The sequence below is a fragment of the Macaca fascicularis genome, chromosome 5 (genome assembly GCF_037993035.2).
Source record: "Macaca fascicularis isolate 582-1 chromosome 5, T2T-MFA8v1.1".
Lineage (NCBI taxonomy): Eukaryota > Metazoa > Chordata > Mammalia > Primates > Cercopithecidae > Macaca > Macaca fascicularis.
The window spans coordinates 143,132,277-143,420,634 of record NC_088379.1 but is presented as its reverse complement, the minus strand read 5'-3'; the positions used below and the strand labels follow the sequence as shown (position 1 = coordinate 143,420,634).

The following is a 288,358-nucleotide window of genomic DNA, read 5'->3' as shown; positions in this document are numbered from 1 at the left end:
ATCACCAGCCAGGATGCAATGTAATCTGTGCCAAATTAGCGTTATGATCAAAATGCTCAGGGAACGCAGAGGCAGCAACATTTAAGCCTAACCTCGATTTTCACTGCATACAAAACAGAAAACATTTTAACTAGAATGACCAGGACAGACTTGTGGTGTAAGACTACAAGGCTTAAGTGAGAAAGAGTAAGTCCTGGATGACTGGACTACTTGAATAATCAGGCAACTTGAGAAAAGTTACAGGAGATGAAGATGAAAAGGAAGGGGGCAAATCTGGTGACCAGGCTAAGGAGCCTAGACTGTGAGACAAAGGGAGATAGCTATTCATGAATACGGCTATTCATTCATGCCTTCCTTCAAATTTTCATTCATTCATTCATTCATTCATTCATTCATTCATTCATTCATTCAAAGTTATATTATCAGGCACCCTGATGCTTTGTAGCAGAGACACAGATGTTAAAGGCATCTCTAAGTACACACTTAGAGAGAACTCTCAATGTGGGTGACAGAATGCTTTGAAAGATAGACAAGTAAACAGGCAATTACCGAGGTAGTGAGTACCATGATGGATGCACAGGGCACAGAGGCAGAGAGACAGAAGAGCAAGACTAGCCTGGGAGGTCAGCAAAGACTTTCTGCTAAAGAAGGTGTCTCAGGGAAGTCTTAACAGAGAAACAGGAGGAAGCAAAGGAGCAAGAAGGGACATGATTGGGGGCACAGAAAACAACACGCATAGAATCAAGAGACACGGATGTGATACTCCCCCTTTTGATTATTCATAAAGCTTTGTGGAAATGTCATTGACTTTTGCAACTTAATTTACTGTTGTGGAAAACATAATGCATCACAGGCCTAGGAGGCACTGGAAGGGGTGCCAGTACAGAACAGATTCAACTAGAGCAACAAGAAGCAGTGATGACTGTGAGTCACAGAGAGACACCATCAGAATTCACACAGCATGTTATTATGCCCAGGACTCTTCGCTGCTTAGGGTCAACACAGTTGAACACTAATTTGTTAAATTAAGCTCTAATGATGTTTGCCTCATTCAGTTGCTTTACTGGTCAGGAAATAATTTATTATTCTCATCAAATTAATTGTAAATTGAGAAACTAAGAGATAAAGAGTTGAAGGAGGCCGTAAGAGAGCTGATGCTGAAGGGTAGAGGAGACTCTTACAAAGGAAAGGGGATTGGGCTGGCAACCGAAGAGCATGCCTGTTATAACACAGTTTCTCTCTCTCTCTCCCTCTCTCTCTCTCTCTCTCTCTCTCTCCCACACCCCTTCTCCAAGTCACTGAGTCCCAGCCTCTCAGGAGGCTGAAGTGAGAAGATCACTTGAGCCCAAGAGGTCAAGCCTGCAGTGACATATGATCTTGATACTGTACTCCAGCCTGGGTGACAGAGTGAGACCTTGTCTCTAAGAAAAAGAAAATAAATAAATAAATAAATAAACAAACCCAAAGAAGCCTTCAAGTCATATTTTGTACAGTTAATTATGAAATATATATTTGTTTTCAACATTTATTCTTTTTAATATTATCTTCTTCAAAATTCTCTGTTTCTTCTCCAAGTTTTTAAAGGTAATTTTACAATCTCTTCTTTTAGAGTTACAATGGCTTTGAGGAAAGCATATATTATTTACAAAGCAAGTACCTTACAATGGAGAGAAGTTCATAAATCTACAAATCACTGATACGGATAGTAAGAGAACTCATTTTTAAAACCAATAAAGCAATTGAAAGAACTGTTTGTTTATAATCAGATCTTAATTTAACAAATTAAAAGTTCAGTAGTCTCCATTAAGCACCTGATAATTACATATACACCCCCACACATACATCATCCAAAATTTCTTATTGAAAATCCTAAACTATCAAATAGTGATATTTCTATGCCAGATGGTGGTAAAAGTGTAAAATACATCCCAATAAAATTCATATCCACTAACATTTATAAACACTCTATTTTTTCTTCCTTTGCTTTAAAAATGAATATTACATATTTTTGACTATTGTACTTTTTAGAGACCTCTTTAAGATAAGACAAACATAACAAAACATTTAGTTATCTCAATTTTAATAATTTTAAGTGGTTTAAAATGGTTTATGCTTTTCTCCATATGCACACACTTAATTCAACCATAAAAACACATTTTCTGTAATAATATATGTCTTGGAGATATATTATATTGGAGAAATAAAATGTGTGATAGGTGATTCACGCCTGTAATCCCAGTACTTTGGGAAGCTGAGGCAGGCAAATCACATGAGGTCAGGAGTTCAAGACCAGCTTTGACGACATGGTGATACCCTGTCTCTAATAAAAATACAAAAATTAGCCCGGTGTGGTGGCAAGTGCCTGCAATCCAGGCTACTCTGGAGGCTGAGGTAGGAGAATCGCTTGAACCTGGGGGGCAGATGTTGCAGTGAGCCAGGATTGCGCCACTGCACTCCAACCTGGACAACAGAGCGAGACTCTTCTCAAAAAAAAAAGAAAATTGTGGTAGAAAACACTGAAGAATAGTGTGAGGCAATGATGTTTAAGAACATGCTAGCATCATTGAAATAATGACTGTGGGAAGGGAAAGCACTACACACAGGTGTATCACAGAGCCTTCCTGGAAGAAGCTGGATTTAAGGATGGATTTTAATGAAATGTTGCTTTTGGATTGATCAAGAAGAAAGGAAAGAGCATTTGCATATGAGGTTCAGAAATATAAATCAGAACATAAAGTAAAAGGAAATAAAACACTCTAAGAGAATAACAAATAATGAAACATGCTCCAAGTGGAACACACAATGACATCAGATGATTATTTAATATTCACCCAGTAGTTAATTGATGGGCATTTATTGAGTATAATACATGTGCCTAGCTCATTGCTAGTTGCAGTAAGGAAATATAGGAAGGAGACATTTCTGCATTCAAAAGGCTCAGCTTCTTGGGCAAGAGATGAGAATGACACATGAAATTATCTGCCTTACAATGTAAAATAAGTTTGTGTTACATGTTTATTTCTGTGGTACAATCCTATATATAAAATAGCTCAAAATGGAGAAAGGAACAGAGTAAGAACAAATGGCTTCAGGAGGAAAATGCAATGATACAAGCTTTGAAAGACGACTAGAATTCAGATAAGTACCAAAGAGCAGGGAGGCCATTTCCTGAAATTAGCTGACTGTGATATTTTGCAGCTGTTATTATGAGAGACTACATATATGGGGGATCCTAATTTAATTCTGTTTGGATAGATGAATTCTTTTTGACAAGTTTATACCAAGTTCATATTTCCCATGGCAATTTTGTTTCTCTTTCATTTTCCTTTAGGTCATAGTGGATGAGGCTACCTGCCTGTCTGACCTTTGAGGAAGGGGAATTTCTGAAACCTTAAGGCTTCTTTGTATTGTTCAATTCAGTGAGAAAGAAATCACTAATGATAGTAAGCATTCTGTCATTTTTCTAACACTTATTAATTGTTAAAACTTGTTAAGTAAGAAACTATTTTATGACAGCAGTTGCTCTATTTTTATCATAATTATTATCATCATTAACTTAAAGGTGTGTTTTTTAGTCAGATTTGGTTGTAAAATTTAAAGAATGTCAATAGAATTGAGGAGTATTTTGAACAGAATCTGAAATACAAACATAAACTCAGGCATTCAATTTTAAAAGTGGAACAACTAACTGTTCACAGCATGCTGGAAAACACTTGGTAGAGAAAGTAAGATTGGGGTCACTGGGAGCATAGATGGTTAAAGTGTGGCTTCATCATGACTAAACAAACATTCCATTCCTAAGAAAATCTCGTATCCTTATAAGCAGTTGGTCTTCTAGTAGAAGAGAATTGAAAAACAAAAAACAAAAACCAAAACAACCCCGTGCAGTTGGGAACTCTAAAACATACCGAGTTACCTCTCTGGTTTTGTTTAGCCTAAAGTGAACATATTTCATGATGAAGGCTAGAATTGCTCATGCTAGGCTGAAAGTGATAGAAAGAAATTAGAACTCTCTCTTTCAGCCTCTCAGGAGAGCTGAGTGGTTAGTGCAGTGGGGAAGGCTGGTGATGTGGCCAAGTTTATGAACTGATGATGGTGAAAGCCTGATTCTTTCCTTTCATCACAGATTTGACTGGCCACTAATGCAGGGCAATGACTGGATTTTCTTTCAAATCAGTGACTTGGGAAATGCTATTATCCCTTGGTTTCCCGCCTGTTGACAAACTGCTAAATAATATAGGTGATTGATTGAAGTGTTATATAAACAAACACATCATTGCTTTGATATGATCATTTGCAAAGCAACAAGAAGACTTTCATATCTTATTTAAAGATATATTTAGGAACAGAATTGAAAAACTATAAGCTTAACGATCAGAAAGGTCAGTAATGAAATTGTCAATCTACTACTTGTAATCTTGGGGAAAGTGATTTTGCCTCTCTTAGCCTCAAATTTCTGGTCTAAAATTGAGGTTAATAAGCTTAATTACATGGGCTTGTTTAGATAATTACATGAGATAACCAATGCAAAATTAATCTATTTTGGTGAATACTCAATAAATATTAGTTATCTTCCCTTACTCACAAACTATAGGTTATCAAAAATTGGGATAGTGAGTAGAAACTGAAGTTACTGCCAGCAAATTCCATTCTGAGACTCCCATGTCATAAAAATGAGAGATGAAAGAGGCTGTGTTTCAGCTACATTTGCCACTTGTTTTTATTAATTACACACATACACCCAAACATTTTTATATTTAATTGAAAGACGAAAAGTTGTAATTATGTGGGAGGAGTTGTACTTTTAGAATCAAGTATGGGTAAAGTTTGTAAGAGCGCAGAAAGATGAGTGTTAAGAATCCTATTTACTAAGTGGCTTCACTTCTTGAGCTTTGGGGAAATGGCTCTTTCATAATTTTAACAGTTTGTGAATTCTCCTTCAAGTCAGGATTGTCAAGGGGAACTGAATATAACCTCTGTCTAATTTCACTCGGTATTTCATTTCTTTTTTTGTTTGCAAGGTATTAATTATTAAATGTGCTTCGTATTGATAATTATACTGCATCTTATTTATTAATGACTCACTATTAAGCTTAAACTTAATATCTCCAGAGGTTCTCAGGTCTCTACCTTTGCAGGTTATTGCTCTTTTTCTCTTTGCCGGACTGAGAGCTGAGAGGGTTTCAAGCTTTGGGGTTTAAGGTAGATAGGTCTTAATGGTGTGATTACCCATGACACAGTTCATTACCACTAATGGAGTTACTCATGCAACCAAAGGGAGAAAAGTGATCCTGCACAATAGTGAACTAATAGGCAATAAATTATTACACCTGAGAAAAGCAATCATATGTAAGAGCAGTAAATGGCCAGTGCCCAAAAGAAAGGTACATATTTTTATTTTGCCTGAAGTGTGTGTCTCTTTGTCTCTTTTTCAGAAGGACAAATTTCATTTTGGAAGCAAAAAGAAAAAAAAAATTCCACTTCTTTTGATCAGTGTAGACATGACAAGAGACACAAAATAATCATGGCAAAAATTGAATTTACTCTTTATAATACTGCTTTGTATAACCCATTTCTATGTTTGGGCTTCTCTCAAATTGAGAATTATATCTGAATCTTTACATTCAAGTTTTCAGGAACGTAGACTGCAAATTTATATTATGAGGTGATAAAAGTTCACTGGTTTGTTCCATAAAGGGAAAAACATAATCTAACTAGCAAACATTCTTCATACGTTTTTTGATGTTTAATTACAACAGCAAAATCCCTTAAACCTGAGGCCTACAATGTTCCTATGGCACTTTGGAGACCAGAGCCTTTGGTGCCTTGGTCTCCACAGTCAGGAATCAGTCCCTGAGATGACTCAATCACATTCCACTGAGCAGATAAGCTTTTCTGCCCCTGCACCCTAAAGGCATCTCTGGCAATTGTTTTCCTGTGGTTTACTGCTCCCATAGCTGGCCTATTTTGTAGACTACTCCCAATATCTCCAAAGTAACCCCTTCTGATTTTCACCTCCAGTAACAGAGATTCTTAATGAGCCTTTTCTCATGCACAAGAAAGCTTCCCTGACGTTCTAATGTTAAGCTGAGATTTTGAAGCTCCCATCCATCCTGACATTAGAAAAACCAAAATCTTTCATCCAGGTAATTATACTCTACAGTCTCTCTCTTATGCTTAGCCAGTAAAGCCATCCTCACTCATCCAAGGTGAAACACTGTCCTCCATGGTGGTTCCAGTTTGAATATCTTGGGGTCCATTTTGACTCATTTTTTTGTTAGGAGAGTAGTAGTAAATGTGCTTGGTCAGAAATGGGAGCATGTTTGTTTAAGAGGCTGAACGTGTGTGTGTGTGTGTGTGTGTGTGTGTGTGAAGTATATATTTTTAAAAAGAATTTATTTTTAAATAGTTTTAGAATCGCAGAGAAGTTGCTAGATAGTACAGAGAGTTCCTGTCCACTCCTTTCCCAGTTTCTCCTAGTGTTAATATTTCATATTACTATGGTACATTTTTATAACTAAACATACATTATTATTAACTCAACTTTATACTTTATTTAGACTTTCCTAATTATTCCCCAATGCCATTTTTTCTGTTTAAGGATCCGATCCAGCATTCCACAGGACATTTAGCTGTCAAATCTCCTTTGTTTCCTGTGTGACAGTTTCTCTGGCTTTCCTTGTTTTTGGTGACCTTGACAGTGTTGAGTACCGGACAGGTATTTTGTACACTATCCTTCGATTTGGACTTACCTGAAGCTTTTCTCATAATTAGACCAGGGTTATGTATTTTGAGGAGGAAGATCACAAAGGTGAGATGCCATTCTCATCTCACCATGTCAAGCACACTTGTTATTGGCATGACATCACTAATAATGTTGACCTTGATCACCTAGCTGAGTTAGTGTTGCCAGGTTTCTCCACTGTAAAGTTACTCTTTCTCCTCTCTTCACTTTCCACACTCTAGTCCTTAGAAGCAAATCAATAAGCCAATACACTTAGTCTACAATCAATAAATAAGAGTTAAGATTCAAATCCTTAGAGGGAATATTTACATAGATAATTCAGAATTTTTCTGTAAAGGATATTTGGCACTTCTCCACCCATTTGTTTATTTATTCAATCACTTATTTGTATCAGGATCATTATCTGTTTTATTCATTGCTAAGTCCCTAAGCAATGTCTGCATGTAATGGTCTCTCAATTAATAAACCTTAAATGAATTAATGTAACCACAAGGTCAGAAGGAACCCAAATGCCCTCTGATAACATCAATATTAATTCAGCACAAAAATTCTAGTAGCTCTCTTTTTTTTAATCTATAAAAATGGGAAAGTAATACCTACTTTGTAGAATTGTTTTGGGACAGTAGCCAGTGCAAGCACAGCTCCTGGAACATACAGAGTGTTCTGGTAATCGTGATTATTCTTATCTCATAGTAATGTTTATTATCCAATTCAGAAGTTCAAGTCTGTGAGAAGCAAAAATTCTCAATGATTACTGTGGGCTACATATATAATATAGGTGATCTGCCTTTAAATTATGGAGTCTCAAACTATAAATTGGTGCATAATTTTCACTTGTAAAATAATTTCTTCGCTAATATAAAAATAAATTTAATATTTATAGCGTTCTATTGATTTACCTATTTACTTTCTCCACCTTGGTAAAATTTTGGTCATAGAGTTTTTTGTTCTCTTATAGTTTGCATTCTTTGGGGAATAAAATTGTTAATGGCTTTCCTTTAGTACTATAACAACCCTTTTTTCTTTATATAGAATGATACAGTTATATAGATTCCATAACAGGATTGTGAAGAAATCATGTTTACTGTATTTAAACACAAGAATTTTTTGGTACTAATTCTGGTTATGGTTGTGATTTTGCCATTAAGTAATGCTGAAGCTATCAGAGAACATTCGAGTTCCTTCTGACCCTATTAAGATTCATTAACTGAGCTATCACTACATGTGGGCATCACTTTAGTTGCTTAAGATTTAGTGGCGAATAAAACAGCTAATAATCCTGCATTTATGACAATGGAATTTTAAAAAGCATATATATATATATATAATTTTATATATATATAAAATTTAAAAAAGCATATATATATGTCTGTATGTATAAAATACTAAAAGTATATATGTGTGTGTGAGTGTGTGTATGTTGGTAGTAAGTGCTGTGGAGAAATGATAAGAGAGATATGAAATGTGGATGGAGGAAGCAAGCGTCATTTGCTTTTTCACATTGGAAGGACCTACTAACAGTGTGATACTTAAGAAAAGGCATAGGGGAAGTGAGGGAAGAAACCATCCTGATGTCTGAGAGAACATTCCAGACAGAGAAAATCGTAGATGCAAGCGCCCTGAGATGGGAGAATAATCCAAGTATTTAAGGAACAGCAAAGAAATGAATATATATTAGAGCAGACTTTCAGATATGCATATTTACTATTCATGACCAAACTAAAATTGAGTTAAATATATTCATCGTTTAAAAGTAATTCATAGTTAAAAGGAAAACTGAAATAGAAATATATTATCCACAGTTACTTTTACCTTCAGTGCCGTCATTTATTTCTATAAATAAATAACAAAATAAGTGTATTGAAATATATTTGAGTTCCTGGGGGGCAAGCATTCTCATTGCTTATGCTTTAGCAAAACAATTTTGCTTAAAGGTGCTACTAATATTTGATTCAAGAGTCTTAAACTTGGCTGGGCACGGTGGCTCACGCCTGTAATCCCAGCACTTTGGGAGGCTAAGTCGGGCGACTCACGAGGTCAGGAGTTTGAGATCAGCCTGGCCAACATAGTGAAATCCCGTTTCTACTAAAAATACAAAAAAAAAAAAAATAGCTGAGTATGGTGGCGGTCACTGGTTATCCCAGCTACAGGAGGCTGAGGCAGGAGAATCGTTTGAACCCAGGAGGCGGAGGTCGCAGTGAGCCGAGAGCACACCACTGCACTCCAACCCAGGTGACAGTACAAGACTCCGTCTCAAAAAAAGAGTGTTAAGCTTTAAAAAGGCTTTTCCCCCCTATAGAACATACACTAAGTGTATATTCCATTTATCTTGTATTGTTGGCTATAGTCTTCTTCTCCTGATACAGTGCATAGATTGACTTGCCATACCAGATTAACTGAGATCAAGTTAATTATTAATATGAGAAATGATTGCATGAAGATCATTATGTTCCCAAGATATGTATTCTTTAATATTTATAAAAATTATAAAAGTAAACTGTGATATTCATGACCTATTTATTTCTATATTTGGACTCAAGTCAATGCTTTAAAATATTTTTGTTTTAAAAAATCTTTGTAATTTTGTCTCAAGACATCTACATATAAAAAGTATAATAAACTTAAACATTTTGTCCTTTATCCTCAATTCAGTGTTCACAGAGGCCTGTGTTTTCACTGCAGCAGGCAGTCAGATTTCAACAGTGAGGCAATATTGTTTTGTACCTGTGGTATTTGTAGGAAGACATCTTCAGATGGGTTATGCCTGCTGGGAGCTCAGCTGTCTTCCCTGTAAATTTCAGACACCCCAAGGGGTGTCTTCTTTGTGGATAATAATCACTGTATTTGGATTGGAACAATGTGGCCTTCTTCAGTGTCTTCATGCACACCTGTGTGTGTGTGGGGTGTGTGTGTGTGTGTGTGTGTGTAATTTAATTTTAAATTTAGGTCAGTAGTTTGGTTTAGGGAAAGAACACCCTATGTGTCCCTAGAAATACTGAAAAGCAAATATTTTCAAATGACATTGGGTGGATTGGGCTAGGTTAAAATTAGGTCAATTTATTTTTTAATCCAAAATGTTACTTTAAAGATAATTAATACTTTCTCATTAATAAAGTTGCTTGTGTTTTCTAGATCATTTCTAAAAATGAAGACACAGGTTTATGAATTTTGAAAAAGAGAAACAGTTGCCTAAAAGTAAACGTTTTTCAATAGAATAGTTATTTATACATCTTTTTAAAATGTAAACATTCTACTATAATATATTTTTGCATGTGCTGGGTAAATAAATAGGCCCTCAGGGGGGAACAAAAGGCCCTGATTTGTAGCATTCCCTGCTTTCTGTTGTGTGCATACTCCCACTATGGCCAATTACAAATGACCGACAATGTAATGCCTGGCTCACAAAATTCCTGAACATTTATTAATCAGCTCTAGTGAGTCCACAAGAGCAGGCTCTAGCACCCTTAGAAAGTACTTATCCTCTTTCTCTGGGAAAATGGGAATACAGGGCCTATTTTGGTAACTTTTAGAACTGTCTGAATTATCTTCTTTCAACTTAATACTTTTCTGATCTTAGTGGTTTTCATTATCTAGCAAGGACAGGGCAGTATTCTTTTGACTGTGTGGGAACTGAAAGAAGTAATGGAAGAGCTGTGACCTTCGGATTGTCTAATAACTTGCTAAATTAATGGCACCTGGTGTAAGTGCACAGCAGACATAATCTCGATCTCGCTCTTTCCCCTAGTTCTTTTCTTGACTTCCACAGAACTTCCTTTCTCTCTAGAGCTAGGCTTACAGCATAAACTAAAACTCGGGGGCATAAATGCAATATGTTCTCAAGTTTGATATGCCACCAGTTGCAAAATATACCTTTGATTTTATAGTAGTTTTCATGGAAAGCAAACTACAGTTATGAAAAACGTTCTTTTTCCAGAACCAGAAGTGTGTGTGTGTGTGTGTGTGTGTGTGTATGAAAACTAAGAGTGTACAACTTATAAGGAAACAAGATGATGATATATGAATAATTTTGAAAGCTTTGGGGTAGTGTCAGCACAGCTATCCTAGGATTGTGCTCTTTCAATGGGAGAAGGGGGAGGGATGGATTTTTTCTCCCCCTTGATAGTTTCAAATCATTGGCACCCTTACGTCACAACATTTGTAGGTAGCGAGTGGACTCCAAACTTCTGTGCTACGTCCTATAAGAAAAGGAGCTTTGCAATAATTTTTATGTCTTCTTTACTGTCTTTGGAAGTGTACTGTTACCAATCAACAAGACGAAAACAGATAACTCTGTTAAAAAGTGGGCAAAGGACATGAACAAACACTTCTCAAAAGAAGGCATACAGGTTGCCAACAAAATGGAAAACAGCTCAGCATCACTAATCATCAGGGAAATGCAAGTTAAAACCACAGTGAAATACCATTTCACACCAGTCAGAATGGCTATTATTAAAAAGTCAAAAAAATAACAGACGTTGGCAACAATGACTAGAAAAGGGAACGCTTATATACTGTTGGTGGGAATGCAAAATGGTTCAACTCTTTTGGAAAACAGTATGGTGATTTCTCAAAGAACTAAAAACAGAACTACCATTTGACCCAGCAATCTGACTACTAGACATCCACCTAAAAGAAAATATTTTTTTGTTATCTAGAAGACTCTTAAACTCATATGTTTATCACAGCACTATTCACAATAGCAAAGTTATGGAGTCAACCTATGCACCCATCAATGGTGGATTGGATAAAGAAAATGTGGTACATACACACCATGGAGTACTTAAAAAAGAATGAAATCATGTCCTTTGCAATAACATGAGTGGACTGGAGACCATTATCCTAAGTGAAATAACTCAGAAAATCAAATACCACATGTTCTCACTTGTAAGTGGCTGCTAAATAATGGGTACACATGATCATAAAGATGGAAATAATAGTCAATGGGAACTCCAAAAGGGGGAATGAATTGAAGGAGGGGGATGATAGTTGAAAAACTACCTATTGTGTACTAGGCTCATTATTTGAGTGACGGGCTCACTAGAAGCCCAAACTCTACCCATGTAACAAATCTGCACATGTACCCCCTGAATCTATAATACGGTTTTAAAAAGGTACTGTTACACTCTCAGTTTGAACTGCTTAATACATCTGATACCTGAAATTAGAACAGATGAATGACAATACTGAAACCAACTTCATTGTATAATCACATGACAGTGTGACAGAAATTGACATTATTATTTTTAAGGTAAAACAGCAAATAAAAACTTTACATTGAAAGAAATCTTTATTTCCCTTTCTCTTTTGTACTTTTGTGTGGCATTTCTTAAATTCCAAGATTTCTTACTTTTAAAAAAATCTCCAACTTTATCTCTAGCCATCTCTCTATGTTTATATATCTATCTATTATCAAACTATTGTCTATCTCTTCTCATCTATGAATCCGTGTGTCTGTCTATCTATCTATCTATCTATCTATCTATCTATCTATCTATCTATCTATCTATCTGTCTATCCATCCATCCATCTATCATACTATTCAAAGTAAGTGCAAGAACATGACTGTAGATTGGAAATCCGAAGCACGAAAATAATATTTTCTGTTATATGTGCTTTCAATATCATCTTGGTCATTGATAACATAATAAAAACATGTTTATTCAGTACTCTTTTGTCTTTTTCTTTTTCTTTCTTTGCTATGTATTTTTCCTAGCCAACAGCCTTATTTTAGCCATTCTCTAAGTTTCTACTTATCAAGCAGAATGAGAAGTGTATTCAATATATATAATACTGGTATTATGAGAATTCATTTAAAGCAAAACAACGTGAGAAATAGGTTGCATTAAAGTATTTTTATTGACAAATTTCTAATTTATGAAGGCAAGAGAGCAATTTTGCATGGTGAACACATTGTTAATTAATTCAGTAAACATGCCAGACCTCAAGTTAAAAAGACCAAGAGGAGTAGGAAATTTCCTCTAGAATTTTAATGGGTTGTGGGAAATACAATAAAAATGTAGATTTTAGTCTTTCACCCAGACCAAGGATATCAGAATCCCACAAGGTTGAACATGAGCATATGCTTTTAATAAACTGAAAAAAATCTGTTTTTAGTGTTTTTTATTGTATTGCTATATTCAGAAATTTCTGGCCCATATTGTGTGTGATCCTCAGAATAAATCAAGTTTACATTAGGGACACCTTTTTCTCTTTACCTAACAGGTAAATATATTACCCTTCTTAAAAACCTTTGTTTTCCTAGCTTGAGGTTTTGCTACAGAAAAGTCCTGTCTAACTTTTCCTCTCCAACATTCACACTTCCCAAACTTCTCCAGTCTTAACTCTAGAGACACTATTTTAGTTGGGGACACCCAACTAGACAAAAGTAGTTTATTTAGCCCTCAGTCAATTCTATATTGCTTCTACGGTGAAGCTAAGATCATCTCTTCTTTCTGATTTTGAAATTCTTTTTCTGCTTAATTTAATGAGCCCCTACTCTATAATGCACCAAGCTTGGTACAGGAGGAATGTAAAGATAAATGTGACTTCTGCTTGCATCCCACTGAAGGAGGTTGATGTGATGTAAATAAGCATAACATAAAACAAAAATCAGGTTTATAATAGTAAACTGAAAGTTTCCAAGTCTCCAAGTCTTCTTTTGTGTCCAATAAAATAACTCAAGGCTCCATCCCACACAATCTGAGGAGTCCAGTGCCATTTCTGTTGTTTATGGTGATTCCTGCCTGGTGGTGCTGACAATCACCTAGCAAGTGCATTTTTCACTCCAGGGTCAGTCCTGGATCACTTATCACCACTCCTGCCTGTCTCTTCCTGGTTCTCAGGGCTTTATCCCCAGTGTGGACATGTCTCCCTTTCCAAAAGAAGCACAAATATGAGGCTATTGTGTTGGGTAACAGGCTTTAGAGACAATGGAGGGTCATTATAGTATAGACACCAACTACACTTGGGTACCAAGTTATTTTGAAATTCCTCACTTAGGTCAGGATGCGTATGGAAATTACTCACTCATGATGTATTTCTTTTGGTTCCAGACCCCCAACACACTGCCAGGGTTCATCCTCACACTAACCAAAATCCACCTCCATCTCCATTCCCAAGTCACCAGTTAGAATCAAAAGTTAAATACACTTAGTTATGCAGAATAAATTTGCTCCTTTCAATCTCAACCTCTTTTTCCCACACCATCCTGGGAGCAATTCTGGGTACAAGCAAAAGGCTCTGATAAATACTTTTACAAACCAAACCACATTTTCTCAGTATCAATTGTAACAGCAGCTATTTTTATTTATTCGTCCATTTCATTATAGAGGCATAAACTAATTGCCCTAGGAATGTGTACTTTTTGGAATGAGTCCTGTAACATATAACAAATTGGTGGCGGAGGGAGTGGGGGAGAGACATTCTTTTTGAGGTCAAGTACCATCTTTCTTTACTATATTCCTAAATACTAATATAGTTCTCAATGCAAAATTGTCATTTATTATGTTTGTAGAATGAATAGATAATTGAATGTTAAAAACATGTGTCTGGCTTTTTAAGCCATGACATATGAATGCCAAATCATTTGAGAAGTCCAGGAGACATGGAACACCTGTGTGGGCTGAGAGAGGATATGTGGTGGGGTGTGGTTGTCCACTCCAGCAGGCAATTAATTTTTCACATAATCAGTTATTGAATTGGCCATTCATATAATGTTAATGCATTCAAATTTGTAATTAATCTCTATTTTGTTTAGAGCATTTTATATCTATCTTCCAATTCTAATGTAACAGTATGTGGCCTTGACTTTCTAAGTGGATTTACCACTAAGCACATGTGTGCACACACACACACATTCACACAAAGGACTGGGGAAATTAGAGAAGTCAAGTCAGACACTTTGACTTTTCAGAAGATATTTTCTAATGATTAGATAGATCTAATTTCACAGAATTTTGTTTAAAAATGTGGAATATTTACATTTTGAACTTTCTTTTCTAGATCGAGGGTTGCCAAACTTTTTCTGTAGGGGGTCAGATAGTACATATTATAGGCTTTGTGGGTCATATATTCTCTGTCTCAACTGCTCAGTGTACAAATTTGTGGACATGGTTGTGTTCCAAAAAGCTTTATTTAAAAAAATAGGCAATGGGATAAATTTGCTTCATTGGCTATAGTTTGCCAACCTCTAGACCTCTTAATGCGATTTAGATTAATCTCTTGACAAATCATGGGGGCTCTTGCTTTGAACTTTGTTTTTCTCCATGAACTAGTTCTTTTATTTTCTGTCCTTATATATAGCCTTTCAATCTTAAAAAAAGTTTTGTGGTTAAGGAAATGCGATTCTAACTTAAGTATCATCTTGCATACCTTCTTTCCTCTGTACTCTTTCTCTTCTTCCACCACTTGTTATTTCCTACTTGTTTCAGATCTTATTTTCCCATAATCCTCTCAAGCCCGCAACCCTGGTTTTATACTTCTCTCATACCTAGCACAATGAAAGTTCTTTTTAATGCGTATCTAAGTAGATTATATTAGAACAAATCTGGAAAATGTAGAAAAGTGGCAGAAAATATTCAAGATTGATAAATATTTTTCAAATATTTCCTAGGTGCTGGGTTATGAAGTAATGAAAAAATTGCACCAAAACCCATTATTATCAATATATTATCACTTCTTTTTTCTATGTACAGGTTTTAAAAAGGAATTGTGTTCATACCACACATGATCACTTTTTCTTGCCTTTTAAATTCAATTGTATAAAGAAAGCATCATCCCTGTTATTTCCTACCTTTTATAAACATGCTTTTAATGATGGCTATTACACTGTAGATGTGTTATACTTACTTACTATTTAATTATTAACACTATCATAATTATATGACAGCAAACAACTATTTGTGTAAAGCTAACAAATTATTTGAAGTTATTTAGGATAGATTCTGGAAATAAGATTACTGAGTCAAAATGCCATAAATGGTTTCAAGGCAAATGAAACATATTGCCAAATCAGTGTTACAAAAGATTTACTTAATTCATGTTTTTTCAAGGAGTACACACAATCAGAGGTGTGCTGGAGTCTACTCAGATTGGCTCAGGAAAGCCTATCATAAATAGCTTCCCAATTGAGTGTTTAGTGACGTGTATTTGGTAGCTTGCAATCAGCCATGGTGAGAGTATTTATAAAACAAAAATCAGCAAATACTACAAAGAGGTGGTGTTGTTTTACTTCCCTCCAGAGAGCAAGTCCTTAAGCATTTATCAGTACAGCTCTGCAGCATAGCTTTGTATCATACCATTGGACGACATAATTTAAATTTTTTTGGCCAATTAAAAAATAGTATATTTAAACATATTTTCCATTTGGTTGATTGCAAGTGGGGTTAAAATTTTTTATATTAACCAGCTGCTTTAATTAAATTAATTAATTAATTTATTTATTTATTTTTGAGGCAGGGTTTGCTCTGTTGCCCAGGCTGGAGTACAGTAGCACAGGGTACATTGCTGTCTATCTTCTGGACTCAAGTGATCTTCCCTCCTCAGCCTTCTGAGTAGCTGGGACTACAGGTATGTACCACTATACCTAGATAATTTTTAAAAATTGTTTTGTAGAGACAAGGTCTCCCTTTGTTGCCCAGGTATTGGTCTTGAACTTCTGGGCTCAAGGTATCATCCCGCCTTGGCCTTCCAAAGTGCTAGAATTACAAGTATGAGCCACTGCACTCAGCCATTTTTATTTATTTTTAAATAGGCTATATATGTTCATGCCTGTTTGTCATCAAGGAAGTCTTTGTGTTTTATAAGTAACTGTCCTCTTATCTCTTTATTGGCCTACCTTTACTATAGTTATTTCTATAAATTTATAATCTACTCTACCAAACATCTGTAACTATACACATTAGGAGGATTCAAATATACACATGCCTCCATAATGCCTAGCATCATGCTAAATATATAACAAATACTCAATAAATACTCTAAAATTAGGTGAGAATATGTATTAAATCTTGACTCACTCTTGCTCTTGTTTGCATTAATATTTCTCTTATTATAATATGTTTTTAAGAAAATAGGAGCTGAATATCAAATAATTACATTTTGTTTCACAGTTTAATAGTCTGAAAAATTGGATTATTTTCACAGATGCAGATAGAAATATTAGTTTTATGAGAAATTATTTCTTAAAGGATGAAACGTTCCACAAAATATATTTTGTCAAAGACTATGGGTGAGTACTAAAGTTTTTTGACATTTGATTTATTAAAATCTAGTGACATTTATTCATATAAGAGTAAAAGAATAAGTATATACCTAAAGCAAACAAAACACCACTACTTTTTAAAATCAAGACAAAGCATACGGTAAATGCAATTATGTATATGCATGTTATGAGTAGGATTGGCACAGAGCTGATGGAGAAAAGAATGTGGGTTAGGAAGAAATTACCCCAAAGACAGATTATTGGGCATGTGTAGAATGAGAATTTCCAATCTCACTTGACCATGGTACTTTTAGACTCAATGCACTTTTTTAGCATCAGCTTGTGCAGCCAAAACCTCACTTGGAGCTTTAACCAGGGATTGTAAGTGGAAGAACAGATTAAATTAGAGTCTACCTAGACCTACAGGATAAGTCAAATGCTCGATGCACATACTTGGAAATGGTTCCTAAGAAAAGATACCCTTATGTGAGTCCAACTTTAGGTGGAAAACCAGAACACTAATACTTGAAAGTAAAATAGCAGAGGAATCTGTGGATGTTGGGACAACTACAGATTGAGGAGGTGAGGATGAAAGGGGTTTAGGGCAGAAATAAGCCACTGAGCTTTCAATGGAATATCTAAAAGGGAATTCCTTTAAGGTCTAGGAGCACCTCCTAAGGTTCCATAACCATCACTCAGCAGTAGTAACTCAACATACCTTTCCTAGATTATGCCTTGACTAAGGAAATTTTCCCTTGGTTTATTACTCTCATGAATTCTGATGACATTTCACTCTAAACTCATAATTACTCAGTCATTTTTCCCTCTCTGGTTCCCACTTCTGTAGACAGGCCACTTACACATACCTTGAAGTCCTGTTCCTCCGCTACTCCCTGTCGTGGTTTCTTTCCTGTTTAGTCAATACCCACATTTACCGAACACTACAGACAGATCCTCCTTTTTAATTCCACTTTAGTTTTTATATTTTCTTAAAATATAAAAATGTTTTTCATAGAAACTATGTAATGTTTAACCTGTCTGGTAATAGTCTATGCCTGAATGTAGTAAAGATTTGTTTCTGTTCCTGTCCCAATAGCCTTATCTATTGCCATTCTACATCTCTTCAATCTTCATTTTAAGTAAAAACACATCCAGCAGATATTGCCTCAACCTTGGGGCATTCTAGGAATAAGACTACTTTTTAAGGCTCAGTTTCATTCAATAGTTGTTACTGAGCACCATATTGTATAAGGTCCTGGGGATTTAAATAAGATATTGCTCCTATGTATGGAGTGCTTACATGCACTAGAAGAACAAAGAAATAAACAATTTTAAGATGATGTGATAAACCCGTTGACAGAGGTTCAACTGTCTGTCTAAGCAATTGCTCATTCATTGATTTATTTATATGAAAAAACTTATAGTGATATACATTTAAATTTCATTTTCTTGCAAGTTACCCTTCTTTAAAAGAATAAGATTACATAAAAGGTACATTTTTGGTGTATTTATCCATCATTATTTTAAAACAGATATTTTCAAATTGTCAAAACAAATATGATAATTTAATTACCAAGCATGAAAAAGAAATTTCTGTGACTCAAAGAACTATGGAGGCTAATCAAAAATGCCAAGGATATAAGGAAAACACTATTATTCTATGAAACCAATCACAAATAAATTTGATTTTTCAAAAATAATTTGGTACATGTATAACCAGAGAAATGGTACAGAGAATAGAAACTATCCCTCCAATTCTCCCAGTAAAATGTGTAGAGAAACAATAGCATGTGGATAAACTCTTGTTTTAAACAAAGGAGCGACCTCTATAAGTCTCTTGTTATTGTGGGTGATATCCTACCCATGACTGATTTATAAAGCGGAATTTATTTGTTTTTCCTAATTCTTTTGAGGATCGATTTGCTTCTGAAAAGTAAATTTTTAAAGAATGCAGAGATATATAGATTAATTCTTATAACTTTTCTCTTGGCATTTTCACCATTTATTATTGAGGATGATAGGTATTATTTTTCATATACTTGATTGAATCAATGCTTTTTCAGACCTCCCTCGGCAAGTGTCAGAGTAATTCATGTCTTATATAATCAACAGTTATTTACAGTTTCAATTATAAGTGATTAAGTGTCCTGTTCCCAAGAGTTTGTTAAACAGTGAAATGACCCCTTGATTTTAGCCTTCACACCCAATAATGTGAAGATAATTTCGTGCATTTACTTATATTTGGCATACCGATATTTTCTTGTGAAAATTATCAAATAGTTTCAACTGTTTTTGACTGTATATACTTTCTTCAAGCCTCATTCAAATATGACTTAAGGTCACAGGTATCATCAGAAAGATTATTATACAACAAGGATACTATATCAAGCAAACAATCAGGATTCGACTTAATCAGATAATTTAACATGAACACCTCTTGTTACTTGCTGCCTTATATCCAAACTAGAGTAAATATTGTGGCTAGAAGTTTTTTTCTTGCATGTATTACCATTTAAAAGAGGGTCATGATTCTGAAAAAGTGAAGACATTCACATGTAGCTTTTATTATTCACAAATTCTATCTGACTATTTTGGAAATCAGAAAAAATGGAAAGTAGAAGAGAAACTGTATATGCACCATCATAGTTTCTTTTTTCTAAAGTAAGGTGTTTTAGACCATTTTATAAAATCTTGAAAGTCCTAAATTATAGAAATTATAGAAAGAATAGAAAATTGGAAAAATCCATAGCCTTATTAATAATTAAATATTTATTTATTTTATGTTTTTGAGACAGAGTTTTGCTCTTGTTTCCCAGGCTGGAGTGCGACGGTGTGATCTTGGCGCACTGCAACCTCCACCTCCCAGGTTCAAGCAATTCTCCTGCCTCGGTCTCCCAAGTAGCTGGGATTACAGGCATGTGCCACCACGCCTGGCTAATTTTGTATTTTTAATAGAGACGGGGTTTCACCATGTTAGCCAGGCTGGTTTCGAACTCCTGACCTCAGGTGATCCACCTGCCTCGGCCTCCCAAAGTGCTGGGATTACAGGTGTGAGCTGCCATGCCCAGCCAATAATCAAATATTTAAAATATGAATCTTAAAATGTAATTCTTGATTTAAGAATGAAAAAATACAGGCCGGGCGCGGTGGCTCAAGCCTGTAATCCCAGCACTTTGGGAGGCCGAGACAGGCGGATCACGAGGTCAGGAGATCGAGACCATCCTGGCTAACATGGTGAAACCCCGTCTCTACTAAAAAATACAAAAAAATATCTAGCCGGGCGAGGTGGCGGGCGCCTGTAGTCCCAGCTACTCGGGAGGCTGAGGCAGGAGAATGGCGGGAACCCTGGAGGTGGAGCTTGCAGTGAGCTGAGATCCGGCCACTGCACTCCAGCCTGGGCGACAGAGCTAGACTCCGTCTCAAAAAAAAAAAGAAAAAAGAATGAAAAAATATTTTTTATTTCTTGAATTAATAATTTTTCTCCCACTAACACATAATAATTATTTTTATTTTGTTTTAAACTTTTATGTAAAATGTAACATATATACAATAAAGTAAACAAAAAATATGTGAATTATTACGAAGTAAATATGCCTGGGTATTCAGTGCCGAGACCAAGAAATAGATGATTGTCAACACTCAGAAGACTGCCTCATGATCCACCAAATCAGTATTCTTTCCCTCTGTCCAAGATATAACCACTGTTCTGACTTCTCAAATTGCAATATAATTTTGTCTGTGTTTGCATTTTATGTTAACATAATCATATAGTACTCTTTGTGTTTGACTTCCTTGCCTCAATATTACATGTAGATTAACCCATGTTGTTCTGACGTACCTGGAGGCCATTCATTTTCACTGTTTTATAGTATCCCAATATATGACTAAAACAATCAGTGAAAGTTCTAGGCCATTGTCTCTTCAAGTATTACTTATGCCCTATTATCTCTCTTTTCTCCAATTACGCATATAATAGACCCTTTTACCTCTTTACTATATCCTGTATGTCTTCTATACTTTTTTCGATATGTTCTATTCATTTGACTCTCCATGCTTTAGGTTGCTTATTTTCTTCTCACTTACCTTCTAGTTTACCAATTCGTTCTTTAGTCATGTCTAATTTCCTGTTGAATCTACACATTAAGTTTTCTTTTTTGACTAGTGTACCTTTTAGTTAGAGTTCCTAAATTTTTTTACAGTGTCCAGTTTTCTGACAAAATTCTTAATCCTGTCGTTTATGTTTTTTTGAGCTTAGGCAGCATATTTCTTTTGAATTATCTTTTTCTTACCTGGATTCTCTGAGGATCTGTTTCTACTATTTATTGCTTATTTTGTTCTTGATCAAGTTAATTTATCACTTCATGTGTTTATTTCTTTATAATTGAGTGTTGTATATTAGCTTTTAAGATTAGTAGAAATAGTTTGAGGCTTAAGATAAAATTATCTTTATTCAGAGAAGATTTGCCTTGGCATCTGGCAGGTAGATAAAAATTCCAGCAATCTTAGATTGTTTAAATACATTTATTTCATTTTTAGGTGGATTCCACTAGGAGAAAAGAGGATCTAAATGCCAGGCTCACCCCTCACATTCTATTCAACTGCACAGGATAGAATGATGTAATAGTGCTTCAGAATGATGTGATTGAAATGAACCCAAAATCTCTCATATAACGTTGGTCAAATTTATAACTGTCTTAGCCACCCTAGGTTTTCTCCTTATCCTCTAGACCTTTGCCCTAAAATTTGTGACTGCTTTGCTAGCTCTTTGAGATCTACAATAGATTAAAAGAAAAATTGTTAACTCCAAATTTTCTAGCTGTTCTTAAGATTACCTGATATGCTTTTACTGAAATCAGAACCTGTGTTTTTGTAACAATAATATCTATAAATGAGGCAGAATTTTATATTATAAATGTATAACACACAGATGTTTTAATAACAAGGAAACACTAATAGATTGATATTAAAAGCTATTAAAGTAAACATTGACAATGTTTTGGAAAAGGCTGTTTTTCCATTTATCTGTATACTTTGAGGTACTATAGAATAACAATTAAGATGGGCTCTGGATCAAATTTTCTGGATTCAAGCCTCACACCTGCAACTCACTAGTTTTTGTGAAGTCAAGCATGTAATTTAACCTATTTAGACTTCACTTTCTTCATCTGTGAAATGGGGATAATAAATGTTTTTACTTCAAGGTTTGCTTGGGTGATAAATTAAATAATTAAAAGCACTTACAATGATTCCTGCATTTATCCAACATGCTAAAGTGTTGAATATTATTATTACATTCTATAATGTATTATTATTATACATAAAAAATTAGTAGATAATTTTGTAATGTATTGTTATATTGACTTCTTTCTATAATTATTATTTAATTAGTAAACAGATCGTGGTTACTGAACAGAGAAAATGATCATTCAGTGATAATATACAATTGAATGGGATGGGAACGTGTAATAGTTTTTGGAATTGTGGCATATTCATATCTCTTATATAATGCCATTCAAATTTGTAAATTACTCTCTAAGCCACTTGATTCAAGTCAGTGTACTTGGCAACTGGGTGGTTTCTATGTCTTCCATATAGCCAAACTAATATGTGATAATTCTGAGGAACTTCCTGTCAATTTACTTGTAAATCTTACTTATTTCTAATAGCGAGGGTTTACTTGTGAGGTTTATCTTCTATACATAGAATATAATACAATTTACATTAACTTTAATTTTACACATGTTAAATTGCAGATGATATTATCCTTGCCTGCTAATTTACTTGGGTCCTAGACTAGTAACCTATCTCTGTATGTATTCATTTGTTTGCAGGCAAAATAATACATGGACCTACATACATTTATTTATTTACTTATTAATTTATCTGTAATTAATTTATTTCCTCTTTTTTCAGGTGAAAAATTTTATATTGATAATGACAGAATACTCTGAACATTGTAAGAAAGGATTAACCAGTAAGACCACTATAACATCAGTAAATATTAACTATAAACGATCAAATATAAATATATTGGCCAGGCGCGGTTGCTCATGACTATAATCCCAGCACTTTGGGGAGGCCGAGGCAGGCTGATCACTTGAGGCCAGGAGTTTGAGACCAGCCTGGCCAGCATGGGGAAACCCATCTCTACTAAAAAATACAAAAATTAGCTGGGTGTAGTGGTGCATATCTGTAATCCTAGCTACTCGAGAGACTGAGGCATGAGAATTACTTGAACCTGGGAGGTGGAAATGGCAGTTAGCCAAGATTGCACCACTGCATTCCAGCCTGGGCAACACAGCAAGATTCTGTCTCAAAAGAAAAGGAAAGAAAAGGAGAGGAGAGGGGAAGAGAGGAGAGGAGGGAAGAAAAAAGAAAAGAAAAGAACAACAAGAACAAATATATATATATACCTTCTCAAAATTCAAATTTTACAGAAGCATGCAATTTAAAAAATGATCTGAGAATATTTTAAGCAGAAGTACTGTATTTTGAAAAGAATTTTCATTGAGCTATAATGTAAGAAAATTTGGTATTTAAACAAGCAAGTTTTAGAACACTTTTAGTATTGAATTTAGTGAAGCAAAAATGAATAGAATGCTAGCAGGATCAATTCAGTGCTTAATAAGTATTTTTCTATTAATAAAAAATGGTACTTCAGAAGTAAAAAATGATTATATAAAATTGACAAATTTGAGTCTACAAAAACTGAAATTTTCTACATGGCAAAAGATACCATAAAACATTAAAATATAGAAGATCATTTGTGAGACAATATTTGCAAGTCATATGGTAGAATAAATGTAATCAACTCTAAAAACAAAAAGCTCTTGTAAGTTAAGAAGACAATAAAAGGAAAAGTTATTTAGTACAAGATTGAACAAAAGACAAAGCAAGCCACCAATAAAAACAGAAATGCAAACAGAAAATAAATGTACAAAAAATATTAATCTGAAATAACTACATATTGAAAGATCAATGATTATTTCATTTCCACCCATAAGATAGTCAAAACTTAGAAGACTGAAAACATTCAGTTTTTTAGAGGGTGCAAGAATGAATATTTTCATGCATTTTTCTTAGAAGTTAAATTGCCACAGTTTTTGGAATGCAATCCAACAATATCTACTAAAATTAAGAGTATTTGTCCCCTTTGACATAGCAGTATATTTTGGGAAATCTATCTTAAGGACATAAACCATAAATATGTGAGAGTGCATATGAAGTGATATGTGAATCAGCATTGTATTCTGTGACAAAACTTGCAAACAAACTAAAATATTTATCTAAGGAATATCATGCATCTGGTAATCATATTGATATGCACAAGATATTAGTAAGAGGAAAATAAAAGCAAGACAAAGACTAATTTGTATAGTAAACAAAACAAAACAAAACAAAACACAATTTTGTGAAAACAACACCACCACATTCTAATTCTCAGGAATTTATTTTTTTCTGCTTGTGTTAAAATAGGAAAAAGTTAGGAAGAACATGTGTGAAGCTATAAATATTGGGTACTTTAAAGGTAATAAAGGAAGGCTAGGATAAGATAAGATAAGATTTGTTATTTTTTTCTTTACATGACTTACGTCATTCTATATTAAAATGATCATGTATTGCTTTTGTAATTTGAAAGTAAGTTCTAATACAGCATAAAAAATAAACACAACAAATGTGAAAGCAAAAATTTCCTATTAATAAAAGATTTTGTAATAGTAGTTTTCTCTTATAAGGATAAGATTGTTCAAATTGTCAGCTATATTTGTTCATTAATTATAGTTGACATTCATTATTACGTAATATAATTCAAATTATTTTTCTAAAAAACAAGCATTTATATTTTTATCACGCATCTAAAAGAATTATCATTTTATTTCTGGCTTTTGAAGGCTTGCAAATATATCAGAACAATCTTAATCCTATTCCTTAGAATCTTGAGTAAAAACATCATTTTATTAACCTTTTCATGAAAATTTATTAGAATCCTCTCAAATCACTCCATCTGGTTTGTTGTACAACTTTTATTTTTATTGTACCACTCTTTTATGTTTAAAAATAAAATATTAGTTTCTAAACTTATACTGTATGTACTATGAGAACAGCTGGGCAGAGAGAACTCGAGAAATATTGAGTGAATAGTTAGGATACCTAAGTAAAATGTGACAGTTTTCTTCTTAAATGTGTAATAGATGACTAGAGGTATAAAAGAAATAATTGTTCCAAAGAATAGAGGATGTGGTAAAGGTAAAATAACATTAAACAAGTTGCGTGTTCTGTGGATACCGTGTCACTTTTCTCATAGTGTTTTAGAAGCTGAATTTGTTGATTTACTTTTGGGATGTGTGGCATGAAATTTCTGAGAAGTTAATTCCCAAATTCAATTACTTTTTCCCAATTCCAATTTATTTAACATTGTTTGCAAACTTGGATGATTTTATGTCTGGTGTGTGAGTTATCTATGGTTCCCGTAACAAATTCTAGCACTTGGTAGCTTAACACAACATAATTTGATCATTTTACAGTTCTAGTGGTCGGAAGTCCAAAACAGTCTCACTGGGCTAAAGTCAAAATGTTGGCAGGGCTATATTCTTTTCTGGAGGCTCTAGGAGAGAATGCATTTTCTTTCCCTTTCCAGATTCTGAAGGCTGCCCATGCTCCTTAGCTCTTGGCTTCCTTCCATCTTCAAAGACAGCAATGGCCATTCAAGTCTGTTTCACGTTGTATCATTCTGACACCGAGTTTTGCCTTCATTTTCCACATTTAAGGACCCTTGTGCTTAATTGGGCCTACTTAGGTAATCCAGGAAAATCTCCATATTTTAAAGTTAGCTAATTATCTGACTGGCAACCTTAATTCCATGTATATACTTGATTCCCCTTTGCCAAGTAATCTAACATATTCACAAGTTCTAAGGATTAAGCTGCAGAATCTGTTTGGGGTCGTTACTCCGTCTACCACATTGTTTTGTTGCGTAACAATTAAATAGATTAGGAAGAATCAGAAATAATAAACCTTTTAAGAAAAATTTTATATATTACTGTTTTTAATTTCACCTTCTAGGAAGAAAAATGTGTAGGTATACTTTGAGATACAGTATTTCAAAATTTTTTCTTTGAAATTTGGATATCCTAAAATTCACATGGTCCCAAACTCTGGAATTATTCATTTTACTAATTATTCCTGAATTACTGCACCTTCTAAAATAATTTGTATTGTAAAAATAGATAAATTTCTTTTACGGTTTATACTTTAAAAGTATATATATTTGTCATTTAAGTAAAAGAATGATTTAATTCAAAATTAATAATTACTTTTGCTGAAATACATTTTGCTGGCAAAAAAAAAAAAATTGTTAGAGACTCATGTCTCTGAGACCGGAGTATTGCTTATCTTCTCATCTGATTACTGATTACTTTTGCAGCAAGATTATTGAGTTAGCTAAGGCATGGCTCCTTAGGCAACAAGCATGATTTAGAGGTCATCGTTTCTAAAAAGGACTGTGTACTCTCAAAGGAGGAAATGTCAAGTCCCCCGAATTTTCTCTTGTGAGAAATAAATAGATAAAAACCTTCATTCCATTCTATTTACTTAATTTAGTAATGAAAAACTTGTGCTTGTATACCATTTGCACTCTCCTGAGTTCTTAGGAATCTTGTTTATGCTAACTTTGGGGACAAAAGAGGAACAATGGGAAGTGTACACTAAACTAGTCAATATTGAATGCGTTATCGCTATTCTTAAATTAATGCATCTTTGTTTCACTTGCCTAATTTGCAAAATAGAGAGAGTAATGACGTTTGCTTCAAGTTATTTTCTAGCTGCAAACTTTAATAATTTAAAAACCTCTTTTCTTGAAGACTAAATTCTACTTAGCATCAAGAAATTGACAGTTATGGTTATTTAGATAGTTCTTCTCACTGTTAACTATGTCATATTTAATAATTGTCAATGAGAATAACCACTATTTTCTCAAAAATGAGTTTTTACAAGCTATTCTTTGCTAAGTAAGAAAATTGTAAGTACACAGGATATCGCTTAACACCTGTCTCGAGAGATGATCTTGCAATTTCATGGAAAGCAACTGGAGCTTTTCTTTGCACTGGCACTTTTCAAACGTGGGGTCATGCATGAGGAATCTCTGCTCCATCAGTTTTCTTGGCACATCAGGAGAAGTGTGTCTGTCTTACCATTTGTTACTTCCTGGGCCTTTAGACCACAGAGCTCCATGTCCACTGACATACATGTTGTTTTCCCCAAAGATTTCAAATGCTGTTCTTTCTGTAGGTCTTAGAAATTCATTGTGTTTTGCTTCCTCTATAAAATTGCCATGACTCACTGTGTACCTAAATAATCCTTCCTTCACAAATCTGTCTAATAAGTGGAATGCAATCATTCTTCATAGTAATCATTTATTTATTCACTCATTTATTTTCCTGTTCAACTTACAACTTACCTCTTTAAATTCTTTGGAGGGACTTGCTCTCTCATTATGCTCTAGTTAAACCGACTTCTGTTCAGTACCTCAGACATGCCAAGATTTTTTTCACCTTGAAACGATTGCATGCACTGTCCCGTCAGTCTGGACTGCTCTTCTTTTCTGCCTTCCACTGTTCAAAGCTAGCCCCTTCTCATCTTAAATGTTGCATTCTTAGAGGGGGCTTCTCTAAGCATCTTATGCTGACCAGTTTATCGCTTTGCCTGGCACAAGTTAGGCTTTCTGTATTATTTTTTAACTTTTTGGTAGAATCCTATCAGTTCATGAGCAGAAGACCTACCAAGTTGGTATTGAATACTTAAGCACTCATTCAAGGAAACAGGGTCAGTCTGTCTGATTTACTCCCAAGTCTCTGAAGTCATCACATGGACAATGTTCCAGGAAGTCGTCATCTGTTCCCTTAAAGCACTGACAGGGATGTTCATGATTGTACATAGTTTGGTCTTTTCTCTCTTTCTCTCTTCAGTGACTTTGACCTCTCTATCCTTCTTTTCCAAAATTAATTTCATTAGCTTTAGGAGAATGGTAGATGTCTTAGTCAGCTTGTGCTTCCATAACAAAATACCATAGACAGGGTGGCTTAAACAACAGACATTTATTTCTCATAGTTCTGTAGGCTAGAAAGTCCAAGATCAAGGTGCTGGCAGATTTGGTCCTTGTATAGGGCCCTCTTCCTGGCTTACAGATGGCTGCCTTCTTACTATGTCCTCATGCAATTAAAACAGGAAACTTTGGTGTCTCTTTCTCTTCTTATGAGGATACTAATATCACAGGGCTTCAGCCTCATGACCTCATCTAATTCTGATTACCTCCCAAAGGCCTCATCTTCTAATACCATTACATTGGGCATTAAGACTTCAATATATAAATTTTGGGGAGACACAAACTATATTAGTCCATTTTGTGCTGCTATAACAGAATACCACAGACTGGGTAATTTATAATGAACAGAAATTTATTAGCTTACAGTTCCAAAGGTTGAGAGGTCCCAGATCAAGGGACTGGCATATGGAAAAGGCCTTCTTGCTGCATCATCTCACGGTGGATTGTGAGAAGGTAAGAAAGGATGAGAGAGAATGAGAGAGAAAGAAAGAGAGAGAGAGAGAGAGAAAGAGAAGGGTACTGAACTCCCCTTTTTATAACACATCCACTCTTGCAATAACAACATTAATTCATTCATGAGGACACCACCCTCAAGGCCTAATTACCTCTGAGTAGGCCTCACCTCATTGTTGCATTGGGGATTAAGTTTCCAACACACTTTTGGAAGATATATTCAAACCATAGCACAGACATTTGGTCTATAACAGTAGGCTTCCTTTGTTATTCCTGCAGTTTATACCTGACTTCAAAGATGTTAACTATGGCCACACCAACAACTTTTGTCAATTGAACCTGATTACCATTTCTGCTATCTTTAATCACTTTTTGGACATCGTTTTGGAGCAAAGTTTATAACCATGACATATATGTGGAGAATTTATTTTCCTTTCCTTCTGATGTATCTTTAAACATTTCATTCCTACAGCTCTCTCATGATATTTCTTACATCTTTTCGCGTAGAGGCATTTTTGGCACATGGCAGTCCCTAGGACAGAGAGGAAAACATGTTTTCTTTTTCATATCAGCTGTCAGTCTTCTAAGCATCTCAATGACCTATTCTAATCAAGGCTGAAAAGTGTCTCCCTGGGACAGGTCTAGAATTCCCTGCATTTTTGTGCCTTCTGAGTTTCCCCAAGTAGCTGGATAGCATACATTGCTCTGCCCATTCTACTAGATGAGCCTGCTTCTTTTATGGCATGCCCAAACCTTTTAGGAAGGGATGTCAGAATGTAAGACTTCGGCCACTTTTATACATTTTTTTCTCCTTATTTCTATAGGAAGAGGCTCAATTTTTAAAAGACAAATCAGTATCTGAGTTTGTGTTTAAATGTTACTTTCTAGACATCCCTCTTTCACAAGAGCTCCCTGGAAACTGCACAGGAATCACCATCTTCAGCAAGCTTTATCAAGAATGCATTCATGAGATTCCCACTTTAAACATCCAGCCAAGCACTTTTATGTCTGCCCAGGGGCTTTAAAGGAGAGGCTGGAGAGTTCTCATTTTCAGCACCATCTCGGCTGTCGGTATTTCCCAAACCTGAACTGATGTCTGAGAATCCACATCAGAACTTTTGCATTTGTCCTCAAAGGATGTCACAACTTTTATTCTAAAATGCCCGTTGCATCTATTTCTAGGGATGGTAATGATTACTCTGTATGGACTAAGATAGGATTAATAACGATGCAGAATTGAACTCAATTATCAAGCTCTAGATATTTAATTGTCTTATTGAGAAAATCTGAAATTGAAGGGGCATAAAAACATGAAACTGTTTTACTTTTTTTCTCCTTGTCACCCTTTAATGAGATTTATGGGAGACTTAAAACTTGCCTGTCACTTTTATATTGAAAAAAGTCCAATCTGGCCTAGATTAGTTTAGAATTTCAGTTTCTTTTTTTCTTTTCTTTTTTTTTTAAGATGGGGTCTTGCTCTGTCACCTCAGCTGCAGTGCAGTGGTGCAGTCATGGCTCACTGCAGCCTCAACCTCCTGGGCTCAAGCAATCTTCCTGCTTCAGCCTCCCAAGTAGCTGGAACTACAGGCATTTGCCACCATAACCAGCTAATTTGTTTTTTTTGTAGAGGTGGTGTCTTGCTATATTCCCCATGCTGATCTCAAACTCCTGGTCTTAAGCAATTGTCCCACCTCAGCCTCCCAAAGTACTGGGACTACAGGCATGAGCCACTAGGCCTAGCCTCTTGTCTAAAACTCTTATCCTTCCCTCACTGATCAGCCTTGAATTGTATGTGGAGGTAAGGATGTTCTTAGATTTATCAAAATAATAAAACAAAAACAAAAATAAAAATTGCCCAGTTAAATTTGAATTTCAGATAAACATTTTCTTTTGGTATAAGTATACTTCAAATAGTGCCTGTAGCATACTTTAAATTTTTTGTTTGTGTATCTGAAATTCAAATTTAATGGGTCATCTTGAATTTCCTTTGGTAACCTATTCTATTATCATAGAATCTGGGTCCTCCGGGGTCTTTGGTGGGTGGTGGTGAAAAGAAATGAGTATCTTTTGTGTAACTGAGCACATGATTATAAGCAATTCCTTCTTGATTGTTTCTCAGGGTTCTGCTGTGTTGCCCTGAGTCACCGATTTGCTACAAATATTTGAGCCCCAGGCTTCTGTTGGCCTGGAAACTTAAATACTTGATGAATCAGAGGAAACTTCAGGATAACTGGGACCAGGATTTCTGGGACAGTCTGTTTTCTTGTGTAAAAACCTTCAGAGATGTTCTTTAAAATAATATTGGCCAATATTGTTGAGAAAACTACACATTCACACGTTAATACTAATTTTATTTTTAATCATGTGATGAATAATTAAATATTGAAATCACTTTTGGACTACTGACAATTTTATTATCAAAACACTTGAATGAGCTGTTGATGCTTGTAATTTTAAATGAAGCCAGCACCTGAAGGCCTCAGATAAAAATCTGTATTTCTCCACTCTGTCAAATGATGGGTAGTATACCAAAGTCACAAAGACATTTTTCTGAGTCCAGAAATAAAATATTCTTCATCATATTGATTTCCGGTGCTGCTTATTTTGCACTTTTGAACTTGTAATTTAAATAGTTATCACATGTACAGATATATACAGAGGTATGTTATACATATAAAATGCATATAAAGTATTCTTATTTTTTGAGGAATTTTGACAAACACAAACAAAGACAAAGACAATACCATGTCTCTACCACCAGTGAATGGCCTTTCCCTGTAACTGGGCATACTGGTGTTCAGATATTTAAAATAGCGATTAACGTTAGATTGTGAATACTTCAACTGGGATTTGAAATACAGATGCATATGAGATGGATTCTTTATAACCTACCTACCAGGTTGAGCTCAGATGGTTTTTTTGTTATCATTGTTGTTGCCATGGGAAGGGTACAAAAGACAATGGTAGGATGAAATCACGGAGATAAATTGATATACAGATGAAGTTTAGGCCGTGTAATAATAACTAAGTACCTATGATGTAGAGTTGTTTCAACTAAATAAGGTTGAATATATTAAAACACTTTGGAGAATGTAAACTATTATAGCCAAACATAATTATTTCATGTTTTACAATTCTGTTTCTATTTTAATATAAATATTGACCTAATAATCTGTGCATGGCAGGAATTCTTATTTTAAAAATTTGCAAAGATTTAAGGGGACTTTCTAAAAAGTTCTTGGAAGTCTTATGGTTCTAATTATGCCCACTGAATAGAATGCAATTTTCTGAAATTAATTTTCTTTGGAGCAATGCAGATTTTCGTGAATCATATGTTTGAAGACATCTTTAATTGAGAAAAATATTGCAAAGGTAAATAAAAGCATATTCCTAGGCACCCTTAAATAAATATAGTGCAATAAAGTATAAGATAAAAATCTACTTAAACACATAATTAGCTTGGCTAATCTTTCTTCTCCCTATTCTTTCTTCTCCCTATTCTTTCCTTCCTAATTGTTATAATATTGACAATGTTATTTTTTTCACAAATTTCTATTAAAGATTTTTTTCCCCCCATATCATAGAGATAATGGTCACAGATGTTGTTAGTAGTTCCAGATTCCTTATCTCTCCAAACTTTATCTTGATACTGGGAATAAATTTCACAGAATTAATTTCAGAATTAAAAGGGAAAAACCATAATTTCTGGCACATTTATGCCTGTTTGTGGTTTGTAACCCCAGAAGTTGTCAAACTTTGTGTTCAGTTTACAGATTTTGAATACAAATAAAAGATGACACGTACTGTGTGATTTTTAGTTCTGTGACTTATAACTGATACACATTCAAGTGTTGGTGGATATATATAAGTATATAATAATTAAATACATATGTGTGTGTATATGTACATTTTTAAAACATAGAAACATAAAAGACTAGATTTCTATTTTACTATTTCATGATCCTATCTCAGTGGTAACAGTAAGATGTAGTTTATAGACAAGGTATTTTATATATAAGATTATTTGAATTGTGAAGAAATAATCCCTTTGTTGAAAAAAATTGTGGTCTCACACCTGTGAATACTTTGTAAACCATAAAAAACAAAACGTCCAAAGTTGATCTGACAGCTGAAGATCAAGGGCACATATCAAACTAAAAAACAGACATAACATCTGATTTTTCATTCTAGCAAGACATAGCTCATATTTCAGTTTATGTCTTTTCTAATTGATTCAGCAGGCCTGACATTGAACTGCACATAATATAACCAGTTTGATGAGGTGCAACCTATCCTAAGGTTACCAGGTAACTTAAAAAAATTACACATATGTTCCTAAGTCTAGAGCTTCAAAATTGGACACAGTTACTTGCAAATATATTTGAAAATAAAGTTTTCAATTGCTCTGCAATTTTAAGAGTTACTGTGCTGAAAAGGATGTTCTTTGGAATAAACAGCATGGTAGAGACAGAATCAAAGTATGTTCATATTAGGAAATATTGTATTATAGTACAGCAATGATTTTTGCATTTCATTAATGAAACAAAAATTTATTTACTTTAAAATAGGGAGGTAAGCTAGATAATTGTGTCATTTCCTTTCTAGCTTTAAAAGTCTGTAAGTAAATAGTAAAGGTCACTATCATAAAAAAATAAAACAGTGAAGCCAAATGGAGATTTTCTTCTTATACTCTACTACTTGGATCTTTGCTCTGCCTTTTCCTTTTAAATGATGTTTTCCTTAATATATCCTAACAGGAATAATCAAGCTTTTGTGAAGCAAAGAACTGAGTGATGAGATAAATAAGGACAAATCCAGAAAGGTAGCTGATGTATTTAAAGTCCAGGACCAGATGGATTCACAGCTGAATTCTACCAGAGGTAAAGGAGGAGTTGGTACCATTCCTTCTGAAACTATTCCAATCAATAGAAAAAGAGGGAATCCTCCCTAACTCATTTTATGAGGCCAACATCATCCTGATACCAAAGCCTGGCAGAGACACAACAAAAAAAGAGAATTTTAGACCAATATCCCTGATGAACATCGATGCAAAAATCCTCAATAAAATACTGGCAAACCGGATTCAGCAACACATCAAAAAGCTTATCCACCATGATCAAGTGGGCTTCATCCCTGGGATGCAAGGCTGCTTCAACATTCGCAAATCAATAAACATAATCCAGCATATAAACAGAACCAAAGACAAGAACCACATGATTATCTCAATTGATGCAGAAAAGGCTTTTGACAAAATTCAACAGCCCTTCATGCTAAAAACGCTCAATAAATTCGGTATTGATGGAACGTACCTCAAAATAATAAGAGCTATTTATGACAAACCCACAGCCAATCTCATACTGAATGGGCAAAAACTGGAAAAATTCCCCTTGAAAACTGGCACAAGACAGGGATGCCCTCTCTCACCACTCCTATTCAACATAGTGTTGGAAGTTCTGGCTAGGGCAATCAGGCAAGAGAAAGAAATCAAGGGTATTCAGTTAGGAAAAGAAGAAGTCAAATTGTCCCTGTTTGCAGATGACATGATTGTATATTTAGAAAACCCCATTGTCTCAGCCCAAAATCTCCTTAAGCTGATAAGCAACTTCAGCAAAGTCTCAGGATACAAAATTAATGTGCAAAAATCACAAGCATTCTTATACACCAGTAACAGTAAAACAGAGAGCCAAATCAGGAATGAACTTCCATTCACAATTGCTTCAAAGAGAATCAAATACCTAGGAATCCAACTTACAAGGGATGTAAAGGACCTCTTCAAGGAGAACTACAAACCACTGCTCAGTGAAATAAAAGAGGACACAAACAAATGGAAGAACATACCATGCTCATGGATAGGAAGAATCAATATCGTGAAAATGGCCATACTGCCCAAGGTTATTTACAGATTCAATGCCATCCCCATCAAGCTACCAATGAGTTTCTTCACAGATTGGAAAAAACTGCTTTAAAGTTCATATGGAACCAAAAAAGAGCCCGCATCTCCAAGACAATCCTAAGTCAAAAGAACAAAGCTGGAGGCATCACGCTACCTGACTTCAAACTATACTACAAGGCTACAGTAACCAAAACAGCATGGCACTGGTACCAAAACAGAGATATAGACCAATGGAACAGAACAGAGTCCTCAGAAATAATACCACACATCTACAGCCATCTGATCTTTGACAAACCTGAGAGAGACAAGAAATGGGGAAAGGATTCCCTATTTAATAAATGGTGCTGGGAAAATTGGCTAGCCATAAGTAGAAAGCTGAAACTGGATCCTTTCCTTACTCCTTATACGAAAATTAATTCAAGATGGATTAGAGACTTAAATGTTAGACCTAATACCATAAAAATCCTAGAGGAAAACCTAGGTAGTACCATTCAGGACATAGGCATGGGCAAAGATTTCATGTCTAAAACACCAAAAGCAACGGCAGCAAAAGCCAAAATTGACAAATGGGATCTCATTAAACTAAAGAGCTTCTGCACAGCAAAAGACACTACCATCAGAGTGAACAGGCAACCTACAGAATGGGAGAAAATTTTTGCAATCTACTCATCTGACAAAGGGCTAATATCCAGAACCTACAAAGAACTCAAACAAATTTACAAGAAAAAAACAAACAACCCCATCAAAAAGTGGGCAAAGGATATGAACAGACATTTCTCAAAAGAAGACATTCATACAGCCAACAGACACATGAAAAAATGCTCATCATCACTGGCCATCAGAGAAATGCAAATCAAAACCACAATGAGATACCATCTCACACCAGTTAGAATGGCGATCATTAAAAAGTCAGGAAACAACAGGTGCTGGAGAGGATGTGGAGAAATAGGAACACTTTTACACTGTTGGTGGGATTGTAAACTAGTTCAACCATTATGGAAAACAGTATGGCGATTCCTCAAGGATCTAGAACTAGATGTACCATATGACCCAGCCATCCCATTACTGGGTATATACCCAAAGGATTATAAATTATGCTGCTATAAAGACACATGCACACGTATGTTTATTGCAGCACTATTCACAATAGCAAAGACTTGGAATCAACCCAAATGTCCATCAGTGACAGATTGGATTAAGAAAATGTGGCACATATACACCATGGAATACTATGCAGCCATCAAAAAGGATGAGTTTGAGTCCTTTGTAGGGACTTGGATGCAGCTGGAATCCATCATTCTTAGCAAACTATCACAAGAACAGAAAACCAAACACCGCATGTTCTCACTCATAGGTGGGAACTGAACAATGAGATCACTCGGACTCAGGAAGGGGAACATCACACACCGGGGCCTATCATGGGGAGGGGGGAGGGGGGAGGGATTGCATTGGGAGTTATACCTGATGTAAATGACGAGTTGATGGGTGCAGCACAGCAACATGGCACAAGTATACATATGTAACAAACCTGCACGTTATGCACATGTACCCTACAACTTAAAGTATAATAATAATAAATAAATTTAAAAAAAAAGAAAATTTATGTGCAATATTTGTATTTTATCAGTTTTTCTCTGAAAGCTGTCTTAATAGAGAAATTATTTTCCTATAATGATCAAGACAATATTCATTACAGAAACATTCTAAGTAGAATAAATTATAAAACTGCTCAGAGTAGCACAGCTTATAATATAATTCCATCAGCAGTGTAGCACCATAGGATGGATTTTCAATAGTGAAGTATGAATGCAATAGATATTTAATATAGAATATGATGACTAAATGAATTATTTTTATGAATAATAATTTCTAATCATTAAAAAATTGTATGAAATATTTAGAAATTTTTGGTAGAATTTAGAAACAAGTCAGGATTGTGTCAATCCATCCATTTTGCAGATTAGAAAATTGAGACCTAGATAAGATAAATCATTTGTTTATTGTCTCATTAACACCTGGTACAGAATAGACATGGAGGACCATTCTTAATTTATCAGACTCACTCCCAAGTGTAAGAATGCTTTTAGAATACAAGACTGTCATATTAATATGTATCGGGTAAATCTCGTATCAGAAAAATTTTACATAACTTCATACTGAAAAACCTGTGTAATATTTCATAGTCACTCTGATGTAACGTAAGTAAGATATCTTATGATTCTTATAAAGGTTTTGATTCATGGCACAATACTTTCTAAATACCAAGGTGATTTATTATTTGAACATTGTGGGTTCTTTGTGTAATTGTATACTTCAGTTCTTAGACATACAGCATATGATTTATTAACGGATAGAAGGTTTTGCTTTTGAACTTCAGACCTGTTAAATGGAGGAAAAGAAGTAGTTTGAATCTTTGGAATATACATCATAATAGTACAATATTTAGTATATTAAAAATTTGAATTTCATGATCAAATTTTTCTTATAGTTTTGTTTGATCATTGATGACGTATTATTCTTTGGGACATGTTGGCAAAGATGCAGTCTTCTTCATGTAGATGTCCTTAGAAGGTTACAATTTATAATACACTGGAACTTTGTATGGAACAACAACAGAGGCTTCAGATAAAGTTGCTACTTCCTAAGAATCCAGAATTCAAAAGAGAGAATAACAGATGTGTTCCTAAGCATACTTCTCTATACAAAGAAAAGAAATGAAGAATATTAAGAGGTCAGGGTATATATAGATAAGTTAGAAGTTGAAAAGAGATGGAGTCAACCTGAAAAAGCTTCAGAAAATAGATATACCTGAAACAAACATTTAGACATAAGATACAATATGCTTTCCTGGAAATTGTTCCAGAAGTAAGAAGTAGCTCTGGGATTTAAAGGTCGCTCTGAAGCAAGAAAAGCATATTGCTAGAGAAAGTATAAAGCAGAGGCTAGTGAGAAATGAGATTGACAGTGTAGAACTGTAAAGGAAGAGAATTAGACATTAAAGAGATGTGTATGCACGTGACTTCTAACTGCGTACAGTCCACACTGTATGAAACACAGAATTGTGGACAAGAGCATGACCCTAGAAGCTCAGCTCTATAATTTAAAAGTTCTCTCTAACTGTAAAATGTGGAAAATAATTCTACTTGACAAATGTTTAGCACTTATTAAATTTATATTTTGTGCCAGGAACAAAGCACTTTGCATATATAAATTCATTAGCCATCAGGATAACCCATTGGAGTAAGTTTTAACGCTTTTGTTATGAGGATTAACTGGACAAATAAGTGCCAAGAACTTAAGTGAACTTCAAAAGTTAGCAATTAGGATGATCATAACGAAATGCTCTTCAAATGAAAAAAAAGTAAGTTTAATCAAGATCTAGTTATACCATTGTTGTTAGTGATATCACCAATGTCAAGAGAGTAAATGAACCATTACAGCTGAAGTTATTTGTGAATTCAAGCTTCATTTTAGTATCTGAAGGTCAGAACAAATCATCTTGTAAGTGTTCTGATGCTTCACATTTGTAAATCAACTATTTTTCTTTGTTCATTGTCTTTCAGGAGGTGCCTATTTTCACTGCACATAGATATGCCTTGAGAATGGGTTTTCAATGAACACATTTTTGGTTTTGGCTGCCTGTTTCTGTTTAAAATAAATGTAATATAACAAAATCCATTGAGTGCAGCAAAATTTCAGATTCTGGTTGAATTTACTTAAATTTCCACCCCTTGTCTACAGCAGTTTTGAATGTTTTTCTCACGTGCCCAGGGTTACCCAAAATTTCAGCCTTCTTAACAGAGCTTTGTAGAAATAGTGGGGCCCAAGTTTCTTCAACATGTTGGAGCAGGCACTGCTCCTAAGAGACTGGAAGTTAATGACTTTAGCTAAAGCTGAAACTTGCTTTCATGTCTCCCTCCCTGATCTGTGACATAGAGCAATTAGAGTTAAATAAGATTGGTATATTGATGCCTATAACATGCAAAACTGGTGCCTGTATCAATTGCAACTAAAGAAAAGAGCAAAAGATTGATGCCTCCTGATTATTCACCCTAGGTAATGAGGAAACAGAACTGTATTTTTTATTAGATTTTGTGGGTTTTGATTTAAATATAATGCAACCTTAAAAGTTTTAGCTTTTCCTAGTTTTCAAGTATTTTATTTGTATATTTTACTTTAGTCATTTAAAATAATTTTTATTCACCAAAGCAATATGAAGTACATGATGCAGCCATATGTCAACTAGGCACATGATCACGATTCTTAAGAACCTATGGTTGGGCAAACATTAAGGATATATTTTCAATATAGTTTTTTTAAAAAATAGAATGACACAAGTCCTCAACTACAAAATATTCTTGAATATGATTAGGAATTATTTATGCAACACATTCACCTCAACATGGTGGTATTTTGTCTGTTATCATTAGGTTGCATTTTTTAGACATAATTGTTAAAGATAATATGCTAAACTGAAGAGCATATTGCAAAAGTGGGGAGTTGAGCTCTGATGCTTTTCAGATAGGCAAAAAATAAAAAAGGTGGGAATAAATTTTGAAAAATATTTGTGAGACTAAAATAATGATTGCAATAAAAATGCAGGAATAAAATATAGACTGTGTTCCTGTAAACTGGTAAACCTCCTTGGCTGAGCTCCAGGTAATGTCCTTTCTGTGTGAGCATTTGTTGTTTAGGAAGATGCAATATGCACATTGAGATGTCAGGAAAACGAGCCCCTCTAGAATCTGTTGACAGCAATTCAACTCTTAACTCTGAGAGCACATATGCGATCTGATATTACTCATCCAGAAGACTTTTTTTTTTTTCATACTCAGGATGTTGTTTCCAGTTTTATTTTTAATTTATTTCTTACGACAGAGAATTTGTATTGACTCGTTTTTTCCCTGCATTCTGTTTGTTTTCAATGTTTATTTCTTTTGAGCGTGGCTCTCTGCTCTATTAGTCAACTTCATAAATCAGATTCTTCTCTGATCTGACTTAAATCTCATGTGAATATCCTGATTATTCTTATACCATCCTTTATCAGCAGAAGTGATGACTACCTTCAGCAACACCACAGAGGATGTTTTGTTGCAAAACTACATCTAGAATTCACATGTATTTAAGAAACATAAAAAGAAAGCATTTATCTTTATTGGAATTTGTATGGAGTAGACATACATTTATATATATTTCAACTACTAGTTTTTCTCCGGGGATGCCAGAAAATAATGCAGTTTTAGGTTTCAAGACTTCAAAAATGGTGTCGGATTTTCCACAGTTAGAGAAGCGATATCACAGAATGCCCAAAACACAGATTTTGGAGAGAGACATCTTTAAGTCCAAGTCACTTCTCATGGGACTTACTCACCATTTTCAGATTTCCTTAAACTCCTTGAGACTCTGTTCCCTCATCTGTAAAATATGGATTGTAGTATATAGGTCACAGGATTACTATGAACATTAAATGGAATCATGTGTGATTAGCAAAGTAAAACATCAACAGTGGAAGATGACTATTATAAAGAGGGCGGAAGGCCGGGTGCGGTGGCTCAAGCCTGTAATCCCAGCACTTTGGGAGGCCGAGACGGGCGGATCACGAGGTCAGGAGATCGAGACCATTCTGGCTAACACGGTGAAAACCCCTCTCTACTAAAAATACAAAAAACTAGCTGGGCGAGGTGGCGGGCGCCTGTAGTCCCAGCTACTCGGGAGGCTGAGGCAGGAGAATGGCGTAAACCCGGGAGGCGGAGCTTGCAGTGAGCTGAGATCCGGCCACTGCACTCCAGCCCGGGCGACAGAGCAAGACTCCGTCTCAAAAAAAAAAAAAAAAAAAAAAAAAAAAGAGGGCGGAAATTTTATCAAATGGCAATAAGGAGTTTGGAGCTGTTCCCATTATATCATATATTCCAGTCATACTTGCTCTTGCCACATGAAACATGAGGGGTAAAGTAAATGAGCCAGGGATGTGTAAAAATTATTAGACAGGAAGCCCCATCAACAACCTGGTCCTGACAATGGAGAACAGTAAAGGGGAGCATACTGTTCAAAGGATGGTAGAAGAGGTTTACAGTGAATGAGGGGCCCTGGTCTGGCTCTCCCTCATTTGAAAGAAAATAAAAGCATCAATTTAAACAAAGGCACCAGAATATCTTATATCTCCCTGGCATCATTCTAGGCAAAGGGGATGCAGTAATGAACAAAGGAGACAAAATTTTCTGATTTCTTAGAGTTTGTAAATGCATGGGAAACGTAGGCAACAGATAAGAAAAACAGGTAATTTATAACATATGACAGAAAAGGAATAAGTGCTCTGGAGAAAAATCAACCAGAAAGTAATTGAGAATGTTGTGAGGAGCAAAGGGTTATTTTATCCCACATGGTCAGGGAAGGCCTCAATGTTCATGATTTGAAAGAGGTAGGAAGCCAGCAGATTTCTGGGACTAAAATATTCCAAACAGAAAGAAGAACAAGTGTAAATGCATTTAGGCAGGAAGAAAGATGGCATTCCCTCAAAAACAGTACGAAAGGCACTGTGGGGAGTGGGGGAGCAGCTGCTATCAAAGAACTGAGGGACCTTGCAGGCATTGTAAGGACTTCTGCTTTCATTTAGCCTGAGTTGGTAAGCCAGAGGAGAGACCTGATAAGACTTACTTTAGAGCAACATTCACTCTGGCTTCTGTGTTGCAAGTTCTCAGTGATCTGTAAAGGAGATTAGGAAGACGGTTTCTTTAAAATCTTAACATGTGAAATGGTAGAATAAATGGTAAGAATAGTAACATATATTTATTCAAATTTTACTATACACCAAGTACAGATCTATCTTGTAGAGATTTAATATTATATAATCTCATTAACTTCCTCCAATAATATGACATATGGTACATATATTATCCTTATCTTATGGGTAGGAAGAAGAGTTTACAGAGTTAAGGAACTTTTCTAAGATCACAGAGCTAGTGAGTCACATTGAGAAGATCTGGTTCTAGAGTTCAGACTCTAATATGTCTTCCCCCACAGGACATTAAATGAGATCTAAATATTTTATACCTATGTGTGTATATAGATTTTTAAAAATTCAGTTCTTTCCACTATGTAGTTTAATTATTAGTGTTTAATCAAATACACTGCCTTTTGTATTAATGACCATGAGTGAACGAAAATATCTTCACAGATCCACATACTGTATTTTGTAGCAGGGACTGATGGTCACCAGTTTTCTGTAAATCATATCAAATACTACTTAGATTAGCAAATGAATTATCAGCTATGGTAGAGTATTTAAAACACTGATTCATAAATGTAGGCTCTGTATATTTTGACAGTGTTTAGTTGGTATAGATGAATGGTAAATATGATTTTTAAATGTACACTATATTCCTTTTTTCATTTTGATTTATGATTTGGAATCCTGATTAAGTCTCTCTGGGAAAACAGCAGATTTTAAAGTAGATTAGAGTGAATAGATATGTGCTTTAAATATAAACCTTCTTTGAAATGTCTTCTGCTCAGGTTCCACTGATACGGTTAAAGTTCAAAGTGCAGTGATTGTTTTGAAAACTAAACATTCTTCAAGAGCCCTAAAAAACTAGTTTAAAATGTTAGTGGAGATATGCACTTAGCAACAAACCACAGCTTTAAGTAAGTAGAAGACACATCTCACTCGCATTTCATATAGAGAGGCTCATCTTAGCTTATTATAGACTCAGTAATACCACCCTAAAGATGTCCAAATCCTGATCCCTGAAACCTGTGAGCATGTTACCTTTGCCATACAAATTGCAAAAACGACTTTACAGATGTCGTCAAATTAAGAACATTGAAATTAAGAGATTATCCTGGATTATCTGGGTGGGCTCAATGTAGTCATAAGCATCCTTTTAAGAGAGAGGCAGAAGATCAGAAAGGCAGAGAAATAGGAGATCCACACCTTTTTTTTTTTTTTTTTTTGAGGCGGAGTCTCACTCTGTCGCCCAAGCTGGATGGCAGTGGTGTGATCTCGGTTCACTACAAGCTCCGCCTCCCAGGTTCACGCCATCCTCCTGCCTCAGCCTCCTGAGTAGCTGGGACTACAGGCGCCCGCCACCATGCCCAGCTAATTTTTTATATTTTTAGTAGAGACAGAATTTCACCGTGTTAGCCAGGATGATCTTGATCTCCTGACCTCGTGATACGCCCGCCTCCGCCTCCCAAAGTGCTGGAATTACAGGCATGAACGGCCGCGCCTGGCCTAGGCTTCTGTTGTCTCTTTTTGCAAAAATAGTCAAAGCTATTTTACTCAGCTTTTACAGTCAGGCACTGGGCTGAGTAATTTAGGTTCTTTATGTTATGTATTTCTCAGAGCCTTATAAAGATGTGTTAGCTCTATGTTACAGATAAGAAGACCTGGGCTGAGTGTGTGTGAGTGAATCGAGGTGGTAGAGCAGAATGTTTACGGGACCCTGGTTCCTGAGGGTGATGAAGGGTCCAGGTCTCACAAAAGAGATGCAGTGATGGTAGGGCTCTAGCCCCAGAAGAGAATGTGGAGAGAAACTGAGACAGAAACTTATTAGCATAAACTAGGCTAGCATGTGGTGGGCTTGGAACAGTAGTAACAGGCTGGGCATGTGGGTGAGCAGGGGTATCTGAGGATCTGACCACTGGAGAAAGGGTAAGAAAGCTTTCTAATCAGAGCTGCTCACTGAATGAGGTTGATCATTCACTACCTGCTCTCTTCATCACCCTGGTGTAGGACTTGAGAGAAATAAACCCTCCCATGATAGTGAATCTGGAAATAAGGGGAGGAGTCAAGAAGATGCCACAAGGCTACAAACAAAAGGATAAGTTGTCAGTTTTTAACCAAAGGTCCCCAACTTACTAGAAAGTCTACTGAATAGTTATATAATTATTCTAAAAACACATGAAATAAAAGGCTACTCTATCAGAATGAGCAAGGTATACTTTGAAGGCTTCCATGCCAAAACAAACAATTAGCAAACCCAAACAAACAAAAAACCATCCTACATATACCTCTAATTGATTTTAATTAGAAAGTATTTCTTTGAGGTTAAGGCTTATAGCAACCATTCACACTTTGCATGAAGTTCTCCAACAAAAATTGCTTTTTTTAAATTTTTATAAGTAAAGAAAAATAAGTTATCAGTGAAGAAGGAATTATTTTGTGTTATGGGGCACTTTAATGAAAATTGGATACAATTGGGGAAGTGGAACAGTGCAAGAAAGAACAAAAATATTCAGCTAAAAAAGGAGGAGGGAAGGATGATCAAATGATACTAACAACAAATTTTTCCTAATTTTCCATTTTAAGTGTGCCACTGAAAATTTTCTCTTTGTAAGACTTTGCATGACACAGATTGCCTGTATGTTATCTTTTAAAACAGGAAAAATGTTTTGGTTTTGTCAAATCCATAAAATGGTTGGCTCCAATTTCTTTCTCTCTCATATTTGAAAATGTGTCATAGAAACATGAGTTATTGTAATTGGATGTTTTTCTCATGGCACTCTATCTTAGTCCATTTGGGCTGCTACAACAAAATATCATAGACTGAGTAGCTTATAAACAGCAGAAATTTATTTTTCACAGTTCCGGAGGCTGAAAAGTCCAAGATCAAGTTGCAGGCATTTTTGGTGTCTGGCGAGAGCACATTTCCTCCTTCATAGATGGCACCTTCTTGCTGTGTCCTCACATGGTGGAAAGGGCAAGGCAGCTCCCTCGGGCCTCTTTTATAAGAACACAAATCCCATTGAGCCCTCATGATTTATTCACCTCTCTAAGCCCCACCTCTTAATACCATCACATAGTGATTAGTCTTTCAACGTATGGATTTTAGGAGGATATATACTTCAGACCATAGCATACTCTCGGTTAAAATGACCATAAAACACTCAGTCATGCACATCTATTTTTTTAATGGCTCCTTTCTATTGCTCCTTCCCTACCTATATATCTTATTTCTCCTCCCTTCCTTCCTTCTCTGTCTCCTTACCTTCTGATCTGGTTAGGCTTTGTGTCCCCATGCAAATCTCATCTTGCATTGTAATCCCTAGGTGTTGAGGGAGAGACCTGGTGGGGGGAGGGCGGATCATGGGGCAGGTTGCCCCATGCCGTTCTGATGGTTTTATGAGTGTTCGGCAGCTCCTTTCTTGTTTGCTTCTTCTTCTCCCACCACCCTGTGAAGAGATACCTTCTGCCATGATTGTAAGTCTCCTGAGGCCTCCCCAGTCATGTGGAACTGTGAGTTAATTAAATCTCTTTTCTTTATAAATTACTCCCTCTCAGGCAGTTCTTTATAGTAGTGTGAACACTGGCTAATACACCTTCCTTCTTTCCTTTTCTTAACTGGAGGCCATTACCTTAAGTGAAACAACTCAGAAACAGAAAGTCAAATACTGCATGTTCTTACATATAGGTGGGGGCTAAATAATGTGTACACAGGGACATAGAGTGTGGAATAATAGATATTGGAGACTTGGAAAGGCAGGGAAGGGAAAGGGGGTGAGGGATAAGAAATTAGGGATGCAATGTACACTATTCAGGTGACAGTCAACACTAAAAGCCCAGACTTCACCATATATAATATATCCATATAACAAAACTGTACTTGTACCCCTTACATTTATATTAGTTTTTAAAATGCAAACCAGTGTTGTCTCAGTTTTCTAGGAAAAGATATGTGATACTAATAGGTACAAGATGAACCCTTATTCCACTGTTGAATATGAAGACTTCAAAGCAAAAACTTGTCCAATTTACTACTATTCTTATCAAGAAATATAAGTCACAAAAATGTGGCCAAATAACTAGCTATGGTAAATGCACTGAATGTTGTAGCTGGGCATTCAACTGAAATGGCTGCACTCTGACTTGACACTAGTGGAAGGAAAAGGCCTCATTGCCAGATTCAAAACTTGCTTTTAACATGGAGGTTTGAAAAATTAAGTTCTTGCCTGTCGTGCTGTATTTGAGGGTGTAATCACCAAGCATTGCATAACTACCTGCTGTACTTCAAAACTGTACCATGTGCTCTCTGAGTCAGCTTTACTTATCATCTTCCCCCTCCTTCTCAGCCTTCTCATGAACAACTGTCAAGTCTTTTTTTTCTTTTCATTTCTTTTTCAAAAAAAAAAAAAATGTTGGTTCCATATTCATTGACACTTTCCTACCACATGATATATGTTGTTGGCTAGCTCCAGCCTGGCTTTCCTTTTTGGTTCTTTCACAAGCTGTTGTGCATTTAGTTATTGTAGGGCTGGATGGGACAGACGGCTAAGTTTCAGTTTGTTCATTTATTTGGCAGAATGATCAGTTCAAAGTTTTAGAAAAAGACAGAACAAATGTACCATATTGATGTACTTTGTCATTTGAGTGGCTGCTTTAGAGTTTCTCATTTTCACCAATCACATTCATTTTCCCCATTTCATTCAACTCAGCCCCACTCCTCCTCACCCTGACTCCCCACACAGACATGCACAATTGATTTGACTTTCAGGGGTCATAATTATGCTTGCATTTTTGAGGTTTCTGCTAATGGATTTTACCACTTAGCCAAAGTCTTAACATTCTTTTTCTTTCATCCTCACATTGCATTACACCATATACTTAGATTTTTTACTACAATTCTGGAAACTGATGGATACACACACATACATGCACATACAAACTGAATGAAAGTTGCACTGTGCTATTTGCTGGAGAGAATTCCATTATGACGGTTTCAACAAAGCACTGTTACTGGAAGTCACTAGTCAGGACTTTTAAGCCATTTATTCTAGCATATTTTACCTTTCAGTGCTCTTCCTTGTAGACTTTGTTCTGTTTGCTTGTGCTTTTTTTTAAATGTTTACTTTTCTTTTACAACTCTGCTTTCAAATTGTAAGAAAGAAGAAAAAAATAACCTGTTAATTTAAGAACTGAGAAGGAATTCCTCTTAGGTGAAATGAATATGTTTCTTGAGACCAGCACCATGGTAGACCATCCGTTTGGTTGAACAATGAATGTCTTTCAGCATAGGAATAGGCTGGGTAAGAAGTGAGGCAAAGGGAAACATATTACTGTGAATGGTCACGTGAGAAGCATTTTGAGCTTCTCTAGGCAGCCTGAGAACAAGAAAGAAGATGAAAGTAGGTGGGGAACTACAGATCTAGAAACTTAGGCAATGGTTGACATTCTATATTAAAGAAGAGTGAAGTCTCCAATGTCAGAAATGGCTAAGAAGCTTCAAAATCAGACATAACTAATTCTTAATTCCAAGTTGTTGCCTATGTTACTATAATATGGGAACAACCCTTCTCCAATCACTTTGCACCAAAACTTCACACTAGTCTGCTAGTCATAGATAAATATACAACTCCGAGTAGTTGCTATTTGAGGGTGTGAAATGATTGGAGGCGGTATACAGTGGGTGAAGAGGTGAGGAAAATCAAAGGCATAAGCAAGAAGCAAAGGCAGAGTAGTGATATAAACTTCAGCAAAAGTAACATTTCAGTGCCAATGGTGGCTGGCAGAAATTTAAGTGCCACCACTTCTCACTCTAAATCTGTAGCAAATATGAGAAGTGAGATTTGACAGCTTTATTTAAAATGTCTTCCATACTGTGGAGTGCTTATTGCATCCAGGAGCTGATTTTTGCATTACAATATAAACTGCATTTAGAAAAGAGTTCAGAGGATATCCCATGATATCAGTTTTAAATTGTGCATTTATGTGTATTGTTAGACAAAGGAGATAAGAAGAAACAGGAGGAGGGAGGTAAAGAAGAGAAGAGGAAGAAAAAAGGAAAAGGAAGACGGGAAAAAGATGTGGCAAAGTTCTCTTCATGTGGACAGCATGAACTTTCTGCTACTGCCCCTCTTTCCTCCTCCCTTCCTTTTTAAACTCTCTTCTTTTCTTCATTTTCTATTTCCCTTCTAAAATGGTTTGGATTTATGTCCTCACCCAAATCTCATGTTTAATTGGAGGAGGGGCCTGGTGAGAGGTGATTGGATCATGGGGATGGATTTTTCCCATGCTGTTCTCACAAGAGTGAGTGACTTCTCATGAGATTCGATGGTTGAAAAGTGTGTGGCACATTCCCCCTTTGCACTCTCTCTCTTCTGTCACCATGTGAAGAAGGTCCTTGCTTCCCCTTCGCCTTCTGCCATGATTATAAGTTTCCTGAGGTCTCCCCGTCATGCTTCCTGTTAAGATTGCAGCACTGTAAGTCAATGAAGCCTCTTTCCTGCATCAATTACCCAGTCTCAGGTAGTTATATATAGCAGTGTGAAAACAGACTAATATACCTTCTTTTATTCCTCCCTTCTTTTCTTCGGTCCTGCTCTCATTGTCTTCCTGGCAATGAAAGAGAACAGATTGCAGTAGAAATGGTATATAACAATTTTGGAGAAATGCAGCTTTTAATCAGCAACACCTGCATTCTCTTTGGTTTTACTAACATCATGCAGGAAATTAATTGTGAATGAGTGTTCATATGAGTCTCCGAATCTTCAGTGGGATGAAGTATATTTACCTAAATATGGAGGGCAAGTGTAGGCTTCTTAGTGAAGAGCTCGTCAGATGTGGGAGAAAAGTGGGTAAGAATGAGGAAAGGGCTTAATAAAGTTTTTAGAAATACAGCATTGGTTTTCAGAGAAAAGCTGTATGGGGCAACTGAGGCAAAATAATAAGCAATTGGTGGAAACTGGTAGTGTTCTTATCCTTTCTCAAGGACACCAACCCTGCCTTTCAGACCATTTCCCTGTTATTTAGACTCCTATAGATCTTCTTGTTGGCTCTTATTACAATTGAAATCAGTTTATTAGTTGTGTCTTCTCTACTACATTGTAAATTTTATGATGTCAGGGACTGTAAATTGCTTATACAGTGATAGGCACTTACATACTCTTATTAGTATTATTAACCTCTATATATCCCCACCTAGTATAATGCCTGGAGCATGGTAGTCATTAAATGTTTGCCTAAAGAAGGAATAAAATGACAGATGCAGAGGGGAGACACTTAAACTAAAGAGGTCAATGAACTGACCCAGCTTATCCAAAGTGAACATTCTCACCTAAGGGCTAATTGTCAATCAGGTATATGTGACTTTGTATATCATTTATATGCAACTTTGTATATCATTTATATGCCTCCTAAGGATGTTCAAGTGTAAGGAGCATTTGCTTACTAAAATTAAGTCAAATATTTATTAACATAAACAGATTTTTAAAACAATCTGATTTTAGGAAAATTATTTTGCATTTTTTAAAACTTTAGAATTTATTTAGCGTTCTTTGTGACAACTTATGGTGAGTTAGTCATTGTAATAGACATTGTTTTAGTGAATTCTGGCCCTGAATTTCATGTTGAGATTTTCATATAACTCATAATTGAATTTAACTAGATTTGGACTAATTGCTTATTACTTGTTTAATAGATTAAAATGCATGGATTTGTTTATGTTATGGACTAAGATTCTTGCCCCCTCCCCAACTTCAATAACATTTTTGTTTTATTTGAACTATTTCCTGTGGCAAATTCCTTTAATAATCACTTTCCCCACTGCAAAGTGTGAAGTACAAGGCCTCTAACAAATTATTCAAGTGAATGTTGACGTAAATTACACTGTAGATAGGCTGTCATTAGTGATGACGGGTGTGTCCTTTTCAGAGATTATGATTTCCTGCTTCTTAAAAGAACAGGGAGTGGAAATCCAAGTGGAGACTTGCTTGTGGTTACATTTTGATGACTCAGTATCATGACTGAAATCAAGGACCACATTTTTTTGATAGGTTGAATTTTTGAAATGGAAACAGCGTCATAATTATGGTATTTCAGATGTTCATATGACCTACATTTATACAAGTATTTACAATTTTATTACTTTGCTTCTATATATTTTCTCTGGTGTTTACACATTTCTTTAAAAGAGACATACTACAAAAATTAAATATTTTAATTGACTTTATTTAAGGTGTTTTGAAATTGCTTATTTGTGAATGATTTTAGTTTGTCTAGGTTTACTATAACCTCAACTATCTGTTAGAAAAGAGCACTTTCAGCATTCTCTGATAACTGATAAAAATTTATATTACAGAAGGCTAAGTACTCTTCCCAAAATCTCTTTCCTTTTTCATGTTGGAATTTAGGCTTTAGCTGAGTGAAATAATTACGGGCAAGACTGAACACATCAGACCATTCCAAGGATTCCGATGATTCTCTTGTGCTGTGGAACTGATGGTGTTCTCTGGCATTTAAGGTAGTTTGAGATGGCATACTATTTTGTTGCATAATTCAATAGAATTTAATTCAATTCAATTTTATTGATGAAATAATTAAAACCTACAGAAAAAAAGAAAATAATGTAACACACGATGCGCGATTTAGGTTTAACAGATGCTATTTTGCCATGTTTCTTGAGTTCACAGCTTATTTTTACTTTAAAGAAATAATACATTAAATATCCCAGCAAAGCTTTATCGCTGGAACCCTCCCTTCTCTTGCCTCATAGGTAAACTACTCGCTATTCAGGAATTGGTAATAACCTAATGTTCTTTTACTAAGTATTGAATGAATTCATAAACAATATGCAAAATTGTATTGTGTACTTTTAAACTTTACTTAAATAGTATCATACCCTGTGTATCTGACTGCAGTTTGCTTTTCTCACTTAACTTGATGGTTTTAAGTTGTTAATACATGCAAATTTAGTACATACAGTTTACCAGTAGGAATATATCACAGTTTGTTCATTTCTCTGTGATGTTTCTGCATTTTTGCTGTGATAAACAATACTGCAATGAAGGATCCTTGTGCTTGTCTCCATTGAGCACTTGTAAAGAAATTTATTTAACTTAGATATATGGAAGTGTAATTCCTAACTCATAAGGCAAGTGCGACTTTAGATATTCTAAATATCTAGATAATAGATAATATTCTAAGTATTCTAGATATTTCTAAATTGCTCCCTAAAGTCATTGTATAAATTCACATTTGAAGGTCAATATTTAGGTTTCCTTTCCCCATATCCTCACCAACATGTGGATGTTAATCATCCTAAATATTTTTGTCAACTGAAGACAGGTGAAACCTTAACTTTTCTTTCCCCGTGTAAAGTAGTTGGTTAAGATTTGTTACGATAAGAACAGAAGATATAATTACTTCTTTTTCTTTTCTGTAAGACCTCTGGCATGAGGAATGACATTCATTACATTCCTAGGTTCATGACACAACATTATTAGTCCAGGCATGGCCACATTTTTACTTATCTGTTTGTTTATAAACAATGCCATGGACACCCATGACCTCTCAAACCCCTCTCCCTTTCCATCGCTCAGTCCTAAAGTTTAGTTTGCCTTTTAGGAATTTGTGTGTGTGTGTGTGTGTGTGTATGTGTGGGGTTTGCATTTGCTTGTTGCTAAACTTTATAAAGAGAGTATCATATTGAATTGCTTTGGGGGTTTTATTATGTTAAGATTTTCCCACGTTTTTGCATGCAGTTGTAGTTTCTTCTTTTTCATGCTCCATTGTGTGAATAAAACACAATTCATTTAACATTCTCCAGTCAAAGACAATTTGGGATGTTTGTAATTTTTTGCTTTTTGATTATTCTTGTCAACATCTCTTGGTGCGCATGGATAAAGTTTTTGCTTAGTTAAATTGCTATGAGTAGAATTGGTGGGTTTGGGGTATACAAATTTCTACTATACTGGTCTTTGAAATGTTTTGTAAGATCGCCTGTAAACTCATCCAGATCTTGTATTAATTCTGTGTAAGATTTTAGCAACACTTCAATTTCTTTGATAGTGCCATTCAGATGTTCTATGTTCTCACAAGTTAGTTTTCTCAGGTTAACATTTAACAGAAATATGTTCATTTCACCTATGTTTTCAATCTAATTTGAACAAAGTTATTGATAATATTTGCTAGTTCTCTTTATAATTTCAGTTGTATCATTAGTACTGTCTCCTTTGTCATTCATAATATTATATTTGCATTTTCTGTCTCTATCTTTTTATTCATCAGTATTACCAGAAGTTTGGTTTTATTTCCCTACTCTTAAAATAGCTAGAATTTGTTGAATTTTTCTATTTTATCTTCACCTATTTTGTTATCTTAATTATCTTCTTTACTTAACTTTCTTTGGGCCTATTGCTTGCTCTTAATCTTTTATGTTGGATAGTTACTCTTTAATTTTTAGTCTTTCTTCTTTTCTAATGGGAGCAGTAAAGGCTGTAAATCCCCCTCTCAATGTGGCCTACGGTATTCCTCACACATTTAGATATACTATTATTATTGTTATTCACCTCTAAGAATTGTAACATTTCTTACCATTTATTTTACTTTTAGACCAATGAGTTTTAATGGGGATTTTGATTTTCCTGTTTCTAACTTCTAACTTAATTGTGTTGCAGTCAAAGAACATGAATTGTATAATAGGTCTTATCTGAAGTATTTTGAGATTTCTTAAATGTCATAGGATGTAGTCAACTGTGATAACTCTTCCATATGTGTTTGAGAGGAATATGATTTTTTCCACCAGTGTTTTCTTTGATGAGACTATATTAGCCTGGGAACGTGCAAGGGAACAGATGAGGAGCTATGTTGATATCTAGGTATAATGCCGTATAACTTGTAATTGAATTGTGGATTGTACAATTTTGAGATTGATGAGGTAAACCTGACTCAGATGAGACACTGGCATATGCCAGATTTGCTTAGATGTAGATTGCTTTCAGATCTAGAAAGAGAATGTCACGGCAACAGAAAGCCTCAGCTTTCTTGTATGTTATGGTCCGCAAGTGGTGAAAGGGAAACACCATCAGTGCTGAAGAATGTAACTAAGATCTCTGTGGTATACCTTGACTACACTTGCTTTCTTCTCTCTGTGCTTTGTGTAAGTAAACACTACTTGATTTCCACAAGCAGTGCCAGTCAATATTTATTATAGACAAATGTCAACAAAGTGGTTGTGTACCTGACACACAATTTTTTTAATGCTGCTTCACCAGCCGGAATTCTCCACGGCCAGTGGCACCTCTGCCCAGGTTTTGTCAGGGCCACTGGGCCCTGGCATCTGGACAAGAGGGAGACAGTGGCACCCCAAAACTCAGAGATGCCAGCAACCGTGGATCCCAAGGGTTGTTACAGCTTTTGCTCAGGGAGTCCTGAGTTCTGAGCCCCAAGGAAGTGTTACGGCTCTCTTTCTTCCTGCTGCTTGCAACTTGGTGAAGGTGGGTATGTCACACATCTCGTTTGGTCCCAACGCCTGGAGCTCAATGAACGGGGGTGTGTGGTGCCCAGCGGTTTTTTTCACTCCTGTAGCTTGATTAGCAGGAGTGTGTGTAAACAGCACCTTTTACACCTGCTCTTCCACGGGTTCTGGGTTCTTGTCTCATGACCAAGAGGAATGAGGTATGGTGGACATCAGAGGGCGAGCAAGGCAGAGAAGAATTTTATTGAGTGACAGAAAAGCTCTCAACAACAAGAGGGGACCCAAAGTGGGTAGCCCTCTGTGATGATGAGTCCACAATTTTTATGGGCTCAGAATGGGGAAGCGCATGCTAATTGGTCCACGGGCAGGCCTGGGAAAAGCAGCATTCAATTGGCTAAAAGGCATGGGGGAAGTTTTCACTCCAGTTGTGGACTCCACCCAGAACTGGCAGCTCAGGTTCTCAGGCTTCAAGCTGTCTTTGGTTTGAAGGTCAGTTTTCATCAGGAAACCTCTCCTGTCTGCCTAGGAATTCATCTGTCTCCTGTTGCTATCATACCTAAGGTCACTTTTTCATGTGTTCCGCCAATTAAATTGTCTCTTCTTTGAATAATCTGATTAAATCCTTTGTCCTTTGTATCTTGAATTGTTTGCTTTTCTTATACATTTCCACACATACACACACACACACACACACACACTCTGGACTTTACAACTTCCTCTTAGGTGCAAAACAAATATGGTCTCTTGGATATGGACTATTTCTATATTTATAGTAATTTTAATGTACAGAAAATTTTTAATTTAATGTCATACACTTACAAATACTTTATAGTTTCATTTTCTTTTTTCATTTTCACAATTCTTTAAATATTCTATTCAGAGAATACTACATGCCAGGTACTAGATCTAGGGGTAGAGCAGCAAACACAATAGACAAAGTGCCTATTCCCTTCTCAGCATTGATAATAATTGATATAAAAAAAAGTAAAACAGGGTTATGATATAGTGAATGGTAAGCATTAAGTGTGGAGGTTCATAGTTTATTTCTGATGGCCAAAAACAAGCCCTTTTGATTAGAGCAGAGAACTTGTTAGGTGAGGAAGGGAGCAACCCATGTAGATATTTGTCTTGTTTAAAATTTTTTAACTGCTCTGATGACATAGCGTTTACTCCTATACGTTCTTGTAAAATATTTTAAAAATTAGCTTTTCATATTCAGGTCTTTAAACTGTTTAAAATATTTTTGTGTATATTTTGAGGTAAGAATCTAATCTGAACTTTTTCTATGCAGAAAGCCAACTATTTTAACACCATGGATTACATAGGCCATTCTGTCTCCACTGTTTTGTAATGCTGCCTGTTGTACACCTTTGGCTTCATATGTAATTGAGCCTTTTAAAGTAAGCTTTGTATTCTGTTCTATTGGTCTACTTATTTGTTTCTGTACCGAGATCACTAGTTTAATTACTGTGTTTTTGCAGTAAGTCTTGATTTCCAGTTGACTCTTTCCTCCTCTTACTAGTTTTTATTTTCTAATTTGTACTGATTATTCTTGGCTTTTCATCTTAAAATATATATTTGAGTATGAACTTATCTAGTTTTATAAAAAATTTTAAAAATATTTTATTGTCACATGTCAATTCATTTAATGAGGATTGCTGTCCTCAAGCTATTGAGTTTTGTCATCCAGGAAAGGGCATATATCTCTATGAATTTAAGTCTGCTTATAAATCCTTCAGTGAAGATTTTAATATTTTATAAAGTTTACATTTATTTCTAGGTAATCTACATTTTTCAACTTTTAATAATTTTTAAAGGATTTTTTTTTTTTTTTTGCTTTTGGAAATATAATTTTTTTGGTATAATGATCTGATATTCAGCAACCTTACAGGGCATCCTCATTATTTTAAATATATTTGTTGGTAGAGTCTCTTTGACTTTCTATTTAGACAATAAACTAAAGTGTGAATAACAAAAAAAAAGTGAATAACAAAAACTCTTTATATACTTTTTTTTACAATACTTAGCCATTTTATTTATTTTCTTTCTTGTCTGTTTTTGTTGGCTAAAATTTCTTTTTTTTGTTGTTTTGTTTTGTTTTTTGGGTTTTTTTGAGACAGAGTCTTGCTCTGTCACCCAGGCTGGAGTGCAGTGGCAGGATCTTGGCTCACTGCAACCTCCACCTCCCATGTTCAAGCAGTTCTCCTGGCTCAGCCTCCTGAGTTCCTGGGATTACAAGAGTCTGCCACCATGCCCTGCTAATTTTTGTATTTTTAGTAGAGATGAGATTTTGCCATGTTGGCCAGGCTGGTCTTTAACTCCCGACCTCAGATGATTAGCCCACCTCAGCCTCTCAAACTGCAGAGATTACAGGCGTAAGCCACCACTCCTGGCCAATTTCTAATAAATTTCTAATAAAATGTTTAATAGCATATGTGAATATACATCTTATTATATATGCATATATAAAAATAATATACTATACATAAAATATATTAAATTTATCATTTTACCATCTTTTAGTTACATGATTGCACATTAAAGGATTTCAAAAATTGTAAATTCCATATTAGGTACATTCTAGTATATGAATTGTAAATTCTATACTTATACAAGAAAATTGCATATAAATAATACACAAAGGACTATGCTTATTTTCTATTGTTCAATTATCTTTCTATTCTAAGATATCATATTAGATTATTATGAATTTTTAAATACATTATTAAATATGATTTGCCAATATTTTAAGTATTTTTGTTGACACTTTAGCATCCATTTATATTTTAGGTAAGGCTGGACTTCCTTTTTCCATGTTTTTACTGTGTTTTTCTATTATTTGATACCAAAATTATAATAGTGTAATAGAAAAGAATTGGGAGTTTTTCTGCTTTTACTACTTTGGTAATAGTTTGCAAAAGTTAGGAATTATGTGTCCTTTACCTGTTTGTGGATGTCTCCTATAAAATACCTGTCTACTTTTTGTTGGTTATTTTGTTAAATGTAGCTTTTAACTGTTGATTAAGTTCTAACTATTTAAAAATATATTCCAATTTTCTATTTATTTGTGAGTCATTTTGGTAGTATTGGTTTTCCTAGAAAATTGCTCTTTTAATCTGACTTTTAAAATAAATTGTTCTAAATTTGGGCCCTTTATTAAGGTTTTTAAACTTGTATTTTGTTACTAGTTATTTCCTGTATTTTTTTCTTAAGGTTTAGTCATGACTGCCTCTCTTTATCTTGAGCCATCTTGCCAAAAGCATGCTTAAATTTATTAGCTTTTCAGAAAAACAGTTGTCGCATTTGTTATTTCTCATCATTATGTTTAAATCTATTTCTGTTATGTTATCTACCTTTTCTCTACATTCTTGGCACTTGCCTCATTGTTTGTCACATTTTTGTGGTTATTAAAATCGGTATTCATTCACAAAGGTTAAAAACAGTGTTAAAAAGAAGTATAAACTAAAACTATTTGTCCTACTTTTACCCCCATCTGCTCAATTTCTATGCAGAGATTTTACACAGTTATCTTTATGCACACACACACAATTATTGCCCTTCTTTTGTTACTTAATATCAGATATGTTATATTTTAGAAATTTACCTATACCACTACATTGTGAGATTTAAATAAATTTTTAAAGCTGATTAATATTTCATTGTATATTTGGATAATTATTTAACTATTCCCTTTTGATGGATATTGATTTTTTTCCAAACTTTTGCTATCATAAACTCTGATGCAATGGTAATAGTTTACTGCATCTGACTTATCTTTACATATATTTTTGCTGAATCATCTGGCAACAAATTACATACACTATGACACCCATATATATTTTACATGCATCTCTGAAAGATAATGATATTCTCCTATGCAATCACAATTTTATTGTCATATCTAAGAAAATTAACAATAATTCCATATATAATTTAAAATACAATTCTTATTCATATTTTTTCAATTTTCCAAAATATATCACATATATGTAAAAACCTGGAGTTCAATCAAGTTTGACAAACTGCATTAGGTTGTTGCATCCCTTTAGTTATTTTGAATCTAGAACACTCTCGCTCCCTTTATATTTTTTATTACACTGAGTTTTTGAAAATTCCAGACCAGGCCGGGCACAGAGGCTCACGCCTGCAGGCAGATCACCTGAGGTCAGGAGTTCGAGACTAGCCTGACCAACATGGCAAAACTCCATCTCTACTAAAAATACAAAAATTAGTTGGGCAGTGTGCCGGGCTCCTGTGATCCCAGCTACTTGGGAGGCAGAGGTTGAAGTGAGCAGAGATCATGCCAGTCTGGGTGACAGTGAGACTCTGTCTCAAACAGAAAGAAAGAAAGAAAAAAGAAAGAAAGAGAGAGAGAGAGGAAAATTCCAGGCCAACTGTGGCATACATTTTATCATATTCTGGATTTTTTGGATTGTTTTGTTTTCTTGTCACTGGATTCAGGGTAAGCATTTTTGGCAAGAATTTTACATGAAGTATATTGTGTTATCAATATTGGTTATGTTAACTGGCATTATTGGTGATGTTAGGTTTGGTCATTTTATTAAGGCAGTGACAACCAGATCTCCCTTTTACAAAGGTACATTTTCCTGTGAAATTATAAGTGATCTTTGGATTAATAATTCAAAAGTATGTGAATATTTTCTATTTTAATAAGATTTCACTCAGTGGTTTCCACATTCATTATGATGCTTGTCTGAATCAATTATTGAATAGAATTGCAAAATCATTGATTTTCTAATTCTTTCATTCCTTTTACATTTATTAGCTGTGATTCTTAAAAGAACATCCCTTTTCTTTTCTCCCTTCTCTCTTCTCTCTTCTAATAAAACTACACTCATCATTTAAAAAAAATGTATAATAATTCATTGCAATCATTATCTTTCTTAGTGCTCAAATTATTCCAAGTTTGGCCAGAATATGCTGCTTCAAGAAAGCTTCTCCTTTTGACCAACTCTATTTGTTAATGAGAACATTCTTGATTTTTGAAATTGCATTTCAATATGATTAAGATTGAGCATCTTTGCATATGTGTAAAAGCAATATGTATTTTTTTTACTGTGAAGAATTTATTAATATCCTTTGCTCATTTTCAGTTAGGTTGCTCATTGTTTTGTTATCAATTTGTATGAACTTTGTTAAATTTAAAAGGACTAGAACTTTGGCTTTGGTTTTAAATACATCACATTTTTGTGACATTATGATTTTATGTTTTGACTTTATGATTTTTTCTTTTTGCCAGAAAGATTTCAATAATTTATCTTGTTAAAATGATCTCTTTTTTGTTCGTGGCTTCTAGAGTTTGTATCAGTTAGATAAACCTTTTGCAGTCTAGATTCTAAAGGAATTCTACTATGTTTTCTTACAGGACTTTCTACCATGTTTTATTACAGGACTTTTGTGACTTTATTTTTACATTTATACCTTTGATCTATTATGATTTTATTTCTGTTGTATGGTATGAACAATTAATTCAACTTTATGTTTTTCTAACAGTTTAGGGTTTCCCACTTCATTTATTAAAAAATAATTTTAGCTTTTATTTTAGATTCGGGGGCACATGTGCATGTTTGTTACATGGGTAAATTATAGGTATATTATGATGCTGGTGTTTGGGGTATTAATGATCCTATCACCCAGGTAGTAACCGTCACCGATAGTAGCCAATGGGTAGTTTTTCAGTCCCCACCTCCTCCATCTCTCTCCACTAAAGTAGTCCCCAGTACCTGTCGTTCCCATCTTTATGTCTATATGTACTCAGTGTTTAGCTTCCACTTATAAGTGAGAAAATGTGGTATTTACTTTTCTGTTTCTGCATTAATTCGCTTAGGATAATGGCCTCCAGCTGCATCCATGTTTCTGCAAAGAACATGATTTTGTTCTTTTTTATACAGCTGCGTAGTAGTCCATGATGTATAACCAAGTCCCACATCATTTTTAAATAGTTGATATTTTTCCCTCTGGTTTGAGATGATACTTTTATCATTTGGTAAAATTCAAAATTTATTTGGGTCAATTTCTAGTCTTTAGATTCTGTTTTTAATGTACCTACACCACCAGGTTTTAACTACTGAACAATCGTAGTATATTTTGATGACCTTGTGTTTTCTCAATCTTTGTTTTTTAGTCATAAAAAGTTAACATTTTCATATAGTTGTAGAATTACTTTTCCTAGTTAAAAATGTTCCTGGCATTTTTATTTGTATTATGTTCCATTTATAAATTAACTTAAAAAATTGACAACTTATGTTATTAGTATTACTATCTAAAAACATGACATAGCTTTCTATCTGGTCAAGTTGTTTTTAAAAAATATACAATTTACAGGCCAGGCGCGGTGGCTCACACCTGTAATCCCAGCACTTTGGGAGGCCGAGGCAGGCGGATCACGAGGTCAGGAGATCGAGACCATCCTGGCTAACATAGTGAAACCCCATCTTTACTAAAAATGCAAAAAATTAGCCGGGCATGGTGGCCGGCTCCTGTAGTCCCAGCTACTCAGGAGGCTGAGGCAGGAGAATGGCATGAACCCGGGAGGTGGAGCTTGCAGTGAGCCGAGATTGCGCCACTGCACTGCAGCCTGGGCGGCAGAGGGAGACTCCGTCTCAAAAAAAAAAAAAAAAAAAAATGACATATCTTTCTATCTGGTCAAGCTGTTTTTAAAAAATATACAATTTACAAATGTCTTGTTAATTTTATTTTTAGCTTTTAAATTATTTGTTACTGTTGTAAATGGTATGATGTCTTTCATTATGTCATGTAACTTGTTTGTATATATAAAATGTACTGATTTGGAAACTTATTTATTTGTAACCATTACCTTAAAATAGTTTAATTCATTGTAGGAGAGATTTTTGTTGTTGTTGTTGTTGAATGTTTTATTTTTTTCCAGGTAATTAATCATGAAATAATGAGTTTTTGTGTTCTCTTTTTCGTTCTTCATGCTTTTTCTTGTCTAATTCTAGCAGTAGAAAATGCTAAATGATAGAGGTGACAATATCTTTGTCTTATCTCTAACTTTAAGAAGAGTACTGTAATATTCCCAAATACTAGAGGTTGCACAAAGCAGTTCATCCCTTTTCAACCGTACCCTATCCCAGTTCATCCCAGGTGAAAGTCTTAGTAACTGCAATACAGCAGCCTGACAGGAGCTATACATACGCTGCTGGTCACTTGAGTTGGGCTCGTTACTGCCATTTGGCAGGTGAGTGAATACACTACAGATTTTTTTTGAGTCTGCACTCTAGACTACGTTCCATATCAACTGTCTTAATTCGAGTTCTCTAGAAAAATACCACAAAATAAGGAAATGCTTCTATGATTACTGTGGAGGGAGTGCAGGAAGCAGAACACGGAAGAGAAAGACAAAGAAAGGTAAAATTTCGGGTAAAGTCCTGGCCTGATCCTGCAGATTGAGAAAACAACTCTAGAGGGCAAAATACACTTTAGAGATTGTCGCAACTCAAGGCAAGTGTGTTGGACTGTCATTTTCTCAAATCAAGGAGTGACTGGTTAACATCCCTTAACATTCCACAAGGGATGTAAACTCCCAGGCATCTCTCTGTCCCATGGGAAAAATAGCTCCGTCAATCTAAGCGCCATCCTCTCAGGAGAGTCGCAGGTACGACTTTTTAAGCAAAAACAGAAGCTAAGGAACAAATGCCCAGAAATAAGATAAGTGTTATGAGAAAATCTCCATAGAACATCAACTATCACCTACAATTGATATTTTTTCCTATTGATTTAATATTGAGAGAAGTGTGTTGAATTTTCCAACATTTGCTTATCAAATTTTCTTTGTTATTTTATTGTATCTGCTTCACATATTTTGTGCTGTGTTCTTAGATGCAAAAAGATGTTTTATCTGTACAATGACTCTCTCCATACATAATAGTTTTTGCCTTACAATGTTTTTGTTTTAACTCCTATCTTGTAGGAATAGCAAGCACTGAATATGCAAGGAGAGTTGCTAGTAAGAGAGAACATCAAAGTGGAAATAGTCAATTCCTGTATGTTCTCTTAAGCCAGAGTTAGCGAACTTTTCTGTAAAGAGGCAAATTATAAAAATTTCTTATTTGGCCATTCAGTATCTTTTGCAGTTACTCAACTCTACTGTTGTAGTATGAAAGCAGCCATAGACAATATACAAATGAGTGGGCATGGCTATGTTCTAATAAAACTTTATTTATAAAACTTCCTGTCAGTGCCCATTGCACTGACTTTGTAATACCTTATTTGCAGTTAAGATAGTGCTAAACGAAGAGTTGGCAAACTACACAGGAGCTAAGAAAAAAATTTATGTTTTTAAAGGGCTGTAACACACACAGACACACACACACACATACACACACACAGATACACAGAACATGGACAGAGACAATGTGTAGCCTTAAAGCCTAAAATATTTACTGCTTGGCCTTTTACAGGAAGTTGGCCAATGTCTACACTAAACTCACAAAAATGAGTTCTGCAGTTTTTCCTCCTTTTTTCACTTTCTGAAATAATTTCTCTAAGGAGGAGATTATTTATTTCATAAAAATTTGGTATACCTTACCTGTAAAACAAGTAGAATCCAGTTTTGTTTGGTTTTGTTTTTTGAGCCAGGAATATCCTTGATTAGCACCATAAGTAGTTGCCCTTCCATTCACTTTTTCTGTTTTTTCTAGTGACATAACAGAATCGATTCATTTTCCAGAAATATATCCATTTTATTCTGAGTGTCAAATTATTTTCCATGTAGTAGATCACTATACTCTTTTTGTTATTTAAAAATTCTCTTTAGCTCTCTATTTTCTCTTTTTTTAAACTCACATTTAATGTATTTCCTAATTTTTTATTACTTACATTTGCCAAACCTGTATCTAAATTATTATTCTTTCTAAATAATTAGATTTTCCAATTGGGAATGTTTTCTATTCCCCTTTTGTTCTTAATTTTTTGATTTCCGTAATTATCTTTTTTTCTTATTTGACTATATTCTTTTTACTTAAATTTTTCTGTTGAATATTGAGCTCATTTTCTCTTTTATTTTCTGATGAATGTATCTTGAAGTTTTAAGTTTTCCTTTAAGTTTTCTTTAATCTACTCTAACGAATTTGAACTCAAGGTTTTCATTGTTATTCAGTTGTAAGTATTTTGTGAATTTTTTCTCAGGGCCATTTTCTAATTTAAAGATAAGTTGGTAGTATGATTTATTTTATTTTATTTTATTTTATTTTTGAGACAGAGTCTCCCTGTGTCACAATTTCAGCTCACTATAACCTCTGCCTTCCAGGCTCAAGCGATTCTCCTGCTTCAGCCTCATACTGGGATTATAGGCATGAGCCACTGCACCCAGCTGGTAGTATGATTTTTAATTTCCAGACATATAAGATTTATTTTATTAGTTTTATAACTATTAATTTCTAATTTTGTTGCATATTTATGTAGCAGGATGGGTGGCAGACAAAACTCCTCAGACACTGGGCTAAAGAAGGAAGGGGTTTATTCGGCCAGGGGCATCGGCAAGACTCCTGTCTCAAGAGCCGAGCTCCCTGCAATTCCTGTCCCTTTTAAGGGCTCACAACTCTAAGGGGATGCATGTGAGAGGGTCATGATTGATTGAGCAAGCAGGGGGTACGTGACTGGGGGCTGCATGCACCAGTAGTTAGATTAGAACAAAACAAGATAGGGATTTTCACAGTGCATTTCTATACAATGCCTGTAATCTATAGATAACAGAACCGATTAGCTCAGGGGTGGATCTTTAACTACCAGGCCCAGGGTGCAGCGCCGGGCTGTCTGCCTGTGGATTTCATTTCTGCCTTTTAGTTTTTACTTCTTTCTTTGGAGGCACAAATTGGGCATAAGATGATATGAAGGGTGGTCTCCTTCCTTACTTATAGTAAGAGTGTGTAGTTTACATAATGTTGATTCTTTGGAATTTGCTGGGGTTTCATTTTTGTCTTTGATACGAATAGTTTTTATTTCATATATACTTGAAAATAATTTTTATTTTGTATTTGGTGGATGGGAAATTCTCTATAAAGTAACTGTATTGAGTTGATCAATTATGCTCCCCAAATTTTCTACAGTTTTGCTTATTTGTCTGCTTGAGCAATCTGTTTCTGAAAGAACATTACAAATTTTCAACTATTGTGCTTTTTTTTTTATAACTGAGTTATGACATAAATACAGAGAGGTATAACAATATAAATGTAGGCCAGGCGCAGTGGCTCATGCCTGTAATCCTAGCACTTTGGGAGGCCGTGGCCGGTGGATCAGTTGATGTCGGGAGTTCAAAACCAGCCTGGCCAACATGACAAAATCTCGTCTCTACTAAAAATACAAAAATTAGCTGGGCATGGTGGCCATGCCTGTAATCCCAGCTACCCGGGAGTCTGAGGAAGGAGAATCGCTTGAACCTGGCAGGCAGAGGTTGCAGTGAGCCGAGATTATATCACTGTACTCCAGCCTGGGCAACACAGTGAGTGAGACTCCGTTTCAAAAAAATAATAATAAAATAAAGTAAAATAAAATAAAATAAATGTAAAGCTCAGTGAATTGTCAGAAAGTTAAAATATTCAGGTAATTACTACCCAGGTGATAAAATAGTACAATACCAAGACTCTAGAATTGTTTTGGTTCCCCCTCGCAATCACTAGAAATCTTATCTCCAAAGATAACCAGAGAGTTCTCAGAGTGTAGAATTATTTCACCTGTTTTTAAACTTTATATAAATTGAACCATGCAGTATATGCTTTTTTCTTCTGTCTTCTAACATTATGTGAGAATCACCCATATTGTTTTTTATATCACCATTGGTCGTCCTTTTTTTATAGCATTGCAGTATTTCACTGAATAAATACAATGATATATATATCTGTTATACTGTTAATGGACATTTGGTGATTTTGAAATGAATAAAGGTACTAGGAATGTTCTCATCCATGCTTTTTGACATATAGATGCCCTGCATTTTTATTGGGCATATTCCCAGGAGTGTTTTTTTTTGTTCAAAGGGTATGTGTCTGTTTAACTTTAAAAGATACCATCGAATAGCTTTCTATAATGGATGCACCAATTTGTGTCCTGCCAGCAGCAGTGTAAGAATTCTGGTTGCTCCATGCTGTCAGTACTCCTGGTATTGCTAGTCTGTCTCATGTGAGCCACTCTCAGTGGGAATTGATGGCTTATTGTGGTTTTGGTTTTAATTGTCCCAATAACTAACGCTGTTGAGCAGATTTTCACAAATGAATTGACTATTTTATTGAACATCTGTTCAAATTTCTTGGCCATTTTTTATTGGGTTGTCTGTCATTTTCCTATTGATTTATACAAACTTATTATTTATTCTGGATATGAGAGCTTTGCAAATTGGAAATATTTTGTCCCATTTTAAGATTCACTTTTATAATCAAATAGTATATTTTGATAAACTCAAATTCTTAATTTTAATATATTACACTATATTTTTCTCTTTTTTATATTAGGGTTTGTGAGTCCCTTTTAAGAAATCCCTGCTTACACAAAGTTTAGAAATATATTCTGCATTTTACTCTAGATCAGCACTGTCCATTAGAATTATAAAGTAAGCCACAACTTTGAACCACAGATATGATTTTAATTTTTAGTAGCCATGATAAAAAATAAAATAGGCAAAACTAATATAAATAATACAAATTATTAATAACTTTTTTGTTATTTTTCTTTAAGACTTCAAATTCTAGTCAGATTTCAAGAGCTGATAACCACATGTGACTAATTACTATTATATCGGGTGACCCATTTCTAGAAACGTTCATGATGCGCCGTTCAAATTTAGCTCCATGATCCATGTGCAATTGACTTTTGATGTGTTATTAGGTAGCATACCTGGCAAGGAAACTAGGTAGCTTACAGAAGCAAACGAAGATCTTCAGGATCCCGAGCCAATCTGTGTCCTTTAGGAACTAAGATAGGGCATGATAGTACTCGGACTTTCTGAATATCTCTAATTTCTGCATATTCAATCTTATTCCATGAGGATATTTGCAACACGTCAAGGAACATGGCCACCGGGTTGTTCTCAGGTCACATCTTTACAATCTCCAACAACAGATGAAAAAAGCTAATTCTAATTCTGTTTAGAAATATCCAAGCTCAGGTAATATTCCAGTACTCTGCAGCCAGAACAATGGATTATTTTTGGCCAGGCCTAGATTATATACCTATATTTATAACCATGGGACAGAAATTATTACTAGAAAATGGTAGCTACCACTATACATTATGTCTATTTCTATTATGAGATGCTGTGAGGAAGCTAGGACTATTTCTTGTACACAGTAAGCAGTAAATAAGTTTTTGCGAATTGCACTAGGATAGTCCCATAATTTGACAGCTATGCTTAAAATAAGGCCTAATACAGGACGAAGAATATGTATTCATTTGCTTTGAACACATTTTTATGTTACACAAGTATTTGAGGACCATCCAAACTCTTAGTTTACAAGCTTAGAAATGGCGATTTTAAGAGTTCAAGAAAATTCAACATTTTCTTTATAAACTGCATTTTCTACAGATTTTGGGGTGCTTAGAAGAGGTACACTGCTGCCCTTAGTGGCAATGTGCAGCTTTGCAAACATTGTGAGTGGTGGCCTCTATCTTACATGAAAGTATAATCCTTTTGGTTTTTAGTCTAACATCAGCCATTTTTCTTCACAATTTTAAAAAAATACTGTGAGGAGGAAAATGTTATTTAATATTGAAAGAATAATCGTCCTTTAGAATTCATTCAGCTTCCTATCTGAGTGGGGTCTTTGGCTCAACTTATTAGTTCAGTTATTTATAACAAAATTCAAAATTAAAGTGTGACACTGTGTTAATTAGAGAAAGAAAGTTGCTGTTCCCTGTGATTCTTAGCGCCCTACTTTTACCTCATATGTCTTCAGAGCTAATATGTTTCTCTTATTGGGAAACAAAAGCCACTCCCCCTTAGGTACATCAATCAGGAAAACTGTGTGAGTTGAAAGGAGATGTAGGAGGAGGAAGAGAATTGGAAGGAAAAGAATCTCTATTTAGCTTCCTTCTTTAGGAGTTTTAGCAAGATTGCATGAGGAAAATGACCCATTTTTGTTTTTTGAAAGACATAACAAGTGAGAGAAAGTATTAAATAAAAACTTTAACTTGGTGTAGCCAAAGCCAATTATATAGAATTTAGATAGATAATTTAAAAAGGAGAAAATGTTGCCTCAATTATTTGGATGGCAAAGCATTGAGGTGGTGTCATTTTCTCAGTTGCCAACACAACAGAAAATGGTCTGACCTTTTCGATGCTACTTTCCTAATGGCAATTTCTTATTTCCTTCTTTGATCATCCTGACCATACTTGACTCCCTTCTTTCCCTGCCAACCTCTCGCACACAGGCTTTTTGTTTGTGGTTTTTGTTCAAAGGTTCAGAAGCATATTTAATGGTGCATATAAAGCTAGCTTCAGGGTAATGATAACATTCAATTCTTCTCACTGCATTCAAAACCACATGTAACTATAGCCAAAAATGATATCTAGGATTTCTTTTCTTCTCGTATTTATTTTTTCTTGACACTTGGTTGAGAAAGTTAGAAGGGTTTAAAAATGTTTTGCCTTTTTGACAATTACAAAGTAAATATTTTAATCTTAGCTTACATGTTTAATGCATTTTAAATTTATAATCATAATATAACAATAGTTTATATAATGTGGAAAAAGTCATACATAATATCATTACTTTCTGTAACTACTATTCTGTGTTTTCCTTTACAGTCTTTTGCTATATGCATATTTTTATGTAATTGTAATTGTGTAATTTTGAACTTAGAAAATTTTTTTGGTAATTCAAAGGAACAATATGTATCTTTTACATTAGTTAAAAAAAATCACCTTGTGCTAATGAGAATCAGAAAATGACTATTTTCTGGAGTCATGGTGAATTTTATATTTGTCACACGCCGATGTGATTTAAAATGTTGGTTTATTATGAGTAGTAAGAAATAATTTTATCTTTTAATGTTGAGGAAGGCTTACAGTTGTATGTATGTGACACAGTATAAAGTGTAGAATCTTTTTAATTTTGTAAATGTTAGATTTGACTGTATTGCCTTATAAGAAACTCAAAATAAAAAATAAAAATAAGCATTACACAAATTATGAAACTCAAACTGTGTTGTTATAAAAAATGCAGCTTTAGGATACATTCTACTCACAAAACAGTCACGTGTAAAATGTTTTTATACATGCATTAAAGAAAAAGAAACTCCTTAAAATGAAGTAACTATTTCCTGTTTCATTTTGTTTGAACAGCTTTTGTTGCTCACTATGAGTTGCTTTAAATCTCTGGGAAGGTCTGTTCCGAATTTACTACTTCTGGATTGGCCAAAGTCTCTTTAAAGTGTGTGCTTTGTTCTCTAAAAAGCTTAGGTCAGTTGAGCAACAAGCTCCTCCTGTTTTTTTTTTTTTTTTTTTTTTTTAAAAAAAGAGCTGAGTAATGCTGGAGCCTTCTCATGTGGCTGATGCAAACCTGGAGAATTTGCATCATCATTTAGCTGTAGTAAGTTGGTGTGACAGGCAGGCGCTTAAATACAAGCCCATGAGGAAGCTGAGCTGGTTTGTAATGATAGGGCGGCAGCAGCAGCAGCAGCAGCGGTAGAACGAGGAGGTGGAGAACTGGGAGCACGATGCATACACAGGTGTTTCTGATTAGTAATTAGCCGCTGTGAAGGATAAAGCACACCTTTGGGTTTTTACCTGTGAACACTATAGGGCTGAGAAAGACAGTCTGAAAGCAAAGAAAGCAAAGAGGAAGACCTCGATCAGTAACACCAAGAGACACCAAAGTTGAAAGTTTTGTTTTCTTTCCCTCTGTTTTATTTTTCCCCCGTGTGCCCCTACTATGGTCAGAAAGCCTGTTGTGTCCACCATCTCCAAAGGAGGTTACCTGCAGGGAAATGTTAACAGGAGGCTGCCTTCCCTGGGCAACAAGGAGCCACCTGGGCAGGAGAAAGTGCAGCTGAAGAGGAAAGTCACTTTACTGAGGGGAATCTCCATTATCATTGGCACCATCATTGGAGCAGGAATCTTCATCTCTCCTAAGGGCGTGCTCCAGAACACAGGCAGCGTGGGCATGTCTCTGACCATCTGGACGGTGTGTGGGGTCCTGTCACTATTTGGTGAGTGCAACTTTTTCTCGGGGGGGAGGGGGCGTGGCTGTGGGACTGGAAAGCTTGCTTTCTGGGAAAGCAAATGATCATTTTTGAGGAGTGAATGGATGGCAAAGGCCACACCAAATTTTTAAAATTTTTGTTCAGGTACGTGAACTACCCAGACGCAGAATCCACTGTTGGTGTGATCTGGAACGCCCTCAAATTGTTTCCTACAGGCTGTACTTTCTTTTCCTGACTAAGACAGGCTATTTTCTGACTTTTCCCTGTGGGATGAGAGCAAAGACTAACTTTCATGACCCAGTAAAAAACATGCACACTTTCTGTGCCGGGCAGTTGTGCTTAGCTTGGGCACTCTGGCAGCTGGCATGTTGAATGAAACACCTGGCATGGCCTATTTAGACATAGAACGGAGTGTTCAGCAGAAGCCTTACTGACTTTTTATTAGCCTAACAAATGGGTGGCAGTCTTTTTAAAAATATTTTTTAAGTTCATATGCTTGTCACCTCTTAATATCCTTTCAAAAGTCCTTGGCATGAGAGAGAAATGTATGATGGCGCATAACTCAATCCCTATCATAACGGGGCATATTGCAATGGCCTGAGCAAATTTCAAATTACTTTTCAACCTTTCATCTCTTCTCAATACCCATACACTTTTGCAATATAAGTTTTAAAACTTCAGTTGGGTGTTAGTTTTCTGTGCTTGCCCAGATCTGTTTTTATCATTTATATTTCACTTGTTCTCCAGGGACACAGATAATTTGTCCACCTGTTCACTGAATTAATCCGAAGGGAACTGGTAGAAGTATAATTATGAATTTTTCTTCAAAATTTATGTCTCTTCTGTTGATTTGAGAATTAATAATAAAGAGATAAATAAATGCCCCTTATGAAATAGGCAAATTACTAGAGAGCTACCTGAGTTTGTTGTAAAGATGATAGAAACTGGTGAACTGTCAAACATTAAATTTGATTTATGCTATGAAGATTTGTTTACTCTTCTTGGGAAAGATTCTATACTTTAAAGTTGCTCTTTGTCTTAACTCTAGGACTAACACTAACAAGTACTAACACTAACTCTAGGACTAACTAACAAGTACTAACTCTTGTTCCCATGTGTACCAATCCATTCATTCTTTCCACTCAGGCCTTGTGATGTTTTAAATCATTGGTTTGACGCTCATCTAGATAACTCAAATTCCTTTTTTTTTTTTTTTTTGAGATGGAGCCTCGCTCTGTTGCTGAGGCTGGAGTGCAGTGGTGTGATCTCGGCTCACTGCAGCCTCCGTCTCCCAGGTTCAAGCAATTCTCCTGCCTCAGCCTCCTGAGTAGCTGGTACTAGAGGTGTGCGCCACCACGTTTGGCAAATTTTTTGTATTTTTGTAGAGATGGGGTTTCATTGTGTTAGCCAGGTTGGTCTCAATCTCCTGACCTCATGATCCATCTGCCTCAGTCTCCCAAAGTGCTGGAATTACAGGCATGAGCAGTGACACTGCTCCTGGTCCTCAAATTCCATTTTTAGGAAGAAGTTATTTATTTATTTTAAATAAAACTTGTTAAAACAAGGTCATAGTATAGAAAGATTTATAGAGGAATTATTTGGGGTTTTTAGAAAGAGTTTGTGGTATTATTTATATGACTAACTTGTGCTTTATTAAATAGTCAGTAACAATTGTGTATCATTATTTCCCAGTATTACTTCCCATCTTTATAAAATAATCTGGAGTAATACCATTACGAGAAACTCTAATAGTACCCTTAGCCCTATTAACTTTAAAATAGCTCTGGTGTATGCACTTGTAGATGAAGAGAAACCTAATTGTTGATCATCTTAAATGACTTTGTGCACCTCAGTCTTTAAATCTTCCTACAGCACTTTATATATTCAGAATAAATCAATATCTAACCAGAAAAACCACAACCAGTTTACTGGACTTTGCATACTTATGTGCATGCAGCTTCCACTATGGGATTCAATTTTTGCACATAATAAAAGATTATTCAGATGTAATAAAATAGATCAGTATGAGTATTGAACTAGTTAAAGTGATGTTGACTTGCACTATGAAAATATGCTTATGCATAAGTATTACATATCATCTTAAGCAGAAGCTCAAGAACAATAAAAAGAGAGAAACAGCTAAGGAGACTAGCTAACATTACACTTGAGCTGGTGTTCTTTGATTAATAATTGAAGGGAGTGTGCTTTTGTATTAATCTACTTATCTTTATTTGCATTGCATTTGTCACTTAAGTTACCAGAAGCTTCTGGACAGGAGTGCCTCTCTAACAGTAAGCAAAGCAAAATGTAAAGAAAAAATAATCCTTCTTTTTAAAAAGACTCTAGAACTCTGGGATCAACTGTAAAGAATCTGTACATTTGGTTTAATACATACATATAGTTTTTTTTTTTAAGTGAAGGGTCAATACATGGATTTTTACATCTTGTTTTGAACTTTTTTCATCTGGGCAAAATGGTTATGAAGCTTTAGACCTTTAAATGAAAATCATTCCCCCAGAACTCAGTGTAAACCTAGGGCAACCATCCTGGAGTTTCAGCAAAGCATACAGAGGTCTAGGTATTGATTCTCTGACAATAAATTCTGAGGTACTTAAGACTCTTTCCAATAACATTTTATATTGGATCCTTTTCTGGACAGCCTACCAACATGGCGAATGTTCCCCCATGGAGAGTGAGTTGCAACTCGTTATAATTAGTTATAGGTAGATGAAATATATAAGTGTTCCCCACATATCAGTCTGCAGACTAGTTACTACGGAATTATTTGTGCAAATTTTAAAATGATAGAGATTCTTGAATTTCTCTTGTGGACAATCTACACTCTCTTGATGAGAGTCTGTTTTTCATTTGAGTGTTTTCGAATTAAAAATTATTCCCAGACCAAGCATGGTGGCTCATGCCTATGATCTCAGCACTTTGGGAGGCTGAGGCAGACAGAACCCTTGAGCCCAGGAGTTCCAGACCAGCCTGGGCAACATGGCGAAACCCTGTCTCTACAAAAAATACACAAAAATTTAGCTGGGCATGGTGGTGCGAGATTGTGCCACTGCACTCTAGCCTAGGTGACAGAGCAATACCCTCTCTCAAAAAAAAAAAAAACCAATTATTCCTAGGTGACTTTGATGTCATGACAAGTTTAGAAATCAGATATAAAATATGTAACACTAAGATTTCACTGAATATCCAAATTATATTTATGTTGGACAGTTCTGTCTAAATTATTATTAATCAGTAATACTTCTCTACACTTTTATTCTCAGATGTAGCTTAGAAAAAAGTCGTGTTCTTACATTTGAGCACTTGGCAGTACAGATAGAACTTTTCACATAATGACAGGATATATTTTTTATTTTCTTGTTAATTACTCAAATTAATAAGTATAGCTATATTTCATGTGATGCTTGCCATGTGTCAGGCCGTGTACTCTCCTAGGTACTCACTGCCACATCTATACACATAATTCCCTTATGAGGTAGAAACTGAGATCTCCATTTCACAGAGAGTGAAACTGAGGTTTTGTGGAATTGCATATTTGTCCAATTTTATGCGAATTGTATCGTTAAATATTAAAAATTTAGCTTATAGTTAATTCGATCTGAAGTACACAAATATAAATTATAGCACCTCATTTTAAAAAGTATATTCTGGGCTGGGTGCAGTGGCTCACGCCTGTAATACCAGCACTTTGGGAGGCCGAGGCGAGCAGATCACCTGAGGTCGGGAGTTTGAGACCAGCCCGGCCAACATGGAGAAACCTGGTCTCTACTAAAAATACAAAAAATTAGCCAGGTGTGCTGGCAGGCGCCTGTAATCCCAACTACTCGGGAGGCTGAGGCAGGAGAATAGCTTGAACCCTGGAGGCAGAGGTTGCAGTGAGCAGAGATCGTGCCACTGCACTCCAGTCTGGGGGAGAGAGTGAGACTCTGTCTCAAAAAAAAAAAAAAAAAAAAAAGTATATTCTCGCTGGGCACAAGGGCTCAGCCTGTAATCCCAACATTTTGGGAGGCCGAGGTGGATGGATCTTCTGAGGTCAGGAGTTCAAGACCAGCCTGGCCAACGTGGTGAAACCCCATCTTTACTAAAAATTCAAAAATTAGCTGGGCGTGGTGGTGGCCACCTGTAATCCCAGCTACTCGGGACCTTGAAGCAGGAGAACTGCTTGAACCTGGGAGGCGGAGGTTGCAGTGAGCTGAGAGCGCCATTGCACTCTAGCCTGGGTGACGAGAAACTCTATCTCAAAAAAAAAAAAGAACAAAAAACCCAGAGTGTACACTTCAAAAAACATTCAATATAGCCTTTTATAGAAACAGAAGGAGTCAGAATTCATTTTGTTGACAAAATATATCCTACAAATTAAATGAAATCTTGCAAGGCATAGAGTCCATAGTTTTCTAAAGAGTGGATACAGCTTATTTATTTCGATTTTCCACGGAAACATAATTTATTAAAAGGGTTCTCAAAAAATAACTCAAAAAAAAGTTAAAAGCTAACTCAAACATTTGGACTAACGCCTTGTCTCGGTGTGAGGTTGTGTTCTTCTAAAAATAGGTCAATATTATTGACATCTCTCTTCTCTTTTTCCCCTATTTCCAGGTTTTCATCTCAAAATTCTGGAACACATGATATTGTTGTAGACACGTGTCTTTGTCATTTCAAGTAAAATTATAGTGTTCAAATAGAGTGAACTAAATCTCAGCTGTGAGGATGTTAGAAGAGGAACTTGGCGGGTCTTAGCAATTAGATGACGGTTATTTGTCTTGAATAAGGATGCCATTCAGACCAAAGGAGATAGTTACATCTCAGGCAGCATATAAACATTATTGTATCCATTTTAATGCTAGGTGTCTTGAAAATGTGTTAAATTGGTACCATTTTGTGACAAATATTTCACAGGAGCCTTGTCTTATGCTGAATTGGGAACAAGTATAAAGAAATCCGGAGGTCATTACACGTATATTTTGGAAGTCTTTGGTCCATTACCAGCTTTTGTACGAGTCTGGGTGGAACTCCTCATAATACGGTAAGAACATAGTAGAAAGAATTAAGAAAAAATAAACCAATTCATTCTTATGAATCACCTTGATTATTTTTAACTGGTTAAACATATGCATGTCATGTGACTACGTGTAAACATGTCTACCTCAGGATATAAAGCTTGTGATAAAATACCTTTCTGGATTAAGATATTTTTAATGCAATTTTGTCACTGACAAGCAGTTCACCAGCAATGCCAAACTATTAAAAGTATCTACCTTTCTTTAACCCTCAGCTATCCTCTTTGACACTTCTAGGAGAAAGATGCTTACCTGAAAGCATATGAACATGAAAATTCACCTGGATACCTTTTGACCAACTAGACAAATTAAATATTATACTAGGAATTGGAATTTTCTCTTATTGTAGATTATATCACTAAGGCATTTAACTTTACTTAGTCATTGTGATGAAGACCCTTCTGTGCCTGACAACTTAATTGGTCACCAAGGCTTATACTTTATAGAAAACAGAGTTTGCATGACAGAGTCAAATGACTCATTTCCTTATGTTAAACAAATCAGGAACTACAGCTCCAAACGCCTTTTTTGATTTTATTGTTGTAACAATGTGTTTACATTCCTGCTTGTCTCAGTTTAAAATCAAACTGAATAGTGCCAAGTCACTCTGAATAGCAAATTTCCTTCAACTTTGTGGGAAGCTTATGATGTCATGTGAGCATTTCAGAGTATCACAGTTTCTTAAGGCTAATTACTTCTATAAAATGTGATGTGGACATTCTGATTACAGAATTTAATGGATATTACTAGGGAAACTTGCTCTTATCAAACTTACCAAACATACATGATTGAGAGCTCATGTGAGCTTTTATGGCTAAGTGCTAATAAGTGCTAGTTAGTACTGACTTAACACTAATCATGAGTTTTACAGTGTTAGAAGTCTTTTTTTTTAACAGAAAAAATATCTTCAAAGTAGTATATACTTCATGAAGTCTTTTTCATTTTAAACAACTCTGCATTATTTAAAATTGTTATAATGATATAATAATAAGTATTTTTTCCCTTTTCTAAAATTCCTGTATCAGGAATGTACTTTCTGTTCCTTTTTGGTTATCTGAATCTTATCTGCTCTTCAAAGGTCATCTTAAATCCTATCTTTCTCATAATTAATTTCCAGTTTATTCTAATTTGTTATTTCTTTCATCTCTAAATTCTTCTGAAAATGCTATCTCTGCTTCACATTTGACATTGAACATGATACCTTCTATTCTTCCTTAATATTTTAGATGTCTGTATTTTGTTTCCCTTTTAAAACTGCCAACCTTTCAAGCATATAAAGATACGATCTTTTTGTAACCTGTATAGCACTTAGGTCAGTGCCCTTTTTTCGGCATATATTAAATTATTTTTGAATAAGTAATTGAAAGTTTAAAGTTACAATATATTGTGTATAACATACTCAGCATTCAAATACATGTACTCCTTATTTAGACTGCTGACCTGTCAGGCTGGTGGGCTTTGGGGCTTAATACAGTTGGACTTGACTCCATCTTCAGCCATGTATTAGTGTGTAACTTTGGCTCATTGCTTGGCATTATGATGAACACAATCATTCCATATAAATATAGCTTATATCTTATGGTAGCACAGATAAAATATACATCTATTAATTTATTTATTCCACAATCTGCCACTGAATGGTAAATGACAATAGAAAGAGATCTAAAGTGAAATCAGTCATGATTTCTGCTCCCAGGTAGCTGATAATCACTTATTACTTTAATTAAAAAAAAAACAAACTACTTTTCTCTGTGTGTGTGTGTGTGTGTGTGTGTGTGTGTGTGTGTGTGTCTGTGGACAGAGGAAAGTACCTTTGTATTCTAGAAGATTTAAAATATGCTTATGTATCTCTTTGTCATAACATACTGATTTTGCTGAGTTGGCCTTTTAAATATGTAGAATAACAAATATCATGAGGAGGGACAAGATATCTAAGTATTTAAACACTTCTCTTCTTTTGCTAATACCCATAGTTCCTAAGTACTTCACATTAAAATTATACCTTTAGATTAAGTTTGTATTGCCAGAAATAATCTGTAAAACACAGATTTCAAGGAGAGAAATATTACCTATCATTACACAGCAGGGGTCATTAAACCGAATTTGCGTGTTCACTCTATATTTAATATATATTGGGTTTCTACTATATGTTAGACACTGCGCTAAACACTGGAGATAAAATTGTGGTTAAGATAGATACGATTTTGTACCCTTAGAGCTCCGAGTCAAGTGGGAGGAAATCATTATCAGCTGAGAAATCACATAGGTAAATATAAAATTGCTACTGTGATAAGCACTGTGGAAGACAGGCCAAGGACTTCAGTATGAATATACTCCAAGAGATCTGGCCCAGTCAGAGGCTGGAGAAGCTTTCCCTGGCAAAGGAAAATTGAACCAAGATCTGAAGTTTATAGCATAGTCAATGAGTTGCAGAGGCTGCAGGCAGAGAAGATTCATATCCTTCTAGTGGGAGGAAGCTAACTGAAGAAATAAGGAGAGCTTAGACCAGATGGAGCCTTGAATGCAATGTGAAGGAGTTTTGCATTTCCTGAACATATTTTGAAAGCACTAAAATGACATGATCAGATCTTAAATTATACATCAAAAATTGTATAAATGATGGAGAATAGGATAAACAGTTTTGTTTGGGGAAGATGGGAGGGTGTCTAGGAAAAGAAGAAAATCAAAAACCTTATGCTGCTCTCCAGTATCAGCCAGCCAAAGTTGACAACATGTAATGGTGGTTGGTTTTCTGATAATCTATGGATCAGGCATGAATGTTGGGTAACTACGAGAAGAAAGAGAAGCTAAAAAGGAAGTTTGACATAAGAAATTAGATAATTGCCGGGGGGCGCAGTGACTCATGGCTGTAATCCCAGCACTTTGGGAGGCTGAGGCAGGTGGATCACCAGGTCAGGAGTTCAAGACCAGCCTGACCAATATGGTGAGACCCCGTCTGTACTAAAAATACAAAAAATTAGCCAGGCATGGTGGCTTGTGCCTGTAATCCCAGCTACTCAGGAGGCTGAGGCAGGAGAATTGCTTGAACATGGGAGGCGGAGGTTACAGTGAGCTGAGATCGTGCCACTACACTCCAGTCTAGGCAACAGAGTGAGACTCCATTTCAGAAAAAAAAAAAAAAAAGAAATTAGATAATTGCACAGACTTGCATGTTTATGGAAAAAATATGCATTCATATATACATACATCTAAAATGAAAAGGTCTGTGCAATTTTCTCATAAAAATATTTGAAGAATTAAAATAGAAGGATGTATTACCTATATTTCTATATACTTGAATTTATTTCATATTCTTGTCCCATTTATATTTACTTAATTGTATAAGATTATAATAAATATATTATTTTTAAATTTATACTTTATATCTGATTGTTACTATAGGAGTAAGAATAATCACTTGACTTTGAGTTTTTGTCTGTACAGAAAAAATAAGAGTAAAACAACATCAAGTATTTAGGCATGTATTTCCAGAGAATACGTAATACTAATTTTTTAGGTTGAGTATTGTGTTCATTCTTTAGACTATGCCTTGACACATTAGATCTGTATGGCATTAACTAATTCATAATATGGCTGAAGTTTATTTACTGACTTTTTGAGAAAGAAGATGGCTTCCTGTAAGCCTAGCTCTGTCAAGCTCTTATGTAATAAGCCGGATTTTGAAGGAAAAGTCAAATATGGGAGAGCAGGGGAAAAGTTGGTAGTACTTACCCTTGTTCCCAAGAATATGTGAAGTTTAAAAACTAGCCACCAATGTTATAGGAAATATTTCATTTGGAATGTCTATGACAACCTAATCAAGTATGGAATTCTGAAAACTATAGACTTTCATATTTAACATGTTGCATATGCTAAATACACTCAAGGTAGAAAAATCTAATGAAATTAAATTTAATAAAAATGCTATTTTTCCCCCTGTGGTTAATCTAAATATATACATTTTTTTTAGCCCTGCAGCTACAGCTGTGATATCCCTGGCATTTGGACGCTACATTCTGGAACCATTTTTTATTCAATGTGAAATCCCTGAACTTGCGATCAAGCTCATTACAGCTGTGGGCTTAAGTGAGTATTATAGCTATATATGTAAAAAAGGAAAAAAACAACACAAAAATGATTGAATACAAAGTGTCTTTAGACTTTTTGCATTGTAGGGTTGCCTCTCACGTCATGTTCTTCTTGCTTACAGTTCCAAATTTCTGCTGGAAGGATTTGGAGTGACATCCAATATTGTATTCCACGCCAGTTTTGTATTTGGCCAATAGATATGATGGCTAATCTTTTTAAATAGTAAAAATCACCTTACTAGTAAAATATTAAGTCGGTTATACATGAACAAGACTTTTAAAGAGGAAACCCCAATTATTTTAGAGATTATTTAATTGGAAATTAGCTATATATTGAATTATATCTTATGTGTATTCGTGGAGTTACCTTTATGTAGTGGGTGTGTAAGTTGTGTTTATACATTTTGTAGTGTTAGCAGCTGTCACTCCCAGTGTTATAATGTTAGCTGCCTGTTGTTGGTCATGAAAAGAGTTTTCTTTCAAGATTGATTATTAATAGTGTTTTCCAACTAGATTTCTTTATGGTCTCCAAATTGAGAAGTTGTTCATCTTTTATCAATGGGCACAAATATTCATTGATTTAAAAAAGAAACAAAAAGAACATGAACAAAATTACATGAGTGATATGAAGCCATATATGACTCTAATTCCCCAAAAGATGCCAGGTACTAAATCCTTAAATATGGGAAAGGATAACTTAATTCTGGGTGCCATTTGAATCACTGTCTTAATCAATATGATCACATTTAACCGAGTTTTAGCTACTTATAAAGAGAAAGCTACACTAACTGAATTGCATAATCATGGAAGAATTTTTAGTTTGTATGGCTAAGATGTTTCAGTGGGATAATGCCTGAGATATTGCCTGTAATTTACTTATTGCCTGTAATTCATTTATTTTTTTAATTAAAATTTAAAAAATAGATTTAGTGGGTACAATGCAGTTGTGTTACATGGATATATTGTGTAGTGGTGGAGTCTGGGCTTTTAGTGTAACCATCACCCAAATAGTGTACATTGTAGAAATTAGGTAATTTTCATCCCTCATCCTCCTCCTACCCTCTCATCTCTCTGAGTCTCCAATGTCTATTATTTCACACTCTATGTCTACGTGTATACATTATTTAGCTCCCACTTATAAGTGAGAACATATGGTATTTGACTTTCTTTTTCTCTAATTCCACTTAAAATAGTGACTTCCAGTTCCATCCATGTTACTTGCAGCAAAGGCATTATTTTACTTAATTTATTAAGAACACAATAAAAATGGTAGCTATTTATACTTTTAGTAAAACATCATTTGAAGTTCCATGAGACTAGAGACCTATTCATTGCTGCATTTCCAGCCCCTCATTTAGCTCCTAGCATGTTGTTGGTGCTCAATAAGTATTTGTTGACTTGATTTTCTAAGAAGTCTAAGAATTTTTTTCTCCAGCAGAAAAGTCTATCGTCTGTTTACTTGTTAAACTTGGAGGATTAGACATCTTCGATATATTTCCAGGCAATGGGAAAATGATAAAAATGCAATAGAGTTTGCTTTGTATTATGTTCAGATCTAGCAGTCTAAGTTTTTGTGGGTTGAACCATTTTAGCATAGTGGTTGCAGTTTAGGCTTTGGAAGCAAACAACCTGGAACTGAAACTTGGTGTTACAATTCTTAGTGTTGTGAGCTTGTGCTAAGTTTTAAACCTGTTTAAGCCCCAATTTTATTTCACAGGAAAATGCCTGTGAAAAAATAATCTATTAATATCTTGAATGGCTGAAGGAAGATGAAACTAAGCCAGATTTTTTTGTTTAGGTCAGATTCTTTTTCATTATATTTTCTTTTTTCTTTCTTTAGCTTTTATTTTGAGTTCAGGGGTGCATGCGCAGTTTGTGACATAGGTAAACTCGTGTCATGGGGGTTTGTGGTACAGATTGTCTCGTCACCCAGGTTCTAAACCTAGCACCCAAGTTATTTTTTTCTGATTCTCTCCCTCCTTCCAAACACCCTCAAGTAGGCCCAGTGACTGTCGTTACCCTTTGTGTTCATGACTTGTCATCATTTAGCTCCATTTTGTACATGAAAACATGCAGCATTTGGTTTTCTGTTCCTGTGTTAGTTTGCTAAGGATAATGACCTCTAGCTCCATCCATCTTCCTGCAAAAGACATGATCAAAGTCAGATTTTTAAGACCATTAACGGAGTGCCTTGTCTATAGAAGTTCTTGATAAGAACTTCTTGATAAGTTCTTGATAAGTCCACTGTTCCACTAAGGGATTGGACTAACAACCATTGTTATATTCACCATTTTCTTGTTCCTCGAATGACTGAGGCAGAATCATATCACAAATATTATTTTTAAAAAAGAGAAGAGCAGGGTGGCATTTTTGAGAGCTCTGTAAATTAATAATAATAGTTATCAATTAAAAGCCATAACCAGAAGACTAAGTAGATTGCATGTAAACATTTATAAATTCACAAACTTTACTCACTTTGGAGTTAAAATTACATTAATAATAATGCTATATTTATGTTTTTATAAGTCTAGATAACTCTCTTCTTGTTTATCCCAATTTAATTAAACATTTTAAAGGGAAAATTAGTATTTCAGCGAATTAAATGAAAACTGCTCAAACTAAACTTTAAAACAGTTCTAGGAAAGGATAACTATGTTGGGATTTACAAAACCTCTGTAGTAGACATTGGTGATGAAATAGTTAACAAGGAGCCTGAATAAATCTTAGATGAACCCAGACATTTCCTTCTATTTTTGCCATGAGTTATTACATTCATTTTTAAATTTTGATGTTCCTTTTGCAAGCTTGAAATTCTGAGAAAGAAATGCATTTCCATAATCAGCAACAATTAAAAAGAAAACTGGATATCCTTATGACTCAGTGGTGGGTAATGTAAATCGATGCCCTAATTGGGAAAGTCAAACTGTCTTTAAGAAAAATTTAGCTTTAATGGAGCAACAGGGGGTGGAGATGGAGATAGAGAAGGAGAAATTTATCTAGGGGCAAATCTCTCACATCCTGCTTTCTTCAAAGTGAGTCTAGGTGATTTTCTACCTGTTAGGGGTGGAAGGTTACCAAGATGTAGAAAATAGAGTTTAATTGCATGAATTGCTCCCCTGTGAACCTTGGGGAAGGAAACAATTTGTGGTCATTTGAAATCTCTAGTTAAGCATAGAAAAAGGGCAAACCTGAAGGGTCTTGCTACATCATAGAAAAAAAGAATTTCAAATTTTGTGAAATGTTAGCCAACCATTTGAGAGATGATAATGGGATAAGGGTAGGGGGTTAAGTAAATACTAATTCACCCCCATTTTTTTAAGTACTGTATTTCATTTCTGTCAAATTTAATGAAGATAAAAAAGCTTTTGCTTATACAAATTTTATCCATTCCAGTAAACATGTCAAGTGCATAGAAGTTTAGATGGAAAATCTTATAGATTCACATTTGACTGCTCTCTTATAGCCCAATATTGTAATTACTTTCTTTCTTTCTTTTTTTTTCTCTCTTTTTTTTTTTTTTTTTTTTTTTTTTGAGACAGAATCTCCCTTTGTCGCCCAGGTTGGAGTGTAGTGGCATGATCTTGGCTCACTGCAAGCTCCTCCTCCCGGGTTCACACCATTCTCCTGCCTCAGCCTCTTGAGTAGCTGGGACCACAGGCGCCCGCCACCACGCCCGGCTAATTTTTTTGCATTTTTAGTAGAGACGGAGTTTCACCATGTTAGCCAGAATGGTCTCGATCTCCCGACCTCATGATCCGCCCGCCTTGGCCTCGCAAAATGCTAAGATTACAGGCGTGAGCCACCGCACCCGACCTGTAATTACTTTCTTCACCTTCTGTAGAAGTTCATGAATTTTCACTGCTTTTATAGATTCAATAAGCATTGAAGTGTGCTCAATATTTAAAATATTTATCTGTTCTGTTTTCCTGAAATTGAACCCTTTATAATGATACACTTGAATGCCAGAATATTATGATAAAAATATTCTCCTTAAGATATGAGATCTAGTCCCAGATCCATCCCTAACACCATCAATTGTTGAATGCCAATTTCCTTGCTAGTTTATTTTATCTATACAAAATAAAGATGAGCTAAGAGCCCCATCCTAATTCTCAAACTTTTGAAAGTAATTGGGAGGAACAAACAAAATAACATTTGCGATTGTATTGTGAAAAAAGTTAGCCAGTTCTACAAATGTATTACTTTATATTCTTCTTGAAATCTATATTTTCCTGGCACCATTAAATTACATAAAAGAAAATCTAGGACTATTTCTGTGTTAACACTTCAAATATAGCATATGAAGTGGCTCTGTTTACATCTTTGAAGTCTGGCTATACCTACTTCTTTTCTACCATAAGTAAATTACCAGCACCACCAATTCTTAGGTAAATATACATAGTATTAAAATATACAAGTACTGCAGAACAACTATCATATACTTTCGGAGGATGACAAGTAAAATGTGGAAACAAAGGGTCCTGAAATCCCAGCTAACATAAAGATGAAATTTTGCAGAGAGAAAGAGCCATCGTGAGTTTAAAAGAACTAGGTACACTAATGGAATCATGTATGTCTTTTGAACTACTTCCTCATTGTTACCTGGGAACTAATTAAAAGTGTGGGCTCCAGAGTTAGATTACCTGGGCTCCAGACTCACCTTCACTGTTACTACCTATGCAAACATAAGCAAGTTAAATAATATCTTGAGTCTCAGCTGCTCATCTGAAAAATAAGGTCGATAAAATGACTATGTCATAGAGATATGAGGATTAAATAACATTATTCATGTAAAGTGTTTGTAGAATGTCTGCCATGAAATAATAGTTTATATTTATATATTGCTTAACATTTTTATTCCCAATAGTGAGATCCTAGATATAAACTGTCACTCTGCTTTTTAAAGTGTTTGTTGCTACATATCTTCTCTAAAATTAATGCATCCAGGAGACGAATGCTAATAAAAAGATAAAAGGAATCCAGGCAGCCATTACAAAACAGCAGTGAAACAACCCGCTTTATCTCAACATGTAACATACTTACACAGTATCCATATATTTTATCAGTTTAGCACAAAGTACTCAGAATTCAGAAGCCAAGAAGAACCTGAACCTGGGAGAAAACCCAATATATCTAGACTCTGTAATCTCACTCTTCAAAACCCAAAGATAGACTTGAATTACACAGTGCAGAGAGAACTACTTGCCAGTCCTTAAATCACAGCTTTAGTCCTTAACATTCCCCTAAACATCCTCTTCAAATATAGCTTCCTTCAAATATGTATTTCTTATCTCCAGGATTTATAGATATAGCTTCCATTGCCACATTTCAGTTCTTAGGAAACTGCATCATAAATAAGTAAATAAAAACTATATGTCCCTGTATTTTTATTCTGGTAAAATTTAAGGCGAGCACACAAAGAATGCCCAAACTGATATAATTATTTCCTCATGTGTGAAATTAGCAAATTGTTATTCAAAGGAAGTAAAACTAGGACCAGAGAACTGGCTCAGATTTCTTTCATTATGGCAGTTTGGGCAGGTAGTATTTTTAAAAACTACATATTATTTGTTTCAGAAACTCAGAAAGCTCTTGCGTTTAGTGAATCCCAAATCCCTTTCGATATTGTTGGATAAGCAACATATATAGACATAAATTTCACTGTAAAGACACATGATGAAACAGCAGTTATAGCCACTGGAGAAGCTTCACTGTGACTCTCACTGGCTGCCTTGTTACTTGTTAAGCTGCGCCTTCAGGGCAGTACAGGTGCATCTCAGCTGGAATTTGGTGTACCAAATAATGAGGACAATGTCTGGATGCTCAGATAAAGCAGGGCTTTGAGAACTCTTTGAAAAAAATTCATCTTTTTTTTTTCTTAAAAAATTTATTGAGGTATAATTGACATACAATAAGCCATACATGCTTTAAATGTACAGTTTGATAAAGTGTGATGTATGTATTCCCTTGTGAAACTATCACCACAATCAAGTACCCAGGAATGGGATTGCTGGATCATATGACAGATTTATTTTTAGTTGTTTAAGGCACTTCCATACTGTTTTCTGTAGTGGCTATAGTAATTTACATTCCCACCAGCAGTATACTAGCATCTTAATGAGAATTTTTGTTAAGCTATCTGAGAGGAAAGCAGGATGAGATGATCAATTCATAGTATCTGTTGAATTATGTCTTCCATTTGCCTGAGAAAACTTTACAAAGTGTTTTATAAAATCCCAAATACCCAGGTTTTTTTTTTTTTTTTAAATATTTCAATAGGCATTAGGTACTTATACTCTTTATGAAAGTAACAAAACCTCTTTCTTATTTTCAAACATATAGATGGCTAGTTGTTCCAAAAATAAGAATGCCTCACTCTCTCTCCTTCCTTCCTCCTTGCCTGACTCTTTTTCTTTTTATCTTTCTCCTTTCCTCTCCTTTCTTTTTCTCTCTTTCTCTCTATATAACAGTTCTTTTCTACTGCGGAAAGAACTTTCATAAATGCAGACTGCTTTGGGTTTTAGGAGCCCTATTTGAAAGAAAACACTGCCCTTTTGTTGCTGGTGGCCACATGAGACAGTTTTTTCACTTTTACACCAACGTTGAATCTCCTTAATTAAAACAATAGTCATTATTGTATAATGACTCATCGCACAGTCATTTGCATAGAAAAGGAAAGGAACCACTGGATGATGGAGTGGGGAGCAGAGTTACACTAACATTTTCCATATATAAGTGCCTTATGTTGGAGAGACATAAATAATTTTATTTTTGTGATTCCTCTGATAAAATAATGCACTTTGTGATTGACGACAGACCTGTCTATCCCTTCATGTTTTCAACTTCCAGCACAGATGAAATATGCCCCCTTAGATGCCCCTGTAGCTTATTCAGGGGTTTGGCCTTTTTGGTCATTCTCATAATTACTCCTTTGAAATATTTCTTCATTAGTAACCCCCTATTTCACTTGGTATGGGATCTTCTGGTCCCTTATTTTTCCCATCTTGGAGTTTTTTCCAAAAACAAAATGTATTTTATTGCTTCATTTACTTTTTAAAATTTTCAGCTTTATTGAGGTACATATGACAAATAAAATTGTAATTTTAAGGTGTACAATGTAATGATTTTATTTATATATATATTGTGAAATGATTATCACAATCAAGTTGAGTTAACACATCTATCATATCATTTAGTTACCCCTCTTTTTTTGTTTTGTTTTGTGGTGAGAACATTTAAGTATATTTCAAATATACAATTCAGCATTTGAAACTATAGTCACCAAAAAGGTATATATTCATTATAAAATTTATTAAACTATTCCTAAAAATAAATTTAAAAAACTGAAAATTATTTAGTATTCCTATAAACACCTGCTGTTGATGTTTTGGTAAATATGTTTCCAGATCTTTCTATTACTCCTTCCTTCCTTCCTCCCTCCCTTCCTTCCTTCCTTCCTTCCTTCCTTCCTTCCTTCCTTCCTTCCTCCCTTCCTTCCTCCTTCCCTCCCTCTCTTCCTCCCTTCCTTCCTTTCCTCCTTCCTCCCTCTTTCCATCCATCTCTCTAACTTGCTGTATTGATCAGTAATATGTCATGAATATCCTTTCTTATAATAAATATTTAACTGCCTCATAATTTTAAGTGGCTACATATAAACTATTAAAATGATATACCTTAATTAGCCTTCCTTTAGGAGGTTTAGGCTATTTCCATTTTTTTGCCTTTAAAGATTATGTGTTGCTAACATTTGCATTGATTGTTAAATTCTGAAGTGAGCTAGTAACTATATTAGGCAATGAAAACTGTGAGGCAGACTCATTACTATACATAAGAAAACTTCCAATTGCAATTTAAATAATAAGAATTCTGTAGGAGTTTTGTTTCTTTGAGAAATATCTTTACATTTTTAATATCTGTTTAGGGAGAATATACCTTTATAAATATAAAGGTTATAGTTAATAACTGTAAATGTCAGGAATAAAGTAATGTTTTGGGTTGTTAAAACTGAGCATAAGGTTGTGGAAAGAGTATAAAGTTGAAATCCACTGTCTAGAATAACCTCAGTCATCCCAGCAGAGTAGGGGAGAAAGGTCTTAGAGCATCACCATTCCCCCTGTGCCTTAGATTTTCTGACTGAGGACCCAGTTCATTCATTCAACAAAAATGTATTAAGCTACCCAGGCCAGGCATGGAGCTGGATACTAGCAATACAGCGATGAATAAACCTTGCGCTATCCTTGAGGTTTTCATGCTCCACAAGGTGTCGAAGGTGAATAGTTATTGCTGCTTGGGAAATTGTGGATAGCGTCAGTAAGAATGAAAAATTCTGCTGGCTTGAACCTAATATGCATCCTAGACTGGTTAGTCTTTTGCACTCATCACTTAGAATATTGTGCTCAAGCCCTAAAATATATCTTGAAAAACGATTCTTGTACAGTAGGTTGAAAGTCGCCCCTTGACATGCTAATTAGAAAGAAGAAAACCAAAAGAAAAGTGCTGCCTGAGGCTAGTCCTGAGAATGAAAAATAAGATCTGAACCAACTTCTACATGTCTTGCCCTTTCTTGAGTGTGATCCACGGTGGCAGGCATACCGTCATGGAGACAGAAAAGAGTTGCCACATCAAGCTAGAGAGTCAAATTCAGCCATCTGATTGGATGAGGGTTTGGTTAGAAGACATTTTTATAGGATTGTCAGAGTACTACAATATATGCCCACTCTTACATACAGAGAACAAGAGAAGAATTCCTATTGTCCAGAGGTTTTATCCACATTTCTCAAACTTTAATGTGTATAGAAACCAGCTGGAGAACCTGTTGAAATGTAGATTTGTATTCATTAGGTCTGGGGAAGGGCCTGGGATTCTGCATTCCTAAAACAGCAATGTCAACACTGCTGCCTCATAGATTGCCCTTTGAGTAACAAGGACCTAAAATGTCTTTGTGCTGTTGAGGATTCACCTTTTGTAACTTCATCTATTTGTTTGCAGCTGTAGTGATGGTCCTAAATAGCATGAGTGTCAGCTGGAGCGCCCGGATCCAGATTTTCTTAACCTTTTGCAAGCTCACAGCAATTCTCATAATTATAGTCCCTGGAGTTATGCAACTAATTAAAGGTATGGACTGAAGTAAATGCTTTTTAAAATACTTATCTGCTTTTGGTCTTTTTTAACACTAACTTTTGCTTGTACTAGCAGAATCCTTAATTAGTCTCTGCTTGTGGAACTTAAAGTCTATATTGTCATCTAATTGATTTGAACGGCTGCTACATTGTGAGTGAGTTGGTTTTTACAGTTGAATGGCAGAAAGAGGATTAAGACTGGGCCAAGCAACAAAATAAGGCATCAGAGAATTTTCTAGGTGTAATGGTTTGAAGTGAAAACTCAAAGTGGAAAAAAAAAAAAACTGCCATTTAGTTTTAATTACAGATAAATATGTCTTTTTTTTTTTTTACTTTAAAATTGTCTAATAATAGTAATAAAAATCAAAGAGAAAAAGGTATCTGGAAAATAATAAAAGATGATCAATAATTCTTTGACTTTCTGGTTATTATTCCTTTTAAATTGAGAATGGTATCCTCAAAAGAGGAGTCAATATCGGAACAGCATTCCTAAACACCAAAATTATATCACGCTAAAATAGTTGTAAAAACTTAATTTTTATTGTTACATTATTTTTAATATAAAATTTGCATTTCTGTGATTCCTCGCTTTATAGAGTTTAACATTTAATTTAAAAAAAGAAGTTGAGAGGTGATACTTAGAGTTTTAGTTGTTTTAGGAAAGAAGGCACGTGCAGTTGCTTAAATTCAGTGGAAATTGTTGGAGGACAGAGATTCACATGTGTTATTTAATTAGCAACAGGAATATAGCAGGAAATAAGAAAGTGAGAAGAGATTGTAAAGGAATGACATAACTTGGGCATGTTAAGTATTTAATGTTTACATTGATATTGTCTGTTCCAAGAAAGGGAATTTATAGAGAAATTTAATGATGTTGCAGAAGAATTGCACCAGGCAAAAGGAAATGCCAACTTTTGGTAAAATCATCACTGTTGGTAGAAGCATTAAACAATGACAAACACTGAAAGATCAGCTACTCTGCAGCTGGGAAAGGGAGCTGTTGTTGCCCATTTAATAAGCCTAACGGGAGATTTTAGAGCTCTGCTGGCGGAAATGCTTTTATGAAATCCGGCAACCGCAGCCAATGCAGAATAAACACAATGTAGATTTTGACCGTTAGAGCTTGCTCTGAAGAGAAGACAGGAGCTTGCTCTTCTAATACACCTTGGCCTCCACAGAGCTAGCCTGCTCACTTCTATCTTATTCATTAGGAATGTAGGCACAATAATCTGTTTTGTTAGTGCTTTATTTTTCTGAGCTAACTCTTCAGTCTTCTGTAAGGAGTTTCTTCAGTATTTGAAAAGTGCAGAATCTCTGGGTCATTGGCTGTTCTTTAATACTAGTTTAGATTCCAAAAGATTATATGCAATCCCTTGAAACTAAGATATATTTTCTTTCTTTTTCTTTTTGGTGTAATGTAAGACACTGTAGGTAGCATTATAGACTATATTCCTTTTTTACTGGGTATTTATATATGTATATGAGGAAGGGTTTGGTTGCTCAAATGTTACTGTATTACAAACTCCTTGAGAGCAGAGGTCATGATATATCTTGAGGTTTTTTTGGTGGCTACCATACAGAGATATTTCAATCAATAATTATGATATCAATGCTTAATGTGACAGGCTTATTCAGAGATCTCACTCAACAGAGAAATTCCCTGAGAATATTACCACATTTAATGTAAATGTTAACATTTAGAGACCATTGTTAGCAGGTATATTTGCTTGATTACTATAAAATTGTGATTTTCTTTCTCTCTCACATGATCGCACATTTTTCACATTAATCTGAAACTCTAGTAAGAGACTTTGTTAATACAGATTGTGCTTTTATTTCTATTCTAATCATATCCTGAAAGTAGTTGTATGTAATGTATTCACTTATGAGGGTTTGTTGAACTTTCCTTTGAATATTGACTTTAATCTTCATGAGACCTCTGTTATATAGCCAAAATATTCCTGAATTCTAGAAACAAAATACCTCTCTTTTGTAATATTCTCAAAATGGCACTTTTGAAGATCTGTGCTTGTGACCCAGTCTTTATAGAATTTGGCTTTTCTTATTGATTATTTGGTGCTGTACTCTTAGAAATATTGTGCCTTTATGCCAAAGAGACCACAGATTATGATAAAAGAATATTCAACAGATGCTTTTCTCTTAATTCCACTACTTATATTTTTCTTCTGGAAGGACACAACGATGTCTTAGTAAAATGGGCATTTCTGAATTTATCGTATCATTTAAAAAGTGAGCTATGTTTGGGAATCATTTACTTTGACGGAAAAAATGTTTAGCATGTAACTCAACATTCTCCACTTTTGGTCTTCATACTCACACATATTATATTTATATATATGTTGTGGCTGGGCAATGAATGCAGGAAAAACTGAGATTTGACTTGGAAGAGAGAGTGCCTCATACACATCATCCATCTCCTGTCCCCCTTATGTTTATTTACATGAAGTTTTATTTTAAAACAAAGTCTCACTTTCTATTTGGATAATCTCATTTGATATTTTCTTTGGGTAGTAGAAACATTTTTTCCACTTAAGCTTGAATATTGACTGACTAAAGTGAATCTGAATTTCTGACTTTTAAAACTATTCAAAAGATATAAAAGAAAAAGTTCCATTGTGATTCACAAAATAGAGAAAAAAGTGATGAATAAAAGTGTTCAATTCACATGTTGCTGCAAAATTTATTGAAACCTATTTATTTTAGAATTCTTTATAATATTTTTTCAATATTTCTAGGAAAAAAACATGTCATTCTCTAGGACAGGGTCATAGGGTGAGTGCACTTTCTCTGTAAAGGAAAAGATAGTAAATATTTTCAATTTTTCAAGCTGTATGGTCTCAACTCTGCTATTATAGGCTGAAATCAGCCATAGGCAATACTTCATGAATGGGCAGTACTTCATGAATAGGCATTTTTAACTTATAGATAAAGAAAGCTTTATCTACAAGAAAGGCTTGTGGCTGGACGCGGTGACTCACGCCTGTAAACCTAGCACTTTGGGAGGCTGAGGCAGGCAGATCCGTAGGTCAGGAGTTCTAGACAAGCCTGACCAACATGGTGAAACCCCATCTCTACTAAAAATACAAAAATTAGTTAGGCATGGTGGCGCACGCCCATAATCCCAGCTACTCAGGAGGCTGAGGCTGGAGAATCGTTTGAACCCGAGAGGTGGAGGTTGAAGTGAGCCAAGATCGTGCCACTGCATTCCAGCCTGGGCCACAGAGTGAGACTCCATCCCCCCCCCCCCCAAAAAAAAAAAAAAAGGCGGGGGGAAGGGGGGAAGGATGGCATTGGGAGTTATACCTGATGTAAATGACGAGTTGATGGGTACTGACGAGTTGATGGGTGCAGCACACCAACATGGCACATGTATACATATGTAACAAACCTGCACATTGTGAACATGTACCCTAGAACTTAAAGTATAATTAAAAAAGAAAAAGAAAAAAAGAAAAAAAAAAGGCTTGCAGTTTGGGTTGGCAGACATGGTCCAGGGTTTTCCAACTTCTGTTCTAGATGGTAGGCCTCTAATGGACAACGTGGGATAAACAGAAAGCAGAAAGGTAAATTGTGTAGGAAAGGAGTCCTGGGATTTATTTCCACCTCCTTATTAAGGGTAGAACCTTGGATACTTCTGCACATTTTTTTGCCAAGCAAAACATTATCTTCATTTTTAAGAATTCTATTGTATTCATAAAGATTATAATTTACAGAAAACCCTTTAGTCTTCTTTTATGGTCACAACAGAGGCATCCTCAAACAGAGGATTGTTTTTCAATGATATTTTCATCCTTGTTATACATTTATTAAAAGAGAAATGTGAAATAGTGTTAATGATCAATATACTTTTGGAACCCCTTCTGTAGAATGGGTACAGTATTGATAAAGATGGTAATCAACAGAGTGTAAGAAATCTAGACTTAAAACAGTATGGTTCTCCACACCCCCATGTTTCTGGTTAAGAGTGAATAAGAACCAATTCTTTGAAAAATCCTAAAATCAGTCTATTCTAATTACAGGTCAAACACAGAACTTTAAAGACGCCTTTTCAGGAAGAGATTCAAGTATTACGCGGTTGCCACTGGCTTTTTATTATGGGATGTACGCATATGCTGGCTGGTAAGTCGATAGCTCCAGATCTGGTGGTTTATGTAGTTCATTAATCCCATTATGCACTCATATTAAGTGCCAACCAAGGTGCCAGGCAAATGTGAATAGGCATAATCCATATAATAGTAATAAGGTATTGTCCCCTCCACCAGGCCAATTACTTTGCACATGACAACTACAAACATAACAGGTTTCCAGTCAAGACTGCTAGATTTAGCCTGATGTCATAAAAAACAAACAAATGCTGGGTCTTAAGATCCAATAAAAATTACTTATAAGTATGTACCAGTAAGGACATAATAGTGCCGTAAGGTACTAGAGAATAATACTTCGCTTGTCAAAAGGCCTTTCAGCTAAAGCTCCAAGGGTATTTACAAATAGTGATTAATTGATTTTTTTTTTCCAGCTTCTCATGAGAGAAGTAACTCAGATGTAGAAATAAGTATGACATTCCCAGAAGGTAATGGTCATCTAAAGGCAGAGAAAGAGAAACCAAGATAATGCAGTCAACTCTGCTAGACAGTCTACATTTAAAAGGACCTTACATGTCCCTTAAAATTTCCCCAACATCTGAAAATTTAAAAAATAAAGATGATTAAAATCATGATGCCACAGATATATTTCCTTTGATGTATGTCCACCTGTGATACCTACCTTTCTAGTTAAGGCATTAAAACTTTGTACTTGTACCTTGTTTGTTCAGATACTTGAAAACCAGTAATCATGGATAAGAGTGGGACTTTTTCTTCAGTAAATTTTATTGACCTTGTAAGATTTAGTTTAGATGATGGTTGCAAGAAAACCTACACGGTATTATTTAATTATCAAAATCATTATAGTACGATTAAATTTCATTGTTTTGGGGTAAATCATGGCAATATTTATTTTTAAATTGTCTATAAATCTCATTGTTATACAGCTTTAGCTGTGAGAATGATGTAATATTAGGAAACTACACTAGCTCAAAAATTATATGAATGCATTTCCAACACAAATATAATTTCTTTTGTGTCTTTAGTTTTTAAGATCTTACCTTCTAGCCAATGCGCGGAACATAGATATATTTCAACATGAATGGAGTGTTTACCCTATTAATCTCATTGAATTATGAAAATATAGTATTAGAGGATAATTAGGGAGTATGGGAACTTAAAATCTTAACATGGCCTGTGAGGCAAAATACGTTTGAAGATTGTTAGAAGATTATAGCTCTAAGGAGATCAGTGTAAAATATTTGTATATTCCCAGAATATTTTTATACCCATTATATGTAAGCATTAGTTTAGAATCACTCAATATTTTTGAAGTCTTTTTGCTTTTGTCCCAAGCACAATGTGGTGCTAGACATCAAAAGAACTGAGCGTGATCACAGGGTTAAAGCAGAATCAACTGTTCTATGGCTATTCAGCCTGGATCAGAGCTCTGTGCCCTGGGGCTGAAGCCAAGCTACTGGGAGGGTCACTGGGAGACACCAGAGCAAAGCAGGGAGGTAGAGAAAGCTTTCAGCTACAGCCAAGTGTTGGGAGCCGGGCAAGATGCAATCACGAGTGTGGAATGTGAAGATAGTCACAAGGGAGATTTGATTAATTCTGTTGAATGAAATTTCTTTTGCCTGCGAGTACCATAGATCTGTTCCCATGCAATCTTAAAATATTCTTTTGCCCTCCTTACTTTTCTAATAGCCAGAACTAAAAATTCAGGTCACTTGCTTTATGTAGAGCAAAATTTCTCCGCTTATGTAGGCTTTTGAGTGCCGATGAATTTCTCCATGGATGAAGACCCTTTTCATTTTGAATTATCGTATTAATATTTAACTTTATTGATGCTGACCCCAAAATGTTACTCTGATTACAAGGTAAAAGGGGTTTACATGAACCTTTTTTAATACTTTTACCCATATAATCCGCATGTCTACTCCCTATATGAAAGACCAAGAAACCATTGATTTCTTTATTTTCTTGAGGGTTCAATCACAGTATTGGAAAATAAGTCCAGGATTTAAAATGGAATGTTATCTGATACAAGTGGCTTATGTAGGGGACAGATAAGTAACTGTGTTTCTATAACAGGTTGTTGTGCTACCTGAATGCTGCTTTGTGAAGACGCAGAAGTAATCTGGCTGTTAATCTATGGTCATCAGTCTTAGAAAAAGGAAGCTGTGTTTAGAAAAAATATAGTCTGTTGGTGTGGAGTTCTAGAGGAAAAGTTATTATCTGGATGTAAATGAAACAAAATGGAGCCTAAAATAATTCCAAAGAGAGGGGCATTTATTCACTTGCCAGATGTGATCCCTGCCTTTCTGACCTTTCTCTTGTTTTCAAGATATAATTACAAGACTGGGTTGTAGAATTATCAGTAGGGAACTGTAAATGATTCTCCACTCCCTATGCTGCTGCTGTGACAATGTTTGACGCCCCCCTAAAAAAGGTGAGGGCATTGAAAATGAATAAGTCAGAAGCAAAACAGCTATTGTCATCAGAGCTTACCGCCCAGCCTGTTAGCCTGTAAGTAAAAGCAGCAAGAACATTGTTGTCCTGGAGACCTTGCTCTGCTAGCACGGAAAAAGATACCACCAATAGAGGAGGCTTTTGTCTCTGAGGAATGCAGAAGCTTTCTAGGATGATAAAGCTACTTCACAGAAACTTGAGTAGGGGAAAAGAAATCATTAACTCAGGTCACACAGTTGGGTCAGAACAATGTTAATAACATTGCCAAGGTCTGCATTCAGAGAAATACATCTGCCAGTCCCCCATGTGGCCCTGGGGAACTCAGTCCCATATCCTGATCCAAAGCTAAACATTGCTTGGTAGGGTTTTCTTTTTTTTCAATTGTGTGATAGAAAATCGTTTTCAGTGTCTTTTTCTCTTCCTTTTAAATCCTATCCTCAATGGATTTAGTCTTTCTAGAGCACTTACTAGGATTATTTTGTACTATTGTGTCAAATCTAATCTAAAGAAGCAGCTTCTTTTAAAAATAATTCACATAGTTGGGTACTGGAATGCTTTGCTAGCATTGCAGTATCTTTTATGCACAATCATGGAAAAGATGGAACAGATCTTATGAGCATTCTCTAGAGGCCTTGAAGTGTTGTAAACCAAAGAGAATATCATGGACTCATTCCTGGAGACTAGAACGTAAAGGTGGATTTCCCACAGGATGTGTGAATGTTTGGACTAAAACAAGAAGCTTTCTCTTTCCTGCCCACCACCCTGCTCCAAGTCCTTTCCTTTTCTCTACTCCCTGGAGGTATGGCAAACATTTGAAATTTTGTTCTATTTTTCATAAATATTTTCTTTCTTGCTTTAACATTGTTGGAAAAGACTACTTTCTAAAACAACTATTAGGAAGGAACTGGCTATTTTTGACATGAGAAGCCTAGAAATATTTCTTGGTGTTGTGATTTTTTATTGGTGGTAGTGTTTGTTTTTTGTTGTGCTTGTGTTTTTTTTCTTTTCTCTTCCGCTACTTCCCATTGCCTCAGGCTTATAGCAAACACATCAAACCCCTCTTAGAGTGCATATTCCAGATCTAAGTGCTGATTGTCACTTGCTTTCATGGTGTAACTATAATCTCTATTTATAGAAACTTATTTTCTAGTCATTAAAAAAATCTTTGGCTGCTGACTTTTTAGATCACCGTTATTGTTACAGTTCTGTCAGCTCCTCAATTGTTTCTACTTAAAACAGTCCTTAAAATTGTAGACACTTTAACCTTGAACATCAACTGACTACTTGTGAATTTAGATGGTTTTATAAAGATGGAGCAAGACAGGTGTCATGCACCTCTGTGTGAAGAGACCACCAAACAGGCTTTGTGTGAGCAATAAAGCTTTCAATCACCTGGGTACAGGCGGGCTGAGTCCGAAAAGAGAGTCAGCGAAGGGAGATGGGGTGGGGCCGTTTTATAGGATTTGGGTAGGTAAACGAAAATTACAGTCAAAGGGGGATTGTTCTCTGGCGGGCAGGAGCGGGGGTCACAAGGTGCTCAGTGTGGGAGCTTTTTGAGCCAGGATGAGCCAGGAAAAGGACTTTCACAAGGTAATGTCATCACTTAAGGCAAGGACCGGCCATTTTCACTTCTTTTGTGGTGGAATGTCATCAGTTAAGGCAGGGCAGGGCATTTGCACTTCTTTTGTGATTCTTCAGTTACTTCAAGCCATCTGGGTGTATATGGGCAAGTCACAGGGGATACGATGGCTTGGCTTGGGCTCAGAGGCCTGACTACAGGTTTCTTCATCTTTGTTTTAGCTGGAGAGATACTTAAAGTATGTTAAGAGCTGATGGACTAATATTCCAGCCACTTGATTTTAGATTTTAGAGAATTTGTACCTATGAATCTGTGCTCCTGCATACCTATGTAAAAGGTTACTTTTAATAGTAATGAGATAACAGAAGATTATATTGAATATGTGATTTTTTTATTTTGCAAAAATTTTCTAAGCATATACAACGAAAAGGTAGAAAAGTCTTTGCCTTCATATGTTTGGCTCTTTCTATAGTAATCCCTCTGTCACACTCGTACTGCAGAATACTAAACAGGTGCTCATTTTCCTGTGCCTAACCCCTCTGCCACACTTTTGTGCTCGTGTGCTATTCTCAGTCTGGAATGGCCTCACACCACCTAACCAGGGTAAGATAAAGCAATTGTTAAAGGTTCAAGTTGGGTGATGCCTCCTCTAGAAAACCTCCTTTGACCTACCAGGTTGGGCTAGACCTGCCCTCTGGCTCCCACATGCTTGCTCCAGTATTGGATCTGCACTGTATCACACTATTCTGTGGGAGATTCTATGAACTATGAGCTCCTTGAGACTATGGCCTTACCACTTGCCTACTTCTGACACGTGATAAAAACTCCACAAATATGGCTAAATAGAGAAATGTTTTATGGGAGTATTTAGTTGTTAGATAGTTTCATCTTACTATAAGTATTGTTATAGTTTTCATAATTCTGGGTTCAATGTTAAATATTTAAAATTTGAGACTTTGGAAAATGGTAAAATACATTAATAGTTTATAATTTATTTATCTATTTTTAGGTTTTACCTCAACTTTGTTACTGAAGAAGTGGAAAACCCTGAAAAGTAAGTAGCCACATGTACCCTGAAATTTTTATGAAGAATAAAATTTAAGATTACATAGTTTGAAAAGCAGACTTGAAGAAGGAATTCAGTGTGGGCTAGTGAATCTTATCATCATCATCATCACTATAATTCTTAGATAAGATTTATTTGACTTTATCATAAATTATATACATAATTATATATTATAATTATATACAAATAGCTTAATTATATAGTCTACTTTCAATACTAAGTTGTCTTTTAACCTGAACATAGGAAAGAATAAAGTTATATTTTAAGTAGCCTATCCCATATAAACACATACATGTAACTTAATGTGGACTCTCAATTACCCACAGGATAGCTTGAACTCAAAAAGTTAATTATTTCTAACAATTCATGTAATCTTTTTTCATAACTATAGAATTAAAGTGAGTAATGTAATTACTGGATGATTACTTACAAAAACCTAGAAATACCTGCAGAATGTTATAGGAACTTACAAATTTGGGGAGCTGGATAAGTTTTACTCTTTCTTTCCAGGTAACAACTTGATAAGTGGATGATTTGATGGTGATTTATGTAATATTTTCAAAATGAACTAACTTAGAGAAAAATGAATTATTCTTATAATATGTTCATAAACATTGGATGTTCTACAGGGAAAAATAATTCATGGGCAAAAGAGGGAAAATTTAGGAACTATAGTATAGGATAAAATGTAGACTAAATTATAAAGTTATTTAATTAATTTTACTTTATTGAACATCTGCTATGTTCCAGTCACTGTGCTGGGAACAGCTTTCATGATGCATAAGACTTGTCTTGAAGTATTTTGTTGACTAGTCAATGAGTCAAATGTGCAAACAAATAAATGTAACAGTGTGATTGGTACCAAAATAGATTATTTATCTAATTTGGAATAAAGGAAAGAAGGAAATACTTAAGTGTATCTAGAGAGATGTTGTTTATAATAGTGTCTCAAATGGTGAGTAGGTGTTCCTTATATAAATATAAGTGAGAGAGAAGAGGGGTATGGGGCGGGCAGTGGGGAGAGAGAGAAAGAGAGAGACAGAGAGGAGAAACACACACAAACACAAACACACACTGATTTCTAGGAAAAAGAACAAGTACAAAGGTGCATCAGTATGAAATAGCCTGGACATCAAAGAATATGCCTAAGGATTGACAATTCACACTAAGATAGACTAAGAAATTCTGGAACCTGGAGTCTTGGGAAATGGTAAACTGATTAGATCTGGCCAAGTACCAGGAATGTCAGAGTTTAGAACACACAAGCCAGCAATTGGTATCTGATTCAACCGCTATGCAAATCAATATGTAATTTAAACACGTGAAAGTCTATTTTATTAAGAAATACGACCAATTTATGCCAGTATTGTCATATTTATAACTGGAATTGTAGGTCGAGAACACATATTTCCCAAGAGCTAGTTCTTTCTAAGCATTACTTGGAAATGGCAAACTACCTTATGACTGTAAACCCATTGATTACAGAGATAAATAGGTTGGCCTGTCTTTTTAGTTTTTGAGAATAGCTTGTATATAAGCAGCAGCATAGAGAAAAGACAGTTCTTACTGGATATAATATAAAATATTTATTGAATTTCTTTTATGGGAATAAATTATTATGGTTTGTAACAATGTCTGTTAAGTCTAAAGACATTTTAAAGACATCAATTACTAGAATTTAACATAAGAATATTTTTTATAAGCAAATGGCAAATTGTAGAGTTGCAGACAAGACCTATAACATAATATTTATTGTATGATACCTCAGTGGTATAGATATAATTCATATTATCTTTAATATTATTTAACAGTTTAAGCATGATTTTTGTTTGACACATGTACAGTAATACTATTGTGAATATTAAGCATATCTTTAAGCTACTTACGCCATTATTACCTCAACCCAAATTTCTGGTGTATTCCAGTAGACTAGTGTTCCAATTAAGGATTGTCTCCTTCTCTTCTTTAAATGAAGGGCCTTAGTTGCACACCACTGATAAGGTCCATGATTTAGTGCACACAGATACTAAGGAACAGTGATGGTGATGTATTGATTCAGTGTTTTTTTTTTTTTTTTTTTTTTTTTTTCTGTTGCAAAGAAATTCTCTTATCTCAAAAATGGAAATAATAATAGCACACACTTCACTGGGTTGTATTGATGATTAATATGCATAAAGTGCTTAGATTAGTAACTGTCATTTTAAAATTTCTATATAATTGTTTGGTTGTCATTACTACTGTTATTGTTATATACTTTATTAGAACAAGGTAACTGTTATTATAGTGTTTTCTAGAATAGTGTTTTCTAGAATTCAATATTCCAAGCAATTATTTTTCTTCAGAGCTTTTGAAAGAAATGTGAAAAATTACACCATTTTGAAGCTTGCTCTAAACTTTTAGTGCCAAACCTCATATGCATTTTTTATCTCTATTATGCATTCTTGATCCATAAAATATCTTTATGGGATATCTATGCTATCTTGATGCATGCATACGATGTGTAATGATCACATCAGGATAATTGGAATACTCATCACCTCAAACATGTATCTTGTTTTGTATTGAGAATATTCCAAATTTTCTCTTTTAGCTAATTTAAAATATACTATGTTTTTGATAACTATGGTCACTTTACTATGCCACTGAACATTAGAACGTATTTTATCTAACTGTATTTTTGTTTTCGATAACCAACTTATCTTCATTACTTTCTCCTTATACTTTCTAACATAGGTAACCATCATTTTACTCTCTACCTCCATAGGGTCAATTTTCTTTAGCTCACACATGAGTGAAAACATATAATATTTGTCTTTCTGTGCATGGCTTACTTTGTTTAATATAATGTCCTCCAGGTTAATAAATGTGGCTTCAAATAACTGATGATTTCATTCTTTTATTGGATGAATAGTATTCTAGTGTGTATATATATGTGTGTATATATGGTATATGTAATATATATAAATGTGGTGTATGTACATACCATATATTACATATAAATGTGGTATATATATACCATATATACCATATATACACCATATATATGAATGTGGTATATATACAATATATAGTATATGTATAGCATACATAGTATTATATATAGTATATATAATATATATAGTATTATATATGGTATATGTAATATATATAGTATATGTATAGTATATATAGTATTATATATGGCATATATAGAGTGTATATACCACATTTTTTTATATATATACTATTATATATGTATATATACCACATTTATATATGGTATATATACTATTATATTATTATGTATACTATTATATATGCTATATATAAATGTGGTATATATACATATATACTATATATACACACATATATAAATGTGGTATTTATATATAGTATATATATTTATGTATTTATATTATGTATTTATATTGCAGCACTATTGTGAATAGTGCTGCAATAAACATGAGAGTGCAGATATCTCTTCAGTATACTGATTTCCCTTCTTCTGGATATATACCCAGCAGTGGGATTGCTGGATCATATGGAAGTTCTATTTTTAGTGGTTTGAGAGCCTCCATATTGTTCTTCATATTGTCTGTACTAATTTACATTCCCACCAACAGTGAATTTTAGATTCAGGGGGTACATGTGAAGCCCCTGAATTTAAAATTAAAGTCTTTTTTTATTTGTTACATGGATATATTGCATGATGCTGAGGTTTGCGGTATGAATTATCCTGCTACTATTGGGTAAGGGGCATAGTACCCAGTAGGTAGTTTTTCAGCTTTTGCCCCCGTCTTGCCCTCCCTACTCTAGTAGTCCTCAGTATTTATTGTTCCTGTCTATGTGTTCATGAGTGCCCAATTTTTAGCTCCCAATTATGAGTGAGAACATGCAGTATTTGGTTTTCTGTTTCTCTGTTAATTTGCATAGGATAATGGCCACCAGCTGCATCCATGTTGCTGTAAAGGACACGATATCATTCTTTTTTATGGCTGCATAGTACATGTATATGTACCACATTTTCTGTATCCAACCCACTTTTGATGGGCACTTAAGTTGATTCCATGTCTTTGCTATTGTAAATAGTACTGCAATAAACGTATGAGCGCATGCGTCTTTTCCATAGAATTACTTATTTTCCTTTGGATATATACCCAGTAATGGAATCGCTGGGTCAAATAGTAGTTCTGTTATAAGTTCTTTGGAAAACCACCCAACTTCTTTCCACAGAGGCAGAACTAATTTACATTCCCACCAACAGTGTATAAGCATTCCCTTTTCTCCACAGCCTTGCCAGCATCTGTTATTTTTTGACTTTCTAATAATAGCCCTTCTGACTGATGTGAGATGCTATCTCATTGTGGTTTTGATTTGCATTTTTCTGATGATTAGTGATGTTGAACATTTTTTCATATGTTTGTTGGCCACTTGTATGTCTTCCTTTGAGAAGTGTCTCTTCATGTCCTTCATCTACTTTTTAATAGGATTACTTGGTTTTTGCTTGTTGAATTGTTTAAGTTCTTTATAGATTTTAGATATTAAACTTTTGTCAGATGCATAGTTTGTGAGTAATTTATTTAATTCTGTAGGTTGTCTGTTTACTCTGTTGATAGTTTCTTTTCCTGTGCAGAAGCCTTTTAGTTTAATTAGGTCCCATTTGTCAATTTTTGTTTTTGTTGCAATTGCTTCTGAGAACTTAGTCATAAATTCTTTCCCAAGGCCAATGTCCACAGTCGTACTTCCTAGGTTTTCTTCTTGGGTTTTTAGAGTTTGAGGTCTTACATTGAAATATTTAATTCATCTCGAGTTAAGTTTTGTATATGATAAAAGATAGGGGTCCAGTTTCATCCTTCTGCATAAGGCTGGCTGGTTATCCAAGCATACCATTTATTGAATAGGGAGTCCTTTCACTGTTGCTTATTGTTGTTGACTTTGTTGAAGATCAGATGGTTGTAGGTGTGTGACTTTATTTCTGGGTTCTTTAACCTGTTCCATTAGTCTATTTGTCCTTTTTTGTACCTGTATCATTCTGTTTGGGTTACTGTAACCCTATAGTATGGTCTGAAGTCAAGTCATGTGATGCCTCTGAGTTTGTTCTTTTTGTTTGGGGTTGCTTTGCCTATTTAGGCTCTTTTTTGGTTTCATATGACTTTTAGAATAGTTTTATCTAACTATGTGAACAATGATGTTGGTAGTTTGATAGGAATAGCATTGAACTTGTGTATTGCTTTGGGCAGTACTGCCATTTTAATGAGATTGAGTCTTTTAATCCACAAGCATGAAATATTTTTTCATTTGTTTGTATCATCTACATTTTCTTTCAACAATGTTTTGTAGTTCTCCTTGCAGAGATCTTTCACCTCCTTGGTTAGATGTAGTTCTAGGTATTTTTTGTTGTTGCTTGTGTGGCTGTTGTAAATGGGATTGCATTCTTGATTTGGCCCTCAGCTTGAATATTATCAGCGTATAGATATGCTATTGATTTTCATACATTGATTTTTGTATCTTGAAACTTTACTGAAGTTGTTTTAAACACAAAGAATGCTTCCAGAAATATTTATAGGTGAATATCAAGTGCAGATGGTAAAATTATGTGGACCTAGCCCAGATGTGTAATTTGCATTATTTTTTAGGTAGATACAGCTCCAAAATACCTTTAGTTACAAGGGAGAATAATTATGATTCCATCTCCTTTGTGATGTGCCAAGATAATTGTGTTTCCTAATCAGTCATGGATGGATGTGTCCAGGTGTGCTGCAACATGCAACTTTCTGGCAGCTGGTGAAATGAATCATCCGCTGAAGATACAACACCTTTTACGGTCTTCCTCCACCTAGACAATAAAATCTTCCTAAATCTGTGACCTAATAGAAAGATGATAATTAATTTACATTAGTGAAAATACCAATGTGTATTAAAATATATCGAATGCAGAGTAAGTTTCCATGATCTCAATTGACTACACTTTAGGTGTAATTTCCTTTTGAGAAATCTTTCAAATTATCTACCATTACTCTATGAAATAGCTTCTGAGCTGCTATCATAAGTAGGTGGTATAGGACAGTTCCTTAAGTGTTGTATCTAATGAGAGACAAAGGCGGGCGAAATTCCTGTTTGTGTGATTACATTTATAATGTTAAGAAATTTTCCCATGATCTTTCTTACAATGTTTTCTTCTACAAGAATAGCTTTGAATTTATGGAAGTAGCAATCTTTCAAACACAACAATTGCTATTGAACTTTTATAATAACATAAGAATATTGCCTTTACCAATTATCTATAACATGACAGCTGATTCCACAAATTAATATATTAGAGTAAGGATTGTATTTTGAGGGACATGAATGTCCAAATTTTGGACCATGAAGATGATAGAATCCCAAGGAATAACTGAATTTTAAAAGGCTTCTCCCCTGCCCAAAATGGCATATATAGTAATAATAATTGCTACTGTGTACATTTGTTTTAAAAAACCACAGTGCTTGTGCAAGTGTAATGAATTTTGCCTTATGACGTGACTTTTGTGGTGACTATGCAATCTGTCATTGTTCAAAAAGTTACACAGTGCAAAGAACATATCATTGAAATGTATAATGTTGGTAATCCTGCTCTTAGATTGATAAATCATGTCTTGTGTTGAGGAAAGCCAAGAAATGAATTGCTTTTCTTTGACCTTGGGGGTCTGAGATTAGCCAGTTTGTCTATTAGCCTTCTTCCAGTGTTCTTCTCACTTCATTTATCCCTTCTGTTTTGAAGAGATGGAAATAGTAGAGTTAGAGGAAGTCAGTAAACCTTGATATCATCAGTCATTTTTGAAAAACAGGCTATCAACACACTCTGAATTATCAACTTTAATAGAAGCTTTAAATAATCAGAGTGTCATGTTTAATTAATACTTTGCCTACTTCCAATTTATATTAATTGATGCCTCAAAGTCAGCACACCTTGTACCAATGATAACTTCGAAGAAGTGAAACTTAGTTTGGGAAAAATGCCCAAAGACCTTTAATGCAGTGTGATCAACCAGAATGGTCTACAAATGGTCCACAATCATGTTATTTGCATTCAGTTCGGATGTTGCAGTCTTAAATTCTTAGTGTGTCTATATTAATTCCTTATTGACTGTGTAATTCTTTACGATACTGTTTTATAAGGCCTATTGCTTGTAGGACAGTTTTATAACTGTTACCTGCGTAAAAAACATAAGAAAACAAAATAGACAAAATATCTTGCCCAATATGTTGTAGCAGAGTTACATGACTAAAGACTAAAGGTTAATTGAAGTCTTGTATCTTGCATTTTGACAACTTAAGAATGCAACTTGCTTTCTTTCTCTTTTTGTTTTTTGAGACGGAGTCTCACTCTGCTGCCCAGGCTGGAGTGCAGTGGTGTGATCTTGGCTCACTGCAACCTCCACTTCTCAGGTTCAAGCGATTCTCATGCTTCAGCCTCCCAAGTAGCAGGAAATACAGGCATGCGCCACTATGCCCAGCTAATTTTTGTATTTTTAGTAGAAACGGGGTTTCACCATGTTGGCCAGGCTGTTCTTGAAATTCTGACCTCAAGTGACCCACCTGCCTCAGCCTTCCAAAGTGCTGAGATTACAGGCATGAGCCACCACACCCAGCCAAGAATGCATCTTTACATGCATTATAGTTTTCTAACTTAATAGTTGCTAGAAAATAACATATAATATCTTAACTATATATGTGCAGATTACAGCAATATTGTACTTTGTAATCTTTTTATTACAAGGAAATGTTATCTACATTTTTAGACAACATTGAATATTATTTTAAAGAATATTTCCAAAGTTTCTGTTACAAATACTCACATTGTATGTTTTTAAGATATGTATTAATTTATTTACAAGTTTATAAAGATCTTCCCTGGGGCAAAATGAGGCATCTCTGTACTAATGACAATATGACATCATTAGAATTATCTTAAAATATGACACTGCTTTTCTTCAATTGTTGAAATAATTGATACTTAAATTAGAATCCTTCTGGGTTTTTTTTTTGCTTTTCTTTAGAAAATATACATAAAGCTTGGTGAATCCATTTTTAAATATGTTTCACAGTGGAAATAGAATTGTGCTAGTTGAGCCACTGAGGCAGACAAAAGATCGGTATTTGGCCAGATGTCACAGAGAAGAGACGATTCTATGTTCAAAGAACAAGGTCACCAAATTGCTCTTCCTTGCTTTTGTTCACTCGAAAAATTTCTCACATTAATAGAACATGTGGTTGATGTACCTTGGGATCAAAATTCTTGCATTTCTCAGCATCACATATGCATAAAAAATACATTTTGCTCAAAGACAGTTTGTTCATATAAGGCTGAAGTGTCAAATAAGTGGTGCAGAAATTATAGGATTATATTATAATATTTTATCATGGGGTAATCAAAGAAGAGAGATATTAATCCTTCAAGTGCTTTGTGGAAGCCATTTAGCTTTTCTTTCTTTCTTTTTCTTTAATTGTAAGGATTCTTTTTTTAATTCCACTATGAGGCAAAATTTGAAGGGCAATGCTTTACTTTCATAGTAGTTGTTTCAAAGTTCTAATTTTAATCTCATTGAGTTTTATATTTTGAGGCTAGAATAATAAACTCTTGTCTTAGGAGCAACAACGGTGGCTGGTTTAATTTTATGCTGTTTCTGTTCTCTTTAACTAGCTGAGAAAGAGGGTGGGGGGAGAGACAGAGAAAGCGAAAGAGAGAGAGAGAGAGAGAGAGAGAATACAAGTGGCATGATGAGTAGAGTGATAGAATCACAGAATTTCAAAATTTGAGGGTACCTTGAAGTCCATCTAATCCTTTTTAACCAGATGCAGAGATCTTCTCTATAATACCTTTACACAACAATAATTCATGTATGATAAATTGAGAAACTATTAATATAACTTCCTTGAACTGGGCTATCAGCCTTTTTTATTTCCTTATGCTGGGTAGCAACCTGCTAATTGCTATGACTATTTCAAGCCTAGATAAATTTTTGGTTAGCTGGCATAAACGATGGGTCAAATAGTTTGACTGCAATAGATACAACCAAAATGAGAGTTAAATAAAATACGCCAGAGATTCCAGAGTTAGAATCTTGTTATCTGAAAAGAAATACCTTCCATAATCAGAAGCAGTAAGTCAGCTATTAGATTGTCTCCAGCTTTTGAGTCCACACATATATCGACCCCCTCATCCATATTCTTATTTATGCATGTAAGCTACCCTTGTTCTTTTCTTTATGTCTGGATTTGAAAGTTAGGTGTTTGTGCCCAAAATGAGGTTCACAAGTAAAGCTTACATTCTGTGTCATACTTGGTGAAAAACTTCTTGGACAACTAAAATCTAGTCCAAGGTCTGCTGCTGTCTGGGCATTCATGCAGATGCAATATTGTTTAAGATTCTCACTGGAATAGGATAATGTCACATGTAGTTCACTAAGGGTAGAGACAAAATGTGTTCAGGTTATTATATTTATGCACACCATGCACTGAAATTATTTTGGTAACTTTATTCTAGTCACATTCCAACACTGACTTAGATTATTGATCTGCTCAGGAAAATGAGCAACTTTTGAATTTGGATAGGCACAAGCTAAAACTGTATTACTAATGTAAACATCTAAAATGAACCAAATGAAGTTGAGACTTTCCGGTGAAAAAAATATTTTCTTCTATGAATTATAAAAACATCTACTTGCTGAGTCTTTGAAAATAGCACTGGTTCAGGAAATCAAAATTCTAATCCTGTCTCTTTTTAACTAGCTGTTTGACCTTGGACAGACCTCTAAATTGCTTCTGAATCTTTGTTTACCAGTTTTAAATGGAAGATGATAATCCCTATATTATAGTTCTCATGGGGTTGTGAGGATAAAATATGTGAAATTCAAAAATGTTAATGAGCTCTACAAGTAATATACAAACACCATCTGCAACCAAAACCTATATTCTTCAAAGATTAGAATATTTTATAATCTTTGAAAAAATTAGAGGATTAACATAATTGTTTTATGAACGAGGAGTGCCTTTTCACATACATGACCTATTAATCAGCTTGAAAAGTTGTTCTGCATCATCAACAAAATGCCCAATTACTAGTAGTTAAAAGGTTCAGAAGATGATGAGAATCGCTATTTATTTTATAGTCTACTAACCTCCCTCAGGTGACAATATGCTCACACATCGTAATCAGAATGACTTCCTGGCGGAATTTTTTTTTTCCTTCTTAACCAAATATTTGTATGCTCACACTCCTATTGTCATTGTCACTGTTGGCTGGTTGTGCTGATACAATGGATGGACTGTTTGTGTTTCTACTGAAGTCACCTATTTTTAGGTTTACTATCTTACCAAGAAACTCCTTTATGAAATCTGACAAATAAGATCTTGATCTGAGTGGCTGACATCATGCATTTTAATATTTATTTTTACTTTTTCTAGAAAAGGAGCTATTCTGTTGATACAAAACAGAAGAATACAAATACAAGGTCACTCCCAGATAATTTTTATGAATTTTTGTTTAATTTAAAAATATAAGCCCATCATTAAAAATACAAACAGTGTCTGCTTTCTAACAAGTAGATTGATTGCAGCATAAAAGTAGCACCTCAGATTACTTTTAATAACATACTGTATATTATCTTCATTCTGCAGTGGAGAAAGCTGAAGTTCAGAGTAGTGAAGTAACTTCTCATGTCCATGTAGTTAGCCAATGAGAAGACCAGAATTGCAATCCACGTTTGCCTGGTTCTAGATCTCATACTCTTTCTAACATGACAGCTGTCTTTTGGAAATAAAAAAAAAAGCTGATCCATGAGGGTACAAGGTGGCTAAATGGCTAAGGAAGTAATTTTGCTATGGAAGAGAAAGTTGGAGGAAGAATAGAACCTAGAAGAGTAGAACAGAGAAGTGAAGATGTCTCAGGCAGTGGGTGAGCATAGATACAGCCATAGAAGAATTCTTAGTTTTAGGGAATAGTATGTAGACTGTTTTGACTAAAGGAAAGGATTGTGAAGAGGAGTCAAAATCAAGATAGTGGTAGGATGTGGATAAGGGGATACAGCAACTCTTAGTCTCTACTATCAGAATTTTGGATCTTATTCAGTAGCCAATGGTGGGATGGAGGGTGGGAAAACTGTTGCAAGTTTTGAATGTATGGGAGGCAGTGCTTGGAGACAATTAACTGTATGACAATTTTAATGGATTTTCATCTTGTGACACATATGCAGTTTTTAAAAAGTTATACTCTATGAAGATATGTTTTAGTTTTATTTTGCATGTTTATTTTTAATAAAAGCAAGTAACTCTGTTAATTGTCTCATACACCTGCATCATTGCTAAAGTCAAACAATATGATAAATCATATGGCAGAAATTATGGCAAACAGCATCATAATCTCCACACTGTCCAAGCCCAAAGATATGGATTAAACTGCTTAGAGAAGAAGGATGCATCAGCATAGTGTTTACATACTATGCAAAAATATAGAGCTATCTTACTATCATTTATTTTCCCTGACAATGGAAGAACAAATGCGATTTAATTAAATGAGAACATAGTTCATTTTAAAATTAAATTTATATTTCAAAAGCATTGAAATGAGAATTTGGTTAAGCACTGGAATTCTCAAAATAGAGATAAATAGGATTATTGTTTAGCCACAATTTAGAGGATATTCAGGTTGAAAAAATGACAGACTATTGCCTAAATGTGCTTCTAGTTCTCAAATATTATAGTTATCTTTTTAGATTGCTGAATATATGGGAACCAATGTAGGGAAGCACACCTTACTCTACAGGCCTATTTTCTTGGGATGGGGAGGGAAGAAGGTGTCACGTACTTGTAAGGTAAAGGAAATCTTGAGTTAGATTTTCCTTATTCTTGTAAGTATGGTAAGGTCAAATAGAAATCTTAGGTCAGAGTTTCTAAATATTTTAAATAAGATGTATTAAAGATTTGATTTTACTCATTTCGTATTCTAAGTGAGGGGCAGGTATAAGGAAGAGAGTAAAATAGCAATGCCAGTGCACGATATGAGTCAGCCAGGGGACAACTGGCACTTCCAGGCACAGTGAGCATCACACTGGTCTTATGAAGGTAGCTCTGGACTTGGAGTCAGGTGGCCACAGTTTTAGCTCTTGTTTTGTAAATATTTGATTTTATGTCCTTAGCTACATCTTTTGTCCTCTCTGAGCCTCTGGGTTATCAGCTGCAAAAAAGAAATGGTAGAGTAGCAAATTCTGAGTCTCCCTTCAACTCTAGCATGTTCTATGATTCTTGTCAATGACACAAGAGTACCTAGTTTGACAAGGAGAGTACATCACTATGGGAGCATGGCCGAAGGGTGGAAATGTAAACAGAATATCTGTCTTAGGGACACTTAAGAAAAACTGTCAAGAACATGAATCAAGAGAAAGGGATGCTATGGCCATTTTCCAGATCCCATGATGGTTAGGAGATTAGGCAGGACCAAAGTTTCCTCAGCTGTCTCAGAAAATGTTAAGAAATTTGAATGGGTAAATGGAGGAAATGGGTCCAAATTGGCATCCCTTCAAAGTGGAAACCTAGTTATTAGATCTGAAGATCTAGGATCATATCCAACCTATAGAATTGAATTCTACTTAAGGGATTACCTTAAGTAGAGTGTCTTGTAGACATATGGAGTGTACCAGGAAAAATACAGATTTTAAAAATGCTTGTTAAGAGTGCCATTAATGTGGCATAATGACGAATCCCTAATCCTATTTACTACTTTTACTATATATGCCCACAGAAGATATAAAATGATCTGTAGCCTCTGTGGTCCAGAAGGTTATATTAGTCTTTTGTTATGTGATTCGTTATTTTTCTCAATAGCATAGACACATGGGATTGCCCATAAGTATCCATAGATGCAATTATATAAGAGGAATCTTTTCTGATGGGTCTGCAACATTTCAGTATTAGACATTCCCCATAATTTAGTTAGGATTGCATTTCTATATGTCTAATATGTTGTGTACATAAAGAAAGAGAGGGAGCAATCCTTGTCATGACTTTCAAAAGTCTCCATTCATTCATTCATTCATTCCTTTTCCCAACTAAGTGGGTATTCTAATGCTTACCTTAAGAGCTTTGTAAGAATTAGATATAATTTATGGCTGTGTCTGACAATGCTTCGCTCACAGTAGATACTTATTTAATGGTAGATGGTTTGCTTTTTATTGATATTAAACATCATGTCATTAGTTCATTTGTCACCTATAGGGACTATCAGATCAGGATTTGTGGACATGGGGAAGCCGTTTCTTTTCTTCTGTACTGCTTGAGTGTTGGCTTTGACAAAACCCATGCTCACAAGGGAAAAGACACCCTTACTTGAAACACCCCGCCATGGGAAACGACAGTTATCTCAGTCTCAGAGTTGGAGCATTTCTAATCTCCAATGCTGGAGGTTGTTTTTCAAGAACATATAATATTTTATAATTGGTTTTCTAAGGAGACAGGCTCATGTTTTTTAAGTCACATGGTTTTCCTTGCTATTTAGTGCTGTACCATATTATCTTTCTTTCCCTTTCTTATATGCTTTGTCTTAAAATTATAGAAGTGGAAAAAATACATCTTTCTGTGACAAAAGTTTAAACAATAACCCATACCGATACATATTATTGAGAATGCAGTGATCAAATACAAAGGTCACTGTTTTATATATCAAGCTGTACAATACTATATGAAAAATAGTTTATGATATCAAGTTCATGGCATAGCACTAAAATATGCCATAATATGTAAAAACTAGAGCTTATAATACATAGCCATATAGCACAAAATGAGATATTAAAGAATAGAATGTCTGATTTTATGAGTAAAGTCACTTCTAGGTCCTGGGAGACTGCCCCTAACACAATGCTTTTCTTGGTATCCCAAGTCCCACCTCCTCCAAAGAATCTCTTCTACTGGCTTTTCATGATGCTATTTCTTCTTCCTCCCTGATATTCTATGGTTATGGCCGTTCTCTAAGAGATAGATAGCAAAAGATTTATTATAGTAATGTCTCTAAATTTCAAAATGGTTTCAATTATCATATTACCTGTGTGTACAAATAGTTCTCTACTTGGTTACCTTCTTCTATTCACACATAGACTTGGCTTAGTGTGTTGGACTCATTGTCATAATTAAAACCACAATTAATTTGACCTTGAGAAAATAAATTATCAAAGCCTGTGATGTTAAAGTTAGAAGGGGAGGAACCATTAAAATTCTCAACCCTTTTATTGTGAAGCTAATGAAATAGAAGCCACAGAGATGGATTAATTTGTCTATATTTATAAGTTAAAATCTTGATCCTTTTCTAGTACTCTTTCCAAATGCTTAGTGTTGTTGAATAGAAATCTAAGAAAGATGGCTATGGCAAGATTTTAGCCTTGAAATTAGCTGGGGGAAATGTAATCATTAGACGTGACCTCTATGTCATTTGAGAATAGAACAAAACTGCTTTTAAAAATGTGTAAGAGCATTAAAATTTGCCTGCGTTCGACTTTCTAAAGCTGTTAGTCAAATAGATAATGAAAGAGGGTGCTAGGCTAGTTGAAGTAAGTAATACATTTCAGGTCGTTTACTGAAGGTCATTTGGTTAGAAGATTAAAATAGAAAGTTTACGATTAGGAAGTGCTGAAATGTTAGAATATTATAAGGAAATAGCTGCTTTTTATTGTCTTTAACATCTTTACAGATACACTGTCTCTTAAAATAGGTTAAATATCATTTGTGGAGGCAATATGTAATTTTTCTGTTATTGATATTTTCAAACAAAGTCTCACTTTCTATATTCTGGCCTGAGGCAAGTAAAAGAGAAATTTAAATAGAAAACAAGATTAACTTTGTTTTCAGCCAGAAAATGACAAAAAGAAATGAGTGAGATAGCAAGTGGAAGTCATGATTTTAAGATACTATTCTGTAGCTGCTCTGGGTCTTACGGAAAAAGGTTAAATGTGTTTTAAATATATGTAAGTGTTTAGCTATTTAATCCTCATAGTGCAGTGTCCTCTTGCCAAGGAGAAGTGATCAAGTGGCAAATGTTGGGGGAAAGCCACTAGAAATTGAACTCAGTGATGTCTTTCTCTGAGCTACGGAATTGTTTGTCGTTATGCCAAGTCACAACGTGGACTCTGAACTGCAGCAAGGGAGAAAGCTTCAGTTGGAATACATAGGTGCTTTTCAAACCATTGGGTTTATGATGCAAGCCTGTAGCTAGGCGGAGCAGGTATTTCCTGTTCTCTAAAAGATAGTGCTAGTTCTATTCTATTGTTGCCATTTCTATAGCGATACCTGGGTGGAAGTCCCTCCCTGCTTAACCCTGCCTCCTCCACTCCCTGCCTCTGATCTATGGGCACTTAGAAACACAGGATATCCTGATTATCCTGTTTCAGTATTTCTCATAATGGACACATATTGGTTTATTCTATTTTTAAATGACGGGGACACAAATCTCTACCCAGTAGTTGTGGTCGATGATCCATTTAGTTAAATGAAGAAAGGAAAATTTATATGTATTCTGTACCTTGTCGGAAATCAAAGTAAAACTTTATGATTGTGGTATTTTCAGTAACAATATGTAGCATTTCCTCCTTTCTTTTAATAATAATAATAATAGACATATTTAAAATGTCAAAAAATTATGATGAAATTAAAAATCACCTGTAATATCTTAATCACATCAAATAAAAGTCCTCATTGTTATTATTTTGATATTTTGTTTTCCCCCATCATTTGTGTGTGCATGTGCATGTATGTATTGCATTATATTGCTTGAGATAAATGTTAATGTGCATTTTTCTTCCTAACTTTGGTGTTATATAATGTATTTACTTGTTCGTGTATTGTCTGATTCCCAAGGCCAGAGCCTTGTCTGTGCCATTACAGCTGTATCTCTGACGACTGGAAGGTTCCTCCAAGTGTGCCCTGCCCTTTAGATTTGCTGCATCTCAAGCTCAATTCCAGTGCTTTCTGTTTATGTGGTATAGATCTGTCTCACCATCTTCATTTCATGTCATTTTATTACATTTTCCTATATCACCTAGATCTTAGTAAAGAACATTTTTAATGCTAGTATAATATTTCTTTGGGGGGATGTGCCAATATTCTTGTGGTAATTTTCTTGTTGGACATTGAAAACATTCCTAATGTTTCTTAATGTATTAGGCTGGTGCAAAAATAATAATAATTCTGGGTTATACATTTCATATATACATATTGGGTATGTAAGGATTTACATCCTTACATAGAATAGATCTAGAATAGATTGCTAGAAGAGAATTGCTGTGTCAAAGGCAACAAACTTTAAAACAGTTTGTCTATTACCAAGTTGCTTTCCAAAGTGGGTATATTAATTTCCTCTCTCAACAGCAATAGCTAAGAATACTTACAGTGTTGGGTGTCATTATTTAAAAAAATCCTGGTTAATTGAAAGGCAAAAATTGCACCTCATGGTTTGAAATTGCATTCATTTGATCACCAGTGAGGCTTAACACTTCCAGCAATTTTAGTAGCTACATGTGGTTACCATTTTAGAGCATGAATATTGGTGATTCATCAGAATTCTTTGTATATTATGGATATTATATTATATTATTTGTAAAAAGTTTATTATATTATTTGTAAAAAGTTTATCCCAGTTTTTCATATCACTCAATTTTCTTTATGATCCCAGCTTACAAAACTTGTGGTTTTGTTTCTATAATTTGTAATCAGATATAATAACCATTTTTTAATTTCTGTATTGCTATTATGATCCTCAAATTTTTACATCCCTAGATCATTTTCATCTCACCCATATTTTCTGTTTGTTTGTTTTCCTGGTTTCTTTTTTACAGCCCACTCTTTACCTTATCTGGGATGGATTTTTTTTAAACCTGATATAATATAGGCTCTTGACTTTCCCCCAAATTTCTCAATATCCCAGTATTAGCAAATAGTCATATTACTCCTTAGTTTATGATACTTATATTATAAATATTGATACTTATCATTATATTAATATATTTTAATATTGTATAATAAGTCATATTTCAAGGTAATCTATTCCACTTGCCTTTTTATAGATATATCAACCAATTAGTATATAATTTTATTAAAAGTTTGTAATACTCTTTTTTAATCTGAAGGGAAAGGCAGCCTCAATTTTTATTATTTTTCTCTGAATAAGTTGACGTTGAGTATAACTTACATTTGCATGGAGGTAGTTTTTACTCTTGGCTGTTCATGTGGATGAAGAAAACCTGTATAGTGCTTTTAAATTTAAAGCTCATGGTGTTTCAAATTATCTTGGTAGTGTTATCTCTCATAATTAAATCTGTTCTATATAAAGATATAGTCCATGTGTATGGCTGAGTCTTTTATAGTCCAAAAATTTATTTTTCTGTGTACTGTGGTTTATTAACTTGACTTATTTTTCTTCTTTCAGATTTGAAAAATGTTAACTAATTAAAGTAACTTCCCAAATACCTACCAGTGACATTAATCTTCTTCTTTTTGTCTTTTGTTCATTTTACCCCCTAAATCCTATTAATAGAGCGACTTTTTAATATGATTTTCTACTTTTCAGAATACTTCTTAACAACATAGCAAATGGCAAAATATTAATGGAAGTATTAATGGAAACATGCAAAAAATATTTCTTTATGATTCTCATAATTATTGGAATTGCCTTAGATTAAACATGAATAAATTTGATTATTATATATGTATTCAAATTGTTGGATATATAATCCTGAGAAACAATCCTTCACTACATATATTATAAAAATGGTAATGTACACATTACCTAAGAAGTGTACACTAAAAATAATAAGATACCTTTTCCTTCTTGACATCTTTCTTCTTTTTGAACCAATTATCTATAGAAAAATATTTCAATCAAATTTTAATGAAATTATTATTAGAGGTTTGCTACTTTTCTTACAAAATGGCAATATCACCAGGCACAGTGGCTCATGCCTGTAATCCTAGCACTTCGGGAGGCCAAGGTGGGAGGATCACCAGAGGTCAGGAGTTTGAGACCAGCCTGGCCAACATGGTGAAACCCTGTCTCTACTAAAAATACAAAAATTAACTGAGTGTGGTGCCGGTTGCTTGTAATCCCAGCTACTCAGGAGGCTGAGGCAGAAGAATCGCTTGAATCTGGGAGGTGAAAGTTGCAATGAGCTGAGATTGTGCCATTGCACTCCTGCCTGGGTGACAAGAGCAAGGCTCTGTCTAAAAAAAAAAAAAAAAAAAAAAAAAAAAAAAAAAAAAAAAGGCATTATCAATGTAAGCCTATTTCATAACAAGTCTTTTTTCCCCCATGGTGTTTCATCCTCACTTGGTATATTCTAAATATGCATTCACAAAACACAACTGTGTTGCTCTTTCAACTTCACTAGTCACAGAGGGAGCTCAGTATTTTGACAACAAATGTAAACTGGCCGTTCGTTGTACATTTAGAAGTGAGTCTTCCTTGTGCTCCTTTCCCTTCCAAGTGTTGACATTATTTCAGTCTGTGACTATTTTTCATTGGCTGGTTTCTCTAGATTAGGGAAGGCTGATCCTTTCCATGTCACTCACACCCTGTTTGTTTGTACCCAACTCCCCACTGGTGACTGCCGGCTGATCACACCATGCTGTTTTTGTATTTTATAGAGAAATGTTCATGTGTGGCTGCTGTGTTTGATATTAAATCTGAGATGAACTTCAGGAGGTTTCCTGCTTTTTATTGTACATAATTTTGGCTAGGGACAGTGTTATTCTGTTCATAAATCAGGTATTCTCAGAGATTTAGTAATTTAGAATTCACATGAAGATTTGGTGGAATAAACATTTCCTTTCTCTGTTAAGCTGCCTTTTAACTTTCTTCCTTTTTCCCCTTTCTCTTCACTGCTTCCATTTTTTTCAAGTCTTCTTTAAGTCTTTGCCAAAAATAAAAATAATAATAAAAAATAAAACAGCAACAAAAGAGGCCAAAGAAACCAGAAACCCTTTCTGCATGTGGTTACAAGCCACATAAAAAACAGAGTTATCCTTGAGGATGACAAACAGTCCTGACAACCCTTCTCAAAAATGTTTGCACTAGAGATATAGAAGAAACGCTTCAAGGGCCCTTAATAATGCTCATTGAATAATCTTAATATTTTTATGGAATTGGTGAGTATGAATACATAATGAATATATAAGTAAAGATATTTGAAGAGACTATAAGGAGTCAGAAGATGTTTTAGTTTATCTTCATATTAAAAACAGTAGGTAATGGAGAGTCCCAGGGTGGGAGACCTACTTAGGAGGAGGTAAGGTTTCTCTGAGGAGGGAGACTTTGATCTGAGAAAAATGGGGCAATCATGTGAAGATCGAGGGGGAGCAGCATGCCAGAGAGAGGGTCTTCCATGTCTTATCCTGTTTGAATTTTAGATTCCATGAGAGGATGAATTTTTGTGTGTAGCTGATGTCTTTATCCCTTTGCTTATTAAAACGTCTAGCATATAGAAGATATTTAACAAATATTGATTAAATGAATGAACTCGATATAAAGAATGTTAGTAAATGCAATGAGAAATCTCCTCCTGAAATTCAGATGATTTTAAAAACATTTCTTGCAATAAGGTTTTGATAAAAACTAAAGTTACAAGATATAGTGACTTATGAAAACATTACATAAGATAATACGGTCAATGTATGTGACCTTCCAGAGGTCTGACCTGATCCCACAGACAGCCTTTTTAGAATGCAGAAGAGTGAACAGATCACTTATCCTTTAAATGATCTTCTGTAATGATCATTATTTTTCAGCCAGGCTGACACTTTGAAGTTATAATGATGGAAGGTACTTTGATGTGCTGTACTGCTGCTTGAGGACAGAATCACATCTTCAGAAGACAGGAGAAGAGATTGTAAAGTTGGCATCCTATTCTCTCCTGTGAATAGACAGAGCAAAGCAAATGCAGAAACTTCCTTAGGATGCCTGTTACATGAGCAAGTGGGCTTAACTGAGTTTTCAAAGAATTCTGTTAAACAATCTTTAGGGATTGGCTTTATGTGCTAAAATTATTAAATAATGAACTTTCAAGCAAACGAACTTTAGATTTCACCAATTCAACACCCTTGTCAACTCATGGGGAAATGTAAGTCCAGAGAGAGTTAGTGATCTGTGTTTCTGCTAGTGATGGGGACACAACTTGACCCAGACTTTTCGATAATTCTGTGAAATCAAGTGAGTACAAATACCAGAGAGAGAACTTCAGAGAAAAGATGTCACCAAAAGACAATTTACATTTGGGATGGTATATATAGACATTTTTCTTGGTTGTAGGAATTTAGAGTATAAAGCTGAGGGAAACGATGGAAGAAAAGGGAAATTAAGAGATGGACAACTGTATGAACCACTTTTGTTTCCCTTGGGCAGAGAGTCCCTGAGCCATAAGATAGTGTCACTTGACTTGAGAAGAATGTTCCTCGAGAGAGGGACATGAATCTATGTAGTCTAAGAAAAGGCATTAGTAAATATAAAATGAATGCACAAAAACTTATTTTTCACAAGTTTTAACTTTTGAGCTGAAAGATAAAAGATCACAACATTTCCATTTCTGTGGGGAATACGAATATAAATTGACAGCCTGAGGCGAGGAGAGGCAGGGCTTACTGGAGGTTCTGCCATTCTGAGAGCCTTTGTGACCTTTTCAGGAAGCTGTCAACTGTTCCAACCAGGAGTCTTCATCATCACTTTCTCGACAGTGACGTATTATCTCTCTGAACTGGCAGGGTGCTTAGCCTATCAACTCTGTTTTTTTGTCTTTCCCACCTTTCCCTCTGCTCCATTCAGCTGCTATGTCATGTCCTCTGTGGCCTTAGCATGTGTATTTACTACTTTTACTAAGGCCAGGCCATTGCTATTGGCTTTGCTATCAACTTTATACTTTTCCTACTAACATTAGCTTCATTTGCTAAAGTTATATTTCCCTTAATTATCCTAAGAGTACAAATAGAGATTTGTTGCAGTGAAAAATTATTTTCAACTTTAGGGTCAAATGTGTACATACATACCTATGTAATCATTTATATATAGGCATTTTATAAAAACAAATTTTTATATATTTTATTTATTTATTTATTTGACATGGAGTCTTTGCTCTTGTTGCCCAGGCTGGAGTGCAGTGGTACAGTATTGGCTCACTGCAACCTCTACCTCCTGGGTTCAAGTGATTCTCCTGTCTCAGCCTCCTGAGTAGCTGGAATTACAGGTGCCCACCATCACACCAGGCTAATTTTTCTATTTTTAGTAAAGATGGGGTTTCACCATGTTGGCCAGGCGGGCCTCGATCACCTGCCTCAGCTTCCCAAAGTGCTGGGATTGCAGGTGCGAGCCACCATGCTTGGCCCAATTCATATATATTTTAAACTATACTTTAGGAAGCCAGCATTGGGTCCACAAAGCAATGTAAAAACATGACTTGGAGTATCTAGAACGGTGATTTTAAACCTACTTCAACTACTGGAGCACATCTTTCTTTGACAGAATGTCAATACATGAAGCTAGTAAAAGAGGACTTATCTGGTTGAAATGAGTGAGAACAGGGTACTCTATAATCTCACTGCTCATCTTATATTCTAATTCCCAGAGCACCCTACTTGAAAGCCAGTTGTTTAGTTGACCACAAGATGTCACAGTGAAATGATCAACATTTGTTGCACTTGCCTTTATTGGTCAGAAATGTTGGAGGCAATTTTGGGTGGTAGAAGCAGTGTCATTTGGCACGATTGAATGTCTCCATGTTTACTTGTTTCATTTCTTATTGTGCAGCAGAAATGTGATGGGACCTGGTTTGTGTGTGTATTGTATAAGTTTTCTCAGTTCCTTCTAAGACCTGTGTTTACTGTCTAAGGGAATTTTGACTCTCATTTCCATTTACCATGCCAAAGTGTGTATATTTATTTTATGTTGCCTTGTTTTTAGCATACAAGTATATTAACTTAATGTTGCTTGTCTTATTATGTGTCCTTGAGCAAAACAACAGGCAATGGTACTTTGTTCTTTGTTGGATGGGTAGCAATTTTCAAAAGTGCAAGATATTTTAAAATTTCACAATAGTGAACAATGGGGTCTATCTCTGTTCTGTTTTGGGGAAGTGTGAGTAATAATAATGCTTATTTCTCCTCGCTTTTAAAGATGAAATCAGTTTTTATTTGATATTATAATTTAGAACATCATTTTAATAATTTTATGTCATATATTTGTCTCTTATAAAACAAGTAATATATTGTAAAATAAAATTTAATGAGGAACCATTTTGAGTCTTGTATGGACTAACTAAAAGCTACAGAAAAGTCTTGATATAATGAGGTCCTTCATTCTCTTATTAGTTAGAATAATGCTAATTGCTACAACAGACAACCCACAAAATTTCAATGTCTTTACACAATCAAAAGTTAATTTTTAAAAATTATGTAACAGTCCATTGTTGGTGTCCCTGGCTACTGGCAGGCTGTCTTTCACATATTTATTCTGTGACCCATATTCCTTCCATCATGTGGCTTTGTCATGCTATAGGTCCTTTTCAACTCAGGAAAAGGATGTCACAAGGTGACCCACTTAACCACCTTGGTCTTCAATGAACACATCTACTCACTTTCTGTTTGCAAGAATGAGTCACGTTCCCCTCCTAGACACAAGAGAGGCTGGGAAATGTGTTGTCTGCTTTGTTAGCTGCTTCTCATAAATAACTTACACTTTCGAAAGGGAACACAAACTTTTGGTGAGTAGTTGTCTGAGCTGTAAATCTGAATCTCAGAAACACTATTATAAAAATGGTTCACCGAAATGTTGCATTATCTTAGTGTTCTGTAGACCAAATCCTGAAGAAAATAATAAATTTTAAAAAATTAATAACAACCTAACAGATAGAAGAATTGAACATCAGTGTAAAATTTAATTTTTTACTATTAAAATGTGTTGTCTTCTTAGTTATTTAATTGCTAGTATTTTATTTAAAACCAATTTTGTTTTTGTACACTAGAACTTCCCTACAAATATGTTTGTGTTTATCCATGATAAATGTGGATAACTGTAATATATCTGTAAGACACACTCTAAATCTTTAGAAAATGAGAAAAAATGAGATGCAGACAATGCAAATTTTTTGTGTGTATGAAATGCAAGCAAATGAAAATTTACTCTCAAGCTACATTTTGCTGAATAATTTTATTTAGTCATGAATTTATTCTAATACTAGAATAAAAATAATGAATAGATAAAACTGCTTATATGTATGTTTCTGATTGCTTATTATTCCATAGTTCTGAGTTGTAAGTTTTCATTTTAGTTCATTTTTCTATGTGGTGGTGGCTAAGAATGACCCTTCTGGCCATTTTTCTATGTGACTTTGCTGCACTTTTCTCCTTCCTTTATGCATCTCTGCACATTTTTCCACGAGCTTCCTTTAGCCCTGCCGTCTTTTAATCTTTGTCTGTTCATTTCTTACATCTCCCTACAGGTCTCTCTGTCTTCTCTTCTTTTATGGAGTTCTTCATCTGTGGACAATGGAGAATGGTGAGATTTAGATTAGACATCAGTGGTATTGAAATTTAAAATGTCTCAGTGAAAACACCCATAGCCTTGCCATGGTTCAGTAAGAAGCAGAGGGCAGGTGTTTGATGCTGGAAATCAGTGAGATCACTGTGTACATTTATGTAACAATATGCTTGGCCCATCACTTTGTTCAGCCTTGGCCCAGAATCATCATTAAGCATGAACATGAACCATAGACCTTTAAAAAATGTTCATAAATAGGCTTATTGAATGTTTTCTTCCTCTTGCTATATATTTTTTCAGTGACCACCTATGCCTTACCTGCAACTATGTGCTATATATCTTCAAATACATTTCATTTATGTTTTTAATAGCCCAATTCCCACTCAGTAGAAAACTAGAGTTACCACCACAGCACTAAATGACAATGAGGCAGAATCACTGAAAACACACAAAGAAATGTGTGTTCTTCTACAGATGTTCTCAGTCATCTGTAGTCTAAGTTTTTTCATGTCTGGAAAACTATTTGTTTTCTTGAATGCTTTCTTATAATTCAATCCCTGCTAGAAATGTCAGAAATCAGAGAGGCAGATAGGACAGTTCCATGTCAAGGGGTCTCTGGAGAGTTTAGTGTGAGCAAGAGTCAGGAAAAGTATGTCAAAATGTATGGAAGAAAACTTATGTGAATGAAAAATACAGATAGCTTTTCTCTGAAATGTACTTATTTACTTTTTTTGTTTGTAACACATGACTGAAGTTTGAAGGGTAGAATAAAATTAACAGCTGTGGTAATAAGATAAATAGAGTACTTCTGCAAAAAAGTAAATTGGTGGGTCAAAAAAGAGAAGTGAGAGATGTTTGCGTCATTTCTGGGTCAGACCTACAGAAAAGCTTTCAAGGTCTTTACCTTTACAGGGTCACTGTTAAGAAAATGTGAAACAAGTATGATTCAAAAATAAATGCTTTGAATCAAAAGGTACTTAATATGATTATAAGTACTTTATGTTGAGATAAATTACAGTTCCATTTCAATTGTATGTAAAGAAATAGTCCCCAGTTTCCCTTTGTGTTTTGCATCTTACATATTAAGGTATTTGCCATTTTTTGTTCTTCTTAATTTTTTCTCTTTCCCTTCTTTCTTTTTTTCTGAATGCCAAGTATATTTGTTAAAATGTTTAGAATTTTTAAATAGAAATGTGAAGCCTCAACCATTTCTCTCCAGAACACACAACTGTAGGTTTTGACAGAACTGCCTATCATCATGCCCAGCCCCACAGCATAAAGACAAGTTTAGGTGCCCCAGGATCCATGAGTTCTGTAGTCGCCATTCTATGTGTCCAACAGAGGAGAGTGTATATGATCTATTTGGACTTGCACAAATCTCAGAAGACTGTATTCATGTTATAAAATAATCTTGAAATATCCTAAATCCAGGTGATTAGAGAATCACTCATGTAATTCAGACCACTCATGTGGGTTGTATGTCAGAAATCCTTCTAACCTTCAGGTCTCCTTGACTTCTCAGGAGAATCAGACTAGGTTTACTCATTTCATTTTCATAGCAAGGGTTACTTTTTGTGAAAATGATGCACTGGAAACAATAGTCATTTCTGGTGCTTCATGATAGAGTTGCAAAGCATACTTTAAAAAACGCACCTTATTGTGCATTATTTACAAGTTTATTTGTGGTATGAATGTTTTTTCTACTATTAGTACTATTAGGTGTGAAGAAAAATATACTTGGCTTAAAATGTGTCACACCATGACAATTGGTCTTCTAATATTTGCCTCATTTATATAAAAATAGTACATGTTTGTCAGCATGTAAAGGTCCTGGGGGCATTGTACCTAGAGTTAAAGCAGGCACAAAGCAGCCATGACATTGTGACGAGATATACCGTGTGTGGAACTCAGGGCCAGAAGATGTGGGTCCTGGTTCCAGACCTCCCACTTACTACTTTTGTGACCTTGGTTATGTCTCTCAACCTCTCTGAGCGTTGGTTTTCTTGTTTAAAAATTGCTGATATTACTTCCTATTTCCATTGGTTGTTGTAAATTTTGTTTGCTCATGCTGCTTCTCATTCCACAAATGATTTAAAATGACATGCATATATTTAAAGGTAAAATAAGATGTATTTGGCAGTGCTTTGTAGATTATACAAACATAAGTTGCCTGCCGTCAGTATAGGGCCATTTTCATTTCTGGGGAAGCCTATCACTCAGAATAAAAATGCTTCTAAGCACATGTTTTGGAGACTTCCATTTAACAATTTCAAATAAAGCAAATATGTGTGACATAGACTGGTTTTAAGTGCCAATTTAAAATAAGCCTGTAGGAAAGAAGGCTATCCAAGACCTTTTTGATTGAAGACCATTTGCAACTAATAAAAATAGCAGACTCTCACATACTTAATGCCTGTTAATTGAAAAGAGCATTTATGACAAAAAGCTCTTAGGATTAAGTAAGTCTTGTAAATGGTATTTTGTTAGTCATAACAAACATGTACTAACATTTGAGAAAGAATAGAACTTAATTTTATTAAGAGTGAGTCATTTTTACTCAGCTTAAAAATAATACTTTTGTTGCAATTAGGATTGGTGGATGCCTCATAAGAACACAGAGGATTTGAAATATCCATGGCCTACTGGTTCCTTCCTCTAATTCCCTTCATTATCAAGTGCCGTTTGCCTTAATCTTGGGTTACTAGCAATGCTATCTGCTTTCTGCATCTAAAGCCTCCAGGAAATTGCTCTGGCATGGCCTAATAGCTTTTATCTGCTCACCCAGTGGCTCTTACACTTTGATACTTGAAACCTAGAGTTAACTGTGTAGGGCCAAGCCCTTCTGAAGCAGTGAACTGCTCTTCATTGTCAATAATGGCTGCTTATGCCAACACAGCCAAGAGAGCCTCCCCACCCACTTCCCTCTGTCAAAGTGAAATGGAACATAAGAATGGAAGCTAGTGGCTATTTTACCATACCCCATCCAACTTGCCATTGCTTAATTGCATCTAATTATCAGCTGGGAGTGGTGGCTCATGCCTGTAATCCCAGCACTTTGGGAGGCCAAGGCAGGAGGATCACTTGATGTCAGGAGTTTGAGACCAGCCTGGCCAACATGGTGAAACCCTGTCTCTAATAAAGATAAAAAAATTAGCTGGGTATAGTGATGGGTGCCTGTAATCCCAGCTACTGGGAGGCTGAGGCAGGAGAGTTGCTTGAACTCGGGAGGCAGCGGTTGCAGTGAGCTGAGATTGTGCCCCTGCACTCATGTCTGGGCGACAGAGTGAGACTCTGTCTTAAAAAAAAAAAAAAAAAGACTTTTTTTTTTTTTAAAAAGAATAATTATAGAGAATTTACTGGATATGCTGTGCATTGCAGCAAGATTCAACTCTTGTTTATATTTTAAGCTGTTATTTTTCTCACTAATATCTGGATAGTATATTTGGCTGATAGGAAAATTGTTAGTCTGTTTCTGCTTATCTGAGGCATGCTTACCTTCCCTCTTTTTCTATAAAAAAAGTTTTTTAGGGACATTTATTGTAAGCTTCTGTTTTCTTTTAAATAATATATAATTTTAAAATTGTCTTTCCTAAGCAGTGAAACTATTTGAAAACATTCACTTGACATTACAGTTCATGTTACACAGAAGAGTGATAAAAGTCATGAAATAAGTTTGTCCCCTTCTTTATAATAGATAACACTGTAGTGTCAAGGAATACATGAGAAATACTAGCTTGATAAAAGTTCCAATAAACTTTATTTTAAACAACTATGATTTTCCTTAAAAGTAATAGAGTTGAGGGACCCACATGCTTGAAAGTGAACACACTTTGGTGATCCAGATGCCCGAATTTCAATGTAGAATGTGTATGCATCTGAATTCCGGGGCTTCCCCTTACCAATTTTGTATCCTTAAATAGTTATTTAAGCTCTTGAAGACTTAATTTTCTCATATATAAAATGTGCTGATGTTCCTAACTCACAGAATTTTCTAAGGACAAAAGGAGACACACATGTAAAGTGCCTAATGAAATGTTGGGCACATAGCAGCCCAATGGTAGCAGCTGCTCCTGTTGTTTTTGTTATTAACAAACAGAATGAAGGGAAACCAACCTAGAAGGTTAGATTTTCTGGGATCCCTTCTGCTTAGATCAATTTAGGAAACGGCCCTCAGAGAGACTGTAATGTCTAGGCAGGAAACAGGCAGGCGGCTGACTTGGAGGAGCTGGACTGGGAAGATAAATTCTATGCTGGGAGAGTCACAATCCCAAATTTCAGACTTATTTCTTTCTGCTATTTTGCAGCGTCATGTGATGTGACAGTACTCTCTGTTTTGGACAGGTTACTTCACTGCAATTAATAATGTCACTTCATTTTTTATTAATGGAACCTTTATATACCTTAATCATATGCTTGCAAGGAACAGGGAGTCTTTTTCTCTTCTTCTTTTCCTCTCTTCCCCTCTCCTCCACAGAAAGAATTTACTCCCCATATGGGGATGTTATAAAAGCTGAAAGGATTCAAGGTCAAAATAATACACTGAGTGATTGAAAAGCTGTGTATACACCTTCATGTTCTCCTTCTTACCCTTTTGCATTTACAATAGCCCTTCTTACGAAGAAACAGGATTCATCTTTAATTTGCTTTATGCCATTCATCCTTTTATATTTGATTGGCTCAGTGATATTCTTTACTTAAATTTAGCATTTATCAATCACAACTAGCAGTGCATGTTATAGTGTTAACAGAAAATTCCACAGGACCCTCTTCACACTGGGGAAGGGGACCATCTGCTACTTTCATATTAGGATGTCAGCATTTAGAGGTCAGTGTGTTTCCCCATCAACGCTGAAGGCTTTGGGAATCGGGGGAAGTGTCAGGCTCCAAGCAGCATAATGAATGACAGTTGCTGACTGGCTAGGCTCGCATGTTTTCAACAGGGGATATCGCTGTTCAGTATAATGTGCTGGGACTTAGTGTGGTAAACACACCCAGCTTGGGTAGTGAGACAGGCTGTGCCTCTCCCCCCCGATTCTGAACTACATTTTCATCTTTGAAGAAATTACACTGAGGTCTTCATTAGTGGCACCCAGCAGGGTGAAGGCTCCATGAGGGCTGATAAGCACTATGGCTGAAGAATGATCAGCCTTCGTGCAGGCAGTTGAAGGTTTAAGCTGCCTGAACTGGAGAGAGTCTGAAGAGGCGATTATGTTAAGCAAGTAATGTGTATTGGTAACATGGAATCAAATTATTAGGGTCAGTAACTTCCTGGCTTTCCCAGTGCATTAAATGAAGACATATAATATTCATTTGTGTCGGGTACTTCTTGATGCCACATAGTGTCAGCACTGTCCGGTCGTCTGTACTTCACAGCATGTCACCTCTAATTTCATGGGATTATCTGTGCTGTTGCATTATTAGATACTCACGATCTTGAGCTTCCTTTGAACTCACAGCAGGGCAGTACAAAGTCATTATTGTGAATACTTCTGTGCTTTCTTGTGTTTTATACAAAATTATGGCCACATTTAGAAAGGTAGATATATCTCGCTATCATACTTCCAAAAGTGCGCGTTTATTTGTTGGTAAGGAAAGCTACTGATGGAAAAAATATTGAACGTGAAAAATATTTTTAAGGACTAGTGTTAGAAAGGTGTCAAGGCAGTGAATTAGTATTAGAAATGTTTATAGGACAGTGGTTCTCAAAGTGTAGTCTGATCAGCAGCCTCAGAATCACCTAGGAACATATGAGGAAATGCAAATCCTACTGAATTAGAAACTGTGGGGTGGAGCTCAGCAGTCTGTGTTTTAACAAGCCCTGCATGTGATTCTGATGCATCTCAAGTGTGAGAAACACTGCTGTAGCATTTGCGGAGTACATGAATGACATAAATCCATATGTTCTGGGGTATAGCAATAGACAAGACAGACGAAGTATCTGCCCCCATGGACCTTATTAAGTTACAAAGGAATATGTGGTTCTTTGCCCTGATGAAATGTGTATACATACCCAACAGAGCCTATAATTATTGTAGATATCATTATATTCTTCATTTGAATTAGCTTGTTGTTTTCTTCGGTATCAGAGAATGACTAACAAAAGATAATGAATAAGTGATTCCTTTGTGCATTTCAGAACCATTCCCCTTGCAATATGTATATCTATGGCCATTGTCACCATTGGCTATGTGCTGACAAATGTGGCCTACTTTACGACCATTAATGCTGAGGAGCTGTTGCTTTCAAATGCAGTAGCAGTGGTAAGTCCAAGTTGGGAAAATGCCAATTGGAATTTAGGTTAATGAGTTGATGCAATTTTATAGTAGTTCCCTCTAGCAGAAAGTGTTTTGAAATTCTGTAATCTTTTCTTGACCTGAATAATAATGAATATTTAAAAAAATTTAGAGCATACCTTAGCGTGTTCCATTTAACTGATACATCTAAATTCCTATATGATTTCGCATTATTTCTAATTTCTTATAAAACAATTTCACACATAACATGCTTGAAAATCTGTCAAGGCTTATTATCCCAGCATATCTTTAAAGATAGGTGGACAGTTATTGAATCTAAATAAATGCATTTTTTGTATGCAAATTACAATTTGTTCTGTACATTTTTCTATTTATAAACTTTTCAAATGCGAACTCAAAATCCTTTCCCCAAGTGTCACTTAAGAATTTTGATGTGGACCATGTAAATTTGGTTTTCCTAGTATATCCTTTTGAATACTAGTCCTGGGATATTAATAAATTTAGGAAATACTGGGTTATTCAAAGTTAAACAGATATTGTTGTTATAATACTTCTCAGAATATTAAAGATACCAACATGAATTTTAACTCCCTAAGAAGTGGATACACATAATTTTATAGCATTTTCCAAAATTTATTTGACACCAGGACCATCTTTGTCCCCAACGATCATGTTATAAGACTGTTATTCTGGCCAGGCGCGATGGCTCACATCTGTAATCCCAGCACTTTAGGAGGCTGAGACGGGTGGATCACGAGGTCAGGAGATCAAGACCATCCTGGCTAACGTGGTGAAATCCCGTCTCCACTAAAAATACAAAAAAAAAAAAAAAAAAAAAAATTAGCCAGGTGTGGTGGCAGGAGCCTGTAGTCCCAGCTACTTGGGAGGCTGAGACAGAATGGCGTGAACCCGGGAGGCGGAGCTTGCAGTGAGCAGAGATCACACCACTGCACTCCAGCCTGGGTGACAGAGAGAGACTCCATCTCAAAAAAAAAAAAAAAAAAAAGACTTGGTGACTCATACTTTTATTTTGCATAACACAGCTAGTAAGAGACCATTCACTCTTGACTTCATAACAATGAATGGTGAAAAATTAAGTTCCCGTTACCTGATGTCAGTTCCTTTTAAAATAGTTGGTATAACCTCATATCAGCAACATCTACAAGGAATAAATTATCTCATTTCATTTGAACCTGTTTGAGTTCACTGTATTGAAAAAGACTGACTACTGCTCTAGGTCCCACCAGACAATCAAATATACAAAGCTTATTGAAGTCAGGTCAGTCATCTCATCTTTCGAGACAAAGGGCAGCACTTACTCTTTGGGCATAATGTGCCCCACTAATTACATAGCACCAGCTGCATCAAGGACAACTAATGAATCCAACACATTTTCTTTTTTGGAAAATATATCCTTCATGGAAATTTGCAATATTGCACATATCATGGCATAAAATAATGTTGTAGAAGTTGTGTTTATCTTTTAAGTTTCTGTGGCTTGTTGGACTTTTATTTGTGTTCTAACCTTTTTATAGGAAACCACAAAAGAAATTGACAGATACATGAGGGGGGCGGAGTGACCTTATAAACAGAGGTTTAGCTAGTGTGATTTTCTGGGAAAAAGATTTTCAGAGCTACTCATGTATATGCTATAAATTATTAAGTCATCAGTTATTTTATTTGCCTCCTAACAATGGGATTGGCATATGAAACACACATTTGTAATACTTCTCAGTGTATTTCAATATAAAATCTGGTTTTCCAGGCTAAAGAGAAGGTATTATACAGAAAGATTTCTATCTCCAGAAGTAGAATTCTGATTTGAGCTTTTATCACTTGTCAGAGTCAGAGACAATACACATCATAGTTGATAAAGATTCGATAAATGGATCATTGCTTTTTGAAAGTAGAGAGAAGGTGCCTGATTAGACCTTTGACTACCGTTTTGCAACAAGCAATGCCGTGGTCCTTGCTTTTGATTATTGTCTATGGAGTTAGTCTGACCCTAACCAAAGAGAGAAATTATAAAACATACAAGTATCACCAGGCTAGTAGAAAGTCATAGAGCAAGTTTGGCCTAAATTGTTTCATTTTATTCCACTTTCTGGCAAGGCATTAATTTGCTTCGTTCTTTCTTTCACTAGACCTTTTCTGAGCGGCTACTGGGAAATTTCTCATTAGCAGTTCCGATCTTTGTTGCCCTCTCCTGCTTTGGCTCCATGAATGGTGGTGTGTTTGCTGTCTCCAGGTGAGTGAGTTCATGTATTTCCAGAAACACATTTCTGTTTTTGAGATTGGATGTGATAAGGATAACTTTAAAAAGAAAAGAAATAGTGCCTCCAAACCTGTTGTTTTTAAAGGGACATGCAAGATTGAAATGGTCCAAGTATCAACAGCATGTTTTATTCTGTCCATTAGAGGGCACTGCTTGCCTATTAATAGCTTATTTGGAAGCCTGACATGTGGCTTTTTTTTAAAATAGTATTTCCACAGAGTCTAACAATGGCATTTTATTTCTGGTGATATAATTTTCTGTTTCTCTGAAGATGCCAAGAAAAAAAGTAAAGTAAGAGACATCAGAAATCACCACCCCTACCATCCGTATTTCCTTTGTTTAGTTTGATGAAAAAGTCTTTTTCTTTTAATATAAGATTAAAACCCGATCAGATTAATGTGAATGCTACATACATGTGTGTGTACCTGTGGATGTGCATGTGCGTGTGTTTGTTGAATTGGATGGACAACACACATATAAATACCAGGAATTTAGAACTAGATCTCCCATCAGCTATTCATATGTAGAGAGTGCTATGCCGAATCAGATATTGCTATTCTTTCTCTTCAAAGAATAATATAATGTTGGCGGATTTTGTAAAATTCAGATTTAGATTTCCTATGATGTTTCTTCACCTTATTTGAAAAGTGAACTTAGGCAATCACCTGAGAAATGCCTGACCATTTGGTATGAAAAAGATGCAAGTTTTCTCTGGGATTTCTGGATTTTCCCTTTGAAATGATCAATCATACAGTCAACTCCACCCACATTTCTCTCCCATCAGGTTATTCTATGTTGCGTCTCGAGAGGGTCACCTTCCAGAAATCCTCTCCATGATTCATGTCCGCAAGCACACTCCTCTGCCAGCTGTTATTGTTTTGGTAATGCATATTAACAAGTGTATCTAGATATAACCTTGAATAATAGATTAGCAAAAAGGAATTCCAACCAGACATTAGATAGTACTTTACTTTCTCATTCATTGCTAATGTATGTCATGGTGGAGTTTGGGAGGCAGGATATCTTCCATCTCTTCCCTTTACTCCATGTTTCTGATGCCCATTTGATGCTTTGGGGCAAAAATCACATCACCTCTCTTTCGTCTTTGCAAAAATGTGTACAGTCTAAGGAAAATGATTAGCTTGGTTCCTCTCATCGACATAGCACCTCACAGAAAAGAATGTAGAGTATTAAGTCCCAACTACTTAAGGAAAGTAGAGCAAAAAGCTACAGCCCAAAAAGTACCCAGATGTACCATCTAGGCACCTTATCATGAAATGCACACAAAATTATTGAAAGAATTGATAAAATCCTAGACAGTGCCATTATTCATTTGAGACATTTGAGAGCAAATAATGTCTTTTATCCTACAGGATAAAATAAAAGCACCATGAGGTAAATTTGAGTTGTAAAATTCTTTATGCAGAGCAAAGTGTTGTGAAATGTGAGCTACAAAAGACTGTATAAGGTGTAAAAGTCCTCAAATACCCATTGGCAATGTTATATTCATTTTTACTGGTGATTTTGTAACATTTCTCTCAACTGGAATCTGTTGTCAGGGGCACCATAGAATGCACTGAACATTTTTTTTGCATGCATTTAATTTGTTTCAGAACATTTCCTTGAAATTTCTTTTAAAAGTATGCGTACCCTCCGTGCAGAATCTGGACTTTAACGCCACTTGTGGGAACAGAATGTATTATTCCGTGAAGAGGGCTTTCATTTTAAGCCTCTGCTATCAGTCGTGCTGTCCTTGGCATGTGCAGCTGCAGAGACTTGCTAAGCTGATCTCTGTGCTTCATTCTTCTCCGTGGTCTTGAGGGTCACACACAACAAGCACACCAGGAGAGTAAATGTGGAGGAAAAAAGTTCAATGTTTTGCAATCAAGAGCCGACAGAATCAAACATGAGTGTCTGTATTTCCTGTGTGTGGATAGCCAAGAGCTCATCAGAGCATTTGCAGAGCTTTCTGTAAATCTTCCAGTTGGGTCTTTTTTACTGTTTATTATTGGTTATTTACTAATCATCTCAATCTTTGAGTCTTTCAATTTTGAGTCATTGAGTACCCTTTCTTTTACTCTTTGAAAACATATTATCTTCTCTCAAATGCAAAAGGAACTAAAAACAAAACACAACATTCATACAGAATTCCACTTGAATAAAATATAATGGCCATATCACTCTCATACCGTTACTGGTGTGTAAATGGATTATGACAGCAGATTATAGAAAAAAGATTAGTCAAATCCAGGTTTTAACTATGATGATAATTTATTGGTATAAATAATTATTTGAAAACGGTCATAATGCCTAGTGAGGTTGTTGTTGTTAATCATCTGTGCTTTCACTGAATTCACCAAGCTTGCTTCCCTTTCCCCCCTCAGCACCCTTTGACAATGATAATGCTCTTCTCTGGAGACCTCGACAGTCTTTTGAATTTCCTCAGTTTTGCCAGGTGGCTTTTTATTGGGCTGGCAGTTGCTGGGCTGATTTATCTTCGATACAAATGCCCAGATATGCATCGTCCTTTCAAGGTAACCTCAGCAATTTTGATGGGTTTACATAAATCTTTCTCCTAATACCTAGTCCTCCCTTTGTCATAACTTATTGATGGGGAGGTTGGGCTGGGGGCAGCATCTGTGGAATAAAAATGTTTAACTCTTGCAGGCAGTGCTTTCCTGTTGGATTTATTTTAAGTTGGAAAAAAATAGTTCATCCAATTTTTTATGTGACGTGCTGAACTTTGTATGTCACATTTTTGAAAAATGACAGTATGAATGAATGTTTGGTATGTTGATTTTTCATGAATGTGTTCAATGACCTGATATACTCAAAGTATGGGCTACTTCTGTCTGTCTTTATGCTGGAGTTGTGGACAGCCGTGGTGAGAAAGAGTAAGGGAGATACTTCGTTAATGCCAATTCCAAAAAGGAATTTGCCCTTACAAAATAGGCATTTTAAGTACTTAAATGTTGTGATTTGTTACACTGCTCTTTCTCTATATTATACACTCTAAAAGGAATAGAAATGTAAAGTATACAGGGAAAGAGAAGATCTATGAAGTTACCACTTAATACCTATTTCCCATAAGTAAGCATTTCCGTTTTGGAGGACTGGAGAAGAAGCTTGCCATCTTCTTCAGACTTGACTCACAGATTGATTTGACCTCATCATTTATTTGTTTTTAAGAAATGGCATAGATAATGTTGTCAGTCATGTTGTCAGGATTTGTTTCTAATAATATTCATTGCCTAATGCTGGCGGCATCTTTATTAGCGGTTGAATAGGAGTTGGCTTGTTTTATTCCTGTCAGTTCTTATTGTGAATCTCAACAGAAAATCAATATGCACTGGAAGACTTTAACATGTAACAAGCAGCCGGTGCTCTTGACTCCACATTAAAGTGGGTTCTAATCATAATTATCAAAGAGCCAGTCTTTTAAAATCAAAACCATAATCATCATGGCATTTAACTAGTAAAATAATTCCAACAGAACATCTCTAATAAAATATCCTTTTTTTGTCCTTAGATTTTGTTCTATCCGAAGAATTAAAAACAATTTAAACTAAGTTGAATTACATTTAAGACATTTAAGGGAGTACATTTAATGTGTGTTTTTTTTTTTTTTCTAAGACGGAGTCTGGCTCTGTCACCCAAGCTGGAGTGCAGTGGCGTGATCTCCACTCACTGCAAGCTCCACCTCCCAGGTTCATGCCATTCTCCTGCCTCAGCCTCCCAAGTAGCTGGGACTACAGGCCCCTGCCACCACGCCCGGCTAATTTTTTTTTTTTTAATTATTTTTAGTAGAGACGGGGTTTTACCGTGTTAGCCAGGATGGTCTCGATCTCCTGACCTCGTGATCCACCCGTCTCGGCCTCCCAAAGTGCTGGGATTACAGGCGTGAGCCACTGCACCCGGCCGGGAGTACATTGAATACATTATCTGTGCACCATGAAAGAGACTTTGCTACTAAGGTAAGGCACGTTGGTGCCTATCACCTGGTCGCATGACTACAGCATATCACTAAAGTATATGTCATGACTGACATGCTCATCTCAAACCCAACTTCTGTTGCTTGAACATGTTTGAAGTGACTTTTTTTGTGTTCTGTGTTCCAGGTTCCACTGTTCATCCCAGCTTTGTTTTCCTTCACATGCCTCTTCATGGTTGCCCTTTCCCTCTATTCAGACCCATTTAGTACAGGGATTGGCTTTATCATCACTCTGACTGGAGTGCCTGCATATTATCTCTTTATTATATGGGACAAGAAACCCAAGTGGTTTAGAATAATGTCAGGTAAGAATTTTAAATACTTTCAGGACATTGTGCAACACCATGTAGAAAACCCATAAAGGTGTACATACATAATATACTTAACATTTAAAAATGTAAGTGGCATAATTGATGATTTGAGAACATTATGGCGTTTTAATTGGAACTACTTTTTGGCAGGAAGGACATTTAGGGTACAGCCATTGAATCCTTTCAGGATATTAGTTTGGGCTTCCTTAATCACTTCTTAGGAGAAACAGCTTTGTTTTAGATGAAATTTTATCAGTAGTTCTCTAAACGACCTAATCTCTCTTTGAATCCCTTACTAACCTAATTATTTTCCTTCTGGGTTGAATGTAGTTTGGTGATTGTATATCATAACATGTAACTTGATGAGTGACATGAGATTTGTTGGGGAGTTAGGCAGTGGCCTGCAAATGTCTTAAACATTATGACTGTGCAGTACCTTAAAAGGAAGGGTGCCTCATGAAGGATTATAATAACAAGAACAATGAAGAGAACAATAGCAGCTTCCACATGTGCGTGCACGTGTATGACTTCATTTAATTTTTTTTTTAAATTTTACTTTAAGTTATGGAATAAATGTGCAGAATGTGCAGGTTTGTTACATAGGTATACATGTGCTATGGTGGGAGTGTAAATTAGTTCAACCATTGTGGAAAACAGTGTGGCAATTCTTCAAGGATCTAGAACCAGAAATATCATTTGACCCAGTAATCCCATTACTGGGTATATACCTAAAGGATTATAAATTATTCTACTATAAAGGCACATGTGCACATATGTTTATTGCAGCACTATTTACAATAGCAAAAACTTGGAACCAACCCAAATGCCCATCAATGATAGACTGGATAAGGAAAATGTGGCACATGTATACTGTAGAATACTATGCAGCCATAAAAAAGAATGAGTTAATATCCTTTGCAGGGACATAGATGAAGCTGGAAGCCATTATTCTCAGCAAACTAACACAGGAACAGAAAACCAAACACCACATGTTCTCACTCATAAGTGGGAGTTGAACAGTGAGAACACATGGACACAGGGAGGGGAACAAGACTTTATTTAATTCTTATAATATCCTACTGAGGTAGGAAAAATTATTATCCCCATTCAATAGGCTTTGAATTATAGCATGAGAGAATTCAGGTCCCTTGTTCCAAGTCATACAGATATAAAGTAGAGTCGCTGAAAGTCAAACTCAGGCAGTTTTATATTTTAGGAGAGTCACCCTGGGGGTTGTGAGGATGGCTTAAGATAGGTTGGGGCTGAAGACAGAATATCGACTTTGGTGGTTACTGCAGCAATCCTGTTGAGAATTGAGGGGGATTCTGAAGACAGGCAGTATCAGCAGGGTCTGAGAGAAAATGAAATATACTAAAAGGAAAAACCAGCAAGACTTGGTGACCAGTTAAATTGGAGGAGGAGAAATCATAGTAGATCATTAGGTAAGAAGGGTGCTTATGAATAGCCTGTGTTGCAAGCTTGTCTCTCTGTCAGAGGCACTCCTGAGTCCTTTCCCCTACATGATCATCTCAAGCAATCCTCAACAAGGTTAGGTGTTGTTATTCCCAAGTCCAGATGAGAAAACCAGGGCTCAGAAAAATGGATAATTTATTTTTGAGTGTACATATTTTAAACCATAGAACTAGGAATTGAACCCACATCTGCTGGACTTCTAAGTTCATGCTCTTTCTAGACTGGATCCCTTGTGGAAGGGAGGGGGACAGATAGGTCACAAATATAGCCAGAAGGGCAGATCTATGCTCGCTGGTGAATTTGGTGAGTTTAGAACATAGCTTTCATACCTTTTCTTTGTTTTAATTTACTTACTTTACCATAATTAATTTTTTAAATTCCAGTTAAAAGGTTAGGGAGATTTCTGGTTAAATTATTAATAAATAATGGCAGTGTTACTAGAAAACAAACAACCAAAAACCTTGATATGCATATTGAATCTCTAGTGTGCTGTGCAGACTCATTGAGAAGTCAGTCCTTTAAAGCAGTTTTGTTAATACCTTTTATTAGCATTCAATTGGAATTTTGCATCTTTAGATCTTATACTACTATTTATATCTGGATTTCGTTTCCCCAAAGAAATGTTACTATACAAATGAGGTGCTTTATGGCTGACACAGGCGCACTGATTGCCTTAACTGAGTATTTAATCTCTATTTCTTCTCAGATCACACTAGTTTTCTGTGGAATGTTTTTAAGTTCTCTTTGTTCTAAACACTAAAGATAGAGCCTATTCGGAGGGAAAAGGGATCTTACTAAATACCATTTACCATTAGGATTGCTTTATTCATTGCTAACATTTAGGGCAGATTAGCACTCATTGCTGTGAGATCTATGTCTGTCTCCCATACTAACTGAGACAGTTAAAACCCCTGAGCAGCACAGAAAATTAACAGAATTGAGGAAGAAAGAGCTGGTGGTCCTAGAGTTAGACTAGAACGAGAGGGAGTATGATTAAAGAGGAAAGCCATTGTTCCATCCCACTTTAGCAGGCATTTTGTTCCTCCTGTTTGGAGTCAGCCAAATCTAACAGTCCTTTCCTCTTGCTAACAAACACGTTTCTACTTTGTATTATTTCTTTGTCAGTTCATCCCAACAAGCAGTTTTCATGCTTGATCCCTCATTGATGTCTTTTGGTGTTCATGTAATTTTAAAGTTTTTTCCTATTTTTCTGTCTCTAATGATGTTTTGAACATTTCCAAGGCCTCCAAATTTAGTGTTAGCCATTTGTGAAACTAGCAGCAATGGAGTAGTCCCATAATGGTTATTTGGTTCTCAAAAATGCCATTAAGTCTTACCGGGGAGCATGGCAATTCTGCTTTTAAACTGCGATCATTGTAACTCTTTATCTTTATAGCTGCCTTGAAAGTGAGTAGCAAAAAGCAACAGTCCTCCGTAATTTTGTTTGATTTTTCTCTGAGGCAGCATTCTTGTAGTAAAATAAAGAAAATTCATAATATTTATTGCTGCAATAGGAAGTATTTTCTTAGCCTTTGGCCAAAACAAAACACTCACACACAGACACACAAACAACAGAATCCTGAGGCAGTGCCCTGACCCTTCTCCCAACTACTCTATGATCTTTTTGTTAGAGAGAAACTCAGCGTGAACTTAGAGACCAAGAGCCTGTGCTTGGAGCAGTTTTTCAATGATTTAATATCATGTCCTTTCATTTGGTAAAATTCCATAACCTTTATATTATCATTTATTTTTACCCTGATAATGCATGAATAGATTAGCTCTGTGAAAATGATAGTCTATCAAAATACATTTTACCTAGGTTGTTTCCGTGAAAAATGAGAGGTAACCAAATAGCACTCAGAAAATGGTGAAAGGCTGCTGAGAACTGACAGCCGAGAAATGTTCAGAATCCGAGGAACTGAGATTTTCAGAGATTTGATAAATCTCTCCAGCCACAGGATGCCAGTATTGAACCACTTTTTGTTTGATAGCATTTCTAGGGAGAAAAGAAAACATGCTCTTAAGGGAATGGTGAGATACACAGAAAGCTTTTTTCTGCCATCTGTGACAGAGTGGTTTGTTCTTCTGGTGGGTTAGTTATATTATTTATTTACTTACAGAAACACAAGCTTCTCACGCGAGGAAAAAGGGGCAGATACCCCAATGACATATGCAAATACACAAAGATAGCAAGACCTAGCAAACCTGGGCCAGGGCTCACAGCAGCCGTTTTACTTGGCTGTCTCTATTTATCAGCCACACCTTGTCACGGGGTTGAGTAGTGTGACTGGAAGTGGGTCCCTCTGGCTCAGGGAGAGAGATAGAGGACAGTCTTATTTAAACAAAATCTTTAATTATAAAAAATCAGATTGGGAAACACCAGCAGAATGACTGTAATGCATCTTTGTGGACAGCGAGTTTGCAACTCGAGAGTCCTAAAAGCATATGCTGCATACAGTCAGTCAAGATAACTTCATTTATGTTAAGTCACTGAAAGCTGAATAATGCATTTAACAGACTGTTCACAAATACTGTGGTGTGATATGCAAATTAATTAAGCTTGCCTGCATTTCTTAGGGGTCCAAACTATCTTCATTGTAAGGATAAAATGAGATCGTGCTTGTGAAAATATTTGTAGCCTTAAAAAAATACTATTATTCTTATGAACACTTCCAGAAAAAAAATAGACTTGTGCTACATCAAAAATGTAGGCAATTTTTGCTGTAGTTCCCATGCTGGTACCAGGTATGGTTGGGTAAATCAAATTTTGCAGGGCCAGTTGTTGTTTCAAATTATTTCAAGAATAACACTGAACATGAAAGGTAAAGCTAAAAATACTACAACTGTTATTTGGTCCTGTACCTTACAGTTACTGAAAACACCAAATGCAGACTCATTAACACACCTTTATTTAAAGAAAGAGTACCATGGGTTGATTATCCTTAAAGCCGACACTGTTTTTGAACATGGATGTAGACATGGCACTTGAATGCCACATGCTCTGCAGCTTTCCCAGGCCTGCAGGAAGCTTCCTTAAAGACATACTTGACTCTCTTGAGCACCGCTGTCTGGTCCACTGCTGTAAGATAAATCTAGAAGGAGGAAAAGTTGGTGTCACTCCAACAGGTACTCATGGTTAAAATCAATTACTCTGTAGAAGCCTTCATTAACGATGAAAGTCATTCAAATCCTGAGATTCCAAGAGAGATCACATAAGCAAGATACATTGGATATTGTCAACGGGGCTGATTGAACACAAAGGAAGAGGAAAGATAGCAGAAAGTGTGCAAAACCGGAATAGAGATTCTATGACCCTGTGCTACTGAATAAGGGACCCAAACCAAGCTTTTAGGAAGGAGAATGACACATTAGGGAAGCAGCAGGATCTAAGTTGCTCCTCATTTGTCTGAATGGAGGCAGTGTTATGACATGCGGAAGCAAGATGTCTAAGATAGCAGACATCTGGGGATCCCTGAATATAGAGAGACACTTTTGGGAAAGGCTTTCGTGTTGGGTGTGGAGGGCAGTCATGGAGAGTAGTTCAGGAGGCTATGGGCAGGATCTCTTTAGGGAGGCAGGGCTGGAGATGATGTCTCTTTAACATCATTGCTTTTCATTTGGCCATTGCAGATGCCTGAGATCTCTTGTTTTTCTGTTCGTTTGTTTTAAACTACTGTCACATATCCCTAGCCCCTTCTCTGTTTAAGCTACGTTTTCTTTACAATTTATTAATATTTCCTTTTCCCAAAAATGCCTATTTTTATAGAATAATTTTGTCATTTCCCTTTTCTGAAAATATGGGCTTTAATTGCTCTTGAGTGCTCCCTTATGCTGCTCTTACATCTCAATGTAAAGAGTGGGCTGTGTAAAATACAGTTTATTTAGGAAACATTCAGATAGAGTTTATAATTTACCGAGACTGTGCTGGGCCCTTTACAATTAATGTAGACTGTAAAACTAATGTGCTAAGGACAACATCTTTGACAAACACAGAAAGAAAAGGATGAAAACAATACCTTTTTTTTTTTTTGAGATGGAGTTTCTTTCTTGTTGCCTAGGCTGGAGAGTAATGGCGCAAACTTGGCTCACCGTAACCGCTGCCTCCTGGGTTCAAGTGATTCTCCTGCCTCACCCTCCTGAGTAGCTGGGACAGGCATGCACCATCACACCCAGTTAATTTTGTATTTTTAGTAGAGACGGGGTTCCTCCATGTTACTGGGGTTGGTCTCGAACTCCCAACCTCAGGTGATTCACCCGCCTCGGCCTCCCAAAGTGCTGGGATTACAGGCATGAGCCACTGTGCCTTGCCTGAAAAAAATACCTTTTTAAATGTCATTAAATATGGCTTGAAAGGAGCTATTACAGATAACAAGCCATGAATGAGGAGAAATATTCTACGTCCAGATGAAAGACTATCTGGGTATGAAACCATCAAGAGGTCAGGCTCTAAACGGCTCCAGGACTAGCAGGACATTGAAAAGATTCTGTAGGAATTCATTACAAAGATAAGAGGCAAACTGGCTGGGCACAGTGATTCACACCTGTAATCCCAGCACTTTGGGAGGTTGAAGCAGGTAAATCACTTGAGGTCAGGAGTTCAAGACCAGCCAGATCAACATAGTGAAACCCTGTCTCTACTAAAAATACAAAATTAGCCTGGTGTGGTGGTACATGCCTGTAATCCCAGCTACTTGGGAGGCTGAGGCAGGAGAATCACTTGAATTCAGGAGGTGGAGGTTTCAGTGAGCTGAGATCACACCATTGCACTGTAACCTGGGCAACAAGAGTGAAACTCCATCTCAAAAAAAAAAAAAAAAAAAAAAAAAAAAAAAAGAGGCAAACAATAATTAATGTCCCCAGAAACCAAGGTCATAGAGTTCTACAACTGCTGAGATAAAATGACCTTGGAAATTATCTAGCTCAATGGTTCTGAGGAAAAAAGGTAGGCCTCCTTCTGAATACTGGAGTCAGACTCTCTTGAGATGTCCTCAGTTCCTACATTTTTGTGTCTATCAGAATTACAGACTACTAGGCCCCATCTTCAGTTTCTAATTTAGTAGGTCTAGGATTGAGCTTGCAAAGATGCGTTTCTAATATGGTAGGTGATGCTAATTTTGTTGGTACAGGGATCACACTTTGAGAATCACTGATTTAGTCTCTCATTCTACTGATTAGGCATATTAGGCCCTAGGAGATAAGACAATATTCTCAATAATATGTTACAAGTTAGAGAATGAAAATTATATTCTGATTCTCCTTCTGATTCTTCTGAGGAACTGACTGTAATCTCATAGGTGCAAAAAGAATAAACCAATTTTAAGCTGAATATGAAGTGTATTTTTAAACATTTATTTATATGTTGGTCCTACTGTCCCAAAATATTTTCACCCTTTGGGTCCATGAATAAAAATCCTTATTAGAATGCAAAATATTAATGTATTCTTGCTGAGAAGCCATCATGGGAAGTTACAGAAGTGACAAATAAATTAATTGAGCATGATAGGATTCTAATGAAGTAAAAAATTCTTGAAAGTGCTCTATGAAGTAGACAGTTGTGTGTTTTTGGTATTCAACCCAAAATAATTCCTATTTTGTTGTTTTTATGCATTTCTGATTTCCATGCATTTTTAATTTATTTTTCTTTCTTTGTAGAGAGAATAACCAGAACATTACAAATAATACTGGAAGTTGTACCAGAAGAAGATAAGTTATGAACTAATGGACTTGAGATCTTGGCAATCTGCCCAAGGGGAGACACATAATAGGGATTTTTACTTCATTTTCTGAAAATCCAGAGAATTACAACTTCGGTGATAAACAAAAGGAGTCAGTTATTTCTATTCATATATTTTAGCATATTCAAACTAATTCCTAAGAAATTTAGTTATAACTCTATGTAGTTATAGAAAGAGAATATGCATTTGTTCTATGAGTCACAATTCTTGAGTCTCTGATAACTACCTATTGGGGTTAGGAGAAAAGACTAGACAATTACTATGTGGTCATTCTTTACAACATATATTAGCATGGCAAAGAACCTTCAAATTGAAGACCGAGATTTTTCTGTATATATGGGTTCTGTAAACATGGTTTTACACACTACAGATGACTATACTGTGAAAAGTGTTTTCAATTCTGAAAAAAAGCATACATCATGATTATGACCAAGAGGAGAGAAAGAAATTTATTTTACATTGACATTGCATTGCTTCCCCTTAGATACCAATTTAGATAACACTCATGCTTTAATGGATTATACCCAGAGCATTTTGAACAAAGGTCAGAGGGGATTATTGAATACATTAAAGAAGAGTTTCTAGGGGCTACTGTTTATGAGACACATCCAGGAATTATGTTTGAGTAAAAAATCCTTGAGAATTTATTATGTCAGATGTTTTGTCATTCATTATCAGGAAGTTTTAGTTATCTGTCATTTTTTTCACATCAGTTTGATCAGGAAAGTGTATAACACATCTTAGAGCAAGAGTAAGTTTGGTATTAAATCCTCTTAAGAACAACCACCTATTTCACTAATAACTTACCCCTGATGAGTATATCTAAACATATGCATTTTTAAACCTTCAAATTACATTGTCAACATGAGAGAAATCACCAACAAAGAAAATGTTCAAAATAATAGTCCCACATCTGTAATGATATCTACATGCAATGTTAGTAATTCTGAACAGTTTTTTAAATTTATGGCTATTTTTACATCATGATGAATTTTGACAGTTTGTGCATTTTCTTTATACATTTTATATTCTGTTAAAATATCTCTTCAGGTGAAACTGTCCAGATTAATTAGGAAAAGACATATATTAACATAAAAATTGAGAAAGATATGTCACCGCTAAATAAGATTTACAACTGATGTTTCTAGAAAATTTCCACTTCTATATCTAGTCTTTGTCAGTAATTTCCACACCTTAATTATCATTCAACTTGCAGAAGAGATAACTGATAAGAAGAAAATTGAAAGAATCGGAATCTGTGGATGAGTGTTTGTGTTCAGAAGATGTTGTTATGCCAGTATTAGAAAATATTGTGGGCCAGGCATGGTGGCTTACACCTGTAATGCCAGCACTTTGGGAGGCCGAGGCAGGCGGATCACCTGAGGTCAGAAGTTCTAGACCAGCCTGACCAACATGGAGAAACCTTGTCTCTACTAAAAATGCAAAATTAGCTGGGCATGGTGGCGCATGCTGGTAATCTCAGCTATTCAGGAGGCTGAGGCAGGAGAATTGTTTGAACCCAGGAGGCAGAGGTTGCAGGGAGCCGAGATTGTACCACTGCACTCCAGCCTGGGTGAGAGACTCCATCTCCAAAAAGTATATATATATGTGTGTGTGTGTGTGTGTGTGTGTGTGTGTGTGTGTGTGTGTGTGTGTATGGTGGAACTTACAAATGAGAGCAATATAATGATGAAATTTTGAACTGTTATTTATAAACATGTAAGGTAGAATGGTTAGTCATGGCCAGAGTATGTTTCATACCTTAATTTTTGTCCATTTGAAAATAAGGATTTTTGAAAGAATTATACCAATTAAAATTATTAAAGGCAAACATAGAGTTCATAGAAAATTGTCCAAAGTATAAATGTTGACCTATAATTTGGAGCATTTCCAATTCAGTAATTTCAATTTTGCTCTTGAAAATATTTAATATATATCGAAGACTGACATTTCTTTAGCCGAACCTAACGTTTGGGTCTCTAAGTGAATTTATAATAACTCCTTCCTTCCTTAGCATAGGGTTTTCAAAATTTGATCTATAATTCCTATTTCTAGTAAATATTGTTCATTTGTCCACATCTCTCCCTATCATGTGTTGCCGGAGGTAAGAATTTCTTTTATATTCCTATTTTTTTCCCCATAGACTAGGCTCATAGAATTTAAACAAGCAAACTTTTCCTGAGCTTTTTCTTGCCAAATGAAAGAAGACTGGTAAATTCTCATAGAGAGGTTTTTGCAGTTCTTGGCTATTCCTGGGGTTAATGTGCTTATATTCACAGCGGCAAATTGGTCTCAGAATTTAATTTATTTATTTTTGATTTGAATTTCTCTTTAAAAGTATTGATTTAAAAGGTAACTAGAATTATTCTTTCTCATTTTCAAAAGTGATTTTTACATTATGAAATTTCCCTGCCATTGTAATGCCATTTCAAGCAGAAAAAAAGTCAGCCAGTAATTAAGAAAAAAAGTGATGGAAATTAAGTAGTATTTTGGCTTATTTTTAGGACTCATCATGAGAAGACACAGAGTTCCTTTAATCAGGAAATTAATATTCATAATTTTCATTCAAAATGGTAGTATGTAAAGCAGATTCTCATTCAAAAACTCTCTTGCACACTTATTTATATATATGTATGTTTTTATATAAGTAAATTTTTTCTCATATTTTTATACAATATGCACACACACACATGCACATACTACTACATGCGCTGTACTTGTACTTTGTACCATGCATATTCAAATGTTTATATACATAAGTTTATTATAACATAAAAAGTAAAAGTAATGAATACTGTTTAAAATAACTAATATAGTATTTTTTAATTTTTGTGGGGATGGATTCTCAAATACTTAATTGTGATTTTAAGAGATCCAGTAAAGACTTCTAAAGCTAAAACACAATTTGATTTTAAAAAGAATGATTCTCCTTACACAATTATAAATATTTGCAGTAAATATTTTCCTCATAGTACTATTTTGACCCCATTTAAAAAGTATTAGATTATATTCCTTTGATCAAATGAAAACTGAACCATTATAGATGGTTAGCTGAAAGTAGACCCTATTCTTGTCCTTCTTTAGAAGAGTAAAGATTTGTCCTAGGGAAGATGGCTGACTTCAGTTCAAAATATGCATATGCATTTAGACTGTAGCTCCTCAGCCCTGTGGACACAAAATTTGGGCAGTTTAATAGGTCACATTATCAATGCATGGTGGTTTCTCCAACACTAAGATATTTACGTTGAAGCAGATTTCCTGTTCATCTTATGTGTCTGGTAAAATTGTTTCCCCAGTTACAATCTGACTTATCGATAGAGGGTTAACAAGAGTATAATTACATAACAGAATTCCTCATCAACTGTGATCAGTCTACAGGAAAATCATTACTTTATCTCGATCTGCAGCTGAATATACTGCTAAGAAAGGGAGCAACTCTGACCTTTGTTAAAGTTGACCTTTTGTAATTGAGGTATAAGTTATGAAAAGATAAAAAACTGAAGGCCAGAGAATCAGGAAATGAAAGATAGTATGTGACTGAAGGTAACAATATTTTAATGTTATGCAATATAGTCAGAGAAATATTAAAAATTAGTTGTTTGCTGTGCATAGGTGGATCTCCCAAGAAGTTAATGAAACCTAAGCTTCAGTGCCTCTCACTTAGACATGTTCCGTTCGAGGTCCTGAACCTAACTTTGCATTAGGAATTCTGTATTAATTTTGTTGAAGAAGACCAGCAAAGTTGTGTATACTTCTACCCCCACAAAATCTGCATTGTCTGTGTGAGTAAAGTAAAATAATTCCTATTTTTTTTTCTATTAGAAATAAGTATGGAGAATATATTTTTTAAAATGTAAGTTATGAGTTAATTGAATGTCCATATATAACAAGTGACTTTCTCATAATATATATGATGTGATATATAGGGAGATAGTCTCACTTTCATCATATTTTATATGTTGATTCTGAACTATAGAAAAATAATAAATGGGATTTCAATTATAGCTCTTTTCCTTAGTTTGGAAAGAAATACAGAGAGATGTGGGATTTGAATGCCCATGAAAGACATTTAATTTTACTTGAATATATTCTTGCTTCACTTTACCCTCCATAACATGTTGTACATTAGTGCTGATCAAGTTTACAGAGTTATATTTTGCTTTCCTAACCATTCAAAGTCAGGAATTAAAATATGGCATTGTATAACTGGGAAGAAGTTCATAGTGTATATAAATTAGAGTAGATAATGGGTCACCTGGATAGTTTCTGTTTACATTACTTGTATATAGGCAAAATAATGATTACCTATACATGTATTTAAGCTTAATTTTCCCATAAACAGTATTTTTAATCTATGTTAAAATAGATAATACCTAAAAGTGTGATCTTTAGGTAGTCCTTAGTTTATTAGTACTGTACTTTAAAAACATTTTTAAATAAGCCCGGCACAGTGTCTCATGCCTGTAATCCCAGCACTTTGGGAGGCCAAGGTGGGTTAATCACCTGAGGTCAGGAGTTCGAGATCAGCCTGGCCAACATGGTGAAACCCTATCTCTACTAAAAATAATACAAAAATTAGCCAGGCATGGTGGCAGGCGCCTGTAATCCCAGCTACTCGGGAGGCTGAGGTAGGAGAATCACTTGAGCCCAGGGGGCGGAGGTTGCAGTGAGTTGAGATTGCATCATTGCACTCCTGCCTGGGGGACAAGAGTGAGACTTCATCTCAAAAAAAAAAAATTTTTTTAAATAATAGCTAAAAGTATGATCTCTAGGTAGTCCTTAGTTTATTAGTACTGTACTTAAAAATGATTTTTAATAGTCAATTTTGGGATGTAATTATTTCTTTCCTTGTATTTTCAAATTAGTTGGTGTCTAAAAATAAATGTTTTGTCTAATTTTAGATCAGGTATACATTCACAAAAGCATAAATCATGGTCTCACAGGAAATTCACCAATTTTCCATATGTTTTGAGATAATTGTTCTTTCTACAACCTCATAACAATGAATTTATATAATTACCTAGATTTTCTTAGGGTGAATCTACCAATTAGTTTTATTTTCTTGGTAGTTATTTTTCTCCCTCCTCTCTGTTACTATTGGCCTTAAAACACACAGAGGATGGTTACAGTCTCCTAATAGCTATCTGTTACATGTGTGTGTTTCAGTGTACTTGAATCAAGCGTACATTTATAGTACCAATAACCACCTTTACAGCTTTACAGCTAACAATTCTGTCACAAAACTGTAGAGCATTAGGCATCTGAGAGCCATACAGAGGGCCACACTTGTTCCAAAGTGAACATACTTTTTTTTCCTCAACATATACACTACTGATTTTTTTTTTAAAGTATGACTTTCAAGTGAATTAGTGTATTGGTTAGGAGAACTGCTTGCTAAGTCCTTATTACCTCTTGTCGAAGCCTTAAAAAGCCATGCTGAAAGCCAGAGGGGAAAAAAAGAGTAATGCACAGGTATCTCTTTTGCAATGGTGACTGTATTTTGAGTACCTTGTGTGACAGGGTATTTCATACAGCATCTTGTGGGAAAACCTATTAGGCCTTTGCATGTTAAAGCTGTATAATTTGTTGGGTTGTGAGTGGTCTGACTGAAGTGTGTATTATAAAATTTAGACATCAAATGTTCCTTCTAATGAACTTTGTTAGATGCATAGTTAGAAGCACAGTCATATCACACTGGGAGGCAATGCAATGCGGTTCCCTGGTCCTAGGTTTGAACTGTCTTATTTCAAAGGATTTCTGAATTAATTTTTCCCTAGAATTTCTCCTTCATTCCAAAGTAGAAACATACTTTGAAGAAGGAAACAGATTGTTCCCATGAATGTATGCTTACACTTGAAACGATCTATGTTAAATGACTGTGCATGTGAATTATTTCAAGTACTACCCCAAAGAACTTTCTTATTGCTCTGAAAAGAAGAAAAGCAATGTAAATCACTATGATTATTGCACAAACCACCAGAATTCTCCAACAATTTTAAGTAATCTGATCCTCTTCTTGGAGAAAATTGTTACCTAATAGTTTTTCCTCATGAATGTTATTACTACTGGTATAAACCAAATTTCTATAAATTTCCTACTTAAGTCTTGAGAACTGGGTTCTTCCTTTGATGTTATTCATGTTCAGAAAGGAAATAACACTTTACTCTTTTAGGACAGTTCCTAGAATCTATAGTAGTATCAGGATATATTTTGCTTTAAAATATATTCTGGTTATTTTGAATACAGACATTGGCTCCAAATTTTCATCTTTGCACAATAGTAATGAGTTTTCACTAGAACTTCTCAACATTTGGGAACTTTGCAAATATAAGCATCATATGTGTTAAGACTGTATCATTTAATGCTATGAGATACATTGTTTTCTCCCTATGCCAAACAGGTGAACAAACGTAGTTGTTTTTTACTGATACTAAATGTTGGCTACCTGTGATTTTATAGTATGCACATGTCAGAAAAAGGCAAGACAAATGGCCTCTTGTACTGAATACTTGGGCAAACTTATTGGGTCTTAATTTTCTGACAGGATTTGACTCAATATTTGTAGAGCTTGCGTAGAATGGATTACATGGTAGTGATGCACTGGTAGAAATGGTTTTTAGTTATTGACTGAGAATTCATCTCAGGATGAATCTTTTATGTCTTTTTATTGTAAGCATATCTGGATTTACTTTATGAAGATGGTTTTAGAAAGCTTTGTCTAAAAGTTTGAGCTAGGAATGGTAACTTCATTTTCAGTTGCCAAGGGGTAGAATAATAATACGTGTGTTGTTATGTTTATATTAACATATTATTAGGTACTATCTATGAATGTATTTCAATATCTTTCATATTCTGTGACAAGCATTTATAATTAGCAACAGTGGAGTCCATTTAGCCCAGTGGGAAAGTCTTGGAACTCAGGTTACCCTTGAGGGTTATGCTGGCAGCCATCTCTTTGATCTGTGCTTAAACTGTAATTTATAGACAAGCTAAATCCCTAACTTGGATCTGGAATGCATTAGCTATGACCTTGTACCATTCCCAGAATTTCAGGGGCATCGTGGGTTTGGTCTAATGATTGAAAACAGAAGAACAGAGAGATCCAGCTGAGAAAGAGTGATGCTCAATATCCTGACTGGTCCTCAACTCAGGCAGAGTTTCTTCACTCTGGCATTGCGATCATGAAACTTAGTAAAGGGGATTGTGTGTATTTTATACAAATTTAATACAATGTCCTACATTGATTGATAAATTCTTAAAGAGCGAAACTGCACTTTATTTCTGCATCTACATTCCAATCATATTAGTAGAACTAAGATATTTATCTATGAAGATATAAACAGTGCAGAGAGACTTTCATCTGTGGATTGCATTGTTTCTTACGGTTCCTTGGCACTGATGCCTGCGCAAGCATGTGATATGTGAATAAAATGGATTCTTCTATAGCTAAATGATTCCCCTCTGGGGAGAGTTCTGGTACCGCAATTACAATGCCAGATGGTGTTTATGGGCTATTTGTGTAAGTGGTAAGATACTATGAAATAAGTGTGTTTTCATCTTACGGAAACTCTTGATGCATGTACTTTTGTATGGAATAAATTTTGGTGCAATATGATGTCATTCAACTTTGCATTGAATTGAATTTTGGTTGTATTTATATGTATTATACCTGTCATGCTTCTAGTTGCTTCAATCTTTTTATAACCATTTTTGTACATATTTTTACTTGAAAATATTTTAAATGGAAATCTAAATAAACATTTGTTAGTTTACATAATAAATATCATGTTTTGCTTTCTTTTTAAGTAGTGTATATTCATTTAAATTGAAGGCCTTAGTTTTAGTGACCAAATTTATCTATCACTGATTCCATGAATTTGTTGGAGCATCCTACTTCACACCAGTTTCCTGTACTAAAAACTGAAAGTGTTGGCAGACCCAGTCTCCCGGAAACACTCTTCTTTCTCATGGTCTACATCCGTCTGTCCTCTGGTCTGAAATATCTAGCTCCTGTTCTATTTCCACCTGTACAAGTTCAAAATCTTTTCATTTCATGCCTTTAACAAGAATTTTGTCTTTTGTCTCTTTACACTCTCACATGTTTCCCCAGAATGTTCTTCCGAAACTCAAATGAGGTCAAAATTTTCAATGGTTTCACATTTATATATTTATTTTTTGTGGATAGATAAAATTCAAACTCCTCCATATAACACATAGGGCTTTCCATCACCTGTCCCCCTTTCTTTTTCCAGCTTTCCACATTCTCGGCAGCCATACTAAATGTGTTCACAGTAGTTCAACAGCAACAAAATATGATGCCATTATTTCTCTTTACACAGTGAAGACTCTTATAGGAATTATATTTTCCTCCCCAACTCCCATTTCCTTATTCCACACACAGACAACTTCTACCCAACATTTAAAATTAAGTTCAAAAGTAATCTATTCCAGAAGCCTTCCCCAAGTTGCTTTAAGACCTGACACCTGAACTCATTCATCATCTGGAGGCCATCTGTTTTATAGAACTCATTGTATACTGCTGTAATTGATTTGCTGGACTCACTTTTCTGCCTGAATTTGCTGATTTTTGTCTTTTGCCAACTGAAACGTAGTAGGTGCTCAATGTTTATTAAATGTATAAATTCAGTAAGTGCATGCATGAATAAATGACATTCATTAGGTTGCAGGATAAGCTTTTTTATGATTAGCATAGAAACAGGTTTTGTTACTCCTAAATTTAAGCAATCCATTGGATTCTATGGAAATAGATTTTCTATAAAACCTACCAGCAGAACAAAAGCAAGCTGACTGGGAAATTTGAGTCAGTCTCTCTTTTTCTCTACCACCCCAGGTAGGCAGGTCCTGATGAGGGAAATACTCAGACAAATAGCCTATTATGAATCATTTAGGTCCCTACATTCTTGATACAGTATCTTTTTCATATATCTTGAAAAAAAAATGGTCTGATATGTAGAACAGAAAAAACCCTAAATTTTTGATGACCAAATTTTACTTGGAAACAGACATGGGAGATTAAATAGCACTTTCCCTGGGTAAAATGTTTTGGGAGAACAATGAAAAAAGAAACCAACAATTCTGGCACCTATTAAATGTTTACAGTTTTGAAAATAAATGCAAGCCATGAGATATGTAGATATATTTATTTAAAAATCAATAAATATGGCATGTATTAAATGAAAATATATAATGTCTAGTAATTTGTTTTTAAATTGTCATTAGGCTTTTAAACATGCCGGTTCAGGTTCAGATAGACTTTTGTAATTGGAATACATCTAAACATTTTTTCTAAAACTTTTAGGCAATGTCTAATTTATAAGGATTTGAGATGATTATGCATGCCGGGACAAGCAGGCTTTGGGTGGGTAAGTGTACTGTTGCTTTTGTCTCCACATGCCCTAACAATTACATTTGCAGACTCCCTAGAGATCTGACTTTGAAAGTCAGGCCTGTTTTTTTTTTTTTTTTTTTTTTTTTTTTTTTTTTTCAGTGTTCTTAGGCTTAAGAACACCTGGTCATCAGTGGGCAGTGTCTAAAACTGTGATCTAAAAAACATGTGATGTTTGAAAGAATTCAGAAATAAAAATATAATTAGGATTCAATTCCTTACGAATTTTAGCTTCTAACATTTATTCATCTCTGAAAGGCATAAAACAGGATTTTGGAGGTGTTAATGCAGGCTAAACACTACAAACATTGAAATAACTCTCCGGCTATGATAAAATAACTTAGTAAGTGTAAATGAAGATAACCCTAAGAGAAGTGTGGGAAAGTTATTTTCCACTAGTTTTCATTTTTATTGAAAATAAGATAAACTAATTTTACTTTATGTAATTAACATTGTAACTATAGAACATGTCATTATGGTCATATATTTTGTTTCCTAAAATCTAAGGACACCATAAAAATTTATTTCATGTTCTGAATGTTCTCTTTTTAATTCTCACATTGCCATGTTCCTTTCATAATTTGTTACTCAATGATCTACAGTCAAAGTTTAGTTCTTCGTTCATTAATTCAGCAAAAATTCACTCAGCACTTCCCGTATGCCAAACGAATATTGTAAGTGCAATGACTAACAGTTTAAGTAGTGCCTCTGCCTCATGAACCTACCATCTAGTTGCGGGGAGAGGTGCTTTTTCTTAATCAGTCAAATGTGTAGTCACAAATTAGGATTAGTCTCAGGTGCTGTAAGACGGTACAGCCAGGTGGATATGATCTGGCCTGGGAAGTTGTCAAAGACTTTCCTGAAGATGTAGTACGAGTTGCTATCGAAGGATGAGTGCATTAACCAGATAATAGGAGGCAGGGTGAAGAGTGTTACAGGCAAAGTGAATGATGTGACAATAGCCCTAAGCCAGAATAATCCAGGCTTGTTTAAGGAAATAAATGAAAGACCAGCACAACTAGAGTATAGGAGCAAAGTACAGAGTTCACTCTAGGAGGAGAAGCATAGAGTACTTATTAGGCAATAGTCTAGATTTCAGTATTTACCAATATAATGGAGATAGCATAGGCAAATGAAATATACATTTAATATAAACTGAACTTTATCAAAATTTCAAATATTTCCTTCTCACATGTACATAGAATTTTTTTAAATAGTAAAAAAAAAAAAAAGATTTAAGTTTTATTTATTTTTAAAAACTCTTATATTTTACCTTTGTAAACTGCAACAGGCTTAAGACACATATTTGGAAAGAGAAAATAATTGAAGGAATTATATAATTAAGAAATGTGGGAAATCTTATTTCTAGGAATTTTACCATCATTTCTCCTTAGCGTGTTTCCCTCCTCTCTTCCAAGTTAGATTATATCTGATCTACATTGTTAAACACTCACTGATTATTACCTCTAATATTTGTGATTTTTAAAAAATAAATACTCTTCTAGTATTTTGATTTTTTAATCTAATTTTAACTTCTAAAATGTATTTCTTTATTTATTTATTGAGACATAGTCTCACTCTATTGGCCAGGCTGGAGTTCAGTGTTACAATCTCAGATCACTGCAACCTCTACCTCCCAGGTTCAAGGGATTCTCATGCTTCAGCTTTCTAAGTAGCTGGGATTACACGTGTGCACCACCATGCCTGGCTAATTTTTGTATTTTTTAGTAGAGACGGGATTTCACCATGTTGGTCAAGCTGGTCTGGAACTTCTGATCCCAAGTGATCCACCTGCCTCGGCCTCCCAGAGTGCTGGGATTGCAGGCACAAGTCACCATGCCCGGCCTAAAATTTATATTTTGCACACATGAAAACACTAAACAAAATCTAATTAATATGATGTGCTGTTAACAAAGTTATTGTCTCTCAAGGCATTTATTTGATTTTAATGGTTTACTATGAAAATCTTCAATATAATAAAATTATTTAAAGCTTTTTCTGATTCTTTAGAGACCCAGAGAATGATTTTTTTCATTTTTTTTCTGCTCTTCATAATTCACAATAACAGTGGCTCCTGTAGCAAAAGAAGAATAATTTTGCTTAAGGGCTTAAAAAATAGAGAAAATATTATTTTAAATTATTTAAAGAAAGTTTCCATGGAAAACAGGGAATGCTATGATATAGTTATCTCATATCCAAATTTATCTTACCTGAAATGTTATTGCCAGATGTTTTTCTATGCATTTTTAGTGATATATTGATTTCCTTAAAAGAATAATTTGATATCATCCAGTTGTGCCTAATGATAAGAAAAAGCTAATGTAGAAAGTCTACAATTATTAGTAAAACACTTTTTCAAATTAAAGCTTTCAGATTTCAGTGAAAGAATATTGAATCAAAGAACTGAAAGGGCAGAAGAAATTGAACAATGGTTCAATTTTGTAATAGATGTTATTTATCATTTTTATTAAACATTGTATTAGCTATGTGCCTTGTATTGACTAGGATACTCCTCACCTGTGACTATGAATAAGACAGATGACAAGCCCTACTTCCATTTTTGGATTAAGAAAATGAGTCCAAAGTAAGTAAAATGGCTTGCCTAAAGCAAAAGAGAAAATCAGAGGTCAGAGCAGATTTTGATTATCAAATGACTCAAATTTCAAAGTGTTGAATCAAGCCATCTCTTAGGTGAAGGCAATTACTTAGTTTTATTTATAAGGCAATCAATTATTAAATATTATTTTTTATCTACTATATGATTAACAATGAATTTTATGATGTAGGAAATGTACCATGATTCTTCAGCCCTAGGAACTCACAGTAATTCAGCTTGGATAAAGATGAATCTATAAAACCACAGGAATACACAAATAATTTAATATAGTGTATGATTAACTGGAAACTGTAGGTTATAATTGTAAATAAGTTAATGGATAAGAGATGCTGGGCTTTGCTTTAGTCCTTAAATATTTGGAAGTGATTGGCAGGGTGGTAGAAGTTGATTTCGGATGATGATATATGTGTGGTTTACAATTTCAGTAAAGACATATAGTAAAAGTGGACCACGCGTTTGGTTTATAAAAGAGTTAAGTCCAAGTAGACCAGAGAATAACAAATACGAAGAAGCTGGTTGTATTATATTCACTTATGACAGAGCCTTTAAAACAAGAAAAATAATTTGATCTGAAGACGGAAGTCACTGAAGGTATTTTCAGCAGGAATAATGTGGTCAAAGTGGCAACTAAGCAAGGTTATGTTGTCAGCTCTGCCAGAGAGATTATAAGGAAAAAATCTAGAATCAGCAAAATATAGCTGATGAGCTTTTGCAATGAGCAGGCATGAAGAAGTCTAGCTTGGGATTAGTGATGAAAGCAGATAAATGAAACATTTGTGAAGAAAAAACCAACAGGACTTTATGCCTAACTTACTAGAATAAGAAGAGGATGAGTCATTGGGACTCTGAGGTTTCAGCTGAATGAGTTGATGATTAGAGAAGTGTGTGACTGAAACAGGCATGCTTGGTGATAAACTTCTGATTTTCCTTTATGGAATGATTGGAGAGTGGCACACATTTCCATTTGTGAAGTGCTGAATTTGGGGTGGTGAAAATTCCATCGGGGGCTGGGCGCTGTGGTCCATGCCTGTAATCACAGCACTTTGGGAGGCCAAGACAGGTGGATCACTTGAGGTTAGGAATTCAAGACCAGGCTGAACAATATGGTGAAACTGCATCTCTACTAAAAATACAAAAAATTAGCTGGGTGTGGTGGCTGGCGCCTGTAATCCCAGCTACTCAGGAGGCTGAGGCAGGAGAATTGCTTGAACCTAGAAGGCAAAGGTTGCAGTGAGCCGAGATCTTGCCATTGCACTCCAGCCTGGGTAACAAAGACAGACTCCATCTTAAAAAAAAAAAAAAGAAAAAAAAAAAGTTCCACCTGGATATTTGCCTTGATTATTAGATTACAGGGCAAAAGCTCAGGTTTTCCACTGGGTAGGCAGATAGAAGAACAAAATATCACCATCACGCAGCTATAGCTAACACAGGAGAATATGACTCATAGTTATGGACAAGTGGACTTTCTAGTATTGAACTCTAGGGTTAAAAAAATTTGCCCGTCTAACTATAGGCAGCCTTGTACCATTCAAGCTTTTTCCCACGGATCCTTGACCCTGTAAAACTTATAGTGTGAATTAATGCCCAGCAGAATCGATGTCCTCTGTGGTCAGGCTGCTTCCCAAGAAGAAAATACATATCATTAGTTGTTGTTTTTTTCTACCAAACTCATCTATAAGATTAAGACACTACTGTTCTAAAAAGAGGCCAAGAGTATTTCCTTAACGTAGCTCTTAATGAAAATAAATAACAGGCATGTTATTTGCGAAAGAACCGTCTCCTCTTCCCCACCTTATCACACCTAGGCATACTCTGAGAGAGATACTTTGGGTTTAGAAACCATGCCTATTGCACTTTGTAGCCACAACCTAACTCAATAGGCTGTCTGGAAAATATTAGTCTCAACATATACTTTTTGATTAAATGAAATTTCCAGTTGATGATGATGTGAATTGATGGTTTTCCATCAGTGAGAAGCGTATAGCCCCATGGAATAAGCTTGCATGAGTTGGGTAGGAAATGAAATGAGGCAGAAGAACTAAAAGGGAAAAGAGCAGTGGGCATCTACTAAGAATCTTTGGATCTAAGATGAATGTCTATTTTAGATGATGAAACAATTTATTGTAGTTTCAGAATACCTTCATTGATGTCATCTTTTATTTCTCAAATTTGTTCAAGTTGGATGGATGGCAGACATCCTGAGCTTTGTGTTTCAGATATGTGGTGAGTGAAAAGATGTCAAACAATGATCGCTGTATTATCTTCGGATCCCAGAAGCAGTCAAGGACACAATTTTCAGCCTTACCAAGCTTGTTATGGTCTATTAGATTGTATTATTTGATACTCTTTTAGATGCAAATAATAGAAACCAATTCAAGTAATTGAAGCAAAAGAGGAGTTATGATAAGAATATAGTAATGTATTGAAAAACCCTTTGTCAGGAATGCCATCTGGCCTCAGAAGGGCTGAAAATCTGGAAATGGAAAGCAATATGAAACCAGGCATTATTCTCTCTCCATTTCTTATCTCTATGTCCCTGGGTGACTGTATTATACCTCTATTCTTCCTCGTACTGACTTTCTCTCTGCAATGCCTTAGGCTATACATCTTCCCCAATCAAGAGAACAACTCAAAGATTCAAATCTTTAGTCACAATAACAGATACTAAGTTCTAACCCCAAATAGAGTCTAAAAATTGTTCTAAGGTCCTTGCACAAGTAGATGGGTGAATGATTTTGAAGAAGTAAAATTCCCAGAGAATATAATGCCTATAAAAGGTTTCCTCTACATACACACACACCACATACACAGTTACACAAAGCATGAATAAATCAAGAAAGTGGAAAGAATATGAAAAGTGAAATGCAGCCAATAATATCCAATGACTATCAAATGCACATTATATGACTTTAGTACATTCTAAGTATGAACAGTATGCTAATTTGTTCAATCCTCATGCCACTTTATGAGGTCTACACTGCTATGAAGCAAGATGCAGTTAAGTAGTTTGTCCAAAGGCACACAGTGAGTGTCTGGCACATTTTAGACGCCTTTACATAAAAGCCTCTTAAAATTATTCCTGTTTTTTGTCCACCAATTGTTTTATTGTTCATCTATTCATAAATATTGAAATTTTTTTGCTTATTGGACAAAAGCAGAAGAAACTGCCGTCATGGGAGAATTGATGATGAATATTACTTGGTTCTTCAGGCTATCCATTGACCACAGGGCATACTGGCATTTGCCTCGCCTAGCTGTAGATGAATGTTAGGGGTGAATTACAATTTGGGAGGTTTTCTCACCAAGGGAAAATCCAGCAAATAGTAAAGCAATTCAAGACAAATAATAGGCCTCATTTCAACAATCCTGCCATGAGGTCATAGCTAGTAAAAATGATTACTAGCTACTATTTACTTCTAATTAACAATTCCCCTTTCCCCTTGGTTTCAGAAGTTTCTGTTTTGTCAGGAGTGGCATGAGCAGTGGGCAGAACAGTAGGCAGATGGGGATGCATTTCCAATTTCAGTTAGCGATTTTAACACTCCCTCAAAAATGGTTTCGATCAAACTGACAAAACATGTAAGTACAGAATGTTTTTAACATGTATAGACATAATTAAAATTAAGCTTACTAATATACATATTTATATATATTTACCTCATATATTAGTATATATATTTAATACCTAATAAGCAAATATAGTTTTTGAATAACCACGGGCCATTCACAAAAACTGAATTTCTCTTGGGACTCAGTGAAAACTAATTAAATTCCAAGAATTCAATATCTGAGAGACTGTGGCAATACTATAGTAAAATTATAAATCAACAACAAAAGGATAGTTTAAAATCCTACATATCTGCCATCTTAAAAATACGTTGTTGGCTGGGTGCGGTGGCTCACGCTTATAATCCCAGCACTTTGACAGACAGAAGCTGGCAGATCACCTGAGGTCAGGAGTTTGAGACCAGCCTGGCCAACATGGCCAAACCTCATCTCTATTAAAAATACAAAAATTTTTGTAATTGGGAGGCCGAGGCAGGTGGATAACGAGGTCAGGAGTTCAAGACCAGTGTGGCCAAGATGTTGACACCCCATCTCTACTAAAAATAGGAAAGAATTAGCCAGGCATGGTGGCTGGTGCCTGTAATCCCAGCTACTCGGGAGGCTGAGGGCAGAGAATTGCTTGAACCTGGGAGGTGGCGGTTACAGTGAGCCGAGATCACGCCACTGCACTCCAGCTTGGGCAACAGAGCAAGACTCTATCTCCAAAAAAAAAAAAAAAAAAAAAAAAAAATTGCCGGGTGTTACATGCCCGGCTAGGTAGCATATGCCTATAATCCCAGCTACTAGGGAGACTGAGCCAAGAGAACCGCTTGAACCCAGGGGGCAGAGGTTGCAGTGAGCCGAGATCGCACCACTGCACTCCAGCCTGGGTAACAGAGCAAGACACCATAAAAACAAAAAACAAAAAACAAAAAACAAAAAACGTAAAACTTTAGGGTAGGAAAAAAGAGTTTCAAAATACTTAGAAGAGGATGATAATGAAAAACCAGCAAGTCAACATTTTTAGGTTCTAGCTAAAGCAGTTCTTAGAGGGACATTTAGAAGGTAGGGGGAATGGAGCTGTGGCCACGGGAAGGAAAATAACGATGACAAACAATAAAGCAGCAACAAAACCAGGCAAGGGGCTGCACAGGTTCAGCAAGAGGAAGGATCATGAACTGAGGAAATGCTTAATAGTATTAAAAAATAATAATTTTGAACAAGTTAAATGCGATAATGTATTCCATTAAAGTCAGTTTTTAGAAAGGGGAGTTATTAAACAGCAAATTACAATGATAGTAAAAGACTGTGATAGAAATGCATGTACCAGTGAAAAATCGTCACGGCATGTTTTAAAATAGCACAACTTCTTCAGTTATTTATACATCTGAGGTTTAAATGAGAGAGAGGAAAAAATGAAGAAAAAGAAGAACGATGGTTAGTATTCCACGTTAGGAAGAAAAGTCTGTCTCGTCCATAGAGTACTGCAATTCCCTGCTTCACTGTCCAGAGAATTTACTACTATTTTTTAGGTTTGAGAATAAACAAGTATAGGACAGATTCTCTCACTTCTTGCTTTTCTAGCAGAATCTATAACCTAATAATCTGCAGTGTCCAGGCAGTGTAATTTTCAAATAAGATACTCTCCACAATTTACCTTTAACTCTTTTTTTTTTTTTTTTTTTTTTTTTTTTGAGACAGAGTCTCACTCTGTTGCCCAGACTGGAGTGGAGTGGTGTGATCTCGGCTCCCTGCAACCTCCGCCTCCCAGGTTCAAACGATTTTCCTGCCCCAGCCTCCTGGGTAGATGGGAATACAGGCATGTGCCACCACGCCCAGCTAATTTTTGTATTTTTAGGAGAGACGGGGTTTCACCATGTTGGTCAGGCTGATCTTGTTCTCTTGACCTGGTGATCTGCCCGCCTCAGCTTCCCAGAGTGCTGGGATTAGAGGCGTGAGCCACCACGCCCAGCCACCTTTAACTCTTTAGTAAATAAAGCTACAACAAGAAGCCTTGAGATGAGCCTATTAGCTTTTTAGCTACATAATAAAATGAATGTGGCAATGAAAGATCCTTCCAGAGATGTTCATTGAATCTCAACATGAATATAGATTTTAAATCATTGGTTTATCCTATAAAATTGTTTTCCCTCATTTAACAACCTGATTCTTATCTGCATTATACAAACCCAATGATAATTTGTATTTTTAAACTGGAAATGTACCGTTGAAACCCTGATTTGCTCTATATAACATTTCCTGTTATAAATGGATTTTCCAGATTATCAATAACTAAATAAGTTGTGATGTTTTATAACATGCATTAACTTTTCTTTTACTGATGATATGTTTTTCTCACTGTTTCTTAACATTATTATACTTTACTGGTAAAGAATTTCCTTATTTTTCCTAGAAACCAAACTTTTTAATAGATGTACCATATTATATACTTTAATTCAATAATTTAACTCGTTCAACTAACAAAAAACTACTGTGTCCCAGATTGAGTATTGTGCATTCAAACATGAAGCAGTTTTTCTCAAGTAATTAACAGTCTGATGAAAGAGAGACCCATAAACAGATATAAGACAGTGCTTTAAGGGCCTGATAGTGGCATGAATGGGGCATCGTATAGTAATACCTCATCCTACCTAGGGAGCATAGAGATGAGATTCTAGAGGTATGATTTATACACAAGGCATTAAAAACTAACCAGGCAAAGGGGTATGGGAGGGTTAAGATTGTGAAAAGCATTCCAGCTGTTGTACGTGCTGGGCACAACACGTGAAAAGTTAGAATGAAAATATCGTACAAAGTACGCAGGGATCTTAAGCAGTGTTTGAGGCAGAGGAGAGAGACATAGTCTGCAGACGCAGGCGAAGACCAGGTCAGATGGCGCCATATAGGACTTGGTGAGGAAGCTGTATATGATTTCTTTGGGTGACAAGCAAGGAAAATCTCTACAAAAACCCTGAGTATTTGAACAGAGTAGATCATAGAGGATCAACACAGAAGAAGGGTGACAACAAAGAGGTGTGTGGCCATTGTTCTAGGCAAGACATTGAAACCAGCATGGCAAAATTATAACTGCAACAGTGAAAGAGAGCGGACCTAACCGACTCCATCTTGCTTCTCACATACAAATTGTTCTTGTTCATTCCTGGGTGTAGGTTGAACTAACTTTGGGAGGAACTTAGTTTATACTTTAAAACAAAGAAAATAACGGGCCTTTCCCCAAACCTCCTTCTTGCCTGCAGACTAGACTGCCTTTGTAGGACTAACAAATTAACCACAAGATTAGAAATTATAGTTTAGAAGTCATTCAGCTAGAGGCTACAAGACTCTGACCCTCCCTAAACTGCTCCTAAAATCAGCATTTGAGATATTTTGCACACTCTGCACTTGATGGATAAGGTGGCACCAACCACCCAGATTGATAAACTGGCTCATCTGATATGTGGCCCCCGCTCAGGAACTGACTCAGTGCAAGAGGACAGCTTCAACTCCCTATGATTTCATCTCCTACCCAACCAATCAGCACCCTCGACTCACTGGGCCTTCCTTTACCTACCAAATTATTCTTAAAAACTCTGATCCCCTAATGCTCAGAGAAACTAATTTGAGTAATGATAATAAAACTCCAGTCTCCTGTACAGCCAGCTCTGAGTGAAGTACTCTTTCTCTATTGCAATCTCACTGTCTTGATAAATCGGTTCTCCATAGGTAGTGGGCAAGGTGAATCCATTGGGTGGTTACAACATGATAAGCACCAAACCCAGTCTGTGGACATAGAGACTGTAATGAGGGGACGTATTGGTTGCCTATAGCTACTAAAATAAGTTACCACACACTTAGTGGCTTAAAATAGCATAAACTTATATCTTACAGTTCTGGAAGTCAGAAGTCTGAAATGGATCTATGGGGCTAAAATCAAGGTATCAGCAGAGCTGTGTTTCTTCTTATTACTCTGGGAAAGGGAATTATTTCTTTGCCTTTTCCAGTTTTCCTGCATTCCTTAAGGCCTCTTTCCTGAGTCCCTCTGGCTTCTTTCTCTGTTGTCACATCTCCTTCTCTGACTGTGATCCTTCTACTTTCCTTTTACAAAGATCCTTGTGATATTGGGTTTGGCTCATTGAGATAATCCAGAATAATCTCCTTATCCCAAGAACTTCAATTTAATCACATCTGCAAAGTGTTTTCTTGTCACCTAAGAGGACACTTTCACAGGCTTGAAGGACTAGGATGTGGACATCTTTGGTGGGCCATTATTGTGTCTATCATAGGGAGTACATGCAAAAAGTATTTGGGAGAATTTATTAATTTATGAAGATGGTGTGGAATGAATGAGGGAGACAGTAAAGTATTCCCAGATATTTAATTTACTTAATTTTAAGAAAAAAGGTGTTTCATAGACACAGGGAGGGGAACATCACACACTGGGGCCTGTCAGGGGTTAGGGGACAAGGGAAGGGAGAGCATTAGGACAAATACCTAATGCATGCAGGGCGTAAAACCTAGACGACAGGTTGACAGGTGCAGCAAACCACCATGGCACATGTATACCTATGTAACAAACCTGCATGTTCAGCTCGTGTATCCCAGAACTTAAAGTAAAATAAAATAAAAATAAAATTAAAAAATAAACAAACAAGAAAAAAAAATGACAGTGTTCATCTACTGAGACAAAGCATATTAGAAAGAAACTCATTCAGGTGTGAAGACTATAATGTTGAGTCATGTAGACAACTATATGTGACAACTACAACATTTAAAATTACATATCTGGCTTGCATTTCATGGTTCACATTAGATTTTTACTAGCCAGCACTAGTCTAAAAAGTCCTATTCCAAATACCTTTGGCCTATGAAAGTTCAAAGCCGCTTCATGATCTCTTTGAATTCCCAGATAGTCTATTTTCATGGGACTTCATCCAAATATTTGCCCTACACACATTGTCTGTGTTTTGCTTTACATTAGTACCAATATAAAATTTAGAAGCTTTATCAGTTATTCAAAGAAAAAAATTCGTATGTGTAGAAACATTATTGACAATATATGAATCACAGAGTCCATCATAAGCTCTGCCTTCTCTTTCGCTACCCATTTTCTCCCTTAATTCTTTATTCATTCTTCTTTTTCTTCTTTCTTCTGAGAAACAAAAGAAACTATCTTTCTCCTGCTAAGTAGTTCAGTAAGCGTCTTATTTTGCTTGAGCATGCTTTTGAGACTTGTCTCTCTTCCTGAAATCAGGCAGTTTTCTCCTTAAGATCAGGTCTAGTGAATAAAGTTTTCTTCATCTTTTTACACTTGCAATACAAAGATGAAAGTCACCGGAAAGATTTTTTTGTGTATTCACAGTCTAGAGGGGGATACAGGGAAGGTAAATAAAAATGAAGATAGATATGAAAAGCTCCACCATATAGCACTGTATAGAGGCTATGGGAACACAGAGAACAAAAATTATGTGAATTCATGAACATAATTAGTAGCTGAGTCTTTTTTTTTTTGGAGACAGAGTCTCCCTCTGTCACCCAGGCTGGAGTGCAGGGGCTCAGTCTCAGCTCACTGCAACCTCCGCCTCCTTGGTTCAAGCGATTCTCCTGCCTCAGCCTCCTGAATAGCTGGGATTACAGGTGCGTGCCATCACACCCAGCTAATATTTATATTTTTGGTAGAGACGGGGTTTTACCATGTTGGCCAGGCTGGTCCCAAACTCCTGACCTCAAGCAATCTGCTCACCTCAGCCTCCCAAAGTGCTGAGATTACAGGCATGAGCCATCTTGCCCAGCCTAGTAGCTGCATCTTTTTGGCTACATTTACAGTATGCTCCAATCAAGTGACCAGGTGACATTCATCATTCACTCTACATCATATTTTCTACTCAAAATTTAAATGTAATTTTATCATAAACTGCTTATTTAAACAAAATTCTATGGACAAGTGAAAACTGATCAATAAAAGCGCCCTTACTCTGATTTTGGTGAGAGATGTGGAGCCACATCTATTCAACTATTCATTCCTCTCCGCTGTTACAAAATGTAGTAATCCCCAGGGGGACTTCGGGGAGCACAGTGTAAAAATCATTGTTCTGTTTTCCTGGCCCCGAGACACTCTACTCTCCCAATTTTTCATTTCTGATAAGTCCCCTTCAGTGAATGTAGAAGGCTTCTCAACTTCCAAATATCTCTAAAATGCAGGTTTCCTGTTGCTCTCATCACTCTCAGTCTTCCTTGTGTTTTTATCCAACATGGTCTCAACTCTGCTCCCTAAAGGCTACGTTCATCCAAATTTAAAATGCCAACAGCATTCTCATGCAGGCTTCAGGTTTAAATAGCAGCATACCTACTAGATATCTCCTGTTGGCTTGAACTTCCACAGGCACCTCAACTTCTACATGTCACATTTAAAAAGTAAAAATAGGTCGGGCACGGTGGCTCACACCTGTAATCCCAGAACTTTGGGAGGCTGAGGCAGAGGTCAGGAGTTCGAGAGCTCCTGGCCAACATGGTGAAACTCCATCTCTACTAAAAATACAAAAAAAAAAAAAAAAAAAAAAAAAAAAAGGAGCCAAGCATGGTGGTGGAATGCCTATAATCCCAGCTACTGGAGAGGGTGAGGCTGGAGAATCGCTTGAACCCAGGAGGCGGAGGTTGCAGTGAGTGGAGATCACGCCATTGCACTCCAGCCTGGGTGACAAGAGTGAAACTCGGTCTCAAAAATAAATAAATAAATAAATAAATAAATAAATAAATAAATAAATAGGTAAAATTATTTTTAATAGAATATTTTATCTAACACAATATATCCAAAGTATTGTTTTCTTAGTAATCAATATAGAAATTGTTAACAAAATATTTTATACTTCTTTTGTTGTACTGGTGTGCATTTTATACTTACAGCACATCTCAATTTGGATTAGCCACATTTCAGGTGCCTTAATAGATACATGTGGCTACTGGCTACCATACTGGACACCTGTGAAGCAGGTTCACTGTGCACTGGCATCAATCTTAGGGGAGGGCTCTAAACACGTTGTTAATAACATCCACTGGTATCAATCCACATGATTCCAGTAAAACACTCACACAAGTGAAGCAATTTTATTACTCAGAGATGGGCAGCAAGGGACAATAGAAGCCTAAAATCCATGGTGAGCCGGTCTCCTAAGGCTGAGGAACACTGTCCAGGGTGGGTGGAGCCTCATATGCATGGGCTATATGTCACAGCACAGCGGAGGTACCCTGAAAGGCACTCTACCCTGGGTTTTATACCCAGGGGTAACTTGACTAGCTAAGCTAAAGCATTGCAAGCATCCATCCTGTTCTAGGAGGGTGAGAACAGAGTCCAAGCTATTCTAGTCAATTCCTCCTTAGTCCAAGATATTATATTCCCAGCAGTACATTCTATAGTTATTCTAAAGTGAGAGAAAGAGGAAAAGCTGGGTTGCAAGGCCACCAGAGGCCTTGTTCTGCAACATCAAAAATCTAGATGCGCATAGTGCAGGTAACCTGCATTCAATATTAGTATTTTATTTTTAGTGCTTCTCTGGAATTGATGAACTTAGCACAAACATGGAGTTGCATTTTGGATGACACTTAACCAGGAATACATTCTTACCACAGTTGCCTAACTATTAGATGTATAACTTAGCATAAATGAAGACACACTTTCTTTTTTTTTTTTTTTTTTTTTTTTTTGCTTATTATTTCCTCCACATTCTTTTTTTTTTTTTTTTAATTATAAGTTCTAGGGTACACGTACACAACGTGCAGGTTTGTTACATATGTATACATGTTCCCTGCTGGTGTGCTGCACCCATTAACTCCTCATTTACATTAGGTGTATCTCCTAATGCTATCCCTACCCCATTCCCCCACCCCACAACAGGCCCCAGTGTGTAATGTTCACCTTCCTGTGTCCAAGTGTTGTCATTGTTCAATTCCCACCTATGAGTGAGAACATGTGGTGTTTGGTTTTCTGTCCTTGCGATAGTTTGCTCAGAATGATGGTTTCCAGCTTCATCCATGTCCCTACAAAGGACATGAACTCATCCTTTTTTATAGTTGCATAGCATTCCATGGTGTATATGTGCCACATTTTCTTAATCCAGTCTGTCACTGATAGACATCTGGGTTGGTTCCAAGTGTTTGCTATTGTGAATAGTGCCACAATAAACATACATGTGCATGTGTCTTTATAGCAGCATGATTTAGAATCCTTTGGGTATATACCCAGTAATGGGAGGGGTGGGTCAAATGGTATTTCTAGTTCTAGATCCTTGAGGAATCACCACACTGCCTTCCACAATGGTTGAACTAGTTTACAGTCCCACCAACAGTGTAAAAGTGTTCCTATTTCTCCACATCCTCTCCAGCACCTGTTGTTTCCTGATTTTTTAATGATCGCCATTCTAACAACACACACTTTCTTGAGTAGGAAAAAGAATGGTTAAGCAGCAGTATAATCTATTTTCTTATTTGCCTGGAAAATGTCCCCAAAAAAGAACAAAAGTGGCCGAGTTGAGTCTTCTTATACACATTCAAATTACACATCTATTGAGAAGCATACTAACTGTATTTAGTAATGGGAAAGTCCTTATCTATGGAAAGCTTTGAGCAGATGCACCTAGTCTGTCAATTATTGCTTATGGCAAACTGTCAATTGTTAGGAATGAAATCTATAGATGTGTAGCCAAGACTTTCTAGGAAATTTTATGAAAAGTATTTTGGTATAAAATGGAGATATTGCATGATAAAAGATATGTCTTCTGTGTAAGTAGTGTTGTTGCATATGTTATTAGAGATTACTTAAGTTAATCAGGGCCAGAAAGTATTCTGATCTGGTGAGAAGACACCAGGACAGCTAAACTAGGGGATCTGGACTTCTCTTTGCTTTGCCTCTGCCATGGATTACCTTAAACTCAGAATTATTAGGAAAGCATGATACTGGGTAAAATCTCTGATTCATGTGAGTTTGGTTTGATAATTCAGTTCTTTGAGGTTTTTGTTAAAAGATTGAAATATTTAATATGAAGAAAATGAGGTCTATGAAGATATGCTTGGTGACATGGTTGCAAATAAGCTCTGATTATTAAGCAAGTACTGAAGGTCTAGTAGAAATTTCTTTGTATGAAGTAGTGCTGTCCTTCCCAAATGGTAACCACCAGCCACATGTAACTATTTAAATTTAAATTAGATTAAATTTTAGAAAGTTAAAAAGTCAGTCCTCAGTTACACTAGCCACATTTCAAATATTCAATAGCCACAAATAGTTAGTGGCTAGTCTATGGACAATAGGAATATAGAATACTTTTATTATTACAGAAAATTCTGTTGAACAATCCTTTTCTAGAGATTGGAGATATTATTGGGTGCCATGAACTAGAAAGAGGACTTAGTTTTGAGTTAGAACATTCCAATGAAATATTACAGAGATGTCTAAAAGTAAGAAATAATTTGGTAAAAAAGTAGGAAAAAATTTGTTTTGGTTTTGAGACATGAGAGAGATTGGAAAAGAGGAGAGAGGTATAAGCAGAGACCTGGAGAAATGGGAGAAGGCTATGCATTTTGCCATTTAAATCTATATTTGTGAGTACTACATTTTTAATGGCATTACTGAACTTGAGAATATGCAGGAGTATATGTGTGTGTGTGTGTGTGTGTGTGTGTGTGTGTGTGTTACTATTAAAGGAACTAAATTTTCTTTATAAATAGGTCTGGAAGTAGATGGCACCAAGGAAAAGTAAGGCTATACAAGAAGGCTTTGGCTTTTCTATTTTAGAATTTATGATTCAAGCCATATACCTAGGTCCCTAAGACAGAGAGGGAAGGAAGATGCACTTAATATTTGGATTATAGTAGTACATGACATGGTGTCTGACATGAAATAGATCCTCAATAAAATGGTTAAATGAATGGATTAATGAAATACCAATTGGCTTTCTTGAAGCAACTTTTGTTCATAGACAACTATCAGTGTGTGGAAGATTAACACAGCACAATCTTTGACTTGTTGTAATTTTGCAATGACAATGAAATTTTGGTCAATTGCAGTTCAGATATAAGTACCTTTGGAAGCTAAAAGGTAGACTAGCTTGAACTGGAGGCCTCTTAACCTTTGGAGGTTCATAGTTTTTTTTTTTTTTTTTTTTTAAGATTTATTGCTATGCTCAATACTCTGCAGTGACTAAGTAGTCACTAATCTATAGCACATCTTCAACTACAGAGTAAACCTTATAACTCTAAAGAGATTTTGCAGGCACCACCACGTTGAAAAAATGCAAAAATTAGATGACATGAACACATTAACTTTTTTAACTCACTTTAAGATAATTCCAGAAGTGCATCTCAGTTTCAATTCTGGCAAACCAGTCCTGGGGTCTGACTTAAGTGTGGAAATTTTCTTGTCTGGTTTAGATTCAGTGTTGCTGAACTGTGTAAAAAAGACTTCATTAAGTTGGCTTTCATTCTATTTATGCCTTTGTCATTTCCTTCAGTGTTTAAGTGAAAATAACACATAAGAAATCATTGCTGACAGGCCTAGAATTTGTCTTCTATTATTTATTGTGATACTCCTCTCTCCACCCACCATTACACTCTAACAAGTCAAATATCAGTGAAGGAGATGTTTAAGACCCTACAATTCACAGCGTGGTATCTGTTTTGACTATATTTAATAGCCAGCACTTACTCCAAATGAGTTAAAGCATGTTATTGTGTAAGCATTTATTTTCACTACTTTACTGCCTTGATCAACATTTTCCTACCTCTCCACTGCTTTTCTGTTCTTTTGTAAGTTTATGTCACAGAATAAAACTAGCTAATGAGTAGGATTAGATATTGCACCAACCAGGCTGTTAAGTGTAGCAAGTTACCATCACATTAGCAAATGGAGAAACAGGTATTAAACACTCTAAATACTCTGGCCTCACATTGTTTTCACATGTCCAGGTCTACAAGAGGCTTTCCTCTTGACTCAATACCTAACTTGGTTTTCTCTGTCTGAGGGATTGGCATTGCCATTTTACTTATGGCTCAAGTCAGAGATTTGGTTATCAGTTTCAACTCCCTCCACAATATCCTGTATCTATTATATTCGATAGATTTTCTAATTGTACTGCATACAAGATACTTTGAGTGAAGCTGAGTTCTCTCTCTTCACTTCCTTTCAGAATTATCTAGATTGTGTATCATCTATGGATGACTAATTAGAAAGACTTTAGTTTTTCTTTTATTCCCAGTAATGTCCTATTTCATAACTAAATCAGTTACAATTTTGATTTTACAAAATCCTTTGTATTTAATAGCTTTTACTTCATCAATAAGGAAGAAAATAGGAATCTGGATATATTAAAATATAGACTTTTGCCCGTTTCCTTAAGTTGTCTTCTAAACTCTGATGAGAGCCCAGCCATCTATATCAAATGTACCATAAAACTCAGTTCACATGCTAGAATTAGCCCTTCTGTAAATACAAAGTAATGCTGATGCAATTAGATCACCTGTCCAGAAGTCATTCCACAATTCTTTCAGTTTTCTTTATAAGAGTTAAAGTTTGTTCAAGCACACTTTGGTTTGTTGACTAGTTATAATTATTATGTATTAGCTTTGTGTAATTTACTGGAGTAAATATCAAGGGATATTAAGGGGAAATAATAAACATGATATGTGCATAAAAGGAGCTATATAGTAATGCAAGGGATAATACAAAAAAGATTTTAAAAACATGAATAGCCAACTAAGGTTGTAAAATTTTGTACTCAAAATTTGAATATTAGAATGAAGATAATTTTTACAGTTTCATTGACAATGACAAATAGGAGACTAACTGCCAGTGATACGATAAATAAATGGGATAGCATATAGATATTAAAAATCGTATTTTCCAAAAATGTTTAAAACATGAAAACTGCTCACAGTATTATGTTAAGTAAAAATAAAGAATGCATAAATCAAAATCATACACATAGTGGAAAAAAATCTGAATTTATGCAGCCTTAAGAAGATTACCTTTCACCCTTTCATAAAAACAAATCTCTTTTGTGGCTCAGTCCTTATAGCTGTAGTATGCTTTGCCACTACTTGTTGGTGTCATCTGTTATGTCCTCCACCAATTTGTGAAAGCTTTGGCATCTGGCTTATATCCGTCAGAATAGGCTATGTCACGCTACAACAATGACTCAAAAATTCTATTGATTTATAATGATAACTATTTATTTCTCTCTCATGTTAATGTCCTCACTTGTTAGCTCTGGCTCTACTCCTTGTTTCTTTCCCTGTAGAACTCAGGGTGATGGAGCCTTCTCTCTCTGGAATGGTGTCACTGAAGACAGAAAAGAGACATGAAAGACCACACATAGGCTCCCAAAACGTTTGTCTCTCATCAACTCACATCACTTCATGAACATTTCATGGGTCCGAACAAGTGGCATACCTACTCCCAAGTTCTACCGTGTGAGGGTGTGCAAACATCACTCTCACCATTACAAGATGGGAAATAATAATATTTGACCTTACAGTAAATAACAACACTCATCTCTCATTCCCTCAGCTAATTTCCACCACTACTCCATTTGAACCACCTATACTCATGTCACATCTTATATATTATGGTGTTAGCCCCTTAAGAGAGTTGAAATGCTGTCTCCTCACACAACCTCTTGAATCCTTACTCAGGAAATGATGGAAATATTTCACTTAAATGAAACTGTAGGAGATGTATATTGTTCAAAGGCAAACACGTATCGTCATCCACTTGTAAATGGGCAGGGCTTTCTCTGTGCTGAGCTAGGGTGGTCTGGTACTCTTGGTGGCCTGGATCGTGCTCTTTCTAAGAGATGCTGGGGCCATTTATATTTACTTTCTCTCTCCCTTTTGGATTCCTTCCCACATAGCCAGGTAGGATGGGTGAGTGAAATGAGGATAGGACCAGTTATCGCCTAAAAATTTTGGAGATAACTATTCTGTTAAATCTCTTGAATCTTTTTTCTGCTCCTTTTGGAAAAGGTGGCCTTATCTTGGTTTGAATAGACAGAACATGTGACTATTATTTGGCCTTTGATCTAGAAGTAGAAAGAGATTTCCAATTTAACTATTTAGTTCCAGAACTTTTGGACTTGAATATACAGTAGGTTATTTCTTTTATCTTTTTTTTTGAGACGCAGTCTCGCTCTGTTGTCCAGGCTGGAGTGCAGTGGTGCAATCTGCACTCACTGCAAGCTCTGCCTCCCTGCTGGGTTCACACCATTCTCCTGCCTCAGCCTCCTGAGTAGCTGGGAAGTACAGGCGCCCGCCACCACACCCAGCTGATTTTTTGTATTTTTAGTAGAGACAGGGTTTCACCGTGTTAACCAGGATGGTCTTGATCTCCTGACCTCGTGATCCGCCCTCCTCGGTCTCCCAAAGTGCTGGGATGACAGGTGTGAGCCACTGTGCCCGGCCCAGTAGGTTCTTTCTAAAACATAAATAATGATTGTTTTTGGCTTATGATATTATATATGAGTTTTTAAATTTTATTTTTGTAGTTTTTCAGATCTTCCAAATATTTATTTCACAATAAGGACATTATTACTTTTAGAGTCATAACAATATAATAAAATTATTTTAGAAAACAACATAAGAAAAAGTAAAGAGAAAAACTATGGGAGAATGACATCAGGGAAGACAAGGATAATTCCAAGTCATTTGAGTGTCTATATAATACCTTGTTTACTTATATATTTAGCATAGTTCTCATGTTGAAAGATGTTAGTTTGACCTTATGGTGGTATGGTCCTAGTGATCCACAAATATCCAAAGTCTACACCAGACAAATCAGCTATTTTTGTAGTTCTTGGTAAAAACAAACAGAAAAGGTCACACAAGGGAAAAGACACTACAGGAATTTCTAGGTCTTTAGGAATACTCCAATGCAGAACTCTTTTGAGTTTTCCTGAAACATAAAGATGGAGAACACTTTAGAATGGAGTCCAGACATCTGGACTCAGCACATCTAAGAAACTGGAAGCAAAGAAGTCTGTCTGTGTATCTTATGTTGCTATTCCCTTACTGAAGTATGAATATGTTTGAGGATTTCTAATTGAGAGTACACCAACCAGTTAGGAAAGGAGAATGCAAAACAAGACACCTTTTCTCCAAGCCCTGGCTGCTTATTTTGAACATTTTCTTAGGCATAGAGAAGAGAAGATATCTGCTTTAGGGTCTGTTTATCTAATGGAAGGAAAGTGAAGAGAGATTGAGTCAACAGAGTCAAGGACTTCAAGAGGGAGATACAAGATAAAGAGAGAGAGAGAGAGAAAGAGAAAGAGAGAGACAGAGAGAGAGATTGTATGATCTTAGGAAGGAAAGGTCCAGAAAAAGTACGCACTCACTAGCAAAATGTTAATAAGATATCCTAGGATCAAAACGTTTTATTGGAACACTCTCCTTGTTGGAGAAAAGTGAAACTTGTTCTGAGCCAGCACTGGAGGGAAGTGCAGAAGCTGGTCACTGCACATTGAAATGAAGAGACGGATGTTAGGATAAAGGAGTCTTCTAATAGTTCAAGTGGATTGGAAGGTAGATTAGGGCTTTTGTTTCTTAGAGAAATATAATCTTCAGCCTTTATTCATCACTGTGTTAAGTTTTTAAACCAATCCAGTGGAAGATTTATCAGCAAACTTTATGCATAAATTTTATGAGAAATTTTAATAAATTCTAACATGTGACAGATCTCCTAAGTATCATGTATCTAAATTATCAAATTAACAGTCACAAAATGGACAAAGCAAACATTTCAAACAGGCAATTCTCTGTCACATTGACAGATTTACTAACTATTATTTGCGTTATTTTACAAACAGCTTTTAGAGATGTTATGGTTTATTGGAGCTGTATTATAACGGCTTTTCTGGCTATTAACAAACTGTTCTTTTGAAAACACTTCAGAAGACATTTCTGACTTAAAAAAGAAGATAAAATTACAAAAATTTAAAACACTTCTAAAGTCATACCTGTAAGTCAAACCATGTAAGAAGCAAATACAATTCGGTATAAGAATAAAAGTTAAAGCAATCTCCAAGAGTTTTAAAAAAAGCATTTTTGTATAAAAAAAGAATTCTTTACCGCCTTAATCCATTATTAAAGGTGACCATTCATCCTTAGTAATCAGATCAATTTGTGCTGAAAATTTAGTTCTATATGCGTGAATTGGAAGTGATCTTATTAGTGTTCTACTACATCAAGTTTGATAAAATCCCCAATCCATTTCAGTTAAGTTTCTATTGATCCACTTAGAGATCAATTTGGACTTGTTCGATTCCTTTGTCAAGGGATTTCATCTGGCTTGAGTTTAACATTATGAAATAAATATGATTTAGAAATGTAAGATGGAATAAAAAAGAGTCCAGATGAGTGCTGACAATTATTTGAACTCTAGATTTTGCATCTGAGCATTTGATAGGGCATTGCTATTTAGAAATGGGCTAAAAAAACCAGTAGGACACAGGGGTCAAAGAGTGCCTTTCAAAGTAGTTAACAGTCAGATCGTCCCTCACAGTTACCAGTGATTATGTCTTCTGTGTCATTCAACAATTTGAAATATATTTTCAATCAAAAATCAAAATATAGATTTAGTTTTTTCTTTTCTTTTCTTTTCTTTCTTTCTTTTTTTTTTTTTTTTGAGACGGAGTCTCGCTCTGTGGCCCAGGCTGGAGTGCAGTGGCCGGATCTCAGCTCACTGCAAGCTCCGCCTCCCGGGTTTACGCCATTCTCCTGCCTCAGCCTCCCGAGTAGCTGGGACTACAGGCGCCGCCACCTCGCCCGACTAGTTTTTTGTATTTTTTAGTAGAGAGGGGGTTTCACCGTGTTAGCCAGGATGGTCTCGATCTGCTGACCTTAGATTTAGTTTTATTCTTAAATGTGTTTTACATATATTTGTACTGATTTTCAGTAGCAAAATATTCCCTTCATGCCTACTTTTTAGTTTTTTATCATTATTTTCTGCACTTTATCTTAATTTTTCTTAGAAAAGAAAGGATCAGTGTAAAAATGTACAGAGATCTCAAGGACAGTTGCTGGAGTTGCACCTCATAGCCCTTTTTCTCTGCCTCTTTCCTCTCCTTAGGGACAGTTTTGGAATTGTTCTTAGAATGAGATCAGCCCAGAAACATTTCTATTTCTCCCTTAATTCTGTTTTAGCAGGAAGCAGTTGTCAAGACTCTGTGTCCTGCCTGATAAAGAATAGGTATATGGATCCGCAGTCATCCTGCATTTATCCTGCATTTATTCAGTATATCAAGGAAGTTCAAAGCCAAATAGCAATAAAGAGATTGAAGTTAGAGACTAAAGATAATGTAAAAAAGTTAAAGACTGTAATTGCTGGTTAACATGTTACCTACTGCCATCGTATCCTGCAGTTGTCATCAAGGAGAACAGAGCCATGGAGTAAGGGATTTTTCAGAATTTGTGAAAGAAATTACACTACAGATACATGTGGGAGCTTACTGGGGAAATCAAGCTCTGGAAGGGAGATGTTGGAAGATTAGAAGAAATCATCACTAAGAAATCATGAAAGCACTGGTGCAGGCAAACACATTGGATCTTGTGAAGAAATCCAAGAAGCCAAGCACACTTGTCAGCCGAAGTGGGACCACACACAGGCGTGTGCGTACACACATGTTCCCACAGTACACAAAGCAGAGAAAAAAGAATAATGAAGAAAGACAAGGCCCTCGGCAAGGAGTCAAATATGATGACCCATTTTTGCCGTGATTTTATTTCAATTATTATTATTAAATAATTATTAAAGGTTAATTTTAAAGACTTCTGTTAATATTTCTCATGTATGTTGGTTTACAAAATTAAAGGCAATAGACTAGTAAAAAGGAAATTCACCTTGACATACATAGAAGATTTCTAGGTTCAATTTGCTTTACTTTACAGATGAGTAAATTGAGATCTAGCAAGTTTAAGAGATTTATCCAGTGTACAAACAACTATGTGACATTGTTTGACATAAGACAGAATTCTGTTAGTCAATTCCCACTCTAGTGTTTTTTCTGCTATGCTTTGTTCCCCTTTGAAGAGACAATTTCACTTAAACTGCTGGCCAGGTCTCATACTCTGAAACACTGATCCTGTAACTGGCCTTATTGACATTTACCTTAGCAAATCTACTTTTCGAGCCTTAATTCTGAAAGGCTGGATGGCCTCTTGCTTCCCTAGAGACTATGTTGTAAGAAGTGGGTGACAAATATAATTTACTGTTTCTGTATAACACAAGAATATTCATCTTTATCCAATTTTACCAAGAAATTTTGAGAACCTGTTATATTCCATGTACTGAATTAGGTAATATGAAGAAGTGTAAAAAAGATCAGAACTGACCTCTTTGCTTTAGAATGACATAAATTTTAGGTAATTCTACTGATTCATACTGTTTTTCCATATCACATTCAGCTACCTTCACATCAGCTTTTTGATGATTGAAAATGCTTGGTAAAGTGGGTAGATTAAATATTCAGCTCAAATTTATTCTAGTAGACAGAAAAATAAAGGGTGTGAAAAGTGGTGAAATTAAGTGTGTTTTTTTTTCAAAGTTATAATAAAAGATAGAAAAAAATTACAGCAATTGCAGGCAGGTTTCCACATAAGAAAATTCTGTCTTTTAAAACTGGAACACACAATGAACCAAACTCTATCCTAAAATGTTACAATCTGAAATTAAACTCTGCTGGTACAGGAACAATTAAAATGGGAATACCTAGACTTCTGTACTGTCTAATACCTGCTTTGTTTTCCATTTTAATGAGATTTCTAAGATTACCTGAACAAATTATAACCATATGTAGTTGTGCCTGTTGATCCTTCACTATTACTCTGTTTATGACACGTAGAGTAGTAAGTTGCTGATGCTATTGGTTAATAATCACAGCAACACTTGGGAGCTTAATCAATCTTCAAAACAATTTATTGTCTGTGCAGCTTATAGTCAACGCTGCAATGGATATTTTTTCTTTTTATACATTTAAAATCACAGGAAAATTGCCTCTCTTTATTCTTCTGGGTGGTGGACTGTTTCTTCTGTCACTTTCCGGAAGAGATCAATAAGAATAAATTACTTTCAGCCTTTCAATAAGCTACTGAAGATGGAATCTACTTTTCCTGGGGATAGTAGTCATTCTACAATCATGTTTCTCATGCCAAGAGAGGGTTGAGAACAATTAGACAAACAAAAATATAACTAATGAAAGTGACAGTGTCAATTTCTAGGGTGTGGTTATTGAAGAATGAGTTAGCTGAGAGGGAGAGGGTGATGAATGCTTGCTGAACATACAGAGGCAGTTCTCTTCCAGATTGACACATTTGTGTTCTGCTTGATTCTTTCTGCTTCCTGTTGCTGAAAGTTCTCCATAAACACCCATGCTTCCTTGCCTGTTCTGCACCTTCACTTCTGCATATGCTTGTTTTCACATGACAACTAAATTAGCTTCCTCTCTTCTACCTGAAGGGATGACATTGACAAGTGCATGAATGTAACTTGAATACAGGCGATGCCAAAGGTTTGGCTGCATTGTAGAACATGAAAACACAAGGGACAAATAGTGAGAGAGATACCCAGTATTCAGAGTTCCTGCTTTTTCCTGTATGATGGTGTTCCCTCAGCAATCTGAAGAAACAGGGCCTACTCTTCAAGTCATTTTAGGTGGTTTTGTGAGGTCTGCTTTTGTTGACTTGTCTCATTTCTTTTTTTTTTTTTTTTTTTTTTTGAGACAGAATCTCGTTCTGTCACCCAGGATGGAGTGCAGTGGCAAGATCTCAGCTGACTGCAACCTCCGCCTCCCAGGTTCAAGCAATTCTTCCCCCTCAACCTCCCAAGTAGCTGGGACTACAGGCACACACCACCATGCCTGGCTAATTTTTGTATTTTTAGTAGACATGTGGTTTCACCATATTGGCCAGGCTGGTCTCGAACTCCTGACCTGCTGATCTGCCTGCCTCGGCCTCCCAAAGTGCTGGGATTACAGGCATGAGACACCGCGCCCTGCTAGAATTTTTTTTTTTTTTTTTCATTTGTCCATCATAATCTTTTTTTTTTTTTTTTTTAATTTATTTATTATTATTATACTTTAAGTTGTAGGGTACATGTGCATAACGTGCAGGTTTGTTACATATGTATACTTGTGCCATGTTGCTGTGCTGCACCCATCAACTCGTCATTTACATCAGGTATAACTCCCAATGCAATCCCTCCCCCCTCCCCCCTCCCCATGATAGGCCCCGGTGTGTGATGTTCCCCTTCCTGAGTCCGAGTGATCTCATTGTTCAGTTCCCACCTATGAGTGAGAACATGCGGTGTTTGGTTTTCTGTTCTTGTGATAGTTTGCTAAGAATGATGGATTCCAGCTGCATCCAAGTCCCTACAAAGGACTCAAACTCATCCTTTTTGATGGCTGCATAGTATTCCATGGTGTATATGTGCCACATTTTCTTAATCCAATCTGTCACTGATGGACATTTGGGTTGATTCCAAGTCTTTGCTATTGTGAATAGTGCTGCAATAAACATACGTGTGCATGTGTCTTTATAGCAGCATAATTTATAATCCTTTGGGTATATACCCAGTAATGGGATGGCTGGGTCATATGGTACATCTAGTTCTAGATCCTTGAGGAATCGCCATACTGTTTTCCATAATGGTTGAACTAGTTTACAATCCCACCAACAGGTCTGATACCTTTGTTGTTTTGCTTTGGAGAGCACCATTTCACTGAATTTAGAAAACTTACAAATTGTCAAGGAAGGGACTAAAATATGACAAAATGATAGAGACATGTGAAAATATGTTTATAGAAATTGAGTCTTTTGTCACAAAGAAATGAAAGAAGAGCAGGGATGATGGATTCATGGCAACAAAAATTCTAACCAACCCACTAGCAATGCATGGAATGGAAACATATATCAACTGAAAGTGCATGGGATGGAAGGATAAACTCTGACCTTATTATTGTACCTTTAGTTGGTGAGGCAAAGGCAGTGATTGCTAGATCTCACCTGTCAAATTCACATTACATTTTGCAATCACAATTTTTTAAAATTATATTTTAATTGACAAATGGCAATTATGTATATTTGAAAAATACAATGTGATATTTTGATGTATATAAACATTTCAGGAAAATTAAGTCAACTTAATTAACATATCCATCAGTTCACCAACTATTTTTTTGTTTGTGGTGAAAAGATGAAAAATCTACTCTTCTAGCAATTTTGAAATATACAACACATTTTTATTAACTGTGGTCACCATAGAGTGCAATAGATCACTAAAACTTATTCCTCCAGTCTAACTGAAATTTTGTACTTGTTGATTAACATCTCCCCTATACCCATCCGTTCCCAACCTATGGTAACCACCTTTTTACCTTATTTCTCAAAGGTTGACTTTCTTACACTCCAGTGTAAGTGAGATGGTATAACATCTGTCATTATGTACCTGGTTTATTTTACTTCGCAGAATGCTCTCCAATTTCATCTGTGTTGTTGTAAATGACAGAATTTCCTTTTATTTTGTATATGTATATATATCACATTTTCTTTATCCATTAATCTGTTGATGGACTCCTGGGTTGCTTCTATACCTTGGCTATTATGAATAATGAACGTGCGAGTGCAGGTATCTCTTTGGCATACCAATGTCTATTCCTTTACGTATATACTAAGAAGGGGGTATAACCACAATTTTTAAGGCTCCCCTTCAATGTCACTTCTTTTAGAAAGTATTACTTGTTTTTCTTGCTATTTAACCCTTCTGTCCCAAGCCTCCTTAGACATGTTTATCTTTTCTATTGCACATATAACATGCCACCAGTTACAGTAGTTTTTATGTGTTTTGATTTAATGGTGATTTTCCCAAGGATCCTGAACTCCTTGAAAACATGAATTACAGTCTCTTAATATTTATTTAAAAAACCTATCACAATGCTTCATAGATAATTGGTACTCAATGAGTATTTTAAAAAATTAATCTGAAAGAAAGTTATTGGAGAAGTAGTTTGATTTTGAAACAAAGACTGGCAGAAAAGGTCGAATGTACATAGATCTCTGTGGAACATTAGAAAATGGGCAACCCAGGTGGTCAAATCTCGTCACATCAGCTGAGATTTGAGTCAGCTTCTTGCCTTTTTCCACCATATTCTCAGCTCCTATAATTCTCATCCATTCTAAGCAGATACAGATACTTAATATTCAGCAATCAAAAAGCACTCAAACTAAATAATAGAAAAGAAAATGAGGGCATCAAGTGGTCCACTGTCATTCACCAACATAATTCATTGACTTTTCAATAGAATCTAGGGCACCATATGGGTATACTGAATGAGCTTATTTCCTGAATAACAAAACCAAAGTATAACTCTGTGCAACTATGGGAACAAAACAGTACCAAGAATATGTATACTGCTGGAAATTGGCCCACAAGGATAGGAAGAGTCCATTTGTTCAATACTCATTTAATTGTTATGACCAATCATAATTTCTATAAGTAGCAATCACTAATCTAAATCTTCAGAAATTGCTTTTTAAATAGTACCATAAGTATATGTAGTATTTTATTACCTTCCACAAAAAGAGAATCAGAAACAAAATGTTGACCGCTTGAAATTTGCTTTAGACACTGTCAGTGCCTCTTTATATCTGATATTCTTTACTTGCGGCCCTCACTTTTGTGTGTGTGTGTGTGAGCATGGCCACCATGCTTAATATGGCACCTCTTCTGCATAAAAAATTTACTTATTAAGTCTAATTGAGCAGAGAAATGTCACGTACCTTTAAAAAGGATTTTGAAAAAAAAATAAAAGAAAAGAAAGCAGGATTCAATAAACACATGAAGAAGGAAACAATTTATTGAGTGGGAGTGAGGAGCCTACGTAACAGTGCTGAAGCTGGAGTCTGTAGATGTATATGTAGTCTAGTCATGGCATTCACTAATGACAGCAAGCAAGATTTTGAAATATTTGCTTAAGTTTAATGGCTGATATAGTATCTTGAATAATTGATTTCTTAAATAAGTTTTTAACCTGAGTCTTATTGTGTCCTGACTACATGAAGAAATATGAGTCTCACAGTGGATAAATAGGCCTTGTATGTTCTAAATGAGTAGAATATTGACCTCTACTCTTTCCAGCAGTGTGGTAGAGCAGAGTGGTAGAGATGACTTATGAGGCGAGTCTACCACATTAATTTAGGTGACATACTCTTTCCTTCACAAATAGCTTCAACGTTTTCTGCCCACACAGCAAGTGCCTTTGCCTTCTTTTGAATCAGCAATAACATTTGCTCACTTCCACATATTTAAATAACCAGTTCATAAAAAGCATCATAAAGAGTTTGTTCACACATATTATACAAAAGAAGATAAAGTTTGTGTTTGTAAAACTTCACATTTAGTGCAAGCCTTTCAACACTTGTTTTTAGTTAAAATATTAATTTTTGGAACATTCTCATTGGAAATGACAATATATAAATAAAATATACAAATAAAAACAAATATATAATTATATATAATATACATAAATAACTGCTAAGAGTATTAAAGCTATGGAACCAGAAAAGAAATATTATGATAAAATTTCATTACATTGACATTGATTTTGCTGTTCATCAGCTTCAAATTCTAAGTTCATTTTATTTTAGTAGAATAACTATATATTTTTAAAGTATAGTCCTTGAGGAGAGTCTTTTGAGTGCTGAATGATCAACAATGTGTCATATTTATGGTTTATTTTCTTGATGCATTCCTGTAGCCTTGGAGAGCAAAGTTCTTAATGAATATGGCCACTCTGAATGTTTTACAATCTTCCGGCTCTGTAAATATTAGAAGGTATTTTGAAAGCCAAGATTTCTCACCTTTATACTTTATGATAGAATTATAAAAGTGAGGCAGGTGGACAGGTAAAAGTTTTATTTGCTTTACCATTTAGAGTAGAAAGTAAGAGATAAAAATGAACAAAAGGCAGGAGACGTCAGCAAGATGGAGAGTCTTGGGCTTCAATCCCCCATCACAGAAAGTTCAGCAAACAACTATTCACAGATTAGAACATCCTTTTGAAAACCCCAACACTTAGAAACAAGCCTTTGACACCTATGTGGTCCATAGAACTGAAGGAAATCTGAATTAGAAGGGTAAGAAGAATGGTCTCACTCTGACTGTGCTGTCCTTTTTCCTCCCCAAGTTAGCTCGATGCCAGAGGGAGAGGATTTCCCTGGGCTCACAGTTTTTACAGGGGGAAAAGAGAACTAGAGGTAGTCATCCAGCTTTCCCAGCATTCTGAGTTGTTTCCTACAAGTCCACTCTAGTCTCACAGGGAACACTAGGGAAAATGGCATGGACAGAATGCCTAGGGTCAGGTAGAAATAAAGAAAGGAGGCAGAAGTCATAGTAACCAGCACAGGGATATTGGTAATGTCTCTATGCTGTTGTCAGCTATGGAGCCAGATCAGAGACATCAGTCAACATTATAGTCCATCCACAAAGCTGAGCTGGTTGTCTTACGATGCATGGTGGGAAGTTCAAGCTAGTTTGAGTTTCTAGACTGTTATTCTCCTTGCCTGCCTCAGAGCCTACTCCAATGGTCCCACCCAATCAGGGAGATGCTTGCCTCCTCCCATTTTAGAGAAGCAAAGGGACTAGACTGTCTTGATCCAGAATATCAAGCAGCAGCTCCATCTAGCCATAAAAACCACCCAGAGACCCTGCCTGCATAGACAAAAAGACTTCAGCCTCAGTGGATTTCAGAGACGTGAAGGAACAAGACTGGCTTGACCTTGGAAGTCAAGCATCAACTCCACTCTGCTTCAATTTCACTCAATGATCTTTCCCAGGCAGGGAGACTCCCATTTTCATGTATTTTAATGAAACACAGAGACTAGTTCTACTTGACCTAAGAAGTTAAGCAGAGCTCCATTCAACAACAACAACAACAACAACAAAATCTACACAATGACCTTTCCCAAGCAGGGAGATTCTCACCTCCATGGTTTAAGAAAAGCAAAGGAGCTAAATGGGCTTGACCTGGGAGTGGTCAGCTACTCAGCTCATAGAAAAGCCCACCCCATGGCTCCACCCAGACAGGGAGGCAATCCTTAGTCACACATTTGTAAGGGGCATAGCCTCTGGTCCAACCTGTCCTGAGTAGCACTGACACCTAACCCTGAAGCCCATCCTGCAGACCCACTCAAATACAGATCCCGAATAACTGAATTGTCTCACCAGGGAATATATCTTGTAACTTGCCTGACCAAAAGCCACTGTAGTACCCAGTCAGTAGCTTTGCCTCATCGCAGAGCCCTGGGAGTGGTCTCACTGGATAGCAGCCGTCCCATCCAACATTAGAGTGAAGGCAGCATCCCAGTCAGCTAAAGAACTCAAAACAAGCTCTACCTGCCTGGGATTGTTACAGCTGGCCCTTCCAGAATCAGAGACTAGACTAAATCATGAAAGTCTATGCCTGCCAAAGAACACCTGAAAGGGCCAGAAGGGGAAGCTGTCTCTTCAAATGCACAGACAACAGCACAAGAATGCAAGGGTTACCAAGAATCATGTAATCATGACACTTTCAAAAGAAACTAATAGAGCTTCAATAATAGCTGGGTACGGTGGCTCATGCCTGTAATCCCAGCACTTGGGAGGCTGAGGCAGGTGGATCACTTGAGGTTGGGAGATTGAGACCAGCATTGCCAGCATGGTGAAACCCTGTCTCTACTAAAAATACAAAAATTAGCCAGGTGTGGTGGTGGGAGCCTGTAGTCCTAGCTACCTGGGAGACTGAGGCAGGAGAATTGCTTGAATCTGAGAGGCAGAGGTTGCAGTGAGTCGAGATTGCACCACTGCACTCTTGCCTGGGCGACAGAGCAAGACTCTACCTCTTAATAAATAAATAAATAATGGACTGCAAAAAAATGGAGATCTATGAAATGATTGGCAAAGAATTCAGAACAATACTTATAAAGAAGTTCAGTGAACTATAAGAATACATGAAGAGAAAATTTAACGAAATTTAGAAAACAATTAATGAAAACAGCAACAAGATTGACAAAGAAATAGAGACAATAAAAAAGAACCAGATAGAAATTCTACAGATGAAGAATTCAATGACTGAACAAAAAAAATCAACAGAAAACTTCAATAGCAGATTCAAACAAGCAGAAGAAAAAAAATCAGTGAGCTGAAAGACAGAACATCTGAAATTATTCATTTAGAAGAGCAAACAGACAAAAGAATGAAAAATAATGGAGAAAGCCTACAGGAATTATGGGACAATCAAGAGACCAAACCTTTGCATAAGGAGAAGAAAGAGAACAAAGGCCAGAAACCATATTTAAATAAATAATGACTTTCCTAATATGGGGATGTGTGCCAACACCCAGGTACAGGAAGCAGAGAGCTCCAATTAAATTCATCTCAAATTGAGTACATTAAAACACATAATAATCAAGCTATCAAAAATTAAACACATATAAAAATTGTGGGAGCAGCAAGATGTAAGAGATACATCAAATATAAAAGTGCCAATATGACTATTAGTGCATCAGTGGATTTCTCTGCAGAAATCCTGAAGGTCAGGAGAGAATGGAATGATATAGTCAAAGTGTTGAAGGGGTGGGGGAAACTGCTAACCAAAAATACTTTATCCAGTAAAACTATTTTTCCATATTGAGACAATAATAAAAATTTTCTTATACAAACACCCAAGCTTAGAGAGTTCATCATCACTATACTTGCCTTATAGGAATTGCTAAAGGGAGTTCTTTAAACTGAAGCAAAATGCTGCTAATTAATAACATGAAGTATAATAAATCACAAAACTCTATAGTATATGTAGAGCAGAGCCATATTCAAAATACTATAGTTCTGTAATGATGGTGTGTAAAACTATTAATAAAAATTGTAGCTAAGATAGATTGCCAAGATATATACATTATAAAATGATGTAAATTTTGACATCAAAAACATAAAATATGTATGTGGAGGGTGGAGAGTGTAGCGTGCTTATAACTTTCTGTTGCCTTAACACCCATTTTTGAATGTGAGTTTAACTTTTTATTACCAGAAATAGGGCCCAGTCACTCTTGGCACAGTTTCCTATATTATACTCACCTAAATGGTTTCAGCCAGTGACCAGAGATAAAAACTTACAGGCATCTCTCCCATGTAATAGGCTGGGCTCCCAGCTTTTCTGTCACTTATTTTAAATAGACCCCTCAGACATTTCCCTGTGAATTCTGAGTACCTACCTCTCAGTCACTACATGACCTCCTGGAAATAATGACTGCTTGCTTTAAAACCACCAGTTACAGCTCCCCACACGAAAACTGTTTGGATGATGGCCTGGACCCAATAAAGGCATTGACACATGGGTCCCTTTTCTTTCTCTGCCAGAGTCCCCTGACCTCTATGTGGGTAAGGCTTCCTGACATGCCGTATACCCTCCAGGGTCTGTGAGTACTAAAATCTCTTAAACTATTATATGGTGGTTGTGTCACTGAAGCCTCATCTGCAATCTGACCCCTGACTGTGAAGCCACCCAAAGGAGACTCATGCAGGTGAATCCCTGGGTGATGTTCTTCTGTCTGGATATCTGGTAGCTGCTGAAAACAATAGCTATCAGCTAAGCTGACAGAGAAACTCAAAGAGTTTTATCCAAAACAATTGATGTAGAAGGTATGATTATAGTCAAAGCTTGGATACAATTTCATTGTCTGCTCACTGGGAATGGGTGACTTATTTTCCGTATCACATGGTCCAGTTGGTATCTGATGGCACTACTACTTGCCAGTATCCAATCAGGCTATTTCGCACTGCTGCCTACATCTGCTCTCAGGTGTTGCCTTGGGGATTTGCTTGAAATTGTGGTGGCTGTAGACAGCTCTATGATCCATTAAGTTCTTCTGAAGCTGTCAGAGAGCAAGTCCCAGTATAAGCAGGGTGCGTTTCCCTTTGTGACATCATCAGCTTTTCTTGGGATCTCGAAGGACCCTATGCAGCAGGTCCCTATCTGAATGTGTGTTGCTCCCTGTGGCAGGTACACTGTTTCAGTGCCCTGGGATCTCTGTAGTGGTCAGTAATGTATTGACTATAAATGGTGAAGTCCTAGTATCTTGCTAGAGTGAGCTGGCCAGGGTGGTGGAGCTCTACCACCATTTCCCAGGTTATAGACAGGGGCCACAAGGTTCCAGGGAAGCAGCAATGACCCCTCAGTAATAGTTGGAAAGTGTAATATGACACTGGGCTTCACTGTGTTGGTGAAGAAGAGCTGGGGTAAAAGGATAAAATTGCCTAACCGTAACGTAGGTCAGAGGTAACTTCACCTGAATCCTCAGGGTGCCTAGCAAGACTGAGTGCTGTGAAGGCAGGTGCCTCCTTTGTTACGCATTCCTTGCTGCTGTCAGTCCTTGTTCCCTAAGCCCCTCAGAGCTTGATTTGGACGCCCAGGAAATGGAAGTGGCTGCCTGTGTGACTGGTACACATGGAGGATAACCCCAGTTTTTTCTGGTAAAAACCCGTAAGGTCAAAACACAGAAGGCTATTTGATACCACGAGGAGTTTGTCTGGTAAATATTCAAAGCAAGACAAGAAAGAAAGAAAAAAAATTAAGCCACCTAGAGATACAAGGTGTTCTAAAGATCATCTCAGTGTACAGGGTTTTCCCAAGAGATAGGTTACTGCCTAGTGACCATGGCCCCTTTCCTGCTCTCTCTTTTTCTCTTGTCAACCACAGATACTCAGACCCTTAGTTCCAAGTAGTGAAAAACCTTAAAAAAAAAAAAAAAAAAACCAAGAAGGAAAAACAGCAAAAAAGACACTACTGCTTTGGGTGGGCCACAAATCTATCACCACCACCACCACCACCACCAACAGCAACAATAAAAGAACTTTAAACTTTAAGTGCTGAGCAAACCCCAGGTCTAGCAAACAAAATGCTAACTCTAGATTGCTTATCAATTTATGGGCAAACCTTTAGTTAAAAGAGGAAAATAAAGGGTAATTAAATTAATTACCTTTATGTATAGAATTTGAATACATATATGTGCAAACACACAATATTTCAATATAAATATATAATAAATAAATTACATATATATTTTTCATAATTTGATTTCGTTGGAAAGTCAAACTTCATATACTAAAGAATTTTTGTTAGTAACAAAAATGATAAAGGGCACTGATTGGCTTTTGTGCCTCTACAAAAGAGATTTTAACTAACTTTTAACATTTGCTAAAATGCACTAATTGATCAAAATGAATGGGTTTAATTAATACCAGAACTCAAATTATAGTTACTTTTGGGGGTCCCACTAAATTTAAATATTCTACTTCTATATTTTGTATAAAATACAAAAATGAGTATTCCTCAATTTAACTATGGCCATGCCTACATTTCCCATAATCATCTACCCTACTGCTATAACATATTCTATGTTGGACTTAGATTATATGATACAGTAAGTAATAAATTTAAATTAAAGTAAGTTTTTGGCACTTACAAATTGGATTGAAAAAATGGGACCCCATAAACCCCCCAGTTAATAGTTAATACGGCCCTACGTAAGTTGAAATGAGTTCCTTAAGGATTAAAACTAATTATATAAAACCTAATTATTAAAGGGATAATTCTCCCTACTGCTTTTCCATTTAGTGGCCAATCTTTCCCTGTTCCCAAATCTGAAAAAAATATATGTATATGTACACATACAAAAGGTGCCGTACTATAGACTACTACAACCTTAATACTGTGATCCTATTCATTAGGACCTCTATACTCAGTAACTAATATTATTAACATTGTTGATTCAACCCAATCAACCTCTGGTTCATAGTCTGCTCTTACAGATTTGGCTAACCTGTTCCATTCAGTTTCTATTTCTACATCCTTTCACAGCTGCGGTTTGCCTCTGCCTCTGAAGAAACACAATGCGCCTTTCTGGGTTACCCATGGGATACCTCCCAACAGCTTTGTCATCACATACAATATTTGCAAACAAGATCTTAATGGCACCCACTTTCTCCAGGAACACAGGTATGACATTACATTAATATCTTCCTCCAAGGAGATTCATTGTGTACAACCATTAAGGTCAGTTAAGTCCAATATTTCTTAGTACTTCTGAGTTCTGGTGGCAACATATTCCTCATTTACAAATTTTACTTCTAGATTAAAATCAATACGCACTCCTGTGAGTGCCCTCAAAAAACTCCTTCACTGTAGAGTCTTTGAAAACCTTTTGGCCTCGTGAAGTGGCTCATGTCTGTAACTCCAGCACTTTGGGAGGCCGAGGTGAGTGGATCATTTGAGACCAACCTGGCCAACATGGTGAAACCCCATCTCTGCTAAATATACAAAAATTAGCCAGGTGTGGTGGCACATACCTATAGTCCTAGCTACTTGGGAGGCTGAGGCAGGAGAATCGCTTGAACCTGGGAGACAGAGGCTGCAGTGAGCCAAGATCACGCCACTGCACCCTAGCCTGGGAGACAGAGCAAAAATCCGTCTCAAAAAAGAAAAAATGAAAACCTGTTGTAATGCTTCCAGGAGTCTCTGGACAACTGATAACTGCCATTGGTTGCCCCAGGGCTTCTTATGCAAGATATCGCCCCTCTTAGCTTTATGCTATACACTATTAAAACAACAAATGCCTGGCTCCCAACAGGGATCTCTTGAAAATAGAGACTTTCACAAACCCTAAATCTGTGAATCTCCATACCCAACTGCTCATTATGCTTTAAGTAACAGGAATGATACCCTACAAACTTGGCATAGCTACCAAGGTCTCTCTAAGAGGAGCCAAACCTGGGTCTTCTGGTGTATGCTACTGGAAGGAAGGGTGGCTACCCTGGTCCTCAGTCCCTTCAAAGATGCCAGGGTGCTGGAGGAGGTCATCCTTACCCTATACCCCTACTCTACCTGGGAAGCCCGTTGGGAATAACTGAGTAAATGATAATGAGAGTTGGCAAACTATGTGGACAGCACTGCTAACCATCATACATCATGATGGTTAGAGTTGGCAAACTATGTGGACAGTACTGCTAACCATCATACATCATACTTAGTGGGATGTTGCTTCTTTCCATCCCTTAGCCACAATGTCCCTGTGTTAGGCCATTTTTTTACATCGCTATAAAGACTGGGTAATTTATAAAGAAAAGAGATTTTATTTTGGCCTATAGTTCTGCAGGCTGTACACGAAGCATGGTGTTAGCACCTGCTTCTGCTGAAGCTCAGGAAGCTTACACTCATGGCAGAAAGCAATAGGGAACAAGCATGTCACATGGAAAGAGAGAGAAGGGGGAGGTCCTAGACTTTTTTAAAGAACCAGATCTTGCATGAACTCACTGAGGGAGTTCATGAACTCACTGAGGGAGAACTCAGTTATCACCAAGGGGATGATGCTAAGCTACTCATGAGGGATCCACCCCCATGATCCAGCCACCTTCCACCAGATCACACCTCCAACATTGGAAACAACATTTCAACATGAGATTTTGAGGGGACATGCATTCAAACCATGTCATTAAGTCCCTGGCCCCCCAAATCTCATGTCCTTCTCACACTGCAAAATACAACCATCCCTTTTCAATAATCTCCCAAGGCCTTACTTATTCCAACATTAACTCAATCAAAAGTCCAAAATCTTATCTAAGACTCAAGGCCAAGCTCTTTCCACCTCTGAGCCGATGAAATCAAGAACAAGTTATTTACTTCCCAAATGCAATGGTGGTACAGGTGTTGGTTATACATATCTATTTTGAAAAATCAGCCAAAAAATAAAAAATGGGTGGCAGCAGGCTCCAAGTAAGTCCAAAACCCAGCAGGGCAGTCATTGAATCTTACAGTTTCAAAATAATCTCCTTGGACTCCATGTCCCACATCCGGGGCACACTGGTACAAAGGGTGGGCTCCCAAGTCCTTGGGCAACTCTGTATTGTAGGGTGCAGCCTCTATGGCTGCTCTCACAGGTTGGAATTAATGACCTATAGTTTTTCAAGGCTCAGGATGTAAGTTGCAAGTGGCTCTATTATTCTGGGGTCTACAGGATGGCAGCCCTCTTCCCACAGCTCCACTAAGCAGTGGCCCGGTGGGGACTCTGCAGGGGCTCCAACCTCACATTTTCCTCTGAGAATTGCCATAGTAGGGGTTCTTTTTGGAGACTCTGCCCTGCAGCATGCTTCTGCCTGGGCACCCAGGCACTCCAAAACATCATCTGAAACCTAGAGGGAAGTTGCCACACCTCCTTCACACCTGCGTTCTGAGCACCTGCAGACTTAACACCATGTGGAAACAGCCAAGGCTTATGGCTTGCACCCTCTGGAGCTTTATTCTGAACTACACTTGGGATCCCTTGAGCCAAGGCTGGAGCTGGAGTGGCCAGGATGAGGTGAGCTGTGTCCTGGGGCTAAGCAGGGCAGCAGTACCCTGGGCCTAACCCCTGAAACCACTATCCTCCTAGGCATCTGAATCTGTGATGGGAGAGGCCATCCTGAAGACTTCTGAAATGCCTTTGAGGCCTTTTTACCATTATCTTGAATATTAGCACTTGGCTCCTTTTTAGTCATGGTAATCTCTCTAACCAATGGTTGCTCCACAGCCTGCTTGTGTTCTTATGTTACCACAAGACCAGGCTGCAAATTTTTCAAACTTTTACACTCTGTTTCCCTTTTAAAAATGTTTCATCTTTAAGCCATTTCCTTATTACTATATCTGATTGTAGGCTGTTAGAAACAGCTAAGCCACATCGTAAACACTTTGCTGCTTAGACATTTCTTCCACCAGATATGCTAGGTTATCACTCTTAAGTTCAGCCTTCCACAGATCCCTAGGATGTGAACACAATGTAGCCAAGCCCTTTGCTAGGGCATAACATGGGTGGCCTTTACTCCAGTTCCCAATAAATTCCTCATTTCCATCTGAGACCTTGTCAGCCTGGTCTTCACTGTCCATATTTCTATTAGCATTTTGGTCACAATCATTTAACCAATCTCTATGAAGTTCCACATTTTCTTTTGTCTTTCTGTCTTCTTCTGAGCCCTCCAAACTCTTCCAACCTCTGCCTCTTACCCAGTTCCAAAGCCACTTAACACATCTTTTGTTGTCTTTATAGTAACATCCCAATCCTGGTACCAATTTTCTGTGTTAAGTTATTTTTACATTGCTATAAAGGAATACGTGATACTGGGTAATTTATAAAGAAAAGAGGTTTTATTTTAGTTCACTGTTTTGGAGGCTGTACATTAAGCATGATGCTGGCATCTACTTCTGGTGAGGCATCAGAAAAGTTACAATAATGGCAGAGGTGATGGGGAGCCAAAATGTCACATGATGAGAGCAGGAGCAAGAGAGACAAGGGGGAGATCCCAAACTCTATTAAACAACCAGATTTCATATGGACTAACTGAGGGGAGAACTCGGTCATTACCAAAGGGATTATGTTAAGCCATTCATGACGGATCTGTTCCCATGATCCAATCATCTTCCACCAGGCCCCACCTCCAACATTGGGAATCACATTTCAACGTGAGATTTTGAGGGGGCAAACATTCAAACCATATCAGTGCCTAATAAATGATGGAGACCAAGAAACAATGCACTTAGCCAAACTTCAGGCCATTGTGTTTGCACTAGATGCCCTGGTCAACAAATGGTTTCATCTTTACATTTGTTATAAGCTATTAGGCCATTGCTTAAAAATTGTCCCCTTTAAGGCAAAAACAAACAAACAAACAAACAAACAAAAATCTCTGGGAATTTCTTGATTTATAGACACCCAAAGAATAAATTAAAATTACAAATCTCCATATGTTCTGAGGCCACAGTCTAAGGCTTTGCTAGGATATTTCTTACTCCCTTCAAAGTTGCAAACATTACTACTACTAAGAAAAGGCATAAATTTCACTTATTAAAATACATCTTGCTAGGTTCTTGAAAGACATTCAATAGAACTTTCACATCCTTGATAGCTCCCAAATAACTGCTTTAATTGAGACAAACAATGATGCCCTCAAAAAACTTCTTTTCTTTTCAAATTCCAAGACAACAAATAAACTAAGGTTCTCCAGTCTATCCCAGGCCTTAACTACCTTTATATACGTTTTTGATCTTGCCCCCATCCCACTAACACTGGAAGCCAGATGGAGGACTCATATTCTCCTAGGATTCATTACAATAGATTGTCCCACAGACCAGGTATCTATTCGTATAACCAGGGACCCATTTAAACTTAAACTTTCACCCTGAACAAAACCTTGTCAGGGGTAGCTGCACATTATTCTATTGATTATTGGTCTTATTACTGCTACTGGTTTGGGTACTTTTATTGGTTTACAACCAGACATCCAAATCCTTCAGGAAATGAGTGTTTCAACCAATTATGCTAAATACTGTGTCCTACATTAACACAAATGGGTACCCACTTGAAAAGAATACCCAGTTCAACATTCCAGATGACATTGACCTGGCCCAAAATCTCTCCACTGAGATGACATTACCTCAGATGACATCGTCTTAACCCAAGGTCTTGATATTGTAGATGACTTCACCCTTTACACTAACCTCCACTAAGGGATGCTCACAGACTGCCTTTCCTAAGGCAGAAAATGGACCCAGCATATTTTTACATATCCTTCTAAATTCACTGTCTGCTTATCCCCTGATCCTGGTATACTTCTTCTCTGGTCAGATATATACCCTCACACTTCTATACCTAAAGGGAATTCTGGTACAGGTTACTAAAATTAATGGAGATTATTGCTTTCCCCAAGAGGCACCAATTCTATGTCATTAAACTCTTTAACTCCCTGGGGAGAGGACTTACCCACCCTCTGATGTCTTTTTCTACCACCTATCTCCAGCTTTCCACCCCAATCTCTTGCTCTGTGTCTCCACACAAAACTACTACAACTACTCTTTTCCCTCACAGTCAATAAATATCCACCACTCAACTCCAATTACCTTACTTTTGAGTTTGAATCTAAGACATCATGAGATAAATTGCACTGAATGTTAATAATTTTACATTGCTTCAGTATTCCTTTTAAAATATAAATTTATTAATACTAGAAGCAGGGTTCAGGCCACCTTGACCCAGTTTTCAATACTGTATCCCACTTGAATGGCTCTAGCCAATGACAAGATATAAAAACATAGAGGCATCTCTCCCATCTAGTAGGCCAGGCTCCCCGCTTTTCTCCCACTTCCTTTAAATGGATCATTTAGACATTTGCTAAGGAACTTAAAGTGATTACCTCTCATTCACAATGTGACCTCCTGAAATTAGTGCCTATTTATTTTAAACCTACTGATTAAAGCTCTCCACAGGAAATTTGGATAATTCTGTGGGTCCAATAAAGGGATTGACCCAAAGGTCCTTTCTCTCTCTCTCTCTTCTTGCAGTCCCTGACCTGTGTATGTTTGCATAGAGAGGGCATGCTAGGTACCCCCCAGGATATGTGAGTATGAAAAACCTTTAAGCTATTGCATTCTGATTGTGTCATTAAACTGCACCTGCAATCCAATCCCTAACAGTGAGACCACCTAGAGGAAACTCGTACAGGTGGATCCCCTGCTGGTGCTCTTCTGTATGGGTCCCTGGTGGCTGCTGAAAACAGTAGTTATCAATGAGTTATTAAAGAAATTCAAAGAGTTTAAATGAAAACATGGAGTAAAATGTACTGTTGCTGTATCAAAGTTAGTTAAGCCATCAAAGTTAAGTTGTTATCAGCTTGAAATAGAGTGTCATAAATATGAGATGTTCCATGTAAGCCTCATGATAACTACATAGCAAAAATCTTCAATAGAAGCACAAAACAAAACTAGAAAATATTCAAAGCATACTACTATTGAAAATCATCAAATCACAAAGAAAGAAAGAGAGGAAGAAAGAAACAAATTCTTAATGAAACAACCAGAAAACAAGAAAATGGCAGTAATAAGTTCTTACCTATCAATAATTATCTTAAATGTAAATAAGTTAAATTGTCCAATAAAAAGAAAGAGGGACAGAATGAATAAGAAACAGCACCCACTTATGTGCTGACTACAAGAGACTCACCTAAATTTTAAGGACACACATAGAGTAAAAGTGAAGGGATGGAAAAAGATATTCCATGTAAATAGAAACCACAAGACAGCAAGGGTACCAACCAAATAAAACAGACTTTATGTCAACAACCATCAAAAGAAGGGCATTACATAATGATAAATAAGCCAAATCCTTAAGAGAATATAACAATTGTAAAAATACATTCACTCAACATTAGCACACATAAATATATAAAACAAATAATAAAATATCTGAAGAAAGAGACAGATTGCAATACAGTAACAGAAGGAGACTTCAGTACCTCACTTTCAACAATGAAAAGACCATCTGAACAGAAAAATGATAACTAAATGTTAGACTTGAGCAGCACTTTAAATTAAATGGATGTAATAGACCTATATGAAACAGTCCATGCAGTAACAACAGAATAGATATTATTCTCAAGAACAAATAAAACATTTTCCAGAATAGAACACATGTGAGGGCACAAAAATAGCCTCAACAAATTCAAGAAGACTGAAATTATATCAAGTATCATTTTTTTCCCCACAATAGTCTAAAACTAAAAATCAGTAAGAGGAATTTTGGAAAAACTACAAATACACGGAAGTTAAACAAAATACTCCAAAACAATCAATGGGTCAACAAAGAAATTAAAAGAAAAATTTTAAATATCTTGAGATAAACAAAAACGGAAACAAAACAAACCAAATTTATGGGATACAGGAAAAGAAAGTATAAGAGGAAAGTTTATAGCAATAAATATCTAGACAAAAACAAAACAAACTAAAGCAAAACAGACATATCAACCAGCAGACTGGTTGAAGAGAGCCCAGAAATAAACAAATGCATGCATGCACAGTTGATTGATTTTCAACAAAGCTGCCAACAATACACGGTGGAAAAAGGATAGTCTCTTCAATATATGGTGGTGAAAAAACTAAATACCCACATGAAGAACAACACTGGGCCCTCATCTCACACCATAAATAAACTAAAAATGGATTAAAAACTTCAACTGAAGACCAGAAACTGTAAAACTACTAGACAAAACACAGGGGGAAAACTATACATTTGTCTTAGCAATGATTTTTTGGATTTGACACCAAAAGAACATGCAAAAGTGAAACAGACAAATGCAGTTATATTAAACTAAGAAGCTTCTGCATAGCAAAGGAAACAACATATGGATTGGAATAAAATATTTGCAAGCCATACATCTGATGAAAGGTCAATATTCAAAATACGTAAGGAGATCAAACAACTCAATAGTAAGAAGACAAAAAGCCCAATTTAAAAATGGGCGGGGGACCTAAATAAGCACTTCTTAAAGGAAGACATACAAATGGCCAACAGATATATGGAAAAAATACTCCATATCACTAATAATCAAGGAAGTGCAAATTAAAATCAGAATGAAATATGATCTCGCATCTGTCAGAATGGCTATTATCAAAAAGATGAACAATAACAAGGGTTAGTAAGAATGTGGAGAAAAGGAAACCCTGGTACACTGTTGTTGGGAATGTAAACTGGTATGCAAAACTATATGGAAATTCCTTAAAAAACTAAAAATAGAATTATATGAGGCAAAATTGTATTTCTAGGTATTTGCCCAAAGATTTAAAATAAGTTTGTTGAGGTGTGTGCACTCCCATGTTCACTGCAGCAGCCAAGTCATAGAATCAATCTAACTGTCCATCAACAGATAAATAAATAAGGAAATGTGGTTTATATACACAATGGAATACTCTTCAGCCTTATGAAAGAAGGAAGTTTTGTTATTTGCATGTATGCAATTGGAGAACATTATGATAGTTGAAATACGAGAGGCCCAGAAAGACAAATACTGCGTGTTCTCAACTGTATATGGTATCTTAAAAGAATTGAACACATAGAAGTAGAGAGTAGAAAGTGGTTATGGAGGTTGAGGGATGGGGGAATGGGGAAATGATGATCAATATGGGTTTGTTTTTATATCTATTGCACAGTGTGATGGATATATTAATAGTTGATAATGGAGCATTCTACATTTCAAAATTTCTGAGAGTAAATGTCAAATGTTGTCACTACCAAAAACTGTTAAGTATTTGAGGAAATGGATGAGTTAACTTGTTTGGTTTAATTATTCCACATTGTATTCATGACTCATAACATCATATTGTACTCCACAATTTTCTACAATTATAAATTGTAAATTTACAATTCTACATAATGAGAAAAATGAATAAATGCCTTGTCTTAGTGTTAGGAACAAATTAGGAGATTTGTCTTTGTGTTAGGAGCAAATTAGACAGATTTTTCCTAAAACCTCCAGCTAGTTTTGAAATCACTGTATTTTCAAAAAAATGCACCTATAATAGTCATTTCCTTTTTATTTAATAGTATTATACTATTCTTCTATGTAACATTTTGACTTTAGGATACTGCAGTATAAATAAGATTAGATAACTTTAATTTTATGTGTTATTATTTATACTCTGCATTATTAAAAATACATAAAGGGGCCAACTTATAAGACGGAGGTACCAATTTTTTTAAGCAAGAAATTAAAGGAAAATAAGTACGAAAACTGAGATAAATCCAGTGGTAATATTTAAACATAAAATGCATTACATAATATCCAATATACTTGACTGAAAATTTAACCTCAATTTTCCTGTTAATACAGAAAACATTTAAGAAGGATTTTATTCCTTATACTGTAAGATTTTTCCTATGCATCTTACTATAAGCTTATAAGAAATATATATTTCCAACATGGTATATTTAACAAAAGTACAAAATAGTGAGAAAAGATTGTGAAATCAAGTATGAAAGCAAACTAAATTTTCATCAAAGCATAACCTAAATTATTTTTGGTGTCCAACTTTTAGGTGGTATGATATGTCTCCTGGTTGTATGAAGAACAAATGAAGAGAATATTAAACTGGACATTTGTATATTTTTGGGGTAATATTTATTCAGCATCCTTCATATGCCTTGAGATTATAGCAAATACTATTACAATAAATTTTTCAGACTGATTGACTAGGTTCCTGAGGAATTATAAGTAAATATTCAATATAAGCTGAATATATCTAGTTATCTCTATAAAACATATTGGAATGCCAATGATACTGGCCAATTGGAAGAACATCCAAAGATATATTTGGATAATGATGCCCCTTTCTTTTTCCATAAGTCATGCAAATATTCTCTCTGTTCTCAGATGTTAGTTAAAATAATGTTAACAATATTTATTGAGTAACAGTTAAGTGTCACAGTATGTAGTTGCTACAGTTGATATTAAGAAAGAGTAAATCCATAACTTAAGGTGCATATAATATAGTAAAGGTATAAGACAAATAAACTTAAGAATGTAATATACAATCTAGTAAGGAAAGCTGTCAAGAAGTATGGACAATGTCTGATAGAGTGCAGGTGAGGGAAGGATGGCTTCTTTTGAGGGACAGAAAAAAAGGTTTCATGGAAGAGGTGATATTTGAAATGGGTCTGGAAGAATTGATATGATTTGAACCAGAGCATAAAGGTGTTCCATGCAGAAAGAATGCTATCATTCTAAGAACCCAGGTGGCATTCAGTTCTCTTCACATCCTTAACTCTCTGTCCCCAGACCCCAAAGAAGCAGTCAAAATAGGAAAAGTAATTTCATTTCTGCTCTTATTTACAGAGCTTTAGCCTGCATCTCACACTCTCCAGTTTGAAGCATGGGTCCTGTCCTCTCTTGGTGTGCCTGGCTTCATTAAGGAATCCTCATTTTTGTAGCACTCATTAAATTGACAACTTACTTGGATGGCCTGCATGACTTTTCTCATCAGCAACTTTGAGAGTTGCTCTGACTCAAATCACTTCCTAGTGCCCCAGCAGATGCCTATTGATAAGATTACAAGGGATACCTCTTCTCTGTTCCTCTCCCTTCTTTCTCCCTGAACCAGGCATATAACATCCCACACTCCAGACTAGTTGACTCCAGGGCCCTAATTTTCTGCCTGTCTGGGGTCAGGATAAGATAATAGGAAAGCACCATATAACACAGGAACTGTGAGTAATCTAGTTTACTAGGAACAGGAGATGCACTCAGGAGATTGGTAAATTGTAGGCTGGAAAGATAATCTAGGCTCATATTGTAGAAGTTGTTGAGTGACAAGCTGAGAAAATTTTATTTGATTTGATAAGAAATGAGAATCCAATGGAGGATTTTGAGCAGAGCTTACTGTTTGCATTTAGCTCTCTCTCTCTCTAGGTACTGGGTATGTGTATGAGTGTGTGTGTTCTTCATGATATATTCTTATAGGACAAAGAATAGGGTCTGTTAGATTTTCTTTGTATAGTGCCACTCACAACTGTGTGCATATAAGAAAGGCTTTGTGGAGATGAGGATGATGAGGAAATTTGGGAAAGTTTATTAGACCACAGTGCTTTGCAAAATGTCACATTCATAAAGGCTCAAGCATTCTTGAGAGGGAAACATAAAGATTATCAAAGAGAAAGAAGGCAATGCCAGTGAAAACGGAATATGTATTTACCCTGTGGAAGTCTTTAGTTTTAACTGGCAGAGACTAGATGGAAACTGAAACAAATCTCAGAGTTTCATGCTCTGCTGACAGCAGAGATGTGGTTCAGTTAGCTTCTTGCCGAGTGTTTAAAGGATGCTGAAACTCTTCCAGTTTACAGTACATTTGGCAGCTCCCTGTTGGATAATCTTTTTTATGTGTATTCTGTTTAGAAGTGAATTCTACACCAGTTATTTTAAGTAGTATTTTTAAAATCTGTTGCAATGTTAATTATAGCAAGGACAGCAGCAACACAATAATAATAGGCTGATGGGAATGTTGTATTTAATGAACCAAGGAAATATCCACCAGGGCTGTATAGAAATGGCAGTGGACTGAAAATAATCAAATATGAATGGGTTTAGGTAGCCAATGGCACTGACAGCTTATGAAGCTGAACACCAGATTTTTTTTTTTCCTGCTGTAGTTTATGTGAGAGTCACTGAAGAAAAAAACCCTTGGCATGGTTATATTTTCTTGTGGAATGTAACTAATTTCACAGTGGAATAATTTTGACAAGAGTTCTTAGTTTCCTTCCATATGTTTTATTTCATTTTTTTAAAAAAGAGGTCTTTGTCCTGGCACATTTGAGTGCTATTGAGCACCATAGAAAAACTGTTAATTTTTTGTGTAAAAAAAAAAAAAAAAGGTGAGTCACAGTAAATTGCTCTTACACAATTGCATGCTAGCATGAAGACCTCAAAACCAAACAAAGCAAGAGGCCATCTTGACTCCTCATCAAGCTCTGAAGCAAAGAGAAAATGATAGATGAACATTTAATATTAAGTTCCACACCTTCCCTCTGCCCCTGTAGACCAGGTGTATAACAACCTTTGTTTTAAAGACAGGTGGAGGAGTTACTGTATTTTCATTCAAATACATAAACATTTGAAAAGCAATAGCAGGAGAATAAGTGGCTGAAGTTATAGAAAATAAAATAATTTTTACCCTTTTCCTGTAAAAAGATATCCTAACACTTGTATGTACAATATGTAAGGAGGAAAATAGAGAATACCTAGCAGTAGTACTGATTGATGTTGGATTTTTTTGAAGAAGTGGTCTTTCATTTCCTTGAATTTTCCATTGATTTACCTCAAAGTAGCATTTCGAAATAGCTTTCTGGGAAATCTTCAATATGTTCTAGGATGCTTTATTCTGGTACTTATTTATCTTATAGATTAAAAAGAAACTTAGAGCCTTAAATGGTTGGTTATGTGAGCTTGCCTCTTCCACCTCCACCCCATACACATGAACACACACACACAGGCGTGCACACACACACACACACAATCTTTTCCTGCTGGTACTTTTAAATTATACTCCAAATAAAAACCAATTGTCAGGCCTCTGAACCCAGCCCTGCACGTATACATCCAGATGGCCTGAAGCAACTGAAGAATCACAAAAGAAGTGAAAATAGCCAGTTCCTGCCTTAACTGATGACATTCCACTATTGTGATTTGTTCCTGCTCCACCCTCACTGATCAATTGACCTTGTGACATTCCTTCTCCTGGCCAGTCTCAGAAGCTCCCCATCAAGCACCTTGTGACCACCCCCCCACTGCCCACAAGCGAACAAACTTCTTTAACCGTAATTTTCTACTACCTACCCAAATCCTATGAAACTGCCCCACCCCATCTCCTTTTGCTGACTCCTTTTTCGGACTCAGTCCACCTGCATCCAGGTGCTTAAAAAGCTTTATTGCTCACACAAAGCCTGTCTGGTGGTGTCTTCACTCGGATGCACATTAACACCAATCTACTGAATAATTTCTGCTTGTTGTAAAGGTAGAAAATAATTTTTTTCTCTACTTTTTCTGAGTTCTTAACTAGTCCCTCCAGTAGCAAAAGATAGATTAAGAGGAGAAAAACAAATAGAAGTTTATTAACATTTATTCCTTAGATATACATTCATTCTAGATATTCAGAAAAATTAGTCAATCTCAAAGATGTGGGCTTAGTTCAAGTTTAAATATCATCCTCTGCTGAAAAAAAGAAAAAAGAGAGTTGGAGGATGAGTAATGTGGAAGTAACCAGGAAAAGCATGGAAAACAAAGGTAAGGTTTGTTATGCAGATTGAAGTCAGTGCCTTGTCTATTAATAAGCATCTCTAATGATTTAAAGTCATTTGCTCCTGGTGCAGAGAGGAAGACACACTTATCAATGGAAATTTTCTTTATAAGTGTGAATTTCCCTTTACAAAAGGGTAACCTGTTCTCTATTTTTAGAGCTTCTCATGTATCTGTGGTACCTTCAAATAACCAGCTGAAAATAATCCTTATGCTAAAGAGTCACATTTCAGGGTGGCATATTCTGGTCTCCTACATAATTGTTCAACTAAATATCAGTAGAATAGGAAAAAGAAAAAGTAGGGCCACAACAAAGCAATGCCGCAAATGCTGTTAAATGTATCTAATACCAATGTAATCATTAAAATTTAACATGAATAAGCCCAAAAGAAAAAATAAGCAAACAATAATTCATTAAAAAAAATTGTGGTTGATGTTCAGTACCTGGTATTATGCTAATGTACAAGAGGCATGAAAAGTTGAATAAGATACCTGCTCTTGGGACCCTCAAAGTCTGATAGCAAATATAGAAAGAATTATGATATAGTATGGTGAGTTCTATAATAAATTAAACCTGCCTTTGCAAAAAATTATAACAGTGAGAAAATTATGACAGTGAAAGAGATCTGACCTAACCAACTTCATCTTGCTTTTAGCCTCTAAGCTGCCCTTGTTCATTCCTGGAAGCAGGTCAAACTAACTTTTGGAGGAATTTCATTTATACTTTAACTTTGAAACAAAGATAACAGTTCCTCCTGATACAAAACTCCTCCTGGCCTGGGAACCAGACTGCCTTTGAAAAACTAACAAATTAGCCACAAGATTAGAAATGACAGTTCAGGAGTCAGGCAGCCAGAGACCACAAGATCACCAACCTCCCCAATTGCTCCTATAGACAACATTACTATTGTAAAACCTAAGCTTGGTGTTTGTGGTATTTCTCAGGAAGTACGTTCCAATGGATCAACTGGCGCCACCTAGACTGGTGAACCGGCTCATCTGGTCTTGTCGTCCTCACCCAAGAACCTACTCAGTGCAAGAAACAGCTTCAACCCTCGCAAATTAGCTTTAAAAAACCCTAGCCTCCAAATTTTCGGGAGGTTGCCTTGAGTAATAATAAAACCCTTGTGTCTTGTTTAGCTGGCTCTATGTGTATTAAACTCTGTCTTGTATTTCCCCTGTCTGGATAAATCAGCTCTATCTGGGCAGCAGGCAAGAAGAACTAGTTGGGTGGTTACAAAATGAATAGTTCACAGGCAGTACTGGGGCTCACATCACATCATCCCAAAATATGATTGTAGGAGACCAGAATATACAACCCTAAAATATGACTCTGTGACATATTGATTATTTTGAAAAACTGCAGACATAGAAGTAGCTCTGAAAAGTTGATCTTTCGTAAGAAAAATTGACATCTATAATGAAAATCTCTATTTGTAAGAGTGTCTCCCTCTCTGCACCCTGAAGAGAGGGATGAGTAATTGGAGAAGATATTGACTTAAATCTGCATAACAAACCTTATCTTTGTTTAAGGTGTTTTCCTGGTCATATCATAAGCAGGCCTTTCTCCACATCCTTCTTTCTTTGTTTCCGAGAACAATGGTATGTAAGCCTGAAGTTTAAATGCTTTTCTTTGAGACCTACTCTGGAGAATTACTCATTTCCTAGGTGTCTCATATAAAAATATACATGTTAATAAACGTGTTTGTTTTTCTCCTATTAATGTATCTTTTGTTAGAGGGAGTCCCGCTTGAGAAATATGAATGGTAGGGAAAATTATTTTTTTTTCCCCTACAGCAACTAGAAAATAAGGAGGGTTATTAGTAGCAGAGTCAAAAAGAAGAAAGCATACACTGGAAAAAATTGTAACTCATGTAACAACAAAACAGATCTAATTTTCTTAATATGTAGAAAGTTTCCATAAATGAATAAGACTAATTACCTACTAGAAAAATGTGAAAATTATATAAACAGATAATTCATTAAAAAGAAATACACATAACCTTTAAAATATGAAAAGGTGCTGAACTTGAATCATAATGAAAGAAATAAAACATAAAATTACACTGAAATAACATCTCTTACCTATAAAATTGATAAAGATATGTAAGTTTGATACACTGTCTTATCAAGAATGTGGGAGAAATATGCACTTCACATATTGCTTGGGAAAGTATAAATTGGTACAACACATATGGAGGATAACTGAATATATTTATCATAATTTTATACTCTGATGGAAAAATTCCAATTTATTCTGTGAGTATACTAGCATGTTTTTGCAAAATGACATATGTGTTACAGGAAAGGAGTCCTAGTCTAGACCCCAAGAGCAGGTTCTTGGATCTCATGCAAGAAAGAATTCAGGGTGAGCCCACAGTGCAAAGCAAAAGCAAGTTTATTAAGGCAGGAAAGTGGACCGGGCACGGTGACTCACGGCTGTAATCCCAACACTTTGGGAGGCCAAGGCAACAGATCACTTGAAGTCAGAAGTTCGAAACTAGCCTGGCCAGTATGGAAAACCCATCTCTACTAAAAATACAAAAATTAGCCGGGCATGGTGGCGTGCACCTGTAATCCCAGCTACTCGGGAAGCTGAGGCAGGAGAATTGCTTGAACAAGTAGGCGAAGGTTACAGTGAGCTGAGATCGTGCCACTGCACTCCAGCCTGGGCAACAGAGCCAGACTCTGAATCAAAAAAAAAAAAAAAAAATTAAGTTAAATAAATGAAAGTAAAGTGGTGAAAGGACAGCTACTCCATAGACAGAAGAGGATGTTCCTGAAAGTAAGAGGAGGAACGTGTCCACCTTAGGTACAATGCTTATACATACATACATATATATATATAATATATATATGATAAAAATAGATCTTGGGAAGATGTGCTCTGCTACAAGAGTTTGTGATAAAGGATTAAATTTATTAATTACTATATTTTGTAACAACTGATATTATTATCTTTAAAGCAAAATTAGGAGTGCTTTTGTTCTCCAAATAGTGGGATATCTGGACACTCCCAAGTCTGGGTCTGTTTCCTAAACATTATTAATTTGTTCCCTTAACCATAAACCTCTAGAGGCTAAGGATGCCTCATTTTCTGGAAATGCAGACCAGCCAGTACCAGACTCATTTTCCTAGCCCTCACTCAAAATGGAGTCTCTGTGGTTCAAACGCCTCTGACATATGTACAAGACTATTAATTCCATCATTGCTCATAATAACAAAAGTTAAAAATCATTTAGAGTTTCATAAATAGGAGAGTGATTAAATATACTACGCTATAACCCTGACATAAAATACTATGCAGCTATATGGGAAAGATGCTATACTCTCTGTACTAATATGACAACACCTGTCTCTAAAACACAATCATTTAGTGGAAAAAAGCAATGTACAGAATGCACTGCATAGCACCCTGCCATTTGTGCAAAACCAGAGCAAACTTGTCTTTACTAATTTATGCATAAATATTTTTGGAAAACACAAAAGTCAGCCAATGAGAAGTGAAAGGGAACAGCATGAAACAATAGTGCAAAGGAGACTTTTCACTACCTGCCTCTATATATGTTTGGATTTTGGACTATGTGAATGCAATAGCTTTTGCAATTGCCTGATAGGATTTTTTTCTGCCAACTGCACACACAAATTCAATTCACTGAGACCACAGCATTGCACTAAAGAAAGAGTTTCATTGATGCAAGGGCTGCTATGCTGAGGTTGGAGTTATTACTCAAACCAATCTCCCCAAAGGCTTGGAGGTTAGGGTGTTTCAAGTATAGTTTGGTGGGCATGGGGCTAGGGAATAGGTGCTACTGATTGGTTGGGGATGAAACCATAGGGGTGTGGAAAATGGTTTTCTTGTGCTGAGTCAGCTTCTGGGTGGGAGCCACACCACTGGTTGAGTTAAGAATCACAGATCTGGGTGAAATTAGCCAGTCATCAGAAATGCAAAAATCTGAGAAAACATCTCAAAAGACCAATCTTAGCTTCTACAACAGTGGTGTTATCTACAGGAGTAATTGGTGAAATTACAAATTTTGTGACCTCCAGAACAACGGCTGGTTATATTTTAGCAGAATTAGGCTCCCTTCATAATCCTAGCCTTAACGCCTTTCATTAGTTTTACAAAGGCTGTTTAGTTTTGGGGAAGGACCATTATCATCCTTGCTTTAAGGTTAAACTATAAAATAAATTATTCCTAAAATTAGCTTGGCCTATGCCCAGGAATGACCAAGTACAGCTTGGAGATTAGAAGCAAGATGGAGTCCACTATGTCAGATTTCTCTCACTGTCACAATTTTTCAAAGGTGGCTTCACTATTTGAAAAAATGAAAATTTTTTTTTTAAAAGAAAAAGAGGAGGGAATAAATACTTCCAATCTTGGAGGTCAGGAAAGCTTTTAGAAAGGAAGTGGTAGTTGGGCTGAATTTTGGAAGATGAGCAGTTCAAGCAAAGAGGAAAGAGAAATGAATGGCATGAGAAAATACTCAGAAATATGAAAATATGTGGAGGGTCAGCAAAACCATAAAATGACACTTGGAAGGAAGCTTTAAAGAGTGAAAAAGGGAGCAGTGATATATAAAACAAAGGAAGTGGAAAGCTCCAGGAAGGAGGGCATGATCATTAGCATCAAAAGCTGCCAGGAGGTCACCTAAGGCTGCAGCACTCCTGCCGTTTATCTGCAGCTTATCTGCAGTTGGTCTCCACTTTTCTGCTCTTGACTTTTTGCCATTTGACACTGTGGTTAAAGGTGTTGGTTTTATTTCTAGTTTTGCTAACCAGTGATTTGCAGATTCTTTGCTATCCATGTGTTTCTTTGTCAGACACTTGGATAATAAAAAGGTAACAGATGTAACAGATGACTTTAAAAATGTTTAAATCTATTTTGTGAGAAAAATTGCATCAGCTAAAGAGTTTGTGGACAATTAGAATACAGTATACCTAAAAATGCAACATAGTACAAATAAATTTATGACTTTCATAGCACTTAGTTTTTTAAGATATATTACAGGGCTTATTGAGTGGTAATCAAATGAGGTAACACATGTAATAATAAACCATCATGGAGTACGGTATGAATAAAAGGAATACTGATGAAGACAATAATGACAATGTAAACATGATAATCTTGTATCGAAGGGAACATTTCACCCTAGTTCTGTTTTCCTTTGTGCTTAAGCCTGTTCCTCCCCATGCTTTTTCTTCAGAACGTTCCATAACTGTGTGGTTAAATGGATAAAACTGGCCAGAATTCCAAAAAAAAAAAAGCTTCATGAATGTATGTTGAGAAAATAAGCAAGACATTCAGGAAATAAGAGGAGACTGGATGATTTTAACAGAAGGAATAGTGTGAGTAGAACTCTAGTCTCTTGAAAGGGAGTGGCTTGTTCTAGCTCTAGGGAAAGGAAAGAGTCTGCAGTTCTGACCTGATCATAAACTAGGGGTGTGATAGTGGCCTGATCATTTCGCCTTTCTCAATTTCAGTTTGATTATCTATAAAATGACAAGATCAGTGGTTTCAAATTTTTCTTTTAGAAGTGCAATTTTATTTTTCTTAGGTAAACTGTGCTTGAAAGACCAGTAGATAGAACAGTGGTAGGAGCTTCTCTGGCTGGAGCAGATATGGGTAACCAGCTGCCCTCTTTCCTCACTGCCTTTTGAGATGGCCTCTGAATGAAGCACCATAATCCAGTAAATGAGGGAATTGGACCATCTTATGGCCCATTCAAGTTCTACGATTTTTTTTTTTTTTTTTTTTTTTGAGACAGTCTCGCTCTGTCACCAGGCTGGAGTGCAGTGGCACAATCTTGGCTCACTGCCACCTCTGCCTCCCGGGTTCAAGTGATTCTCCTGCCTCAGCCTCCTGAGTAGCTGGGACTACAGGTGCCCGCCACCATACCCAGATAGTTCTTTTTTTTTTTTTTGTATTTTTCGTAGACACGAGGTTTCACCATGTTGGCAAGGCTGGTCTCAAACTCCTGACCTTGTGATCTGCCTACCCCAGCCTCCCAAAGTGCTGGGATTATAGGCATGAGCCACCGTGCCCGGCCTGTAGTTTTTAAAATTGTCCATGGCTTTAGTATTCTGAGAGCACTGAAAGGTGATTAGTCAAAGGATGAGATTATTCTAAGAAACATTTCTTAATGTTTTCTTTGATAATCTCAGTAGTATTTCATCTTTGGATTATAAAAAAGCTATTTCCTTGGGCATCATGGTGGTCTAGGAACCCCAATAACCTTACTGAGATACCTATATACCAGTCTCAGAATCTTATAACTGAAAGATACATGAGTTGGCAGTTATATATTATATAAACCTCAAAGGCAAAGACAATGCAAGCTGTTTAAAAGTCTCAAGTTAATATCAAAGTATGCTTATTGGCATTATATTATTCCCCTATAATATATGCACAGGAAAATAAATTATTTTATAACAGAGGAGTAACATATCAAAAAGCTAATTTTCCTCACAGCATAGACAGTTCTCCATATTTCATTATGTCACATGCACAGTGAAAGGTTATTGTGTTGGTGTGTTAGGGTTCTCCAGAGAAAGAGTCAATAGGAGATATATATATTATTTCCTATTATATATGTAAGTATATATACATAAATATTTAGGTTGGTGCAAAAGTAATTGTTTTGGACATTATTTTCAATGGCAGTAAGGGTTTTGGACATTACTTTCAATGGAAAAACCTCAATTACATTTGCACCAACCTTATACACACACACACATATATATGGGATTTATATATATATAATTATATACATATGAGATTTATTATATTAAATTGGCTTACTTGATTATGGAGTCTGAGAAGTCCCATGAAGTCCCACGATCTGCCATCTGCAAGCTGGAGACCCAGGTTGTAATTGGAAGGCCTTAGAACTGGAGAGCCGATAGTGTACATTCCAGTCTGAGTCTGGAAGAGCACTGAGAGCAGAAGATTGATGTCTCAGTCCCAGCAGTCAGGCAGAGATTGAATCAACCTTCCTCAGCCTTGTTTCATTTAAGCCCTCAATGGGTCGGACAATTCCCACCCACATTGACGAGGGTCATCTGTTTTACTCAGTTCACCAATTCAAACACTAATCTCTCTCTCTCTCTCTCTCTCTCTCTCTCTCTCTCCCCCCCAACCCACATTGATGAGGGTCATCTGCTTTACTCAGTCCACCTGTTCAAATGCTAATCTCTCTCTCTCTCTCTCTCTCTCACCCACATTGACGAGGGTCATCTGCTTTACTCAGTTCACTGATTTAAACGCTAATCTCTCTCTCTCTCTTTCTCTCTCTCTCTCTCTCCCCCCAACCCACATTGACGAGGGTCATCTGCTTTACTCAGTCCACCTGTTCAAATGCTAATCTCTCTCTCTCTCTCTCCCCCCTCCTTCCCTTCCTCTCTCTCTCTCCCACCCACATTGACGAGGGTCATCTGCTTTACTCAGTCCACCGATTCAAATACTAGTATCTCTCTCTCTCTCTCTCCCTCCCTCTCTCTCTCTCTCTCCCCCCCTCTCTCTCTTTCTCTCTCTCTCTCAATCTCTGTCTCTCTCTCTCTCTCTCCCTCCTTCCCTCCCTCCCTCCCTCTCTCTCTCTTTCTCTCTCTCTCTCTCTCCCACCCACATTGACGAGGGTCATCTGCTTTACTCAGTCCACAGATTCAAATGCTAATCTCTCTCTCCCTCCCTCCCTCCCTCCCTCCTGCTCTCTCTCTCCCCCCCCCCCCCCCGCCTTTCTGATACAGGGTCTCACTTTATTGTCCAGGCTGGAGTATGTTCTTGGCTCCCTGCAACCTCCACCTCCCAGGCTCACGCAATTCTCATGTCTCAGCCTCCCTAGTAGCTGGGACTACAGGAGTGTGCCACCACCTCCGGCTAAGTTTTGTGTTTTTTAGTAGAGATAGTGTTTCACCATGTTGCCCAGGCTGGTCTCAGACTCCTGAGCTCAGGCAATCTGCCCACCTCGGCCTCCCAAAGTGCTAGGATTACAGGCATGAGCCACCACACCCAGCCTTCAGATGCTAATCTCTCACAGAAACACCCTAACAAACACATCCAGAAATGATGTTTAATCAGATATCTGGGCATCCCATAAACTCAGTAAAATTGACATGCAAAATTAATCCCTAGTCGTGAAATTCAAAGCTTGAATGTAGTTATGATTTGTACTAAACTTTCAGGCTATACTTAAATCAATTTGCATTGGTTTATTATAGAGAGATGGTACCACCCTAATAGTTTGTTGATTCATATTTCTAAACCTTACAAGGTGTTTAACTTAATGTTGGTAAGCCAGCTTCTTTCTTTCCAAAAAAAAAAAAAAAAATACATTGGCCCTGCCTAACTGCAATTAACCAATATTTTTAAAGCATTTGCCAAAATTGAGTGTTTATGAGAACTCATGGTGCTCAGCATTCACTTTCTTCAATAAAATCTATTGAAAAAGTCTAACTGTTGGTGAGTGAGGACTGTGGTGGCTTTAGCTGCTTTCTGATTGCTTGGGCAGATGTGTGTCAGCATGCTTTCTCTTTTTCTGGGGAGTGAAGGAAGTCCCCTTATGTGTGTGCCCAGGACTGGCTCCTATTCCTGGAATAAATATCATCATGTTGTGCAGTCCTGCAGTTTCTAGTAAGTGCTGTGCATGATTGGCATGTCCTTCAGAAAGCAGCGAGCCTGGATAGGAGACAGAAGGGAAAGCGAGAATGATATCAATAGCCTCCAAGGGGATTTATTTTAAAGCCTGCCATGTTGTCAACATTGTTTCAATACGACAGCTGAGGTTTTCGCCAAGTATTGAACATCTGACCCCATTTGGCTTGTCACTTTAAGCTGTGCCTTTTTCTAAATGGAAGGGCTGACCCTCCGAGAAACCGTAGTCTGTGTTTGGTTCATCACCAAGTTCAAGATGATTATCTGAAGTTTGTTTGAACCTCAAGGGAGAATAAAATTGAACTGAAAAATCTCACCCCAGCAAATTTCCCCAGTGATTTTTGGCCCTTCGGCTTTTGCTTAGAAATGACATGAAAGCAGCTTTTGTCCCCTGGTCATTTGGGACTGGATGGTAGATTCTAGAGATATCATATGCCATTCTGGTGATAATCCAGCAGGGAAAGAAATGTATTTAATCATTTTTGAAATGAGAAATAGGACATGGAGTTTAATTTCAGCTTAAACATTGTCTAACTTGTGTTTCTTTTGCTGATAGATACTGTCATATACAACAGTTTATGCATTTCAACTTCTAGAGACTGAGAATTTTCCTACTAAAAATTCAACAGCTAGGATAAGTGAAATCTAAGCTTTCAGAAATAGTCAACAAGAATGCAAACTTTGAAGTTAGACTTGGGTTTAAATTTTGACCCTACCACTTCTTAGATAAGAAACCAAGAGCAAATTATTAACCTTTCTGAACTTCGCTCTACTTATCTTTAAAACAAGGTCAACCGTGCCCCCTTTATAGGCCCAAAATAAAGATTATATAACCTCTAAGTATAGTGTCTGGATCTTAGTAAATTCTTTATAAATGGTGACAATTTTTATGTAATAAACAGAGAACACAGTAGATATGTAATATATGCAATAAGCCTGTACATTTGTTTTATTCATATTTGCCACTAGTCCTTCCAAGGAAATAGATCTTACTAAAAACAATAATTACAGTAATGCAATGATACCTCTGGAGGGATATTATTTTACTAAATATTGCCATTTAACTTTATAAATGTTTAAAAGAAAGGAATTGTGTCTTTATACTTCACTGCATATTGTAGGTACTTGCTATGTTTTACTTTGAAAAACTGCCATGCCACGCTATCAACCAATATTTTAACAATTTTTAAATAACAGAACTTTTATGTATAATATTAATAAATGAAAGGCATTTTTATCTTGGAGATTATAATTTAATAAGTTTTGATCTTCAAATTTTTGTCTTCCTAAATGAAGGAACATTATCATTCTTTGAATTGTAAACAGTTATGCCAGGAATGAGGAATAGTCCCAAGCTGGCTGTGGAATTTGCAGTAGTATTGAGATGGCTTAATGTGACATTTGAGGACCAAAATGTGTTAACTAGTTTTGTGGCATTTCAGCTGGACTATGTGGGTAACTTTCCTTTCTAAACATTCATCTAGTGAGATATATATATATATATATAAACATTTATCTGGTGATATATAGGTATACACACACACACATATTTGTTGTTGTTGTTGTTGTATGTTTGTGTTTTAGACAAGTTCTTGTTCTGTCACCCAGACTGGAGTGCAGTGGCATGATCATGGCTCACTGCAGCCTTGACTTCCTGGGCTCAAGTGATCCTCCCAACTCAGCCTCCTGAGAAGCTGGAACTGAGTAGCAGGCATGTGCCACCATGTCTGACTGATTTTTAAATTTCCTGTAGAGAGAGGATGTCACTATATTACTCAGGCTGGTCTTGAACTCCTGGGTTCAAGTGATCTTCCCTCTTCACCCTCCCAAAGTGCTGTGATTACAGGTATATGCCACCGCACTTGGCCAAGATGCACAATTTTAAGTATTTAAATTTTTCTGTATTTAAATTGATAGTTCGAGGCCAGGCAGGGCGGCTCACACCTGTAAGCCCAACACTTTGGGAGGTAGAGGCAGAAGGATCACCTGAGCCCAGGAATTTAAGGCTGCAGCGAATTAGGATCCTAGGACTGTGCCATTGTACTTGAGGCTGGATGACAGAGTGAGACCCTGTCTCAAAACAACAACAACAATAATACATTTATAGCTCTAACCATAATTTCTTTTCTTTTTAAATTCTTTAGTTTAACTATATGATTCTGTCAGTGAAATGGGGACGCAGTAAATATTGAGTTAAAAATATTAATTTTAGGGCTGGGCACCGTAGCTCACGCCTGTAATCCCAGCTCTTTGGGAGGCCAAGGCAGGCGGATCACCTAATGTCAGGAATTCAAGAGCAGCCTGGCCAACATGGAGAAACCGTGTCTCTACTAAAAATACAAAAATTAGCCAGGTATGGTCGTGTGTGCCTGTCATTCCAGCTATTCAGGAGGTTGAGACATGAGTATCGCTAGCACCAGGGAGGCAGAGATTGTAGTGAGCTGAAATCATGCCCTGAAATCCAGCTTGGGCAACAGAGTAAGATTCTGCCTTAAGAAAAAAAAAAAAAAAAAAAAATTAATTTTGATATATTAGGGGAGGTAGCAGAATTTGAGCTATTATACGGGGTACAGCAAAGCTAAACTGCCTGATTTATTGTATGGCAGGAAATGCAAACAAAGTCAATTCCGAAAGTGGTGTTTTGAAAATACTTAGAACAACGCTATCAATGGAATAATAGCTTCTTGGGGAGACTCCTTTGAACAAAAATATCCATTAGAATGGCAGGTAGTTTAAATACATAAACAATTTTATTCCTTTGTAGTCACACACCATGCTGTCTTATTTAAGAACTTGGTGCTTTCTTGAATACTAGCCCTATGCTACTCGCTTTCACTATGTCACTCCAATAGAAAACTGAAAATTATAAAATAAAGCATTAGAAACTCTTTCAAATTTTTTATCAGAAGAAAATTATTTGTTATTAGCAGACAGTGATTATGTCTTCCTAGTCAGCCTTAAATATGAGTCAACTTGGATAGGAAAATAACACGGTAGATGCCTTGATTGCTTTTAGCTCTCTGAAAACAGGCACTTAATTTCCTTTGCAGAAAAACCTTTTTTTTTTTTCTTTAAAGTTGACTAGTTAAGCGTAGGAGTAATCAAAGCAGCCAACTCTGGAGCAAAAGGCAGTGACTTACGATTTGGTCCATTTACTTAGTGCACGAATTTGTTTTCTAAACTGTATCAAGGGGTAATAATGGGACTGATCATCATAAGTAGGCCTGTAAGAAGGATGGCATGAAAATATTTGAAACAGATGACTGCACGTGTGTTTAGAAAGACTAGAAGAAAGGCCAGTGTCTTTCAGGTTCTGTGTGTTTCCCTGGGCTTAACTTCAACCTCTCATATTACATTTTTGATTTTTTAAAAATTGTGTGTTCTTAGGAATTCTGAAACTAGACAGTCAACATTTCCGGCTGAACTCAGTTACATGGTAGACATTCTCTGAGCTCATGCATAAGATATTTTTCTTTTCTTTTTAAAATATCTTATGTCTTAATCCATTTTCTCCTCTGACCTCTGTGAATATTTCAATGAGCTTAATGACTTAAGGAATATAAATTGGACTTAGTGTTTTGCTGAATGTCTAATCATTCTAATGGCACCTAACTTAATCCAAATTTCCCCAAAGAGAAATGACTAAGTTTAGTAGGAAAATTATTTCACTGGTCTTATTCATCACACATAAGACAGTAATATCCTTTCTGTTTTTAATAATAGCATTACTTTGTTGGTAATTACTTCTGTTAATTCCACTGAAGAAATTTTAAAAAATGAATTATACTCTACTTATCTCTTCATAACTGTGTTCTATTAGTTTCTGAACACTTCTCCATTTAATCAGGGCTGTTTTGAACACCTCTTCTATTCTTATTCTGCTACGAATGCCTGGGTACTTGAAAGGTTAAAAAATAAATAAATAAAACAAATTTAATCATAACTAAAACCTCACTGAATATTTTATTATTTCTACTCTTTATTATGGGTATGATCTCAAAGGGGCCTTGTTTTATCTCTCATAGAAAGATGGAGTTGATAAAGTTGTAATTCAAATTCTGCTAAAGTTAATCTTAAAACAATTAATGTGGCCGGGCACGGTGGCTCACGCCTGTAATCCTAGAACTTTGGGAGGCCGAGGCGGGCGAATCACAAGGTCAGGAGGTCGAGACCATTCTGGCTAACATGGTGAAACCCCATCTCTACTAAAAAAATACAAAAAGTTAGCCAGGCGTGGCAGCGTGCGCCTGTAGTCCCAGCTACTCGGGAGGCTGAGGCAGGAGAATAGCGTGAACCCAGGAGGCAGAACTTGCAGTGAGCCGAGATCGCGCCACTGCACTCCAGCCTGGGCGACAGAACGAGACTCCGTCTCAAAAAAAATATATATATACACACATATATATATATATATAGTATATTGCACAATTAGCTGTAGTCTAAATCTCTGCCATGCTTTCTAGTTTACTCTCATAGTGTAATGAGCACAAGCAATATAGATCATGTCTTCTATGGGTTATAATAAAATAAATGAAATGGCCAGAGAGTATGCAATACCACTGGGATGCATTTTTTTTTTTTTTTTTTTGAGACGGAGTCTTGTTCTTGTCACCCAGGCAGGAGTGCAATGGTGCGATCTCAGCTTGCTGCAACCTCTGCCTCCTGGGTTCAAGTGATTCTCCCTGCTTCAGCCTCCCAAGTAGCTGGGATTACCGGTGCCCGCCACACACTGGGCTAATTTTGTATTTTTAGTAGACACAGGGTTTTGCCATGTTGGCCAGGCTGGTCTCGAACTCCTGACCTCAGGTGATCTGTCCACCTTGGCCTCCCAAAGTGTTGGGATTGCAGGCATAAGCCACAGTGCTGGACTGCATTTTTATAAAATTGCTTCTCCTAAATACATCCTGTTAATAGCATGAGGATGCTTCATACCTGTTTTTCTTTCTCTGTGCTTCGGTATTTTTTTCTTTCATTTTACTATTATTAATGTGTACCAAGGAGTAGCTCTTTCAAATAAAATAGAGTAGTTTTTTCTTTTTTTTTTTTTCTCAGCTAGAACTCTTGGTATCTCCTGTTCTCCCCTTGATCCTCTCTCCTTGTACGTCTGCTGTTTCTCAACCACCTCATACAAGGATAAAGAGGTGGTGGCCTCCTTGAGCTTTTTTTTTTTTTTTTTTTTTTTGAGACGGAGTCTCGCTCTGAGACGGAGTCTCGCTCTGTCGCCCAGGCTGGAGTGCAGTGGCCTGATCTCAGCTCACTGCAAGCTCCGCCTCCCGGGTTCACGCCATTCTCCTGCCTCAGCCTCCCGAGTAGCTGGGACCACAGGCGCCCGCCAGCTCGCCCGGCTAGTTCTTTGTATTTTTTAGTAGAGACGGGGTTTCACTGTGTTAGCCAGGATGGTCTCGATCTCCTGACCTTGTGATCCACCCGTCTCGGCCTCCCAAAGTGCTGGGATTACAGGCTTGAGCCACCGCGCCCGGCCCCTCCTTGAGCTTTTAAGAGTCTTTGAATGATTCTTAAATTGCTCAGAGGCTTTTCTCTCCTATCTAGAGTCTTTCAAAACTGTGACTCAATTTTTTTCTTGTTTGTACAATCAGCCCTTTGTCTTTGGGGGTTCCACATCTGTAGAGTCAACAAATCAGATTGAAAATATTTGGGAAAAAAAACTTTCATCTGTACCAAACATTTTCCGGCTTTTTCTTCTCATTCCTTAAGCAAAACAGTATAACGACCATTTACACAGCATTTATATTGTGTTAGGTATTATACATAGTCTAGATATAATTTAAAGTGTATGGTAGTATGTGAGTAGGTTATATGCAAATACCACACCATTTTATATCAGAGACTTGAGCATCTGTGGATTTGGGGATCTGCAGGAGGTCCTGGAATCAATGCCCCAAAGCCCGTGGGTATTGAGGGACAACTGTACTTGGAACTGATATGTGTTGCTTGGAAATTAAAATGCCCAGTCTAAAGCTTTAAAAGTGTCTAGCCTAATACAAATTTCAAGGTCACTTTTTTCTTTTTTCTTTTTTTTTTTTAAGAAAACATACCATTACCTAACATGGAAAAAGAAATAGTTTACAAAGAAAACACACAAATTTGGTCACAGATATTGAGGCAAAGAAATAAAAAGGAAACATGAAAAGCTGAGTTAAAAGGATGTTTTCCAATTTAGAAAAAGAGATTCATCTTCTAAAATCCTTTTGAAAATAGTGCAGAAGCCATAAAGTACATAATTATTTCTCTACTCTAAAAATGGTATATGATTGAACAACAGAATATTCTGGGGGAAAAAAAAAAACCCATATCACTTCAGTTGTATTTGCGCTTTGTTCTCATAAGCCATTTCCATTTGCTGAAGCCAGAGGACTATTAACCTAGTCTCTGAAATTTTGAAGTGTCCTGAATCCTGTTTTCTGTGAACAACTAAAACTCGATCATATACATAAAGTGAAATTTCAGTAACTGAACATATGATCGTAAGATGTTACGAGGGGATGATAATCAACAGAATTAATGAGAGTGTTTAATTTCATGCAGCAATTTTCACAAAAGGTAGAGCGCAACAGTAAACTCCATGAGTTGCATTGTAATCAAGCTCCTCTTGTAATGAATGCAGGCCCTTAATTTATTGAAACTAATTTTGAAATCATGGTACCATACATGCTGTCTACTGTAGAAATAATTTATAAACATTAATTGCAGGAAAGAGAGGATCCATTTGCTTCAAAGAGCCCATCAGCAAGCTGTCCTTCCTGTTTTATCAGTAAGCAAAGCTGAGAGCAAATAACAGATGGGACTGTCCCTTGGTGGTGGCGCAGAGCACGCATGAAATATAGCACAATCTTCCTCCAGTGTGTTATGCTTTTAACAGTGGAAGATCAGAGCAGGAGAGGTGTGGGCCGGGATGAATGACTGTCTCTGATGAAACATTCTTTTCTTCTAGCAAGATTCCTGTAGCAGATTGAGCTCTGGCAGTTGATCTCAGTGGCTTGATAGAGTATCATTATAAAAATGCACCTGGAAGATTCTGTGGAAAAGAGACAAACCTCAGAAGACCAAGGTGAATCCAAGGCCTGATCTGGACTCTTAATGGGGGGTTAAATTCTAGTTCCTTTAATAAGCATGAAAGACACCACAAAACCACAGATAAAGCTGTCATAGACAGCTATATTTGGTACTCATTTATCATTTGTCACAATCACTTCATCCTCTTGCAATATTTTATTCTACTTACTACATCTACAAGAAGGTGAGTAGTTGTGCATTTGATGTGTGTGGGGGGATGTGAGGCTAAAATCTGCTTCTGTTGTTCATATAACCACACTGAAGGCTGTTACTAGGGCTGTGGAAGCTGGATTTAGTATATGTTATTCCTAATGGAAAAATCTATCAGCCTCACTTCAGTGGCTATTATTAAACAGCTTTTTAGTCAGTCAGATAGGAAGTGATCCCCATTTCCACTAGTAGATTCATGCCCCGTTCGTTATCACTGTTCACGGTAGCTTTTCTAAATGTTTTTCACTTATCCTGGGTTTCTAACTCCACCTCATTCCTTCAGCTTTGGACGCTGCTCTTATGTCCTGTTGAACTGAAAATATCAAGGTTGTCTGATCTCCTTTAACAAACAACTGTAACGTGCCCCTCTTTAATTTATGATATCATTATCATCATTAGTTCTTTTCCTGTCTCCTATTTTAGGGAAAGTATTACCCTCTTCTTTTATAAAGTTAATCCACACATGTGCTCTTAATTTTACCCATTTCCATTCATTCTTCAATTATCCCCATAATTACGGAATTCAGTCTTTTTCTCTTAAGTGCATTCTCTGATTGACTTGAATTTACCTCTTATAAAGAAAAGAAACAAAGCATTACTTCCAAATCTGCATTGCCCTTCAAGATACTGTCTCCTCTATTTCTATGAAACTTCTTAAAAGATTAGTCTGTCATCATTAGTTCCTGTAATTGTTCTTCTTTATCTAATTTACTCGTCTCTTTATTGTAGTCTCACTTTCTGCTCCCCAGTCCCTTGAAACTGTTCTATGAAAGCATCTAATTCCTAATCTATCAAACACAATTGTGATCATTTCAGACTATTGGGCATATGAACACTCTTTCCACATTGAGTTTTCAAGTCTTGGCAGAAGGCAGGGCTTCATGTCCAAGGATGAAGAAGAGGTCATATGCTTTGTCTTTCTATACCCAGGCAGAGAGGACACAGGCACAGAGCCTTGGTTTGACAGTCAGGTGGTCCCATCTGGGGGACAGAGGAAAAACGATCCACAGAGCCACAGTAGTAGCAGCAGCAGCAGAGACTGGAACAGAGGTGATAGTGCGAGCTAGAGACTCTGTGGTGTCCCAGTCTAGCCTTTTCCTATGCAGTGTTTCTTGTTGAGAAAACTCCCTCGGTTCCCACTGACTTTCTGAGCCTTCTTGGCTAAGTTTCATATAACTCTGTGAGCTAACTAATATCTTTGCCATAAATTATTTGCTTCCCTTAATTGAAACATATTTGGTTTATCTTCCTTTGAGCTAAAGACCTCAGTAGTACAGAAAATCATACTTTGGATTCAGTTTAATGTAATAGAGTTTTAGGGAAAGTGGAGTGAAAAGCCAGTAAGTGGAATTGATTTTCAGACTGGGGCCAAAAGGAGCGAAATTCCATTTGTCCTTACAGACATGACCCTAGTAGCCCATCCTATGCCACGGTGAAAGAGCTAAATGAACAGTGCCTCTGGTCCCTGTAATGAAAGGCTCTCTTAGAATGAAATGCCTATTCAAGGCAAGGTTTTGGGGAAACCAAGTTGCCACTGTCATTGGAAAGGTAAAAGACTGTAGAGATGCTGGGGATGTTTGGAGGGCACCGAATAGCTAAAAAAAAAAAAAAAAAAAAAGATAAATCATAAGTTAATCTTCTTAAATTATTGATTATGGCAAAGACTGAGTTCCTGGAACTCTCACAATCCTAACACAGTCTCAATTCTCTCCAATTCTTTCAACTTTTGTGTAGGTGAAAATCAAACTCCAAGTTTGATATTATGATCGCTAAATTGTACTATCAGTTGATTTTAGAGTCTTGCCAGTCCTTGTATGAGAAAGTGAGAGAGAACGGTGCTCAGAAAACTATAGGACTGGAGGATCCTAAGCATCAGAATTAGACAATGTGGGGTGATTCCAAAGCCTTGAACTCATAGCCTTTCCCCGCTCTGTATTGTGTGCTGGAAGCAGCTCTTGCCGGCTCCTGAGATCAACTGCATTTATCTCATCTCTACTCTGTGGCCATGATATGTTCACAATTTGAAGTCAGTTACAAGCATTTGAAATGCCACAAATCAGGGCTGTCCCTAACCCTCTTGCCAGAGAATGGATGTTAAACATTTGCCAGTGCAGCACTCATAAGGGCATCACAGAAGTGCATTCTCCCTTCTTCGATGGAGGTGGCTTTTCTTGCTTGGAGACTGTATTCCCTTTCTTTTTCGGAGGCTGACTTTGCAAGACAGAATCTGTTTACCACTTAGAACCGTGACCACCACCCCCATCCCCATTTATCTCCAGACTTGAACTAGTGGTTAAATCCCAACATGTCTCAGAGGAGTCAAATGCATTGTAAAATCTGGGCGAGAAGATTTCTTTCTTTTATCTGACGACAGCAAAACTTGGGACTATGTGTACTAGTGATTGACCTTGCACAGGTAACGTGTAATTTTTCAAAAGAATCAATGTATCACTCTGAGCTTCTATATTGGAAGAGCTACCCAGAGTGGCTACGGTGGGTCTGATTCCTGGCTCATTTGCTTGGTTATAATCTGGGTTTCATGGAGGCTTGGGATAGTGAAGTTGAGATCCTAGAAATCTCTTAAATAATGCAGGGAAGGGTAGCAAGTACTCTGGGGTGGAATTATACATAAATCACCTTCATCCTAATTTGTTACCCAAGATGTCTAGAAGATAATTTCTTTACCAATATCTTGAGGAATGTGTTGGTGAAGGGAGTTTTGAGGAGAGTTTTTTCCACTGTTCTTCCTAAGCTGAGGATGTTGATGGCAGAGGCTTCAGTTGACATGGTTTCCCTGATTGAAATGAGAAGGAAACTATTCTAGGGCAGCAGAGGCCAAGTAGCAGCCTTCAAAGGAAGGACGCAAAATCATTGTGGTTATCATAAAAGGCAGCAGGGCAAGTTCATCAGCAGAGTGTTGTGTATTACAGAAATCTTTGGTAGTGGTTCACCGGTCACTGGGTCCCTTGACTGAAATAGCTGACAGTACATTAGTCCTTCTCGATTTGTGTTATGGAAAACACCCCACACCTGGGAAGTATAGGTCTGACCTGGGTCATCATTATGGGGAGTTGCTCATTCTCTCCCAATTCTCAGACCTGAGTTAACTCCATAATCAAGAATTCTTTGAAGATGGACTCAGCAATAATATCACTTGTTTGTGCAATACATCTTCCCAGACTTCAGCAAAGGATCTTTGGCTATTGCAGATATTGCAGATAAATAGCTTTTAATCTGGTTTGCCTATTCTTTGTTTGAGGGTTTATTCAGAATGGCTGGAAAATGCTGTCCTTTTGGAGAAGAAAATTCCAAAGAGCTACTGCTCTTTTACATAAATGATCAAGCAAACAGCATGAATAGTGATATTACATTCTAAGGGTAATGTGCTTTTAGGGGTCAACATTCACATAAACATTTTCAGGTACCAAATGTTACTGTTTTAACTTTGTGACAAAAATAAACTGCTTGCATTTTAGGTCATGCTGATAAAATACTTCCTAGAATCTGGCTACACAGACATTTCATGCCAGGTATTATTTATATGTGAATAGAACGCAATGGAATGTGAACAGAATGGAAAGGAGCTATAAAATTCCGTATAGTAAAAATACATACAGTAAACATGCCCTGGAAAACGGAAATAACCAGAGCTTTGGGATATTGTTAAACACCAACTCGGAGCTATCCTAATTCCCAGAGACTGAGAATAACTCTGTCTCTGCTGATCAGAATGACAAATTGTACTTCAGGTTATAAATTGAGTTTTGATCTCAGTTGGCCTCTAGGTAGTACAGTCTTGTGGTTATTTTTCTGAGCATACGACTGGAATACATCTCTTAAGCAACTGGCAGAATCCCCAACTGGGTATCTGCACCATGGAGTAGGGCTATTATGATAGAAAATGTCAAGCTTCTGGAATTACCCTTAACTGTTAAAGCACTAAAATCCAAAGCAGTATTGCATTCATAGATGAATTATGGAAATTAAAAATATCATTAAAAAGCCTGAATGATGTTGGGTTGATGATTCTTTTCGTGTCTCTATTTTGTCCTGTGCTTAGAAGATGTAGAGATACTGAGCAATTATATATTGCACTCCTGGATGGTCGTTTAACAAGTATTTATTCAGTAGCAACCAAGATTCATGCTTTGTGCTAGGTGTCAGGGGTACAATGATGAGCAAATCTTGGCATGGTCTTTGCTTTTATAGCACTGATGATTTAGTGGTACAAGCTAGACAGTCACTGCTTAAGATAATTCTATAAGCTTGTGTTACAGGGGAACCTTCTGTTGTCCAGGGATGTGTGTGTATCTGTATGTCTATGTGTGTAGGGAGTTTTGGAGGAGAAAATGGGAAAGGTAGGAAAAGTCTTACTTCAGCAAGTGATATTTCAGATGAGTTCTAAGGCAGAGGTAGGTGTTAAACAGCACATACAAAGGAGTCTGTGCAGTGATTCCATAGCAGGAGAGAAGAGGGTGCTTGAGAAGCGAATAGAAGACAGTACACCTGCAGTGAGGAATGTGGGTTTCAGAGTGGCCAAGAGGAGCCTGAAAAGTAGACAGGGACCTGAACTTGTAGGATTTTCTCTGATCTGAACATTAATGAGAAATCAAGTGTGTGGCTTTAAGCAGGGAAGATATAATACCATGATTAGACACGTAAAAGAATTCTCTGGGTGCAGTATGGGTATGAACAGAGAGTGGCAAGGTATGTTATTGAACTGTTGCAGTGAGAGTTTGTTGTATGCATGTAGAAATAGGTAGAGTTATGAGACATTTAAGAAGTAATATTAATAGGACTCATGATTGACTGTTGGTGATGGATTGAATACGGGGTGTGAGACAGTAGAAAATGTAAAACAGTGTTCTTATATTTCTGGTTTGCATAGCAGGATATACATAAATATGTATATATATTTATTATGTATATACTGAATGAGAATAAGATTGGGGCCAATGATCTTAGACCTATAATATTTGAGGGGCCTGACACACATTCATATGAAGATGTTGAGTGAGAAATTAGACATGAGGATAAAGCATACGAACTGATTTGGCAATGAAATAAATATGGAAGTCTTTGGTCCACAGATGGGAAATGAGGTCAGTTATGTGGAGAAAATACAGAGGAAGGAGAGAAGAGCCTGAGGCTGTGCACCGACAGACATTAGCCCGTGGGGTAAAAGTGACGTTTGAGAAAAAAAATAAAATCCTAAGCCCCTAAACCAATTGCATAGACCCTTTCTTGGCCAAGGGGACCTCAGAGAAACCTTAAAAATGGAGTTCATAGCTATGACAGGACGGGAGGTCAGATGTGTCTCGTATACCTGCTCCCTTGCTAAACGCCACTAGGCTCTCTTCTCTAGATGTTAAACAGAAACCAGCCCTTTTGAAAGATTCCTTCTGCCACCAATGGGAACCAACTGCCTGATGCTGCCCCTCCCTTTCAGTTTTTACTTTTAAATTTATTTTTTATTTTTATTTTTTGAGACGGAGTTTCACTCTTGTTGACCAGGCTGGAGAACAATGGCACGATCTCGGCTCACTGCAACCTCCACCTCCCAGGTTCAAGTGATTCTCCTGCCTCAGCTTCCAGAGTAGCTGGTATTACAGGTGCCTGCTACCACACCTGGCTAATTTTTTATTTTTAGTAGAGATGGGGTTTTGCCATGTTGGTCAGGCTGGTCTTGAACTCCTGACCTCAGGTGATCCACCTGCCTCGGCCTCCCAAAGTACTGGGATTACAGGCGTAAGCCACTGTACCCAGCCCCTTTCACAGTTTTGACACAGCAACTGACCAGCATTCCTTCCTGATAAGAGACCATTGACCATGAAGTGCTCCTGGCCCGTCTTTGGAGGCTGCCGCATAGAGGTTCTTTGTGTCCTCTGGTTCACATTTTGATGTATAAGGTCTAATTGTAATACATTTAAATGTTAAGTCTTCACCCTAGAGTGAACATAGGATGCATGTTATACATGCTGTGCCTCTCCTTTGTGAATATTTATATCTCCTTCCATGACCTGCTGAATACGTATACTTAGTCACCCTTTAGCCATAAATCCATCTTATTTTTCCTATCCTTTCCTCTATATGCTTGTTTCCAGCTTCTGGCCAGAGGCTGCACTCCTCAGTCTGTCAGAATGGTCACCAGCAAGCTCCAACCCTTCATGAGAAGAACGCTTTAAGCTCTCCTTTCAAATTTATGAAGTTCATCGATCTTCAGTTGACACCCTAAAGTGCAGTCAGTAAAATGTGATGCACTCAGCAAGGACTTACTAAAGGTTTATGGGACTAAAAACAAAACTGATAAGAGGAAAGAGCACCCATCAGGCTCTCTGACTTCTTGTCAGCTTAGTCTTGGGTTTGTTTAAACCGTTTAGCTCCATTGCAACGTTTGGCTGAATTTCTCTGATTCTGATAATCTTGGGTATTAGGTATTTGATGAGGTAATTCAAAGAGTGTGTAAAGTGTTTCTTATTGATAAAATGAATTTTGGATACTCTACTTCACGCTCACACTAATTTTTCTTTGTGTGCTTTTTAATACTTAGCAAACTCCATTTTGTCTTAAATTCTTTATCTAGGAATCTGCCCACCACTCAAGCCTGGGAAAGCTGGCAGAGGATGCGCGTGAACACTCACCTGAGTGTTCACAATGCTCGTGAGGTGCCTCCCTGACAGTAAGTGCTGCTCTTTCTTATTAACATTCTTTTTTCCTTTAAAATTTGCTTCAATCCATGAGGTAAAAAATAATGATGAAATAGATAGACAGATAGATGAATAGTGCATGTTGTTTTTCCCTGCAGTCAAATAGACAAAAATTTCAACACAAACTTTTATTCCTGGTATTTGGCTTAAAAGTAAACGTCAGGTACGTCAAGAAGCTAATGGTGTTTTTTGCATATCTCACCAGTCACTGATTTTTCTAAATATAAAAATGCATTTCCAAAATCTTACCACTGGGAGGAAGCATCGTGCAAAGCTAGCCTTTAGCTCTTCCTTCCTGTGTCCAGTATAGAGTGCTCCTAATATCTGTCACAGATTCGTGCTGTGCCATTAATGGAAACAGAGCGTTTGTCTGTCTGTCGGTCGGTCTGTCTGTCTGTCTGTCTTCCCTTCGCCAAATTCTTTCTTCTTCCTTTTTTTTCCCAGAGTTCTTTGTGAGTTAAAACTTCTGTTTTTGAAACTTCCAGGAGCTTAATTAATAAACATGAAAACCAAGGCGAAGCTGGCACAATGCCCTTTTTTGCTCAACCACTTGGGCATGTTAGGGCAATTGTAGTTATTTACATTTGGCATCCAACTGACTCAAAGAGCAACATTGCTTTTTTTTTTTTTTTCCTATGAGTACCGAAGCTATTAAATTAAACAGGTTAATGTGGCTACAGCATTTCGCCCCCTACTATCCCCACAGCTATAGTAAATCTGCCACCTGTTTATTTCCATAATAATTCAATTACAGCACCACCAGTTATTCTTCTTATGTGAGCAATTAACTTTAGTCAGTTTCAGGCCACAGAGAAAGGCCAGGCTGGCCTGCTCCTTTCTTTCTTCTTTGCTCCCTTTACCCGCAGGTCGTTCTTTTGCTAAGTGACTGTGCCCCTTCACACCAGTGAAAAAATGAAAAAGGAAAGAATAGACTAGACTGCTGGGCACTGTCACGCCAATGAAAAAGCAAGAAGCGAAAAACCGCAAACAATCTTCTGCGTCCCTCTGCCCAAGCCTTAGAGGCCCAGGGAAGTTAGCAGCAAGCCGGCAGCCAGGGCCGCAGGGGCACACGGGTGTTGTTCAATAGCGCACCAAAATGAAGAAGAAATTACTTACAATGTGTTCATTTTCTTTCTTCTTTGTATTTGTAAAAAATGTGATCAAGAAGGGAAAGGCTGGTAAAATGCCACAGCGTTCTGGCTAAAGCAACAACGCAATTATGAAGAGAGAAAACCGCATTCATCCACAGGTTCCAGCAAGAGCTATCACCAAAGGCATTGTGAAGCGGTTGAGCAGTTACATCTGCTCTCCTTTAACAGGAATGAGTCTTTAGTACCCGGTTGCAAATGTTGACTTTTACCTTTTCTTTAAATGTCTGCTTCTCTTTGTCATATTTCTCCTTCTCTCCAAATTCTACCAATAAAAGTGAAAATTACTGAATCCTACATCTAGTGATTTTCTGCATGACCTAATTGTTGAACAGGGATTGAGGTACTTGCTTTCCATCCATTCCTATAATGGCATTGACACTGATTTGTATTTCTAGTCAATGTATAAACATAGTTTTAGGAGCAAGTTAGACTCTGAAATAATCTTTAAGTAAATCATACCCTGGGTTCAGGTTAAAACAAATACTTCTTCATAAGTAGGTTGGTACCAACTCCTATCAAAGTGTAGTTATTATCAATAAGTTCAGAGAATAAGAAAAACATCAAAAGAGAAATAATTAGGGTATAAATAGATGATGCAACCCAAGGGCACCTTGAACCCCTAGCTAGGACAAATGTATAGAGGGCTCAGATTACTCATCCAAATTGTCACGTGTCTGAATTGATTCCTGAGCAACATTTGCTCAGGCAGTGTTGTTGGGCAGGCATGGATGTCAGATGTCAGCCATTCCTAAAATACTCCCAGGGGATTGAGTATATAAACATCTCCCTCCTTTCTTCCTGCATCTGAAGGTGCCCTACACCCAACAGCATCTGTGCGCTGCTAGGATAAAAGAATGTAATAAAATGGACTTTGAAGGCACATGTCACGGGAAAAAATACAGTCTAATTAAATTTAATCTTCTTTTAAATGGTTACTCAAAAGAGAGACTCTGTTAAAAGTTCAAAAGGCCCATATAAATCCCCCACAGTCAAGTCCATACCTAGAGCTCACATATGGCAGTTGGAAGAGTAAAGGAAAATTTAGAAAGTTTTTTTCATCTTGATAGGGCTGATGGGACTTTAATGAAGAGAGACCAGTACCACCTGGCCCTGAGATCACAGTCTCTGTTGTCAAATGGGTCCAAGTTCACAGTCTTGAAAATTGTCCTTTTCCTATATTCAAATGTTCTCATGAGCCCTTTCCTTTTCAGTTCAAAGTAGATGTTAAAATGAGTTTTAAGTGTTTATTCTTTAGCCTAGATTTTGGGCAGATGCCTAATTTCCACAGCTTCCTTACCTCCTGAAGAGTTTCGAAGAGTTTCAGGCTTTTTGCTTCTGCCAAAATGAAGCAAACCTACAGCTTGGTACTTTGAAGTTTGAGTTAAAGCAAAACTAAATGGACCATGTTTATCTGATCAATTAAGGCATTGCCTACATCCTCAGTACTGATGTTTCTCATTTAAGCAGCGTTCTATACAATCCTCAGTAAATTAACAACAGAAATAGAGTTTGGGGAAAGGGGGGTCATTATACAAAGAAACGCAGAAAGAGTGTGGAAGAATTTGACTAGGCTCCAACACAAACTACATAAACTGGTCTCCAGTGTAAACTGAAGAATGTCTTTGTAGAAGTGGGACTGTAGAAAAATATTTTTTAAAGTTCCAAAAATAGAAATTTGATTTAAAACTCCTATTAGGTAAAGTGATCTACTAGATTTAACAGTCTTTAACATGATTGATGTTTTTAATTAAAAATACCTCATATTTCTCTCCGGGATTAGCACGTGTACAATTCAGTTTAACTACAGTTCAACAGGGAGAATTCTATAAACAGTACCATGCTAAGCTGAGTATTCAATTAAAAAAAATAAAATGAGCATAAATTAAAACTCTTCTAGGAGTTTACAACTTTTTTTCTTGAAACTAAACTGATCAACACCAATTAATTAGTATGAGAGTGAATGATAGGTAATTGAACCCTCTGGCTGTTCCCAGTCAACATTCTGTTCTACTATTCCCAGTAATAGCTGGAGATACGCTTGTTTGGCTTCCTTTCCAGCTAGCTCAGGACCTGTGTACATGGCCCTTTCTATAGAAAGACAGGAAACTCTCTTTCCTCAGAACTCCTACTAGATTCCTTAGTCCTTGTTTTGAGCGAATCACATCGTCCAACTGGCACCAACAGATTGAAACTTCGTAAAGAAAATGATTGTGCTTTTTCATATCTGGCAGATTCTATGGAGATTGCCTTCCAAATTCAAAGATTTATCTCTGAAATTGTGCCTTGGCAAGAAAACTAATGTACAATCTTCACACATAGGGTATTTTTCACTTCAATTTCAATACTATAGAGGCAATGTAGAAATTTTTTTAAAAAACAGCTTTCTCCAAGTTCCAAGTTTTATGTCCATAGTCTCTTCAAGTTCCAAGTTTTACGTCCATAGTCTCTTCAACTATAAATGGGGAAAAATAGCAAAGATAAAGCTATTAATCTGTCTGACCTATACTCAAAAGTTGCTTTTTCTTTTTAATTTGGTTTTCTATATGTATTTTATGATTTACTTCTATAATTATTTTTATGATTTTTCTGATTTATTTTATGTATCTGTGTCTTCCACAAAGACATATGATGTCTGTCCAGTCATTTAAATTGCAATAACTTTTAAACTTGATTTATTAAATATATGGTGGAGATAACTGTAGAGACTTTCGTGGAAACCTGTAGAAGAAAAAAGTTTTCTTGGGAAAAACTGTTTTAACATGGTACATATCTTGATAAAGATCTGTCTTGACTTAATGGAAAACTTATTTCCCAATGTATTTACAAGTAAAATTTTGTAATGGCAGCCGATGGGGAAAACTTGGGGAAATAAATCACTTTTCCTTAGAAAAAGATTCATTTATATTTTAACCACTGAGATAGTGTTACTGATGATATTGTAGTTAGATCATTATTTACCATTTCAGATTTACACTAAATATCTTGATTTCTCTGACATGGATGAAGGTGTTCTTGGGCTTACTTATATCTTTACGTAGACTAATGAGATGACAATTTTGAAAAGGGTAAGAAAGTGTAAGGAATATTTTTATTCTATTATGTTCAAGTTGTTTTCAGTTTCTGTCTTTTTTTTAAGAATGTTTCAAAACTGCTTTGGCTGTATTGAAGGTGGAAATGAGGATTTTTCTCTTAACAACAGGTAATTAGTACAATGTGATCTATTTCATGTTTGGAATGATATGGGTCTTGTACTTAAAGTTCTTGGGTTGACAAGAGCTGTGTGGAAAGGAGAAAATAAAAAGGGACAAAATCAGTGAAGCTAGAGAGATAGAATCATGAAAGGGACTACTCAGGATATCACCCTGTTTAACCTTTTGTGCATTGCTTATTGCTTCTACATACTTAAACTAGGATAAGTTTAGGCAATACGTATTGGGTTTGAACTTTCAAACCACAATGAGGCTATTTTTAACCTGACAGTTAATTTTTCATCTCAATAATGACATGACAGAAAAATTATCAAAATTTTGTAAATATTAAGCCTATCATTGGTTGGAACATTTCAACTGCTTCGTGTAGAGCAGTTGATTTAAAAATTTGTAATTAACTAAATAACCGAAGCACTTGGACCTTTAGTTATCTGTTTACTGGAGATTTATAAAGATATATAAATCCCTCATCAGCCTCTTTTCTCTCCTCAGTAAGAGTGTATTTTATCCCAGGTTCATACAAATATCTCTGAATCTGAACTCAAATTTTCAAGCATTTCATCTAAATGTTGTTAGTGTTCTTTCTGACAAATTACAAGTATGGGTATCTCCAGTTATGCTGCATGTTAATTGTGTTAGTTTTAGGCTACCAGACCTGCTCCAGTATTGACTCTCATTACTCTATTTATCAACTTATGACAAGAACACTTTATGACCCTCTTTGACTTAGAGTGGACTCTTTATGTGTCTGAATGTTTTGTTGGTTATTTCCCAAGAATGCAATATGACCTCCTGGTTACACATGAACAAGAACCACTAAAAAAGTTAGGTCAGTGGAAATTTGCTCAGGACAAATTGAATAACATTCTTGAGATTTTTGACTTCACTTTGTTTTAAATTATATTTAAGGCATCCATCTTCTGACCTCTTTTTTTTTGTTTTTGTTTTTGTTTTTGTTTTTGTCTTTTTTGAGATGGAGTCTCGCTCTGTCACCAGGCTGGAGTGCACAGCGCTATCTTGGGTCACTGCAACCTTCGCCTCCCGGGTTTAAGCGATTCTCCTGCCTCAGCCTTCTGAGTAGCTGAGGCTACAGGCTTGCGCCACTATGCCCAGCTAATTTTTGTATTTTTAGTAGAGATGAGGTTTCACCATATTGGCCAGGATGGTCTCGATCTCTTGACCTCAGCCTCGGCCTCCCAAAGTGCTGGGATTACAGGTGTGACCCACCACTTTTGGTCTTGCTCACATTTTTGAGAGGAGACTGACAAACATCCCCTTGTATAAAATTTGATGTAACTGGCTACATTTCCACAGTTTTTTTTTTTTTTTTTTTTTCTGTTACTGAGTGTTTTTTGGCATTGATCAACCTTGAGGCAAGATTCAGTTTAACTTTACACTCCCAACTACTACCAGCCTTTTCTTTTCACTCTGTAAGTTGCTAGTGAGAGGTAGAGATTTAACTACAATGGAGGCTTTATTAAGTTCCCAAATTTTATTCATAAAATTGTGCTTAGGCCTTTTTCTCCAGATTATTTCCTCTATTTCTCAAAATATCCCTCATCCTTTTGAGAAGGCAGCTTTTGTGTGAGAAGAAAAAATAGTTACTTTTCCAACTGCAAATAAATTTTATGTATCATATTATGCTAATTTGTAGTTTCACTTGACTTGGATGGACAATTCCTAATGCTCTTCAGCTACTGTCAGCAGTAATGCCTTAAGGTGAGTCAATCAAGAATTAACATTATTGTATTTGATAATGTTCTCTAAAATAGGTCGATTCATTTGGTTACTTCAGGACATATTATGTAGATAATTAATCCTAGCAGATACTCCAGTAAGCCTCTTGTTTTATATAATTTCATTAATGAGAATTTTCCATGGTTATTTTAAGCAATAGTAAACCTTTCTTGAAAATTTTCAAGCTAAGCAAACTAGACCAAAGCTTCTCAAACTCTCTGTGATGAAGGACTGTGTCTTCTTCTTGTTATTATTTGCTTAAGTTTCACATAGTCACAGACCAACACTTTCATAAAATGCATTTATCATGTCCTTGGACGGCATGACAATATCAAATTGTCATATCAATTTCTTGGTGCTTATTCTCAATTTCTGTACCTATCTCGCTGTGGATTGGTAGCAGTTTGCAGACCACCACCAGTCCACGGGCCGCAATTTGAATGACTTTGATGGAGGTTATTGTCTCTGGTAGAATTTCAGAGAATTGATTAATAGATTGTTCTTATAGCAATGTTAAAATTTATTTAAGAAAGATTCGTTTCTCACTGAAGGAGATCTTTTAGTCCTGCTTTGTTGAAGTGAGATATTTCTCTGTTCAGGATGGAATTTTGGTTAGACTTGTGGGTTTTTACAAAAGGATGGCCACATTATCATTTAGTAATTTAATCTGCCATTTCTTATCCCATAGATAATCCAGTACCTTGCTAGAGAATATAAACTTGGAATCCTACTTCTGTCAAAAGTTTACATGGAAGACATTATTATATCTTTTACATGTCTTCTAGATAGTCCAGATTTTGTTTTAGACTTGATTTGCTGATTTGTTTTTGGCTTGGACTGAATCGGATTATCAAATATCTGATTATGTAAATCATAGTGCCTTGGCTTCTGACAGAATCATTTAATTGAGAAAATTATAAATAGTTCCCATGTATTTAGAGATGCTATAAAAATATTAATATCAAGCCCAAATACTACATTTCCTTCAGGAAAACTAGGTCCTGGTTACTTAGATGTGAGCAAACCAGGCATTTTACTTGATTTCAAAAAACATAGAGTCTAGTGGGGGAGATAGGTATATAGTCACATAATAAAAAAAATGTAAATGTATAATTATGTTAAGTGCTCATCTTAGTCCATTTGGGCTCTTATTAAGACAGCCAAGTAAAAGGAGCTCCTCAGAGAATCTCCAACTGACCTGAGCACGGGGAGGAGAGTGGGGTCTCGGGAAGTTCATGCCATATGCAGCGGGGAAGGAGCCTGACCCCACCTGTTCATGGGTGGTTACTGGGAATTCAATCTGTGGGATGAAGGCCTGTAACAGAAACCCCTGTCTCACCTTGCTGTGTTGTTTTTCCTTTTTCCTTTTTGCCCAGTAAATCCCCCTCCTCACCCTTCAAAGTGTCTGTAAGCTTAATCTTTCCTGGTTGGGAGACAGGAACCCGGATTTTCCTACAGCATTTTGACAAAGATATAAATTGAGGGATTTATAAGCCACAGATACTTATTCCTCATAGTTCTGGAGGCTGGGAAGTCTAAGATCAAAGGTCCAGTGTGGTTGGGTTCAGGTAAGGGCACTTTTCTGCCTCATATAGAAGAGGAAAACAAGCTCTCTGGGGTCTCTTTTGTAAAAGTACTAATCTCATTCGTGGGAGATCTGCCCTTGTGACCTAATCACCACCTGAAGGCCCGACATCTTAATACTATCACATTGGGTTTCAGTGTTACCAGGTAATGATAGCATCTCACTGTTCAGTTTAAGGAAGCAATACAGAGATATGCAAATCATCCCTAAGACATGAGCACTCCATGTGAGGGTGTTGTGGGGGCCTAAGAAGAAAGACAATCATTTGCGACAACGTTCTGAGAAGGGAGATGGTTGCTGCCCTCGTGGATTTAACAGACTTGGTTACGCAGCTGGTTTTTTTTTTTTTCCATTCCTGAATTGTGGTGTTACTCAAGAGAATAGTCTGAAGCTTGTGTTGGACAGGACAGGCAATAACTTCAAAGTGAATAATGAGGTCCAAGATGGACAGTCCCTTGTTGAGGGTCAGAGCCAGCACCCTTATAGACTGACTACAAGGCCAGTTCCTAGAGCTAGAGTTCCATATGGACAAGGACAAGCTTTAGCTAGCTCAGAACAATTTCATTACAAAGCAAGTTTTATTTTCAACCGTCACTGCAGACCACAAAGGTCAGGCTAAATATCGACAGATCTATATTGTGGGAAAATTTGAACTTTTGGCTTATTATCAGTATTCAACCTTGATAGGCAGCACCAGATTAACTGCTAAAGATTCTACACATCTTTATTTCATTAACCTTTTACATTTTATCCTGTTTCTTAGCCTGTTTCTTAGCTTGGGGACTGGTAGAGTCAGGTCCTGCTGGAGCAACAACATAAAAGGTGGGCAGGAAAATGTTTATGTTGACACCAGGGTAGTGAAAGCTATCCAATCTATGGGGAATTTAATGCCGAGGAAAGGCAAGATCAGGGTGGGGCATCTGGCCGGGGTAGCTGCCTTTCACTGGACCCCTATCAGCTCAGTTTGGGACATGCAAGGGGAACAGCACAGAGATAAAGGCTTTCTCAAGGTTTATGAAAGAACAAACGGCAGCATAGCTAACCTCTAGTGCAAGTAAAAATCATACATTTAAGGAAACTTTAATTCCTGCCTGGTTAAAACCAAGACATATGCTATAATGGTTGATGATACAAATTTTAAGGGGAATAAAAGTGGGTTTGTAAATATTCTCCAGTCAATGACCACAAATCTGTTAGAGAATTTCCCAGAAAAAGCAAAGGACTTCTTTCAGGTTTAATTCCTCTGGATTCTGAAATTTATCCTTATAGATTTGTGTTCTTATCGCTTTTACCAAGAAGAGCAGACACTCTCCTCCCATGTTCGGCTGTAAGCCACAATGATTCTGGTTTTCCCTCCTAAAATACAACCTTTTAACTAGAAGCAATGATTACAAGACTTATAAAACAGATGTGTTAGAAAATTGTATTTGGTCACAAATTTATAGAGTATATTTGTCACTGGTAATTGAATTTTCTCAGTAACCTTGTGATAATTAACTCATGGGCTATGACCTCATGGTTTTGTCTTTCTTCACCCCACCAATATAAAAAGTGTAAATTTTCTTGCTAGTCAGAAAAATACTCAGACCTTCGGTCTGTTTTTCTTTTTTTCTGCTGACTACGTAAGAAAATAAATATGATGGTCTGTGGCAGAGATTGTGACTGTCTAACAATATGCAATCTTCTTTTCTCTTTACTAATAGAGTTTAAGCTTTATTTAATCAAGCAATTTGCCTAGCTAGGTAGGAATTATCTGTGTTTTCAAAACATTATTAAGGATCGGGACTGTTGTATACTAATATGTCTCTTGACATACAAGAGACTTGCATTGGATTCATTCAACTTTGGAAGTGTTTAAAGAGTTAACATTTATTTCAGCGGATTGTGTATATTTATAGGACTCATAATGCCAGATAAAAGGCACTGATTTGCCCTGAGTTCTGAAGGAAATCTGTGAAACTGAACTAAACTTAAAATATATGTGTGTGTGTGTGTGTGTGTGTGTGTGTGTATATATATAGAGAGAGAGAGAGAGAGAGACAGAGAATATTGGACTTTAATATTTTTACTTCTTTATAAGGAGACAGTATTTTTATTTGGTATTTTAATTTCTGTGTGATAAAATGATAATGGAAGAATGTTAATTATGTCCAAATTTGAGAAAATGTTCCGTCCTAGTATTTGGAATATGATGGCCTCTTGTGTGCCTAAGGCATCTGTGATTTTTGGCCTGCTGGATATCCATTCACTAATAAAAGTACTCCTGTTTTGCTTTATCAAGCAATCCTTCTCCAATTCTCATGTGACAGGGAGGAGTTGACTCTACCTCCTAAATCCAGGGCTGAGAGGATACCCAGCCTATAGAGTCACAGGGATTATTGTTTCTGGGATAGGCATGTGATATAAGCCTCCAGGTCTTCCCTCTGATGGGATTAGTTTGGTAGAAGGAAGTACAAATCACAACAATGTTGATTCTCTTTTTAATGGCATGGAAAAGCCTGCCTGAGAATTAAACCAACACAAAGGGTAGCAGATCGAAGAGATGGAACACAACCAACTCCTGATATCATACTTTGAAGCACACGTCTGAAGCTGCTGCCACATCTGGATTTTTTAATTATGTGAAACAATAAATTCCTTTCTTTGCATAAACCTAGTTTGGGGTGGTGTTCTGTTACTTATAACAGAAAGAATCTGACTAACATGTGGTGCTCACTCTATACCCCTCTCTTGTGAATCATGTTGGATCATGTAGCTGGGCATAAATGGAGAGTCCAAGTAGAATAGGGAGAGAACGTAATCTAGTATTAAATGTGTTTTAATGGTTGATGTCTGTTCTGACCTATTTCAGAGACTTAGTGGGCAAAAACTTAATTTTCTACTTCACTGGGCTTAGGAGACTACAAAAAGAGATTTTCTCCTAAGAGAGACGCCAGTTCCCTGGCTGAACCTTAAATTACCTATCATTGGATATAGATTAAAATAGAATAAGAAATGAGCTGGTACAAGGGAGAGAAGAAAATGTTAGGCTGCCTTTAAGCCATGCTTCCTTCTGTCTATACCATTCTTAGCCCTTCCAAGGAAGCGAGAGGTACTAGTTTTGATTAGTCAGTGTGCAGAGCAGCTAACAAGGCCACACTGACTTGTGGGTGGAGTTACTGTTCAATAAAACTGTGCACATCTATGCTGGCTTCTTATCTCTCTTTTACTTCTTGGATCCATGCAGCTGGATGGGTCAAGTGAGTGAAGGGTCTTCTTGGGACATGGCACTTTCTTCTGCTCTGCTTCTCTTTCTTTGCCCCTCTTGTCCTCATTCTTTCTCAGGCATGCATGAATGTGCTGTTCTCAAGACTTTAGATTCATGGAATTAGGTGTCTCTTTTTGGAGCATTTAGACTGTGTACTTTAGCTCAGACTTTACAAGAGTTCTGAACGTAAGTTTCGGGAACTTGCACAGCCTTGAATACTGAGGTACTTCATATCACATTTTGCTGTTGTTATTTATGTGAATAAGAAATAGTGTGTTTATACAATAAAAATGAGGTAAATAAACATTTTTTTTCTTTTGACATTATCTTCCAGGAAGCTATAATCCAAATGTATGGTTTAACTTTTATATATGTGAATAATTCTTTAGCTTCATAATCTGTGTTCACAAGACTGCACTCAAGGGATCACTGGGCCATGTTTTCATCTGGAGGCTTGTCTGGGGAAAAATCCATTACTGTGCTCATTTAGGTTATTGGTAGAATTTATTTTAACGTGGCGGTATGATTAAGGATCCTGGCTTTTTATCAACTGTCAGTTGGAGGCTGCTCTCAACTCCTGGAGGCTGTCTGTAATTCTCTGCTACATGGTTCTCTCTTGGTAGCTCCAATATTGCTGTTGCTGCTTCAAGGGCAGCAGATCAGTCTTTCATACCAATCTACTAAAAAATAATTTTATATGACATAATGTGTGATCATGAAAGTGATATCTCGCTAACTATATAATAAAACGTAACTAAGGGATACATATTATTCTATTATCTTTGCTATAGTCAAGTAGCTAGAAGCAAGTCACAGGTTCTTCCCACGCTCAAGGGGAGGAGATTATGCAGAGTGTAGCAATAAATGATGGAGATCATGGGGTTCATCTTAGAATTCTGACTACCATAATCAATGTTTGGCAAAGTGTGTCTCATTGAAGATTACTTTCATAGGTGTGTTAGTAAATCTGTCTTTATCAAGAATCTCTTTTTTTTTTTTTGAGACGGACTTTTGCTCTTGTTGCCCAGGCTGGAGTGCAATGGTGTGATCTTGGCTCACTGCAATCTCTGCCTCCTGGGTTCAAGCAGTTCTCCTGCCTCACCCTCAGGGATTACAGGCATCCACCACCATGACGGGCTAATTTTTTTTGTATTTTTAGTAGAGAGAGAGTTTCATCATGTTGGACAGGCTGGTCTCGAACTTCTGACCTCAGGTGTTCCACCCGGATTGGCCTCCCAAAGTGCTGGGATTATAAGCATGAGCCACCAAGCCCAGCCAAGAATCTTTTTCAAGCAACAGAATGCAAGTGACAAGAGACTAATTCAAACCATCTTAAATGAACAAGTTATTTTACTTACTCATAGAACTGACTGTTTCAATGGATCATTTTGGGCTCTAGGCAATAATACAGTTGGGGTTGAGAAAGATTCTGCTTTAATGCAGTAATTAAAAGAGAGCATGCCAGGAATGGGAAGTTATGAACATTGGACAGAAGTTGAAAAAGATCCGACAGAGAATTTAGCCACACACAAGGATGTGCTAGGGTTGGGACCAAAGGCAATTCAGTCTCCGTGACTGACATTAAATCTGAAAAAAACATGCCATATGCAAAATGAGAAAGGAGGAAAACATAGGCTTCCATCTTGCACTCTGTCCTATTTGCTTATACGAACACAGCATTGCCTCTCAGATATTTCTGCATTAGTAAATAGTGTTACTTTTTCTGCTATAATAGTGGTACTGATCTCATCCTTGTCTAAAATGCACCAGAAAATCTTCCATTTACTTTTTTAAGTTTTAGTTCAGCAACTCTATGAGGTATTCTCTAACCCCTACCTGTCGTTCAAGTGGAGTTGGGTCCCACACCTCATATTCCTATAATTTGGCAGGCACTGTTATCAAACTCAGACATCCCCTACTTCAACCCCTTTCTTTTTAATACCTCTATGCAGTCATGACCACAAGACAGGGTTCTCACCAATGAGACATAAACCAAATTTTGATGTAGGGAAAACGTTGGTCGTCTTGAAACAGAAATCTTCCATTTTCTCATCCATTCTCCCACCGTTGAACACAGACATAATGGCTAGGTATGCTCTAGTAGCCTTGTGACCATAATAGAAATTACAAGTTAATCATAAATATCTGGTCTCTGTTATCATTAATATGATGAACAAATCTAGCAACTGACTTCCACTGTACTTACTATTTGTAAAACAAAACAAAACAAAATGAAAACTAACACTAACCATTATAGAGGAATTTTCATTATGTGAGGCCTAATAAGATTCTAAATGAAATACAGTCTTATGTATTTCTAGATGATAGCACTGACTGTGGCAGAGGCAGTTATTTGTTTAATTTTCTGCTTGACCTATGGCAGCATGAATGATCTCCTTTATATTGCAAAGCTTGGCTGGGTGCTCACGCCTGTAATCCCAGCACTTTGGGAGGCCGAGGTGAGGAGTTCAAGACTAGCCTGACCAATATGGTGAAACCTTGTCTCTGCTAAAAATACAAAAACTATCCAGGCATGGTGGCAGGTGCCTGTAGTCCCAGCTACTCGGGAGGCTGAGACAGGAGAATTACTTGTACCTGTGGGGCGGAGGTTGCAGTGAGCCGAGATTGTACCACTGCACTCCAGCCTGGGAGACAGAGCAAGACACCATCTTAAAACAACAACAACAACAACAACAACAACAAAAAAACAAACAAAACTTGTCTTATTAGTATCTTATTCATCTTAGCATCCATATTCTTAGAAGAGTACCTAGAATATAGAAAGCATTTAGTAAATATTTATTGAATCGGCTAATACATAAATAAAAGACTTTGTCTTTCCAAGTTTTAATAGCTTACTTGGAAAGAGTAATGTGTCTTTGCTAATCAGAATGAAAGATTTCTTGTGGTATGATTTGTCTAGTTCCTCAGTTATTGGCTTATCTTATTCAGCATGTTATCAACAGCTTAAAAATACAAAAAAGACAGATGAATAAAATCTATGGGTGCCGCAAAAACTGCTGCTGTAGCTAAATTACTTGATGATAAAATCTGTATTTAAAATGAAATACTAAAAAAATGTGGGACGATTTCTCATTCTAAATGTGATAAAATCAATAGGAATAAATAAATCTAGCACTTAGATCTAAAATATGAAACTCAAATCTATGATATTGGATCAGAAGCTGAAACTAACAAATCCAAATCTATTTGTTGAACACTGGACACTTACAGGTTAAAATCAGATGAGTAAGCATCCACAGAATGAAGAATATTTGAGTTAGGGAAGATGATTCTTGTAGATGTGGAAAGGATTAGGAGAAAGAGTATAACATGTGACCTATTTGAAGCTCTTTCTTATAGGAGACAGGTTAGATTTATTTGATGTAGTTTCAAAGGAACTGAGAGAATTTTGGAGCAAAGTGTGGAAGCTTCAGGTTGAGAAATTGGAGCTCAACATGAGAAAGATGTTAGCAATATAAAATTTTCAAGCTAGATTTGTCTGACCTGTGAGGCCCAAAGTTGTGAATTGTCACGTAACTACCTGGAAAGGATAATGACAGACAGTTTTCTGCTTTGGTTAGGAGCTTGACCAACTTTTCTGTTAAGATGTTCTAAATTGATAGATTTAAGTTAAACTAATTTGATAGAGTCTTTTCTTCTGTTCTGCAGGATGGTATTTCTGGGTATCTTATGAAATAAAGTGATAAGGTAGTGGTAGTTATGGGATGAGTATGTGATAACAATACTATTTGTTTAGCTTTATTTTTATAACAAAGTGGTTCCCTATGCTGTTTTTGTCTATCCCAGATGAAAGTGTCTCTGACATTGCCTATTGGTATTGGATTAGGGAGGCTCTATTATACTTTGCCGTTTCAAGTATTAGGTAGGCAGCCAATTATACACAAACATAAGCTTGCTCACGTCTGAGAATACTAAACCAGAGGTTGCATCATGCCCATTTGCATTAATATAGCATGCTCTAAGTGTGGCTAATACCGTTCCTAGACTTTCTTGAATTTTAATGCTTTTAAAAGTATAATCACGGTCAACAAAAGGGTTTACCACAAACTTTCCAGACTATGTTGTGTTTGTGTTTCATTTTCTTTTTTCTTTCTTTTTTTTTTTTTTTTTTTTTGAGACAGAGTCTCGACCTGTCACCCAGGCTAGAGTGCAGTGGTGCAGTCTCAGCTCACTGCAAGCTCCGACTCCCGGGTTCACACCGTTCTCCTGCCTCAGCCTCCTGAGTAGCTGGGACTACAGGTGCCCGCCACCACGCCCGGCTAAAATTTTTGTATTTTTTAGTAGAGACGGGGTTTCACCGTGTTAGCCAGGATGGTCTCGATCGCCTGACCTTGTGATCTGCCCGCCTCGGCCTCCCAAAGTGCTGGGATTACAGGTGGGAGCCGCTGCACCCAGCCTCATTTTCTACTTAACGGATTGGCTTTTGCAATTCCTGAAAGCTGTTTTGATTTCCAGGGATAAATTTGAACTATGCAGAATGGAGATGAGTTACTGACTTGATAACTCATATATTAATATTCTTGACTAAACCTTTAAAGAGAGTCCCATATGAATGACACCTAAGCTTCCAGGGATTTACCACGGAATAATTTCTCTTTCCCAACTTTATCTCTTCTCTCTTTATCTAAATGTTCTTATTTATTTATTTGTTTATTTATTTTAGGACTTTTCAGTCTTCTCTAGTCCCATCTCCCTCTTTCCAAAATAATTTTCCCAGTTTTGCAAATTATTAACTCACACATTTGCTCTTGCATCTCGTATATTATAGAGTAGTAATTTTAGTATGTTTTCTTCACTACGATGTCTCCAAAGCCTAGAATATTTCCCAACACATATATAAGAATTAATAAAAATTGGTTAAATAAATAGATGAATTAATGAATTCATGCTCCAGAAGAAGCCATGGATTAAAAATTCTTCCAGTTCTGCCAGATTTTGGCATCTATCTGGGGAGAGGAGTGATCGTATCTGGGGAGAGGGAAGGGACATCCAGGTGATCCAACTGGAGAAGACCACTTCTTCCCCACAGGGGTATTACAAAAATCTAATATTCTACACTGTGGGTTTGTTTTCTCTGTAAGATAATCCTATTTCTCTGTTACTTTTATTCTCATTATCAAGAAATGTTGACTCTTTACTTGATGCAGATTATATTACAAATCCTCTTCAATACATTTGAAAACAAAGGGATCCACACCTGATTCTGTTGCTGATGTTTTCCTGAAGTTCTACTATAGAGGCTAAGCTTATCAAATGCATTTTAAAACTATATATATTCAGGCTTCCACCTTCTTTTTCATTTATCAGCTAAGCCCAGTCCCTTAAACATAGTGGTCAATAAACATAATCAAATCATTCAACAACGCCGATCCCTATCCTAGCCACAGAAAATACATTAGTCAACAATTTAGATAAAGAGCCCTGGCCCCATGGAAATTACATTTAAGCCAAAAAATTAAAAGAAAGAAAATCAGTAAGCCAGTCACAAAAAAATAAGAACAAATATACTATATTAGAAGGTGATACATTCATTAACAAATATACAGCAGGAAAAAGGGTTTTGGAGGGATGGGTTGAAATTCCACTACTCCAGCTTTATTGAAGTATACCTGACAAATAAAAATGGTATATTTAAGAAGTACAATGTGATGTTTTGATATATGCATACATTGTAAAGTGATTAAGTAGGCAATGAATTAAAACATTTTAATTGATGCCACCATGCTCTGATCTCATACAAGCTGGAATTACTTTGAAAATAGAAAGATACATTAGTAACATACACATATTATTTACATGTATAAAATGTAACTAAGTTTATTTTTATGTGAAATTTTATTTGTAAAATTTTACTTGGCAGTCCTTTAGTTTGGAAATGAATTAATTGCTATAAATGGAAAGGTAATGATAGACCACTATATAACCAACTGAGAAAAATATAATCAGGGAAAAGGTTATATATGTCTTATTCAATAATAGTTAGTTGGAAAAGGATACAAAAATCATGCCAACAAATTTGGAGGAGTTAATTTTCATTGCAAATACTGTTCAAGATGAACCAATAATAGCAATGAATTAAAGGTGGTAAAACTACAAAAGTCAATATGAAAAAGAGTCATAATATATGGCGTCCAAATTATAGAGACTTAGAAAATAGCAATGAAGAAATAGAAGAGATATCAAGCTAGACGTCACTAATGCAAAATTGGACTTTTTAGATTATACATTAAAAATAAGTTATAGGAGCTGGGAGCTTCCCAGATGTATCCTCATTCACTCAACATAACCAGATAAAAATGAACTTTTCCACCACATTGTATTAGCATAGCCATAAATTGAGTACAACAGATAGCTAGAACAAGCAGAATAGTAGAGTAAGTTATAGTAATCTTTGATCAAGAAGATGTGAATTTGGTCTCATATATGACACAATTCATATTGTGTATTTGCTGCTGCAAGTGAAATGGCTGAACCAATTGTCCAGTAAGATCACTTCTAACTGTAGAATTATATGATCCTGGCTTGTCTAAAGATTCTGCTGGATTATCTTAATTACTGGAAATGACTAGTTGGTCTTGGAGATCTAAACTTATTTTTTAGACTCTTGTAATCCCTATCATAAACCTGAGACTACACAGCTGCTTATAAGCACAAATGTACCTTTTAATGGGTCATTTATGGAAATATAACTTTTTTCTTTCTTTTCTGATACCAATCTGTTCTGCCCTCTTTTGGAAATTTAATGGTAGAGAACTAAATGGGAATAAAGATATTTGGTGAGATCTGATGCCAAAAGGTGTTAGTGTAATTTTTCTTTTCTTTAAATGGAATGGGTAGCAGAGAAATAAATACCTTTAGTCATAATGCCTTAAATAATAGGAATATGACAATAAATCAATGGGATACAAAAACTAAAGTCACTGATATTAGTTTTGGATCATTACATTATCTTTTTTTAAATTATTACATAATATTTGGACGTATTTATGGGGTTCATGTGATATTTAGTTGCAAGCATAGAATGTATAATAATCAAGTCAGAGTATTTAGGATAGTATCATTTATCATTTTCTATGTGTTGAGAACATTTCAAGTTCACTCTTTTAGCTATTCTGAAATAATATAATACAGCCAGGTGCGGTGGCTCACGCCTGTAATCCCAGCACTTTGGGAGGCCGAGGCGGGCGGATCACAAGGTCAGGAGATCGAGACCATCCTGGCTAACACGGTGAAACCCCGTCTCTACTAAAATACAAGAAAAAAAAATTAGCCGGGCCTGGTGTCGGGTGCCTGTAGTCCCAGCTACTCAGGAGGCTGAGGCAGGAGAATGGCGTGAACCCGGGAGGTGGAGCTTGCAGTGAGCCGAGATTGCACCACTGCACTCCAGCCTGGGCGACAGAGCGAGACTCTGTCTCAAAAAAAAAAAAAAAAAAAAAAAAAAAAAAAGAAAGAAACAAACAATACATTATTAACTATAGTCACCCTACTCTGCTATCAAACACTAGAACTTACTTCTTCTATCTGTGTGTTTGTACCCATTAACCAACTTCTCTTCATCCTCCTTCCTCCAACCCACACACCCTTCCCAGCCTCTAGTAGCTATCTTTCTACTCCCTAACTCCATGAGATCAAATACTTTAACTTCCACATATGAGTAAGAGCATGTGATATTGGTCTTGCTGTGCCTGGTCTATTTCACTTAACCTAATGACCTCCAGTTCCATCCATGTTGCTGCAAATTGCATGATTTTATTCCTGTTTTTGTGGCCAAGTAGCATTCTAATATGTGCATATACCACATTTTCTTTATCCATTTGTCTATTGATAGACACTTAGGTGGTTTCCATCTGTTTCCATATCTTTGCTATTGTGAATAATGCTGCAATAAACATGGGAGTACAGGTAGTGCTTTTATGTAATGATTTATTTACATTCGATAAGTACCCAATAGTGGTATTGTTGAATCATACGGTAATTCTATTTTTAGTTTTTTGAGAAATCTCTATGCTGTTTTTAAGAGTGACTGTACTAATTTACACTCCCTCCAACACTGTATAAGCGTTCCCCTTGCTCTGCATCCTTGCCAACATTTGTTATTTTTTGCCTTTGTGGTTCTGATTTGCATTTTCCTGATGATTATTAATGTTGAGGATGTTTTTTATACACCTGTAAGCATTTTGTGGGCCTTCTCTTGAGAAATAGCTATTCATGTCCTTTGCCCACTTTTTAATGAGATTATTTGTTTCTTTACTGTTGAGTTGTTTGAGTTCCTTGTATTTTGTGGATGTTAGTACCTTGTCTGATAAAGAGTTTGCACATATTTTCTCCCATTCAACATGTTGTCTTTACATTCTGTTGATTGCTTCGTTTGCTGTGGAGAAGCTTTGTAGATTAATATGGTCCTATTTATTTTTAGTTTTGTTGACTGTGTTTTTTGAGGTCTTAACCATAAAATCTTTGCTTCGACTAATGTCCTGAGGTATTTCTTCTGTGTTTTCTTTTTTTTTGTTTTTTGAGACGGAGTTTTGCTCTTGTTGCCCAGCCTGGAGTGTAATGGTACAATCTCGGCTCACTGCAACCTCCACCTCCTGGGTTCAAGCGATTCTCCTGCCTCAGCCTCCCAAGTAGGTGGGATTACAGGCATAGGCCACCATGTCCAGCTAATTTTGTAGTTTTAGTAGAGATGGGGTTTCTCTATGTTGGTTAGGCTAGTCTCAAACCCCCAACCCCAAGTTATCCACTCGCCTCAGCCTCCCAAAGTGCTGAGATTACAAGCATGAGCCACCATGCCTGGCCTCTATGTTTTCTTCTAGTAGTTTTACAGTTTCAGATCTTACATTTAAATTTTAAATCCATCTTGTTTTGATTTCTGTATATGGTGAGAGATAGGAGTCCAGTTTTATTCTTCTGCATGTGGAATTTATTTTTTGTTTTTAATTTTTTTTTTGAGACAGAGTCTGGCTCTGTCTCCAGCCTGGAGTGCAGTGGCATGATCTTGGCTTACTGCAACCTCCACCTTCCAGGTTCCAGTGATTCTCCTGCCTCAGCCTCCGCAGTAGCTGGGACTATAGGTGTGCACCACCACGCTCAGCTAATTTTTGTATTTTAGTAGAGATGGGGTTTCACCATGTTGGTCAGGATGGTCTTGATCTCTTTACCTTGTGATCCACCTGCCTTGGCCTCCCAAAGTGCTGGGATTAGAGGTGTAAGCCACTGTGCCCAGCTGTGGAGTTTTAATTTTCTCAGCACCCTTTGTTAAAAAGGATGTCCTTTCCCCAATGTATGTTCTTGTTTCCTTTGTCAAAAATCAGTTGTCTAAATATGTGGGTGAATTTCTGGATTCTCTATTCTGTTCCATTGGTTTATGTGTTTGTTTTTATACCAATATCATGAGTTTTTGTTACTATACTATATTTTGAAATCAGGTAGTGTGATTCCCTCAGCTTTGCTCTTTTTGCTCAGTATTGATTTGGCTATTTGTGCTCTGTTTTCTTCCATACAAATTTTAGGGTTATTTCTTCTACTTCTGTGTAAAATAATATTAATATCTTAATAAATATTGCATTGAATTCATATAGTTGTTTGGGTAGTAGGGTAATTTTAATTATATTAATTCTTCTGATCCATGGACATGGAATGCCTTTCCATTTGTTTGTGTCCTCCTCAATTTCTTTCATCCGTGTTTTGTAGTTTTCCTTGTATAGGTTTTTTACTGCTTTGGTTCAATATTTATTTCTAGATTTTTTAACAGCTATTGTAAATAGGATTGTCTTCTTAATTTCTTTTTAGTTTTTTAAATAGCTATTGTAAATGGGATTGTCTTCTTAATTTCTTTCTCTGCTAGTTCATTATTGGTGTACAGAAACACTACTGATTTTTGCATATTGATTTTGTCTCCTGCAACTTCACTGAGTTTGTTTATCAGTTCTAATAGTTCTTTTGGTGAAGTCTTCAGGTTTTTCTACATATAAGATCATATTGTCTGCAAAGAGGGACAATTTGACTTCCTCTTTTCTAATTTGGATGTCTTTTATTTCTTTCTCTTGCCTGATTTCTCTGGCTAGAATTTCCAATACTATGTTGAATATGAGTGATGAAAGTGGGCCTCCCTGTCTTGTTCCAATTCTTAGAGGAAAGGCTTTCAGCTTTTCCAAATTCAGTATAATTTTAGCTATGGGATAGTCGTATATGCCTTTATTAAGTTGAGTATATTTGTTCTATGCCTACTTTTTTGAGAATTTTTTTCCATTAAAGGATGCTGAATTTCATAAAATACTTTTTCTGCATCTATTGATAAGCATGTGGTTTTTTGTCCTTCATTCTGTTGATGTGATGTACAGTACTTATTTATTTGCATATGTTGAACCATCTTTGCATTGCTGACATAAATCCCACTTGGCCATGGTACATTATCTTTGGATTGTTGTTTTATTTGGTTGAGGATATTTGTATCTATGTTCATCAGGGATACTGGCCTTTAGTTTTCTTTTTTGTTGCATGCTTGTTTGTTGGTATCAGACTAATGCTGACCTCATAATATGAGTTAGAGAGAAATCCTTCCTCTTCAATTTTATGGAATAGTTTAGGAGAATTGGTGAAAGTTTTTCTTTGAAAGTTCATTAGAATTGGCAGTAAAGCCATCTAGTCTTGGACTTTTCTTTGTTGAGAGGCTTTTTATTACTGATTCAATCTTATTACTTGTTATTGTCTGTTCATGTTTTCTATTTCTTTTTAATTCAATCTCTTGGTTGATTGTATATGTCCAGATATTTATCCATTTCCAGTTTGTTAGTGTACAATTGTCAGTAATAATCTCTGATAATCTTTTGCATTTCTGTGCTATTAGTTGTTACGACTTTTTTCACTACTGATATTATTTAACTGAATCTTCTTCTTCTTTTTTTTTTGGTTAGACTATCTAGTGGTTCATTGATTTTGTTTATCTTTTCAAAAAACCAAATTTTTGTTTCATTGATATTTAAAAATTTTTAAATGTCTACATTCTTTAATTCTGCTCTAATTTTTATTAATTCTTCTGCTAGTTTTGGTTTGGGTTTACCCTGCTTTTGTAGTTCTCTGAGGTGCATTCATAGATTGTTTATCTGAAAATGTTCTGCTTTATGTTGTAGGCATGATTTGGTATATGTGGACCACTGGGAGTCACTCACTTACCCTTTCCTCATATTAGGCAGCCTCTCTGAGATTCTAGCCAGTTTCAGCCGCGCAGGCTGACTCACTTCTCTCCCCTTCCTTGTGTTACATGTTTCCTGTCACTTCTGTATTGAATTCCAGTGTTTTCTCTTAGGGAATCTATTTGAAGTGTGACTATCTACTCCTCTTTTGCTTCCATTTCATATGGGAGGCAAGTATCAGATGCCTCTAGTCAGCCATCTTGAAGCCCCTTCTTCCATCATTAAATTATCTTACCTCTAAAACTGAAATTCAAGAGATCCAATTCCAAGATGATAGTGTGATGACCTCTGAGGATGCACTCCCCAGTGAAACATGAAAAGCTGATGAAAACTATTGAAAAGAGGAAAAGAAACAAGCAACCACCTAAAGTCTCGGAATAGTTCTATAAGTATATAGCAAAGGAAGAAACATTTATTCAATAAAACATACTACAACAGAATAAGATGCGAATGTGTGGCATTTGAATCACAATCCATTTCCTCTCTCTTGCCCACTCCAGTTCAGTTTGACAGAATTTTCATTTAGGATGCATGAGGCCAATACATAAAGCTTCTTCTTCCTCAGCTCTCAATAAAAGCTCACCTTATTACACCATGAGAGAAAGCTTCCAGCCCTTCTCATTTCCTCCAACTACAAGATGAAGTTAAACTCCTGGTGAGTATGGCTGGGAGTTCAGGGACTACCATAGGTCTACATGTGCCATGGTGGTATGCTACCCAGCTGATTTTTTTGTGTTTTTAGTAGAGATGGGGTTTCACCATGTTGGCCAGGCTGGTCTCGAACTCCTGACCTCAAGTGATCTGCCCACCTTGGCCTCCCAAACTGCTGGGATTACAGGTGTGAGCCACTGTGCCTGGCCAAAAAGTTACATTTAACAAGGAGCAACCAATGCATTAAAAAACAGATATGAGCTACAAAGAGAAATACTGGAAATGAAGAAGTAGTCATTGAAATTAAAAAGTCTACTGGATGAGATTTCTAGACTGGACACAGTCATAGAGAGAATTAGTGATGTTGGATACTTGTTTTGAATAATTCACTCAGAATATGTCACAGCAAGATAAAGAGAAGAAAAATGTAAATATGTAAAAAGTAAGCATGGGGGTTAAATGAAAAGATACAAGTATTTGTCTAAGTTAAGGGTCAGCAGACTATAGCCTACAGGCTAAATCCAGCCCACAGCCTATTTTTTGTAAATAAAATTTTATTGGAACAAAGTCATGTCCATTCATTTACACATCATCCATGTGTGCTATTTGCTACAGTGGCAGACTTGAGTAGTTGTAACAGAAATTATATGGCCTGCAATGCCTGAAATATCTACTATTTGGCCCTTTGCAGGAAAAATTTGTTGACCGCTGGTCTAGGTCATGTTTCCAGAGGATAAAATGGAGAAAATGATGAAAAGCATTACTGGAAAAGATATTTAAAAGTTCTTTCACTTTTGAAAACAAAAGAGCTAAGGATCAAACAGAATAAGTAAATCCAAATCTATGTACTTTATTATAGAACATAGAGGATTATGTTCTGTACATAACATAGAGGATCTTACAAAGATTATAGAACATAGAGGATCTTACAAAGTCACCAGAGAGAAATGTAGGTTAATTGAAAAGGTATTCTAATTAAACTAATAGAATTCTTTCTATTATTAACAGTAAATGTAAGACAATAATTGAGATATATTTTTCAATGTATTGAGAGAAATTAACTGGTTAAGTAGAAATTCATTCCAAGCTATTGTTCAAAAAAAAAATTAAAGAATTCTCTTGGCTGGATGCGGTGGCTCATGCCTGTAATCCCAGGACTTTGGGAGGCCGAATCAGGTGGTCCACGAGGTCAGGAGTTCAAGACCAGCCTGGCCAAGATGGTGAAACCCCATCTCTACTAAAATTACAAAAATTAGCCAAGCATAGTGGCAAGCACCTGTAATCCCAGTTACTCGGTAGGCTGACACAAGAGAATCGCTTGAACTCGGGTGGCAGAGGTTGCAGAGATTGTGCCACCACACTCCAGTGTGTGCGACAGAGAAAGACTTTGTGTCAAAAAAAACAAAAAACAAAAAAATTCTCTCAGGAAAGAAAGTAAACCCAGAGAAGAAAATTGTGACACAAGAAAAATATGATAAGCAAAGTAATTTGTAAAATATGGTAACTATAAAAAACATAAAGATTTTAATATAAAAAGTAGAAAATCTAATAAACAAATTTAGCCAAGTTGCAGGTTACAAGATCGACACATATATATCAGTTGTGATTCTATATACATCTATCCATAGATGATGTTATCTTGTATACAGAAACTTGTCAAATATCTACAAAATAAGAGTCTCTTCAACAAATTGTCATGGAACAAATTTTGCATCTCCATAGGCAAAAGAATGAAGTTGGACCCCTACTGCACAGCATAGACAAAAATGAACTCAAAATGGATTGTGACCTAAAAATGACAACTAAAACCATAGAACTCATAGACAAAAGCATACCGGTAAATTTTAATGACAATGAATTTGCCAATGGATTCTTAGCTATGATACCCAAAGCACAAGCAACAACAAAAACAACAGCAACAAAAACAGATGAATTGGACTTCATCATTATTTAAAACTTTTTTATGTTAAAGAACACTATCAAGAAAGAAAAAACAGTAACCAAAACAGTGCAGTACTGGTACAAAAACAGACACATACACCAATGGAACAGAATAGAGAGCCTAGAAATAATGCTGCACACCTGCAACTATCTGATCTTTCACGAAGCTGACAAAAACAAGCAATGGGGAAAGTCCTTCCTATTCATAAATGGTGCTGGCGTAACTGGCTAGGCATATGTGGAAGATTGAAACTGGACCCCTTCCTCACATCATATACAAAAATCAACTTAAGATGGATTAAATACTTAAATGTAAAACTTAAAAGCATAAAAACCCTTGAAGGTCACCTAAGAAATATCATTCTGGACAGAGGACCTAGCAAGGATTTCATGATAAAGATGCCAAAAGTACTTGCAATGAAAATAAAAATTAAAAAAAGGGACCTGATTAAACTAAAGAACTTCTGCATAGCAAAACAAACTATCAACAGAGAAAAAGTACAGTCCACAGAATGAGAAAAAATTTTGCAAACTATGCATCTGACTAAGGTATAACTATCCAAAATCTATAAGGAACTTAAAAAGATTTACAAGCAAAAAACAAACAACTATATTAAAAAATGTACAAAAACCTGAACAGATATTTATCAAAAGAAGACATACATGCAGTTAATAAATATGTGAAAAAATGCTCAACATCACTAACCATTAGAGAAATGCAAATCAAAACCACAATGATATACTATCTCACACCAGTCAAAATGGCTATTACTAAAAAGCAAAAAAAAAAAAAAAAAAAAAAGATAAAAATAAGAGATGCTGCTGCGTTTGTGGAGAAAAGGGAAGGCGTATACACTATGGTGATTTAAATTAGTTCAGCCATTGTGGAAAGCAGTTTGGTGATCTCTCAAAGAACTTAAAACAGAGTTACCATTTAACCCAGAAATTCTATTACTGGGTATATACCCAAAGGAATATAAATTCTTCTACCATAAATTCACATGCATGGGCTGGGGGCAGTGGCTCATGTTTGTAATCTCAGCACTTTGGGGGCCGAGGCGGGCAGATTGCCTGAGCTTAGGAGTTCAAGACCAGACTGGGCAATACGGTAAAACCCTGTCTCTACTAAAATACAAAAAAAAAAAAAAAAAAAAAAAAAAAAAAAATTAGCTGGGCATGGCAGGCTGTAGTTGCAGTTACTCTCCGGAGGCTGAGGCAGGATAATTGCTTGAACCTGGGAGGTGGAGGTTGTGGTGATTGGGCCATTGCATTCCAGCCTGGGTGACAGAGGGAGACTTCATCTCAAAAAAACATAACAAAAAAATTCACGTTCATGCACATGCTCATCACAACACTATCCACAATAACAAAGACATGGACATGGACTCAACCTAAATTCCCATCAATAGTGGACTGGACAAGAAAATATGGTACATATACCCCATGGGATACTCTGCAAAAAGAAGGAGATCATTTCCTTTGCAGCAACATGGATGGAGCTGGAGGGGATTATTCAAAGCAAACTAACACAGGAGCACAAAACCAAATACCACTGTTCTCATTTATAAGTGGGTGCTCAACATTGAGTACATATGGATACAAAGAAGGGAACAACAGACCCTGGGGCCTACTTGAGGGTTTAGGGTGGGAAAAGGGTGAAGATCAAAAACTACTTATTCAGTATAATGCTTATTAACTGGGTGATGAAATAATCTGTACACCAAATCCCTGTGACATCCTGTTTACTCATACAACAAACCTGTACATGTACCCCTAAAACTAAAAGTTAAAAAAAGGAAAAAGACAACCTACAAAATAGAAGAAAGTGTTTGCAAATCATATATCTGATGTGTCTAAATTCCAAAATACAGACATCATATGTCTGATACGTGTTTGAATTCCAGAATACTACAACTCTACAACAAAAAGGCAAACAATCCAATTAAAAACAGGCAGGGTTGAATAGACATTTCTCCAAAGAAGATACATAAATGTCCAATAAGCCCATGAAAGATGCTCAACATCATTAGTTATTAGAAAAATGCAAATCAAAACTGAAATGTGAACCATTTTACACCTCCATGAATGCCAGTATTCATTGCAGCACTTCACAATAGCCCAAAGGCACAAGCAACCCAAATGGCCATCGACAGATGAATGGATAAATCAAATGTGGCGTATATGTGGAATGAAATGTAATTAACCATAAAGAGCAATGAAGTTCTACAGACTACAACATAGATAAACTTTGATAACATTTTTCTAAGCGAAATAAGCCAGACACAAAAGGACAAATATTCTATGATTCCATGTATGAAATATCTAAAATGGTCAAATTCATACAGAGAGGAAGTAGATAAGAAGTGACCAGGGGCTGGGGATAGATATAACGGGGAATTATTTCTTAATGGGTAGAGTTTCTGCTTGGAGTGATAAATAAGTTTTGAAAGTAGATAGAAATAATGATTGCACAGCATTGTGAATACAATAACGTCATTGAATTGTGTATCTAAAAATTGCTAAAATGGCAAACTTTATTTCATGTATATTTACCATAGTAAAAAGATAGATTAAAAATGTGGAACTAAAGTTCAAGACAGCAGTAATGACGAAGGAGAAGGAGAGGGTACATTGAAGACAATGTTTAGCTTCTTATTCAGGGAGGATAGAGATATTAAACAAATTTTGGCATTGCCAGAAAATATTTATATGAGAAAGTCTGTTCAAATTTTATGGTTAATTACTGAAAGAACAGAAATATATTTTCTAGTTTCAAAATGAGCAGAAGAGAAAGAACAGAAAACAACATTAAAAAAAATCTGTGGCTGTAATCCTGGCGTTTTGGAAGGCAGAGGCAGGTGGATCACGAGGTTAACAGATCGAGACCATCCTGGCCAACATGGCGAAACTCCATCTCTACTAAAAATACAAAAATTAGCTGACTGTAGTGCACATGCCTGTAGTCCCAGCTGCTCAGGAGGCTGAGGCAGGAGACTAGCTTGAACCCAGGGGGTGGAAGTCGCAGTGAGCCGAGATCACACCACTGCACTCCAGCTTGGCGACAGAGCGAGACTCCGTGTCAACAACAACAACAAAAAATCTGGAGATTACCAAAGACTAATGACAGGAAAAGGAGAGGGCTGGACACCTGAAAACTATTTTGCCTAGAAATGTCTTTACCAGCTAGCTTCTATTAGACTCTCACAATGACAGGCATTGGCAAGAGATTGGAAGGTAGAAGGAAGGAAAAAGCTAAAATCCCGCTGCATTAGTCTGTTTTTATGCTGCTGATAAAGACATACCTGAGACTGGGTAATTTATAAAGAAAAAGAGGTTTAATGGACTCACAGTTCCCTATGGCTGGAGAGACCTCACGATCATGGCAGAAGAGCAAGGGACATTTTACATGGTAGCAGGCAAGAAAGAATGAGAGCCGAGCGAAAGGGGCAACCCCTCATAAAATCATCAGATCTCGTGATAGGTATTCATTATCAGGAAAACAGTATGGGGGAAACTGCCCCCATGATTCCATTGTCTCCTACAGGGTCCCTCCCACAACACGTGGAAATTATTGGAGCTACAATTCAATATGAGATTTGAGTGGGGACACAGCCAAACCGTATCACTCACACCCTTTTAAAGTTTTCGGTAGTCAAGGTTGGGGGTGCTAATACTGTGACTCCTTTAGCAGCAGTCACAAAAAGTGATGTAGAGCCGTGGGTTCCTGCAGCAAGTTTCCAGCAGCAGCGCAGGTTTTGTGGGTTTTAGCAAAGCAGCAGTAGCAGCTGTCCTGGCAGCGCAGTGTCCTGTCTCTATCTGTCCCAGCTGTCCGAGCTCTCTATCTTCTGTAACATCTGCAGGTAGCTCTGGGCTCCAAGGTTCCCATGCTGTCAGGAAAATGGGCTAGAGATTTCTGCAAGGCAGCTTCAGCAGTGGTTCCAAATAGCAGTAGCAGCAGTGGGGCTCCAGCAGCTCCAGGTGGGCGGGGACCATGGCTGTAGGTGACACTATATCCCTTCTGCTCCTCTAGCCTAGGATGGTGGTGGCTTACTGCAGATACCAATCAAGGAAGTTTACTTTTCTCTTCTGGCCACTCCAGGCCTTCTGACACTTTTGTAACTATACCCTGTATTAAATTTCCTCCAATTGAAATACCAACTGAAGTTTCTGTTACCTTAACTAAACATTGATACGAGACGGAAGGGCAGTACTTCAGAAACCAAACTAGTTTTCCTTTATCTTTGTTTCCACACTCACTCATATTTAATATAATTTAGTATTATTTATTTTTGATATCATATATGTAGAATACATTCTCTCATTGATTTCATACATGGTATAAAATGCAGAAAAGCTGCATGATAAAAGATATCTTAAATCAAAATAAGAATATAAATCAAGAAAAATATAAATTTGTATTTCATAACTTGATATATTAAAGTACACTAAGTCTTCTTGGGAATTAATGGATCGTGTATGAGTAATAACATGACTTAAATAAAGATAAGAATCACATGATAAGCCAGTACATTTTCTTTCTCCTGACAACTCTTTTTTTGGCAGATACAGAGAAAAAATTGTAATTATACTTTAAAAAATCTCTTCTTCTTCTAATATTGTTTACTGGATTCCAAGTTAAACATTGTAATATTTTCTTGACTTGTCACAATGAATGCATTAATAGGTATGACATTTCCTGTTTATGTTTGAACTATGATAACATATTTCTCCAATGACTTGCAAGGAATCAAGATGGGATTCATTAAGCATGCTTATAAGTTGTTCACATAATTACAAAGAGAAACCATCCACGTGAAAGTAAAAACACAATTTCAGGCATAGGAGAAAAGCTTAACTTATAAGAATACTAGCCCCAGTGAAAGATGGAATGCACCAAGAGAGAAATATACTGGGTGGACACAGCATTATGGAACAGGATGTGCCTCCCTAATTTTGTGCATTTCCGTGCACTCTTGTGGCTAATTTCCCCACACCCAGAAATAATAGATGATGGTATCAGAAAGGTCTTTAATCCAGGATTTTCCAAGTATAACTAAAAGACTTGTTGTGAATGGCTGAGACCCTAATCAGAATTGGAACTGTATATTTTACTACACATTAAATTAGGCACTAATAAATATATATATGTATATACACACACACACACACACATACACGCATACATAATTAGACATTTTGAAATGGAATTTCTGTTTTTCGCTTCTTCATATATGAATCCTCCCCTTCTGGATCAGCACAGATTGCCTTAAGTGGTGTAGCATAGCAGAGTGTAGGCTCTGGATGCAAGTTGCCCAGCTTCATTGTCTAGTTTCATCACTAACTGTGTGGTCCTGCATGAGTTACTTAATCTCCCTGTACTTCGGTATCCTCATTTGTTCAATGTTGTGAGTATAAAATGAATAATACAGACAACTACTTAGCAAGATGTCTAAGCAGTTGCAGACTATTTCCAAGCAGCACATTACCACATTAGGATTGTTATAGCTGAAATGCAAAGAGAACAAAAGAGTCAAAGTCAACCCCCATCCCTTTAAAATAGGCTCTTGAAGTCCATTTCTGAGATTATAATATTAAAATACGGGCTTTCAGTAGCAAAGGACAAACACTTGAAAACAGTTTTCTAAATTCCAGATTTTTCCCTTTAAACATCAAGAACAAAAGTATAGAGAATTGAACATGACATTTTTACTATAAACTATAAAATAGGAAGGATAGCTTCGGGACAATTTCCTGCCAAACAGGGATTAGATAAAAGCTTTGCTCAGCCAGAGGAAAGCATTGGAACAAGAAATAAAGAAACACATTCAGGCTTCAGTGAGAAGCCCACTTCCATATCTTTGGTAATTTCAGGGAGAAGGGGCATGCTCTCCGTTCTCTTGCGGGAGGCAAAGCTTCATAATGCTCTCCAAATGGGATGCCCAAAGGGTTTTATCCAAAGGTTTTGGATTTTTCAGGCAGAAAGAGGGCTTGAGATAGTGTCTTCCACTATATCTCAGAGTTCTGAAAGACCTGGTATAAAGAAAATCAAGAAATTGCTTCATGCCTTAATGGAGCATGTGGATTTGCAAAGAAGGCTGGTTAATCATAGGAGACCTAGGGTTGAGATGAGCAAATACAATGTGTAGATATCAAGGCTATGCTAGGGGCTTTCGGTACCAGCAAGGATGCTTGTAGGTGTGCAAAGGCAAGATGGGACCACTTTACATTAGATGTGGATACATAAAGAACCAAGGTGGCCACAAAAGACTTATGGGAACAGTAATACAGTCCATTCAAACCTGAGGAGAGCCCCTGTAAAATACATTCCTGTATCTGTTGTGATACTCTGCTAGCAATTTTTCACTCTCAAAAGCTTTCTCATGGAGGAGTAAGGCAAGAGCCAAACATATGAGAAACGTGTGTATGTATTGTTGCTACAGAGTTTGGAAAAGGACTTGTCTGAGTTTTGTATCTCTATTAACAAAATAATTACCTCGAGATCTTTTCCAATCAGTTGTGACTGAGTTACCTAGAGAAGCCTGCATTACATTTTCAAAAGAAGGCTTAGAGAATAAGTTGAATGCAGTAGGGAGAAATATGGAAAATTGCATATCTGCACATCTGAATCATAACGGATAATTTCAAACCTTCTGTAAATAAAAGTTTTACAAACATTGCACAACACATACTTCTAAGCCCTCTACACTAAGACTTGTATATGTGAAGGACAGAAAAGGAAAGGGGTCCTCTTCTGGGGTGCTTCTCCTCTTTCACATGCATTGTCTCCGCTCTGCAGTTTATTTTCTTGTTTCCATAGTTTTTTTCCACAAGCTGTGTAAGGATGAGACATAACTTCACTGCAAAAACATGCTAAATTCCTAGTTATCACATTTGCAACTCAATGCTACCTTCCTGCCTGCATGATGTTTCTATTTGTGCTGTTCATCTCAATTATATTCTCTTATCCTTGCTTTTTAGATATCCTGATGATTTCTGTGATTCTCGTAGGTTCTGCAACTCTCCTTATCACGTAAGCATCCTTAATTTAACATTTTCCTCCTCTGCTTCTGTATTTGTCCTGCTGTACAACCAGCATTCTGGATGATGCATCAGTAGGAGGGTCATTGTAAATCACCTTTGGCAGGATGAGTCACTTTGTGCTTAGAGTTCAGCTGAAGAGCGATTCCTCATTCCAGAGCAAGGCAGCATTTCCTTTATAACCATAAATGTTCCCTTGCCAGCAACAGCTAGAAGATGTTACATTTTAAACATTTCCCGTCTATAATAATATCGTATAGGCAGCAAGAATTCTGTATGTCCCCAACTAAGGACATATTAAAGAAATAATTATTTTTTTCAATGATGATACTTTCATGAATATTGAAATGCCTTATCTTGTATACTATTATCCTACAACCAAACACCTATTACTTGTTATTGTATTCCATTTTCAACAGATTTGAGTGGATTTGAAATGCATGGACCACAGGTCACTGAAAAAGTTCATTTTCCTTCTTGAGGAAAGAACCAAATTTAAGTTTCACATGCTAATTTTGATTACCTTTCTATAAGTAGTTAGAATGTTATTTTTTAAGCTGCAGAGCAATTAATGACTAGAGCTGCAGGAAGTATTTAATTGGGTATTGATTTAAAGTCAAGCTGTTGTTTGGTTGAAGCATTGCATTATAATTAATGGACCTTAACCAGACTTTAATTTTTCTACACTATATTTGATTTTCAAGCATTGTAATAGCAGCCTTCAAACAATCTATAGAGCAAGGCTTGTGCTATTCCTATTAAAATTTTAAAGTTTTGACTGAATTTTTAACATACCCTAAAGACTTCTGACTTTTGATAGTAACTTCAAAGTTTGTTGCATTGTGAAAACGGTACACTTAAGATTAAATTCTCCCATTGACATATTGTCAACTAGTCAATACATTCATTCATAGTAGTTTCACACATGGTAATATTATCAGTGTCAGGGTTTACTGAGGAGGACTATGCCTTATTTCCCTGCAGTTCTGTAGCCAAATAGATTCTCATTTATTTGGAATGGTACAGCTAAACACTTACTTGAGGGGTAGAAGATGCGGGCAAAATTCCATTCAAAGACTCATCCAGAATAACATTCAATGACTGATGAGTCTCTGTAGAATGGAAGCATTATATGAGTTTGTAATTTTTTAAATGGCCATCTGGCCACTGTTTGATTTGGTATATTACTTTAAATTCAAGCCTTGCTATGTTTAAGATGACCACTTAAAATTTTATGCTTGGAGGATTGAATTAAATATTTATCAAGTTCACAGCATCATTAAGATCTGTAAGGATACAAAAATGAACAAAACATGCATGTTACATGTAACAAAACATGTGGATTACAGCCTACTTTGAACACAGTACTGCAGAAATAACTGAACCACAAGGCAATACATGCTGTATATAATGTACTAATTAAATCTTTCTACAAAACTTTCTAAAATTGTCAATCATCTCTTTCTTTTTTAATGTAAATTTTTTTCTGTATATTTAAGGTATACAACAGGGGTCTGCACTATCCGTGGCCCGTTAGTAACAGGGCCGCACAGCAGGAGGTGATCCACAAGTGAGCACTACTGCCTGAGGTCTGCCTCCTGTCAGATCAGCAGCAGCATTAGATTCTCACAGGAGACGAACCCTATTGTGAACTGCCCATGTGAGAGATCTAGGTTGTGTGCTCCTTACAAGAAGCTAACTAATGCCTGGTGCTCTGAGGTGGAACAGTTTTATCCCAAAACTATACTCCTGCCCCCGCCCCAAGTCTGCAGAAAAACTGTCTTCCAGGAAACTGGTCCCTGGTGCCAAAGATTGATGACTGCTGATATACGACATGATTTTATAAGATATATATATATGTGTGTGTGTGTGTGTGTATACACATAACTTTACATACGTAGTGACCATTATATACGTAAATATATATATGTAAATTTACATGTATATTTAAAATGGTCACTATACTGGAACAAATTTACACATCTGTAGTCTCACTTTCCTCTCACTGTGGTAGGAACAGTCATTGAGCAAAATTCCTGAATAGAATTCACCATTATTAACCGTAGTCCTCACTGGACCTTTTAATTTTTTCCTGCTACATATTTGCTACTTTGCATCCTTTGACTGCATCTCCTCATTTTCTCTTTCCTCTGCCCTGGTAACACTGTTTTATTATCTAGCTCAATATGTTTGATTTTTTTTTTTTTTTTTTTAGATTCCACATGTGAGCTCACGTAATATTTTTCTGTCTGTATCTGGCTTATTTTACTTAGCCTAATGTCTTCTAGATCTATTCATGTGGTAGATGACTAGTGTGTCAGTCTTTAAGGCTGAATATATATGTGTGTTTGTGCACATACGCACGCCATTCATTATCCTACTTACAAGTGTTTACTTTTCTTCCCAGCTGCTATTATGGCCAAATATCCTTAATTTCAAGTCTTATCAATGTTACCTAATAGTTGCTACAAAAGATTCTATGGTATAAAAATTTTGGTCTCCTCAATCTTATTTTGCTATTCTAACATATGAGACTAGCTGCTTGTTTCTGCTGTGGGGAGGTTTGGGAATTTGCTGTAATCCCCACTGCAATTTCAAGTCTGGCAACTGGTGCTCTCTTTTTAAAGTGTGGAGCAGCTACTTTGTGTCAGCTGCTGGGAGAGCTCACACACTGGGGAAATGGCAGTGGAATACTTGCAGGAAGGGTTATACTGGCTGAATTTTAAAACACTTCAATGGATTCAAGACTCCAGTACGTTTTATCGATCGTGGAGCTCAGAGCATAATTGGTTCAATCTCTCAGGAAGTAGATGTTCAGGATTAACCATGCGGTGTTTAGATATGAGTCACTGAGTGACCTTCAATTTACTCTGCATCTTCAAAATCAGGCGGTGTGAAGAAAAATGAGGCAGTAGATTGTAGATTTATTTCCATTTCAGGTCATCTAAGTCACTTGCTGGTAAAACAGCATAACAATTTTGCATGCTTATGTATAGAACTTATATAACTATATTGATTTTGGTCACTGATCAGTACATTTTAGGTGGTGTACCTGTGTGGGGATATATATGAACTGATTTATCTCTTGGTGAATGTTTTTCATATGTAACGAAGTCTGAATGGCATTTAACATTTGCTGAATTTTCAGTTGTCTTACAGAATTACGCTTTTCCCTCTTTGCATGCTGATGTTTATTCATTTGCACTTTATTGCAAATATTTGATAATTCAAAATCTTTTTGAGTATGTGTGCTTGTGTGACTCAGATTGGTATTTCAGTAATGTTTTGGAAAAACCATTTTATCAAATATTAATTATCAGCATATTAGTTCCAACAGAACTGTGCCTTTTATTTTGATATTGAAATATTTTCACTGTGAACATAAAGAACTACTAAAAATATATTAATAGTTATATTGTAGTAGCAACTGTGACCTTCTTTCTGTATTACTGAATTAGTGATTGGGAAGCAAATAATCAAGACATGTACTATTACAGGCTGTACATGGCTTCCTCTGAGAAAGGAGGTGGGCACATAGGCCTGAAAGTGCTAATGGATTATTTACTCACCACTTAGGACACATGCTGGGTAAATGAAGGAAACGGTGGGGTATCTTGTTCAATATATGAATAGATAGATAAGCGAATGAATAACAAAATAAAAAATAGCCACTACTACTATTGACCACCATGATTAAGTTGTATTTTCTGTTACCCACCTGTGTTTACTCAGTTTTTAAATAGCAGAATGAGAAAAGGCAACCAAGCAGATACATCTAAGTAACAATAGCAATGATGTCAAAAAGAGTGCCTGAATACTTAAGGTGGAGGACCTGGGCATGCAAACCCAAGCCTCCCCTTTGCTGTGGCCAGGAATCTGCACAGACTGCATCTAAAAGTCCACCTTTCAAAGTTCAGCATATTATTTTTCTTTTGATAAGCACCTATAGGTAAGAAACTTAAGCTCATTATCCTTCAATTTCCTCATCCATATAGAGTGCATAATAACTGTCCCTATCCCATAGGAAAGGCTTGGATATTACATGAAATAATATATGCAAAATATTTAAGACAGCTTTTGGCAAATTTGAAGTATCAGCAATCATTATTATAATAATTATTCCTTCTATGGAATCTTGAATGTTTTGTCCATTTTCTTTTGTAGTGTTTAAAATTTGCCTTTCTATAACTGATGGTCTGCATTTATATCTCTGATCACTGGGGTTATCTGCTGTTCGTGTTACTCTGACAGTCATGCTGACCTGAACCACACTGCTGTTCTCTTGTGTTCCAACTCTGATGTTGTTCTCCCTTTCACTGTGTGGTCCTTGTCATTCTTCCTTTCTGAAATTTTTAGTAGAGGGAAAGAAAGGATGTGTTCCTATCCATTATTAAGGTAAGTCTGGCTTTCTGTTTCTCGATATTAAAACAGGGCTTATAGTCCTTCCATTTCTCTTGTATTCACAGAGATTTTTCTAGGAACTGGTTGGGAAACAATAAATGTGGGTGCTTAGAATGCTGTACTCTAAAATACCTCTCACTCTGCTAGTAGTCATCCAGTGGCCCAGACCAGAGCTCAGCCTCTGTCTCCTACTTCTGGTTTCTCTGCTGATCACTCAAACAACACCTTAAAGTTAACTGAATATCATCCCCAAATCTCTTATTTGATATTTCTAATTTTGATGCTATAAACACCAAATAGAACTCAAAAAAATCTATTTATCATTTCTCTGAAGTTGCTATTTGCTGCTTCTATTACATGTTTACGGGAGGCCAAGTAGAGAGGTTGCAGGATAAATGCAAAGACAGACAAGCAGGTAGAGCAGGGTTATGCAAATGAAGAAGTCTCAGAGCCAAAGCAAATCCCTAGGACTCTATTTTGTTACAAATAGGTGGAACAGTGTAAAGGGAAACAACTTGAAGGTCTAAGGACTTGCTTTACATGATGATTTTGTTCAACTGAACCCTGTTTCCTTGACCTTTGAAGTTAGAAATGGTTTAGAAGAATGTCATACTGAAGCAGGACGATGCCCAGTTGCTTGTGTCTTCTTCTGCCAACCCACTCCCCTCAATGTCCAGCTGCTTGTGTCTCTGCCTGCCAGGGTCTCGGGGTTTTCTTAGGCACAGGATGGGGGCATGGCAGGCCAGAGTGGTCTTGGGAAATGCAACGTTTCCACGCCAGAGCAGGAGTGGTTGTCCTCACCTAGGTCGTGGGCACAGGCCTGGGGTGGAGCCTAGCCAGAGACCACATTTTTCCTTCTCAGCACTTCCCTGCTCCCCTCCTATATCAATGCTAAAAAGATGTTATAATAATTTTCCTTTACACATATATTTTCTTTCTCTACAGAAGACTTGTATTTTTGACTATTCATGAGTCATTTTGAAGAGGCTGAGTGTAAATCTAGTTAGTGACCAGACAGGGGAAAATGTTGCTTACTTTTTAAAATAAAAATCTAATGGAGTGAATTAAGCAGACAATTCATTATTCTATCATGAGAGATTTCAGAAGAACATTGCCACCATTCAGCAGAATTGATTTGAGGATTGTTAAGGAATATGTGAAAGAATGAAATTCACAGATAGACAGAAATGATAAAAAGTAAAAGCATGCCCTGAAAACTACAATATTTCTTGTTCTTAAAAGGGATATGAGAATATGAAATAAAGTGATGACTTTTAAAGCAGATGTACAACACTGTGTATGCCATTCTGTTGGTATAAATCATAAAAATACTCCACAATGTAAATGCTTAGGATACTTTTATTGAATTACTGCGACAATAATAACGTGAGATGAAAGAAAGGCATCCATATATGTGCTAATTAAGAAATGGCAACACATTGTAACTACTGCACAAACCATAAAATATTCAGTTCGTGTTTGTTGAGAATCTAGAGAGGTTCTGTTTTAGCTTTATAGGTGCAATTTGGCTGGAAAAGAGGTGTGCGTGGAGCAGATTGTTAAATGTTCTTTTACCATTACTTGCTGTTTAACAAGGTACTCCAGTGTGATGAAAGGGAAAGACAATTTGGACTTGAAACACTCCTTTAAATCACTTTTATGAGTTTCAAGAAGGATATTGACCCCTCCTCTCCGAAAAAGTGTCTTTGCTTTGCAAATCACTTTGAGGAGTATAAAGTCTATTCTATAGGTATTGATCAAGGTGATGTGGCTAAATAGTTGAAAGGGTTGGCTATAAGTTTGGTAGTGCCTACTTTTTTATTTGCATGTTAAATTCAGAATGAAAGACTGTAATGAGACTCATAGCTCATTCCTTAATTGGTCTTAAAAGTATCCCACCAAATTGTTGTTTTTTCTACATCTACATATGAGGCTACATAACAATATGTAACTAAAAATGTTATTTCCATTAGCAAGTGTTAGTTAATTGAAATAATCTGACAAACAAAACTATGTATTTTCTTGTTTTATTTTGAATGTCAAATTTGTTTTATTTATTTTTCAGAATGTCAATATTTTCAGTCTTTGAACCAGACTTATGTTTTAAAATTTTTCACCTATGGACTTTACATTTTCTAAGTAGTGTGTCTAAATTACTTCTGTTTCTATAACTTTGTAGATAATAACATTCACTTCTTAATGTCTTCACATTCCACGCTGATCACACAGGCTCTCTTGCTATCAAGTTGGTAATGAGATATTGAAAATGAGTCAGAGCACTATGCTGATAATTGTCATTTTGGGAACTCCACACCTCTTCACTCACTGGCCACTCCCTTTGTAGTCTCAGTCCTATAATGATCTTGGCAATTTTAGCTGAGTGCTAATGACTCTGGATCAATTGCTTTAACTTGGTTTCCTCACTATAGCAGGGATCTTTGTCCTAGTAAAATTACTATGGGTCTAAGATTGCCTGGATAGTGTTGATGGTTTTGCATAAAGCTAGTGCTCTGGCTAAAAAATGTTTCTGAAGGCATGCAAGAGGAAGCATTTTATATGAGAGAAGAACATATTTTGTGTCCTAATGATAGAGGCAGGAGACAGCCAAATGCTGCCCAAGTCATTGTGCACAGGCAGTTTGCCTAAACATGCCCATGGTGAAAAATTCCATCCCTTAACACATGCTAAGTAAGGGAAATAAATCAATGTAGTGTGTTAGACTAAGGGACCACATGTGCACTGGGAAAATGGGGTGGAGCCACCAGGAATTCAAACCTTATGCAGGGCAGGAGCTTGTTTGGCCTCTTCAGCTCCTGCGTGGTGGCCTGGTATTCAGGTTTTGTGAGGTGGAAAACTTGCATGAGGTACTCATCTTTTTGTTGAGAGTTTTCCTTTTCACTTAATAAATTCCATCCCCCTCACCTTTCAATGTATCCGTGTGCCTAATTCTTTCTGGTTGTGAGACAAGAATCTGGATTTTAGCTGAACTAAGGAGAGAAAAATCCTGCATCACGAATTATAAATTTGCTATTAGAATTTATAAAGCTGGAAAAGGCGTATAGATTCAGCTCTTCACTTGAAAGAATCCAGGCTTACTCAAGCTGCCTAGAAATGTATCTGGAGTCCAGAGTGTAAACATTTCTTTACTTTTCCTTTCAGATCACATTTAGTCACTATAGAGACCACTTTGAAGTAGTGCTAGAAGTATCTTTTTTTTGACTCCTTCTTTGTTCCTTTTTTATGTCTCCCTTCCTGAGGGGCCTGTTTCATCCTGCCCATTCCCTTTGTAATTAAACCAGCTTGTCTCATTTTTTGTTGTTGTTGTCTTTCCAGGAATGGGCACCAGCAATCTCATCTGGCTCTGAATGTTACATTCTTCAGAGTGGAGTTTCAATGACATTGTGGTGGCTTTGTAATGTGTCGACTTTGCAAGGATGAACTAAATTTTCTGAAATGTCCTTTCCTGCATGTTTCTAATTATGATACGATCAAGATATATTCTTGTGAGAGATTTGGAGTCTGGAGATGAAGCATTAACCACTCCGTAGGTCACATATGTTACTGACAGGTTACTGACATGTCTCATATATTGGTGTGAGGCATTAGTGAGGCTGGCAATTGCTCTGTCTTCTGCCAGATTCTTCTTTAGTTTCTCTGACTCCTGGGTCTATGTGCTTAGCTCCATGAAAGTGGGCCCTTGCCTCTGCAGGACACCTTTTTCACCAAGGTCAAACACGCAAACAGGACTAACAGGTCTCAGTTTGTCCTTGTGGGCTCCAGCTCATGCTTGTGAGTTCCAGGTGGTTCTTTCTTTCTACTACATTAAGTCCATCTTTCCTTCCCAATTGCTTGCATAGTGGACTTCAAGGTTTAGAATTAAATGCAAAGACAATTGCTTAATCAGCTCCCCAGATTTCATAAGGTCAAATCTCCATATTAAGTTGCTTAGTATCTATCTGTATCTATATGCATATTTATACTGCTTCTCTAATGAAAGTCTGATACTGGTTTGGTAGCAGACATAGTTCTAGAAGAACAGAATCTTAAGAGTGATTAATCTGACTTTGTTCTGGGTTTTCTGAAATTAGTTCTTTGATCTGATTACATATGAAGGTCATTATATGTTTCCAGTGGTAGAGAGGGCTAGACTATGTCATGCAATGGAAAAGCAGTTACATAAATTATCACTTTTATATACTTGTAATCAAGTACTTACAGACAGCCAGGCTCTGGTGATCATGTATTTGCTGTCATAAAAGCTTTTACTAAAAAAATGAATATAACGGCATTGGTTGGTTGCTTATAACTATGCTGGAGACCTTGGGGGGAAAATACATGAAAAGTGCAGAAATTTACATTTCCAGCTCAAAGTCTGCACAAGGGACTGGAAAGCTTCTATGATTCCTCTATGTTTTGTAGTTATAGAGCTGAGATTTGTGAAAATCAAAATCAAATTTTAATCTTGATGGTGACTGAATTGCAATGCAAATGATTCCCCGATCTCACAAGGTCTCTTGTTAAAGTTAAGGCATTGATTAGGGAAGGAGTAGGTTTGTGAAAACAGGGGTAGGGACATATGAACAGATTTGAGGATGCTGCAGTGCTTGATCCCCTATACTTCCCCAAGCCTTGTTTGTCAGTTGAAGCAGCCCTTCTATTCTTGCTTGAGGTGGTCAGCCTCTCCTTGTCTGAAGAACCTGTAAAGGCTTCCCCTGAGTGGGTTGACTTGCCAAGGTACTGCTGATCCTTCTCAGGATGTACCTCCACATCCTTTCCTTGCTTCTAGACCTAGAATCAAACTCAAGTTCCAGTAGACACCAATGGGTATGGTAAAAGCATAACCTATGAAGAGGTATAATACAGACAGAAAGAACTGCATGATTTTTCCAATTTATAGTCACAAAACTCTGGAGAATATCTGTGGAAAAGGAACTTTAGGGACAAAATATTAAATTGGGTCAGGATGAATTTAATGATATGAGCCTACTTAGCAAAAATTCCAAATTTAATGTCTTAGCTTGAGAGCAGCTAGAAACTGTTCTAAACCCTTTGTTGATGGCTTAACTGATACATAGATCTAAATGTAGCCTACACTAAGTAACATTAAAATATCAAAATCTTCTTCATACATAGAAGAACAAGGAATTCAAAGCCTTATGAAAATTGAAATGCTAGAATGGATTTATCATGTAGGATCTGCTTACCATCCTGGGATGGTCCAGAGGATACTCTCTTCCACATGGCTTTGATAAATATATTATTGGAGAGTTCTGTGATGGTTCTTCTCTGTAGACCAGATCTTACCATGGGACTGCTGCCATCAAACTGGGATTCCTAGAAGTAATGAGGATGATGAGGTTTCACGGTGTCAGGGGACAAATGGGAGCACTTAATTGACAAAGACAAAGTGGGCATGCTTATCATAATAGCAGAACCAAAGTCATAATCAGAAGAGTATAGCTCAAAACTCTTTGGCATTGAATAATTAACTTTGGTGTTCCATGAACTAAAATAGAGTTAATTCTCATTATTCATTAATTATGTATTTGCAAATTCACCTACTTGCTAAAGTTCATTTAACATCAAAATTAACACTAACACTGCTTTTGAGGTCATTTGTGGACATACATGTGTGCAGAATGGCAAAAAAAAATGATTCACAGACACATGTATTCCCAGTTGAGGTCAAAGAAGGCCTAGCTATGCCTTCTTGTCTCAGCTCTCATGCTGTAAACAAGTGTTCTTTTCATGTTCTGTGTAGTGGCACATTTTCTGCATTTTTGGGCTTTTTGTTAATGATTGATTTTGCTGTTTAAAATGGCCCCCATCATAGTACTAAAGTGCTGTGTAGTGTTGCTTATTGCAGGAAGGCTATGCTGTGCCTTACAAAAAAAATACATATGTTAGATAAGCTTTGCTCAGGAATGAGCTGTAATGCTTTTGGCCATTAGGTCAAGTATCTTTAAAGAGAAACACGTATAAAATAAGGTTATACATTGATCAATTGACAAAAAATTATGACCAGAGGTTTGCAGGAACCTAATGCTGTATTTCTCCTAAGAGGAATGGTCTAGTATTTGCTAATTCAGTATTCATGGTGACTTTATAGAACATAACTACTGTGAATAACAAGAATCAACTGTAGGTGGTACTGAAGTCTTGATTTTATAAGCAGAAAAGCTTTAAGTCTAGTGAACTTGATTTATGAAAACAGAGCCACAGCTTCTTAATCATTTCCCGAACTTGAACCACTGTGCATACTCAGATCCCCTTGAATGAAAGGAAAGCTGGGTCCTCTTGAGGAAAGATCTTGCCACATTGCCAGAAATATATCATGCTAATCACTGCCCAGCATTGCTCCATGGGACCTATATCCATTGACCATGGTTTTTGCATATTTTAAGGGAATTACTGGATACTGGCTCTGAAATCACATTAAGTCCTGGAAATTCAAGATGTCACTGTGGTCCACCAGTCAAATAAGGGACTTTTGGAGGTCAGGTGATCAATGGATTTTGGCTTAGGTTCTCATACAGTGGATCCAGTTGTTTCCCAAACATCCTCTGTCATCATTTACCCACTTCTGAAATGCATAATTGGAAAAGGCATACCCAATAACTTGCTTCCTGACCTGTGAAGTGAGGTAAGTCACTAGAACTGCCTCTTCATGAATTGGGTGCAAACTAAGTGAAATACTATATTCCTGGAAGCACTACAGACATTAGTGGCATGAACAAGGACTTGAAAGAAGTAGCGGTTTTGATTCCCACCACATCACCAGTTGACTGGCTTATCTGGCCTATGCAGAAGACAGATGGATCTCAGAGAATGACAGTGAATTAAGTAAACTTAATTGAATGGAAACTCAAATTGCAGCTGCTGTTTCATTTCTGGAGCAAGGCAACACATCCCCTGCTATCTGGTATATAGCTACTGACCTGCATAAAGACTATAAAAAAACAGTGTATTTTCATCTGGCAAGGCCAATAGTACACTTTATCCTACTTCAGGGATATAGCAGCTCCCCAGCAAAAAGTTATAATCTCTGGCCCAGGAATCCTGATCACAGTTCTGTCCCACAAGAGAACATACTCATCCATTATATTGATTATATAATTCTGACTGAGTCAGATATTAAAGAAGGAGCACATCAGTAGGACACTTACATTCCAGATGATGAGAAATAAATCTCACAAAAAATTAGTATGCTAGCTTGGCAAAATTTCCAGTTATTCAGTGGTATGGGATGTGCTGAGATATCCCTTTCAATGTGAAGAAGCAGCTACTGTATATGGCTCATTCAATCACTAACAAAAATGAACAAAACCCTGATGGGTATCTTTGGAATTTGTGTGTGGTACACTGACACACTTATTGATGGTCAATAACTTTGAGTGAAGCTCAGAACAAAGGAATGCTTTGCAACAGGTCCAGCTGCTGAGCAAGCTGCTCTGCCACTTGGACCACATGACATAGCAAATCCATTGATCATCAAAGTGTCAATGACAGATAGAGAAGTTATTGGAGCTTACATCAGGCCCCTAAATGTGACACACAACAAAGCACTTAGGATCTTGGAGCAAAGCCAGGCTATTCTCTGCAGAAAGACTATGGTCTTCTTCTGAGAACAGCTTTTGGTTTGCTACTGAATCTCAGTAGAAACTGAACATTTGCCCATGGTTTGCCTAGTTACCATGTGACCTGGGCTGCCCTTCATGATCTGGGTGGAATCCTACACATCATACCATAAAGTCAGGCATGCACACCAGCACTCCATCATCAGATGGAACTGGGCCCTGAGGGCACAAGTAAGTTGTGTGAAAAAGTTGCCTGGACACCTGTTGTGGGAAGTCAGAGACCCCGAATGGAGGTACTGGCTGGAGCCGTGGCAGAGGAACATAAATTGTGAAGATTTCATTTTAATATGGACATGTATCTATTCCCAAATAATACCTTTATAATTTCTTACACCTGCCTTTACTTCAATCTCTGAACATAAATTGTGAAGATTTCATTTTAATATGCACATTTATCAGTTCCCAAAATTAGTACTTTTATAATTTCTTATGCCTGTCTTTGCTCTCTTTATCCTGTTATCTTTATAAGCTGAGAATGTGTGTCACCTCAGGATCACTGTGATAATTGCGTTAACTGTACAAATTGATTGTAAAACGTGTGTTTGAACAATATGAAATCAGTGCACCTTGAAAAAGAACAGAATAACAGTGATTTTCAGGGAACAAGGAAAGACAACCATAAGGTCTGACTGACTGCAGGATTGAGCAAAATAGAGCCATATTTTTCTGCTTGCAGAGAGCCTATAAACTGATGCACAAGTAGGGAAGATATTGCTAAATTCTTTTCCTAGCAAGGAATATTAAAAATTAATACCCTGGAGAAGGAATGCATTCCCTGGGGGGAGGTCTATAAACAGCCACTCTGGGAGTGTCTGTCTTATGAGGTTGAGATAAGGACTGAAATACACCCTGGTCTCCTGCAGTACCCTCAGGCTTATTAGGATTGGGAAGCTCCACCGTGGTAAATTTGTGATCAGACCGGTTCTCTGCTCTCGGACCTGGTTTCGTTTTGTTTAAGATGTTTATCAAGACAATATGTGCACAGTTGAACACAGACCCTTATCAGTAGTTCTGATTTTGCCCTTGTCCTGTTTCCTCAAAAGCATGTGATCTTTGTTCTGCCTTTTGCCCTTCAAAGCATGCGATCTTTGTGACCTACTCCCTGTTCGTACACCCCCTCCCCTTTTGAAATCCTTAATAAAACTTGCTTTTTTTGCCACTCAGGTGGGCATCAAGGTTCTACCGATATGCAACATCACCCCTGGAGGCCAAGCTGTAAAATTCCTTTCTTTGTACTCTTTCTCTTTATTTCTCAGCTGGCCAACACTTATGGAAAATAGAAAGAGCCTATGTTGAAATATTGGGGGTAGGTTCCCCTGACAGCCAACCATGGCTCCTACTTCAGAAGCAGTGTCTTTTCTTTCTCAACCTGTTTTTGAGGATTGATGGGGAGATCCCTATGCTCAGTTTCCTGAGGAAGGAAAATTCAGGAACTAGTCCGAGAAGGATGACTGCTGCACTACAGCCCTCCTCTGAGAAGGCCCTGAAGGAGAGTGAGGAAAGAAAGTTCTTCCAGTGGGCACAAATTCAGGGTTTATACCTGGCTGTCCATTTAGTTTGAAAGGAGAGATGGCCAAAAGGATGGGTGTATAGCAACTCAGACTGCAGCTAATGCAGTCTGATGGATGCATTTGCTGGATGGTCAAATGGGCATAAGCTTTGGAGATATTTGTGTGTGGATGGTCACCAAAGAGTGACTTCACTATAGAAGGAGTATAATAAGAAAGAGAATGATTCCTTTGGTGAATAAGTCTGCCTCAGGCCTCATGTAATCAGTTGATGAATAAAGTGGTCATGGTGGTAGGATGGAGGTTATATACATGTATTTCCACTTACTGAGGTCAATATGACCATAGCCACTAATGAGTGCCCAATCAGTCATCCAGTGAAATCACACTGATATGTCACCATTCCCCAAGGGTATCAGCAAGCTACATGGGGGAAGGTTGATGGCAATGGGCTGCTTTGATTATGGAAGGCATTCATTTTTACTGGAATAGACACACTGAATATGAATTTGCTTTAGATTTCCTTAGTGTTTCTGTCAAAACTACCATGTATGAATTTATAGACTACCTTGCCACTATTTTCCCTTTTATTTTCTGTTTTTTGTACACTAGCTTTCAAATAGCTTCTGCCTCTGATGAAGCAATCAGCCTCTCCATAATAGCTTACTACCAAAATCTTCTTTGTTTTTGAAAGCTTCTTTAGTGATGAACCTTCCCATATTCTGTCATATATAAAGTCAGTTCCTTTGGAGTGACCTTCACAGCATTCTGTTCTTATGCCTCACCTCTTCTCTGTACAAAGCTCTGAGTCACTACTCCAGAGTGGGGAGTTGGGACAGTGGGTCATTTTTCCTGGAGGAATCCCTTACATCAGCAGTTCCCAACCTTTTTGGCACCAGGGATGGGTTTTGTGGAAAACAATTTTTCCAGCAATGGCATGGGGAGGTTTTCAGATGAAACTGTTCCACCTCACAGAATAATGCATTAGTTAGATTCTTATAAGGAGCATGCAACCTAGATCCCTCTCATGTGCAGTTGTCAATAGGATTTGAGCTCCTATGAGAATCTAATGCTACTGCGGATCTGGCAGGAGATGGGGCTCAGAAAGTAATGCTCCCTCACCCACTGCTCACCTCCTGCTGTACAGCCTGGTTCCTAACAGGCCATGGACTGGTGCTGGTCCCTGGGAACCCCTGCCTTACATTTTGAGCAGTGTACCACTTAGGGTTGGTCATTCTTTGTCTTTTTGGCTTGCCTCTCCTGGTCTGCAGCCTCTATCCAATAAGTGAGCTGCGGTGAAGGTGATTGGAACCTCAGTATTCTCAGCTTGCTGCTCCTGGGCTAGAGCCTATGTCCTGAGAGTGGGAGCTGCTTAGAGATCCTTGACCCTTTGTTTGCACTCATCTGGAATTTACCTTGGCCAATGCACAGCTATGGAAGATGATAAATGCTGCTGGCTTGTGCATCCTGGGGAGAGAGAGCACAACCCTCGAGCTGAGGGATCTCTGTGTTTTTGGCCACATTCACCTAAAGTGGCTTTCTTATCACCTCAGGTATGGAGGGGACAGCAATGGGCACATCGTGGCTCAAATGCCAGAGACTCTTGCTGTTCTTGCCACAGTTTAACAGATTTTCTTGAATAAATATTTCTTCATTTTTAATGTATGTATTTTGGACAATGTCTCAAGATTTAATTTTTTAAAAAGTAATTTTTACCAAATATGGCTGTTTGACTGGGGAGTTGATCCACAAACCTCCTCACACTGCCTTTCTGGACATGCATTTCCAGGTGAGCTTGCCTTTTGATTGTCCTCAAGATATTGTATATTTGGTAGGCAGAGGCCTGACTTTGTTATTACCTTTATTTGGAGGTTAAGTATGGTTTAATGAAATGTGGATGTATGCCAAATCGAAAAGAGGCTGATTGTGGTCACTTTGCCTTGAGTCACTTTGACTCGACTGAACTACATTTCCCAGAATTCTCTTCTGGTATGTTACTGGTTAGGATGGCCACATGAGAGATTCTTCTGGGATTATTTGGAGGGCAGAAGCACAGCAACAGCCGTTTTTACTCTCACACACTATCTCTTATTTGCTGGTTCACTTTATTGTTGTGAGGCAGCAGTCAGGCCTGCAACTGTTCCACATTTCTTTGGAAGCGTTCAGGTTTTTTGACTTCTAGGTAGGTGTGTGTGTTGAATAAATGTCCCAGCTTTTTTTAGACACCCATTCTACGAAGTTCAGAGGCTTGCATTTCTGGGTGCCAGTGTTTTCTTTCTGTGTCTTACTTCACATCCATTTTCCCATCCTGATTGTCTGATCTATGGAATTTGAGCTCCTCATCAGACTGTTACAGGAAAGGGGTCCTGATCCAGACTCCCAAAGAAGGTTCTCGGATCTCGTGCAAGAAAGAATTCAGGGCGATTTCATAGTGCAAAGTGAAAGCAAGTTTATTGAGAAAGTAAAGGAATAAAAGAAAGGTTACTCCATAGGCAGAGCAGTGGTATGGGCTGCTGGATTGGTATAATTATAGTTATTTCTTGATTATATGCTAGACGAGGGATGAATTATTGATGAGTTTTCCCAGGAAAAGGGTAAAATCTTTATCCTTATACCCTGGAACTGAGGGTCTCTCCATGTTTTAGACTATATAGGATAACTTCTTGACATTGCCATGGCATTTGTAAACTGTCATGGCACTGGTGGGAGTGCCTTTTGGCATGCAAATGCATTATAATTAGAGTATAATGAGCAGTGAGGATGACCAGAGGTCACTTTCATCACCATTTTGGTTTTGGTGGGTTTCGGCCAGCTTCTTTACTACAAACTGTTTTATCAGCAAGGTCTTTATGACCTGTATCTTGTGCCAACCTCCTATCTCATCCTGTAACTAAGAATACCTAACCTCCTGGGAATGCTGCGCAGTAGGTCTCAGCCTTATTTTACCTAGCTCCTATTCAAGATGGAGTCGCTCTGGTTCCAACATCTCTGACAAGACATAAAAGTGACCATTTACAGACACTACTAAGCCCACTTCCGTAATTCTGAGAAGTCAACCATCTGTTAAAAATTACTATATATGTATATATCTCTTAGTGCTTCCGCTTCTTTCACTGAACCTCAATGATACAAGCATCAACAAATCTTTTTTGTTTGTTTGTTTCCATTGAAGAACTTTCTAACCATAACTCCGAAGCATAATTATACAAAAACAACAAACAAAAAAACTTTTGGGGTGAGGCTGGAGAAGGACAGAGGTTGGGGTATATAGAGAATAATCTTCTGTATCTTTATTGTAGAGGGACCCTGAAAAAACTTGAGTCAGCAAATTAGAAAAACAAGATTCCTCTTCTGTGTCACACTCTCCTTTTCAAAGCCATGACCCCTGGGGAGACTAAGACACTCTTTCACTGGGACACAGGAGAGCATCAGGGAGCTAAGATGGTGTCTCTGGACCTCCATAGAAACCCGTAATGAGTAAGACTCTCAGCTTCATCACTTTCAACTTTGAGACCTTGGGAAGGCTACTTAACCACTCAGTTTCCTTCTAACTTAGGACACTATTCTGAAATGATAACGTTTGTGCTAGCTATTATCATTATTATTCCCCCACCTTGCCTCAGGAGTTCAGTTCCCTCCATATTGGGAAGTTTGTGATGAGCTGAGGAAATGTTGCAGGCAGCCCTGCTCAGCTGACTCACACTGGCTGTTCTGGTCCCCACTGTGAGGGTTGCTGGCCTTCCATGTATCAGTGTTCCTCTTACAGATTTCTGTAATCTCCATATCTTGTACTGGTTTTCTGGGTCTTCTGAAGTTAGTTCCAAATCAAACTGTTTGCTATGAGCCATCATAATGCTTTCTCCAAGAGGAAACAGGGTTTCCCTCAGTTGTAACATTTCCCATTGTCCCTCTGAGGAGATTGGGCCTTTGGGTCCCTCAAGAATCCTGCTTTTATAGGTTTATTGCTCCCTCTGCTGGAAAGATGTCTAATACAAGCAAGAGCCCCGGGCTGAGATCTCACTGGGTGCCTGGCACTGGTCTAAGATCTGCACCCCATTACTTCGTTTCCCTTCCACAAACACTCTCTCAGTTCTGTCTTACAGCAGAGAAAAATAATGCTTACAGGAAGTGACTTCTCTATCATTCAGCTGGCCTGCCAGCATTGGACCCAGCTAGTCTGGCCCTGGAGAGAGTGCATTTTATCACTATTGTATAAGCATAGCTGATTTGGGCTCTATTAGGATTGGAGTAGAAATCATTCCTACCCAGTAGTAGACATATGTATTCTATGTGTGGCCTTCCCAAAGGAACTTAAACTCACACATTCAGAGAAAAATAATCTACTTCATAGAATTTTGAGGAGTCGAGAAAATATTTTAATGTAAGCAATCTAGCTTAGTGTCTGATATGTAGTAAGTTCTAAATAAATGCTATTTACTTTACCTTCCTCTAGATCCTTGTAGTGCCCTCTCACTTCCATCTAATTGTGGGAACATTTCCTATAGCCCTAGAGCATATTTCTGAAGAACTAAAAATGTTTTAACCCTCTTTTATCATGGGACCCTATCATCATACTTTGAGTTCCCATTTCCAGTTCAGAAGCGTCTGCCTCAGTTTCCCCCATCACAAGACCAAAAGGCCCTTAATGCAAGTAAGATCCTTGAGGACTTGCTTTGATATTTCATTGTTAGCAAGGCAGCGATGAGATCTGTCTGCTCTTCATTGCTAACTTCCTAGGCACTAGATTTAGCAGTGTTAGCACTAGCTCATATTTGCAAATCTCTTTGCAAGTCCAGATTTGCTCTTGTACAAAGGAGGTGATTCAGAATGCCTTTCCTTTAGATTAGTATGTAATGCAATGTCATGTGGATTAGTCAATAGAAAATAAGAATCAGCATATTTGCTATCAGATCAAAACGACTTGCAACATATATTCATCATTGAAGGGTTTGGCCTTTATTTCCAGTGCTGGGAAAATGCCTGGATATTTAAATATTCTATGTCTTTCCCAGTTTAAACTTCCTGTGCAAATTAAAGAGGTTGGACCCAATGACCTCTAAAATTTATTTATCTTAAATTTAGGTGCTTTCATATTTCATATCTTGTCCATATTTACCAAAGAATAACCTTGGCACCTTGCTGGGTATCTCATTAAGATTCAAAAATAGGTACTAGGGTTCTTATTAATTCTAGCTTGAAAACTATAATTAATAGTATACAAATTGAATTTACGGTATTTTAGTGACATTTTACCATACTTTTATTGCAAGGAAATGTATTTTTTTAACTCTTGGCTTATCAATGTTTCCTTTTTTTTTTTGAGACGGAGTCTTGCTCTGTCACCCAGGCTGGAGTACAGTGGCGCTATCTCGGGTCACCACAACCTCCGCCTCCTGGGTTCAAGCGATTCTCCTGTCTTAGCCTCCCGAGTAGCTGGGACTACAGGTGCCAGCCACCACGCCCAACTAATTTTTTGTATTTTTCGTAGAGATGGGGTTTCATCGTGTTAGCCAGGATGGTCTTTATCTCCTGACCTCGTGATCCACCCGCCTCAGCCTCCTAAAGTGCTGGGATCACGGGCATAAGCCACCACGCCTGGCCCAATGTTTACTTTTAAAAACAGCTCAGATGTAAAAGAGCTTTTATACATAGCTCTTGATAGGAAGGTTTAATGGTCAAAATTTGAAATGTGATTAAAAACGTAACTATCGATTTCACAGATGAACTTTAAATTGTAACATATGCTTTTTTTAAATTAAAAATATCACCATTCTCTATATAATTCTGAACATTTCTGAATAACGTTAAGTCGACTAGTTATAATACACCTTAACAAGAATGTTTTAAATTTGTCCCTCCCTCTGTGGCAGGAAAGTTGAAGTTAGGAATCTGTGACTCTAATCCAGGTCTCCTTTATAAAAAGAAAATATACTTTAAAGAACTTGGGGATAATCTTATCAAAAGGAATTAGAAGACGTACTAGAGGAATTATGATTTGTCTGGAGATTCAAATGGCTCACAATGGTATTACCTTGCTTAAGTATTAGTAAAATAGACTGATTACAGCTTCCTGCTTACCAGGATTAAGTACTATAATTTATAAAATGCTCCTCAGGTATTTTAAATCCTGTTCGTGTTTTTTCTTTTCTTTTTTTTTTCTCGTTGGCATTTTATGTTGTAATTAGTGTGCAGAGAAAGTCTGCATATGTCTATTGTATGAGCCCCTACACCTGTTTTACCGTCTGTCTCTTTCAGCAGATTACTTTAAGGGCAATACAAAATACTTTGATTTTTCAATTCAAATCAGTCATATTGGTAATATGGCATTGCTCTGCTAACTAATAAATTATTCTTCATCTCAAAACATGTAGCCTGAAAGACAGGAAAGGTCCAAGAGCATGCGTGAAAAGGAGTGCACCCTTGTAGCAGCAAGATTCGTATTGCATTCTGCTCACATGGATTCCAATCTGTAGTATTTTATTTGGCTGGTATACTTTTGCAAAATAAATGAAATCAAGAAATTTGAATTTATCTATTTCAAGGAAGCCCAGTAAACTTTACTTATATTGAAAAGGTAGGCCGGGCGCGGTGGCTTACATCTGTAATCCCAGCACTTTGGGAGGCTGAGGTGGGTGAATCATGCGGTCAAGAGTTTGAGACCAGCCTGATCAACATGGTGAAACCCTGTCTCTACTAAAAATACAAAAATTAGCTGGGCATGGTGGCACGTGCCTGTAATCCCAGCTACTCAGGAGGCTGAGGCAGGAGAATCGCTCGAACTTGGGAGGTGGAGGTTGCAACAGTGAGCCGAGATTGTGCCACTGCGCTCCAGCCTGGGCAACAGAGAGAGACTCTGTCTCAAAAAAAAAAAAAAAAAAAAAAAGGTAAAAATCTAGATAAGGACCTCCACCCCTCATTATTTGCTTTAGACTATAAGAACACTGTACCCTTCAAAGGCTATTTATTTCCCTCCCAGGACATGGGGCCTAATGTTCTATGGCACATTTATCATACGACAGCATGATTTATATGTCTACATATTAGAATCCTCTTGCTTCAAAGATGAAACAGCACCTGAATATAAAGTTATATATTTGTGGTGGGAGTTGATATAGATATAAATAGCAAAACTCTTAATATTAATTATTATGTAACTTAAACATAGATAGCAAGAAACAGACTAGAGTAGCAAAACAAAAAAATGTTTAAGTCATTTTGCTTTAAGTCATTTTGCTTATCTGAATTTCTTATTCCAGCTACAATTCTCCTTATAAATCAGTGTTTTCTAATCTCACTCTTGATGCAATGCTAGAGCTAACGGTGATGAATAATAATTTTTTTCCTCAGGTACAGAGGAATGAAGACGGAATAAACAGACCTTCTAGATAATTGCATCAGCCTTCCCCACTATTCCAATGCCATGCTAACATTTCAAGTAATGTCCCTTTTGTCTTGCTGAGAAAAAATCATTTCATGATTTATTACACTGGATTAAAGGCTATGCACACTCTGGAGTTGGAACATGACTGAAGGGCAAGCAAGCATAAAGGATATCAGAAACAGTTGGTGTGCTTAAATTTTTCTGAATTTCTCAAGTAAATTTTTTAGAATGTGGTCAGAAGATAAAATGGTTACATAAGTTACTTAAACTGTAGATGATGGCACCTTTATCCCTATATTATAGAATTAAGGTAAGAATTAGTTCTGCAGAAAGCTTTCTCTTTTAGAGATTTCTGTTTTATCAGATTACCATTTGCGAAAGTGAATTTCATAATATGTGACTTTTTTCAATATCATTAATTGTCATTGAGCTTGAGAGCCTGAGTTTTTGCTGAAATTGTTCCAATGCACAGAAAATGCCATAAAATTAAGCCTACAGTGGGGGGTTTTTTTGGGATGTTGCCTACACTTGTAGAAAATCAAAGTTTAATCTAGTTTTTGTATGCTCTGCATATCTGAAATACAAGAGGGGCTTCAGTTAGTCTGGAAGTGATGATATTTGATTTCTCATTTCTTACTGTGGTCTCTCTCCAGATAAGTAAGTTAGTTATTTCATCTTCTTGTTCCTCAATTAATGACCGTCTTGATTAAATAACAAGATGACAAGGTTTCTCCTTAATGTGAACTTTAAATTACACAGAGCAAAAAAAAATTGTATTAATCTTTAATACCTCCCAGGGAGACTTGAATTCTTCACTATACACTCCAATAATTGGAATATTTAAATATTGAAAGGTTCCATCTGAAAGTTCCAGCCAGTTGTACTATACTGTTCTAATAACAAGGTCTATCAATTTTTTTAACTGAAGAATTTTATGATATTTTGTGAAGAGAAAGAGAACACCTGCTTAGCCAGTCAATTACCTGCTTACTTAAGATTTATCCTAAGTAATTATTTGTCCTAGAGGTCGCATTGTCTAAGGCGGATTATGTATCCTATTGTCTTCTACTGACATTCATTTCTATTCATCATTTATAAACTTTATTGAAACATAATTTCAAAATAAAAAGATACACCATCATCACCAACAAAATTATGTTGATGATAGAAATCTTATTGTTTTCTCAGACTTAATCTGTCCTCAAAATATACTTTTCAAAACACTTAAAAACTTGATTCTCTTACAAGTTGAGAGAGGATGAGTCAACAATTTATTTAACTAATTAATGAGAAAAACAATAGGATTGTAAAACTGATTCATAAATTTATAGATAAGACAGAAGTATTTATGGTCACTGAAAGACATAATGTTGATATAGGATTGTTAAATTAAATAAAAACTGACTAGTACCCTTCAAGGATTGGTGGGTGTAGCTTTTGACTGACAGAATAAAACTCAGATTCACAAAAGGCCAGAGACTTTTTTATATCAGCAGAAACACTATTAGCCACCAGCTTGCACTATAAGTGAGAAAGGGGGTCATTGAACTCCCAAAAAAAGGCTTAGAAAATGATTCAACTGCAAACATGTACTAGCTTTCTTGAAAAAACGGGGATAAATATTTGTTGCATAGTGTCATGAAGTTTGGGGGGTAATTTAAGCAGTAGACAATTAAGACACAATGAAAAGTTAAATGTTATATTTGAAATAGGTGTTTTACACACAATTTAGAAATGGAGATAAGAAAAGTATGCAGATATCAATATCACAAGTAAAGTAATATAAATGTCACAAGAGAAATTCACAACAAGTCTATGTCAACTCAATGAAAGAATGAGCAAAGAGCATTCCTGGCCGTATTGACTAGAACCAGGCAAGTGAGATGTTATGCAAGAAGAAGTAATTGAAAACACAGGAATTGAATTTGAAACCTAACAATTAGAAGTTGTGTGACCCACAGCTGGTGTCGACTGCTTTTACTTGTTTCTCTGAATGAGAATACCGCATGAGGATTAAATAGACCAAAGGTACATCCTTTTTTATCCAGTGTGGTCTACCTTCATACCATTTTCCCAGCAAATATATTAAAAGTGCCCTCTTTTACTCTCAATGAAGTCTTGCTTTGGATGATGAATTATGTGGTTACCTGAGGATTGGCTGAAATAATGCATAGGCAGTTTTAAAAAGCGACACTAAATGGAAAAAAAAAAACACCAAAATTTTACACTTTGCAAGAAACATAATTTTAATAAATTTTGTCACAAAGTTACCCTTTGCACTTACATACATGTATGCACAGCAGCTTCATATACTTACATATATGAATGTATATGTGAGCATATTTATACTATATACCCCAAAACATATAAAAATAGAAAGCATATTTACATAAGAAAGATTAATCTGATGGTGATGAGTCATATAATACAGAGTAAGGAAAACGACATTGCCTCAAGTTTGGTATTAGATTTTTCCATTTCATGTGCAAGACTGATGAATTTCTGTCTAATTGGGTATAATATATGAAATTAGATATATCATAACATATTTATGGTTATGTGTCACCCACAATAAATTATTTAAAAAGGAAGCAAAATCAATAAAACAACAAAAAGCTCAACTTTAAACACAATCAACTGGGGTAACTTGAGGAGCAATGGGAATAGCAACTGAAAGATAATTGGTCACAACTGTTTTCATCAAATATATTTTTGGTGCAGAGAAAAACTATTTTCATTATTCCCAGAGCGAATAAGAATGCAGAGACATGAATACTTTGGTTGGGATTTGGAAAATATAGTCAAACTTTAACAACTTTATACAACAGTTCTTAAAATATGTTAGTGTCAAACTCATCCTTTAGCGATGATGAGGAGTGGTAGCTGATCATAGCTGATTGCAGAGAATAGTGTGTGCAATGTCATTGCATGTTGAGAACAAGCCCCCCAAAATCTGGCCATAAACTGGCCACCAAACTGACCATAAACAAAATCTCTGCAGCACTGTGACATGTTCATGATGGCCATAATGCCCACGCTGGAAGGTTATGGGTTTACTGGAATGAGGGCAAGGAACACCTGGCCAGTTCAGGACGGAAAACTGCTTAAAGGCATTCTTAAGCCACAAACAATAGTATAAGCGATCTGCACCTTAAGGACATGCTCCTGCTGCAGTTAACTAGCCCATCCTATCCTTTATTTTGGCCCATCCCTTCATTTCCCATAAGGGATACTTTTAGTTACTATATATATAAACAATGCTAATGACTGGCTTGCTGTTAATAAATACGTGAGTAAATCTCTGTTCGGGGCTCTCAGCTCAAAAGGCTGTTAGATCCCTGATTTTCCACTTCACACATGTATATTTCTGTGTGTGTGTCTTTAATTCCTCTAGCACCACTGGGTTAGGGTCTCCCCGACTGAGGTGGTCTCAGCAATTGCAGATATCACTTCAAGGTGACTCATTGGAAATCTGTCTTGAGAATTAAAACATTAACCAGAGCTTTTAATAAAATTTTTAAGCTAAAGAAAAATTCATTGGCTTGAGGCACTTTTTCGAAACATGGATTTAACACTCTGGCAAGGGCCTGAGGATGAGGCAACCTTGCTGCTAAGGTAGCTTCTCAGCAGCCTAAATAAATTGATAACCCAAAATGAGGGCAGGGAAAATACCTGTGTTGACCTGGCAGATGGTAAAGAAAGTTAAAAAAAAGAAAAAACTTAGATGTGGACATCCTGAAATGTATGTATTAGGTGAGGCCATGGAACTTATGAGAGAATTATGTTCCAGGGAGGGCCCAGAGGACAATCTAATCACCAAGGACACCAGGAAAGCACTGGACAGAAGGCCAGCAGCATTGCTGAGAAATCCAGTGGTGGCTGTGCTCTGCAGACAGAGCCACTCACCTCCAGGGTCATGTTACATTTTTATTGTTCTAAAAATAATAGAATTGTTAATATTCTAACAATTACAACTTACCAATTCATAACTTAAATGCAATTCTTCTACTCTGTGATTTTCTCAAAATTGAGGTTTAAGCCTGAGTTGTACTAAATTAATAGTATGAACGTATGTTCTGATTAAAAAAGCAATTGCTTTCCTCTTTGTGCTAGTGTATTACTTGTCTTTGAGAAAATAGTATTCTGAATAAAGTATAATGTTCTGGGTGGTCAGAAAAGTTTAGTAGAATGAACACAGGTTCTCAAATCAGAAAGAATTGAAATTTTGGCTATAAAAAGTCTTTGAATATTAAATTGTTTATATTTAATGTAATAAGCTCTTAAACTTATTGAATGTATATTATGTGCAGAAAACTTTCCTGAGCACTTTATTTGTAATTAATTATTTAATCTTCATAACAACCCCATGAAGATCATACTATTATCATCCAAAGTTTACCGAGGAAGACCCTGAGGCAAAGCTGGGTTGGAACTATAACATGATCACTGTGGACAGGTCAATCCAGGACATCTGACTTCAAAACTTGCAATCTTAGCCATATGATAATTTGCATCTTTATTTTCATTCATGATTCTAAGAAGTGTTCATTGAGCTCTTACTCTGTTACAGACCCCACAGAACCAGGAAGTAACGAAATTAAAAAAAAAAAAAAACCTCTGCTCTCTTGGAGCTGACATTATAGTGGGAAATGGAAATAATTAGGTGATTGTTGTCAGATTAAAATATTCAATCCAGTGTGCCTACAACTCTAGAGACTAAAACGAATAGCTTGCTTCCTTGAAATATTAGGGAAAAGATGATTAATATTTGCCAAAGAATTGAAAGGCCCAAATTGAGAATAAATGGAGACCTTAAACTTGCCATTTTGCCTTCTCGCAAAATCATACATCTTTGATTTAATAATTAGAAGGCAAGCAAGCTACTGCTCCTTTGTGTATAATTACAAGCTTGTTGCAGGCAAATAATTCTGTATATGAATAACTTTTTCACATTTTTGGTGAATCATTATCTCTTCAGTTTCTGACATTATAACAGCGATCATGTTTGTATACTTTTTATCAAGTTTGCCTTGATATGAAGGGGTTTTACAAACTTACTGATCATTATGCCATGTATAGTGTTATTGGGGATATGATAAAAATAAAAATAAACTGTTTTGGTCCTCAATAGATTTACAACCCAAAGCAGAGTGGGAGGAAGAGAAACCTACAAGACCATGTTTCATTGGATAGCTTTGGAGTAATATCTGTAATTTTAATAAAACGTTAAGAGGAAGAAGAAAATGGTGTCAGCTAGACTTAGAAGATTTTAAAACAGACTGGCTTCCATTCACTGATCAGACATTCACTGATTTTTAATTCTTACCACCAGAGAAAAAGTCATTATGATGAGGGTCCTCAGGAAAGACAATACAGTCAGCCGAGAAATACAATTTCCTTTATCAACTGTTGTTTCCTTTATACGTACCATTGAAATATATACTTAACCACCAGAAAAACTCATATTGAACACAATTTAAAAAATCACTGCACGCAAAAGAGTGAGCACCAGGCAAAGTGGTAATTTATTAATTTCCAAGATTTTTGTTGTTGTCACATGTAATTTACCCCTGTAAGTTTACAGTAAATGATTAATGTAGCTAAATTTATGGATTGTAATTACTAAGTTTGTACCACAGATGAAGTAATATATATGTTGTCTAATTTAATAATGATTTGTCTACAGAATTCAACCAACTTCTCATTACAAAACACGATGAACCTCCCTTTAGACTATCCGTTAAGATACTATATATGATATAATAGGTTTAACAAATAATGAAGAACCTTTCGTCATTGCTTGACTCAAGTAGGGATGGAGGGTCTCCAAGAAATATAAATGTAGTCTGCTGTAATGGGTATTAGCTAGATTTGTACTTCAGAAAAGGAAGAACGATTTTCATTATCAAATGATTATTTGATATTTCCATTCTCCGTTCTAAGCACATATTAGTTGATGTACAGGTGCTGCTGGATAACTGTTTGGAAACAGACCACAAAATTACTTCAAAAGATAAAATTCTCAAATAACAGAGTTGTCATGGTTGTAAAAAAAGGTATGATAAATACATAAAGGCTGGCAAAATGGGGAAGGATTAAAACTGTAACTTTAGTTAACCTTCAATAAAACATAGTTAAAGTAGAATGAAGCAGATGTTTATTCTAGTAGATTCTATTGCAATGTTACATTTTAACTTATTATTTCTATTTTGTAATTTTAGTATAGCAAAATGTTTGGTTAATATTGTGGGTATTGATACTGTGTTAAAATTTTTGACAGTCTATTTAATTTTTCAGTATGAAGAAGTGTTACTGCTATATAAAATACTTACTTTTGTGGTGGAAATAAATAAGAAAATAGAATTGACTAAAAGCAAAACAAGCCAATAAAAAAAGAAAAAAAGTCTGTTGTTTATCAACATAATGTTAGGAAATTTACATTGTTAAAGTAAATTTTCATTCCCTATTCCAAAGTGCCTTGTATATTATACTTTCTTTGTTTTCACATAAATTTATTCTGTGCTATAATGTAACTAGTATACTATTCTTATGTTCCATACAAATTTTACATTGAGCCATAAATTTTTCTATTCTAGGAAAGAGAATTTTCTCATTTTTTCTACCATTACCACCCACCACAGTGACCACCATTATTCTCTTCACTTTAAGATGAGAGGAGACTAAAGCACAAAATATTAAAAATATCATTTGTCTAAAGTTAATGGCATAGTTTCAGACTTCTCATGTCTCCAAGCACATGAATTAACAGTTCCTATGTCATTGTCCTAAGATTTGTAGGTTAAACCTTGGATATTCCCATCTGAGCATTTATACCAAACAGAAAATACCTGTGTGAGTTCCTGAGAACCAGTGCTCATTCCAGAAGGGTCAGGTTTCTTTCCAGGAAGAAATGTCTGAAATTCAGTAAAGTAAAATCCTCACTGAGTCTGCATACTCTTTACTTCTCCCTGGAAAAACTGGCCACGAAAATTTAATGTTCTGTCATGATAAGATCAAGCTCTATCAGATCAGTCACACGTATCAAGTACATTTCGACAGACTTGATTCATACTAATTGTTTTCAAATTATGAACACCCAAGGGTTCCTCAAGGGTCTTCTATCCAGACGTATTGATTATTTAATTCTGAATATCATTACAGAGCAATAATATGCTCTCAGCATTTGGGGATACAAGAGTTAGAAGATGGACAAGATTCCTTCCTAACAACAATTACCACTTAATTACAATATACCAAGTAGTATTTTATCTGCCAGGTATATTGGACTTACTTTTCAGATAGTTTATACTAACAAAATTTCTAACCAAAATATTTCTTGAAAATTACTGATTTTATTTGAAATTGTGTGCAGGAAAAATACAAACATATCTCTGAATTGCTATTTGTCTATTAAACAAAAGGGGATAAATATGACTAATACCATTTAACAGGAGAAATTACAGACTATGAAAAGAGTAGCTTATTTATATCAACTCAAAACACTTTCCAGAGAGAGAAAGAAAAAGGCCATTATGTGACCCGACCAAGAAGCTGGCCATCCTTTTCCCTTTCTTTGTGGAAGATGGTCCTGATAGGATAGAGACTTAAATAAAGGGATTGATTTGTTTTCTCCAGCTGTCCTAATAGTGAGTGAATAAAATTAACTGTGAACTATTCCAATCAATTACTCAATGATTGACTTACATTGATTAGAAAAGAGCTGTTTCTTTGCCATGGATATCTAGATACCTTGATGATTCTATTTTGAACTAATTTAAAAGTAGGACAATTCCCACTGGATAGAAGTTTCAAAACTTGAAAACAATAAAACCCACATGATATCATTTCTTGTAATAACTTCTGTGACAATGAAGTTGAAGTCTTACACACACTTTTTTTTTTTCCCCCAATGTCTTATTGGTTATCTGGAGCATAATTCAGAAAGGAGAACAACTATGTAAAAAAGTAAGAATTTTGGCTTGCTATGCCATTCTTAGAGGTTTCTTTTATCTTTATATTTTCTTGAAAAGTCTTGTGTAAAACTTAAACAATTTCCTGTACTATTAATAAGATATTTTGAAGGCAAGGATATGCATAGATAATACTTTAGAAAAGAATTGTGATTCTGATTCTATACTTAGCACTTAATATTAAAAGTTCCTTATAGTGAATATAATTTTCTACAACAGATAGTACAATTTTGTTTCACCACTAACAGGTAAATAAGTAAATATACATTTAAATAAATATTGTAATCTTCATTGTTAATTAATACAAACATTGTAACTTATTGAACACTTTTTCCAATAGGTAAGCAGCTTTAAAAATCTGCTTTCACCACTCTTAATCCTCTGAGGTGAGGGGGTCTTTTAAACTATTGTTTGTATAACTGAAAATCAAAAGAAAAAAGTTTTGATGATGGTTTTGTAATTAATAATAAACCTAAGGGAATATTAAAAGCAAACTTTTTGAGTGTTTACTTTTGGGGAGGCATTGAATTGTGTATCTGGTATATGATAATTTGGATCTTAGGATATGCTCCCCTTTCTATAGGAAACACGGAGAGGTGAATTTGCTCATGAATGATTTTACCCATTAGGCATTTTTGAGAGGGATCAGTAGTCAGCAGTTATCACTTTCTTGCTACTCTTCATATTGTTAGAGACATAGTGACTCCATGTCTTATAGAATGTTCACTTTCTCTTTCACTTATCCCATATCATGTGCCAGCTATTGATCCAATCAATTTTAACAATGAAAGTTCTAAACCAGGAACCATTTACACTGGATCTTACATTCGCCCTGGGTAAGATGCCAGTTGATGGCAGTTTCCATGTGCATCAGGAAGAAGTCTTCATTAGCTTCATGACTTAAGTCCTTAAATGTAATTTTATTACAGAAAACATAACCTATATTCAAGACGTAACCTTAACTTAGTCCTCATATTCATGGTTACCCTTACCAAATTTTTCTTAATTGTATGCCTAACACGCAAATGATACGGACAGGAGACAGGGAAATACTGGGTAGAAAAGGGCAGTTCCCCAGCAAAGGCCCCACCCTCAAGCCTGAAAAACCATGGTCCTAAATGAGGGCAGCATTCCTGTTGTCACACCCAAAAAGTTGCCTTTTGGCCTGCCATGCCCCCTATCCTGTACCCATAGAAATCCCAAACCCCAGGCTCCAGAAGCAGATGAGCAGGTGAGGAAATGAGGACTCAAACAGATGGATAGTAGAATGACACAGCAGAGAAAGAAGAAGAGGAATGTCTGAACACCAAGAGGAGTTCAGCTGGGGGCAGCTGGAGAGAGGTTTGGAGGCTGAATGGCCAGTTTCCAGGGGAAGATCATCTTCCCATTCCATCCCCTCCTTCTGGCTCCTCATCCAGCCCACTGAGAGCCACCTCCACCCCATTCAATAAAACCTGGCATTCTTCCTTCAAGCCCATGGGTGACCTGATTCTTCCAGGACGGTGGGCAAGAGCTCAGGATACAGAAAACTGTCACACACTGGCCCTCTGCGCTTGTGAAAAGGCAGAGGGTACATTGAGCTGGTTAGCACTTAAAACCATCTGCAGACAGCAAGGCTAAGAGAGCATTGGTTAACACTGGGGCTGTAGGCACCATCCCTAGACACTGCCATGGGACCGGAGCCCAAAGTATTTGCCCCAGTCTCTGCACCTGCCTGTCTGCATGATCCCTCTCCCTCAAGGGTTTAAGCAGCAGTGGTGATTGAGCCACTCCCCTGTTGCAAGTCCTGAGAGGGGGATCAGGGAATTCTCCCATTTCACTTAGGCAGAGAAGGGGTAAAATTCTGGGCTGGACTAAGGATGTAGATTTTACATATCACTTGGTAATTTGTCACAATTTTTTTTCTTTTTTTGAGACAGAGTCTTGCTCTGTTGCCCAGAGCTGGAGTGCAACGGCCAATCTTGGCTCACTGCAACCTCCACCTCCTGGGTTCAAGCAGTTCTCCTGTCTCAGCCTCCTGAGTAGCTGGGATTACAGATGTGTGCCACCACGTCCAGCTAATTTTTGTATTTTTAGTAGAGATACGGTTCCACCATGTTGGCCAGGCTGGTCTAGAACTCCTGACCTCATAATCCACCCACCTCAGCCTTCCAAAATGCTGAGATTACAGGCATGAGTTACCTTGTCCAGCCTACTTGGTAATTTTTTAAAGCTACAGGTTTAGTAATTAATTTCTCAAGCAAATAAAAAATGTTCCCAACTCCAAACTGCTTTATTAAATAATTTAACTTAATTAAATAGAATCCTGATCATGGACCATATAGTTTATTACCCAAACTGGAGCCACAGGCAGTAGACAGGATTGAACCAGACAATCCTGCAAGATCACCCACCCTCCTTCAAAGAGACATTGGCTGTGAGTGGACATTATACTCACAGCCCTACACCTCTTTTTCCAGTAGACAATTGCATATGAAATGACAGCAGAAAAAGTAAAAAACAGGGCATCCCCAAGGGCAAAATAATGTAGGCCCAACTCAACATATCAGAGATGAAAAATTGCAAAATATAGCACTCATCCAACCTGAGCTGTAAAAAGTTATATTCTTCAAATAATTTTCACTACCACTCTACATAACCATGTTAAATACATTAGCACCACATACTGATGAAAATAAATGTCTTCCAAGATTTGCACATATATGCAAAGAGGATCGTAATCATTACTTTTAAGAGATTTGGGGTCTGTTGGTGTGTGTGTAGGGGAGTGTGTTTTATTGTGATATAATTCAAAAACCATACATCTGAACAGTTTAATATATTAGCAGAGTTCTGCAATCATCACCACTATCTAATTATAGAAGAATTTCAACACCTCAAACACAAACTCCATACCATTTAATAATCACTCTTAATTCTTCCTTCTTCCCACTCCCAGGCAAACACAAATCTACTTTCTGTCTCTGTGGTTTTGCCTGTTCTGGACATTTCATATAAATGAAATCATACAATGTCTTTTCTGGCTGAATTCTTTTTACAGCATAATAATTTCAAGGTTCATTCGTGTTGTAACATGTATCAGTACATCATTCCTTTTTATTTCCAAATGATATTGAATTGTATGGACACATTACATTTTATTATCCACTCATCCGTTGATGGACATCTGTATTATTTCCATTTCTGAGGTATTATGTATAACACTGCTATGAACATTCATGTGGAATTTTTTGTGGACATATGTTTTCATTTCTCTTGGATATATACCCAGGAGTGTAAATTGCTGGTCATATTGTCTCTGTTTTACAATACATATTGAGAAAGTGCCAAACTGCTTTCCAATGTGACTTCACCACTTTACAATCCCAAAGCAATATATGATAATTACAATTTCTCCACATCCTCACCAACATTTGTTATCATCTGTCTTTTTTACTTAGCCATCCTAGTGAGTACAAAGTGGTATCTCATTATAGTTTTGATTTGCATTTCCCTTCTGGCTAATGATGCTGAGTATCTTTCCATGTGTTTCTTAGCCATTTGTATATTTTTTCTTGAAAACAGTCTATTAAGATATTTTTCCTTATTTTGAATGGGTTATTTGTTTTTTCGCTACTGAATTGTAAGAGTACTTTCTTTATGCTAAATACAAGGCCTGTATCAGTTATCCGATTTGCATTTTTTTTCCCTTTTACTGGATTGTTATAACAAAGATTCTGACTCCATTATTGATGTGTGATTCCTGGCAGCTTTTAAAACCCCATCCTAATGTCTTCCCCTTCTGTCTCGCAGTGGACCATGATGATAAGAAAGTCTGGGTTTTCCCACCTTTGGCACTGAAGGGAAGTTCAAAACACGCATGGGGACCCTCAGCCCAGCCTCATCTCATAAACCCCATAAAATCCCTAAGCCATTGTCCTTTCCTGGCTCTCAGACATTTTTACACCTTTTGGGAGCCAGCTTGCTCACCTAGAAAGCATCATCCCATGAGTGAATTTATTTCATAACCTATTGGCGTATGTGTGTTGTCATCAGTCTTGACATCAGTAACCAAATTTTGGGCGTGAGTCCATTTTGTTTATAAGACGTGGCCAGACAATTATTTTTTAGTATCTCAATAGTGTTTTTCAAGACATGAAATTTAATAATTTTGATAAAGTGCAATTTATCTTTTTAAATTTTGTCACATGTTTTGCTGTCATTTATAAGACTTTGGACAGCTCAAGCATAAGAAGTTTCACTCCTATGTTTTGTTCTGAGTCATATTATTTTATCTCATACCATTAGTTTACGCTCCATTTTGAACTAATTTTTGTATATGGTGTAAAAGGAGGGCACAACTTTATTCTATTTTATGTAGATATCTAGTTTTCTTAAAATGATTTGTTGAAAAGGCTATTCTTTTTCCTGTTGAATTGTCTTGGCACCCTTGTTGAAAATCAATTGATACTAAATGTAAGGGTGTATTTCTGGACTTTCAATTCTTTTCCATTGATCTATATGTCTATCCTTATTCCCACATAACACTGCTTTGATTAGTGTAGCTTTGTAGTGCATTTGAAGCGGAAAAAAAATATAAGTTCTCCAACTTTGTCTTTCTTTTGTATGATTGTTTTGTTTATTCTGGTTCCTTTTATTTCCATATGTATTTTAGGAACAGCTTGTCAATTTCTTAAAGAAAAAGGCAGTTAGGATTATGACAGGAATTGCATTGCACCAGAAATTCCATTTGAGGAGAACAGCCATCTTAATAATACGAATGCTTTGTATCTGTAAACATAAGAAGTGTTTCTATTGATGTCTTTAATTTCTTTCAACAATGTTTTGTCATTTTCAATGTATAAATCTTGCTCATGTTTTGTTAAATTTATTTCTAACATTTGTTTCTTTTTGATATTATTGTAAATAAACATGTTTTAAATTTCATTTTGGATTATCCATGGCTCTGTATTCAAATATAACAGATTTTGTTGGTATGTTGTTATTTTATCCCACAATATGGATGAGTTTGTTAATGTGTTTTGATAGTTCTTTTGTTAATGCCTTTGGATTTCCTATATACAAGATAACATTCTGTACTGATAGAGTTAATTTTATTTATTTCTTTTCAATATGGATGCCTTTTATTTTATTTTCTTGCTTAATTGTGCTCCCTAGTGATGCAGCATTTTTCTCTTTAGTTTAGCTAAATTAGGGTTTTTGTCTCATAACCAGGAAAAATTTGGCACACAAACACATTGAAGGGTGAGAAGGACAAATTTATTAAGCAAAAGGAAAACTCTCAGCAAAGAGAGCGGTTCTCCAAGCAGGTTTCCCCTTCACAATGGAATACAGGATTTCCACACACAAGCTGAAAAGGTCAGGCTCCTCCCTTGCATAAGGTGCGAATTCCTGATGGCACCACCCTGTCCTTCCAGTGCACGGGTGGGCCCGTTGTTTGAGCCACTCCACATTGATTTATTTCCCTTACCGTGCATGTGTTAAGGAATGGAATTTTTCTCCACGTGTGTGTTAGGCAAGTCCCCATTGTACAATGACTTGGGTGGGTCGAAGGCTCTGCAGGGACCCTGCCATGTCTGCCTAGGAGAGTTCTCAGCCTCCTGACTCTATCACCAGAACCTCCAGTATAAAATTTAATGTAAGTGATGAGACCATACATCTTGAGTTATTTCTGATCTTCGCAGAGAAACACTCATTTTTTTTCACCATTAGATATGATTATCTGTGGAATTTCATAGATGTCCTTTTATCAAGTTGAACAAATTCTCTTCCATTTTTAATTGGTTGAGTAATTTTTTCAAGAAGAAGTGTTGGATTTTTCAAATTCTTCCACATTTACTGAGATAATTGTGTGTCCCCTATTCTGTCAATATGGTGCAGTACATTAATAAAGCAACCTTATATGCCTGGCATAAAAAACAGATGGTGTTCAATCTTTTTTGACTGTGTTGGATTCTGTTAAAATTTTGTGAGGATGTTTATATTTGTCTTCATAAGGGATATTTTTCTGTAGTTTAGTTTTTTTTTTCTTATGATTCCCCTCTTTCTATATGTTGATAGCCAAAGTAAATATAGTATTGATATTAATTCTTCTTTAAAGGTTTAGTAGAATTCACAATTACTCCACCAGGTCCAAGTGACAAATAATAATTTTACATATTTATGGGGCACAATGTGATGTTTTGATATATGTATACATTTAATAAGATCATTAGAAATGTCTTTCATTACTGATTTTACTGATTTGATTTTTCTCAGTCAATTTAGGTAAAATTCTGTTGTTATATTTACAAAAGGACAATATTCTATGTGCTTTCATGGGTTTTTTGTATGTGTTTTTCTCTCATGGCTTATATTTGTTTGGCATACACTAGACAAATAAGATAACAGTGACAGCTCTGGAGTTCACACGCCTTTCCCTCAGGTTTGTGTTTGTTGCTATTTTGTTCCTGTTATTTTGCTGTTTTTTTGGTTTTTTTTTTCTGACTTTACAGGAATATTGTAAAGATTGAATTTTTGGTTGCATGCCATCACTGAATTCTCTGCTCCGTTAGTTTAGTTTTCATCTAATGATTGGGCAGATATTTTCTTAAATGCCTTGAAGAAATAAGTGTTGCATCCTTTGCTCTGTGTATCATGAGCACACTTTCATTACAATGAGATATCATTTCATACTTGCTAGGATGAGTATGATAAAGAATCAGAGAATAAATTTTGGTTAGTGTATGGGGAAATTAAAACTCTCATTTAGTGTTGGTCGGGATGTACAATGATGCAACCAGTATGGAAAAAAAATGGATAGTTCTTTAAGAATTAAACATAGCTTTACCATATAATCCAGTAGTTTCTTCCTAAGTACAACCCAAATGAATCAAAAGCAGGGACACAGATACTTGCACACTAATGTTTACACTAGCATTTTCACAATAGCCAATAGGTGGAAACAACACAAATGTCCATCAGCAGATGAATGAATAAACAAAATGTAGAATATGAACAATTTGGAATATCATTCACTCATAAAAAGCAGTGCAATTCTGATACATGCTACAACAACATGATGAAACTTTAAAACATTATGCTAGGTGACATAAACTAGACTTTAAAAAACAAGTATGATTCCACATAAGTGAGGTAGCTACAATAAGTAAATTCAGAGACAGAAAGTAGATAGAGGCTACCAGGGGCTAGAAGGAGAGGACAATGGGGAATTAATGTTTAATGGGTAAAGAGTTTCTGTTTGGGATGATGCAAGTTCTGGAAATAGTGGCAATGATTATACAACATTGTGAATATATTTAATGTCATTGAGTTGTAACATATAAAATGGTAAATTTTATATTATGCATATTTTACCAGAATCAAAAAAATCAAATCTATTTTTAAAATGTGAGAATTTGTTACAAGTGAAGATATTCAGTGATAGCTGAAGAAGTTCAATAGTATTTACAAGCAAAGATAAATTAAAAAGCAATTTGAAAAACAACTTCACTTTGCGACATAAATTATATGGTGAGATATATTTTTGAATTATTTCATGCCTTGTAGTTTCAACTATGTTTTAAGTTCTGAAAAGCCTGAGCTATTTCTTATTCTATATATTTGACTCATACATTCATATTCACTTAATATTTATTATTGTAGTTTCTTTTATATATATGATTTTATTTTCTTTTTCCCTACACATACACATTCAGAAAACCTCCTTCTCATGAATTCACCCATGTTTTGAAACGTTTATGTTTTGTTCAATTATAGCCCATCTAACTAGCTAAAAAACAAGTTCCTTCTCATCATTCATTCATCCTCCTCTTGTATTATGCTGTCCTATGTGAATATTCTTGTTTTAGCTGTATAATTAATTCTTAGTGAAGACATTGTTTTATGACTACCTTCATTCCTAGTAACTGCTGTGACATCACAACTCTTTCAATTCGTTATTCCCTATTAATTTCTTAGCAATTCACCCAGCTACTAGTTCCATTCACTTTCATCTAGCCGCTTGAAGTTGCTTAAAAACTTTTATTGGTTGCATGAATGACCCAAATATTATGAAATTTATTTTTAAATGTGGTCTTTTTTTCCTGAGTTAATTTTATTAATCAAAGAACTTAAATGTATTTAGTAATTCTGTACTTCAGAATTAAGGCAAAGATTTAGGATAGAGTTCATAAGGGGCACTGCTGATTTAGATATGACATTTTATTTTTTTTATCAGTATCTTTCATTCCCTTAGTGTCTTTGGATCCAAATGTCTCAATTTTCATGCTTAGGGAACCTCTTTCCATTATAGATGCCTCTCTGTTTTTCCCTTGGTCATATTATTTCCCTTTGACTTCTATATGTAAGAATATTTTTTCATGAAAAACTTACTCTTGAGAAACTGTTTTTATAGTCTATGCAATATTTTAAGAGAGCAAACATTATTTCCTATTCATTTATTACTCAGATGTTCTATAACACTGAATTCTAATTTTAGCGTGAAGAATATGTTAATAGTTGCTGATATCCTTGGTTGCCAGATTTAACTAATAAAAATTCAGGATACTCTGTTAAATAAGAATCTCAGATAAACACAAAATATAAACATTTTTAGTATCAGGATTTCTCCTGCAATATTTGGGATATACTTATACTAACTAAAATATATTTTATTTGAAATTAATATTTAACTGGGCTTCCTGCATTTTATCTGTTACCCATACCCATGTCATACCCAAGAGAGGGGTAATTTTAGGATTTCTTGGGATGATAACTCTTTAGACACTTTTGATTTCTTAATTCCAAAGTATTTCCTATGGTAAATAACGTTCATCTTTGAATACTGGGCAATGAACAACTCCATAGATAACTCTCAAACAAGTTTTAAAATTCAGCTTTATTTTGTCAATACGGTATTTTCTGTGTTTTCTCCATGAATAAATACGTATTTCAAAATTATTTAAAAAGTTAGCAGTTATATGTATT

The 288,358-nt window shown here is 36.3% G+C and overlaps 1 protein-coding gene and 1 long non-coding RNA gene across 8 annotated transcripts; one reads left to right on the top strand and one right to left on the bottom strand.

The window, feature by feature from the left end:
- Positions 1-67,200: 67,200 nt before the first annotated feature.
- On the top strand, positions 67,201-146,598 carry SLC7A11 (solute carrier family 7 member 11). Of its 5 annotated transcripts, XM_005555931.5 has the most exons (12): positions 67,201-67,764; positions 72,673-72,799; positions 76,804-76,919; positions 85,910-86,035; positions 90,081-90,180; positions 95,207-95,251; positions 124,915-125,038; positions 127,177-127,280; positions 128,092-128,188; positions 129,692-129,841; positions 131,426-131,603; positions 138,735-146,598. In XM_005555931.5, exons 1-12 carry the CDS (start codon positions 67,488-67,490, stop codon positions 138,794-138,796), a joined length of 1,506 nt encoding a protein of 501 aa, XP_005555988.1. In that variant the 5' UTR covers positions 67,201-67,487; the 3' UTR covers positions 138,797-146,598. The 5 variants fall into 5 exon arrangements, 4 of the variants coding, with proteins under 4 accessions (XP_005555988.1, XP_073897092.1, XP_073897093.1 ...); XR_012435358.1 differs by lacking the exon at positions 128,092-128,188; XM_074040991.1 differs by lacking the exons at positions 124,915-125,038; positions 127,177-127,280; positions 128,092-128,188; ... (1 more) ...; positions 131,426-131,603; positions 138,735-146,598 and adding an exon at positions 118,741-124,908.
- Positions 134,774-203,470, bottom strand: LOC135971003 (uncharacterized). 3 transcript variants are annotated; one of them, XR_012435359.1, is made up of 3 exons: positions 203,304-203,470; positions 202,884-203,017; positions 134,774-136,174 (listed from the first exon to the last, which is right to left on the bottom strand). It is a non-coding gene; the product is annotated as an uncharacterized lncRNA (long non-coding RNA). The 3 variants fall into 3 exon arrangements; XR_010587004.2 differs by lacking the exon at positions 203,304-203,470 and having other exon boundaries at positions 134,774-135,078; positions 135,988-136,174; positions 202,884-203,213; XR_010587005.2 differs by lacking the exon at positions 203,304-203,470 and having other exon boundaries at positions 202,884-203,213.
- Between the last annotated feature and the right edge of the window lie 84,888 nt (positions 203,471-288,358).

Excerpts from the sequence above, each read along its gene's own strand:
- SLC7A11 (XM_005555931.5), top strand. The coding sequence starts at position 67,488 with ATGGTCAGAAAGCCTGTTGTGTCCACCATCTCCAAAGGAGGTTACCTG. Across the intron at positions 72,800-76,803 it reads GTGGAACTCCTCATAATACG|CCCTGCAGCTACAGCTGTGA; the intron begins GTAAGAACATAG and ends CATTTTTTTTAG. Across the intron at positions 127,281-128,091 it reads GGTGTGTTTGCTGTCTCCAG|GTTATTCTATGTTGCGTCTC; the intron begins GTGAGTGAGTTC and ends CTCTCCCATCAG.